This window comes from Artibeus jamaicensis, unplaced genomic scaffold, assembly GCF_021234435.1.
Source record: "Artibeus jamaicensis isolate MK-2021 breed Jamaican fruit bat unplaced genomic scaffold, CSHL_Jam_final contig_484, whole genome shotgun sequence".
NCBI lineage: Eukaryota > Metazoa > Chordata > Mammalia > Chiroptera > Phyllostomidae > Artibeus > Artibeus jamaicensis.
Genome location: NW_026521859.1, coordinates 7,459,784 through 7,742,098, shown reverse-complemented (window position 1 = coordinate 7,742,098; position 282,315 = coordinate 7,459,784). Strand labels below are relative to the sequence as shown.

General features: G+C 38.7%; 2 protein-coding genes and 2 pseudogenes across 4 annotated transcripts in view; 2 read left to right on the top strand and 2 right to left on the bottom strand.

Moving 5' to 3' along the window:
• The first annotated feature begins 107,461 nt into the window (after nt 1–107,461).
• CD2AP (CD2 associated protein) lies at nt 107,462–247,245 on the top strand. The gene is made up of 18 exons (XM_053668282.1): nt 107,462–107,546; nt 138,093–138,253; nt 162,948–163,101; nt 172,172–172,272; nt 175,281–175,401; nt 186,835–187,022; nt 193,511–193,571; nt 193,978–194,072; nt 195,694–195,798; nt 197,202–197,238; nt 198,272–198,334; nt 217,294–217,459; nt 218,616–218,758; nt 227,369–227,481; nt 228,197–228,298; nt 232,120–232,301; nt 239,202–239,265; nt 243,902–247,245. The coding sequence occupies exons 1-18, from the start codon at nt 107,543–107,545 to the stop codon at nt 243,941–243,943; spliced, it is 1,902 nt and encodes a 633-aa protein (XP_053524257.1). The 5' UTR covers nt 107,462–107,542; the 3' UTR covers nt 243,944–247,245.
• Nucleotides 115,769–116,264, bottom strand: LOC119047178 (40S ribosomal protein S10-like; annotated as a pseudogene).
• Nucleotides 150,835–151,640, top strand: LOC119047205 (glycolipid transfer protein-like; annotated as a pseudogene).
• A 29,600-nt stretch (nt 247,246–276,845) lies between the features above and the next one.
• The window catches only part of CUNH6orf141 (chromosome unknown C6orf141 homolog), a 6,910-nt gene continuing 1,440 nt past the window's right edge, over nt 276,846–282,315 (bottom strand). The window contains exons 1-3 of one of the 3 annotated variants that reach the window (XR_008392218.1): nt 282,055–282,315; nt 280,217–280,469; nt 276,846–278,034 (exon numbers count right to left, since the gene is read on the bottom strand). The exon at nt 282,055–282,315 is cut by the window's right edge and continues 120 nt beyond it. The gene's annotated coding sequence lies outside the window, so the exon portion shown is untranslated. Of the gene's footprint in view, nt 278,035–278,448; nt 280,470–282,054 lie in introns of those variants that run through there. The other 2 variants (XM_053668329.1, XM_053668328.1) reach the window with 2 other exon arrangements.

Here is a 282,315-nt window from a genome sequence, read left to right as displayed (position 1 = left end):
TTGAGTTCCCTGCTCCTGTCTTCTCTAAGATTGCAGCATCTTTTCTCCCTGTATCTTAAAAATATCTCTTTTCTTTTCCTCCATCTATAAGATCTCCCAAATCTTCATCCTTAAATTCATAAATAATTGCTTAAACCAAAGAAACCATTATGCTTTACCATTCTCCACTTCTTTTCTAAATGAACTAACACCTCTTTTTGCACTGATTTGGGGTTTTTTTTAACAGCACCACATTTTTCCCATCCACAGGCCTGATTCCTGAAATGATCCCCCCTCTTTTTTTTTTTTTGCCTTCTCACATCCCCTACCTTCCAAGCCCAGCATCTACTTTGCTGCTAAGACCTGTACTTTAGCAAAGTCTCTTGTGTCTTTGTATGTCTTTCCATTTCTCTCAACGGGGGCTTAAATGTTGGAAAAATTTTAGTTTCAGTTAATAGCCAATAAGCTTAGCAATCAGTGTAGGTAAAAATCTATTGTTTCAGGAACTGAAGGTATAACCCACCTGGACTCCAGGGAGACCATAAGCAACTCCATCTTTGTGCCTCAAAGACTGCAAGTAATCAAGATGGTATCTGAACCATTATACTCCAGGATGAGACACAGATAAAGACACCCCCACACACACACCTCACCCCCTAGGACACAAATAAAAGAATGCTGCAGCTTTTTATCTGATTAACTTTTTCCTTGAATTCCAATCCCCTTAACCTACACTTTTCTTCTCCTTATAAAAAGGGTCCATTGAAAATGGAATTTCAGACAGTCTGTCAGGGTACAAACTCACTGTCTTCTTGGCATCTGAATAAAGTGCCACAAAGATTCAATCCCTGTCTCTGCTTATTGGGTCTGGTAGTGACAGGCAGGGCAAATTCTGGCTTTTATGGTTTCACTTTCTACAGACAATCTCATTGAAGTTTTTTACCAACTTCCTTTGCTGAATTCATTGGCTTGACTATTGTGCTACTTTTCTCTCATCCATCTCTTCTAACACCGCTACATAGCATGGCCACACGATGCTTCCTGTATCACAACTTTGATTATTTCTCAGAGCTGCTGGAGAGCCCTCAATGGCTCCCCACTGATTGAACAACAAAGTGTAAAATTTTCTTTTTGACAATCAAGGCTTTCCATGATATGGTCTCAACATCGCTTTTATGCATCACCATCACCTGCTTAGCTACAGAGAGCATGAGTTTTTCATTTCCTAGAACATGCTATGCGTTTTCTTACTAAGCGATTGTGTTTAGTCCGTTTTCTCTGCCTGGAATTTCTACCAGTTGAAATCAGTCAAGGCTCATCTTAATATTTTACTTCTATTTAGTTTTATTCAATTTGATAGGGAAACTCAAGATTAAAAAATTTTAGCCCGAGTCATAGTTGATAGGCTTAAGTGATTAATGCAGGTGGAAAGCTGTTATTCCTGGAACTGAAACGCATGACCCTGTTACTCCAGGGAATCTGACAAGCAATTCAACCTTTGTGCCCTAGGGCATCTGCAAGTGATGCAGTTAGAAGCTGAACCCTGGTGTTCCAGGGAGGGAAGTGCATGACTCAAATTGCCCCAGAATTGCAACTCTTATCTGATTAACTTTTTTCCCAAACCTCTTACCTACCCTTTCATTCTCCCTATAAAAAAGGTTTGCTTGAGATGAGATGTTAAGATGGTTGTTGATGGTACATAACCCATTGTCTTCTCAGATCGCAGGCATCTGAATACATCGCCCATAAGACTCTATCCTCGTCTCTGCTTATTGGTTCTGGTAGTGACAGGCAGCATAGACACCTTTTCTGGTTTCAAATTCAGCAAATATTTTCTGAGGACTATGTTGAATGTATTATGCTAGGTAGCGTGAGTATACAGTGGTGAATAAAGGTGACTTTTGCCTTCAAGGGGCTGGTAATATTATTTAAAAGACATATTTTTAGGAACACAAATATATTCAGATTTTTTTTAATTTTATTTTTTAGACAGGAGGGGAAGGAGAAAGAGAGGAAGAAAAATATCAGTGTGGGATTGCCTCTTGCACAGCCCCTGACAGGGACATGGCCCATAACCCAGGCATGTGCCCTGACCAGGAATTGAACTGGTGACCATTTGGTTTGCAGGCTACCGCTCAATCCATTGAGCTGCACCAGCCAGGGCAATAAGTTCAGATTTTGTCACTCCGTACTAAATGTCTAGCTAAAGCTTGGCAACAGATCATGCAATGTATGTTTATTGACTGATGGAATAATTGTTATGTGAGATGCAAACACGATACATGCTGTGCATAGTACACAGAAAATGGGAAATAAAGATTCACTTCAACTGAGGGCCCATCTGGGAAGGCCTAAAGAAGAAGTTGAATTTCTGTCAGAGGAACACATTGCAATGCAAGTGAAACCAGAAAAGCTGGTTTTCAATGCTACCTGTCACCTACCAGACCCAATAAGCAGAGGCAGGGATCAAATCTTTATGGGCACTTTAATCAGATGGCCAGCGATCTGAGAAGACAGGGAGTTTTTACCCTAACAGACTATCTGAAATTCCATTTTCAATGGACTCTTTTTATAAGGAGAAGAAAAGTGAAGGTAAGGGGATTGGAATTCAAGGAAAAAGTTAATCAGATAATAAGCTGCAGCATTCTTTATCTGTGCCCTGGGCAATGGTCTTTATCTGTGCCCTGGTTGCGGGCATCTCATGCTGGAGTACCGTGGCTCAGAGACCATCTTGATTGCTTGAGACTGCCTGAACACAAAGGTGGAACTGATTAAGGTCTCCAGGAGTCAAGGTGAGTCATATCTTCAGTTACTGAGATAATAGCTATTTACATTGATTACTAAGCTTGTTAGCTATATTACCTGAAACTAAATTATTTCCAACATTTGAGCCCCTCATCATAAGTGGTTAATAGTCTAGGTACAACAGAAAGCTAGATTAGATACTGTTGTTCAGAAAGTCCAGCTGCCAGTTAAAGGGGAGGTGGGACAAACAGACCTCTCTCCCGAAAATTCCCACCTCATTTCTTGGGCCAGCTCTCTCTGCACTGTCCTTTCTTGCATCTCTCCTCTTCCCAACATCCCTACACTTCTCCAAACTTTCCTGGGGTCTGTCCCTAGGAAATCCCAAACTATTTTACATAGAAGAAACTTCTTACCCTAGAGAAGGTATATTTTACTTTGTTATGTAGAGCTCTGTTGATACTAGTGGACCTTGCCTTTTAATTAGGCATTTTGCAAAACGAAGGACTCGTTTTCATCTTTTGCTAAATTCACATGAAGAAACCTGATTCCACTTATAATGATAGCAAGGCAGGCGTTTGAGGTGCTGTAGTCACTAACAACAACACATATTGAACATTTACTATGTACTAGTCACCATATAAGTCCTTTACATACATTATCACATTTGATCCACCCAATAAACTTTTAGATTGTGTATTATTGGAATCATCACCCCCATTTTACAGATGGGCAGACTGAGGCTTATAGAGGTTTTCTAACTTACCTATGGTCACATTCCTAGCCACTGGCTTCATAGCTCACCCCCTCAGCCAATACACAGGAGACAGCTTCACAATAATAAGTTGTTGATTGTAGATTTTTTGGATGAATAAATATACCAGCATGTCTCTTGAGCCATTCTTTTGCTTTTGGAAATATTATAAAAGCAGCAAAGTTTCTGAAGAATGGACAGAGAAAAACTGGATCCAGAGTCCCTTACTTATGCATTGGAGATTTAAGCACGGTTATCACACACTCCCCTACTTACCATCCTGCACACACAACCTGCCTCGCCCCTTCAAGGAAGGGCCTTTAAGATTTTTGGGATGACTGGCCTGTAGCAACTAAATTGAGAAACAAAAGCATCTTTTTCTCCAGAGGAAAGTTTCCCTTCTGATTAAATCTTTTCACTTTTATTCCCCACAGCACTTACTATATATAGTGTTTTAAAAGGGGTGACCCAAAGGTCTTGGTGCAGTTTGAACCTTTAGTACTTTTGGAAGACTATTTTTAAACTTTTTTGTATAGTTGCTACTTTTTTTTCCTGGAATTACACATTTAACTTTATTTTTTGTCTATCTAAATGAAGATGGCAAACACTGACCAAAACAAAAAAAATAAAATAAAATAAAATAAAACATTATTCAAAATTCACCAAAATGAATAAAAGAGAGAAATTGAAATAATACACTTTCCAAAGATTTGGTGTTGGTGGTGGTGGTGTTTGTAACACATACACTCATGAAGAAATGAAAGTTTAAACTGCATTAAGATTTTAGAATGTCCTGCTCACAGTATGCCTTAGAATAAAGTAATTTGCTTATATCTGAAGTCACTTCCCAAAGAACATGAACACTCAAAGTTTGCTCAAAAATAATCATTTTACCAAAATATCTAAAATATTTAAAAGCCTCAGATTAATCAAGAATATGGTATCACTTTGCAAGGTTCTCAGGCATCTATCTCTCTTCACAACACTAAAACTAATGCTAAATAAATAATTCAAAAGAGCGAGCACAATGGATCTTTTAACTGATTTATGAAGTGTTGTTTGAAAATCCATTCTACTTATATGTCTTCTCCTCAAATCAGTTTAACTCTGTCTTTAATATAAAGCTGTTCACTATTTTTTAAAGATTTCATTTCTTTATTCATAAAGAGAGGGGAGGGGAGGGGAGAAAGAAAGAGAGGGAGAGAAGTGTCAATTTGGGAGCGATACATCTATCCACTGCCTTTCACATGCTCCTGGAAGGGGGAGCTGGCCTGCAACCTAGGCAACCAGGCATGTGACCTGACTGGGAATCAAACCAGCAACCTTCTGGTTTGCAGGGCAGGGCTCAATCCCCTGAGCCACACCAGCCAGGGCAAGCTGTTTACTATTTTTGAAAGTAAGGGTTGATCTCACCTTTAACAAGAACCTAATCAACAAAATGAACAAGCAAGCAAAATATAACCAAAGACACTGACATTGAGAACAGGCTGACAGTGACCAGAGGGGAGAGAGGAGAGGATAATGGAGGAAAAGGGGGAAGGGTTTACAGGAACAGTTATAAAGGACACATGGACAATTACAAGGGGGGACAGAAACAGGGGAAGGAGGTGGGGGGGGGCTGGGGTGGGGGGAGGGGGGGGAAAAGGCAAAAAAACTATACTCCAACAATAAATGATGTTAAAAAGTAAAAATATATACATTATCCCCCAAAGTTTCCTCACGTTCTTCTCCACCAGGCCCCGTCCAAGGGCAATTACTGACTGTCTTTCTGTCATTATACACTGTTTTGCATTTTCCAGAGAATTTTATATACATTGAATTATATCATGTACAAAAAATAAAAATAAAAGCAAGGTTTGAAAATGCTTTTAATGCCTTTATTGCCTTGGCCAGGTCCCCCTTTGAAGGAGGGCAACGTCCAGATGTGCCAAGGTTGCAGGTTCGATCCCTGGTCAGGTCAGAGCACATACTAGAATCAACCAATGACTGTGTCAGTAGGTGGAACAACAAATCCATGTTCTCTCCCTCTCTCTCTCAAATCAATAAGCAAACAATTGAAAAAAGAGGAGGAGAAGAAGGAGGAGAAAATGCTTTTATCTGTTGGTAAATTGGCATTTTCTGCAATTTTTCTCTTAGAAGCAATTGTAAAAAATGAGTTTCATTTTATGGTATCAAGTTACTGTCTCCCTAACAAAGTAATTCTATCTGTTTACCAGCAATGGAAGGAAAAAAAACCCACCTTCAGTTCTATTGCTTCTTTTTCAGATTCTCCTGTCCCAAGGGCTGAGACAGAGGGGTTTACAAAGCAGAGAACAGAATCTAGGGGTGGGGAGACCAGGGCTGGGGAGCGCAGTGTTACCTCTGCAGAGCTCAGAGAAGTAGACAACTTAAAATTTCAGTTGGGAAACTTTTCTAGGAGCCATTAAGAACTTTTCACAAGTATATCACATTAATCCTGTGAGGCACGAAATCTTAACCATATTCACAGATGAAGAAACCATTTTTCAGAGAAACAAGCAGCTGGTAAAAGTCACACAACCGAGTGGTAAAGCTGAAGTCCCACTCAGCTGCTTGCGGATGACACCTGTGGGTGGCAGGAGCAAAGACACGCTTTGAGAAATGCATCTTTCTCCAACTAGGATCAAAGAATTTGACCCTCGCTGGAGACAGCTCTCTAAATTCACTATGTGTATTGCCGCCCCCACTCCATTATTATATATCCAAACTATTGAAAGATTATTTTTGCTTTTTTATTCCTTTACTACCTATTAGTTTCGAATATTGATTAAAGTGCCCACTATGTGCTAGACACTGTTCTGAGAAGATGGCAATAGACAAAACAGGCAATAACTCCTACCATCATGAAACTTACTGAGAGAGAGAAAAATAAATACATCAGTTATTTTTAATGGGCTGAATTGTGTCCATCCCCCCCAAAATTCCTATATAAAGGTCCTGATGGCCAGCACCCCGTAATGTGACTGTGTTTCGGGCAGGGCCTTTAAAGGGGCACTTGATGTACAGTGAGGTCATTAGGGTAGGCCCCAATCCATATAACCGGCATTCTTCTTTTTTTTTAGTTTGATACTATTTTACTGTATTTATTTTTTAAATACTTCGTTTTAGTTTTAACGATTACCATCTAGAACACTTTTTTCCAGTTTTCCTAAGGTATAACTGACAAAAATATAATATATTTAAAGTACATAACATGATGATTTGATACATGTACAAATAAATTCAACATATACAAAGGGTTCCCACAAGAAACTGGAATCCTTACCAGCAGAGATGAGGACAGACTCGCACAGAAGGAAGACCACGTGAGGACCCGGGGACAGTAGCCACCGGAAGCGGAGGACAGGAGCCTCAGAAGAAACCAAGTCTGCTGACAACTTGGTCTCCGAGTTCTAATCTCCAGAACTGAAACAATGTAAGTTGTGTTGTGTAAGCAGCCCAATCTGCAGTATTTTGTTATGGCAGCCCCAGCAAAGTAATACAGTGATATGATGTAATAGTGACAAGTCAAACCAGGAAAAGAGAGGTTTTAAATTTTACACAGTGTGATCAAGGAAAATGGTATTTGCATAAAGCTCTGAGGAAACTGAGGGAGGGAGCCAAGCTTGTGTCTGAGAGACACAGCACCTGCAGAAGTCCTGGGCAGGAGTGCCTGGTTTTGGAGGAACGTCAAAAAATCTAAGTGCCCGTAAGTGGCTGGAGATAAGATCAGTGAGATAACAGGCAAGGGATCCTAAAGGGCCTGAGCCGTGGCTGCAACAATTTCTCCCAGTGAGTCAGGAAGCTGCTGATCAGAGTTTCATGATCTGATGTGTGTTTATCTGGATCAGTCTGGCTGTTGTGTTGAGCATAGACCGTAGGGGAAGGGGGCACCGCTAGGTACGTTACTGAAATAACCCAGACTAGAGAGGATGGTGGTTTAGACGAGGGTTGGAGACAGGGTACCAAGCTTGTCCAACATCCTGCTATCCTAATCCTTAAATATACAAACCCTAAGGACCCATAGAAAGAACAGTTAGGTTATATGGTTCTAAACACACACTCTTTTTATGCAAGAATGGCTGCTTTGCGTTATAGTTATTATAGTCATTTTCGTAAGGCTGTATGTGCTCCAGCTGGAGCACAAGCCACTTGAAAGTGGAGATCTTTCTTATTCGTGTTTGTAATCCCCACTCTGGGGGCGGTGCAAACCTGGAACAATGTTCTCCATACAAAGGCTTGATAAATATTTGCCCATTTACTTCAAGATTAGCCGTATCCAACCTTTTTATGGGATACATTGCCTTAAGTTGATGTAAAAGTAAAAATAGATTTGGAAAATTTGCCATACCGTTCGAAATTTTGCATTCTAAGAGCAAGATGGGGAGGGAGAAAAGGGAGAGAAGAATATCACATAGACTTTTTCTTCCTTCCTTTTTTATATTTTTAAAGATTTTATTTATTTATTTTTAGAGAGAGTGGAAGGGAGAAAGAAAGAGAGGTAGAGAAACATCAATATATGAGAGAAACATCAATGGGTTGCCTCTTGTCCTGCAACCCAGGCATGTGCCCTTGTAAGAAGGTGCAGCAAGAGGGGAGCCCCAAATAGGGATTTGAAATGGGGTCCAGAACTCAAGGTGTCCAGGAAATATTAGAAAGATATATAGGATGTCCTCACACACATGCCCCCTCCCTCACCCCACAGGTGTGAGTTTGGGGAAGGGACACATGGAGCAGGGATATTGAGAGTTGTTTTGCAGCTAACCTCTGGTGTGGTCATTTAACATAGCTATAACCTTTAACTGGTTTCATAGATATGTTAAATAACTGAGGCCATGCTTTGAGCCAGAGGGATGGAAGTGACTTCCACCTAAGATGTAACTGGGAGGCCACGCCCCCTATTACAGCGCCTGCATGAGAGCTTGGAGATGATTGGCCCCATACCACGGGGCCACACCTGCCCAGACTTACCATGGCAGCCCAGAAAAGCTGAAAAATATGGGAGTGCTGGCAAGTGCAGCCCATTCTGGGAGAAGCCCGAAAGGGGGCTGCAGAGGAAGATTGGCTTGGGGATTTAAACCCAGGTGCAGCAGCCATGCAAGAGAGAACCACACAGTTTTAGGGTGCTCTCTTTGGCCACATGGCTTAAGAAGTGGAGATCCTGACAGCGACACAGCTGATGGTGCTGGGAGCCTGAATCACAGACTGCAACTTTTCCTGAGATGTGGTACCCAGATAAGGGCAGAGGGAGAAGGAAGGACTGTGTGAGTCTGTGGGTATCTTAAAAGACTTTAATATTTTAATGAAGACATTAGGTCACTACTCTAAGTCTGTATAGCTTTAAATAAACATTTCCTTTCCTTTTCACAAATCTCTGACATTGAGAGACTTCTTTCCTCTTGTGGTGGACAATGTGAGCCTAGTGGGGGGTCTTTTTGGTAATTGTATATTGTACTCCCCTTAGCCCTGTTCTGTAACACCCTGACAGGGAAACAAACCAGCAACCATTTGGTTCACAGGCCAGTACTCAATCCACTGAGTCACACTAGCCAGGGCTCTTCCTTTGTTTCTTAATTCCCTCCTACCTCTTCCCCTTCTCACTGCTTTTGGTTTGATACTATACCTGCTATGAACACTGAAACATTTTCTTAGAAAAATGTCAACATTTAATTAAAATCCTTTTGGTATATTCTCTAAATATCTATAGAATATCATATGGCTGTTTTTTAAAAAATTGAAAGGGAGACAGGGAAAGAGAGAGGGAGGGAAGGAGAGAGGTAGAGCTCAAAAGGAGGGAGAATGGATGTTCACTAGATACATCCCCATTAATTAATTCCTACACTCGTGAGCTGAATATTTTTGTATTTATTGTTACACACAAGAAAATACTCAGATGTAAAGAAATGTACTTATATACTAAAGTTACACAGCTATTATTTAAGTTCCAGTCAAAACTTAAAACTCAGTCTTGCCTAATTGGTCCACTCTTTTTTTTTTTAATTAAATTAAGTTTATTTATTTGTTTACATTTTTATTTTTTATTTTTAAGTATATTTTATTGATTATGCTATTATAGTTGTCCCATTTTTCCTCCTTTGCTTCCCTCTGCCCAGTACCCCCATTTTCTCCAGCAATCCCCCCATTAGTTCATATCCATAGATCATACTTATGAGTTCTTTGGCTTCTCCATTTCCCATACTATTCCCAACACCCCGCTGTCTATTCTGTACCCATCAACTATGCTTCTTATTCCCTGCTCCTTCTCCTCCATTCTCCCCCCACCCGCTCCCTGCTGACAGCCCTCTGTGTGATCTTTATCCCTATGACTCTGCTTCTATTCTAGTTGCTTGCCAAGTTTGCTTTTGTTTTTTTAGATTCTATTCTTGATAGTTGTGAATTTGTTGTCATTTTACTATTCATACTTTTGATCTTCTTGCCAGTCCTTTCTTGCCTGCAATGTTTCTTTTGAAAAATCAGCCCATGGTTTAATGGGAACTCATTCGTAGGTAACTCTTTTTTCTTTGGGGGCTTTTAAGATTCTCTCTTTATCTTTAATCTTTAGCATTTTAATTATGGTGTGTTTTGGTGTGGCCCTCTTTGGGTCCAACTTGTTTGGAGCTCTCTGAGCTTCCTGGACTGGTATGTCTATTTTCTTTGCTGAAGTGGGGAACTATTCTTTCATTACTCTTTCAGATACGTTTTCCATTTCTTACTCTTCCTCTTCTCTTTCTGGCACACCTGTGATTCAGATGTTGGTTAATTTAAAATTGTCCCAGAGGTTCCTAAACCTCTCCTTATATTTTTTTAATTCCTTTTTCTTCTTCCTGTTCCAAATGACTATCTCCCTTTTGTTCCAAATCGTTGATTTAAATCATGGCTTTCTTCCCTTCACTGTTGGTTCTGTGTATATTTCTCTTTACTTCACTTTGTATTGCCTTCACTTCTTCCTTTGTTTTGTGGCTATACTGAGGCATTTCTCTGAGCATCCTTATCACCAGTGTTTTGAACTCTGCATCTGATAAATTGGCTATCTCCATGTCACTTAGTTCTTTTTCTAGAGTTTTGATCTGTTCTTTGATTTGGGCCATCTTTCTCAATCTGGCAGCCTCCCTGTGTTTCTGTGTGAGGTAGAGTTGCTTTGGCTTCCCTTATTAGTACACCTGTTACACTGTAAGGGGAGGAGTCTTAGGTGCTCACCAGGTACAACCTGCTTCACCACTTTGTAGTGTTATATGTGGGGGAGGGGTCAGGGAAAGAATAATGCTGCTTGCTCAGCTCTCTCCTCATTTCCAGTCACTTCTCTCACTTACCATAAGTGTCTGGTGCCCGTCTAGCTGTTGTCTGGGTGATGATTCTCAGAGTGGGTGGGTTTGCATATATTCTAGGACCCTGTGGGCCCTTTAAACAAACTTTTCTGAGAAACCAGCACTTTTTTTTCACCATGTCAACTCCCACTGGTTTTTATAGCCAGAGGATATAAGGCTTTATTTTCCTGGTACTGGAACCCTGGGCTGCATAGTCTGGACTGGGGCTGGGATCACTTGCTCCCCAGTTGTCCCTCCCGGTTTTTATCTGCCACATGTGAATGTGGGACTGCCTGTTCCACCGGCTGTGGCCGCAACTGCCTCCTGCTGCCACTGCCTGTCTCTGCCTTGCAACACCCTACCATGTCCTCTGTCCCTCCTACCCATCTGGATGAATGTTTATTTCTCAAATTCTTGGTTGTCGGGCTTCTATACAGTTTGGTTTTTCTGGCAGTTCTGGTTGTTTTTTATTTTTAGATTGATTATTATCCTTATACCTGTGGAAGGAGACAAAGCAAGTCTACCTATGCCTCCGTCTTGGTCAGAAGTCTAGTCTACTCTTTGTATTCCTTTTAAAAATACGCCAGAATGATGAAATTTGTCAAAAACTTACGTTCTTTTAATTTTATTTTTTAATTACGGCTTACATTCAACATTATTTTGTATTAGTTTTAGGTGTATACCATACAGTTAGAAAATCATATACTTTATAAAGTGTTTCCCCCAATATTTCCAGTATCCATCTTGTGCCAGTATCCATCTAGAATATTCTAATATATTCTAATATTCTAATATAGTTATTAGAATATTATTGACTATATTCCCCATACTTACTTCACTGTAACTATTTTTACCTACCAAACTTCTACTTAATCCCTTCACCTTTTTCTTCCAATCCTCCCTCCCCTCTGGCAACCAACAGTCTGTTCATTGTATCTATAAGTCTATTTCTATTTTGTTTCTTGCTTTTGTTCTTTAGATTCCACATGTAAGTGAAATTGCATGGTATGTCATTCCTTGTCTGGCTTATCTCACTTAGCATAGTGAAATAAGGTCCATCCAAACTGTCACAAATAGCAATATTTCATTCTTTTTTATGATCCAGCAATATTCCATTGTATACATGTATTACTACTTTTTAATCCACTCATCTATTGATAGGAATCCATGTTGCTTCTATATCTTGGCTAGTATACAATAAATAACTCTGCAATGAACATAGGGGTACATACATTGTTTTGAATTAGTGTTTCAGTTTTCTTTGGATATATACTCAGGAGTGAATTTGCTGGCTCATAAAGCAGTTTCATTTATATATATTTTTGTTATTAATATTGAGTTTTGTATTCTCATTTCTCTTTTAAAAAGATTTTATTTATTTATAGAGAGAGGAGAAGGGATAAAGAAAAAGGGGAGAAACATCAATGCACAAAAGGAACATCAATGATTGGTTGCTTCCTACAAACCCTCAACTGGGGACCTAGGCCACAGCTCAGGCATGTGTGCTGACCGGGAATCAAACTGGTGTCCTTTCGGTTCAGAGGCCCATGCTCAGTCCACCGAGCCATGTCAGCCAGGACACCTTTTCAGTTCTCAATTTTGACCAGTGTAATGACTGAATTTCACAGTCAGGGCCCACTTTTAATCTTTCATATTCTCCAAAAATAAACACTCCAACTCTCTGACATTTCAACTACAGGACACAGGTAGGGCTGAGCCACTCCTGGTGGGGACAGTCAAGGACCGTTTTTGTTTTTCCCCCCCAAAATATAAAGGAGTTAAATTTCACTAAACAGTCTCTAATTGCCCATCCAAATAGGGTTGTCCAACTTTCTGGCATGTCTGGGCTACACTGGAAGAAGAAGAGTGCTCTTGGGCCACACAGTAAATACACAAACACTAATGAAAACTGAAGAGCAAAAAAAGGTTTTAAGTAAATTTGTGATTTTATGTTGGGCCACATTCATAGCCATCCTGGGTTGCATGCAGTCTCCGGGCCACAGACTGGACACCCGTGTGAGTCATGAAGCTACTAAAGATGTGAGGAGATGAGGACTGAAGCATCTTTTTTATTACAGTAACTCCCCCCACATTAAGGAAGATAGGTTATAAGAATTTACTCCTTCCTCATTATGGAAATTGAATGCATATTATGGCTTGCCATAACAAGGATCATGACAACAAGAGAGAGACTAAAGTGGAACAGGGTGGGGATGAGAACTGAGCCAATAGGAAAATAAAACAGCCAAAAATATAGTCTGAGAAGCAGATTGGGCTGAAGCAGTCAGGACTGAATTAGGAGGGGCTGAGGTTTGCTTCATTTAAACTAGTTCTAATCACATTATTTGAGTGTACAGAATGGGGCCGGTGTCTTTTCTCCAAATGATGTTGACACATGTCTACTCAAACAAATTAATGCTCCCATCTTCACTGGCTCCTTTGGTGGGAAGGACAAGCACACATGCTGACCAGAATAGACAGGAAGAGAGGGCACAGCAGCAGGATAAAAGGAGTCAGACACACCGTACAGCTTAGCTAAACTTCCCCTCAACACAGGGGACAAAACTCCCAACTACATACAGCACTGGTCCTGCCTCATGTTTCTCTGTCTTGCCTTCTCACACTGTACATCCTATGTGCCAACCATATGTAGTTTCTTAGGAGTTCAATTAGATTTCCTACTATTCCTTGCCTCTGTGCCTTTGTATATTTTGTTCTCTCTGCAGGAAAAATCTTGATTCCCTTGCTGATCCAGTGAACACCTTTTCTCCCTGCAAGACATGAGTCAAAACTCATATCCTCCACTGGAATATAAGCACCAATAGGACAGGTGTTTGTCCATGACTGTATACCCAATGGCTAGAACAGTGTCTGACACTTAGCTGCTCTTAGAGAATGTTAGATGTATGGAAGGATGGATGGATGGATGGATGGATGGACACTCATAAAGCATTTCCTTAGTCACCACAAGTGCCTTTGGGTGCAGGTCTCTCCTTTGCTGATGTCTTTTCAGCACTTTGTACATATCTTTATTAGGCCTTATTCCCGAGAGGCTAAAATCTCCTAAAGAGAAGATATCTGTAATGGTAGAGGCAGCAAGTGATGGAAGTGGATGGAGGAGAAGAAACCTGCTAGTCACAACCACAAATTTCCATCTAAGAGCTGAATTCTGTTAAATAAAGAACCTTATTGTGCTGGCAAATTCTTGAATATCCAATGGGTTTCAGAGTATGGGCTTCTGGGACCTGACTATTTTTGTCAAAAAGCAAGGAGGAGAATTTCAAGGGGCTGGAGGAAGAGGAGGAAGTTGGTATGACTGGGAGCCTGGGCAGGGACGGTGGAAAGTTGCTGTTAGTGATAAGGCTGGAGGACTTTGCAGGTTTTGTTCAAAATGAGTCACTCCAAGAACTGCCTCTGTGATATGCAGATTATTTTCAGCTTAAGGCAACCAAGTTCCTGTGGGATCAAGATAAACTTCCGTCCTCCCACCCTCCACCAACTACCCAAAAAAATCTGAATTAGGGGCTTTGCTTATAATAGGAGATAACCTTTTTTAGCCTAACTCTGGGGCAAGACAAGCTTCTGATTACTAAACATCTGCTGTTCTCATACTCCTGCAATGACCTTTCCCCTCTGAAACCCCAAGGTGATCCTTCGCTCAGAATGTCCTGTACGCCTCATTTTCCCTTTCTGTCTTTGAACATCTTGTGTACATTGGGTCTATGACTCTCCCCATGTATGCAGAGTTCCCATACATGTGTATATAATTAAATTTGGCCACTTTTCTCTTACTAGCCCATCTCATGTCTACTTAATTATTAGACCAGCTGAAAGAACCTTGAAGGTAAAAGAAAGTTTCCTCTTCCCCTGTAATTTGAAGAGTTTTGCCATTCTGCAATGTAAACCTTCCCTCTCTCTCCCTAGTCTTCAGTGAATTCTATTATCACATGCTTGGAGTGAATGTTTCTGCAGGAAGGAGGGATGGCACCCAGAACTTTGCCAGGTGATTCATCAAGAAAGCTAAGAAACTCAGAAAAAAATGGGACTTTGGATCAGAATACTCTGTAAGTGTCCTGGAAATACAGTTACCTTAGGGTGGGCTTTGAATGCCTATCGGGTGTGGAATGGGATACAAGATAATTATATCTAGATACTCAGGGCCAGTGTAGGTCCAGCTGATGGCTAAATTAAAGATGCTACTCAACAAATTTGTTGAAAAACAAAAAAACCAAAAAATCAAAATACAGGGGTGGGAGAAATGAAAATAAAGAAAAATGTAAATATTTGTACCTGATTTTAAGAACTGAGCTCTTTTTTAATATTCAGATTTTTATTTTAAAATCTGATCTGCCAGTTTGGTGGTGTCCACCAACTGAAGGAAGAGCAACCTTCACAAGCTTTAAAATATTTTGCTTATGACGAGCTGCCTTTCTGGGAAACAGAGCTGCAGCCAGTGCTGTCTTTTTTAGATGATTTCTTAGTCTTTTTTGCTTTCCTTGGCAGCCCTGCTAGATTGTTGTAGTTGAGCCTGTCGAACAAATTCAAAAATTCTGGAGGGATTCCTACAAATAAAATTTATTCAAGGGTCTTAGAAATACAGATAGGCAAAAACCTAGAAGTATTCCAAAGAAGGAAGAAAAATTAAAAGTTCTTACACCTAAAAGTACATTTTGAGAATTATATTAGTCCTGCATTCTTAGCCCTAGGACTGGTGCAGGATGGTTCCCAATCAGATGTCGGGCAGTCGGGATGGGTCGCCCCGAGGTCTGGACAATGGATGTCAGGTGGACGTATGAATGAGTCCTTCAGGGAGTGATTAGAGGGTTATCTGAGGGAGTGATTAGAGGGTTATCTGGAGGTCCAGATGCATATACATCTAGGCATTGACACAGGACCGGCAAGTTCAGAAAAGTTGAAGTTTCCAGGCCAGTTCGAACAAGAAAGGAATCTTTCTTCCTGTCATAATGCTAGTAATTTCAGCAGCTTGGTTAAAGAGACTCCATTTTATATATTCTGTATCCTTCCCTTTCCTCAAGCCTTTCTGATTCCTTTGGGCCACTGTATCAGCAAGAGATGCTCCAGTGATGGCCTTTCAGAATTTGACTGCATGGTGGGTTCTTTGGAATGTTTTTGGGTCGTCCCTTTTCTGTGCGTTCTGTGGAGGACAGACAGTCCGACTTATTTGCTGAGGATTCCTCTAGGAAAGGAATTCTGACTTGCATTTTGCACTAAAATATTGGGAAGCCTTTCCATCTGTCCTGGTGTAGAGCATCCCTTGTCCAGGGTAGACTTCACATCTACCAGGACGGCAGAGCTTAACCTTCAAGGTTGTGGCTGTAGGGAAAGAGGAAGGATGGCAAGGAGAAGAACTGAGTTCTGATTCTTTAGTGCAAACATGGAAATGGAAATAGCATCCTTGTAATAATAAGAACTCCTCAGAGATAGAATTTTCACTCACGAGTGTCAGCAGAGGTTTTGGCAAAATTAAAAATTTGGGGAAACTTCTTGACCTCTCGTTCATTCCCTCCCCGAGGTCAGACACTCTCCTGTAAGCATTTGCATTGCCAAAGGACAAATCTAGCCACAAAATACCTCTAAATGAAGGAATTTTATCCTCTTCTTTGGATCCATGAAGCTCCCTACTAGATAAGGGAGTAACCACTGAGATTCAGCATTGCACCCTCATGCCCTTCCCCCTCTGTAAGTCTTCCTGTCCAGCACTGAGCACATAAAATGACTTAACAACTAACTGCATGTTCACTGCGTACATACTCCATCTCTCCTTCCCTTCCCTTCCCCATGTTCACGGACCTAATTCAAGACCCCAGCATCTCCTACTTTATCCCCAGGCTCCTGATATAGCTTCCTGCCTGGACTAACAATTTATCTGCTCTCAATCGATTTCCATCCTACCTTCAACTAATCTTAAAATGCCATTTGATTCTGTTCTTACCTGTGCCCTGTTGTGAAGAATTAAGTAGAGACTATGCCCCAGCATGTTTCCTGGACTTATTCATCAAATTTCTGCTCCCTTGGGAAGAATTTAGTTCATCCTCTTTTCTAGACAGAGTGTGTTTTACACTCTCCCTCTGTCAGAAATAATTGTTCATGTGTCTGTTTCCACACAAGATTAGGACGTTCTGGGACACAACTATGCCTTAGTTTTCTGTAGCTCTGGGGCTCCGGCCCAATGCACACCCTCCATGACGGTTTTGCATGAATGATGGGTATGAAGTAAATGATTTTAAAACAATTAGGAAGCTACAGTATTTTAAAGCACTCCACAATTTGGAGTGAGACAATTGTGTTGTAGTAGAAAAATTAAGATTTGGGAATAAACCAATTCCTGTGACTGAGGAGCAGTGTTGGACAAGTTCCTTACACTTCCTGAGTCCTGGGCACTTCCGTCTGGTTGCTATGAGGATGGGATGCAACTGCCTGGTGTCAGATCCTGGCTTGATCATTTGCTGGCTATGAGATCTTATGCAAGTTACTTCACCTCTTTATACTTCAGTTTCCTCATCTGTAAGTGAGAAAATCATGGTACCTACCTCAAAAGTTGTTTGTGAAGATTAAATAAGATGATATTTGAAATATGTTTAGGACAATGCCTGTTCTCCCAAGTGCAAAATACATGCCACGTCTGTTACTAAAACACCTAAGCAAGCTCCATTTGTCTAAGCCTCCTACCTTTGTGCATGCTATTCCATCCTTATTATTCCTATCAAAATCTCACACATGTCTCCAGTTTTCTAAACTAGAATTTTGGGCTAGCTTAATCTTTAATGTAACATCTGTTCAGGATCTATGAGAAGCACCATAACAATTATCCCCCAAATTGGCTGATCACAAGAATAATTTGTGGTACTTGTAGAAAATACTGAGTTACTAGCCTATCCCAGAGCTTCTATATCCTGAGATGGGCATTATTAACTGTGCACCAGGCTTCCCTTATGAGGAGCAACTTTAAGAAGCATTGTCATATAGCATAGTTCTCAAATTCCCCGGCTTTCAAGCAGGACCCATCTGCCTTTTGAATTCCCCTCTTTACCAAGCTCCAAGACCTGGTTAAGTTTCTTAACTTCTCTAAGTCTCAGTTTAGAGACTTACCCTCATCTATAACGTGGGAATAATAATTCTACCTATTTAATAGGATTGTAGTGAGGATGAAATGAGACATTATATAATACATTTACCGCAATGCCTGGCAGAGTAAATGCTCAGTCAATGTAAGGCTATATCAAGTGCCTACTATGTGCTACTTAATACTTGGCACACACCTCTAGTTCCTCTGCCAAGATACCAATATCTTTTTTGGGGGGAAGCTGATAATACTAAATTATATAACTTACTCATGCTGAATGGTTAGTATGAGAAAACAGGTTCAAACAATTTAGCTACATTATCCAAAAATCATAAAGCCACCCAGCAGCAGAGCCAAGATATTAGTGTAAACATTTATTGCTTCAAAGCCCACCATCTTGCCACTGTATCACTCTGAGACACATGCAAGATCTCCTTCTTTAAACTGCTATACATTATATTTGTATCTCTCTTTATTGTTTGTCAGACATTATTTTGGTGTCACTATGTCTCTGCCAACTTTTCAACTTATTTGTAATCATGTCTTACCACCTCTATAAACCACTAGTTTTTTTTCTAAGATATTATTTATTTATTTACTTTTAGAGAGAGAGGCCTGGTCCACAACCTGGGCTTGTGCCTTGCCAAGGAATCGAACCATCAACCTTTTGGTTCACAGGCTGGTGTTCAGTCCACTGAGTCACACCAGCCAGGGCAACCAGTAGTTTTCAACTGGAGGCAATTTCTCCCCAGAGGTCATCTAACAATATCTGGAGATATTTTGGGTCATTACAGATTGGGGAGGATAGTGCCTCTAGCATCTAGTGGGTAGAGGCCAAGGATGCTGCTAAACATCCTACAACACACAGGTCAGCCTTTCCCAAGAACGAATTGTCCAGGTCAAACTGTCAACAGTGCCGTGGATGAGACAGCTGCAGGCTGCAAGTTCCCTAAGAGCAAGAACCGGGTACCACCCGTGTTCATATCCTGTCCAACAGTCCTCCTCAAGGCACTGCATTTCACAACCGAAATCACCCCAAAAAGCCTGACTAAATTGGTCAGGGTCAGGCCTGTACAGCAGTATGTTTAAAGCTCCTGGGGTGATGGAAATGTTCTAAAATTGCATTGTGACAATATCTACACGATTCTTCAAATTTACTACAAATCATTGAAGTCTATGCTTAAAATAGGTAAATTTTATGGCTATGTAAATTAAACTGGAACAAAGATGTTACAAAAAAGAAAAGGCCTCAGATCTGATTTTCCTTCAGTGAGGGAGAAATGCTATTGTTCAGCATATGTATAGTGCTTTGTTCATAGTAAGCACCGAGCAAATATTAACTGTGTATATTGAAATGGAACTGAATTGATTTAAATGTGTGGAACAAATGTCCTCTATGTCAAAGCCAGAATGTAATTACTCTAAGTTCATTTAAAGATTAGAAGGAAATTCCTTCATAGGAAATTGCATTACATTAAGAAGGGGTCAAGTTCTTTGGCCCAAGAGCTCTGGCAGTTGGTCACCCTGGAACTGGCTGAGGGATTGGCTTCCTGGGGACCACTGTGACATGGCACCTGAGGGGACACTCCATGTACATCCTACCAAGCAGGGCACTCAGCTTCCTGCCCCCAGAAGAAAGAAAACATCTCTTTTCCTAGTGAATGTTGGGGAAATGAGTTGGCTACAGAGCCACGAAATCCTCCACATGCTTAAGGATGTGATATGAAATTTAGCAGTCAATGCCTTCATTTTCCAATTAAACTGTATTTTTTTTCTGATTTGGAAGCTGTAGGATGAAAATGGCTTGTTTTTGTGGTTTGGATTATTATTACAGGCCTATGTGAAATTCTGAGTTTAAAAGAACTAGAAAAAGAGAGTCTTTTTTGACTGTGAGTGTTGCCTTTTATCTGAAGAAAAAAATGATTGTCTACTTTAGACAATAAGAAAAAACTCTCTTTTTTTTATAAGAGACTGTCTACTTTTTATAAGAAAAATAAATTGTCCACCTCCCTTTGTGGCAGCAGAATAAGGAGAAGTTGAGTCACTGTATTTGTGGAGGCTGAGACACAGAATCTGCCTGCCCCTTGCTGAAGCGCCCTAAAAACATAGAGACAAATGAGCGTAGTTTCTCTGTGGCTGAAAATACTTCTTTTAATTTTGTTTTACCTAAAGGGCCCTTTTCTGACTTCTTTTTCCTATTACTGACCATCAGTGGGGTATTTTACGTGAAATGCAGGGCTCCCTCGATTCTCATCTATTCGTGGTGCTTTGGTAAATGCAGTCAGGCTCCTGTGCGAATGACTATTCTTTTGGATTTGCTCCCAGGAACACACGCAGGCTAGATTCACAGTAACTACTCCTTCATTCCTCTTTCTTCTGACAAGGTGGGGTTTTCTTAACATTTTGTGTAGTTCTGTGATGCTGCCTTCTCAGGTTGATAATATCCAGCTCCCTGGTAATGAAGAAGCTTCCTGAGAATGCCCTTATGAAAATGTTCGCCTCCCCTGCTAAGATTCCTGGGCTCCACACTGACCATGTAAGACGAGGAGAGCCCTGGAGAAGTGTCCCTGTGTCCTAACCCCATCAAATCCTCTTCAGGTGTTTGGATGAGGAATGCAACTTCCCTCTCACCTACTGAGTTGCTGGGAACACAGGGACTTCTGGGGAAGCATACACTAAGACTTAGGAGGCACGGTGGGCATTGCTTTTTCTCCCACCTTATTTAACTCTGGGGTAGTTGTGGTGAAATAGAGTAGATCAGGCAATAGATAGTAGAGACCTTGTGCAAGTTGTTCAAACTCTGAATGCCTCAATTTTCTCATTTGTAAACAGAGATAATAAGAATTTATACCTTATAGACTTGAGTAGTCCATAAGTGGAAGGTATTTTTGTTATAAGGCAATATAGAAAGAGAGGCTTTGTCAGCAGAGTGAGGCAATAAAGTTATTCTCTGACAAAGTTTTTCATTGACAAAAGAAATATTGTTTGCTTATGGCTCTAAAGTCCCCCGCATGTCCCCCCGCCCACAAAGAACCTGAAGGATTTCAAGCCTTTATCAGCAACACCCAGGGAAGGCAAAAATACTTCTAGATGAAGCCACTAGTGACTCTCAGGGCACAGAGGCCCCAAAAGTGCCCCTCTGAGTGCCTTGTAGAGTGCAGAGAGGAAGAAATAGTTGAGAGGGGCCAATGGGGTGGGAGTGGAGAAAAGAGACCACATTGGAAAAGGTCTCAGGTACCTGTGTGAGGTTGGTTCTATGAGACCAGGAGGAGACTGGGTACACGCAGAAATACTTGGCACTATCCTGTGCACTGCAACTGTTTGCCCAACAGTAATATTTTGCTTCATGTTCCGGTAATAAACTTTCCTGCACACCTGTCCAGACATTTAGCACCTAATGGAGATGTCTTCCTGGAGGCTTCTAGAAGGGCTGGGAGCACCCAAGTTAAGATGTCTACCTGGGCTGGTTAAATGCCAACTTAAAAAAAAAACTTATTTACTGCATTTTAGAGAGAGAGAGAGAAATATCAACTTGTTGCTTCACTTATTTATACATTCATTGGTTGCTTCTTGTATATGCCCTGACCAGGGATCAAACCCACAACATTGACATATCAGGACAACATTCCAACCCACTGACTTACCCAGCCAGGGCGGCTCCAATTCTTTAGGCACAAGAGAGAGAAAATTGGAAGAAGAAGTGAGGGCAAGATCTGAAGAAGGAAAAGAAAGCTTATGGCAAGCTTTTTCCAGAGCAATAAGACTTACATCATGACAGGAAGTTATTGAGTTACATCTGCAGGTGTGGGGGAATTCCAGGAAGGGAGAGATCAATAGGGACAGGGAGATAGGGATAAATATTGATCCAAGTATGTGCTCTAGTTTTTCCATTCTCACAACTCGAAACTTGGATATTCCCTGTTTTACTCAGAAAATTGCAACACAGTGAGATTTACAATTATGTCCAAGTTCATGCAGCTAATAAGTAGTTGAGTCTAGATTTGAACCCAACTTCTAACCAAGAGGAAGGTATAGGTAGATACATTGTGCCTCCTCACACAACCAAAAGAAGGACAACAAATTCAAAAACAAAAACAACCAGAACTGCCAGAAAATCAAACTATGGAAATCTGACAACCAAGGAGTTAAAGAAGAAACATCCAGACTGGTAGGAGGGGCAGAGGCAGGCAGCTGGGGCAGAGAGGACTCGTGGCAAGGCAGCCGCTGACAGACTGAGCAGTTCCACATTCACATGTGGATTAACCAGGAGGAACAAGTAGGGAGTGAGACAGACCACACAAGCCCGGTTTCCAGCGCAGGAAAAGAAAGCCTCAAAACCTGTGGCTATAAAAGTCTGTGGGAATGGCAGTGGTGGGAGAAACTCCCAGCCTCACAGGAGAGTTCATTAAAGAGATCACAGGGTCCTAGAATGAACACATGCCCAGGAATCAGCACCAGAAAGGCCCAATTTGCTTGTGGGTAGTAGGAGAAGTGACTGAAAACAGGTGGAGAACTGAGCAAGTGCCATTGTTCTCTCTCTGACCCCTCCCCCACATACAACACCACAATGCAGCAATTACCCTGCCTTGGCAAGGCTCCACCCTTTACAACGTTACAGGTGAGCCAAGACAAGGAAATATGGCCCAAATAAAAGAATAGATCAAAACTCTAAAAATAGAACTAAGTGACAAGGAGATAGCCAACCTATCAGATGAAGAGTTCAAAACACTGGTAATTAGGATGCTCACCGAAATAGTTGAGTATGGTTACAAAATAGAGGAAAAAGTGAGGGCTATGCAAAGTTAAATAAGGCAAAATATACAGGGAACCAACAGTGAAGAGAAGGAAACCTGGACTCAAATCAATGATTTGGAGCAGAAGGAAGAAATAAACATTCAACCAGAACAGAATGAAGAAATAAGAATTCAGAAAAAAAAGAGGAGAGGCTTAGGAACCTCCAGGACAACTTTAAATGTCCCAACGTCCAAATCATAGGGGTGCCACAAAGAGAAGAGGAAGAGCAAGAAATTGAAGACTTATTTGAACAAATAATGAAGAACTTCCCCAATCTGACAAAGAAAATAGACTTCCAGGAAATCCAGGAAGCTCTCAGAGAGTCCCAAAGAAGTTAGACCCAAGGAAGGACACACCATAGTACATCATAATTAAAGTTACCTAAAATTAAAGATAAGGAGAGACTCTTAAAAACAGCAAGAGAAAAAGAGACAGTTACCTACAAAGGAGTTCCCATAAGACTATCAGCTGACTTCTCAAAAGAAACCTTGCAGTCATGAAGGGGCTAGAAAGAAGTGTTTCATGAAAGGCAAGGACCTACGTCCAAGATTACTCTATCCAGCAAAATCCTCTTTTAGAATGGAAGGGCAGATAAAGTGCTTCCCAGATAAGGTCAAGTAAAGGAGTTCATCGTCACCAAGCCCATATTGTATGAAATGTTTAAGGGACTTATCTAAGAAAAAGAAGATTAAAATTATGAACAATAAAATAACAACAAACTCACAGCTATCAACAACTAAGCCTAAAACAAAACAAAAATGAAAATAAACTAAGCAAAGAACTAGAACAGGAACATAATCACAGGAATAGAGATCTCATGGAGGGTTATCAGTGGGAACAGAAGGGAAGAGAATGGGGGAAAAGGTACAGGGAATAAGAAGCATAATTGGTAGGCACAATACAGACAGGGGGAGATTAAATAGGAAATGGAGAAGCCAAAGAACTTGTATGTATGGCCCATGGACATGAAATAAGGGGGAGAATGCTGTTGGGAGGGGGTTGCAGGGTGAAGGGGAATAGAGGGAAGAGACAATGGGACAACTGTAATAGCATAATCCATAAAATATACTTTACAATGTAAGAAATTAAAAAAAATAGATTTGAACCCAGGTTTGTCTATATCTAGTGTCCTTTCCCACTCCACTCTTTCTTGGACTTGAGATGAAAATTGAAGAATGATTATGAATTGATGGGTGGTGGTAATATGGAAGGGCTGTTCAGTGCAAGTAATATGGGTTAGGCTGGTGTTTTATAAGAGCTAATCCTCATTTTCTTTACTTTGGAAATTGTGCATAAATCAGGCAGGAGATTGAAAATATCCCAGTGGCTTTCTTCCCTTGGAAACTCTCCTGATGATCTGGTACCACAGAATTTTGCCTAGGCAGGTCTGTGGAGACAGTCCAACACGCTGCTTCAAAGTTCCAGCAGCCTCTCCATAATTTTATGAACAGATGGCACCATTTGGACCACACTTCAGGATTTACAAATTTTGTCCAGGAATTTTTTTATTTCCCTTTTCTGTGTATAATTCATATGAGCCTTGATACCTTGCCTGGTTGAAACATTCTCTTTTTAAACTCTACACTCTCAGTTGGTCTCTACCTGACTACACCACTGGCCAATTTAAACAAATAGTAATTTTCATTATATTAACTCATGCCCAATTTTTGAAAAAATAACTCAAACTAAAATTTTTGTGAGAATTTTTGAAGTCCATTTGAATGTTTATCTCCCTAATTCTGGCACTAAGGTAGTCAGAAAGGAAAGGAGAATTAGCAATGAATGGTTGCACTGCTAGTCGCTTACATATGTTTTCCTATTTTATCATCTGAGGCTCTCACCCAGGCTGGTGTGGCTCAGTGGACTGAGTGCCGGCCTGTGGAACAAGGGGTCACTGGTTCGATTCCCAGTCAGGGCACATGACTGGGTTTCGAGCCAAGTCTCCTGCAGGGGGCACATGAGAGGTAACCTCACATTAACATCTCCTTCTCTTACCCCACTCCTTCCCCTCTAAAAATAAATGCAATCTTTAAAAAAAAAATCTGAGGCTCTCAGGTACACATACTTGGACTGATAGAACCAATCAGATGCTTTAACTTGTAGTGCATTATTGACAGCACTACCCGCATAGTCTTTTTTCAATTCAATTTTATGCACTTACTTTTTGTCATCTTCGCTTAACACACTCAGTGTCATTCTCCATCTCCTCTTGCACTATATATACTCTTGCTCATGTATTTAATGTATACCATCCACCATCCATACTTCTAGTCACAAAATTGTATAATGTTCAAAAATGAGCAACACAAAGTATTACCTTATGTTGTAAATCAATTGCATTGTACTAAGTATTTCATTTTGCTTTTCCTTTTTAGACTCAATATTACATGTGTGAACTAGAGAGAGAGAGAGAAACATCAACATGAAAGGGAAACATCAGCTGCCTCCCCTACATGCCTGTATCATAGATCGTGGATCGAACCTGCAGTCTAAGTATGTGCCCTGACTGGAGATCAAACCTGTTACCTTTTGGTGTACAGAACAGTGCTCCAACCAACTTAACCACCCAGCCAAGACAACCAATTTCTTCTTTTTGATTGATACACTGTCTTTAATAATATGCATATGCCACATCATGTTCATTTGTTATCTGTGTATGAACTTTTAGATTGGTTCCAAATCTTTGCTGTGAAGGACATTAATAATAATGCAACAATCACCTTCCCCTCATTTCTGTGTGAAAGGTTTTCTAAGGTATTTACCCAAATACGGAATTTCTTGGGTCCTAGGCTAAATATGTGCTTAATTTCACTAAATAACACTAAATTGCTCTCCAAAATCTCATGGTCTCACCAATAGTTTATGCAACTTTCTGTTTCCCCATTTTCATCAGCATTTGTTAGCAAATAACTTAATTTATGCCTATTGTTGATAGAGTGGAATCTTACTTTAATTGAATTTTGTATAACTATGAATGAGGCTAAGTCCTCATGAACTCATTAGCTATAAGAATTTCCCTGCCCTGACTGGTGTGGCTCTGTGAATTAGCGTTGACCTGCCAAACAAAAGTTGCTGGTTCAATTCCCAGTCAGGGCACATGCCTGGGTTGTAGGCCAGGCCCCCAGCTGGAGACATGCAAGAGGCAACCACACATTGATGTTTCTCTCTCACATTGATGCTTCTCTCCCTCTCTTTTTCCCTCACTCCCCTCTTTCTAAAAATAAATTTTAAAAATCTTTTAAATTTTTTTTAAAAAAGAATTTCCTTCTGTGAATTACCCATTCATAGCTATTGCTCATTTTTCTATGAACTTGCCCATCATTTTCTTGCAGATTTACTGGAATTCCTATATATTCTAGATGTTTATCTGTTAAAATTGTGCAACATTTTGTTATCGATATATTTTGTAAATATTTTACATCAGTTTGCCACCTTGTAGTCAACAATTAACTTCTTATATACCACCCATTCTTGAACAAAACCTTTTATTTTAATATAGTAAAAACCAATACAAATTTTTCCCCTTATGGTTTTGGAGTTTCATTTTTAAAATCACTATTAGTTCCACTTCCAGCAGAAGGGCCGTGTGAGAAGCCCTGTGGACTCACTCCACAGGAAACCACTGTAATTGGTGAAAACTATGGAAAGCAACCATTTAAAAACTTGAGAAACTATCCTAAGGATGTATAAAAAATGAAGAAATATTTATTCAAGAAAATCTACTAAATCTCAGTGATAACACCATGATCATAGCCCTTGAGCCCTTACCGCTCATTTCTTCCTTCACTCATACCTCTTCAGTGACCGAGCTCCAATGCAGGGACGGAAAGCAAGGCTTCTTCTCCTCTTGGCTTCCAGACACCAGACAGTACCTCACCAGGAGTGGCAGACCACCTGCGTTTCTCCTTCTCCACCACCCACCCCTGGCCCTAAGATGCTGAAGCTAAATTCCTGGGGAGTATGACCATAAAACAGTGGCCTGCCTTCCTCCATTCATGCCATACCCACCGGGGCACAGGCTTGGCCCCAGGTGTGGCAGGCTGAAAATAATGGGGCTGTAACCACCCTTGCCCCAGCTTACCTAAAGTGCACAGATTTCACGCTGGGAGAGGCAAAGCAGGGTGACCAGAGACTATCACCCGGCCTCCCCACTCAGCGTCCTGCTCAGGAAGCAGGGGTGTCGCTTCACAGAGAGGTGTGTCATTTTTCCCAGTGCCGGAGCAGGGCATCAGAGATTTTGCAGAGAGGAAGAGAGGCGAAATCTCCCTTCTGTTTAGAGGAATCCCTGAGATTATATTGGCCCATAAGAACAGAAAGCTCTTTCCAGAGAAAGGGACTTTAATTGGAACAGATTGTGAGAAAGTTCAACCCTAAAAATTGCTCTCAAAAACAATGGAGAAGCAGAGGCTGGTAGCTTCACTGCAGTAACAAGTTGAACAATAGGTCAGCCACTGTACCCAAAAGAATAGGGGAAAGATTCAGCTAAGGATGTCAAAACACACTTTAAAGACTTGCTTCAAAAATTACTCTGCAAAGGGCCCAAATTGGATCAGACTGGGGAGCAAGTTAACACCCAGGTATTGTCTAAAACAATAGCGCAATCAGCCAGCAATTAGAGCAGCCCAAAAGCTCAGTGTGATGCCAGTGAGGCAGATAGTTTGACAGAGATTCCAGGGAAGGAGGCGGCCGAAGCAAACCCTGATGAAATCACTCTCATCCCAGTGTGACGGTTCCATGTACAACTGTGTCAATAAAGTAAACATCTTAGGAAAGAAATTATCCAAGTTGTCGTGTACACTTAAAGCTGGAAAGTGTTGCAGAAAGAAATTGAAGAAGGCCTAAGTAAATCTTCATAGATTAAAAGAGTTAATATTTTTAAGATGATGACATTCCCCAAATTCATCTGCAGATTCAATGCAATCCCTATAAAAGTTCCAACCACATTTTTTACAGGAATTGATGAACTGATCCTAAAGTTTATATAAAATACAAGGGACCCAGAACAGCCAAAATAATCTTGGAAAAGAATAGCCAAAACAATCTTTAAAAGGACACTATAGAAAAAGTGAAAGACACAGATTGGGAGAAAATATTCTCAAAGCATTTATCTGATTAGAGTCTGGTATCCAGAATAACAAAAAATACAACTTAACAACAAAAAGATAAATAACCTAAGTAAAAATGGGCAAGGAATTAGAATAGACATTTCTCCAAAGGAGACAGATATACAAATGGCCAGTATAAACATGATGTGAGATACATATGTAATTTTAAATTTTCTAGTAGCTACAATAAAAAATGTAAATCTCTGAGCAGTGTGGCTCAGTTGGTTGGGTGTCATCCCTCAAAGCAAAAGATTGCTTGTTTGATCCTAGGTCCAGGCACATGCCTGGGTTGTGGCCTGGTCCCCAGTCATGGCACCTGCAAGAGGCAACCTGTAGATGTTTCTCTCACGTATCAATGTTCCTCTCCTTCTCTTTCTCCCTTCCCCCCTCTATAAGAATGAATAAATAAATAACATCTTTTAAAAAGTAAAAAGGAATTGGTAAAACTAACTTTTAATGTTACATTTTACTTTATCTAATATATCTAAAATATAAACGTTTTGACATGCAACTAATATAATGAAAGTATATATGAGATCACTGACATTTTTGATAGAGTCTTTGTAGCCTGGCATTTTACATTTACACACATCTCTATTTGGACTACCCACATTTCATGTATTCAGTAGCCACAGACAGCTAGCAGTTGCTGCATTACACCGCAGAATTCCATAGCAACTGTGCTCACCCCTGTCATAACACATCACTCAGGACTGTTATTCTGGGTTCCCAGCCTGTCTTTTCTTGGACTGTGAGGCCCCTGAAGGCAGAGACTGTCTTCACCACTGTTCCATCCTTGCAATCTAGTGCAGGGCCCAGTGCATGTTTGTTGAGTGTATGTGGTTAGAAGGTAAGGATGCTAATTTTAGCCTACTTGAGATCTTCAGCCTACCTTGGTGTTCTTCCACCCCTCAGGGTACTCAGGAAAACTGGGACTTCAGAGCCATCGCCTGAAAGAAATGCCATTGTCACCTTCTCTAGTTAACATTGATATTAATCATTACTACTCTCAGTCATTATTAGTTTTCATTATGTTATTTGAGACAAAATCTCCATGAGATGGGTAGGATATGTTTATTCTCCCTCATTTAAAGGTGAGGAAACTGAGGCTCAAAGATGTTAGATTACCTATCAGTATGCTGGTAAATGTTTCACAGCAAGCTTTCCAGGGAGGGAAGTGGGTGAGGAAGCCCTGACTGATAGCACTTGCCAATTTCCACGCTGTATATACTCCCACCACAGCAACTTTCAAGAGACTGACATGATGCTCCTGGGACATTGTGAAGAGATGCACAGAACTGGCCCTAGCCAACTCCAGCGTGCGCCAACTCCGACACGCCACTACACACCTGAGAAAGAGGGTTTGTGGAAAGGAGATGGGCAGCTGACATTTTTGAGTGCCTGGTAAGTCCTGGGTAATCTGCAAGGTGCTTTTCCAATATCACCTTACTTAATCATGGTAATAAATGTTTAAGACAGGTATTCATTACTCCCATTTTAAAGCTGTGGAAAATAACACAGGTTAGGTACCATGCCCAAGGTTTCTTGTTAATACACAGGATGCTATCTTGGCTAAACCAATGGCAAGCTCTCCCTCCTTCTCCTTTTCAACTCTCCCCCTGTGTATTTGAGTTCTGTGTTGCTGGCCTTGGTAAAAGCCTTAGTTTTACCTGGACTGCATTCTAGGCTAGCTTGCCTAATAGCAGGGTCACATCAGCTTGGCTCACCAAAGATTCCTACGGCTACATTTTTTGCTCCAAGGAACTTTACATGCTCTTCTAGAATGTTTTAGGGTTTGCTGTATACAGAAGGCTCTCAGAGACTTCTCAGGGTGAGGAGCTCTCCAAGGGGGGCAAGCAGAGTTGTGTGGTCATTCTGGCTTGGGGGCATCGCTTACAGACTGGGCCCATCCTCCATGTCACTACAAGCAGGGGATATGGAACAGGACAACATCAGCAGTGTCCCTAGGAAGGGAAGAGAAACCAGTTAGGATGACATGTTTATATTCACTTTTTAAAATTCATTTTCAATAACCTCAGCTACGACGAAGGGTGATTTACAAGAAAGATGTTTCGGGGGAAAAAATTAAAGGCAAAACTGATAATGAAGGGAGGCAAGGGATTTTTTTAAGCAAAGTTTTTGAAGCAAATTTTCATCTTCAAAACCTATTTATCGGTCTAATTAATAGGCAGTAGTTTCTTCTAGCTTGAGAAGGAAAAACTGGCTACTTTCTTCCCCCAGAACGTACAGCAGAAGTTACCAAATTTTGTCCTCTGTTTCCCCAGAGAGCTGGAAACAATGACACTGACCAGTTTTTGAGTGGTACAGTACAGCATATGGTTTAAACACGTCTCTACTGCTTACAGCCCTAGAAGATTGCTATTATTATCCCTGTTTTAATCTCAGAAATAAAACTTGGACATTTAAGCAATGTCGACCCACAGACCCTCCCCTGGGATTTGGATCTGAGTTTCCCTAACCACCCAGCGCACCGTGCCTCTATCCCACCATCCTGAAACAAGAACCCAGACTGAAGCTCTGCTTATGCGACAGCCTGTCTTGGGCTCCTTTTCTGCCTTTTGTCTCTATTGTCCCATGTCTCCTTGCTTGGTCAGTCTATGTGATGCCAATCTCAGTCTGAAAGCTGGGCCAGTGGCACCTGGCATGTGGGCAGACAGATAATTATAAGACACTCTCCACCTCTCCTGTGTTCTCTTTGGTTAGGCAAACGGCAGCTAATGAAGCTTGCTGACGTCAAAGTTATAGTGCTAAGGGAAGGCGTGGTGCTCTCACACCCATTTCACAGATCAGGCAAACAGAGGATGAGGGAAAACAGACCTACTCAAAACAAATAGGCAGGAAGAAGAGCTTAACAGTTCGTCCAATTGTTTCATCATTAGTACCTGTTCATATAGATTACCTCTGAGATAGTGTTATTATTCTAAAACTTGATATTTAGAGGTACATTTCAGGACTTTTCCAGAGGGACAAATTATGTGGGCTAGATGAATGTTTTTTGCCCAGACTGTCCCAAGCCTAATATGATTCAGAACTTGCTTTCAGGGCAGACAATAGATTATTCACCCTGAAGGCACTTTGGATACATATCTTTGCAAAGAAATCTGAAGCAAACTACGGCACTGGAAAACTTATAAAGGTAGATAAGGAAACTCTTCCCAGTGAAATAAACATTCACAAAACACTCAGAAATCCATGGGGATATGCAGTTTCAAATATGAAATGGTGAAAGAGCCTGCCTGCTACATAAAGAGTGGTAAAGATGTATGTTTTCATCTTCAACTTCCTTGGGAATATGGAGTGATCCATTTATTCATTGATTCAACAAGTGTTTGTTGGGTCCCTGCTGTGTACCACTGCACTCCATTGCATTCTGAGGAATCAACAGAGAGCAGAACTCACAGCCCCTGTCTTTATGGAGCTTACAGTCTAGGTGAGATTAAAATACTATTCAAGTCATTGCAGGAAAACTAACTTTGGTGGAGATAGCCACACCTGACTGAAGTGGTCTGGGATCATAATCATTTTAGAGAAAACCAAGAACGTTGAGAGTTGCCAATCTAGAAAATCTAATTGACCTGAACTTGAACCAGATTTTTAGATGTCTGCATCCAATGCTATGTCCAAACATGGGAGAATCAAGTTCAATTTATACCATCTTAACTGACAGGCTGTGTGAAGAACACAGCTACAAAAAAAAAAAAAAGAAAGAAAGAAAGAGCCAGGCTATTAATTTGTTGTGTTGGGTCAGGACTCCAGAGCCTGCTCAGAATGGCAGAGCACAGCTGAGCTCAGTAGGTGGAAGGAACAGAACATGCCACTTAGCCTGACAGCCGAAAACCCTGCTTGTCCTTCTCACTTCCTATCTGGTTAGGTAATTAAGTGGCGCCCATCTGCCACTCTCCTGGCACTCAGAAAAAGACTGGTAAACAGAGTGAAAATGTGGGATGCAAACTCCACCCAGATCTGCTTCTTCTCCTTTCTACTCTACCTTCATAACAGAAGCAAGGCCAGCGGGCCTCCTAACATTAGACCTAGCTTGATTGAGTGAGGAATTTTTATGGCTCCCTACCAAGTAAAGTTAGCAATGAAACTGGCTCAGATAATAAGCCACCTAAGCCCTAGAATACCCTTGCTCAATGCCCTCTCTCCCTAATCCAATCCTGGTCTATCTTTTAGAACACAGACCAAGTATTTCCTTGTAGACTTTTCAGACTACCAACCCCACACTGATCTCTCTGAATTCATATCCCTTCCAATGAGTTCTGGTTATGACTCTACATTTATGAGTTGATCAGGAAAGCAAAAGTAGTCATAATTTGGCCATTTTTGCTAAGGGGTGGATCCTTAGGGTTGTTACATAAAATTAGTCCACACCTAATCACCCTGACTGGCAGCGAGGCAACTGTCCACAAACAAAGCCATCGATGAAGGAGGATCTGGGAGACACTACCAATTTACAAGGGAAGAAAACAAGATTGACAATGATGACAGGATCAGAATAGTAAAAGGGGGTGGTTAGAATACCAAAGGATTAGGAAAGGCCCCAACAGAATTGATGGCAATTCAATTGTTTTTTAGAAAAAGACTGAGTGAGTGTATTAGTTTCATAAGCCTGGTCTAATAACTCACCACAAGCTCGGTGGCTTAAGACAACAGAATTTTATCTTCTCACAGTTCTGCAAGAAAGACATCTGAAATCAATGCGTCAGCAAGGCCACACCCCTCCTGTGACTGCGGGAGGGGAATTTGTTCTTTGCCTCTGCCAGTGTGGAGTAGCTGCCGCATTCCTCAACTTGTGACCACATTATTCATTGACTTGTCCTTGGCTACCTGCATGTCTTCTCCATGTTTCTCTCTTTAAAGCGTACATGTGACTGCATTTGGGGTTCACTTGGATAATGCATGATAAGCCTGCCTTTCAATATCCTTAACTTAATCACACCTTTTGCTAGATAATAATCACAGGTTCTAGGGATTAAGACATAGACATATCTCTTGGGGCCCACCATTCAACCTACCACAGCAGCAATTTTCAACCGATGTGCCACAAGATTTTTTAAAACATGCAATACCTGACTATTTAGTCAGGAGTTCTGACCTCTTTTACCTTAGATTGTCACATTTAAAAATGACAACAGCGGCCCTGGCTAGGTAACTCAGTTTGTCAGAGTATCCTCTCGATAGACCAAGGTGGTAGGTTTGGTCCACAGTCAGGGCACATACAATAATGAACCAATGAATGCATAAATAAGTAGAACAACAAATCCGTATTTCTCTTTTTCCTCTCTCTCTAAAATCAATAAAAGGACAAGAGCCAACACAGCAATAGCCATCCCATGTGAATGCTCTGTCTTGAACCATAAATAAATAGATCATATAATACAGTTGCATCTTATTGGTCATATCGCATAATAAGGTTGCATCTGATTGTTAATTCTCATTAGCCGAAATCCTTATATACAAATATAGGCACCTGACTTTTAAAAAGGTCACTTTGGAGCAAAAAGGTAGGTAATTACTATTATTATTACTTTTTTGTAAATCAATAATTTTACTAAATATGAGATAAAATATAGCAGTGAAAATAAGAAGTTAAAAATATGATAAGGCCCTGAATTATCTCAGTGATAATAGAAACAGGAAAGAAAAGCATGAGAAATATTACCAGTACTAATTTCCAGAGTATCTTCCTGCCCTTTTCCCAATGGCAGTATTTTTTCTTTTATTCAGTAATTCATTCAAAACATTTATTGAACCCCAACTATACATCAGACACTCTTCTAGGTCCTGGAGATACAGAGGAGAGCAAGACAGACAAGATCATTGCCCTCATGGAGTTATAGTCTACAGTCGAGTAACTAGTACTATAATTACAATATGGTAACCAGTAACTACTTTTCTTCCAACATAACATAAATAATAAACAATTCAGGGATTCCATGTTCCTATCATTTATTGTAAATCCCCTCATAAATGTTCTGTTAATCTTGCCCATGTTTAGTGTTTTATGGTTGCAAAGTTTGCCTAATGAGTTAGCTAAACCATGTTTAGAGGCCTTCAAAGCCAAGCATATTATGCAGCCAAACTTCTAATTAGAACTAATTATTCCTTTAAGCCATGACTAATAAATTGCTTGGATGGAAATAATAAAAGCTGATCAAAGATATTTATTAATTATCAAAAGGAAATTCAGAAAGTAAAACAAAAATGAAAGGCAAGGCTCTTGGCCCCAGAGAAATGCATCAGTTAAATTATAAAAAACATATGCAAAAGAAATTCACAAAAAGTACCAACCTGGAACTCTAGATTTAATAATATATATATACAATTAAGGAAGAGTGAAATGCAAAAGTCAACAAATATTTACTGGGAGCTCATAATATGCCAGTTTTCATCCTAAGTACAAAGGATAATGCAATGAACTAGGCAATGTCCCTACCCTGGGGGCCTTATGTTACAGTGGGAGACAGAAGCAATAAACAAATTAGCAAACTAACATGAGATATGGTGTCTCATGGTGTCAACATGAGATAAGGTGTTATAATGAAAAATAAAGTAGTATAAAGGAATATGATTGGTTGGGGTTACTATTTTATATAAGGAAGCCAGAAAAGAAGGGAACATGAAATATGAGGCATGAGAATATCTGGGAAAAGAGAGTTCCAAAGACAGATACAGGCAGTAAAACATCATTGCCATTGCAAGGACCAGGACTAAGACACTGTGAACAGAGGGGAGTGAATGGGAGAATGTGATTCTAGGCCAGATTTTGCAGTCTTTTGGGCCAGCTAGGGATTCTACCTGAAGGCTACCATACACCAGGAACTGCAGTTTTCAGGCCTGGGTAGCTTGCATTCCTCTTCCAGTCCTTCCCGAAGGTATTGTTTTGACACTCCAACTGAGAACAGAACAGATATCAAAAACATGAGTCACAGTGTACCATGAATGGAGTTAATTATAGGAGCACCACTGGGGAGTTTGATTTTAAAGTGTGGATTATTACTCTACCCCATTTTCTTATCTCCAAACATCTGCACTGGGAGGCAGACATCAATCTTGCTGAGCTTTACTCCTGTTCAGAGCGTTCCTGCTTCTCAGTATCCAATTAATATTTAGGGATGGTCTCATAATTTGTCTATCTGGGGATTTAGATTAATTTGTAAACAACAGTGATTTGATGTGTGACATTCCTGTTTGAAAGATAAGAAAATTAAGTTTCAGAGAGGCTGGTCACCAGATCCACTGCCACCTAACAGGTCTGTGGAAAACAGGTCTCAGTACCTAATAGTCTGGTTCCCATCCCAGATGCCTCTCCAAAGCACTTCTGTGAGCTGCCGCAGATCTAAGAATGCATGACTCAGGGAGAGGCTGACAGGTGGAATGACCATAGGAAATGCTGATAAAATAGAAAATTCACTCAAAATGAGAGTTGAGAAAAACATGTCAGGGCCTCTCTTTATACGTATGTGAGTTTTCACACCATCAGACCCTACAACTCTTTTTTTATAATAAATATTTGTATCACCCTTTTCCCTATTCTAAAATGAAATTCACAGATGATATAACTTCCTGGTTGTTTATAAAAGAGATATGTTCTAGAACCAGTCACTATAAACAGATTTTCACCTCCATCAGTATCTTTGGGGACATATGCAAGTTGGGTAGGACTTTGAAAAGTTGTCATAAAACATGGGGCAGCTCTTCTTTGTGACAAAATGTCCCACACAGTGAGCACCCCAGACCCTTACCCACTCTGCCAGTAAGTACTGCATCATTCATTATTACTTCCAAATTTCAAAAACTCCACCTAGGTGACATTACATTTCCCATCAAAGTTCTTACTTTTTGAACATTAGCATATTTGATCTATATGAGAAAGCTGGGATGTTTACCATTAGCCATGTGTAGCATGGATTAAATGGTGCCACACCCCCATTTAATAACACACAAAAAAGATGTGTTAATATCCTAATTCCTCGACCTGTGAATGTGTGTTTATTTGGAAAAGAAGTCTTTGCTGATGTAATTAAGTTAGAGACCTTGATTTGACACCATGCTGGATTATATATTTGGGGCCCTAAGTCCAATGGCAAGTGTGCTTATAAGAGACAGAAGACAGGATGCAGGTAAGAGGACAAAGCCATGTGACAATAGGCAGAGATTGATCTTACGCTGCCACAAGTCAAGGAATGAATGCCAAGAGACAAGGAAGCATTCTATCTTATTGCTTTGGGAAGAAATACAGCCTGCTAATGCCTTGATTTTAAACTTCTGGCTTCCTGAATTGGACAGAAAAAAATTTTCTCATTGTAAGCCACAACGTTTGTAGTAGTTTGTTATAGCAGCTCTAGGAAACTAGTATGTCGTGGTTAACTCTTTTTCAGAGATATGTCCTAAAAATAACTTTACATAGTTGAATTTTAACACTGGACACTGAATTCACATTCTCTATTTTCCAGAAAGATCTCCTATACCAATTTAGCCACAAGTAATTTCTCCTGTAGAATTGTATAGCAATTGGAAGTGTTAAAAAGTTCTCTTGTCTCAGCTCATAGATAAGAAAACTGAGGCCCAGAATGGCAAAGGTCATGTACCTGGTTGATGGCTGAGCAGTGAGCAGAACCAAGGTCTTCTGACTTCCGGAGCACAGCTCCATCCGTAGCACCAGCCTGACTGCTGCTGACATCAGATACTGGGCACTTAGCCCTGATATCTCAGACTGTGCTCAGAAACCCTGCTCTGCAACTTTAATGCAGGCTCACTGGGGCACACATTCTCCTTTTGGACCTCCTTTACCAGCACAGTAGTGTCAAAGTGCTATCATTAAGACTCATCGCAGACCCTGGCCAGGTAACTCAGTGGATTAGAGCATGGTCCCCCTGTGCCAAGGTTGCAGGTTCAATTTCCAGTCAGGGTACATGCAAGAATCAACCAATGAATGCATAAATAAGAGGAACAACAAATCAGTCTCTCCTCTCTCTCTCTCTCTCTCTCTCAAATCAACTAAAAAGAAAAGACAATCATCATTTCGATTGAATCCCTTCTGGTCTTTTTCAGTTCCTACCCCTCTTTCCAGCCTCTTCTCCCATCACTTCCTTCCTCACACCTTTCACCCTAAGACCACCAGACTTTTCTTTATTCCTCTAATGTGCCAAATTTATCCTTTCCTCAGAGCCTTAATGTGAACAGATTTTTCAGTGCCTTTCTCAAGTGGAGGTTTCAATCAGCATCCCAGAAACAGCATGACAGCAACAAGAAAAGGAAAGCAGAGAGGAGAAAACAGTAATTCCCAGAACGACCATCCCCGAGCCCTGGCTGTTCAGGTTTTATTCATATAAGCTCAAACTCGTCCTCACACCTGCCCAAGAGACTGATACATTATTTCCTCTATTTTAAAGGTAAGAAAAGTTAAATAACACACTCAGAGGAGAGAGACCGAGGATTCATATGCACGTGGACCAGCCTGTTCTTGGTGTACTTTAAAACTTGCCCTCAGTTCACCCGCTGCCATAGTAGGAACGACCTATCATATTTTATATCCTAAATACTCCTGATTAGGGGTTTTATATTCATCATATCAAATTCTCACAATTAGCGAAAAAATGAGTAGGATTTATCCTCCTTCTACAAAGGAAGAAACTGGGGGTTTGAAATGGCTTGCTTTAAGCTTCCACGCTGGTAAATGGTATAAGTGACATTTGCAGTCTGACCCCTCATTGCTGCCAAAATTTTGCTGATCAAGCTAAGCACACTGATAAAGCACTAAGGGGGAAACAGAATGTCTGAGAGCAGTTTGGAAAGGTTGCCACTGAGGGCCGTCCTCCTTCTCTTCTATGTGTGGCACTTAGGTCCCATAACCAGGAATGGAGCATGACATGAAGACAGTGTGGGCAACGGGGGGGGGGGTGCACAAATAAAAACTCAAATACACTGAACTCCTTTACAGAATCACCAGTACAACGTAAGACAAAACTTCCACACCTTTGATTTATCCTTTGAAGTCTGGGTCTCCCCTTTACTAAAGCCAGAACCGTGGAGGAGGCTGTCAGATTGATGGTGATGATGACAATGACAATGATGACAACAACCTTAAGACTCTCATTTAGAAAAATCTTTCACATTTAGCCCATTGGCATGAAGCTCTCTGATTTGTCAAATTAGAAGATGAAAGATTCAATGGGAAGAAATTAATTCAGTGTTAGTCCTATTGAATTTCTCCATTAACTTGAACTTCCAAAAGGCACTTGTCTATATTATGCAGGTAATGAAAAACTAAAGAATGTCATTAGAGAGTTGATTAAGGCTATGTTTTATAAGGATTATTCTGTAGTCAGTTTTATTCAAAGGAATCACAAGGGTGCCATAAACTTCAGTAACTTTCTGCAAACACTCCCAAATTAATCTTCCTTAAGCACAGATCTGAAAAAAGTGGTAATCATTGCAAATGTGAAAGTCATCAGGGAAAGAAGGTAGAGGGAGCTGAGCAAAGGTCTCAGACAAGCACCTTGAAAAATGCCTGCCTTTAAAGGGTTGGAGGAATGAGAGCCACATGGGAAGAGGAATGGAAAAGTCCAGGCTCATAGAGCCCAAGGGTGTGAAGAATTTTCGAGAAGGAGACTATGGTCAATATATGGAATTCAGATTCTTCAGGAATGTGGAAGCTTTATTTAGAAGTTGGAAGGTGATCATGACAAAGTTGGAAAAAAGATGATAACCTGACATCCTATATTTCAAGGGAAAGAAGATTATAGAGCATGAAGGTAGAAGTTAGTGTGACAATAATCTGGAAATAGCACTGACGAATAACAAAAATAAGAACCTTTTTTCCTGGATTCAGAGATTTAAGGTAAAACAACAAGGAATCAGCAACTGCTTGAGGGGGTTGTAACAAAGAAGACACCTGACTAGGGTGGCTCAGTGGATTGAGTGCCAGCCCGAGAACCGAGAGGCAAGCAATGGATGCTTCTCTGACACATGGATGTTCTTCTTTCTTTCTCCCTCCTTTCCCCTCTCTCTAAAGATAAATAAAATCCTTCAAAAAATACAGAAGAAATAAGGTTTCAAATAACAAAGAAATAGTAGGAGAGCCATAGAGACTGATCAGATCGGAGTGTGAAGGATTTATTGAGAGTAGTATAAGGGCTGCAGAGGTTACAAGGCAGATGAGTGGTGTTCACTCAGTAAATTACCTTTGACTCAGTCAACCTAGCTTTATTGTGTGTCCATCCGTTAATATCTGCCAGCATATGTGTGAATATATGAATATCGGGTCTGTTTCTTTATATCAAAGTTAATTTAATGTTTCAAGTCACCTTCAACTATCTAGTTTTTCACAAACTTCAAGCATTTGCGTGTCACCAGTATAGATTATTATATAGTTGACTTCTATATATACTACAGATTATATACTATTATTATAAAATGTACAATGTTATACAAATTATAATATATGTAATAAATAAGTTATCTACATAAGTTATAAACTGTATATTATTATACATTTACAACTTACATTTTTGCCTTATAATAGTTATATACACCTCCACATGTGTTATGAGCTATATAGTATTATTATTTTGTTTTAAGCTGTCTCTTTTAAAAAAATTTAAAAATGAGAACAAATAGTTATATTTACTTACGTATTTATCATTTCTAAATTTCCTCATTTCAAGCCCTGGCTGGTGTAGCTCAGTGGATTGAGCGCGGGCCTGGGAACCAAGCAACCACGGTTCGATTCCCAGTCAGGGCACATGCCTGGGTTGCAGGCCAGTTCTCTCCCTCTCTCCTTTCTTTCCCCTCTAAAGATAAATAAATAAAATCTTTTAAAAAATAAATAAATAAATAAATAAATAAATAAATAAATAAATTTCCTCATTTCAACTTTTCAGAGAAGGAGAAGAAAGGAAGTAATGCCCTGGCTGGTGTGGCTCAGTGGACTGACTACTGGCCTATAAGCCAAGGGGTTGCAGATTCAATTCCTAGTCAGGGCACATACCTGGGTTGCAGGCCAGGTCCCCAGTGGGAGGTGAGGGGCACATGAGAGGCAGCCATGCATTGATGTTTCTCTTCCTCTCCTTCTTCCTCCCTTCCCTTCTCTAAAAAGAAATAAATAACCGTGGCCAGTATGGCTTAGTGGATTGAGTGCCAGCCTGCAAACCAAAGGGTCACTGATTCAATTCCCAGCCAGGGCACATGCCTGGGTTGCAGGCCAGGTCTCACTTGGGGGTGCCTGAGTGGCAACCACACATTAATGTTTCTCTCCCTCCCTTTTTCCCTCCTGTTCCCTCTCTATATAAATAAATAAATAAAATCTAAAAAAAAACAAAACCCACCAACCCTAAATATAAATAAATAAATAAGTATAAATAAATAAATAAAATCTCTAAAAACAAACAAAATATGTTACTTACAATTTCATTTAAAAAAAGAAAGAAAATAAATAAGATAAGACTGAAATCAATGACACAGAAAACAGGAGAACAGTGGGAAAAATTGTTGGGACAAAAAGGTAGCTCTTTGGAAAGTTCAATAAAATCAATAAACTTCAAGCTCAATGATAAATAAAATAGAAGAGGGAAATTATTAATATCAAGAAAATATGAGGGGATATAGTGACAGATTCTACAGATTTTAAAAGGATAATAAAGAGAATGCAACTTGATGGCAATAAATTTTTCAGTTCTGATAAAATGGACACATTTCTTGGAAGATACAAACTGCTAAAGCTCACTCAAGAAGAAATATATTACCTAAATAGCCCTATATAAAAAATGCTGTATTTTCCATGAAAAACTTTCCTGTTTTTCACCAACGAATATATGCAGATGAAAAATAAGCATAGGAGAAGGTGCTCCCCATCACATGTCATCAATAAAATGTAAAATAAAACAGTGAGATACCACTACACACCCGCCAGAATAGCCAAAATCCAAAGTGCTGATAATAATTTTTTTAGGTTTTATTTATTTATTTTTGAGAGGGGAAGAGAGGGAGAGAGGGAGAGAAACATCAATATGTGGTTGCCTCTCACATGCTCCCTACTGGGGATCTGGCCTGTAACCCAGGCATGTGCCCTAAACTGGTTATCAAACCTGTGACCCTTTGGTTCACAGGCTGGCACTCAATCAGCTGAGCCAGCCAGGGTCAGAGTGCTGATAATTCAAAATGCTGGCGAAGATGTGGGCAACAGGGACTTTCATTCATTGCTGATGGAAATGAAAGATGGTACAGTCCCTTTGGGAAATAGTTTGGCAGTTTATTATAAAAACAACTACTCTTGTCATACGTTTCAGCAATTGCACTTCTTGGTAAGTTACCCAAAGGAGTTGCAAAGTTATGTTCACACAAAATCTTGCACACGAACGTTTATAGTTGCTTTATTTATGATTGTCAAATCTTGGAAGCAACCAAGACACCCTTCAGTATATGAATGGATAATAAACAATGGTACATCCAGACAATAAAATATTGGTCAGCACTAAAAACAAATGAACTATCAAGCTATAAAAAGACATAGAGGAACCATAAGTACATACTATGAAGTGAAAGAAGCCAATATGAAAGAGCTATATACTATTTGATTCCACTTATATGACATTCTGGCAAAGACAAAACTATGCATACAGTAGAAAGCTCAGTGGTTGCCAGGGGTTAGAGGGAGAGTAGGGTGAGTAGGTCAACAGTCCTCACAGCGAAGGACGTTTCTTCCCTGAAGAGGATACAAAGAGGCATAAGGCATAGTCCTCTTTCTGCCATTATGGAGCTTGTTTTCTAATCACAGAAAGAGAAAAAATATTAAACATGGTAAACGTATTTATACATACAACAGTATGTAACAGTATCTCCTATGTGGTGGTTAATTTTATGGTCAACTTGATTGGATCATGGGATGCCTGGATTTTGGCTGAGCATTATTTCTGTGTGTCTGTGAGGCTGTTTCCAGATCAAATTAGTATCTGAGCCATGGACTCAGTAAGTTGGCTTGTCCTCCCCAGTGTGAATGGGCATCGCCTAATCTGTTCAGGTCTTGCATAGAACAGAAAAGCAGAGAAAAAAAGAATTTAGCTTTTCCAGCCTGAATGTTTGAGCTGAAAAATCAGTCTTCTCTTGCCTTTGGTTCTCCTGGTGTTCAGACCTTCAAACCCAAGCTGAAGTGCACCCCCAGCTTTCCTGGGCCTCTGGCTTCAAGACTGCAGACTGTGAGACTTCTCAGCCTCTGTAACTTCAGGGGGCCAATTCTTTCCAGTAAATCTAATTTTATATATATGCTATTGGTTCTGCTTTGCTAGAGAATCCTAACTAATATATACAAATAACCAAACAGTTTGTGTAGATGTTAACTGCAAAACTGGTTCAGAGGGTGAAAATATTATAATGGACTGGGGTAGACAGGAAGAACTACAAGATTCCAAAAACTAACAGAAGAGTGAATTTTCAAGAATTTTATTCAGGAAGAATTTTGTGTCTCCTTTGTGACAAATTATAAATAAGTCTGCTAGTAAGTGATGAAGCCTAGATTTAAGCTCACAGCTATCTGATACCCTTATTTATGCCTTTTAAGCAGTAATTTAAGCTCATTTATGCCCTTTCTATTCCATATTTGATACTTTACTCTTTAATAAACCTCCCACATTCACTTGACAATAAACCTGCCTCACTCCCAAAATTGAGAAGGAATTGTTCTTCAGAGCAGACTCTACTCATTTGCATTGGCCACTGCAGAGGAGGCCAGAGGCCAGCTCTCCCTAGACACATTGGCAGTAGGTGTCCAGCTTTCAGCCTTGGGGCTCTGTCCCCATTGATTTCATGGCACTGGGACAATGACCACTTGTGCATGTTCTTCCTCACAGCCAGAAATCAAAGTCACTACTGTCTCTCTGGATTCCAGCTATCCACCTGAATTACAGAAAAATAATTTGCTAGAATAACAGGAAAAGAGGAAAGGTGTCTCTGAGGGGGAGTATAACATGGCATCATTGCCATATTTTTAGGTGGTAACTTAATGCTAGAAAGGGTATTTTCTCTTGAGCTATGTTGCTTATACTGAAGGTCCCTTGACACCAGGAAAACAGTAACAGTCTGGTTAAGCTCCTGGAGAAAGAGGAATCTTTTGCCATAGACGTGGTTTGTTTCATTTGAAAATTTTGTCATAAATAAAACAAAGGCAGAACTGTGTATAAGAAGAGCTAACTCCATCGAGTATTACTAAACTACACTAAGTCTGTTGATCAAGGTTTAAGAATAGGAACAAATATTTGGTTTTTTTATTCACTCATTCTTACTAAATTCTTATGGTCCTAAATCATTTTGCCTTGGTCCTCTTTTCTGCTAATGTTCCGAGAGAAATCCTTAGTCTTTTCTTTGCATTCATTTGACTCTATTCTCAGATGCCTGTCTGCTCATCATTCAACTCCATGGAATTTGGGGAGCAAAGGCCCATATTCTATGGCGCCCTGACAACAAGCCAGATTGACAGGAGAACTCAAGAGTTAAAGATTTTAGCTACAGTTATAGTTAATAGGCTTAAGTGATTAATGTACGTGGAATACTGTTATTCCGGGAACTGGAATGCATGAACAGGTGACTCCAGAGGAGCAATTTAACATTTGTGCCCCAAGGGGTCTGGGTCTGGTGTCAGAGCCATTATGCTCCAGGGGGGGAACTCCACGACTGAGATAAAGAATTGCTGATCAGCAGATAAAGAAATACTAGGAAAATTGCCTCTGGACTGCAACTCTCATCTGATTAAACTTTTTCTAAATCCCTTACCTAAAAAAGGTTGGCTTGAGATTGGAACTGGAAAAGTCAGTGTTCCTGCTGCCTGTCACCACCAGAACCAATCAGTAGAAACAAGGATCGAATCGTTATGGGTGCTTTATTCAGATGGCCAATGAACTGAGAAAACAGCAGGTTATATGCCCTCAAAAACCACCTTTACATTTCATTTCAAGCTGGCCTTTTTATAAGGAGAAAGGGTGGGTAAGGGGTTTGGGAAAAGGTTCATTGGATAGAAGGGTAAGAAGCAGTTTGGAAGAAAAGTTAATTGGATAAGAGTTACAGTCCAGCAGCAATTTTTCTACTATTTCTTTATCTGTTTCTCAACAATTTTTTATGTGCATCATGAGTGTTCCCTTCCTAGAACACAATAATAGTTCAGGTACCATCTCCATCACTTGCAGGCCCTAGGGCACAAAGGTCGAGTTGCTTGTGGACCTCCTGGAGTCACGTACATCACACACTCCAGTTCTTGAAATCACAGTTTTCCACGTGCTGTAGTCACTTAAGCCTATGAAATAAGGCTAAAATCTTTAACTCTTGAGTTACAGCTTTAATCGCTTAATCCTATCAACTAAGACTAAAATATTTAACTCTTCAGTTCCCCTATTAAGATGAGATTCAAGACAGTTTTTGAGGGTGCATAACCTGCCCTCTTCTCAGACTGCTGGCAACTGAATGAAGCGCCCATAAAGATTCAATCCTTGTCTCTACATATTGGTTCTAATAGTGACAGGCAGCTCAAACACCAGCTTTTCTGGTTTCAAGAACTCAGTCTCTCCCTCCCTTAGCTGGTAGGAGATTTGTTGAGACAAAGACATTGCCTCTTCTTGTGCCTCTGGCATAGCCTTTTCGTAGTTTTCCTTTTAATGACAGAAACTTTAGAGCTAATGGGCGTAGGGAACCCTCCAAAACAGGAGTATGAAATAGATTAGGCATCTTCCCTCATCAAGATTTCCTGACTGTGTAGCACTTTGGGAAGAACCAAATGATTTCTCTTGCCTTAGATTTCTGGGTGCCATCAAGAGCTTATTGGTCATGTAAATGCTGTATTTTCCTTTGCTGACAAGACTGGGCCTAGCAACCTGCTTTCACACCTGACAGATACAGTTACTGTTTTATTTTTATTTATTTTTTTTCAGTTACTGTGTTAGACAGCATGCCCCTGAGCACAAATTCAAGCTATCACCAGGACAGACTTTTAGAAGATAATTGAAGGAAAGTTTAACAAAGTATCTTTAAAAAAAATAATAGTAACAGAGATGTCAGAGGCTTCTCTTTGCTGTCAAGTATTTTGTTAGTAAATTGCCCTGAATTGTAAATCCGTACGCATATGCAAGAACTAAGTACTATTTCTACAGATCTCTTGAGTTTATTGTACCACCATTCACCCATGCATGCTGCCAGGTCACACAATGTCTAGCCCTTTAGCAGTTTCCACACAAATGACATTCTTGCCCAACCATTCAGTGATTCCAGAAACTACTAGTGGGGCCACATCATGAATTGATCATCTATTATTTCACAGGGCATTCCTTCACACACTCACCACCCATTCTCCTTACCTCTCCTGCCCTGGAGCAAGAGGCACACTTTCCCCTTGTTACCTGCAGAATAGTTCTTCTTTATGCAGATCCTGGAAGCTCATCTGCTCTTGGGAAGTGGCTTTAACCAAACATCTTCTCAACAGTGGCAGATCTCACCCTATAAGGAAACATACCAGCTGCTAGGAAAATAAATATCCTCCAACTCACTGTAAAAAGTGGAGAGGTTCCATGATGAAAGTGTCTGGGCATCTCCAGGTGAAATGGAGCCATAAAGCTCCTTTGTGTAAGACTACATTACACAGATACAGGGTGTGTCCTTTGGGAAACTGTAAAGCATTGCAATAAATATACAAATATGCCTCTAGGAGTATTTAAACATGTTTTCAGAAAAGGCTGGGCTGTTGAGGCATTAGTGCCAATTATCTTAGCTGTCCCTTTGGAAAAAGGGGAGGAGAGGCTGAGAAAGGGCACCAGAAGAGAAAGGGCCAATTATGGAAGGTCTATAAAAAAATAATATAATTCTTTTATTGATTGATCTGAGAAAGAATGAGAGAGAGAAATGTCGATTTGTTTTTCCACTTATTTATGCGTTCATTGGCATATCAGAACAACACTCTAACCAACGGAGCTACCAGCCAGGGCTGGAAGAGAGTAATACAGAATTACCTGAAAACTGGACTCCCCTGTCACGCAGAAAGGACAGGCAGTGATGGAGCAGCTCAGGCATGCGTGTATTAGCCAGGACTCTTTAGGTTACAAGAGACAGACACCCAACTCAAACTAGTTTAATGGGGAAATAAAAATGACATATATTGGCTTATTTGTTCCGGAGGGATATTGGGGCAATTCGTATGACTGAAAAGTGAGTTGCAGGAACTGGTCCTCAGAAAAGGGGGCACTTCCTGTCATTCATGCTTTCTACCTCCACCATCCATCATTCACCCCTGCATTTCTCCTTGATTTCATCCTAGACAGGCCTGCTTCACATAGTAGAGAAGAGGGCCTAGGGAGTCCTAACCTTGGGCCCATACCCAAAGCAGACTTCTTTTTCATGTCCCTTTTATGAATTCAGATAAGGCCCTGATGGGTCTGGCTTGAGTCATACAACCACTGCTTGTGGAAGTAATGGAGCTCACCAGGAAAACAAGGCAAAAAGGGAACAGTTACCCAAAGAAGATGAGTGCCATACCTGATGAGGGATAATAAGAAAGTATAACATGCAGACAAAGCAATCAATAGCTATGACCAACTTCCCAAGGGGTCGTGGGTGGCCTGTGAGCAGGAGGCACCAGGAAGATATGTGGAAGGAAGTGAGAAAAGGAGCGATGTGCTAAAATCTCTGTGGAAGTCACAGCTCTCCTCGGCCAGACAACAGCAGGAAATCTGAAGAGCTGATTGAGCCTCTTTTGCATTGCCATGCAGAAGTATTCGTAGAGTCATTAACTGATAAAACTCCAAACAGCCAAAGCTAGAGTAGAACTTTTACACTGGGAAACAAATACTGAGCAGAGGCTGGAGACTCAGCCTGGAAACCACTCTTTTCAGTCCAAAAGACCCAAGGACGTTTACAGCTCCCTCTACTCTGCCTGTGCAGCCAGGGGCAGCTTGAGTTCAGAGAAAGGACGGGAGTGTATAAAACGAGGCCCTACCAGGGACCAGTGGCTGCCTTCTGACCTTTGCAGAGCAGTTCCCCAATCTCTGCAGTAGCTACAGCTTAGAACTAACAACAGTCCAGAAATTCCACTTTGTCTTAATTTTGACTTGTCCGAATGTTGAAATTTAGACTTCACTACAAATAATACTGAAAATTTTTACTAACACCAAGCAACCATTAAAAGGCAGATGATATGGGGCAGAAGACAACTTAAGATACCAAAGAGAGGGATGAGCAAATCATACAACCTAAAAAAAGAATGCCACTTAGACTAGAAGGCTGTGATAACTCAGTTCATTGTGGCATGTCTCAACTGCCTCAATAATAAGTTTTAATCAGTCAATAAAACAATTATTTCAATCATACCATAGATGGATAGCTCTCTTTTTAAATGATTCCTCTTCTATTCTAAATAATTCCAAGATAAAATTGCAAGAAAATGCGTTGGTTCCAAGAATCTTGTGGAAAGTCTCCAGAGACACGTCAGTATGGAACAGATGAGTATTGAATGTGAGGACAACAAATGCTTTGGCAGAGTCCCAGGAGACTGAAGTGCATAAATATAAGCCTTGTGGTGTTCAGGCAGTGCAATGGCCAATATAAATAAATTATCTATAAGATAGTAACTTAAAAAAATACAAAAGGTGACAAGAAAATGAAAGAAATTACTTTTTTAAAAATATATTTTATTGATTATGCTATTACAGTTGCCCCTTTTCCCTCTTCATTCCCCTCCACCCTATACACCCCCTCCCACCCACATTCCCCCCTTTAGTTCATGTCCATGTGTCACAAGTTCTTTAGCTTCTACGTTTCCCACACTATTCTGGCCCTCCTCCTGTCTATTTTCTACCTACCATCTATACTAATTATTCTCTGTACCTTCCCCCCCCCTTCTCCCACTCCCCTGTTGCTAACCTACCATGTGATCTCCATTTCCGTGGTTCTGTTTCTGTTCTAGTTATTTTCTTAGTTTGTTTTTCTTTTTGTTTTAGGTGTGGTTGTTAATAACTGTGAGTTTGTTGTCATTTTACTGTACAGGTTTTTTATCATCTTTTTCTTAGATAAGTCCCTTTAATACTTCATATAATGAGGGCTTGATGATGATGAACTCCTTGAACTTGACCTTATCTGAGAAACATTTTATCTGCCTTTCCATTCTAAATGAAAGCTTTGCTGGATAGAGCAATCTTGGATGTAGGTCTTTGGATTTCATGGCTTGGAATACTTCTTTCCAGCCCCTTCTTGCCTGTAAGGTCTCTTTTGAGAAATCAGCTGACAGTCTGATGGGAACTCCTTTGTAGGTGACTGTCCCCTTATCTCTTGCTGCTTCTAGAATTCTCTCCTTCATTTTAATCTTGGGTAATATAATTATGATGTGCCTTGGTGTGTTCCTCTTTGGCTTCACCTTCTTTGGGACTCTCTGAGCTTCCTGGACTTCCTCGAAGTCTATTTCCTTTGCCAGACTGGGGAAGTTTTCCTTTATTATTTGTTCAAGTAAGCTTTCCACTTGTTGCTCTTCCTCTTCCCCTTCTGATACCCCTATAATTCAGATGTTGGAAGATTTAAAGATGTCCTGGAGGTCCCGTTTTCCTAAACCTCTCCTCATTTGTTTAAATTCTTGTTTCTTCATTCTTTTCTGTTTGGTCATTTTTTTCTTCCTTCTGGTCCACTCCATTGATTTGAGTCCCAGTTTTTTCCCCATCACTATTGGTTCCCTATGCCTTTTCCTTCATTTCACTTAGTGTAGCCTTCATTTTTTCATCTAACTTGCTACCAAAATCAACCAATTCTGTGAGCAACCTGATCACCAGTGCTTTGAACTGTGCATCTAATAGGTTGGTTATCTCCTTGTTGCTGAGTTGTATTTGCTGTGGAGCTTTGATCTATTCTTTCCTTCGGGCCATTTTTTTTTTGTCTTGTCGTGCCTGTTACATATGAGGGGCAGAGCGTTAGATGTTCACCAGGGTGGGGCAATCCAGTCACTGGGTTGTGATGCTGTTTGTGGGAGCAGGGCCCGAGAGGGAATAATGGCACTTGCTCTGCTCTCTGTTGAATTTCAGTCCCCTGTGCCACTTCCCCCAAGCAAACTGGGCCCTTCTGGTGCTGACTCTTGTGTGGGTGGGCTTGTGTATGTTCTAGGATGCTGCGGGTCTTTCCAATGAACTCTCCTGTGAGGCTGGGAGTCTCTTCTGGCATCTCAACCCCCACAGAGGTTTTCAATCGGTGTTTTAGGGCTTTATTTCACATCCCAGGATCCTGGGTTGCGCAATTTGTCTTGCTCCACAGTTTTGTCTGGTTTATCTGCATGTGAATGTGGGACCACCCAGTCATCCAGCCCTGCCTTGTGTGCCGTGCCTGGCTTCACAATCACCACTTCACTGGGTCTGCCCATTGCCACCCCACACCTGGGGTCACCAGCTGCCACCTGCACGCCCAGGGACCACCTCTGCCAAAGTGCATACCCAGTGCCACCGCTGTTTTTTTTTTTTCTTGCTGTGACCCCTCTCTGCTCAGCTGCCTGACTCTGCCCCTCCTACTGGTCTGGATGAGTGTGTCTGTTTTAACTCCTTGATTGTCAGACTTCCATATAGTTCAATTTTATGTCAGTTCTGATTGTTATTTTGTTTCTAAATTATCGTTGTCTTTATTTTGGCTGTGTGAGGAGGCTCAATGCATCTACCTATGCCTCCACCTTGGCCAGAAGTCTTTTGTCAGAAATTACTTTTATCTGAATATTTCTTAACCATTGAGAGGGAGGAAGAAGAAATTAATATAGATTGGAGGCTTTTAAGAGACCTTAGTAACAATTTAAGTACAATGTTTTAAATTTCTGAGATTTCCGAATTTCCGCCACAGTAAGTCTGTGATTATAAAATTCGTATCAATTATTTGTCTGACATTTGATTTAAAATGCACACACACACACACACACACACATTCTCAAACTAGATCTTTTTTGCATCTCCTCTTGAGAAGACTTACTGAATGGAAAACAATGTTAATTATTGGGTTACTTTACCCAAGCACTGGAAGCCATGCAAATGCTTCATTTTTTGGTGCAGACAGTATTTCTGGAGTCATGCCCCCAACTTCGGATGCAGTGGATGGTATCAGGGCAGTTCTGTACCCAAAATCTCAAATGCAGTCTAGCCGACAGAATCAGATGAGCTGACTGCCTCTAACAGCAACATCAGAAACTGAAAAACACAGTAACAATCTCACTTTTGAATCAGAGATATGGTATTTGTGATTTCCATGTGGAATCATTGCCATGTTTTTTAATTTGGAAAAGGGTGGGGGGAGGCATCTGAGTGCAGGAAAATGAGTATCTGAAGACATTAAGATCACATTAACTTTGGTTCCAAAGGAGTACAAGCCAAATGAAGTTTTATTCCTTCCTTCCTTCTTTCCTTCCATGTAACAATTCCTTTACTATAAATTTCAAGCCACCTTTAATTTTTTTATGTAAAGTACCAAGAAGTTTCCCGTCTTTGAAACCCAGAACAATTAACCAATTTGAGGGAAGAACAGAATTCAGTATTTCAAAGCCATCTGGGAAATAAGCAATGTCCTACATGGCTAGACAGACTGCTTTAGGAGGAAAGTGAGTGTGGTAACTTAGTGGCTTTTTCTTAAAAAATGAGTGTATCCATTAAAAAATATTATCTAACATCTCAAGAAACCATTAAAAAAAGGAAATAAGGCTTGCCTGAATTGAATGTCAGGAGTACAAAAGCCACATGAGTCCTTCATCTCCGGGATCAGTCCATGTGGCACATTAGGAGGGTGTGTATATTTTTGCCCCTTTAATGTGGTTGCCAAGTCAGAAGTACAATTTCATTCCAGATCCTGCAGAGATGAAGCCTCTGGCAAGGCAAACCTCTCTTTTGTTCTTACTTAGCAATGGGAAGACCAGTCACAGGGGCTGTCCCTGGGCCTTAAAGTGTCAGATGCCCTAGAGATGGAGTAAATAAGTGATGCAAAAAGAGCAACTCAATAAAGGACACACGGATAAAGCCAAAGGTGGGTAGGATCCAGTGTGGGAGGTGGGGATGGCTGGGGTAGGGGGAGTGGTGGGAGAAAAATGGAGACAACTGTACTTGAACAACAGTAAAAAAATAAAAATAAAACAAATAAATAAAAATTCTGTCATCTTTAGTCCTCGTTACAAAGTTTATTTGTATCATATACATCACTGTGGAAGGTGGCAGCTTAATTTTATGAACTTCAAGGATAACTATAATAAGTTTGTCTATTCTTGGCACAATACTATTTCTTAGTTTAAGGGAGTGTTTTCTAGTTAGCTTTATCTTGTTTCTGTTTAATTTAGACAAAAAATTCAGGGGACAATTGTCAGACATTACATTTATCAGAATCATTTAAGAATAGAGAATGCACATACACATAAACTCCTAGTAAGTCTCTTTAAATGGATAAATCATGTTAATATGTATACAAGCTTTTCTAAGTGAGCTGTCAGGTATGATATTGAGAAACAACAGTCTATCAAGTAGTCTTCTTGTTTCTTCTCTTACCTCCTTTCAATATGTTCTCAACATAGTAGCTGGAGTAATGCTGTTAAAATAGAAGGCAAACCTTCCCATTGGTGTCCACCTGTCCTATAATGATGGTAATGCTAAGTGCTTAAAAAAAAATAAAGCAGGATGGGGGCTAGAGAGGGATGGGAGGTGCCATTTCAGAAAGCATAGTCACAGAAGGCCTCTCTGAAGAGATGGCATTGGAACAGAGTGTAAACCAAGTCAGGGACTGAGATGTAGATACATCAGGGGCAGAAAGAACGTCAAGATTCAAACACACGGCCGATAAATACCGCAATTTCAGCAGCCTATTTAATCATAGAAATGTACTTCTATGTAAGTGAGCATTAGTTAATTTCATTTTTAGACAGTCATCCCATTGTATTCTTTATGTCTGCCCATGAAAAAAATTAATTAAAGGAAAAATTTCTATATAACAGATACCATTGACTCTCATCTCCCTCAGAATAAATACCAACATTGTTCAAAGGCCTAGAAGCCCCACTCTGCCCTGCCTCCATCCTGCTCATCTGCTTTCCCTGTTCCCTCTCTGGCCCTATTTCCTACCACTCTGCCCCTCCCTGATTCAACTCAGCCACTCTGGCCTCCTCAGTGTTTTTGGAATATTCAGTAATGCTCCAGCCTCAGGACATTGCATTTGCATTTCTATTTGTCCAGAATGGCCTTCCCTGCATGGATTTCAGGACTCACCCCCTCACCTCTTTCTGGTCTTGACTCAAATGTTGCCTGCCCAGAAGTCCTTTCCTGGCTGGCCTTTCTAAAATTGCAGCCCCACCCCTCACACAAATTCCTTATCCCTCCTCTATGCCTTATTTTCCCCATAGAGCATAACATCATCTAGCATATTGTCATCTGTAGTCCTATCTAATTTCTTGTCTCTCCATGAGTTTGGGGACTTTTCTGAGGGGTTAGATGTTTTGTGGAGAAGAAAAGGGAGTTCTGTTGTTTTCTCACTGATGTATCCCCAGCACCTAGGACAGAACCAGATAATACAGTAGGCACTCAACAAATATTGGCTGAATGAATGATTGACAACTGTACTCAGCAGAATGATCAGTGTCTTTCTTCCTTCCTTCCTTTCTTTCTTTCTTTTTTTTTTTTTTTATAATACTTAGCATTTCGGTGTGTCTCTCCACAGTCATAGAGACTTGAAGGTAGTTTTTCTAACCATAAGCATTCAAAGTGGCCTAAGAGTTCACCCCAGGCTTAGTGCAGGACAGGTCAAAAGCACTGTGCACTTACTATACCAAGGATCGCCAGGATCCAGGAAGCTTACAGGTTAGGATGTTAAGCCAGCCAAATATTCCACAGGAGCCAAGGTAAGAATAGACAAAGCTCTTGTACAGGGAGATGCCCAGATGAAGGACTATGTACTTCTCACTAGGGAGAAATCACTTCCTGCTTCTCTATGAAGACTTGTTGGAGGATGGTCAGGCCTGTCTTGTGGTCAGGCTTCCAACAGGGCTGATCTTCAAGACTCCCATCCAAGAACTCCCATTATAGGAGGTTCATACCTGCTCTTTTTCTTCCTTCTCCATATTTTATATCCACTGTCCTCTCAACTCTGTTCCTCTGAGAGAACATGTTACTGCCTCTCAAATGGAAGGGTAGATAGAATTTCTAGGTCTTCATTGGAATGTGAGCAGGACAGACCATGATAATCTTTATGGCTTCCCACAACCAGAGGGGAAATTGGCCCCACCCAACTTTGAAAATCTTCACTCCTTTGTTATCACATCATGGCATATCACACACCCTGGTGTTCAATAAATGCTACCTTATGAGTTAGTTAATGCTCTATTATTGATGTCTCTGGTTGATATAAAGACTTTACTCCCAAGTCCTGTGCAAAACTGTGGGCATTACACCTTGTTGGTAATTGGGTTATACCCTAGGGACCTGGATGAAAGCAAGCCTGCCTCAAACTTCGTGTTTCAGAATCCTAAGTATAAAAATCCATAATTGGTTGTCTCCTTAAGATCAAAGAGAGTGATGGCTTGTTTACCCCAAGAAGGACATGCTAGAGGAACACAAGGGATCATTGCTGTAGGGAAATGAGATTTTCTGATGAGCTGGGAAAACCTGGAGGTATGGCTCATTGGAGTACATTCTGTGAATATAAAAATAAAGTTGGGAATGAGCCTAATCAATGCTCATACAAATGCATTCTAAAAACAATGTTGGCTCTCTCAGGAGGCTGGGAAGGTTTGAAGTTAATTACCTGTGACGCTCAGCCTTTCCTTGGGACAGGATTTTTAAAAACTGACCTTATTTCTGAGCTGAGTGGATGCCAAAATTGAATTTCTGCTCAGTTGGAACCAAATTTATTCCTAGCCATCTCTCAAGTGAGTTGGCAAAACTTGCTTTGAATTCTTTGTCCTACTTATGCAGAAGTTACTTGGGGTCACGTTGAAGTCCCTCTCCTTCGGCCTGGGAAGTGTGAGGGAAGCAGCGTGTGGCATGCAGATCCCATGTTCACCTCTTCATCCATGTAGCTGCTTTGCTTCCCAGTTCCTCTGACGGCCTGTTTGTGTGCTATGGTGAATAAGTCTACATTTGGGTTCACCTCAATTCCACAAGTATTGTGTATTGTTAAGTCATCATCTTAGCCTGGGTACTCTGTTCAATGCTGGGCTGGCAGGTTTGAAGGAGGAGGAATAATATGGTTTAAAGAGAGTGTGCGTTGGCGCTGGCTGGGTAACTCAGTTGATTGAAGGGTTGTCCTCGTACAGCAAAGTTGCATGTTCAGTCACTGTTGGGGCACGTACAGGAATCAACCAATGGATAAGGAGTGGAATCAACCAATGGAAGTGGAACAATGAAGAGATGTTTCAGAATGTTTCCCTCTCTTTCTCTCCCCCTTCCTCTCTCTTTAAAATTAATAAATTTAAAAAAATTGAAGAGAATATGTGATAGAGAAAAGAACCCAGGCTCTAGAATCAGACTGTGGCTCCTAACCCTGGCTCTTCTATCTACCAGCAGGGAAAACTTGGACCAGTTACATACACACTCTGGGCCTCTGTCCCCTCAACTCTGAAATTGGGGTCATATCCCAAATTTAAGAAAATTGTATCTATAAACAAATTAAAATCATATATTTTTATAATAGCATAACATGTAATAGTAAAGAAAAAGAAGAAAAAGTACATCACAATTCCTGCCCAGAGCTGTTGCTCCTATCATCTGTCACCCGAGCCTCAGTGCTTACCTAATTAGAAAAGGCAGGGTGTTTGGTTCTCCCTGTGGTGAGCATGTCTAATTTAAATTCCATTGCATTCCAGTCCAAATCACATGTGATCAACACAAAAATTAAAAGCTGTTTGAATCTGAGATGAGCTGCAACTTGTGACTTTTCCACTCGAGAAGCAGTGTCATTGGCAAATAAGCAAAAAAAGGAAAGTTTTCCCTTTCCTCATATAAAATCAAAATGGGAAAGTTATGCCCAAAATTTGATTAAGAAATAGACTGATTTATTAATAAAATTGTTTCCAGGAGCACTCTGGTCAGTGTGGCTCAGTTGGTTGGAGTGTCGTTCCATGAACTAGAAGTTGCAGGTTTGATTCCTGGTCGGGGCACATGCCTGAGTTGCAGGGTTAGTCCCCAGGTATATCACATGGATGCTTCTGTCCATCTCTCTCTCCCTCCCTCCCATCCCCTCTTTCTGAGATTAATGAGCATGTCCTCAAGTGAGAATAAACAAATTGCTCCCAGCAGTTATAATATGTACAAGTAATACATATATAATAATGTACACATATGTGTATGTAATAATGTCTGTGTGTGTAATGGTATACTAATACAGTCACCGTCACCAATGGCCAATATAGCTAACTTCTAGAGTATAACGTTTTGCACATGTGAGGTCTTTTAAGGTCAGTGACCCTCTAAATATAAACACAGAATATCTGAAACCCCACCTATGGTTGTTCTGAGCTGCAGGAAATAGGTGACGTGCAAGTGAAACTAAGATATTTAAGGCATTGACTGTTCTCCGTAAGTGAGCATTTCTGGTTTTCTGACTTGGAGATGTAGATATTTTCAACCTTTTAATTCTAGGCTACCTTATGCCTGTCTCCTATGGTGGAGCACACACCCTATGAACAAGACTTGTTTCATCCAAGGAAAACAGTCTCTGACAGGCCACTTCCTTGTACCTCACCTGATGCAGACCACTTGGCCTCTCTTTGCCTGACATCAACACATTGAAATGTGCACAAATGCTCCTTTTATTTCCAAAATGCCCATACCAAATAATTCTATCTTAATTTGATACCAGTTTCTCTTTTAAAACCAGTTTCTGGCCAGTGAAATACTTGAGTCAAACAACTGTGTAATCAGATTCTTCCCATATCCTGCAAACATAGTTTGATGATTTTAATTAGTGATCACTTTTTAACTATTTCATGCAGACAGGGCTTCCCCCACCCCCAAGCATTTATGATGCCAAGATTTCAGACAGAAATGGACCCTTCCAGCAGCTTTGGCAGACCACACATTTTTTTTCCTTTCCAAGGTATGCGTACATTGGCTATATTTTCACAGCATCACTGATGCAATGTTCCTCTTCCCAAGAAGTAGATTAATTAAAGGGGGAGAGAGTGTGGGAGTTTAATGGAAAAAATGTTCTCTTTTTATACAACTACTGAGTAATTTGGAAGACACTGTAGAAATCATCTTTGTGAAATGAGGGGGCTGCGTTGAACTTCCCTTCTGTCTCCCCAGCTTCAGCATTCTGTGAGTCTATCACTCCTTTGACTTGGAACTCCAGGAGAACAGCAGCAGGACTCCATCGTTTCAGTATTGCCAAAGCCCCTCATAAAACCTGACATTCCAGAGAGCCTCCTGACTTGTTTGTGAATAAATGAATGAATCATCTTGCCTTTTGTTTTTATTTTTTAATTTTTAAAATATTTTAAAAGTACATTTTATTGATTATGTGATTACAGTTGTCTCCATTTTTTTCTCCCCTTTGCCCCCCTCCATCCTACACACCCTCACCCCAGCATTCTCCTCCCCTTAGTTCGTGTCCACCGATCATACATTTAAGTTCTTTGGCTTCTCCACTTCCTATACCATTCTATTTTGTGCCTGCCAGTTATGCTTCTTATTCTCTGTTCATTTTTTAATTAAATACTTTTGAATTTAATGTTTCATTGTTATTGTAAAGTTTTCTGCTTTTTCCCCCCAGTCCTCCCCACCACCCCAGCCATCTCCACCTCCCTTCCCTGTTCCCACCCCCACCCTTGTTTTTGTCCGTGTGTCCTTTATAGTTGTGCTTCTCTGTACCTTTTCTCCACATTCTCCCCTCCCCCTTCCCACTGATAACCCTCCATGTGATGTTCATTTTTGTGATTCTGTTCTTGTTCTAGTTCTGTGCTTAGTTTTTTTGTTTGTTTGTTTTAGGTACAGTTGTTGATAGTTGTGAGTTTGTTGTCACTTTACTGTTCATAGTTTGGTCTTCTTTTTCTTAGATAAGTCCCTTTAACATTTCATATAATAAAAGCTTGGTGATGATAAACGCCTTTAACTTGACTTTATCTGGAAAGCACTTTATCTGCCCTTTCATTCTAAATGATAACTTTGCTGGACAGAGTAATCTTGGGTGTACATCCTTGCCTTTCATGACTTAGAATACCTCTTTCCAGCCCCTTCTTGCCTGCAAGGTTTCTTTTCAGAAATCAGCTGACAGTCTGATGGGAACTCCTTTGTAAGTATCTGTCTCCTTTTCTCTTGCTGCTTTTAAGATTCTCTCCTTATCTTTAATTTTGGGTAACACATTTAATTATGATGTGTCTTGATATGTTTCTTCTTGGATCCAAATTCTTCAGGACTCTGAGCTTTCTGGACTTCCCAGAAGTCTCTTTCCTTTGCCAGATTGGGGATGTTCTCCTTCATTACTTGTTCAAATACGTTTTCAACTTCTTTCTCTTCCTCTTCTTCTTCTGGCATCCCTATAATTCAGATGTTGGAACATTTAAAGATGTCCCGGAGGTTTCTAAGCTTCTCCTCATTTCTCTGAATTCTTGTTTCTTCATTCTGTTTCAGTTGAATGTTTAGTTCTTCCTTTTGTTCCAAATTGTTGATTTGAGCCCCAGTTTCCTTCCCTTCACTGTTAGTTCCCTTTATATTTTCCTTTATTTCACTTTGTATAGCCTTCTTTCCTTCCTTCATTTTGCAACCAAACTCAACCAATTCTGTGAGCAACCTGATTACCTGTGTGTTGAACTGTGCATCTGATAGGTTGTCTATCTCTTCATCACTTAGTTCTTTTTCTGGAGTTTTGATCTGTTCTTTCATTTGGGCCATATTACTTTGTCTTGATGCACCTGTTATGTTTTAAGGGGTGGAGCTTTAGGTATTCACCAGGGCAGGGCAGTTGTGGGCTGTATGTGGGGAAGGCATCAGAGAGAGAACAATGCCTCTTGCTTTGCTCTTGCCCCACTTTCCATCATTTCTCTCACTTTCCCCACAGAGTGTGTCCTTTTGGATGCTGACTCCCAGGTGAGTGGGTTTGTGTACATTCTACAACCCTATGGATTCCTCCAACAGACTCTCCTGTGAGACTTGGAGTTTCTCTCACCATTGCAACCTCCACAGGTTTTACAGCCAGAGGTTTTGAGTCTTTAGTTTCCCACACGAAAACCCTGGATTTCGTGGTCTGTTTCACTCTCCAGTTGTTCCTCCTGGCTTATCCACATGGGAATATGGAACTACCTGGTCCACCAGCCCCCACCTCACCTGCACAGGCAACTGCCTTGCTGCACATCCTCTCTGCCTGGCTGTCTATCTCTGCCCCTCCTATTGGTCTGGATGCATGTATCTCTAACTTCTTGGTTGTTGGACTTCCATGCAGTTTGATTTTCTGGCAGATTTGGTTGTTTTTTATTTTTAAATTGGTTTTTATCCTTCTTCTGGTTGTGCCCAGAAGCAAAGTGTTTCTACCTAAACCTCCATCTTGGCCAGAAGTCTGTCTATTTTTTACCTTTTTAATATTTTTATTTATTGATTTTAGAGGGAGAGGGAAGAAGAGAGAGAGACTGGTTTGTTGATTCACCCATTTATGCATTCATTGGCGAATTGTTATATATGCTCTGATCAGAGATCAAACCCACAATCTCAGTACATCAGGAAAACACTCCGACCAATCAAGCTACCTAGTCAGAGCCGTCTTGCCTTTTTTGTATGCTTCCTTCTAATACCTTCTGAGTATAGCAAGAATAAAATATTTCCATTAATGGCTCACAATTTTGTTCTTCGTGATTACAAAATTACAAACATAAGGTTTTCCCACTTCATAGTTTATTCTGTGGTTGTAGGGCACATACGCAAACACTATCAGTGGTGACGTTTTGGCCGAGGTGGATCAGTTCACTAATTCGCACAATGAATATTTGCAGAACACCTAGTAGACATAGATACTACAATGCTGAAAGAGATGCAGTTCCCTCCATCAAGGCATTTGGAGTACGAGGAAGAAGACAGACAAGTAAACGCAGAATAAGTGCTTTCGAGGGTGAGCACAGGAGCTGTGGGAACAGAGGAGTAGTAGATCTGAGTGAAAGGTTGCCACTCAAAGTGAAGGACACCCTCAAAGTGGAAGGTTGCCAGTTCAATTCCCAGTCAGAGCACATGCCTGGGTTGCGGGTTCAGTCCCCAGCTGAGATGCCTACAAAAGGCAACGGTCGATGTTTCTCACATCAATGTTTCTCTGCCTCCTTTTCTCTCTCCTTCCCCCCTCTCTAAAAATAAATAAATAAAATCTTTAAAAAATTAAATAGGGGTTGGCCACGTAAAAGTGAGCAGGGGGGTGGGCGGCAGTGAAGGCTCTGAGAACTAGACGGAGCTGCGTCGCTGTTTATTTAGATGACAATAAAGGCCGCTGGAAAGAATTCAAGCAAGGGAGTGACATGATCCAAACTGTGTTGTCGTTGCACTTAGAAAATTGGAAAGGGACAAGACCAGGAGCCGGAACTGTAAGAAGGCTTTTAGAGGGGCAGTAAAGATGGAGATAATGGCAGCAGATGTGAAAAGAATTAAATTAATTCTGAAAATACCGAGGCAGATAGAGAATGAACATGTGTTTGTACATGTTGGAAGGCGATGTAGGAATCGAGGAGTCAAGTCTGATACTTGCTCAGAGAAATTGGGTGGATGGTGTGTTGTTCTCTGGAATAAGAACACCTCCTAAAGCAGCAGCACTTGGGGAGGGTAGAAAGTGATGATGGATTCCACAGGGTGGCCAAGGGGTATCCAAGATGAGTTGCCCAACAGCCTGTTGATTATACGGATCTGGATCTCAGGAGAGAGTTTTTGATTGAAATTATAGAACTGATATTCATCAATATAGAGATAGAAACAAAGGTATTAGAATGAATATCCTGGGAAGGAGATGAGGGTTTGAGGAACCCTACAAAATACCAATCTCTGAAGGTCAGTCGGAGACTTTGTTTCCTGATTAGTATCACCTGCTAGTCATCATTGCTATGGGCCAGATTCCCTCTAGGCCACAAAGGACCTGACAAGGCTCTTTTCACTGCAGTCCCAACAGGAGCTCTGTGGAGGACAAAGCCAGGCCCTAAGCACTTAAGGATGCCTCGCATACATGATCAATTACTCAGGCAAAAAGATTTGCAAATATTGCTTGGTCATATGAGAGAGGGGGAAATATTGTTATGAAGTATGTAGGAGCTAAGGCATGTTCCTGAGCCTAATGCAAGAATTTTTTTTACAGATTGCCACTGAGTGCCACAGACAGAAGGTACAATACCATAAACACCCATTCAGGATGGTGATCTCTTGTGTGCGTCGCTAAGCTATACCTAGGGGGCGGTGAGAGGGCAGAGGCAACACAGGTCTCTGCTTTCACCACCCCCCCAGTCACAGACACCACTTTATCCAGGACAAGGAGCAGATGGGAAAGATGGCAGCTGTGAGGGTATTAGCAAGAATGACATCTGCAAAGAGCCCCAATCAAAAAGAGCATTTACAGCCCTGATAACAAACTGAAATCGAGAGCTTTTGGCATTGCACCTGAGCCATACAGCTGTCTCTCTGTATCTGCAGGTTCCACATCAGCAGATTCAACCAACTGAAGATGGAAGAAAATATTAGAAAAAATGTTACATTGTTGCTCACGTGTACTATGTAGTTGGGCCTAAGATGGTTGCTATACTGAACATGTACAGACTTTATTTCCTTGTCATTGTTCCCTAAACAATACAGTGTAACAACTATTTACATAGCATTTTACATTGTACTAAGTAGTATAAATAATCTACAGATGATTTAAAGTATATGGGAGGACATGTGTAGGTTCTATGCAAGTACTATGCTATTTTATGCAAGGGACTTGAACATCTTCAGATCTTGAAGTCTGTGGAAGGTCCTGGACCAGTTCCCCATGGATACTGAGGGACAACTATATATGTATGACGCCTTGGCAATCATAAGTGCTGGTCTCAGAAGTATTTCTGTAAAGAGGGTTAGGCAGAAATCCACAACTAAGCAAATAATCGTGTATTTTATAACTTAATAAACCCTGGGAAGATTGTAGTTATTTTTAATTTTGTTTTGTTTTGTTTCATATTATCTGAAGTATCCCAGAGCTATTTAGGATCCCATCTGTTGAAACCTGCCAAGCATGTCAACTTTAGAACAAATATTTTGATTTACTAAGGAGCTTAAATGAGATAAGACATTCTGGGGGAAGTAGAACCATCTAAAAATTGCAATCTTAAGAGATTTAGTTATTTTCTTAATCATACATTTGCTACAAACTTCACATTTAAAAAAATTTTTTTTGCAGGCACTCCAGTTCCGAAGATATAATGAATCCCTAAGATTAGACCTCTTACTAAAAATAGACATGTGGATCAGGAGCAGATAACAGGGCACCCACAATGAAATCATATACCCTGCTTAAAATCCTGTCAAAGCTTTGAACTCTTTGAACTTTAACAGGAAACTGGATATTATACATTGGCCCCAGATGACTTTGTGAATAAAAATCCATCACTTTTAACTTTGTTTGGGGTAAGGTGTTGTAACCAAAATGAGGCTCTATTTTTTTTAGTATTTTTAATGAGGTGTAATTGACATAGAACATTATGTCGGCTTTAAGTGCACAACAATGACTTGGCAGTTGTATATTTTGCAAAATGATCACCACAATAAGTCAAGTTAACATCTGTCACCATACAGAGTTACAAAAAATTTCTTTCTGGTAATAAGAACTTTTAAGATCTACTCTCTTAGCAACTTTCAAAAGAGCGTTAACAAAATGTTTAACTGTAGTGGCCATGTTCTACATGACATGCCCTTGACTTACTTATTTTATAACTGGAAGTTTGTACTTTTTGACCCCCTTCACCCATATTGCCCACCCCAGCACCCCCAGCACCCCCACCCCCCACTCCTGGCAACCACCAATGTGTACTCGGCGCGGATGAGTATTGAGTGTTTATTACATTTTAAGCACTTTACATTTATTAACTCATCTAATCCTCACAACAAATCTATAAAATAAGCACTATCTTTTATTAGTCCCATTTCCCCGATAGGAAAACTGAGACACAGAGGACAACCAATGTGTCAAAGTTTGCATAGGTAATAAACAATAGAATTTATTTATTTATGTAAATTTTAAAAAATTTATTGATTTTAGAGAGACAGGAAGGGAGAGAGAGAAATGCCGATTCGTCGATCTGCTGTTCCACTTGTTTATGCATTCCTTGGTAATAACTGTATTCAGAATCTGGCTCCCAAGTCCACATGCTGAGTCGCTGCCATCTTACAGGCAGAAGTTCCTCAGTGGGTCCACAGAAGCGTACATCAGAGTCACTTGGAGAACTTATTAAAAAGTCTGATTCCCAGGGAAAACTCCGCTCCCATGCTCTGTTTTACAGGTGGCCCATCTTCCTTTCCCTTGGGGGTAGAGGGTGGGGGGTAAGGGTGGGAAAGGGGAGTTACTTCAGATAAAGGCAAAGTTTCTTTGGGGGCTGATTGAAGGGTTCTAAAATTAGATTGTAGTGATGGTTGCATACCTTTGTAAATCTACTAAAAATTGTTGAATTGTACACTTACATGAGTGAGTTCTACATATATAATTATACTTCAATAAATCTGATTTTTTAAAACTATAACCAGAGAAGTGTCTCTATTCCTGTCCTGAACACCAATCTCTCCCATCCCCTACAGAAACCATTTTATTAGTCTTTGGAATCCCTGATCAGTTTTCTTTTGACAAATATCAGCAAATACATCTGTATAAGTAGTATTTTAACTGACTTTAAAATGACTGAGGAAAACAGATCTAATTGAGAGGTAAGAAGAAATCCCCTTTAAATCATAGAGGGATTCTGAAAAAAGGGGCAATTCGGGGCCTCACAAAAGTTTCAGACTTTATTACATTGGTTTCAGTGTCTCTAATGACTCCTGAAGACATGAATTTCATTAACTTGAGTGAAAAGTTCACAAATTAAGAAAAAAAAGGAGAGAATGGAAAAACTACCTTGGAGAAAAAAAAGGAGAGGTGGAAATGGCAAAACTACCTTGTGGGATAACAGAAAGAATAGCAACAGTTGGAGATTGTAAGGATGGGAAGAGAAAGAGGGAGATGAGGGAGAAGAGGGAGAGGGAGTAAGAAATCACGCTTAGTGGCATTTACTGAGCTGAGTTGTATCTGCAAGATGCCATGCCTCTGCAAAAGAAGGCAGCCTTGGATTTGACAGTTCCTAATGTTGGCCACTAGGTGGCAAAATCGATCCAAGACAGTCCTGGTCTTCTGAAAAAGGAGAAAGGGTTGTGTAGGAGGTATAGCTAAACATAGAGTACACTTAAAAAAAAAACAAACAACTTTCTTTTTTTAAAGCAATTTTAGGTTCGCAGCAATACTGAGCAGAAGGTAGGCAGATTTGCCATATACCTTGTGCCCCTGTATATCACAGCCTCCCCCATTTCCCACATACCCCCGTATCATTGTTTTAGCAGACAGCGACAAGTCTGTTAAAACGGATGGATCTATATCGATCCCCCCAAACATCAGTTTTACCCCAAGTCTTTATTTTAGATTCAGTTTCATTCTTGGTGTTGAGAATTCTATGGATTTGGACAAATGTACCATGACATACATCCATGATTATATACACTATATACTGCAGTTTCACTGCCCGAAAAATCCTCTGTGCTTTGTCCGTTTATCCTCCCCCCAACCCCTGGTAACCACTAATCTTTTCACTGCCTCCCAAATTTTGCCTTTTCCAGAACGTCACATGTGGAATCGTGCCGTATGTAGCCTTGTCGGATTGGCTTCTTGCAAATTAGTAATAGGCATTTAAGTTTCCTGCCTATCTCTTCACTGCTTGAGAGCTCACACGACACACTTCAAAGCCAAGCATCCGTACCTCAGGAAGGGTGTGGATAAGTTTATACACGTATAAATCTATGGATGCAGGCCACGCAGGTAACCAAAAAGCAAAATTTCCTCTCACCAATTCTCCCAGCTGAGGAATTTCCTGACACAGAGATGAGCCTGGTCCCAGAAGTAATAAATGGTAAGACGAAACCTTTTTAAACTGTAACTTTACTATCAGCATGTCAAAAGCTAACCCCCGCATTTTAGAATGTTTCCAGGTTTTGATTTCAGCTTAGTATTCCAAGAGACTGTCTTCATGTCTTCCTCCTTCCTCAGAGTGGGGATGTCTTCAGCTTTAAGGCAGAGTGGCACCGAACGGTGGGTGTCAAGGATGAAAGCTGTGGTGGGCGCTCCCCCCCATCTCATCAGAATGGGGCCACCAGTTGTCACTTTCAGTGGTGTTTTCATGAGGATTTTTATGCCCCCTGTGTCCCACAGCTCAGAAGGATTCATGTAACCCAATGGCCATCTTGAAACCACACAAAGTTTTAAAGGTTTTTCAAAGACTTTTTTTCATGAGGTTTGGTTTTACTGTCAAACATATAACAGGAAACAGGAAAGGCACAGAAACAGCCAACAGAGAAAGCTGCAAAATTTTGAACAATTCCACAAACAATAGTCTCACAGTGAGAGTTGTCCCTGGTGCCACTGAAACATAAATGGATTTAAGCTTTGATCATTCCCAGTATTCAACAGCCACAGCTTAGCTTTGCTCTCCAGAACCCCGCCCAGCTCGCATCCTCCAAGAGGTGTCTCCAGCTGTCGGCCTCCACTCTTCCCAAGGAAAAGCCGTAGACACGTACAGACACTCTGGGGTGCAAAAGTAACTGAGTGAAATTTAATCACATTCAGGAAAACACTGAGATTTTTCACTGGAGTTTTCCTTCTTCCAAAAGGAAGGCTGCTGTGTGTTTTTCATACTAGAGCAGGGGCTGAGGAGAAGTTTGGAAGGCGAGAACTTGGACTGAATGTAAGGATGTACGGAGCAGATAGGGACAGAGTTACAGGAGGGAGCTGATGCTGTGTCTCATATACGCTTCACACCCAGTAAGTCCCACTGTGTGTTATTTGGGACCTGCCTAATCAAGAAATCGCTGCCAACTTGAATTAATTAATGTCATCCCATTTGAAGTAGTACTAAAAAGTCGGAATTAAATAAAGGCAGATGCCGTCAGTGCCTCAGCCTCTATTATGTCCAGCTGCCAGCATTAGAGTCCCTTTGCCCAAGGACTTTATCTAGACACTGCAGTTCACTCTGTTGCACCTGGCTTAGCCATCTGGGAAGCAGCCCTTAAATACGACTGATGGATATTGAGAGAACAATACTCCTTTCCTGCACCCCACCAGGTAGTTAGCTCTGAGGATGGTGTTACACTGGATCCTAAGTTCCCGGCTGATTAGGTCTCAGTTGCTCGTAGTGACAACTGGCTTGGTCATACAGGTCACCTAGGTTGCTTTCTCTTCCTTGCCTCTCTTCCCCACCCACCAACACTCTTAGGATCCCAAATTAACCACCTACTCTAAGTCCTTGTTTCATGGGGTCCACTTTTAGAAAAACTCAAATGAAGAATATATAAACAAATGGATTTTTATTTTATTTTTTTAAATAAATATTTTATTTATTTATCTTTAGAGGGGAAGGGAAGGAGAGAGGGAGAGAAACATCAATGTATGGTTGCCTTTCATGCGTCCCCTGGCCTGCAGGGAACCAGCCTGCCACCCAGGCATGTGCCCTGACTGGGAATCGTACAGCGATTGTCTGGTTCGCAGGCCCGCGCTCAATCCACTGAGCTACACCAGCCAGGGCCAAATGGATTTTTATTTTAAAAAATATATATGAAACACAAAATTGACCACTTCCAACCATTTGGAAGCCTGCAAGTTCAGTGACATCACATGGTTGTGCAGACATCACCACCATCCACCTCCAAGGACTTCCTCACCATCTCAAACAGAAACGCTGTGCCCGAGAAACTGTGACTCCCAGCAGCTCCCGCCCCTCCGCTTCCCAGCCCCTGGCCACCATTATTCTACTTCCCTTCCTATAGATTTGACTGTTCTAGGTACTTCATATTAGTGGAATCATTACTATATGTGTCCTTTTATAACTGGCTTATTTCACTTAGCTTTATGTCTTCAAGGTTCACCCGTGTCGCAGCATGTATCAGAATTTTATCCTTTTTAAAGCTGAAAATATTTCACTGTTGCATATACCGCATACTGGTTTTCCATTCATCCACTGATGGACGTTTGTTTCCACCTTTGGGCTGTTGTGAATAATGTTATTGTGAACGTTGGTGTCAAATCTCTGCTCTCAGTCTTTTGGGTGAATACTCAGAAGTGGAATTGTGAGATCATACGGTTCTTCTGTTTCATTGTGCAAGAACCACCACACTGTTTCCGCAGTGAATGCACTATTTTCTGTTCCCACCAACAGTGCACAGGCCTCCAATCCTGCCCCCTCCTTGTCAGCACTCATAGTGTCTGTGGGTATCTCATTGTGGTTTTGATTTGCATTTCCCTCATAATTAATACTTTTGAGCATTTTTTCATATGCTTATTGGCCATTTGTATATCTTCTCTGGATAAATGTCATTCGAGTCTTTTGCCCATTTTTTAATCATGTAACTTTGTTTTTGTGGAGTTTCATGAGTTCTTTACATAATCTGGATATGAACCCCTTATCAGATTTATGATTTGGAAATACTCTCCCAGTGTGTGGGTTGCCTTTTCACTCTCTCGATAATGCCCTTTGACCCATAAAAACTTTTAATTTTTATAAGGTCCAATTTACCTATTTTTCTTTTGTTGCTTGTGCTTTTGGTGTCATATCCAAGACATCACTGTAAAATCCAATCCTATGAAGTTTTCCCCTTTGTTATTACAAGAGTGTTGTAGTTTTAGGTCTTATGTTTAGGTCTTTGATTCATTTTTAGTTATTGGTTTGATGTGTTATAAGGTAAGGAACTAACTAAATTTTTTGGTAAATTATTTTTAAATTAAATATTATAAATTAATTACTATAAATTAATATGGATAGTTTTGTTAAAGGAAAGGGAGGATCATTCATTATCTTCCACAATCTTTCTAAATTCTATTTAGATTTTTGGTCAGTTGCCCACACTATTATTATAAGAGAAATAATTCAATGGCAGGGAAAGAACGGTAATTCTGAACTCCGGGATCTGAATAGTACACAGATGAGTGGTTTTAACTCCAATGTCTCTTCTGATTTTAGAAGGGCAAACTGACTGCAACATTTAAGAGAAAAGAATATATTTTATAAAAGATCAAAGGAAGCCAGAAATTAGATGATATCCATTTCCAGTTGAAAACAGCCTTAACAATAGTTTGAGATCAATTAAAACAGCAGCATCCAGGCAGAACCTGTTTCACCACATTACATACAAAAATGTACCAAGTTTTATCCCAAATACAAATATTTCAGGCTACCAACAAAACCCTTGAAAGAGTCTTTGGCCGTGTGTCAGTTGTGTGAGGTAGGTTCTCAGTGAGTCACCAGGTGGGGGTGAGTGGTGTTTTCCGGACTGATTAAAATTCACACTCGGCCCCAGTGCTGAGTCTGTGGCCACTCAGTAAAAGTCTCGGGATACACCTGTGACCTGCAGACCTTTGTGGTGGACAGGGCTCTCAAGGGAGTCATCCGGGTGTGGCCAGTAGGGTTCATCAGGCTAAACAGATTGAGATGTGGCCGTGTGGATGGGGAGTCTCTGCACAGGAACAGCGGTGCCAGCTGGGGCGCATGTGGGGGGAGAGAAGTGTCCTTGCCCTAGAACGACACAACTTGGTCTCTCTCTGTGCATCTCTCTGATCCCCCTGAGTCTGCCAGGATGTCCTACAGAGCCTTCTGGGAAAGGCTGCAGCAGGCCCAGGCTTCCCGCAGCTGGCCGATTCCTAGACAGAGCATGAGCTTGGCAGAGAAAGGCCACAGGCCGTCGGAATGTGGGCCGACTCAGTCTGGAGGCAAGTGCTTGACCCTGGAAAGATGGTGTCTGTGGGCATTTTGGGAGAGGGACTCAGCTCAGGAACAATGGTGGCAGTCCTTCCAGCCCTCTCCTGGAAGCTATGCAACCCAGTTTCTCCCTGTGTGAAAAGACTTTATTTTATGTATTTCAACTCCAGTCTGCTCTGGGCCACTGTCCTTTGCTGGAGTTTAGGGTAAGTACCCAGGAATGTGCTTTTTTGCACTGGCCCATTAAGAGGACACTTGGGTTTCTAGCAGATTCCAGTCTCTCCCTGGTGGACAGAAACCCCACTGATCTTCACGGCCAGATGTTAGGTAGGATCCTCTTCTGGGCTCTGGTGGTCCAAGCTGGAGAGCCAAGCAACAGGTTGAAACCCCCATGCTCCTCAGGAAAAAGGGTCAGCCTTTTTCCAGGCTCCGCCATTCCTGCCAATTCTTGATGTGGCTTCTTCTGTATGGTCTTAGTTATAAGACTTCTGTTCAGCTAGTCTTCAGTTGGTTGTTCAGGCTGCTTGTTCTGTAATTTAGTTGTAATTCTGGTTTGGTCCTGGTAGAAGGTAAATGTATATTTTACTCATTCCTTCACCATCTTTGAGTCCCCCCAAAAACAACTTTATTTTTAAACTTCATATTATTTCTAGGTTTTGTGGGGGGAAAAAAAGCTATAAACACATTTAATTTTTTTTAACTTTAGGGAAGGAGCTTTAGAAAACCAATTTGATTTTTTTAAGATTATTTATTTATTTGTAGACAAAGAGGAAGGGAGGGAGAAAGAGAAGGAGAAAAACATTAATGTGTAGTTTCCTCTTGCGTGCCCCCTACTGGGGACCTGGCCCAAAGCCCAGGAATGTGTCCTGACCAGGAATTGAACCAGCAACCCTTTGGTTCACAGGCCAGCACTCAATCAACTGAGCCACACCAGCCATGACCAGTTTGATTTTTTTCCTTAATCATAAAAAAGAAGGGGACAAAGAGCTTTAAAAACTTTGACCCTCAGCTTTAATAGGAGATACAATGAGTCACTAAGAGGGAGATAACAATTGAAAAAAATAAGTAGAAGGTCAGAAATAAACATTTCAGAACCACACATGTTCAGTTTAACCAAAGTTTTCTCCACATTAGCTTTTCTCTCCACTCTGAAGTTTAAAAACAATAGCGTTTCCTGCAAAGGAAATAAACAAAGGGGCAGGTACATTAAATGTTGTTCCTACATTAAGTATTATTAGACTTTGCATCCAATTAAAGAAGAGGAAATTCCCCCCAATCATCAGGTTCCTTGGCTTTAGCTGTTATTGCTTCTTGTCCAGAAATGCTTTGGGTCTGAATAAAAGCCTGGCAAACCGTCCTTGCCAGAGGATAATCATTAACCAGAATATCAAATCCCAATCATTTACAACTTGATAATGTGGCCTCTCCCTTCCCAGAACCACAGCAAGTGAAAAATAAAAGGTAATTAAAAAGCAAACATAATTTCTTCTAATTTTGGAACTGGATAACTTGGGCTTGCTTTACCTTTCCCAAGAAACAGCCCAAATGATTGTACGATTAGGCATCACATTATTTTTAAACAATAATATGCTTCCCTTAGAGATCCTGTGCCCAAATTAGTAACAAACTGGTGAAAGGCAGGAGAACAAACAAAGGACAACAATGAACCAACACTTGTATTAGCTGCAGAACTTAGTACATGCTCAGAAAAGTAGCCAAAATTTTATGCTGTTAGTTACACTTGGCTCCAAGCTTTGTGCAATAGAGCTCAGCTGCATTATCTCCCACTTTGGATCTCAGCAAGTATTTTATCAACAAGTTAGGAAGACAAACAGCATCCCTGCCTCCAGCTCTTATCTTTCTCCTTCATATTTTGTCTGTTTTTCTCTGTCCTGTTAAAGAGCAAACCGGTAAGATTCTTGAGCTCTCCTTCTCCTACTCCCATCCTCCACCAGCTCTGAAGCTGGTGGGCAGTTAGGAAGCAGTGTGGCTTCCAGGTGTGCTATCAGATGCTCATTTAATTGGAGCATCCAGATTAAAATGTTTAGAATTGCCTGGAAACCACCCTGTGTGTGGCTTGAACACCGACCTTATGAATTCTGAGTCACTTGGCTGGAATGGAATCAAGTAAATACCTTCACACCCACCCAAGTTATCTCTAGTGCTGGAAATTATGTTGAACAAAGCAGGCATTTCACTGCATTGGCCCTTGGGCTTTCCCTCCTGGAAGCGAATTCTTTTTCTGTGGGAAGGATCAGACATATTTGCTAAGAACTCTGACCCACCAGGAAGTCGAAAAGCAAGCCCTGTGCTTCTTGTGGTCCGCCCATTCTATCCTTGGAAAGATGTAGCTAAGCTCTAACTTAGAGTCTTTGCCACCTGTGCAGCTGTATTTCAAAATGTGAGATATGTTTCTCAGTAAGGAATCAAAATACTGGAAGCTGGCATGCATGACAAACACTCTATTATTTATGTGCACAAACCTACTCTGAAATTTCCATAGCCATTTTTCTCCTGTGAGATGATCCTTCTACCATTTTATTTCTGGACTGTCTCTCTGTGGTATAACTTGTGCTCCAGGAATAGAATGCATTACAATATTAATATGGATGAGTAAAATAGCACAAAAAATAAAAATTATATTACAGGCAGCCCTGGCTGGTGTGGCTCAGTGGATTGACTGCCGGCCTGTAAATCAAGGGGTCGCTGGTTTGATTCCCAGTCAGGGCACATGCCTGAGTTTTGGGCCAGGTCCCCAGTGGGGGGGTGCATGAGAGGCTACCACACATTGATGTTTCTCTCTGTCTCTTTCTCCCTTCCCATCTCTCTAAAAATAAATAAATAAAATCTTTAAAAATTATATTACAAGCAAAGTGTTTGCATTACTTATCATTGTTTTAAAATTGCTTCCTCCATTGAGTTCATTGCCTGTTAATTTAAACATATAAGGTCTGTCCGGAAAAAGCCCGGCCATTGTTTGTATAATGAGAATGGTTTGCACAATATCAATGTAACCTGAAAGCCAAGGAGAGTGGACTGGAATGTTCATTTGAGACCAATAATGACTTCACTGTACTAGTCAGTGGGGGCGATAGACACAGTTGAGTGAGCATGTATACTGTGTGGCCATTGCATTCAAAATGACTGAGTGAGTAGAGCAACAAATCTGCATCAAATTTTGCATTAAGCTTGAACATTCCTCCATGGAAACTATTTGGATGATTCAGAAGGCTGTAGCTACAGGCAACTGGTGATTGGCAGCTTCACCACAACAATGTGCCATCTCAAGCATCATGTCTCATGCAGATTTTTTTTTTTGTGAAACATCAAATCATCCAGGTGACTAAGCCCCCCTACAGCCCAGATTTGGTGCTCTGTGATTTCTGGCTGTTCCCAAAACACCTTGGAAAGAGAAGAGATTTCAGACCATCAGTGAGATTCAGGAAAATATGACGGGACAGCTGTGTGAGGTCCCAAAGTCATACTTTGAAGGTGACTGAGGTGTCATTGTCCTATATACAATGTGTCTTGTATCTTGCAGCTTCTTCAATAAATGTCTCTATTTTTCATATTACAAAACTATATACCTTCTGGACAGACACTTAGCAACCACTTTTACTGGTTATTGCCCTTTGGTGTTTCTATTTCAGTCATAAGAAGTATTTAAAGGAAAACATGAGTATGTGTGAGGGTGAAAATATCAATGACATTATAGAGATAATCAGTTATTTAGAACCAAGACTAGGGCCTATTTTCTTCCTTAATTTTGCTTCTTAACAAACACTGATCAAGGTAACTCATTACCCAAAGTAAAATAAAACCGAACACTCCATACAAGGGGCATTTACTATTGTTCACTGCCGGTTTGTTTGTTTGTTTGTTACCCCAAATTCAACATTCACTGTCAATATATTCCTTTTTTTTTTTTTTGCATTTGATAGCTGGGTCTCATTAGCTTTGCACATGGTTTTCTATTCCCATCTATACAGTGGCAGCCTGGCGAAAACCCTCACTTTTACTGCTATGAAACTACCCTGGTGCTTACTACAGGTGGCTTTGAGTCTGATGAAAGTCTGTCCATCTTGTGTTCTGTACAAAGATCTCATTGTTGAAAGGCCTCACAATATGTAACTCAGTTTCACCAGGAACACTCTCTCCCAGTGTGTGCCCCAAAACAATGTTAGAGAGAGGTTCCCTGAACTGCTTATAAACTCATTTTGAGAACTGAATGTCAACCTCAGCTAATCGTGTCGCGCAAAGGGAAGCAAAACTGGTCTAGGTTTAAGTTCCCTTATCTGTCACATTAGGGAACTGAACTAAATGGCCTTAAGGTCATTTGAGCTTGTGAGTGCTTATTCTTACTCTCTATAATATTTTACGACCTTACAGCCACTGAATTGAATATATCTTTAGAAGTTTATTTTACATATTTGCTCCTAATGAGATTTCTCCATCTGAAATCTCCCTTTTTCCCCCACCTCTCAACCTCCTTACCCAGGTTAGTTAAATACTGCTTTATTTACATTAAATAATCCATGGGATAGCTCATTTATTACAAAATAAAGCAGGAACCCAGACCCAGAAGTGAAACGTCTTTCTTTGGGCTTCTGAAAGAGTCAGTTACAGTTCAAATCCAAATCTGCAGTAAGACTGTAAGTACAACACAAAATGTTACATTTTTATTTGGAAATACTTGATTCGGATCATTCTCCTTTATTCAGTGACTAGAGAAGTAAATGTGGCTGGTCATTCCTATTTCTTGTTAAATGAACCGAGAAATACTATGCCACAGCTTGAGTTAACCTAAAATGTTTATGGGGTCAAAAGTAGCTACAACTCTCAAGGTAGGGGTATGAGGAAATGCCACGTCCACCGCCGCATCCACTGTTGGATCCCTCTCTCCGTGACAAGGTCCTGAGAGGGGGTATAAGACTTCAAGGAAGCAGTTTCCAACTTGGTGGACGTGGCATGGAAGGCCCTGCAATACCTATTGTGATTGTGCTTGCTTTGGGGATCATGACCTTTTCTGCTTTAATCATTATGAATACCCTGGCGGTGATTCAGATAGTGTGCCTAGACCTTTCCCGGCTCAATGAACAGAATAATGATATCATACTAGAAACGTCAGGGAATACAGGTACAAAGAAACAACCAGAACAATCTGAGAATTCAAGCTTAATCAATAACAGATCATTGGAAAAACACCCAAGATAAGATAGAATACTCTAGGAAATCAGGAGATGATCTCACTGCTTTCTTAGAGGGTATCAAAGTACAAAACATGTCTATAAAAGAACTCCTAGAGAAACTTAAAGAAGTACCCTTGAAAGCCCGCAACAAGGAATAGCCCCTCCTTTACCTTAAATAAGAATATATATCAACTAGACAGGCAAAGAAATAACAAAAGCTAGTTAGTTATTACAAACTAAACAGTCACTAAAGAGTCAGAGTTTATGGTACACAGAAAAACATTTTAGGCAAAAAAAAGGTAGATAGCTAAGTTAGACATCACAAGGGCCTTATAATAAATTTCCTATTTTCTCTACTCAATCTAGCGTATCCTTTTGCCCTATGACAAATTCTGAGAAACTTTAATATACAATAATATACTTCTAATTGTCTAATTAATAGCTCTCCTGGTTAAAATAATCTTTGTTCTTTATAACTAAATCTATGGGAACTTTCGTACTTTTACTGATTACCTTTGTATTAATTTTTTCTGCTTAAATGATCATGTTATACTGCAAATGTTAATCACTACCTAAAATTAAAATATAAAAACCTGCTTGTACTTGCAATAAACGGAACAGAGCTTCACTGTCCTTTGAGGCGTGTTGTCGTCTGTTACCCAGAGCCGACGCCTACCCTCACCTGTGGGACCCCTTGACCCGCTGCGGCCGGACCACGGCAAGGAAACAGAATCGAAATGAGAGATACATATCCCTTCTGGGAGACTTTCAATCTTATGGAGAAAACATAGAGATAAACACCTTTCTTTCTGAAATTCACACAAAACATGTATCGACATTATACAAAAGTAATACTGTGTGGCTGTGAGTGGTCACCGAGCAACTGAGACAGGGGGTGACAAAACACCTACTGAAGCAGAGAGAGTTTTTTTAAATCATTTTTACTTTTCAATTATAGTTGACACACATTATTATATTAGTTTCAGGTACACATCCCAGTGATTGGACATTGCATAACTTGCTAAGTGATCACCCAGTAAATCTTGCACCCATCTGACACCACACATAGTTATTAGAATATTATTGACTATATTCGCTATGAGCACTTGACATCCCTACCACTATTCTGCCCATCTGTACTTCTGTTTTTAAATATTTTATTTAGTTATTTTTAGAGACAGGGGAAAGGAAGGAGAAAGAGAGGGAGAGAAACATCAGTGTGTGTTTACCTCTCACATGCCCCCTGTTGGGTATCTGGCCTGCAACCCAGGCATGTGCCCTGACCAGGAATCAAACTGGCAACCCTTTGGTTTACAGGCCCACACTCAATCCATTGAGCTACACCAGCCATGGCCCAATTTGTACTTCTTAATCCTTTCACCTTTTTCATCCTCTCTAACCTCCCTCCCATCTGGTAACCTTCAAAACATTCTCTGTATCTATGAGTCTGTTTTTGTTCCACTTATTCATTTATTTTAATTCATTTTTAAAGATTTGTATGTATTTATTTTTAGAAAGAAGGGAAAAGAGGGGGAAAGAAAGGGAAAGAAACACTGATGTGAGAGAGAAACATTGATCCATTGTCTCTTGCACGTGCCCTGACCAGGGACCATACCCCACCCAGCATGTGTGACCTTTTGCTTTGTGCAGCAATCCCCAACCAACCAAATCTCACCAGACAGGGCCGTTTGTTTTTTTAGATTCATTTGTTGATAGACATGTATTTATTGCCATTTTATTGTTCATAATGTTTTATCTTTTTTTCTTTACCTTTTACATAATATCAGTTTGGTGGTAATGAACTTCTTTAGCTTTTTCTTATTTGGAAAGCTCTTTATCTGTCCAGTAATTCTAAATGAGAGCTTTGCTGATTAAAATAATCTTGGTTGTAGGTCCTTGCCTTTCATGACTTGGAATACTTCTTTCCAACCCCTTCTTGCCTGCAATGTTCCTGTTGAGAAATCAGCTGACAGTCTTATGGAAGCTCCCTTGTAGGAAAGTAACTTTTTCTCTCTTTGCTTTTAACATTCTCTCTTTGTCTTTAACCTTTTTCATTTTAATTATGATGTGTCTTGGTGTGGGCCTCTTTGAGTTCATCTTTTTTTTTTTTTAATTTTTTTATTGATTATGCTGTTTTTTGGGTTTTTTTAAATTTTTTTTTTAGTTCATCTTATTTGGGACTCTTTATGCTTCCTAGACTTGTATGTCCATTTCCTTCACCATCTTAAGAAAGTTTTCTGTCATTATTTTTTAAAATAGGTTTTCAATTTCTTTATTTTAAAACTTTTTTTAGATTTTATTTATTTACTTTTAGAGTGAGGGGAAGAGAGGGAGAGAATCACAGTGATCGGTTGCCTATCACATGCCCCCAACTGGGGACCTGGCCCAAAATCCAGGCATGTGCCCTGACTGGGAATGGAACTGGCAATCTTTCAGTTCATAGGTCAGCACTCAATCTATTGAGCTACAACAACCAGGGCAGGTATTCAAACTTCTTGCTCTCTCTTCTTCCAGCAGCCTCATGATGCAAACTGGTATGCTTGAAGTTGTTCCAGAGATTCCTTACCCTATCCTCATCTTTTTTTATCCTTTTTTCCTTTACGTGGTTTTGATTGGGTGTTTTTTGCTCCCTTATATTTCAGATCAGTGATTTGAGTTTTTGTTTCATCTACTCTACTATTGATTTTCTGTAAGTTATTCTTCATTTCAGTTAATGTATCCTTTGTTTCTGACTGGATTTTTTTTTAATGCTGTTGCGGTCATCACTAAGTTCTCACTAAGTTCCTTGAAGATCCTCATAAGCAGAGTTTTGAACTTTGCATCTAGTAGATTGCTTGTCTCCATTTTGTTTAGTTCTTTTTCTGGAGTTTTGTTGTATTCTTTCATTTGGGGGCCATGTTTCTTTGTCTCCTCATTTCGGTAGCCTCTTTGTGTTCATTTTTTATGTATTAGGTAGAGTGACCTAATATACTAGATATTCTGTAGGGTCTAATGGTACAGCCTCCCTGATCACCCAAGTGGGGCACTCAAGGCATACCCACTATGGGCCTTGCACACCCGCCTCTTGTGGTTGAGCCTTGATTGCTATTGGTATGTCAGTGGGAGGGATTTACTCCCAGGTCAGTCAACTGCAAGGACTGGCCGCAACCACTGACCACTGAGCTCCAGCTACCATGGAGGATCAGATGTGCAGGGGCCCACCTCACAGAGCAGGACTTACTTTAGCAGGGCTCTGGTGCCCACTGAGTCTACCCTTTGAGTGTGTTCCCTGTGGTAGTGGTTGGGTGGTAATGCTTCAATGTAATCTGAAGCTGCCCATGGGGTGAACTAGCTCTGGAGTCTCCAAGGAGGTATGGGCCAAAGTCAACTGCCTCCTGTGTTCTACCCACGGCCAACCAGAATGAGCTACAAAGCAATTTGCAGATGACTGCTATTGTGCTGGGCTTGCAGGTGCCCAGGAGAGGCCAAGCAGCAAACCAAAGCCAGCTGCCATTAGTGCCAGGCCTGGTACCACTTAGTGAGAGGTAAGGGGCATGCTGAGGCCCGATGTTGCTTGTTTGAGAGATTTTAGGAAAATATGAAGTATGAGCCAAAATAGGCCATTCATGTGGAAAACCCACCGGAAATAAATTAGGTGGGCCTGCAAACTGGGTGGGGTATGGCCTCAAGGAATCATCAAGGCAGGATGAACAGCGTGATCCAGGTTGATGGAGACTCACATATGTCGCCTGCCTACCAGCTCTGTGCAGAGAGGGTTCATCAAATAAATAACAGCCTCTGCCAGTGCTTCTGTCTGGGAGACAGCTATCCCCCAGCTCTTGCCCTAGTCCTGGACAACTCAGTTCCTCCCCACATGCTTCTGTGCCTTTCGAGTTGCTGTCCCAGCACTGGAACTCAGAAGGAATGGGTCCAAGTAAGTGTGTGAGTGGGCCCTTTAAGAGAAATTGCCTGGTACTACAGAAGCCTGTCTCAGGCTTAATCCCTTCTGGTTGTTACAGCCAGAATTTATGATGGCTTCTCTTCCTGGCACTTGAACTCTGGGATGGAGGGTATGATGTGAGGCTGGGACTCCTTAATCCTCAGGGGGTACCTCCACATCTGAGATGTCCCTCCCGATTTTTATCTGTCCCATATGGGTGTGGGACCAGCCCATTCAGGGCCTCCGCCCCTTTTACCAATCTCAATGCAATTTCTTTAATTCCCTAGTTGTAGGGCTTCCGTTTGGCCAGGTTCCAGCTGGTTCTGAGTGACAGTTGTTCTGTAGTTTAGTTGTAATTTTGATTGCAGAATACGTTTTCAAGTGTAGGAGGGACATGGCTAGGTGGGAGAAGGATGAGAGATCTGGGGAAGAGCAACGGTATATGTTATGGCTCTGCCATAGGTGAGAGCATGCAAGGAATGATAGGTAAGTTCTACTTAAAAGAGATAGTAAATTTGTCCTTCGTTATTTGGTATCTTATGAACTCTCTCATTCAGGTAATCATATAGGAAGCACTGAATTCCTGTTACATAACATTTGTTGTGCTGGGTAACATATAATCACCCATAAGTACCATTATTATGATGATGAATTCTAGATAAATATCCTCCCTTTCCAACTCTACTCTTGTCATCTCGCTGTGCATTGGTATAACTTAAGCACCATGTCACTGAGGGGGAGCAAAGTCTGCCACCCTAAAATACGCTCTTTGGGGGATATTTGTTATTTTAAGTTGGTTAATTTCAAGAAATGAAAGACTCAGGAAAAACCTTTGACCTTCTCCTTAATCACCTAAAAGAATTTAGCTGGATTACCTGCTTCAGAAGAGCTATCAGCATAGCTCACTGTGGTTTAGTATAAACTAATGTGTGATAGGGAACCAACTAGCAAGGTCCCTTCTGTCAAAGTCCTCTTTGTCACATTGTTAAAGATGGCCCAGCAAAGACTTGTTTACCAAACATTTGCTTTTCCAGCTCCATGTTATTAACCTTTCTCCCCTTTGAAGTCCCAAATCACATCCCCTCTTTCTCCTTATAAACTTTAACTGCCCAATTTTTCCGCAGGCCCCCGTATTCTTATGGAACCCACTCATGTACCTACATAATCAAATTGGGTCATTTTCTCCAGTTATTCTGTCTCAGGTCAATTTTTTAAATTAAATTTATTGGGGCGACATTGGTTAATAGGGTCATATATGTTTTCTTGTCCATTGCATTATTAGACCAGTCAGAAATAGTAAGAGGGGAAGTCCCTCCCTACCACCATCACTTTACCACTGAAGGAAGTAGCCTCAAGTTCAGTACCATAGGACAAAAACCCAGCTACTGTGGTTTATTCATATGGGGATTTGTTTACCTAAAGCAATAGAAATCCAAAGTGTAAGCAACCCAAGTCTGGCTATAAGGAAGTAGGTATCTTTTAAATCAGCGTCACTGTTGGCTGGTCAGGCAATCCTCATAGAATCCCAGAGAATGGCCGATTAGCACTTCAGGTTCAGGTCTTCTATTCTAACCCTGAGATTGAAGTTACTTCTTTAGCCTGCTGTTTTAATCATTCTTCCCTGTTCTGACTACAAATGTGACATTTGTGTTCTAGAATCTCAAGATATACTCCAAGGCTATTCCCTGTCTCAGCAGAACCCTTCAAGTTCCATTCTTCGTATTTCTTTTGTGCCATTTCTGCCCTTACACATATGACCTCATAGTTCTTTTTAACCTTTTAGCTACTATATCAGTTAGAGGATATGCTTAGAGGTATAAAACAAAAACCCAGTATAGCAGGTTATTCATATGGAGGTATGTTTGTCTAAAGCAATAAAAATCCAAGGCTTCTTATAAGGAAGTGGGTATCTTTCATTATTCTGCTCCTTATAATTTAGCACAGACTGCTGCAGTCCCAAGCATTATATGCAGTCCAGGTAGAAAAAAAAACCAGGAAGATATCTATTTCTCTGCATCTCATTGGCCAATCAACATCACATGGCCACCCTTAACTGTGAAAGAATCCGAGAAAGCAAGGTTTTAAGTAAAGGAAAGGCTAGGTAAAATGGGGCTAAAATGGGAAGTGAGTGTGCCCCTGCCAGATTCCATCTCCAAAGCCCTACCTCCTCCTTCATACTCCTCTGCATGAGCTGTCAATCATTTGTAGATCCATCCGCCACTACGGGTGGATGGGTTGCATATATGTGTTTGGGAATTAGGGAAGCTTCTGATCAAGAACTGAAAAGAAGAGAGAGCCCTTGAGGTGACACAACATCTAAAAATACTCAAACCTCTTCCTACAAAGATTTACCCCTTTCCAGCATTTCTACTGTTACTTATTATGTCAACTATGTGTCTGTTGCCTTTCCAGCATGAAGCTACAGAGGAATGGAAATGCCACTGTCTTCTTTCTAAAGTATTTTATTGTTTATGCTATTGCAGTTGTCCCACTTTTCCCTCCTTCGCCCCTGCCACAAGGCTGCTCCCCACTTCTATACTCAGTCCCCTCACCGTAGTCCATGTCCATGGGCCATGCATATGTTTTTTGATTAATCCCTTCCCTTCTTTCAGTCAGTTCTCACTTCCTCTCTCCTGTCTTATAGTTATCAGTCTGTTCCATGATTCCATGCTTCTGGTTCTATTTTGCTCATTAGTTTATTTTATTCATTAGATTCCTTGTATAGGTGAGATCATATGGTATTTGTCTTTCACTGACTGGCTTATTTCACTTAGTATAATAGTTAAGTAACTCTTTTGCAAAAGTTAAGAGTTCTTTCTTTCTTTCTGCTGCATAGTATTTCATTGTGTAAATGTACCATAGTTTTTTGATTCACTCATCTACTGATGGGCACTTAGGCTGTTTCCAAATCTTGGCTATTGTAAATAGTATGGCTATGAACATGGGGGTACATAAATTCTTTTGAGTTAGTGTTTCAGGATTCTTAGTGTACCTCTCTAAGGTACACTCTCTAGCAGTGGAATTGCTGGGTCAAAAGGCAGTTCCATCTTTAGTTTTTTTAGGAAATTCCATACTGTTTTCGACAGTGGCTACACCAGTCTGCATTCCCACCAACAGAGCACTAAGGTCCCCTTTTCTCCACAACCTCACCAGCACTTTTTGTTTGTTGATGTGTTTATGATGGCCATTCTGGCTGGTGTGAAGTGGTATCTCATTGTGGTTTTAAGTTGCATCTCTCTGATGGCTAGTGATGCTGAGCATCCTTTTGTATGTCTCTGGGCCCTCTGTATGTCTTCCTTGGAGAAGTGTCTATTCAGGTCCTTTACCCATTTTTAATTGGATTGTTTGTCTTCCTGGTGTTGAGTCATGAAAGTTCTTTATATATTTTGGAGATTAAACCCTTGTCCAATGTATTGTGACAAATGCATTCTCCCATAGTACCGCTCCTTTTCTATTTTGATGATGGTTTCTTTAATGTGCAGAAGCTTTCTTAAAAGCTTCTTTTTTTAAAAGTTATTCTTAAAGATTATTTATTTATTTTTTAGAGAGAGGAAGGGAGGGAGAAATACATCGATGTGTGAGAAGAAACACCCATTGGTTGCCTCTTGCACGCCCCAACTGGGGACCTGGCCCACAACCCAGGCATATGCCCCGAGTGGGAATGGAACCAGTGACTTTTCAATTCACAGGCTGGCACTCAATCCACCGAGCAATCCACAGGGCAATGTGCAGAAGCTTTCTGATTCGACGTAGTCCCATTTGTTTATTTGTTTCCATTGTTTCCCTTGCCCTAGGAGATATATTGGCAAAAAATATTGCTACCTGGAATATCCTTAATTTTACTGCTTGTGTTTTCCTCTAGGATTTTTATGGTATCATGACATATATTTAAGTATTTTATCCATTTTGACTTTATTCTGGTGTATGGTGTAAGATGGTATCTAGTTTCATTTTTCTTCATGTACCAGTCCCTTTCTCCCAACACCATTCATTGATGAGACTGTTTTCACCCCATTGTATGTTCTTGCCTCATTTTTCAAATATTAAATAAACCCAGGTACTGGGTTTATTTCTGTGTTCTCTATTCTGTTCCACTGATCTTTATGTCTGCTCCTATGCCAGTACCAGACTGTTTTGATTACAGTGGGAAAGGCCACGACTATCCCTTTAATTCAATAGATGTCAGACTACAATAGTAGGAAGAGCTTGGAAATGGAATCAGTCTTCCATATTATATATTTTCCTTTGGATCTATAATTTCCCAATCAAACTCAATAAGTGTAAAACTTAAGTCTTTATCTTATTCTTGCCCCCTTTAGAAGTACTTTGTGGCCATATAAATGCCTTCCTCATCTGTTGAACTTTCCTGATTTTGTTACTGGCACTATTCAATCACTCAGGCCCCAAATCTGAGTCATCTTGACAAGTTCCCCATCACATCCTTCCCTATTTGTAGCCAACAGGTTCACAAGTCTAGCTGGCTCTTCCTTTTTAATGTCTCTTTTATCTGTTTTATCTTTTTTTCGTTCCCTTTGCTACTGAACAACACAGGCTCTCACTTTAACTACTGAACTCCATACTTATTTCCCTGCCTCTGTTTCTCTCTTTTTCAAGCCAACACAGTTGGATCACTTTCTAAAACATTACATAAAAGCCCTTATCTACGCAGGATAGAACCAAAAAATAATCAGTTTGTATGGAATTATTTGAAAAACACACATATACATTAGACATCTTGTTTTATCTTCACACATGAAACATGAAAACTTCATTTGTTAGACCTTTGATGGACAGCTAAGACCTTTTCATTGAACATGGATTTCTTAATTGGGCTCCTGAGTCTTCTTTCTAGAAGAAACACATCCATGATGCATCAGCTGTAATGTCCTGGGTATGACTTTTGCAAAGTGGAGTAAGAACCTAAATACAGTTTTGAAGTAAGTGCAGGACCCACCTAGGTTTCAGTGACTTTCCCTAATGTTTTACTGTTGTTTACATATTGGATTGTGTCTTTTAACTAACTCATCTCCACAGAGTCCCTCTAAAATATTCAATTTACTGTGAAAAACTTTTGTTTCTACACTCATATTATACTGGTTAACCTGATGTTGAATTGAATCTATAGAGGTTTGGGTTCCAGATCAGAATAAGCACACTTCTCCCCATGTCTCCCACTGAATGCAACTACAAAATCTAGGAAGAATGCATGGAGAGGCTATTTGCCTGAAAAGTAAATAATGGCAGGCCGACTGAAGGGGAAAGCCAGAATTTGCAGCAGCACTTTCTGAAGCAGCATTGAGTTTACCATGATTTTTCCTTTCTCAAGGCTTAGCCCCCCAGGTAGGCGCAGCTGCAGACGTTGGCAGCAGAATGGTATAAATAGAGCCCCACTTTTCAGGCCTGAGAACCGAAAAGGGGGAGTCAAGGAAACAGGAAAGTACCAGGAGGTCTAGGAAAGAGAAGAGCTCAAGATAGTGACCCCATAAAGTTATTTATGAATCCCAGGCTGCTACACAGATCTGACTCAACAGTCTAACTTCACAGACAGACTACTTGCCCATGGCTCAGACTGGCCGCTGGGTGGAGCACACTTGGGACAGGTCCAGAAAGCACTGCCAAGGCATGAAAAGCAAACTGGCACTAGAACCACCGCCCACGGAAGGTGGCTTGGAAATTGTGACCTAACCTAACCAGATTGATGGTGTGTTAAAACAAAAATAGCAATACTCTCCATGGGATTTAAACAAGACTGAAAGTCTCATAACATAGTATTTAAAAGGTCCAACATACAATCCAAAATTATTTGGTATCACAAACCAGGAAAATCTTAATTTGAATAGGAAAAGGTAATTAACAGATGACAAAGCTGAGGTGACATAGATGTTAGAATTACCTGATGTAAACTTTAAAGCAGCTATTATATCGCAATCACAAACACTCTTGGATCAAATAAAAAATTAAAATGTCTTGGCAAGAAAAGAGAAGATATAAATAGAAATAAATGAGAATTTTAGAACTGAAAAATGCAATAATTGAAATAAACTCACTTGCTGGGCTCAATAGCAGAATGGAGATGATATAGCAAGAGTCAATGGAGTTGAAGATAGATCAATAGAAATTATCAAATTTGAATAACAGAGAGAAGAAAATTGAAAAAAATTCACTGAGCCTTTGGAACTTATGGGATAATAACAAAAAGTCTAATCCCATGTTGGGATACCACCTCAAACCTTTAAAAATGGTTTTTAGAAAAATACTGACAGTGCCAAATGCTGATAAGAATTTGCCTAATATGCCTCTCAGGTACTCTTGCCCTTCAGTTATATTTGTTGATATTCTTCTAAATCAATCTGTTACTTTGTTTTCCTCCTTTGGCCATTAACCTTTTGTAAATGTAATTTTTACTACTCTTCATCCATCACAATGAGATGGTGAATTAATAGCAGATCTGCTAACTTTTGTCTTTGAAGAGACATTCAGTTTGAGTCCTAGAAAGTTCAAAAGCAAACTGTCTTCCCAGTTCCTCCCGGAATCTGTATCAGCTCTGAGATCTCTACCTTGGTCATAAACATCATTATCCCGATAATTATCTATGCTAATCATCTGGATTGTCTCTTTTCCTGCACCGTGCAGTTTTTTACCACATCCGGGCAATATTTCTGTTCTGTGTTCCTCCTGCCTTTCCATTCTTTTTCCAAAGCCTCCCAATTGTATTTCCTCATGAGAGATGCTGTTCCCACATGCCAGACTCGTGCTCAAGCACAATGGAAGGGACTTTCCTCAAATCTGGGGCTACCCAGCGTGTTTAAACTCCGGTCTGATATCTGGGGGAAATCCCCTAGCTCTCTTAGCTTGTTTACTTAGGGTTCATGGATCTGGCCAGAGACAAAACCTAGTTTCAGAGGCTTAAAGCTAATACAGGCTCGGGGCCTTCTTTAAGAAAAAGTAACACAATTATATAAATTTAAAATTAGGTTACAAATTTAGCACTTATTTAGATTGAGAAAAAAATAAAACTGATGAACAAATTATGAATATTTAAAAGCTTACCAGTATTACAACCATCACAAACCCAGGAAAAAAGTATAAATTTAAAAGTAATTGCCTAATGCATCTCTTTATTATTTTCTTTTGTTATTTTATTTAGCTGCATGCTCTTTATATCTTCACATACAATGATTTTGTAACGTTTTTATACTAAATAAAAAGATACTTTATCTTTTAGCAAGATAGATCAGTTTTTATTATTATTGATGGTTTAGAAAAGTTTAAGTTTCACAACTCATGGTTGATAATATGTAAATTTAGTAAGTGTGACGGGGAAGGCAGATTTGTAGCTACAATATTTTCCTTTTGCAAATTATCCAAACCTATGACATTTCTAGGACTCCGCCAGGGTCAGGGGAGGGGGGACGCAATTGAAGGGACCTGAAGCTCAACCTTCTTTAGCTCTACCGTATGTGCACCTCTGCGTGCAATTCGGCTTCACCAATCACACATAATCCTGGAGGCTTCACGACAGAAATGATTGTGGGAAGGCGCGGCCCTCACAATCTTCCACTGCACAGCAGGGGCCTCTCGCTGCCAGAAGCTCCCAGGCGCAATGTCTTGTGTTGAGTCCGCGGAGTCACCGGCGGGGCTGCAGAGCTTGTGCGGAGCAGCAGTTCTGATCTCTCCACGCCAGCAGCCCTCGGGGTGCCTGGTGGGTCTGGCTGCAGAGCAGAGCCGCTCAGCCTGGCTCTCCAGCCCTCCTGGAGATCCCAAGAGGTACCAAACATCCTTTATTAAATGAAAACTTTGTTTTCTTGCCAGAACTAGCCAGAGTGATTTCTGTTTGCAACCTCAAATCTCGACTGATGCAACGTGGGAATGTGCTCTACAGACTACCGGTCTAAGGTTGGTGCTGAGGCGTAGTGAGATGATGGAATAATCCGGGAATGGAAGAGTCAATCACAACAGAGTGCACGGGAGAAAACTAATACCCAAATACCAGAAAATAAGGATGAAGGTCAAATACATGGGATCCGGATTTGCAGGTTGAAGTCAGGGAGCCAAAAGAGATTGAAAAAAAAGCAAAGTAGGTGATAGGTATGAGGGTTGGGTGGCCTTGAAAAGGAATACAAGAAGACCGGACATACTGTAACTCAGACTCTCCTTATCTTGCACTTGGACACACAAAACCTCCTAACTGCTTCCCACTTTGTTTTCTGCCCTCCAGCAAGTCCTTTACACAAATAGCCACTTGGGGCCATTGTGATTGCCCTACTTAGAAACAAACAACAACAAAATAATTGTGGCTCCCCACTGCCAACAGAACATCGCAGAACTCATTAACTGGGCGTGTTTGACCCTCCCTCATCTAGGTCAGTCCATCTCTCCAATTTATTTCCCACTAGTCTCCTCTTACTCTACACTAGAGCTACACCAGGACGCTGTCGGGTATGTCTTAGACACTCATTTCATTTTCCCATGCACATGCTGTTCTTTCTGTCTGGATGCCCTTCTAGCATACCCAAATCCCCCTGTTTTTCAAAGTCCAGTTCGAATGCCACATTATTTCTTTCTGCAGCAACATTTCCTCCCCTGAAGCACATTAACTGTACTTCTCATGTTACTTTTTGCTTTCCACCTTGCATTACAGCTATTTAGGCAGATATTTTTACATTCTCTAATTAGAAGCCATAAGCTTGCTTTGGGCAGAATTCTTGACCCAGTACCTCCTCTATTACAGGTGGCCAGTATAGTACTGAATGAAGGGTTGAGTGACGCAAATTTTGACACGTAATTTCTGTAACACCTAAAGCAGGTGATGGTAGCCTAAGGTGTGGCGGGAGAAGTATAAGATTTGATATCTGACAAGCAGGAATCAGAATCACAACTCTGTAGCTGACTAATGAAGAACTCTTTCCATGCAGAGACACTGGGAATATGGAGATAATAAACCCTACAGCATTGGACTATTCTGAGAATTAAGGTTCTAGAAGGCAGCTCATACAATTTCTGGCACAAGAGATGCTAACTGTGTGTTGATGATTTTCTTGCTTTAGTCTTTTTCTTCAGTCTTAGAATCTCTAATTCTGTGCATTGGTCCTCACATGCTCAATTTTCTGGTCTGTTCTTATACCTCATTTTATAAATATTGCTCTTAAAATTTTGCCTAGTAGTGCTGACAGTGAAACCATACCAGGTGTTAGACCTTGGCTGAACAACCTTGGCACTTGAATTCTGGCTAAGAAAGAATTTAGAGCCAATACTCAAACTCTAAGAAAAAGTTTATTTAGAATATCAACGCCCCTGGCCAGGTAGCTCTGTTGGTTAGAGTGCTGTCCTGATATACTAAGGTTGTGGGTTTGATTCCCATCAGGGCACATTTAAGAAAATAAATCAGTATTTCTCTTTGTCTCTCTCTTTCTCTTTTTTCCCTCTTTCCCCACCCCCTTCCCCTGGCTAAAATGAATTAATAAATTTTAAAAAAGAAAGAAAAAAGTCACAGAGGTAAAAGTGAGCTGAAGAAGAAATGGACTCAAGAAATGAATTGCCAAGGCAAAAGAAGGGCCCTTGGGGCTTCAGAAAGAGTTACAGGCCTTGAGACTTAGAGATGAAAGAGGGAGAAAAAGCACAGGAATGCTGGGGGAAGGGAGAGAACAGAGAGCTTTTATCTGGAGATCTTAGGGGAGGATCTTTCCAGGGGTTAATGCTTAAGGGAGTGGTTTTGCAAGGGCTTATAATTTTGCATGCTGCTAGGTACCCAGGGCTCTCTGTCCTGGTGACCCTCTCTGCACCTGGCCTAACGTCCCGACTCACTCATGCCTGTCTGACTGCCTACAGTAGTAGGATACCTCAAGTGTGACCTGAGCAGTTTATAGAACAGTGAGACTATTATTTGGTGTTATCAGGAGCCTATACTTCTATTCTTATGATACAAGAGAGCCATATCATACTTGCACTAATTTTTAAGCTTGTGATAAACTCAAATCTTCAGATTTTTTTTTAGGACAGCCTACCTCCAGGCCACAAGTCCTCTTCACACTTGAAGCTAAAAGCAAATGCTTGTACGTATCTGTTATGTTTCACTGATTTACTTAAGAACCAAATTTTACTTTACCGAAAGCACTTTCAACCTTGGTTTTAATAATTTTTAAAAAGATATTAAGGCCCTGGCTTAGCTCAGTGGATTGAGTGCCGGCCTGTGAACCAAATGGTCACTGGTACCATTCCCAGTCAGGGCACATGCCTGGGTTGCAGGCCAGGTCCTCAGGTAGCGCATCGCAAGAGGCAACCCATCAGTGTATCTCTTGCACATTGGTGCTTCTCTCCCTCTCTTTCTCCCTCCCTTGACCTCTCTCTAAAAATGGAAATAAATAAAATCTTTATAAAAAAGGCATGGGTGGGCAGAGGGTGATGGTAGGTATGCTAAGCAATAACTTCAGAACATTCTCCTTAGTCTTATTTAATTGCAAAACAAACACCTCCCACAGTGCTCTGTAATGCAGGCCAGCTTTCGTGAGTATGTGGAGGGAAAAAGATAAATCTTATACTTCGCCTTTGGTAATCGTAGCCACATAAATAATTAAACTTCAACAGATGTAGTAATTGAGTAATAGAAATGTGTTTTTAGAGATCAACTTAAGGAAAATGAAAAAGGTTACATTCTTTTAATTTCTCAAATAGAAAGAATTCTGCTGTATTTTAACTAAACACTGTGTTGTTTCACCAACAGCACTGCCCCAAAACTTGATTCGCAGAAATATTCTTACTCTATTGCACAAGTTTAAAAAATTAATTTTTTAGATTCTGTGCAGATAAAATCGTATTTTTCTTTGAGAACATGTATATAAACAAAGCAAGCTAAATTCAAAACCTCTTACTGAAAGTTCTTTGGAATAACTTCTCCATAGAGGAGCCATAAGTGTATAGGACATATTCTTGAGAGGTTTCCAATTGCCCTTATCAATGTAAGCCCTACATACATAAAATGTAATTTTAAAGAAAAGGAGAATTCAAATAAAGAGAAACTTCTTCACCACAATTTCTGTAAAAGTAAAATAACTTCAGTAGATTAAAGAAAAAAATTCTGATAAAATTTATTTTAAACTCAGCCTACATTTCACAAGAAAATGAGACAAGAGTCTAAAGCAATAAGAATATTATAAGAAACTTGTGGGATTCATGTAGTCTAGAGTCATTACATTTTTTAACATTAAGGACTATCTGGGTCATTGAATGTGTACCTTAAAATATTTTTTAAAAATTCTAACCTGAGGTCCAGACAAAAATGACCCATGAAATCAGTCTTGGGATTTCAGTGTTCAAAAATTAGAAGATAGAGAAGGTGGAAGTGGGCGTTGGAATGGGACCAATAAGAGCCAAGGACAGATGTTTCTTTGTAGCCCATAAAAAAGAATATTTCTTGTTTAAAAAGAGCAGTAGAAGAGAAACACTTTTTTCTTCTCAACTTTGTAAAATAAGGATGTAAGTCTTGTAAAGTCTGCATCCATTCCATCATAAACAGGGATGCTACCTTGAGAATGAGCCAATACCCAGAGATGAGCATAGCCAGGAGGACTGTGAAAACAGAAGCTGGGGTTACTTAATTAAGCCACTTCAAAGCCTGCTCAATCTCGGGACTTCCAGTTATGTGAGGCAATAAATCTGAGTTATTGCAGCCAGCTGAGGAGGAGTTTTCTGTTACTTACAGTATGTTATCCACTCCTTCATTTTACAGAGCGTGACTGAGTCCTCTTCAAATTTAAGTGACTTGCCTGATGTATCAGAACATAAATTAAATAATTCAAAACATTTTTTTCTTTCCCATAGCCAGATTAAATATTGAGGGTACATACATAATTGATAGACACATTAAGAAGAGTACAAGTATGATGAGGATGAAGAAAATGCTCATTCTTATCCGATCAATCCAGAAGGTCTAAAGACAGAATTGGAAATAGTGGAAAGGAGAAAAAGGATCAGAAAACTAGCCATCAGAGAGATGCAAATTAAAACCACAGTGAGCTATCACCTCACACCTGTCAGAATGGCCATCATTAATAAATTAACAAACAAGTGCTGGCGAGAATGTGGAGAAAAAGAACCCTAGTGCATTGTTAGTGGGAATGCAGACTGGTGCAGATACTGTGGAAAACAGTATAGAATTTCCTCAAAAAACTAAAAATGGAACTGCCTTTTGACCTAATAATTCCACTGCTGGGAATATACCCTAAGAATCCCAAATCACCAATGCAAAAGGACTTATGCCCCATATGTTCATAGCAGCTCTATTTACAATAGCCAAGTGCTGGAAACATCCTGAGCACCCATTAGTAGATGAATGGCCCAAACAACTGTGGTACATTTACACAGTAAAGTACTATGCAGCAGAAAGAAGGAACTCTTACCTTTTGCAATAGCGTGGATGGAACTGGAGAATCTTATGCTAAGTGAAATAAGCCAGGCTGTGGAAGACAAATACCATATAATTTCACCTATACAAGGAATCTAATGAATAAAATAAACCAATGAACAAAATAGGACCACTGGTGTGGAAATATGGAATGGACTGACAGTGACCAGAGAAAGGGGGAAGGGGAATAAAGGTGGAAATGAGGGGAAGGGACTAGTTGGAGAACAGGTGTGAATGACCCACAGACATGAACAACAGTATGGAGATTGACTGTGGGAGTGAGGGCTGGGATGCACGGAGGAGGGCAAAAGGGTAAAAATTGGGACAACTGTAATAAAATAATAATAAAAAGTGATTTTAAAAATCTGAAAACTAGCTTTTTGTGTCAATAAGTTGACTCTTATGTCCTTCCCTCCAGCCTCATCTTTATTCTTCTTCATTGGGACTGTGCCCTGCCCAACATTCACCCCCATCTGTCTGTTTCACTGCCCTCCTGGTTTTGGGTCTCAAGATTCCTGTGCTGCTCCATCTTCCCACCTGGCAGTTGCCCACCTACCGGTGCCTCTGCACACTGTTGAATACCTGAGCTCCTATATTTATACTCTCTCCTATGATTTGTAAATCATAATTACATTTTCAACATAGCTTCCATATTTTTGAAATGGTTAAGACACATGTTTTATGAAAATGCAGACTGTGTTGATCCTCTATATTAAAAAACCATGTTAGCCATTTGGGTAAGTAGGAATTTTACCATAATTGGCCACCTTAAATTTTTTGACAGCTTCAAATCACTCTATTTCAATGATATTAACATTCTTGTTACAAAAAGTGCTACACTAAGATACTCTTAATTTATACATTCTATGTTATGGGCTTGTGATTAAATTTCTTCTTTTAAGTCTTGGCAAACTAAATTATGAATAGGGATTATCAATCAAATTTGAATTTGATTTTTAACAAACATGGTATACTTATAATGAGCGGGAATATCCCTTCAGACTGTCAAACAGTGTCTGGCATATAGTACATGACCAATAAGTGTTTGTTGAATAAATATTTGAATCAATTATTTTTTGTTCCTTTTGGGGGGGTTCTTTTTGTGTTTATTTTTGTTTTTACCTCCTTGACCTAAATGAATGATTTTTGACACAGCTTTGTGATCTATTTGTGCATTTCAAGTTGTTGAATAATTTTATTTTAAAAAATACCTCTCGGGTCAGTTTAATATCAAATCTTTAACATTTCGAATCACTATATGATAGGGATTAATAAGCCGTGACGTCAAATTACAGGGCTATACCTGTGATGCTAGTATTTGAACCTGCCGATTAGTAACAGAGTTAGACAGACACCATGGAAAGCCTTGGCTTACTGGGACATGATCATGCAAAGAACCACAGGAGGTACCCTTTCCTCCCCGGGAGTGTGCACGGCAGTTAGTGTTACAGTTCATCTAAACCGTGACACTGTCCCTGTCACACATGGGCATGTACTTCACTCTCTTGCTACCCACCTGTGTGCCATGGCTCTAATCAATAAAACCAACCTAGGTTTTTACAGTTGGCACTGACAGAGTGGGACACCTCTGTCCTCTGAATATTTCCAAGTTTGCTGTGGGGTCACACGACTGAGTATTTAAGAAAAACACAATTTGACCAGAGGGGAGAGGGAAGGGAATTTAAGGGGAAAAACGGGGAGGGATTTTGAAGAACAAGTATGAAAGACACAGGGATGAGGACTGTGGGGGGGGAGGGAATGAGAGGGAGGTGGGGAGACGGGGCGGAGGGGGGGCTGGGATGGGAGAAATTGACAAAAAAAACCTGTACTTGAAAAATAACTAAATAAATTTTAAAAAAAAAGAAAAACACAATTTGAAGGACCTGTACAGTTTTGTACTAGAAAAATATAAGAAATTGTGTTTGTTTGTTAATAAATTAGGCATAGTCAGAATCCTGCTGCTTTTTTTTGGTATTTTATATTCTTCTCTTTTTTATTGATATACTTGTTCTAATGATTTCAAACTTTGAATTGTGTGGGGTTTAAGTTGCTTATTACCTTTATGTACAGTTGCCATTACATCTAAACGTATGGCATATCTTCATTAGCCAGAAACTTGAAATGGAAACATTGTCATTTCATTAGGGTCAGTCTATTTAACCAATTATACCTTTCTAGAAACTGTAATCTAAAAAGTAGGTATGAGTACTATAAAAGCTACGGTCCCAAATCTCTTAATTTGTAATTTAAAATCCTGAATATCCAGAACACCAACCTTTGAAGTGAGCCATGAATAGCCACTGATGCACACATTAACCTTGTATTTTAATATACTGATGTCTCCTTTCTTCACACCAGGAACAAGACTATTCTCGAAAAAGGGGGTGTTAACTACTTGATCAAAGACTGAAGAAGAGAAGGCATGTAAGTTTCATTCAATGACGTCCATGCTTCATTGCCCTTAGCTTGGCCGTCTGTCCCTAATTGTGTGTATCCAGGGCCACTTTTGCACAGATATTTGAAGACAAAGTTTACAAAGAACATGCCCTGATTTTTAAGTGAAGCTAGCAAGAATTAAAAAGTGCGCCACTTGGCAGCTGATCAGCTGTAACTTCTTTTCCTTTGTGGTCAGTGTTCACGTAACAAGGTGAATTTAATCTTCTAGCTGAATTTTCCTGACTGCCACTGGGGAAGTGAGGATGGGAAGAAGCTGTTTTTAACCTTTGCTGTTCTAAGAACTATAGTCGTTGAATTATCTCCTTACTAAATTATGTGGTAAACAAGTTATCTTCATTTTTAAGCTATCAGGGAGACTGAGAAATTCCTAAGTATTTTCATTTGTTTCCCCAGAGCAATGGTTTTCATCTCAAACCAGCACGGCCATTTCTGACCACTGAGCTCAAAGAAGTTAAAAGAGACAAGAACAGTGTCAATGACATTTTGGCATTCAACAAGAAACTATTAGAAATTCTTGAAAGTGTGTATTAATTTTCCTATAGATTCTAGGAAATAGGACTTGAAAAGAAATTTCCATCCAGGAGAATTAAAGAAACACTCACGACTTCTCATCTGTGGCCTCCTCACTGGCTGCAGGTTTAGGATTGAGTGACATGCCCAAAGCAGCGGCTGGGTCGGGTCTTGTGACTCACAGTTGCAGGACACTTCTGCTTGGGAACACGGACTGTGGGTACAGACCTTACCTGTTGACCGACTTTGTTCTGAGATTCAAATATATCACCCACTAGTTGGTGGGAAATGATGCCATTTGCATTTTTTCAACAAATGCTTGTACATTTAAAGTACCTTGAAAAAAGAAAGAGAACAAACGTTTGAATTAAATAATTTATGTGACAGCAGCCTGAAAATCAAATAATTTTCCTTTAGGGGTGATCTAGGTCTCGGTTCTTACCGTCTTTGTGCCTCCGAATGAAATTTTCCTGCAACAAACTGGCGCAAGGCTCCGTTCCCAGAGATTCTGAATTATTGACCCGATGATCCCACTTCCAGAAGGGAGGCGAAGTAGATTTTACTTTTTGTTTAGCAACTTTTATATACTGTTTGAGTTATTCTGTGCTTATACAGATTTTTTTTATTTTAAAACTTAATTTGAAAAGCATTTGAACTCAATATGGCCTTTCCTGGTCAAGCCTCACTGCTAGTGGTTATAGTTCTTCTTGGTACTCAGAATACCTACCCAACACCAAAACAAACATCTCTCTATAGTTTTCAATGTATTGGACTGGTATTCTAAATTCTTAAGATTAAAAAATAAATTTGAAAGTCTGCCTCTGCCAATATATAAAATTAGACAAGTTCTATAACCTCTCTGAGCCTCAAATTGATCAACTGTGTAATGGGTACTTTAATTCTCTGCTTGGTTCTCAAGACTGAGTAGGTTTAAATTATATGATGTATGCAGATCAGTTTGACATGGTAGGTGTTCAATAGTTGTTTCTAGCCATTATCTGCCCTCACCCCTATTCCCACTCCAACAACAAAAGGTAGTTTATGAATTCACTTATTCATATCATTTTTTCATGCAAATATATGGCTTTTTTACTTACAAATGTAGAAAATATACAAACACTTCCTGAACAGAGCATCCAAGTCTGAATCCAAAGGCAAATAGGAGCTATTATACAAGATTTTTTCAGTTAGCAAATCCTCTCTGATATTTTCCTGTTAGCTTTTCTTCATCACCTGCCATTTGTATACCCATCTTTCTTCACTGGTATTTGTTTACACATAACCTCAGCCTTTACAGCTTCACAAGACTCGAGTAATGCTTCAGTGGGTGATATTCTTTTAGATAGGGGACAGATGGATTTGGGATATGAATGAGTCTTTGTTTTTTGTTGTTGATGGTAACATTTCATGCCTGCCAGGTGGGTTCACAGTCCAGGGACTGAAATTAAACAAGGAAACAGATAGATTATACTACTATAATGTGTGGTCTGTGTCTGTGGCTTTATAGTTTTCCCAAATACTTTATCTCACTGAACAAGTTTTGATACTGCTATTTGGCATTCTCCTGCCTGCTCTGGAGAGGGTCTTGGACTCCCCTGTGGGCATTACCTGGACACCTGTTAGAAATCCAGAACTTGCCCTGGGTTGGGGAGCTCAGTTGCTTAGCGCATCCTCCCGATAGGCCAGCTTTGCTGGTTTTATGCCAGGTCAGAGCACATACAAAAAGCAACCAATGAACGCATAAATAAGGGGAACAACAAGTCAATCTCTCTTCTCTCTAAAATTAAAAAAAAAATCCCCAAACTTCAGCTGTCCCAACCCCAATGCCAGAATCAGAACCTGCATTTCAATAACATCCCCACATGTGGTTTTTACTTTTGTTCTGGAAATTACAAAAAACAGGAAAGGCACCAGGCCCTTGTATGCATAGTCCCATAGAGCCATTTCTCCTGTCCCCCTTAGAAAAGGCCTGAGTCACCTGGGGAGCTAGACTCCTTGGCCCCTGGTGAGTGGCCCTTCTCCTATTTCTCACAGTTGTTCCTGCTAAATGTTTGAGATTGCATCTGACAGAGCCTGTGACTTTGTCCTTTGGTGGAATCAGATTTCTGGTCATGGGTCAGATCACTGCTTGAACCAGTTTCTTCCTCCACACCTGGTAAATTCTCCAGGGAATCATGGGAGTACTTGCAGATTTCTGCAGGCCCACCTGCCTGTATTGGTAGTAACGAGAACAGTGGAGAACTGTCTTCCTGATTTTAGAAAATGATTAACTCTTTAAACATGATTTTATTTATTATTCAGAGAGGGGGAAGGGAGGGAGGAAAAGAGGGAGAGAAGAAACATTGATGTACAAGAGAAACATTGATTGGTTGCCTCTCACATGCCCCCCACAAGGGACCTGCCTGCAACCCAGGCATGTGCCCTGACTGGAATCAAACCATTAACCTTTCAGTTCACAGGCCAATGCTGAACCCGCTGAGCCACACCAGACAGGGTTCAGTGGTTAACTTTTGAAGGCAACTCTTCTACAGCTAGCATAAGTGTTTGAGCGTGTGAGGGGTGGGGTGGCATAGAAAAACTGCTTTTAGTGTTTCCACACAAAGTTACACTGCTCTTTTCCTTATCCATGGCCCAATTTCAAAGGGTCGTGACTATGGAGTCAGCAGTAATATAAGTAATTCCAGGGATCTTCTATACGCCATAGTACCTATGTTGTTAACCATAAGGTGCTATGTCTTCAAAAATGTGTTGAGAAGGTAGATCTGTTACCACAAGAAAAAAAGGAGCAGTGTGGTGAGGGAGATAGAAGAAAATTTTTGGAGGCAATGGATATGTTTATTGCCTGGATTGTAGTGCTGATAACATGAGTGTATACATATGTCCAGACACCAGATTGTACGCATTTATTATGTGCAGTTTTTTTTGTATGCCAATTATACTTTGACAAAGCTGGAGGGAAAAAAGTCTGGGTTTGTTTTCTCAGAAATCTGTCAGTTGTCATAGGAGGGAAGTGGCTATACCTTCTGCGTGATGCTACCCTGTAGTGACCTAGGGGCTGACTAAACACTTAACGTAGCCTCTGGGAGACGAGGTCAGTAGGATGTGCCCCGAGGAACCAGCGGTCTGCAGTTATGCCTGTATGTTACATTGCTCAGAGAGGAAGCTTTGGGTCACAATTTCTACTCAGTTCCTATTGGCAGTGTTCATTTAATATTACTAAGAATGAGGGCATATCACTGTGTATGTTGGAAACCTGTTTTTAGCGTATTTCATCAAGACCTTCATGATGGTTTGGTTTGGATGGCTATTGAATGCTTATGTTCAGCAGACTTGCCCTCTCTTAAATGTCAGTTCCTCATTTCAAATGACTGCTCAGACTGCCACTTGAAAGTTCGTCCCCAACTACTAACCCCAAATGCTGCATAAATCAATTCATTTTTCTCCCCCCACCACAAAATACCACTTCCTCTGGATTCCCCATTTCTGTTCCCATGTCTTTAAATAAATCCTTTTTATACTCTCTCAGGCTCAGCATTATATTTAATTACTCCTCCAATTATTTTTATAAAAGTTTAATAGGTTTAATTTTCATAAGACTAACCTATGGAACTAGAACTGTTGTTTTCTTTTTGGCAGTATGCCTGGAATCTTTGCAGGTACCAGCAGTGGAACTGTGGTCCTTGGCTGTGGAATTCAGCAAATGCTTAGCCTTATTCAAGTGATGGATAATTGAAAGTAGGTCTCTTAGTAAGTCATTCTAACACTTATTTTAGTTCAGTGGTCCTCGCCCTTCTTGGCCCAGTTGGGGACTACTGTTTGAGTTAACTAGTCACACTAACAAATGGATAAGTAACAAATGAGAGCAAAATGCAAGCCAAAGAAAATATTTAAGAGTAAAGATTACTTTTTACCCATCAATCATGTCAAAAATAAAAAAATATATACAAAACTAAATTCCAATAATTATAAAGTACTGCTTCACCTATGTTCATCCTCAACTAAACCAAATAGAAGACATTTATTTCACCAAGTGCTGGTGTGGTTACCCTGGTCAGTGGACCAACTACATCAGCATCATTGGAGATCTTGTTATTTTTATTTTAGTTGGCTTCATTTGCCCTATGCCATTTAAAAAATTATTCAGTTGTGGATAACCGACATGTGCAAAGTACCAATTTCAATAGTCACAAAGGATATACAACAAACATAAAGTGTCCCTCCCATCCCATCCTGCAACCACTCAATTCCATGCCCTACCTGCATCCACTATACCAGCTTCTTATATTTTCTTCCAGAAACATATCTTGTTTGTAGTAGATACCTTGGTTAGTTCGTTTAATATCCAATCTCAGCCTCCTGCTGGTATGCCTTCTTGTGCTGCAGAGGATAGAAAGCTAAAAATCTAACCTCTTCCAGATTCCATTATAACCAGAGTCCCTGAATTATTTAGGTTCCTCTAAATAGATATACTTGTATGACACTTGATTTTGAAATTGAGGAGAGAGACTGGCAAGAGGCAACTGTTTTGATGGTGTAGTTCATGGCAGAGGCTGCAAGATTCAGCTGTGCAGGGCTAGATTCCCAGTTTAACAGGGGCAGCTTTCTAATGGCACTGGAGCTGATAGTACCTCTGTGGGTTGAACTGTGGGGTTGTTGACAGACAACAGACCTTCACCCACAGCTTCCAGATTCCATAGACACATACCTGATTAGATATGTCCGCTCTCTGGTGGTCTAGTTCTGCACTGTGTTCCTTGGAAATGACTCCTGGGAGTTTAGCTGAAGTCTAATTATTCAACCAATGGCTCTAAGATACACATAAGGTAACATAGACATAGGTAGATCAAAATCCAGAAACTGATGAAATGTATGCAGAATTAAGGTCTGATAAAGGTGGCATTGCAAATTCATATGAGAAATACAGGTTACTGTTCCCAAACATTATGCATAGCTAGTCATTGAAGGGAAAAGGAACCTGAATTTCAATGTTACTCTGTCCACCATAAATCAAGTCCAGATATATCATTTTAAATATAAAAAATGTAATTGTAACATGAGTAGAAAATTATAGTTTGTAAAAATTCAGCAAGCTGTACACCTATGATACATACTTTTGCAATTATATATTATTTACCAATAAAAACTTTTAAACTGGCTTAAAAATTTAACTACAAGCTAGTTAAAAACATTCTGAATGGTATAAAAGCACCATAAAATTAAAAAAATCAAAATGGGAAAACATATGTGTAACACTTTGGACAGAGTCGTCAGGAAAGGATTTCTCCAAATATCTGAAATAGAGAGCACTCAACACAGAAATTGTTCTCAGTGGCGACTGAAGATGTGAGAAGCCAAAAAGAGGATGGTAAGCATCTCAGAAGTTATCAACAACTGGATGGAAAAGGGGAAGAATGTGGTGTTCCCTGTGCCCAGGGGCCTCGCTGAAGCAGAAACCAGGCAGGCCTCCATGGTAGAAGCAGAAACCATAGAGAATACATGGTGGATCCAAGATACACTGTTTAAAGAAGGAGGGGTGGGTGTGGTGGAGGTGGAGGTGGATTATCCCTTCCTCTGGGCTTCTGTATTCGTTCCTGGTGCTGCTGTAAGAAATCACCACAAAGGTGACTTAAAGCAATACAAACTTATTATTTTACAGTTCTGTTGTCCAGAAGTCTGAAATAGGTCTCCGTGGGCTGAAATCAAGATGCCAGTAGCACTGACTTTCTTTCTGGAGGGTCTAGAAGAGAAACTGTTTTCTTGGCTTTTCTAGCTTCTAGAGGCCACCTGCCTTGGGCTGTGGCCCTTTCCTTAATTTTCAAAGCCAGTAATGCCTGGTAGAGTCCTTCTCATACTGCTCTTTCTGGGTCTCCTGCTCTGGCTCTCTCTTCCAATTTTAAGGATCCTTGTGATTACGTTGGACCAACCTGGATAACCCAGGATGGTCTCCTTATTTTAAGGTGAGCTGATTTGCAAACATAATTCTACTTGCAACCCAGTTCCCTTTTGCCATGTAATACCTGTTACCAGGGTTCAGGGATGAGGACCTGAGCATCTCTGAGGGGCCATTATTTAGCCTTCCACACATTACCATCTTCCACCAGTGCCTCTCATTTTCCAGATTCAGCTGGAAGCCAGCTGACAGGCAAAAACAATCTACAGGGGTTAGTAGGCGATGCCTACCCCTTCCCCCACATGCAGCACAAGAGTGGGAAGAGGGAAGGAGAAATTATTTAGCTGCAAATGGAGACCCAGAAAAATGACTAATATCCCTACTGTAAAGAGTTCTTAGAAATTAATAGAAAATGGTAATGAACAAAATAGAAAAATGAGCCAAGGAGATGGGCTTGCAGGCTGGCAATATTTAGACAAAGAAATAAACATAGTGAATCTACAAAGGCTCTCAGCCTCCTTAATGTAAATGGAAACAATGAGCTATAATATTTCTCCATACAAACTAAAATCAAAAGATTGTTAATACTCAATTTTGGTAACAGTGTATGCCATTTTATTTCCCTTTATTGTGCTTCACAGATGATGCCCCCCCTACCTTTTTTTAACAAGTGGAAGGCAAGACATTCCACCAGCAAAATAATTATGACTTGTTTTGTTGTGATACTTGCTTTATTGCAGTGAGCTGAAATCAAACCCGTAGTGTCTCTGAAGTATGCCTGTAACTCGTACATCTTTTGATGGCCTGTGGTCTAGCAATTTTACTTCTATGAAAAGTTTCACACAGGTGTGCAAAAATATACATACAAAGATGTTCACTGAGGCAGCATTTATGATACCCCAAATTAAACAACTTGAAAATAATTCAAATGTCCATTATGGGATTAATTGGTCCTGGTTTAATAAAGCAATGAAATGCATCATTTGAAACAATGACTTGATATGGAAATAAATGCATTGCCATGGAAATATATCTATTGATAGATGGAAAAGAACAGAACAATGTAAATAGCATAATTACAAGTGATTTACATATAAGAACATGAATAAAAATTCTGGTTAATATGAACCAAACTGTTAATAGTGGTTGTTTTGAGATGTGGACTTCTTTGAGGCTTTCATGTTTTACTTTATATGATTCTATATTGTTTGAGTTTAGTATAACAGGCATTTTTTACACAATCAGAAGAAAAAGCATAAGAATGTGGATGTAATTAATAGCTACTATGAGTTTAAGAATAGGGCAATATTTTACTTATACCGGATATTTGATTTCAATTTAACACTTCATTAAAAAGTTCATCCTGAGTCAAGGTGAAAAATTCTCCTACCAAAGTGAATGAATAAATGAATGAATGAGTAAATAGGTATTTTCTCTCAGGCCTTTTGTAGCCTGACATTTCCCTCAATAAATTTGTTTAGAGAGTTCCTCTTTCTCAGGGTTCTCCCCTCACAAATAAAACTGTCCAGATGTGCTTTCAATTCCTGTCTCTAAAAAGTGTCTGCCAGGAAGTTCTTTCCCTTTCTTTTGGTTTAGGTGACATTCAAACAGACCCTTTAATTCACACTTTCATTTGGGAAACAGATCTGTATTGAACTGATGTCAGAAATGTGAATTCCTCTAAGGCTGTTTCTCTTGGCACAGTATCACTTCCCGAGGCCTTGGGATCCTCCTGGTCTTGTAACAAAACTCCATTGTGTGGTGATCATATCTTTCTCTTTGGTAAATGTTTTATTTAATTGTTTAATCATATTCGGAAACATGGCACTTCTTTCCAAATCCTGGGCTCTTGTTCCTTATCTGATTTGAGGGGAAATCGTGGACACACGAGTAAGTGACTAATTTCCTAACCAGTAAGCCACGACTCTTTAATATATTTTCAGCACAAATTTGAAGTGTTGTAATAGCCTGGATTTCTTCATTCTTTACATACTTTTTAGGGGCAGGAGGTAAGGTTTGAAGAATAAGGTGGTGGTTCCATGGTGGAAAGAGAACGTGAGCGTGAGGTGGGCCTGATGAAACCCAGGCTTCAGCTGCTAGGAGTGGCGGCTCTGATGTGGACTCTAGGGCAGCTGAGACTTGAAATATTTTTTTTCCTAGCAGTGTTTATTTCACTATTCCCTCCTACCACATAATTGTTAGAAAAAAATGATGACCTTGTAATAAATGAGTGCATTTGCTCTAAATATATACTTCTTCAGCTTTTTTGAGATGATATTTCCAAGAAAATTCAGGTGTATAAAAATTAACTTACAACTGTTAACTTTCTTGTTTAGGAAAGTCTGTCTTCACTGCAGAAGATAAGGGGCCATTTAGTTAACATGTGTCTTAGATAATCACATCTTGGCTAATCACCAAGAGTCTACCACAAAGTGACAACTAATTCATTTATAAGACAACATTCATAGGAAGAAATCTGGCCTAAACACTGAAATAATCATTCTTTGATTTGAAATATTGAGGACAGTGAGAAAAAATTTCATAGTGTCTTCCTATTATTAAATTCCGTACATAATTATTGAAAGCCTCCTATTGTGATAATGGCTAGCAAAAATGCACAGGTAGGGAGAACATAGTCCCAATTTTCATGGCCATCACCATCATGACAGGAAATGAAACCAGTATGATATGACTATATTAGAAAAGAAAATACATCAAATGTCCTAGGAGAGGTATAAACATAGTGTTTATGAGGAAGGAGATACACGTTTAAGAAAAGAGTTGTGAAGGAAATGGCATGTGAGAAGTAATGTAGATGATTTATATTGTGTACTTGGGAAACGCAGCTTCCTCTAGATCATAAACTCCATGAGTGTAGTGACCATGTCTCCTTTATTGCTTCTCTATACTCACCTATACTAGCATCTTCTATAGTACCTGGCACAGAGTAGGTCCTCAATGTGTGCTTAAAGTGGGAAAGAAATTAGCATCAACTATCCACTCTATGTTAGACCTTTTCCTGGTTGATCTTTATAACAAACCACTAAAGCATTCCTTTGGATGCTCCTCCTAACCCTGTCTCTCTTACCCACCTTGTCTTTAAACAAAAGGAAAAAAAAATCATGGCTCTAGGAGGAAATTGACTTGAGATTGGCCGGAACATTAGCTATAGAATTAGTCTTGTGTTCAAGCACAGACTCTGTCACTTAAAAATTATGTCATCTTAGGCAAGGTAATTACTGGTTTCAGTTTCCTGCTCTTTAAAATGGGGATGGTAATATCATGACTCATAGAATTGTAATGAGGATCACATCGGAAGAGGTCTTTGAAGGTCAGTGCCCAAGGCTTAAAATGGTCAAATGGTGTTAGCTGTTAATCACATTGTCGTTGTTGCTCTGATATGAAACGAGAAATAGTTATTACCTACTTCACTGAGTTATTTTAAGGAATACATTGAGATTACATGCTATTAATGTGTAAAAACCTTGTTACTTTATAACAGACTCAATGAGGTCCAAGATATTCTGTGAAAAGACCTGTGGTGGTGAGGCAGAGTTAGGAGATCAAAGAGGCAACCCGTGTAGAGGTTACCAGACCGGGCAAACTGGATCGGTGATCAAAGGACAGTGTCAAAGAATTGGAAGAGACTTGCTATGAAAGACAGAGAAAAAGGGTGGGAAGGAAGAATGAAAAAAGGAGGAGGATACAGTCTAGGAAATTAAGAGTGAAGAAAAAGTAGCCCCAGGATAAAGTTGTGAGGGTCTAAATAAATGGAACTGTTGTGAGAAAAAAGGGGACGTTGCCCATATTGAAGATGAATCCATTGTGTAAAGCGGAAGGTAGACAGAGTGTGTGGGAGATCATTTAGAATGACTCAGTTTAGCTAGTTGTAAACTGGAGGTCTTTATATAAGCCTTAGCAGTAAGGAGGTTGTACTGTACTTACTACATTTTACTTGAATTCACTCTCATATAGTTAATCAGATGTGAGACAAGGCAAAGTTGGGTCAGGAGGTGGGGGCCGACCAGGAGATTGAGATCTGCCTGTGAGCCACGTATACAGTGCTGTTCAGTTGTGGGAATGGCGAGATGTGGCCTGGAAACCAGCTGAACGGAATGTGAAGTCTCAGGAATATGCAGAGAGGAACGCCTTGGTTTATGAGCTGCTTTCGCTTTGGCAGGCATTTAATTCTTGGCATCAAAATAATGTCAGAGCAGGCAGTTTAAAAGCTCCAGTGTCAGACAGGACATAACCCACATTGTCATCTGTGCAGTTAAGGAAGTTACAGGAATTTGTAAGAGAGTTTCTATTTCTTGTTTCAAAAACACAGAAATATGACATTTGATGAGTGTCTTTTAGTGTCGCCTTAGATCAGATGTAGGGATGGCAGTGCCCGAGGGATAATGGTCACAGATGGAATCCTCCATTGAGTGTTCCCCTGGGTACTTTTACATTTTTTTCTTCTTTGTCATTTGTACAAGTTCACAAGTGAAGAAAACACAGCTTATTAATACTTTTGTTTTCAAAAAGGTTACTATATGGTAGAGTAACTCGTGACATGTACAACTTTCTTCTGAATATTGGGCAGTAAGTCATTGTATTTAATGCTTAAAATTTGAAAAGTGACCTTGTTAAGAATACTGCAAATTCATTACTAAAATGAGAATATGCCCAGTGTAGTGGTCTGTGCCAGGATAATTCTACATGCAGACTCTGCAATAAGGTGAATTTTACTTATTGGTAAATAGGCATAAGTTTATAACAGTTAAGCATATCTTAAACTTCCTAACTAGAAATCACATTCCTTGAAGGCAGAGTTTGTGTTTTCTGTGTTGCATCTCAGAATACTCAATGCCTTGTATATTATATTAGTTTAAATGTTTTTATACTTGTAAAAAATTTTACTAATTGAGACAGGTGTATGGGCGCTTAGTCGATGCTTTACTGAACAATATGTCTCATATCTAATTTTCTGAGAAGTATAATTTTTTTCTGTGACTGTAGATATGGTTGAAAGAGCAAATCCATTACCTACTTTTTTCGTTAATTATCTGTAACTTCTAGAATAACTCCTCAAATCATTCCCGTAATATATGATGCCCTCTGGATTAGACTCTGCTTTCCTGAGGCTGGCCCTCCAAGGTACATCCTAGGGCTTCAATTGTACATCTGCCTCCTGGCTGTCTGAATACATTTCCTTGTCCATTTTGGGCAACTCCAATGTACTCTCAAAGGCTCCTCATACTTCCTCTTTTAAGGGGAGGGACGGTATTTCTCTCTCTCTGTATTTATGACAGAGCAGGTGCAGATCTATAATGGGTGATCAGTAAATGTTTGTTGAGTTGAATGAATGTGCATGCATGACTGGAAATTCTTTACATAATATTTTGTACATCAGTGAATTGCCCGATATTTGAAAAATGCAAAAGGATTTGTCATATGAGATTACTTAAAATATCTGACACTTCAACTGACTATCTCTAACATTTTGAAAAAGTAATACTTCTTGAAAGAGACTTTCTTTCAGGGCCTGCAAAGGCTTCATGACTTTACCTATCATATATCAGCTCTATAATGATACTACCATCAGAACAAAGTGCAAATAACATTATTAAAAAGGTCCTTTCAGTTGGCAAAGTGGCGAGACATTTGCCTGCCCTCATCATTTATTAATTAAATTTTTTCTTAATGTGCACTAATGATGAAAAGTGCTGAGAGCACATCCCCAAAATTGGTAGAAGAATAGCAGGATTTTGTTACAAGCTGATGGGTCACCAGTTTGAGCAGGGTGATTTTCCAGCTTTAATAATCTCACAGTATAGGCTTTGTGTTTGGGATTATTATTTCCTGCAACTGTCTTCTAAATAATGATTTTTAAAGTTCGGGTTATATACATTGATATAATTTGTTCTTACATATACCATAAACTAGCCCAGCCATAACAAGATAACAACGAGGAAAATGGATGGCCAGGAAACACTGTACTGTGGAACTAAGAATAAAAAAGAACTAGTCAAGTATAAGAATTGAGCTAAATGAATGTTTTAAAAATAACACAATGGAATTATTATTTAATTGAATTTTCTTCAGAAAAATCTGCCTGGTTAGAATAGTTTTCTTCCCAGAAGGAAACAAGGTAGACAATTTTTTCACTACAGATATCTTCTGATAAATTTCTAAGGAAATATTAGGAAGAAATGCTGGCAGTGTAGCGTGATTATGCTGATCTGAAATTGTATCATTTTCACAGTGATTGTAATGTTTTCTTTGATGCCAGATTGACATATTATTTATCAGCAACAAAAAAAGTGAATGGTCAGGGTGGTATTTGTCTATCTGTCTCAGAATACAAAGATTGAGGCCAGATGAATAGAAAAAAACTAAATCATTATAAGATAACAATAAAGGAAATAAAGGCAAAAAAGAAAAAATCTGTTTTTAGCTGAATAAAATCAAAGTTAAATCTAAAATATGTGATAAATATGAGATTATCTTCTCGCTATATTTTCTATTCTCCAACTAATAGTTATTGCTGAGGAAAGCAATGTTTTGAGCTGCATAAAGAACTGGCTATATAAAAAAATATAAAATGTAGTGCATACTTTGAAGTCTCATTCAGGAGGTAAGACAAGATGAAAAGAACTTCCTGGAGTAATTAACAAGCAACATTGGCTTAGTAACTGAATGTTTGGAATGTAGTTTTATGTACCGTTTTGTAAGTTTAAAAAATACATTTCTAGATTTCATTCTTCTATTGGCGTTTCCTCTGGTTTTACCTGTGGAAGACAGGATTAATTCTCGGATTGGGATTACTTTTTAGCTTTACTTCAGTCTTCTCAGCCTTTCTTATGGGTCATATTCCCTGATCCATCCAATTCTTTCATAAGCCAATATTTCAACATTAGCTCGATGGGATATTGTCCTCTGAATTTGCAGTGATTTTGCTTAATTTTCTAACTTCTAAAGTGCAGGATTTATTACAGAAATAGTACAGACCCTGAGATTTCTAGGCGAGAACTGATTGTAAATATTTGATCTTGTTGTCAGGTCATGTGACTTAACTTCTGGTTAAGAAAGTATGGTTACCTTATCTGCTTGTGTCCCCACTCCTTATCACTCATTTACTCACTAAAACCTTTGACTGACTTTTCTGTTATATATATTCTGAATAGACATATTATATATTCTGAATTTATACTTCCAAAGGTAACCTTATTGTCAAATTCAATGGTCTTTTCCCCTCCTGTTTGTTTTCCTTAATTTCTACTCAGTTCTATGCATTGGAATGTCCAGGATTCTAGAGACTTAGGAAATTAGTTCTCTTCAAATACACTATACCATTTGTTGTCTCCTTTCATAAATTTTCTTTTGCTTCCCACCAGTCTTATTCTTTCAAATCATAAATTGCATATTTTCTTATGGGTGGCTGGAGCCATAGTTTGTTTAAGGCTCAGGAATATTCTTTTTGCATATCCACCTCCAGTCTTTATCTCTAGGACTCCTCAAGGATGAAATTATTGCCTTCCCCTAAGCTTCAATTTATACCTTTTTCTTTAAGCTCGACTTGCCCATAGTAATTTATTTTCCTTTAAATTCTCAGGCTTTTGACCCTCCCTACCTCATACTGTTAACAAACTGTGTTAATGTGTCACTTTCTAGTTAGAGTGCAAAATCTTTGAGGATAAGGGCTGTACTTCAGCTATTTTTTTTTTTTTTGGTTTGCTTGGTAGAGGTCAGTGAACATATACTCAAATATTTGTTGATTGGAAAAAGCACAATATATTCTAAGGTTTCAATATAACACAGCTAACACGTACAAGTAGTTTAGGTGTGCAGAGTAAATGATTTTCTTTTCTCCTTTTTGGCTTCTGATTGGGACTGACAATTCTTGTTATAAAGGTACCACTGGCAACATTTTTAGATATCATAAAGCATTAAAAGATGGCAAAAGTAGGCCTATAGGAGAGAGTGGAAATGGATATTTACAAGGCTGCTACAATGTGCCAGACACTGGGCTTTGCACTGTGAAATTTTTTTTCCCAAAAGACTCAAGAAACTGAACTCCAGGGAGGTGAGTTAATTTACCCAAGTTTCCACAAGAAGTAAATGGTTGCGCTGAATTTCAGAAACCTAGGTCTGCCTGGTTTCAAAGGGCAAGGCAGTTTTAGTATTGGATGATTGTTAGAAATGACGTATTTTCTTTAAAAAGCATAGGCACAGTAGTTGGCATTCAACAAATATTGCTGTCTGGTGATTGGGCACGCTTAAACAAGCAAGGAAAAAGCTGGCTGAATTAATTATACTTGTTTCTAACTCTAAGAAACGCTATTTGATTACAATAATCCTTCAGTATGCCCTTCAGTACTGAAGATTGAAAAAAAGCCTGGTAATATTTCAAGTCATGAATACTCCCCTCCCTACATCATGTAACAAATTATACTTCTAAAAGAGAAAAGGGATTTAAAGTTTTAAACTGACAGAGACTAAAGTAAGCCAATAACTTATTCTTGTAAAAGAGAATTTATTTTGTGCTTCGCGTTTTGCTTTTTGATGAAGAAAATCCTTCTGATTCTCAAGGAACTTCGCAAGGTGAACTCCGGGGCCCCGGTAAGCAGCTGGGCCGCTGAAGGTGGAAACCAAGCGGGTCGCTCTCTCTCTCGTCGCCTCTTTTCTTTTAGGTCCCCCAGAGCCTGCAGTTCTGCAACACCGCACAGCCGCCTCGGAAAGTGGGGCAAACCGAGCTCACTTTGCCTATCAGCAAAAAACTCTTTGTATTCAGTGGAGGCGACAAACCAGACAAAACGCCCTCCCAGCTGTTCCAAACGAGCGCGGAGGACTAACCGCGGCCTCTGCAGCTTCCTCCTTCGTCCGCTCGCCGCACCTGGACGCTGACGTTGCGCGACCCCCGGCTGTGACGTCACCGCACCTGGCACAGACCCGGCCGGGTGTTTAGGGCCCGCGGGACAAGGAATCAGGATTCTCGCGAGATTTGCCTCCTCCTAGGCCCAGCTCCTGACACCCTCCTGGCCGCTCTGCGGGTTTCTACCTCGGTCTTTCGTGTCGCGTTCTGGAACGCGACAGGCGGGCTTTGAAGGGGAGGCGAGGGGCGGGTCCTGGGGTTCGGGGAGCGGCTACGGGCTGGAGCCCGCGGCCTAGACGAACCGGCTGGTTTCGTTCCCCTGCGGAAGCGTCGCAGGGTGGGAAAACCGCTGCCTGGGCGGGCGGGCGACGGCCCTCCCACCACCGCGGCTTTGGGGGAGACCAGAGTCGTGTAGCCGCCACCGCCTCTTTCACACGGGCCTCACCGACGGGACTGTCCGGAGAGCGCCGCGGGCAGATGGAGGCAACTCCTCACCCCGCCTGAGCTCTGGAGGGGCAGGAGCGAAGCGCAGGGCCCGCCTCCCGCCGCCAGAGCGGCGTGAGCTGCCGGAGGAGGAGTGGCGGCATCGGGCTTCTCCCCGCCGGGCCCCTCAGCATGGGTAAGAGACTCCGGGGGGCGCTTCACACGCCTGGAAGACCCTTCTGCTTCGGGAAGTCGGTTCCCCTTCTCCGTCTTCGCGGGGAAGGGTCGGGGTAGGGGGGACAGCCCCTCCGCGGCAACCTCGAACCCTCTTCTCCGCCACGCTGTCCCCTCAGTCCTGCCTTCCACCTTGTTCTCGTGGAAGATCGGCGGTGGGCTCCCGGGGCTGCCTCTCGCGCTCCCCTCCCGCCTTTTTCTTACTCTCGGGAAAGGTGAGGGAGTGGGGGATGGGGGCGCCGGTCACCTCTCCTCGCCCAGTCCCCGCGGAACTCAGCCCCGCGCTTCCCTCTGTTCCCCGGCCCCTTCCTCTCTCCCCCATGTGAGATCTCGTGTGATTGAAAAACTTGACCAAGAAGCACTTTCAACTTCTGCGAGGCATTGTAGATTGGCTTTCAAAGTTCTATTTTTGGTTGTTTGAAAAGGCAGTCTCCCCCCTTTACTGCCCCCTCGCTGAAATTTACAAGGGATGCCTCAAGGACAGGGAAGCTTGAGTATTTATTTACTCGGTTTCTACTTAAGCAAGCGTGTTGGCATTTAAATATTAAATCTCTGAAGAGTCGGTTGGGGTTTGGTAGGACTAATGTGTTGAACCCTTTGGGAAGCAGTTTCCTGTTTGGAGTTAGACTTCCTTGCTAAAAGGGGGAAAAGTACAAGGCCTTATATGTTATTTACTATGTGCTTTAAAGTTTTGTTTAGATCTAGGGATGTGATGCAGCCTGGTTTGAAAGGGAGTTTTGTTGAGCAGTGTAACAATACTATTGGTAACAAAGTGTCGCGCTGGGCTAAGCACCATCCCTCAATTCTTTAAAAATTAAAAGCAATTTTAAACAGCTGCTTAAAAAAAAAAGTGTGCCACCTTAAAGCATAAATTTCAGTCAACATAAGGAATAAGTATGCTCTTTCAAGAGTATTCTTGATTTTGGTTTTATAAAATAAATTAGGAGGATGCTATTATTTTTCGCTCTTGAGAGTTGATACTGCTTCATACCAGCAAACTATTAACCGAAATTAGTCATTTATGAAACTAACATGATTTAGACGCAGGGCAGATACAAAATACTGCTGATGTGGCACCTTCTGCCCACACATTGTTTTGTGGGAAATGCTTTAAGCATAGTGTTTATAGACACCCGCCCTGCTCTTCTGTGTTTTCTTAGTCTTTCTACTTTTATGTTCCTCCACCTCCCTCTAGCTTTCAGGTAACTTTTGTACACAAAGTGCTTCTAAACTCAGAAGCAGTTCAACCTTTGGTACTTGGAACTTTCATATGAATTCCTTTCTAATTGATCGGTTGAGCTTACTGGGTAATTGAGGGCTTATTCTTGAAGCATCTAATTATTAAAAAACTTTAATTTTTCTGAATGAAGGTCATACTAAAATCAAATATGTAATTCTTTTCTGTTTTGAATAGGATGCAAAATATAATTAAACTTCTTGATGACCTAGGGTCAAAACAATTTTGGGTGTGTCAGTGACTGTGATACTTTGAGTATCTGTTCATTGTGTATAGGACTGTTGATAAGATTTTGCATTTTGAGTACTTTTCTGCTTTGCTGTTGGGTGTGCTTGTCACTGAAATCAGTGTCCCCCTTCACCAAATCTGTTCTCTAGTTTTTCTAAAAGTATGGGAATCATACTCATATTTGTAGTTCTGTACTAGGGAAAAATAAAGTAGACCTGTATGTAGTGTGTGAGATCCTCTTTTGAGAAAAATTAATGAGTATCAATATGTGGAGTATCTATTCTGATTGTTAAGAGGCCTTTTCTTAGTGACTTTTTCCCTGTTTCTTGGTTAGGTGAGTTGCCATGTTATCTTGGTAAAGTGGGATGGTTCCATACTCTCACCTTGACTACTCAGAATGTGTGTGTGTGTGTGTGTGTGTGTGTGTGTGTGTGTGTGTGTTAAGATTTATTTATTTTTAGAGAGAGGGAAAGGGAGGAAGATGGGGAGGGAAACGTCAATGTGTGGTTGTCTCTTGCGCGCCCCCTATTGGGGATCTGGCTCCCAACCCAGGCATGTGCCCTACACTGGGAATGTAATTGGCGACCCTTCCACTGAGCCACACCAGCCAGGCCAGAATGTGTTTTGAAGGTTGATTTCTTTGGGGCATTTGTAGTTAATTTTTGACAGGTATTTGCCGGACATTTCCATATGAGTGTATACTTCAGATTTAGTGGTCATGTAATAATTCATATTAAAATTATCAAAATCATTTAAGGGAGTTTTCTCTTATAATAGAAAACTCATTTGCCTGGTTTTGTTATCACTAGTCTTTATTTTTTATGATTTAAGGTGATAGTTTAAAATATTTACAGTTTTATATGATTTGTCACAAAATGAAAAAATTTTCAATTTCTTTGTTTTGAAATAACTTGTATATCTATTAGGTGATGGATCCTACATGTAGATGGTACAGAGTTAAGAGCATGGGTTCTGGACTGAGACAGCTTAAGGTCCAATCCCAGCTCTTTGACCTACTGACTGTTGTGACTAAGTTACTTTATCTCTCTGTTCTAACCTCATAGGTTGTTGGGAGGGTTGCGTAACTAATACTTGTACAGTGCTTAGAATAGGGCCAAGGGCTGGTTGCTGTTATTTTCATTTTCATATGATTTCCTTAATTCTTGTACAAACTTGAAAAAAACAATTCTCAATGTTTGACCTTGGGAAGCACCATATTATATTTAAAGGACCAGAGGGGACTTGACTGTTGTGGCTCAGTTGATTGGGCATCCTACTGCAAGGCGAAAGATGGCCAGTTAAGTTCCCCTTCTGGGCATGTGCCTGGGTCTGGGTGGGTGTGTAAGAGGCAGCTGATTGATGTTTCTCTCACACATTGGTGTTTCTCTCTGTCTGTCTTTCTCTTCCTCCCTTCCCCTTTCTCAAAAAAAAAAAAGGAAAATCTTTTTGGTTTTGTTTTTTTTAAGGACCAGCAGGGTGAGATGGTTTTGTACCAATTCAGAAATAGAATTTTATATATTGTATTCTCACAAAAATAGTGTAGAAAGATACTTTCAATATTAGGAATACTGTGAGTAAGTCCAGTATTGGTAGTAGGTTTAGTGGTTTAGGAAAAAGTTAAGGATGAGTACTAGTACAGCCTGTGTGTATCAATATTTTATGTTAAACTAAAGCCCTGTTTTAGTTTCTACAATTATAAGTTTATCATAAAATTTGAGGCATTATGAGTGAAAGGATTTGGGAAAAGATTCAAAGAGATAGAAAGGCAGTACTTACTTTTCTTATTCCAAAAGTACAGATCTGTATTTTGGAGTTGAATAAGATAGAAAGCAAGTGGCACAAAGTGTGAACTTATTTTTGAGCAAGTAAGTGGATTTTAAGGACTGAATCTCTTAATTTTAGATAAGGTTATGAACTTTTAAATTTAAATTATTTTCTATAAGCTCACATATATAACAAGCCAACATATTTAAATTACAGAGTAGTTATTTTTTAGAGATTTTATTTATTTTCTTTTTAGAGGGAAAAGGAGGAAGAAAGAGAGGGAGAGAAACATTGATCAGTAGCCTCTCACATACCCCCAGCTGGGGATCTGGACTTGCAACCCAGGCTTGTGCTCCACAATTGAACCAGTGACCTTTGTCTTGCAGGTCGGCATTGAATTCACTGAGCCACACCAGTCAGGGCTAAATTATTAGGTAGTTTTAATGGACAAAAAATATGCAGTTGGTTTAGAAATGATAAATGCAGTTACCAGTATATAACAGAGTGACTTGTTTTTTTATTTTACTTTGTTGCCCTGTTTGGAGAAAATCTTGATTCATACAGATAAGTAGTGGCAAATGGAAATTGCCTGTTACTGGCTCACCTTTCAATCAGTTAAATTAATCCACCACATGAAAGAAGAATATTAGAAAATTTTTGTTTCAGAGTTGGATTTCTAGCAAATCTAATGATCATTTGTATTCCTTAATTAGTAAGTCCTTAGGATCAGATTTTTTTGTAAGTATTTCAAACTTTGAATAGTTACAATTCCATAAAATCACTTAAGGGTGACAAGTCACATTTGTAATGTTTTATATTTTCTACAGAAGCTAGCCTAAAGTTTGCCATGTATCCCCCTCCAAATGAGGGGTTTGCAATACTATGATGTCACATTACCTTAGTAATATATGAATATTAAAGCATTTAATATAAAAAATTATAAAACATGAAATGCTTTTGCTTCATTTCATATAGCCAATCAAAAATAATCTCCAAATTTTTATTGATACATAATCCAAATTTATAATTTTTTCCTCCCCTCCTTAGTCTTGGAATATCCTCTCCTATTAAATGTATTTTGTGTGGTAAATGTTTGATTTTTTTAATGTATATGAAGAAATGGTGTCATGTCCAGGGCCTGAAGATAGGCAAGGAAAGAGCTGTAATGATTCTTGGTTTGGATGAAAATAGGACAGGTGCTGATCTTTCCAGGTAAACTAAAGCAGGTTGTGAGAGATCTGAAAGTTTCAGTTTGTGTTCAGAAAATAAATGGTGAATAAAACCTAACATATAATTGAGATTTAGGTAAATTGGGTACTCATTATGAGCTTTGACTTGCTTAGTTTTAGTCTTTGATATCCAATTACTAGGCAGATTGACTTCAGGCTGGACTTAGTTTTTCTAGATAGGGGAGAGGCCAGAAAACTGGTCTGGGAAATCTGGGTGAAGGTTCATCCATATATACCTACAGTTAGCCTGTAAGTATGAAGGATGGGTGTAGCCAAAGGCAGTGTGTGGATAGGTAGGTGGAGCAGGCCACCTTGGTGTGGGAGTGGGATGGTGGTTGCTAGCAGGCACTAGGTAGCAGTTTGGATTGCCATCTTGGGAGTGAGGGAAGTGGGGTTTGTCAGTAGGTCTTGAGGACCTAGCCACAGGGAAAGGAAACCAGACAGGGTCCAGGTTTCTTATGAGAGAGACAAGGTAGATACTTGTTTCCAGGATGAGTTTGGTTATTGGAATTGGTTAAGATGAGCCAAACAGTAAAACTGACAAGATGCTGGACTCCTAAGCTGTCAGGGGTGTCTAGCCTTTTGGCATCTCTGCCACACTGGAGGAAGAGGAGTTGTTTTGGTCCACACATTAAATACATTGTGACACATAATCACACATATACCCAAAATCTCATAATGTTTTAAGTAATTTTTGATTTTGTATTAGGCTGCATTTATAGCCATCCTGAGCATATGGTGCCTTTGGGCTGCAGGTTAGATTCCCCGTTTGATCTTACTGGCTTGGCCAAAAAATTCATTTAGTTTTTTTATGTAAGATGGTTCTAGTAGCACTTAGTTGTCTTTAACTTCATTCGGAAAGAGTTTTGTTAGATTGTATTGTGACAGTTGTTGTATCAGCATGCATTTAAAAAAACATTAAAATTGGTGAATTTTTGTGTAGCCATTTTAATATTGAAGATGGAAGAAAATAAGCGACATTTTTGGCATATTGCGCTTTATTTCAAGAAAGATAAAAACACAACTGATATTAGATTTTATCTCTTCTCTTCTTTCAAATAAGGTATACTTGTCCTTTTCAGTCTTCCCTCACACGTCCTCATCTCATTCTCCTCAGCTTTCTTTAGGTTTATGTTAGTTAGATGTTCAGACTATTAAGCAGATAGAATCCCCTTCGTAGTCTTACTTGGGCTTTTCTGACCTATTTGTACTATTTTTCATTTTTCAGTCATAGCGTTGGCTTTTAGCCCAAGTGAGAGAGGCATTTTTTCTCTGAGCTCCTAAATGTTTCCTCCTTTGGGCTAAATTTGACCTTACCTGTTTGTTTTTGTTTGAATATTGTTGGCTTCTGAAGGTCTCAGGTACTTGGGTGATTTTTACTCTTACTTTTTCTTGCAGTTGAAAGCATACTTAAGTCATTTGTACTTAAGGGAGTTTTTACTCTAAGAAGAACTTCTCCTTTTAATAAAATTCATGATTCTAAAATGACATCTAGCCTAAGATGTTGATCTAGTGTCTGTCACATATGGCAGTGTTAGGGATTCATTCTTTCCTAAAACCTACTTATGTCACGTCAGTCCTTTCCAGTGCCTCCAGTAGACTTGCATTTCATAATCTTAAAGGTTTTGTATACTTTGTTAAACTTCCCATCATGATTCCATTCTGTTTCTCATGACTAGGATGAGATCCTAAGTTCCTGTGTCTATTTTAGTGCCACTTAGCTCAGGTTATTTTTTGATGGTTCAGTGTTCAGGTGATTTCAAAACATTGTGTGGCGTATAATCATTGGGAGTTTCTAGTAGAAAAATACTTTAAGTATGGTAACAGTAATGAACAGTTTCTACCAACATTAAGAGAAAGATTCTCTCACATCATTAAGGAAATGAGTGTTAGAAAAGAGATTAATCAGAAATTTATGTTATTGTGAGCAGTATGATTAATGTCATGCTAGACATTAGAGGAATTAGGACAAGTATGGTGGTGGGGCAAAAAAACCTGAATTATCTTCTGGAGGGTAGACCGCTTATAACAGACTTCCCCTGCTAGGTGAGTGTTCTAGGCAACCATCTGTATCATTGTAGCAGCTGGCATTATTATGAGAGGCTGAGTTAGGCTTCAGTGAATTTGTTTTTAAAAGCTATTTCAATGTGTTTTTCCTATTTCATGATGGGTGACTTATGAGCTTACCTACCCATGTGCACTCAGTGTTCAGCAGTTTTTGACCAAAAACAGCATAACCCTGTGCCCCCACTCTCCCTATTTAACTGATCTCACCCTGAGCAACATTTTTTTCCCCTTTGTCCTCAAGGGGAAAGGTTTTGCTCATGTGGAAGAGGTGAAACAAAAAGCAGAAGCACTAAAAGGCATCAAAATCATTGAGTTAAAAAACTGTTTTGAGCAGTCAAACAAATGTCTTGATAGGTGTATTGCATCAAATGGAAAGGACTTTGAAAGTGACTGAAGTTTAAACATGTAAGAATATTATAAATCAATTCTGGGTTTTTTATGGTTCCTCTCTCATGCAAGTTTTGGTGCCTCAAGTAGTTTACAGCAGTATTGGGCATTGGTCATATTATTAGAATTACCTGGGATTTTAAAATATTTTCTCACAACCCCTTTAAATTGTGATATAAATTCTGCCTTTCCTACCCAGTTGTTAGAGTGTCATAAATGTGTTGGGATGGTTTATAGTGTGATACAGATTAACAGGTGAATCATTGGAAATCCAAACCAGTGAGGAATTATGTAGTACATTAAAAGAATATATGCGAAGTCAGAAATATTAAGATGTACTAAGAGAAGCATAAGGAAGAAGCATAAGGAAGCATCAGGATAGATTCCTGCATCGGAAGACAAATAAGATTTATTCATCTCTCTGTAGTTTGGCCAGTCACATGGTAAGTACTTGGCAGTGGTCAGGATATTTTTTCTACTCCTGGCACTGAGTCTTTAGATTGAAGCACACCTTCAGTTGATGTCTTAAGATCGTTTTACTTGAAATATTCAAACTGACTTAACCTTCTTTGTATCTATCAGTGCTCCACTACTAAGGAGGCCAAAAATTTACCTAACATCTAGACCGAGTTGATAAAATTGTCATTCCTATAGTATTTGTCATGATTATCGTAATAATGAAGTGCCATTTTGTTTTTTTTGGATTGTAAGTATAGAAGAAGTTCATATATTTGTAAAACTAAGACAATATAGTCTTGGCTAAAGTAGAGTATAATATTGTTAGGAAACATTTAAAGTTTTGTAAATGATAATATTTCTGTATTTTGTGACTTTTAATTTATTGACCAATGTGTTTCGCTGATATCAAAACACATTTAATGGTAGACTTTCATAAAAATTCCTACCATGCTGCAGAGGATTGTACTGTGGAGTATTTTTCCTTGCTGTTTAGGAGTGTATGTATGCATGCACATGCACACTTTTGTATATGTACATACTAAAGATAAAGACTCCATTTTTACTTACCTACTAATTAAGCCATTCTTATCAAACATGCTTTGTGGAGTAGCTTAAGAAAATTACCTTAAACGATGAAAATATGTCTGTTGAGAGATCAGAATTTTCAGAATGACTATCGAATGAACATTCCCACACAAATTTCCTAAAATTATTAGTATTCCTAAATCCTTTAAAACTCAATTGAATTTATTTTTAAATATTATATATCCTTTTAAATTTTAAAATATTCAACACAAAATAATTGCTCCAACATTACTGAGGTGGTTGACCACATCCATGACCATATCTGCCTGTAAACTGGAATTCGGTTGCTGACCTAGGCCTGGCCCCAGCCTTCTTGTTGGTACCAGGGGGCACAGTGCTCCTTCTGTAGGTGTCTCTGTTTGTTTCCCCTTGTGTCAGTCTTGTAGGGATCTGACTCTCCAGACCTTCTTCGGGCCTTTGCCCGCCATTCTCAGGCTGGATTCAGGCAAAATAGAAGGTACATCTCAGGGGGCAGGTGGTGGTAATCATGGAGATACTGGATGCCCTTGTTGTAGGGTAGCAGTAGAAATGTCTACAGGCAAACATCCATCATGTAGCCTCATGATGTGTGATATTGTATGACCTTCATGATGTGAAGATTAGGCACATTCTTGTCTGCCAGCTCAGGGTGTTTAGGCATGTGAATGTCCTTCTTGTCAGCCATTACTCCCTCCATAAAATGGAGTTCATAAATGGCTATCTGGTTCTTCTGGGGAGTCAACATCACAATGGGCGCAGCATCTGAGGTCAGACACCTGGAACAGAAGGGACTAAAATGCAATGGAATTTATAATTTAGAAGTTTATAGTTTAAAGCTAAAATTAAAACTGTTGTTAACAGTTCTCTTCATTTCATATGTAATGACCTTACTTGCCCTGAACTCATTGAGGCCAGTAACCACATAACTTAACTTAATTCTACTAAAAAAATGTGTTCACAGTTATGCCCTCCTGCCTGATGTGGCTCAGTGGATTGAGTGCTGGCCTGAGAACCAAAGGGTTTCTTGTTCGATTACCAGCCAGGGCACATGCCTGGGTTGTGGGCCAGGTTCCCAGTAGAGTGGGACATCAGAGGCAACCACACATTGATGTTTCCCTCTCTTTCTCCTTCCCCTTTCTCTAAAAATGAATAAATAAAAGTCAGTTGAGAATATGTACATGAAAGCACTGCGTAGCTTGTATTAAAAATACTGTATAGAGGTCAAGCATCCTAATGCAAGAACAACAACTTGCTGAATAGTTATCTTCCTTTCCACGACCCAAATGTTAAATTACCATATTCTGATACCAGGACAGAACCCTTAATAACTAACAGAAAATTGGGAGGCATTCTAATGAATAATACAAACTTTAAACATACTGAAAAATTTCCACCTAAACCAGATTAACAGAGCATTGCCTAAATGTAATGAACTCCTGTTTCAAGTTGGTGCATGAGGGTCTAACTTTCGTTTTAGAAAGAAACTCTTTAATCCTTTTTGTCTGACTTACTGAGTCTCTTAAATCCCTCTAGTAGAGAATCAGTGATCAGGGATATTAAGCATCTTGTTAGGTGGGTCTGCTGATTGCCTGTTCTGTGTTTGTTACATTTACATGTTTCCAGTAAATAGAGTGAAAGTTACCTGTTTTGCAGATAACAGACATTTCTGTATGTCTACAGGTTCTATGTTAAACAAATTTACACATATAGAATTAATTTGCTTTAAAAAGTTTGTCTTAAATAACTTGAACAGTGTTGATTGAACTGTAAAATTATACCATCTTCAGTGGGTGCTGGGAAGCAAGTATACATATGTTCCTTGAAGCATATTGAATTGGTAAATTACCTACCAGTAAATTTGCTAGTAGCTATGTTAAAAAGAAGAAACAGATGAAATTACTATTTTTTAAAGATTTTATTTATTTTTATTTTTAGAGAGGGGGGAAGGGAAGGAGAAAGAGAGGGAGTGAAATGTGTGGTTCATTCATTTCACATTGGTTCAACCAATGTGTGGTTGCCTCTCACGCCCCCCTAGTGGGAACTTGGCCTGCTCAAGGCCAAAGTCCTTGAGCAGGCCAAATCAGTGGCCCTTTGGTTCACAGGCTCGTGCTCAATCCACTGAGCTATACCAGCCAGGGCAGATGAAATTGTTTTTAATATGTTGGGCTAAAGAAAATTTAATTTTACATGCAATATAAAAAGTTAATCATAAGATAGTTTACATTTTTTTCTGTTTTTGAAATCTGGGGTGTATTTTGTATTTATATAATGTCTCAGTTTGGACTGTCCACAATTCAGATGCTCGGTAGACACCTGTGGCTGTTGGTTACTAGCTGGATAGTGGTTTCAGAATGTAAATCTTACAGGTTTGTTGTGAGTCTAATGAAAATATATATAAAAATATTTTGAAAGTATTATACTATTGTAAATTACTATAAGGATTTATACAGTATTAGGGTTTGTTAATAATAAATTATTTTTGACCTTATTTGATTAATTCTGTATTAGATATTTAATTGGTGGTAATTTATTATAACTAAATAACATCTTTTCTAATGGGAAAAATGTTCAATTTAGTGGACTGCATGTAATAGGCCTGCAGTTTATTTCATTCTGTTTTCTAAATATAATACGATTTTGGCACTTGGTCTACTAATGTTGCTTGAATGTACAGTTTGGCCTTAGTAATAAGAGAGCTGTTCTTTCAGTGTAGAATGCTAACCTTTAGAGATAAGTAAGATTAAGAGTAGCATTTCACAAATAATGCTGTCAGTCAAAAGCTCAAAAAGAAAACACAAGTAATTATTGGGGATGTGATAAGTTCTCAGAAATGACAGGGGGAAAACATTTCAGAAGTCTGTCAGCTTCAAACATAAAAAATTTTGTACAGACTTTGCGACGCCATTGTTCTGGCTAAAGGATCTATATCTTTTATTGTCTATTTAGTGAGTTCTGTGATCTGAAACAAGTTCTGAAGGACTGTTAAATAGCTATTGTGTGATCTCATTCCCAGATACTAACATTTCTACTTGTTTTTAATCAGTCATATCCCACACTAATTGTCTCTTTCCCAGGAAAATAAAACAGTTTTTTTAATCCTCACTTGAGGATATTTATTTCACTGTTTATAGAGAGAGAGGAGAGAAACATCCATTTGTTGCTTTCCATATATACCAGACTGGGGATTGTGCATGCCTGAACTGGGGATTGAATGTACTTGGGCTAGGGATCAAACCCACAGCCTAGGTATGTGCCCTGACTGGGAATCAAACTCACAACCTTTTGCTTTTGGGACAGTGCTCCAACCAACTGAGCTACACCAACTAGGGCAATTATAATTTTATCTTGTTAGTAAATACCTTGATTAAAATTTGACAAATGTTTCTTTAGGTCTTTATATACCAATTAGCAAAGACAGAAGCACTCAGAATAAACAGGTGGGCAAAATCCTTGCACTCCAGTTACTTAATCATTACTAGGGAGATTGCAGTATACTATTGTAATATTTATTAGGTAGTACTTCTATTTATGGCATAGTTCTATGCACTTTACAGACATTATCTTCAATTAATTCTCTCACCAAATTACACATTTTGGGCAACTGTTATTTTTCTTGTTTTATAGGATAGGAAACAAGCACAGAATTATTGATCAGTTCTCAATCCAGGCAATCTTCTTCCAGTGTTGGTACTATTAACTACTATAAAATGTGGGGTGAATTCCTAACTCTTCCTGAGTGATGTCGTTTGGGTTACAGATGATAAACCATCTTGATTCTCTTATCCAGCGCTTCTTTTTTAAAAAGAAATCCATTCTGTCCACATTGTAATTTACTGTGTAATTTCCTTATTTTACTATATTGTTTATTTCTGTCTTACCCTATTAGAATATAAACTCTAGTAGTGAAGAGAGTTTTGTTTTTTCTTCTTAGATGTATCGAAGTGCCTAGAAGAAGTGCTTTTCAGTAGCAGCCACTCAAATATTTGCTTATTTGAGTACTGAGCTTGATTATACTTGTGTTAAAATAAGAATTTAAATAAGAATAAGAATTTAAAGTTTTAGGCAATATGCTATCCTTTTAATGTTACAGATAGGTGTTGAGCACATAGTATATGTCAGTCACTATACTGGAGTTTGGGAATACAAAGATGGGTAAGACACAGCCCCCTCCCTGCTCTCAACTCTGGCTAGATAATGTTTTTTGGTAATTTGAATTTAACACTTCTTTGATTCTAAGAATTTAGATTATTTTTGTGTGTGTGCATGCATTTATTTTTTTCTTTTTAATTAAATTTCATTTGATTATACTATTACTGTTTTCCCAGTTTTTCTTTGCCCCTTCCACCCAGCACCCCCTACTCCCTCAGGCACAAAGTTGTTCATGTCTGTGGATCATGCATAAAAGTTCTTTGGCTACTCTCTTTCCTACACTGTACTGTATATCCCCTTGGCTATTCTGTAACTACCTATTTGTATTTGTTAATCCCCTTACCTCTTCTTCCAATCATCTAAAACCCCCTCCCATCTGTCAATCATCAAATGCTCTCCATATCCATGATTTTTGTCTCTGTTCTTGTTATTTGCTTAGTTTGTTTTGTAGTTTCTATTGTTGATATTATGTATTTATTACATAATTGTTAACAATTTTTGTTAACAATTTTTTTAATTCATTGATTTATTTTTAAAGAGGGGGAGGGAAGGAGAAAGAGGGAGAGAAACATCAATGTGTGGTTGCCTCTCACATGCTCCCTACTGGGTACCTGGCCTGCAACCCAGGCATGTGTCCTGACTGGGGATTGAACCAGTGACCCTTTGGTTCTCAGGCTAGAGCTCAGTTCACTGGGCTACACCAGGCAGACCCTGTTCACAGTTTTGATCTTCTCTTTCTTAAATAAGTCCCTTTAACATTTGATATAATAATAGTTTGCTGATGAATAATAGTTTTTTCTTGTCTGGGAAGTTCTTTATCTGCCCTTCTATTCTAAATGATAGCTTTGCTGGATAGAGCAGTCTTAACTGTAGGTCCCTGCTTAACTAACTTCTTTTCTCTTGGTGCTTTTAAGATTCTCTGTTTTCCTTTAATCTTTTGCCTTTTAATTATGATGTGTCTTAGAGTGGGCCTCTTTGTATCCATCTTGTTTGGGACTATACTTCCTGGACTTGCAAGTCTATTTTCTTTGCCAAATTAGGGTAGTTTTCTTTCATTATTTTTTTCAAATAGATTTCCAGTTTCTTGCTTTTTTTACCCCCCTTCTTTTGATAATCTCCTATTGTGGGTCTGTTGGACTCTTGAAGTTGTCCCAGAGTCTGCTTATCCTATCCTCATTTTTTTGGTTTCTTTATTCTTATTGTTCTGATTGTTTTTTTACTTCCTTATGGTCCATATCTTTGATTTGATTCTCAGTTTCATCCACTCTCCTATTGTTTATTTTTTTAATTTTTTAATTTTATTGATTATGCCATTACAGTTGTTCTATTTCCCCCCTCCACCTTGCACACCCCTCCTCCATCCCCCCTTTAGTTTATGACCACCTGTCTCAAGTTCTTTAGATTCTATATTTCCCCTACTATTCTTACCCTCCCCCCTATCAATTTTCTATCTACGGTCTATGCTATTTATTTTCTGTACCTTCTCCCCTCTTCTCTTTCTCCTACTCCCCTGTTGCTAACCCTTCATGTGATCTTCATTTCTATGGTTCTGCTCCTGATCTAGCTGTCCTCTTAGTTTGCTTTTGTTTTAGGTGTGGTTCTTAATAACTGTGAGTTTGCTGTCCTTTCACTGTTCATCTTTTTTATCTTTTTCTTAGGTAAGTCCCTTTAATATTTTATATAATAATGTCTTGGTGATGATGAACTCCTTGAACTTGATCTTATCTGAGAAGCACTTTATCTGTCCTTCCATTCTAAATGAAAGCTTTGCTGGATAGAGCAATCTTGGTTGTAGGTCTTTGGATTTCATGACTTGGAATACCTCTTTCCAGCCCCTTCTTGCCTGTAAGGTGTCTTTTGAGAAATCCGCTGACATTAGTGTATTCTTCGGTTGACTGGATCTTCTTTTACTTGTTGAGATCTTCACTAAGTTCCTTGAGCATCCTTATAACCAGTGTTTAGAACTCTGTATCTGATAGATCACTTATCTCCATTTTGTTTAACTCTTTTTCTGGAATTTTGATCTGTTCTTCATTTGGGCCATGTTTTCCTTGTCTCCTCATTTTGGCAGCCTCCCTGGGTTTGTTTCTGTGTATTAGGTAGGACAGTTATGACTCCATGTCTTGGTAGTGTGGCCTAATGTAGTAGGTGTCCTGTAAGGTCCAATGGCACAGCCTCCCCTGTCACCCAAGCTGGGTAATTGAGGTGTACTGTTTGTGTGGGCTGAGTATACCCTCTTACAGAGCCTTGATTGCTATTGTCAAATCATTGGGAGGAATTTATCCAGGCCAGTCAGCTGAAAGGACTGGCTGTGACCACTGACCACCAACCTCTGCCCTCCTTGGAGGATGTACCTTGTAGGGGCAGGGTGGTGGTGCTCTGATGTGGTCTGTAACTCTCCGGTGAGGGCATAGGCTCTGGCGTTTCCCAGGTGGTGCAGGCTGAGGTCACCCCTAACCTGTTTTCTGCCTAGGGCCATGTTTCATGAGATATGATAGAATCTGAGATGGCTGCTGCTTGTGCTGAGCTTGGATATTCCCAGGTGAAGTCAAGGTGTGAATCTAGGCTGGCAGCTGCTAGGCAGGGCCTGGGGCCACTTAGCAAGATGTATGGAGGCTTGGGGTTTACTGAGGCTGGTTGTTGCTTGTTTAATCGAATTTAGAAAGTTGTGAAGCCTGATTCAAGATTAGCTATTCATGGGGACAAGTGATGTTTAATAGTTTCTGTGGGCCCATAAGTTGGGTGGGACGGAGTCTCAGGGAATCTCCACAGTGGGGCAATGGTGTTAGCCAGGTCATTGGAGTCTCAGATATGACACCCACCTGCTGACTCTTTGGCTCTGTAGGAGGAGGGTTCGGAAAAGGGACAATGATCTCTGCCTGCCTTTCTGTCCAGGAGAAAGCTGTCCCCCAGTTCCTGCCTTGATGCCAGAAACTTCATTTCCTCCCTGTATACTACTGGTGCCTTTCAAGCTGGTACCCAATGCTAAGCTCAGAAGGAATGAGTTTGAGTAAGTCCATATGTGGGTTCTTTAAGCAGAACTGCTTCAGACTCCAGACTTTTCTTCCAGTGACTCATTCCCCACTGGTGTTTGCAGCCAGAAGTTACGGAAATTTACTTATCTTGATAGCACTGGAACCCTGGGCTCGGGGGCCTGTCGTGGGACTGGGACTCCTTGCTCTCAAGATATCCCTCCCGAATTTTTATCCACCACACGTGGATGTGGGACCAACTTGTGTATATCTCCACCTCATACTGGTTTTGATGTGGTGTCATTAATTCCATAGTTGTCAGACTTACATTCAGCTCAATTTCTGATGGTTCTGAGTGATGATTGTTCTGTATTTCACTTGTAATTTTGATGTGGGTGTGCAAGGAGGAAAGCCATGTTTACCTATCTACATGTATTTATTTTTGGTGGGTGCTTAGCAACAAGGAGGAGTTCAAATGATTCTGATTATTAGAGGTTATTGAAGTTGTTTGTATAACTTCATTATGTTTGTAAAGTCTACTTAGAAAGTGAATGAAATTGTCTTTTATAAGAACTTTCCATTTTTTGGTAAGTTTAAAATTTATTTTTTGCTGATGTTTTGTTGTTTATTAGCGTTAGGGAATGCTTACAATGCTAGAAATTTTATTGAACATTTAATCACCACAGGAGCATTGTGGGGTAAAACTTCGCTGTTTCCAATCTTCAGATTCAGAGATTGAAGTTAGAGAGATTTTTAAAATTTATTTATTTATTTATTTATTTATTTTAGAGGGGGGAAGGGAGGGAGAAAGAGGGGGAGAGAAACATCAATGTGCTGTTGCCCCTCACATGACCCCCACTGGGGGCCTGGTCCGTGCAACACAGGCATGTGCCCTGACTTGGAGTTGAACCGGCCACCCCTTGGTTCGCAGCCCACGCTGTTAGAGAGATTTTTACTTAGTGTCATACCCAGGATGTGGAGAAGGCAGATCACAATTGCCTGGTTGGCCTTATTTCAAAGCATATCTTTTTAGTTATTTCTTAAAATAACTTTGGAAGGAGAAGAATGTTGAGCTGAACAGAACAAGTAATATTAATTGAAATGACTATCCTAAAAAATAAGAAATATGGATAATTATCACCTAAAATGGTAAATCCATAGTAGACATTGCTCATGTATTTGGGTAACTATTTTCTCTTAAAACTTTTCACAAATATTATGTTACACAATGGTCTTTAAAAAAACTTTTAGAAATTGATTTGAGAGAGTGAGGGGGAGGGAAAGAGAGAAACATGGATTTGTTGTTCCCCTTATTTATTCATTCATTGATTGATTCTTGTATGTTACCTGACCAGGGATTGAACCTGCAACTTTGGTACTTTAGGACGACACTTTATCTGGCCAGGGCTAATCTAAGATCACCTTTCAATAACACTGCACCACTTCATGTGTAATGTAGGTACCATAGAGTATTCCTAATCCCCCCTTATGGCATTGTTATCATTCATTCATCTATCCATATGGTATAATCACCAAAAACATTGTAACTGTTATTTAAAAAATTATTTTTTAGGTCAGTTAAGATTAAGAAAGACAAAAAGTTTTGTTTTACCTTAATTTAGTTCTTTGCCTTCATTCTTTCTTGTTTTATGTAGGATTGGCCAAAGCGTTCAATTCTTTTTTTCTGTAAGATTGTTCTAGTAGCACTTAGTTGTTTCTAACTTCATTCAAACTAGTTTTGTTAGATTGTATTGTGACAGCTGTCATATCAGCGTGCATTTTTAAAACACCTTATCAAAATTGGTGAATTTTTGTGTAGCCATTTTAACATTGACTATGGAAGAAAATAAGCAACATTTTCAGTATATTGTGCTTTATTAGTTCAAGAAAGGTAAAGACACAATTGAAATGCAAAAAAACAACTTGTGCAGTGTATGGAGAAGGTGCTGTGACTGACCGAATGTGTTAAAAGTTGTTTGAGAAGTTTCATGCTGAGATTTCTTACTAATGATGTTCCATAGATGGATAGACCAGTTGAAGTTGATAGCGATCAAATCGAGACATTAAGTCAGAACAGTCAGTGTTAATACCACACAAGAGATAGCTGACATACTCAGAATATCCAAATCAGTAGTTATTGTTGAAAAGTGTGTCTTTTATGGAAAAATTGAAATGGACTTTTTGGCCAACCCATAGATTTAAGTTACTTCTCCTTAAAGAACTTGCGTTAACATTTATTTCGTGGCAGCTCTTCTGGCAACGAATTCTTGTTTTTGTTTGAGAAAAAGATTTATTTCTCTTTCACTTCTGAAAGAAAATTTTGCTGGATATAGAATTCTATGTTTGTAGTTTTTTTTCTTTCAATACTTTAAATAGTTTAGTTTACTCCCTTCTTGCCTGCATGTGTCTGAAGAGAAAGAAGCCTGATGGAATTCTCATTCTTGTTCCTTTCAAGGTAAGGTGTCTCTGTCTCATGGATTTTTTTCAAGATTTTCTCTGTCTTCGTTTTTTTTGCAGTTTGAATATGGTATGCTTAGGTATAGACTTTTCCACATTTATCCTGCTTTGTGTTCTCTCAGCTTCCTAGATATGTAGTTTGGTGTATGTTATTAATTATGGAAAAATCTCCAGCATTATTATTTCAGATATTACTTCTGCTATGTTTCCTTTGTGTGTGTGTGTGTGGCATTATAGTTATGGGTATATTTACCTTTTGAAATTGTTTTACAGTTCTTGGATTTTCTGTTATTTTTAAAAAGTATTTTTTCTCTTTGCATTTCAGTTTGGGAAACTTCTGTTGATCTATCTTCAATCTTACTGATTCTGTCCTTGGCATTATCCAATCTGCTGAGGAACCTATCACTGGCATCCTTTATTACTGTTACAGTGTTTTTGATTTCTAATTTTTCTTGATTATTTATTGGAGTTTCCATCTGCTTACCTTGCCTACTGTTTTTTAAAAATGTATTTATTGGTTTTTAGAGTGAAAGAGGAAAGGAGGGAAGAGCAATTTGTTCCACTCGTTTATGCAGTCACTGGTTGTTTGGTGTATGTGCCTTGACCAGAGATCGAACCTGCAACTTTGGTGTATCATGATGATGCTCAAACCAATTGAGCTTCAATCTGGAACTACTCTGCTGGAGACTTACCCACTGTTCTCGCATATTGTTTTTTCTGTTATCACTCCTAACACATTAGTCATCGTTATTTTAAATTCTGTGTCTTATTCCAAAATGTGTGTTATATTTGCATTAGTTCTGATGCTTGCTTTGTGCCATTTTTTTGCCTTTTAAGCATGATGTGTAATATTTTTATTGAGAGTTGGACATAATGTATTAGGTAATAAAAGCTGAGGTAAATAGGTCTTTAGTGTAAGGTTTTATATTAATCTGGCTAGGAGGTGTGCTTTAATATTTGCTCTAGGCTTTGAATTCCTTTAGTGTTCTTGTTTTTGTCTCTCCTGCTGTTTTGGGTTTCCCTAGGAACTTTTTTCTCAGTATCTGCATTGTGTAACTTTTTCAGCAGTAATTAACTGTTGTCATCCTGGAGCCCTGTTGCTGTGGTTGTAAGGTGTAGGGGAATGGAAGCATCATATAATCTTAGAATTGATTCTCAAATTTTACAAGTCTTTAATAGTGCCTACCATCTCCTCTCCCCAAACGCGTGAGCACACACATGGAGACAAAATGGTAAGGGGGACTGAAATCTGAGAAATGCCCTTTTCATAGGTGAGATAAGTAAGTCTCTGATAAGGTCTTTTCCTTGGAGAGTGGGTCTTTGTTATGGAATGCTCTAGTTCCTGGTTATTTCACAGTGATTACTTTTCCTTTCCCCTTTGCCAGAACTACAAAGACATCTTTATTGGCTCTTCACTGTGAGAATCTGATGGGGTTCCTGGACGTAAAACCTACAGATGTGTGGAGCTCTCCTAGGACTGCAGTTCCCAGAAGTTTCCCACTCTCATGATATTCCACACTCAGCCTCCAGAAATTAATTAAAATTACCCCTTAAGCGTATGTAGTAGATTGACCTTTTGTCCCCCAAACAGTAATATTTAAGTTCTAATTGTTGGTAAGTATCATTGTGACATTATTTGGGAATAGTCTTTGAAGATATATATAAGGATCTGAACATGATACCATCCTAGGTTTAGGATTGGCTATAAATTCAGTGTCTGGTGTCCTTATTAAGAGCGAGGAAAGGGAGATCCAAGACAGAGATATATAAGGGGAAGGCCATGTGCAAATGGAGGCAGAGGTTGGAATTATGCAAGCCAAGGAGTTCCAGAGATTATTGGCAGCCCCCAGAAGCCAAGATAGAGGTGTGGAGCAATTCTTCCATTGAGTCTTCAGAAAGGTCTAACCCTGCTGGATACCTTGATTTTGTGATCTGGTCTCCAGAGCTATAACTGTGAGAGAAGAATGTTGTATTTTAAGTCACCTAGTTTGTGTTAGTTTATTACTGCTCTGGTAAACTGATAATAGTGTTCCTCCAGTCTGTGGCTCCAGTGGTTACTACTAGAAGTGATCCAGTAGATCTTGGCTGTGACACTCTGAATATGCATGCCTGTCTCTCCATATCTTGAAGTGGTGGTTTCCCCTGTGTCCTCAGTTCTCTAATAGGTCGGAGAGAAGTTATTGATTTTCAGTTTGTGCAGCTTTCTCTTGTTGTAAGGGTAAGAATGACAATTTCCCAGCTCCCCTCCCCAAGCAAACACCATGTTGGCACTGGAACTGTAAGTCAAGTTTTTTTTGTTTTGGGGGGGACTTTTTGGTTTGGCATTTTTATACTCTGTAATTTCAGTGATTAACACATGCATTTTATCTTTAAAAATCAAATGTTAATTGATACCTTTTTTCTTTTATACTATACAAAGATCTTAGAATAGTTTTCTGTCCTGAATTTTATACTGCAGCTATTTTAATCTTTAGAAACCTTTAATTTCCTTTATATTATTATTATTATTTAGGTTTTTAATATTGAGGTATAATCATCATATAACATTCATTTCATTGTACAGCATGATTTGATATTTGTGTTGCACAATAATCACCACAATAAGTCTAGCTTTGTTACCCACATACGTAGTTACAAATTTTTTTCTTGTAATGAGAGTTTTAAAGTTTTACTCTCTTAGCAACTTTCAAATATGCATTATAGTATTAACCAGAATCACCTTGCTGCATGTAATTGGAAGTTTGTACCTTTTGACCACCTTCACCTACTCTCCCCTCCCCAAGCAAACACCAATCTGTTCTCTATCTATGAGCTTGTGTTTTGTTTTGTTTTAAATTTCACATAAAAGTGAGATTTTGTACTATCTGGAATTTGACTTTTTCTGTCTGACTTATTTCACTTAACACAATACCTTCAGGGTCCATCCATGTTGATGCATGTGGCAAGACTTTCTTCTATTTTATAAGTGAATTGTATTCCTTTGTATAAATACCACATTTTCTTTATCCACTCATTCATGGATGAATGTTTAAGTCGTTTCATATCTTGGCTATTGTAAATAATGCTGCATTGAACATGGAGGTGCATATATCTTTTCAGATTTTTGTTGTCTCTGGATAAGTACCCAGAAGTGGATTTGTTTGATCATGTGGTGTGCTGTATTTAAGTTTTTGAGGAACTCTATACTGTTTTCCATAATGACTGTATCAATTTACATTCCTACCAACAGTGCACAAAGTTTCCCTTTTCTCTGCATCCTTGCCAACACTTGTTACTTCTTGTCTTTTTAATAATAGCTATTCTAACAGGTGTGAAGTGACATTTCCTTTTGGTTTTGATTTGTATTTCTCTGTTGATTTGTTATGTTGAGTACCTTTTAATGTACCTGTTGGTCATGTGTATGTACTTGGAAAAATGTCTGTTCAGATCCTCTGCCCTTTTTTTAAATAGGATTTTTTTTTCCTGTTGAGTTGTGAGCTCTTGATATATTCTGGAAGTTAACTTCTTATCAGATATGTGATTTGCAAATATTTTCTCCCACTTGGTAGATTACATTTTCATTTTGTTGATGGGTTAATTTGCTGTGGGGAAGCTTTTTAATGTTATGTAGTCCCACTTGTTCATTTTTGGTTTTGTTGCCTTTGCTTTTGATGTCAAATCTGAAAAATCTGCCAAGACTGATCTCAAGGAACTTACTGCCTGTTTTCTTATACGTGTTTTATGGTTTCATGTTTTACATTCAAGTCTTGAATGCATTTTCAGTTAATTTTTGTGTTGTTATTTTACTCAGTATTCGTATACCTATATGCTTACCACTTCTTTTACTTTTCACCTTTCTGACACTCCATATTGGATCTTTTTACACATTGGAGCTTTGCTCAGGGGATATCCTTTACAGTTTCTTTTAGTTTCTCCCAGCTTTTGCTTGTCAGAAGTGTTTAATTTTTCTGTTGTCTTTAAGGCTATATTCTCTGGTGTAGTCTTCATGATTTCAAATTATTTTCTTTCTGCACATTGAGATACTAAATTCTGTAGCTTCTGGCTTCCATTGCTGCTGGGAGCTGTCCATAGGTGTTGCTTTTTCTATAACCTCTCTTTTTTAATTTGCCCCTCTAGGGTGTTTTACCTCTTTGTCTTTGATTTCTTTTTGTTTGTTTTTGCAATTTACTACTTGGAATTTACAGATTTCTTTTTGTGCAAACACTTGGGAATGGCTTAGATCTCCTAACTCCATGGATTGATGTCAGTGATCAGTTTGATGAATTCATAGTTATTAATCTTTCACATATTTACCTTTATGTTCTTCTGGGACTCCAGTTGTACATGTTACACTGTCTTCTATGTCTCTTACATTCTCTTTTATATTTTCCATATTTTTGTTTTTCTCATTTTTATTTTGGTTAGTTTCTATTTACCTGTTTCATTTTAGCTAGTTTTCTGTGGCTGTGTCTAGTATACTTAAAAATAAAACAACCCTCATCTGTCGAGTTCCTAATTTTGGTTATTGTCTTCCTCAGTTTGAGAATATTTTTGTGGTTCGTTTTCCAGTGTAAATTTTCACTATGTACACTATTCAGCTGTGTGTCAGTTTTTCAAGCAGAACTTATTTATATTTGTAAACATGAAAATGTTACTGTTTTAAAGTCTGTACCTGATGAGTCCAGTATCTGGAGTTTATTGGAATATTTCTTTTGTTCATTTGTTTGTTTCTGTAGGTACTTATTAATATTTTTTGTTACTTTACATGTCTGGTTGTCTTTTTTGGTCCCTAGATGTTGTAAATTTTAAGAAAAATTGACACAATTTGGGGTTTAGGATAGCTTTTCCTGGAGAGGATTTTGGTTACTTGTGTTTTGTCTGGAACCGCAATTCCACAGTCAAGGTATATATAATGTGTCCTGAGTCATCCAAATAATATTAAACTGGACTCCAGTGCCTGTGTGCATTTGTTTAGGGTCCACAATTGTGTATATGGTTTCTCAGAGGTACTACTCTTGATAGTCACGGGACTCCAGTCTTCTACCCTGGAGCCAACAGAACTTTTGAAAATACAGTCTAGTCTCTCAGTCATGTCTTTAGACTTGGCAGTACTTCCTAGGTCAAAGAACCACAATATTATACTTACCTCTCTCAGTTCCATTCCTCATCTGAATTTCTCTTATCTAATTCTATTTTTATATTTTCAGTTTTTAAATCTTCCAAGAAGGTGATTTCTATATTTTATCTAGATTTTAAAAAATTTTTATTTTATTGATTATGCCATTACAATTGTTCTATTCCCCCCTTCATTCCTCTCCACCCTGGACCCCCCACCCCTACCGTTCCCCCCCTTTAGTTTATGACCATGTGTCTCAAGTTCTTTGGATTCTATATTTCCCATACTATTCTTGCCCTCCCCCTATCTATTTTCTACCTACCATCTATGCTACTTATTTTCTGTACCTTCTCCTCCCACTCCCCTGTTGCTAACCCATGAGATCTTCATTTCTATGGTTCTGCTCCTGATCTAGCTGTCCTTTTAGCTTGCTTTTGTTTTAGATGTGGTTGTTAATAACTGTGCATTTGCTGTCCTTTCACTGTTCATCTTTTTTATCTTCTTTTTCTTCGATAAGTCCCTTTAACATTTCATATGATAAGGGCTTGGTGATGATGAACTCCTTGAATTTGATCTTATCTGAGAAGCACTTTATCTGTCCTTGCATTCTAAATGAAAGTTTTGCTGGATAGAGCAATCTTGGTTGTAGGTCTTTGGATTTCATGACTTGGAATACCTCTTTCCAGCCCCTTCTTGCCTGTAAAGTCTCTTTTGAGAAATCAGCTGACAGTCTGCTGGGAACTGCTTTGTAGGTGACTGTCCCCTTAGCTCTTGCTGCTTCTAGGATTCTCTCCTTCATTTTAATCCTGGCTAATGTAATGATGATGTGCCTTGGTATGTTCCTCCTTGGGTCCAACTTCTTTGGGACTCTCTGAGCTTCCTGGATTTCCTGGAAGTCTATTTCCTTTGCCAGATTGGGGAAATTCTCCTTTATTATATGTTCAAATAAGTTTTCCACTTGTTGCTCTTCCTCTTCCCCTTCTGGTACCCCTGTAATTCAGATGTTGGAACATATAAGATGTCCTGGAGGTTCCTAAGCCTCTCATTTTTTTGAATTCTTGTTTCTTCATTCTTTTCTGTATGGTTGTTTGTTTCTTTCTTCCAATCCACTCTATTGATCTGAGAGTTTTCATTCCATCACTATTGGTTCCCTGTGCATTTTCCTTCATTTCACTTAGTGTAGCCTTCATTTTTTCATATAATTTGTGACCCAAATCAACCAGATCTGTGAGCATCCTGATCACCAGTGCTTTGAACTGTGCATTTGATAGGTTGTCTATCTCTTGGTCAGTTAGATATATTGTCTCTGGGGCTTTGATCTGTTCTTCTGTTTGAGCCATTTGGGAGGGGGGCAGTTCTGGTCGCACCTGTTACGTAGTGAGGTGTGGAGACTTAGGTGTCCATCACCTAAAGCTTAGGTGTTCATCACAACCCAGTCACTGGTTGTGCTGCTGTTTGTGGGGACAGGGTCAGAGAGGGAACAATGGCACTTGCTCCGCTCTCTATCAGATTTCATTCTATTCTGCCACTTCCCACAAGCAAATTGGGCCCATCTGGTGCTGGTTCCCAGGTGGATTGGCTTGTATACACATTCTAGGATCCTGTGGGTCTCTCCAACAAACTCTCCTGTAAGGCTGGGAATCTCTCCTGGCACCTCAACCCCCACAAGTGTAAAACACAATTGTTTTAAATGGTGGAGTATTGTTAAATTACTTTATAAGATGCCAGTTTTCAATGAAAGAGTGAGTTTTTGGGGTTTTTAAAATACGAATGTGCTGATTCTTGGAGTAATGATCTGCACATAGTTGTATAACAAATTCTAGTATTAAATAAGATTTTACTTCAATAGTTTTAACTTTTTTGTTACATAAGATCTGGCGAATATAGTTTTGTTAGTAACTTATTTTTACATATGTTTATTGTAGAAAAGTGCTACGGTATGGGTTACCATTTATAAAACTGCCTTCATTACTGACACCAACTGCAGAGTTTGAGGATTCCCAGAATTACCCTAATGTTTGATAACTTACTAGAAGGACTCAGGGAGCTCACTGAAAGCGGTCATACTCTTGGCTATGGTTTCTTGTGGTAATAGGATACAGATTAAAATCAGCTAAGGGAAGCAAAGCATGGGGCGGAGTCCAGGAAGGTTCCAGGCCTAGAGCTTCCTGTGGTCTTCTCCCCAGAATCACGGGCAGTATTAACTCCTCTTGAGATGATGTGTAACATTGTGCCGAATATTGCCAACCAGGGAATCTCACCTGAGACTTGGTGTCCAGTTGTACTGAGGAGATACAGTTGACTACCCATATGACTGGTCTTTAGTCTCCAGCCCCTGTAGAGATAGAATGGATATTGCATGGCCCAAAGCCTTCAACATAATTGCATTGTTAGAATGTTTGGTGCAGTTTCCAGGTAAATAAAGGTACCTTTTTGAATAAGTCATTGAAATTAAGTCAGTTAATTACCCTGCAATGGCCTCTAAGTGTTCAAGTGAATGGAAGAATAGCAGTCTTTCACTTTAAATCAAAGCCGTTGGAAATGATTGAGCTTAGTAAAGAAGGCATGTTGAACCGAAATACACCAAAAGTTAGGTCTTTTGCTCAAGTTAGCCAAGTTGTGAATGCAAAGGAAAAGTTCTTGGAGGAAATTAAAATTGTTACTCCAGTGAACGTAAATGATAGAAAGTGAAACAGTCTTATTGCTGATATGGACAAAGTTTTAGTGGTCTGGATAGAAGAGCAAATCAGCCATAACATTCCTTTAACTCAAAGCCTAATTCAGAACAAGTCTCTAACTCTCTTCATTTCTCTGAAGGTTGAGGGAAGTGAGGAAGCTGCAGAAGAAAAGTTTGATGCTAGCAGAGGTTCATGAGGTTTAAGGAAAGAAGCCATTTTCGTAACAAAAAAGTGCAAGGTGAAGCAGCAGATGCTGTTGTAGAAGCTTCAGCAAAGTGTCCAGAAATTTAGCTGAGATAATAATGAAGATTGGTTATATAAACACCAGATTTTCAATGTACATGAAGCAACCTTGTATTGGAAGACGATGCTATCTAGGACTTGAGTAGCTAGAGAGGGTAAGTCAGTGCCTGGTTCCAAACGATGATGGGCTGATTCTCTTGTTAGGGGCTAAAGCTGCTGGTGACTTTAAGCTGAAGTCTGTGCTCATTTACTAATGAACATTCTCGAGCCTTAAGATTATGCTAAATCTATTCTGCCTTTGTTCTACAAAAGGAAAAACAAAGCCTGGATGACAGCGTATCTGTTTGCAACAATGTTAGTGAATATTTTCAGCCCATTGTTGAGGCTTACTACTCAGAAAAACAGATTCCTTTTAAACTGTTACTGCTCATTGACAGTGCACCTCGTCACCCAAGACTGGAGATGTACAAGGTGATTAATGTTTTCATGTCTGCCAATACAGTGTTCATCCTGTAGCCAGTGAGTCAAGAACTAATTTTGACTTTCAAGTCTTATTATTTAAGAAATATATTTTGTAAGACTGTAGCTGCCATGTAATTCCTCTGATGGAACTGGGCAAAGTAAATTGAAAATCTGGAGATAATTCACGATTTTAGGTTTTATTAAGAACATTCTTGATTCATGGAAAGAGGTCAAATGTTAATAGTAACATTAACAGGAGTTTGGAAGAAATTGATTACAACTAATGTTGGTGTCTGAGGGGTTTGAGACTTCAGTGGAGGAAGTAACTACAGAGGTGATGGAAATAGTAAGACAACTAAAATTAGAAGTGGAGCCTGAATATGTGAAAGAAGTTTTATGGGGAAAATGCTATCAAACAGCATTGCAGTGTACGTAGAAATTGTTCGTGAAAGGAAGAGTCAGTTGTTATATGCAAACTTCATTGTTGTCTCACTACTTTGTATCACTTGCTTTATTTGTAGTATTGTCTTTATTCAGTGGTCTGGAACTGAATCTTCAATGTCTTTTTTTTTAAAGATTGTATTTATTTTTAAAAAGAGGGGAAGGGAGGGAGACAGGGAGAGAAACATTGATGTGAGAGAGAAACATCGATTAGTTAACTCTCAAATGTGCCCTGACTTAGACTGAACTCACAACCCAGGCATGTACCATGACTGGGAATCGAACCGGTGACCCTTTGCTTTATGGGACAACACCCAAACCAACTGAACCACACTGGTAAGGGCTGAAATTGCAAGGGCTGAAAATGCATCTTTGATGCATGCCTATACATCTCTTGAGGATTCAAATTTGCATGTTTAAATTTTTTAAAATTTTGAAATAATGTAGAAATTTTAGAAGCACAGTATGAAGAATTTTTTTCCGGACCAAGATCTTTCTTTAGAATATTTTAGTGTGTAATTTCTATAAACAAGGACCATTTTCTACTTAATCATAATCCAACCATAAAATTTAAGAAATACTCATTTATGCATGTATGGACTTCATGGTTTCTTTATTCAGTGGAATATATTTAGTTTCTGTCGTTATTGATTTTGGTGCTGAGGGTTTTCTGATAGGACCAGCAGGAGCCTTTTTATTTCCTCCCTCCCTCCCTCCTTCCCTCCCTCCCTCCCTTCCTTCCTCACCCAAGGACATGCTTAGAGAGGGTAAGGGAAGGAGAGAGAAACATTGATTGGTCACCTCTTGCACTCACCCTGACCAGGGGTTGAACCTGTAACTTAGGCAGACTGGGCATTGAATCCATGGCCTTTCTGTTTATGGAATGACAATACAACCTGCTGAGCTACACCAGCCAGAGCAGTAGGAGCCTTTTAATATTACTTCTCTGTGTCCTTTGGTATCACCTTATCTTTGTTTGAGAACTTCCTTGCTTTATGACACAACGCTATGTTCCAGGCTTATTTTGTACTTTGTCGGGCTTGACCCTGGAATTGCCTGTATTTCCAAAGATTTCTGGTTCCTTTTAGTAAAAAGCTGATTGGAGACTATGTTGATAAGACTTAGAGTTTTATTTTACAGTTAGCAGGTGGGGAGCTGCCCATAGCTCTGGAGACCTTTGAATTCTGGAAATCAAGAGTCATTTCTCTAAGAAACCAGCTCTCATTCTTAGTAACTATACTGGTTTTCCCAAACTGTGCGTGCATGTATGTCTGTGTATGTGATTAACCCTTTAGTTTTTTTGCCTTAGGAGAAAAGTGCCTGCCTTAGTATTATTGTCTTAGAGCTATTGTGGTTGATAATGGGTGTCAGCTTTTCCATATGGAGATTAATTTTCCTATTTTCAGCTTTACATTTCCCGTGAGCCCTCCTGTTGTGAAATTCTGGTCTTTCTGGGGTTCTCTTCTCTTTTAAAAGAGTTCTTTAACTTCTCTGGGCTTCCTGTTCCTGGCTTTATCACTTATGAATTCATTTTCACAAATTTATTATTAAAAAAGTCTCACTGGTTCCCTTCTGAGGTTGGGATGTTTTCAGCTGCAGATAGAAATACTGAGTAAAATATACTTAAAAGTTAAGATAAAGTTACTTCTGTAACAAGAAATCTAAAGGTATTGTAATTCTTGGGTTGGTTAATTTAGCAAAGATCCAGGTCACTTTCATCTTCTCTTTCATCCTAATCATACCTACTCTTTATCTTGTCTCAAATAGTTGTAGCAGTTTGGGGCATTACATTCTCATCAAAGAACATCCAAAGTCTGCAGTATTTAAGGTCAAATAAAAACTTTTCAGAACTCTTGCTCAGAATCCATCTATCATCAGAGAGATGCAAATTAAAACCACAATGAGATACCACTTCACATCAGTCAGAATCCCATCATAAACAAAGCAACAAACAAGTGTTGGAGAGGTTGTGGAGAAAAGGGAACCCTAGTTGCACTGTTGGGGTTGCAGACTGGTACAACTACTGTGGAAAACAGTATGGAATTTTCTCAGAAAACTAAAAATGGATCTGCCTTTTGACCCAGCAATTCCACTGCTAGGATTATATCCTAAGAACCCTGAAACACCAATCCAAAAAACCTATGCGCCTTAATGTTCATAGCAGAACAATTTACAATAGCTAAGTGTTGGAAGCAACCCAGGTGCCCATCAGTAAATGAATGGATCAAAAAACTGTGGTACATTTACTCAATGGAATTCTATGCAGCAGAAAGAAAGAAGAAGCTCCTACCCTTTGCAACAGCATGGATGGAACTGGAAAGCGTTATGCTAAGTGAAATAAGCTGGGCGATGAAAGACAAATACCATATGATCTCACCTTTAACAGGAATCTAAACAACAAAACAAGCATGCAAGCAAAATATAACCAAAGACACTGAAATAGAGAACAGGCTGACAGTGACCAGAGGGGAGAGGGGAAGGAATTTCAGGGGGAAAGGGGAAGGGCTACAGGAATAAGTATAAAGGACACCTGGACAAAAACTAGGGGTGGGTGGAAATGGGAGGGGGTGGGGAGGGCTGGGGGTGTGGGCTGGGATGGGAGTATAAGAGAGAAAACTGTACTTGAACAACAATAAAATAATAATAAAAAAGAATCCATCCATCACATGCATATTTGAAAACCCATCAGAGTATGTGTGTATAAATTATTATAAGTGAACTATCTTTAGACCTTTGCCTCTTTGACCAGCAACATTAGGTATCCTAGGACATACTTATTCCGAGTCTGCATTTAAGTGTGATTCCCCAAGTTAACAAGATGATTTCTGCAAGTAAAATTACTTAATTGTACATTACTATTTGAGAAGTTTTGGCCTTGACTAGACCTGTTGGGTCTCAGAGAGGCCTCACTTGTAAAAGTTCAGTGAGAAAGGAAGGAGAGGGAATCAGTAGGGCAATGTTTGTTGATTTAGTAACCAACCAGCAGTGTCTGCCCATATTCCCTTTTCCTTTTTTTTTGGTTGTAGGTTTTGCATATGTATGCTCTTTTTTCTCTTATTCTTGTGGGAGGAAGAAAGATGAATTGGAGGTATGGCTAGTGTGCCATCTGAATAGGAAATCTGTTATTATTTTATTGAACGGGTAAAATATTAATGGTATGTATAAATCATGTCCTATAATCTCAAATCCTGTACTTAAGAGAGGTGAAATATATATCCTTGTAAATGTTAATTTTAAGGTATATTCTTTTTGTATTGTTCTGTAACAGTATTGCCACAAACTTAGCAGTTTAAAACAATATGCATTTATTATCTCACTGATTTTGTGGCTCGGCAATCTGGGCATGGCCAGCTGGGTGCTCTGCAAGGCTGCAGTTAAGGTGTTGGACAGGGCTTGTGTTTTCAAATGAGGATGGATCCAAGTTGATGTGGTTGTTGACATCATTCAGTTCTCTGTGGGCTGTTGGACTGTGGGGCCTCAGTGTTTTGCTGGCTGTCAACTATAGACCTCCTTCAGGTGCTTGCATGTGTCCCTCTCCATAGGCCAGCTCACAATATGGCAGTTTGTGTCTTCAAAGTCAGCAAATGAGTTGCCAGAACATGGACAGTATAATCTTGTAATCACATATAGCCCATCATGTTTGTCACATTCTGTTGGTTAGAAGTCGTCAGTTACAGGTCATGTTCACATTCATGGAAAGGGAATTACACAAGGACGTGACTTTCAAGAGATGAGATCATGGGGACCAGAGTTTTTCTGCCCCTTAACGAACTATAGAAATGATCCCTGAAAATATAGTCTTTCTGCCCCTTAACACAAAGGCTATAATATCTGACTATAAGAACATCCGATGATGCATTATACATTGTATTGAGCCTTCTACTTAAAACTTATACAGTGCTTTATACTAAGGTGATCAAGAAATTTGCTTATGCACTCAAATATTTAAAATCATTGAGATAATTCTTGATATTTTTGTATAATGTTGCTAAACAGGTTCCTAAGTTTAGTAATATGATAAATAGTATTATGAGTTGTTTTAAACATTAATTTATTGTGGGTTTGTTTTTTTTTAGTTGACTATGTCGTGCAGTTTGACTATGATGCTGTACATGATGATGAATTAACTATTCGAGTTGGGGATATCATCAGGAATGTGAAAAAACTACAGGAGGAAGGATGGTTAGAAGGAGAACTAAATGGGAAAAGAGGAATGTTTCCTGATAATTTTGTTAAGGTAGGTATTTTCAGTTAAATTTCTAGCTGTTGCTTCATAGGATTTAATCTTAACATTATATCTTAATGTTATGTATGTATATAACTAAATGTTTTAGATAATTTTTTTTACCCTGCAGAAATGTAAAGAACTAGAGGTCTAGGTACTTCTGTAATTTATGTCATTGTTTCTTGGTGTCTTAGTAAGTAACAACACTGTGTTTATATATATTTGTATGTATATATCTACCTGTCTGTCTACATTTTTAAATAAATAATCAATAGTTTGCATTTGAGGAGCACTTCAAGTCTTGCTGTGAAATTCTCATTTGAGCCTTCAAAAGTCTTGTGAAGTAGTTAGGGTAATGATAGCTTTCTTTTACATGTGGTGGCATATAGACTGAGAGGTTAAATGGTTTATCCACTGTTGGATAGCTAATAAGACACAGAATCTGAACAGAAATCCAGGATTGTTGCCTCTAAAATTTTATTGTATCTTGTTACTTTTCAGCATTGCAGCAGTTAATCTATTAAAATAAGTTACTCTTCAACTATAACCAAACATTCCTTTATGGTAAACATTCTACTCACCTGTGCCAGAAAACAATCAAATCTATTACAAACTAATAAAATTAGTAATCCTTTAGGAGAAATAAAGTAAAGAATATCTCAATATTTATACTTCACTTATAATTGTTTTGTATTCTCTATTAAGTTTCTTATACCCAACCACATTCCTGTCCTCATTAAATTATGGGTTCTTCTGGGAAGGCAAAAAGCGTGTGTCTGATTTGCTTGTCCAACTTGTAGAGTAGTTAAGTGAATATTTGTTCCCTGAGTAACTTTGTGTTTGTTTTAGTTGTGGTTTTAACTCTAAGTATGAATGCATACTTTACTCTGTTAATTGGTTTTAGAGAAGATGGCCATTTCCCTAACTACATTTTCTGTCTTGAAACGACTGAACAAAGCTGTAGTAGGCAGTTGAACTTATGGGGGAAGGTCACTTTTGTTTTTATTTTTTGTTTTATAAATTGCCTTCTTTTTTATCACCTAAAATGATATGTAATGCAGAGACCATGGAAATTGTAGTAGAAAAATTGGATTTAAACATAATTAAGTTCTAGCTTTGCCCTTTGCTGGTGGTGTGATGTAGGGCAAATCACATAATTTCTGTATTCTTTTTAAAATGGTGTATTGATAGTGTATATATAGTAAGCCATGACATTGGTCTCTCATCTCTCTCTGTTTTTTAAAATGGAAAGTGACTTTCCAAGAGAAAGTATAGTTGACCATTAAACAACACAAGGGTTAGGGATGCTGATCCCCCTGTGCAGTTGAAAATTTGTATGTAATTGATTGCCCCAAAACCTCACCACTAATAACATACTGTTGACTGGAAGCCTTATTGATAACATGAACAGTTGATTAACTCATGTTTTGTATGTTAAATGTATTATATGCTGTATTCTTCAACAAAGTAAATGAAACAAAAGAAAAAAGCAAACAAAATATAACCGGGAGTCATTGAAATTAAGAACAATATAACGATAGCCAGAGCAGGGGAGGGAACAGTGGGGAGACAGGTTTTCAGGAACTGCTGTAAAGGACACATGGACAAAACCAAGGGGGAGGGTGGAAGCAAGGGAGGGGGAGGGGTAAGGAGGAAAAACAGACAACCATAGTTGAACAACAATAAAATAATTTAAATTATTTTTAAAAAAGAAAAAATGTTATTACAGAAATTGCTGTGGCTGGTGCAGCTCAATTGGTGGGAGTGTTAATCTTATAGCCAAAGGTTGTAAGATTGATTCCTGGTGAGAAGACATACCTAGGTTGCAGGTTCCATCTTTGGTCTAGGTGTGTACTATCTCCAGTCTGGGTGTGTGCAGGAGGCAACTGAGTGATGTTTCTTTCTTTTTTTTTTAAGATTTTTTTTATTTTTAGAGCAAGGGGAGGGGAGGGAGAATAAAACATCAATGTGAGAAAGAAACATTGAGGAGCTGCCTCTCATATACATCCCCACTGGGGACCAAACCTACAACCCAGACATGTGCTCTGATGGGGAATCAACTTGGGGACCCTTCACTTAGCGGAACGACCTCCAGCCAACTGAGCCACATGAGTCAGGGCTATGTTTCTTTCTCACACTGATGTTTCTCTTCCTTCTTCTCTTTCTAAAAACAATGAAAAAGTGTCATCGGGTGAGGATTAAAATAAAGAAAGGAAAATATTAAAGAAATCATAAGGAAAAGGAAATGCATTTACAGTATTTCTTGAAAAAAAAATTGTGTCTTAAGTGTACCTGCAAAGTTCAAATGTGTGTTGTCCAAGTGTTCAAGGGTCAATGAATACTAAAGTAATACAACATTGGTTAAAAAATAAATAAAATAGGTTTGTATACAGTTCTAATTATGTGCTCATGTATAGTCCCGGCACTGGAAATGACCTATCATGGGACTCAATTTTGGAATGTGTTTTATTTTTCTCTTTTGTTACAACTGATAGTAGAGCTTGAGTGTAATGAATTGCCTGCTAATAGAGAATACATTTTGAGTGTATTCTAGGTTGAGTGTATTACTAGGTATTAGAGGGAAGCACAATCTGAGATTAAAAGTAAACCACAGAATTAGAGTCAGGACGTCAGTATGAACTCATGTTTAGTTTAAAATATATATAGGTACATACACAAATAATTATGTGTGTGTGTCTTTTACATGCATTAGTACACATACATATATTTCTCAGCTTTTTCTGCTGAAATCTAGAAGCAGTGGCAGAGTAGTAGATAGACATCCAGTGCTCGGATCTTGATTTCTAAATATCATTTTCCAATAAAAGGAAGGAGGACTCCTTGGAGAAATGGCTGATTTGGGGGCTGGAACAAGGAAACTACAAGATGACATTATAGTATCTAGTAGTGGCAGAAAGTAAAGAGGTGCTTGAAAAAACAAAATGATGGGCTCATGTCAAAGGAACATAGTAGCCAACCTGAAAGAGCTCCCAATGTCCATAGCTGGAACAATTTGAGCAATAAAATAACCTGGTATTTGATTACCACCCAAAGTAGAACATAAATATACATGAGTCCATGCTGATATAGATGGCTGAATAAATAAATAAATGTTGAAGGGATAAATTATACAGAATTATTCTGAAGATTTGTAGACACTTTTTCTCATATCCTACCACTCACCCTTTGCCCCTTTCAGAAGCATCCCTCAGGTGTGGGCTGGACTAAAGAATAGATGGAGGAAAAAAATAGTGATTTCACAATGGAGTAACCTGGCAAATACTACTTTAAACAAGTGATAAAGACTAATATTATCAGTTAAAAATTATGTTGATAACATGTATCCCCTTCCCCTCTGTGGTATTTATTCCCCTAAATTTGTAATCCCATTCTATGCTTGAGAAAAAAAATCAGACAAACCTAAATTGGGGAATGTTTTTCAAAATACCTGAGCAGTACTCTTCAAAAATTTCAGAGTCATGAAAAATAAGACTAGAGACTGATACTAACTGGAGGAGACTAAGGATTCATGATGACCGAATGCTTTGTGATATCCTGGAGTGGATTCTGGAACAGGAAAAGAATGATATTAGTAGAGAAACAAATGAAATTTGTATAAAGTCAATAGTTCAGTTAATGGTAACAGTTGGCTTTAACACTTCAGATGTATATGTGAAGATTCAAGGGCAAGTTGTAATTTTCATTGTGTATTTGAAAATAAGCGTTTTGGGGGAACATTAGATACATTTGTTATTTTGTAAATGTGGAGACTATGGAGTGAGTGGTAGAACCAGTTTCCTATGGAAAATTCATATCCCTGTTATTGTCTGGCTACCTGTACTAAAAGAGCAGTGATACGCAGATTGGGCAGGAAGGTGGATAGAAAGATCAAATCATTTTTGCAGCCTATAGTAGACATTAAATTTGTTTTGTGACAAACACGTCCATTTCAGTGTCCCTTTGCAATGTTAGCTCATCTTTCCGTTGTTTAAAAAATAATTTGTAAAGAATATAGAACAAGGATGCATGAACTTAATGTATAGAATATAGAACATAATTATTTTGTCTTTTTTTGCTTCAGTGTTACTTTATAATAGATAATATTGATTTCTTTGTTGCCTTCTTATTTATGTCTCCCCAACCACTTGTATTCTGAATTTGTATGTTTTCTCTTCTAATACATAGTTTTATACAGATTTACCTGAGATTTCAGTGTGGATACCTAATATAGTCACTTCTGCTATAGTATATATTGTAACACTGGATGGTTCTTAAGTGATTGGTAAGTATAGGTATGAGGTCAGGTAACTGGGAAAGTCGTGTTAGTTCATTTTTTAGGTAAGGAGAATTGTGATAGAGAGTGTAGAATTACAATGTTAGCAGAGAAGGGATTGGCTCTCTCAGCTTGTCAGTTTGTTTGTTTAAATGATTATCTATACTTGGGTATTTTTTTTAAAGTTACAGACTTAGTACTATTGGACTGTTAATGTCCAGTGCTCACCTCCATTTCTGTCTGCACTGTCTCAGCATCCACAAATCAGCATTTCCACTTTATTATTTTTATGCATTTTTAAAAGATTTTCTTTTATTTATTTTTAGAGAGAAAGGGAGGGAGAATGAGAGAGAGAACCCAGGCATGTGCCCTGACTGGGAATTGGACCAGCGACCCCTTGCTTTACAGGCCAGTACTCAGTCCACTGAACCACACTAGCCAGGGCTATTTTTATGCATTCACTAGATCCCAAGGAATCCATTGTCATGACTGCTCGGACAGTCTTAAGTTATTGTCCATCTTCTGAGGTTCCAATTACTGTTACTTATTTATTTTCATTTTTAGTGCTCAGGTTCTAAAGTTGCATAGATTTAGACTGCTCTGCTCCGAACCCAACTTTTTTATATAATGACTAGTATTTTTAGTGTTTGATTTAGAAGTTTCACATAATCAATGGTATTTTGGTGTGTGTGTGTGTGTGCGCGCGCAGAACATCAGGTGTTTAGGAATGCACAGGTAGTTTTATGGTAGAATTTCCTTTAGAACTAGTTAATTGTGTTATATTTGATTGTATGTCTCTGCCATATTTTATGAATATTGAGGGCTGTTTCCCAGTTTTTAGCTATTAAAAGCAATGCTGCTATTAACATTCTTTTGTAGCGTATTACACATAGTAGAGAATTTGCTGTATCCTAGACCCATCAGACTATGCAGAGACTCACCTGTACTAAATATTGTCATACTTCTCAATATGTAATTACGCCAGTTTAAACTTCTAGTAGGAGAGGAACAGGGAGCTTAATCAGAGATCTATAGTAGTATCCACCAGTTTTCAGTGTTTTGTTTTACTAATAAAGTTAGACATCTTTTCATATTTATTGGCCATTTAAGTTTCTTTTCCTGTGCATAGTTTGTTCATATAGATCTATCCATTTTTCTAATGAGTTCTTGCTCTTTTTCTCAACCTGCTGTAGTTCTTAATGCTGTGGTAGTATTGTAAATACTAATCCTTTGTTGTCTTTCTGCTTCTGTGTCTTTTATCCTTCATAAGCACTTTCTGTGACTTGTCTAACTATAACTTGGGAACAGAGAAGGCTTAAAGGTATTCTTTTTTGTTTATTTTAAAGTTTTTATTTTCAACTTGAGTCTTTTATCAGTCTTTTTGTTTTGTTCACATATGATTTGGGCACTAACTTCATTTTCTCTACACGAAAAGTTACCAGATAACTTACCTTTACCTCATGGATTTATAGTGTTTAAGAATTAAGTCGAAATTGAGAAGGAAAATGTTTATTGGATCTCTCTACATTCTCAACTTTAATGTTTGGGACTAAAGTAGAGAGTCAAATGCCTTATTTGTTGTTATAAACTTTGAGATTCAATATCAGTGTCTTTGTTGATATTTGGCACTATGCTATTGTACTTGTTGCTTTGTAATTGAGATATTAAACAAAGTAAACACCCCAATAAATAAATGCTTAGTATTTCCCTCATCTTAATTTATTGGGGGAGATGACAGCATGGAAAAGGGAGGATAAATTGTAATGCGTTATATGGCTTCATGTCAAATGTGTGGTAAAAATGAGGGGTGTTAAAGGATCTTAGAAAAATATTACTCAGAAAATATGTTAAAAATAACACATTGGTCTTTAGAGATGGGAAATTGGATGAATACTCATTGTAGTCTATTGCAACAGTAAAAGGTATTTTGTGGTAAAAAATAATTAGATGGACTATGTTGACTGAAAGAAAGTTTTAATATGGGGGTGGGTAATGGGATTTAAGGCCAAAAGTGTAGATTAAAACCAGTGATACAGTGCATGTGGAATATTATTTATAGGCAATCTGAGTGGAAGGAAAAATTTTAAAGAAGCAAAAGTAAGGGGAACTACTTTCCCTTCTATGAAGTATAAAGAAGATAAAGTGGACTTCTGCCAAGATGGAGGCGTAGGTGGAAGCACTGTACCTTCTCACACAACCCAGTTTAAAAACAACAAAGTTTTAGCAACAAAAACACAGCCAAACCACAGAAAATTGAACTACACGGAAGTCTGACAACAATAAGCCCTTCAGCCAAACCAGTAAGAGGGGCAGAGCCAGCAGCAGAGCGGGGTCGGGCAGGAAAGATCCACTGGACCGACCCGGGCACGCGACCCAGGTGCGCCAGCAGCCGTGGGCGGATCCCAGGTGTGGAGAAGCGGGCGGACCCACTGAGGGCACAAGGCGGTGGACCCACTGAGGGCTGACTGCGGTCACACATTCGTATACAGATAAACCAGTGAAGGAGCGAGCAGTGAGATGGACTGCGCTGGCCCCAGTGGCAGGAAGCGGCAGAGGGAACTGCCATTGTTCCTCTCTGACCTTGTCCCCACGTACAGCATCACAAACCAGCAACCTGGGTGGCCCCTTTCTGGTAAACAAGGCTCTGCTCCTCATAAGTAACAGGCACAAACAGATCAAAACATGGCTCAAGAACAACTCAGAGCCCCAGAGCCGATAAATCTAAGCAAAGAAGAAGTAGCCAAACTTTCAGATGCACAGTTCAAAACACTGGTGATCAGGATGCTCACAGAACTGGTTGATTTTAGTCACAAATTAGAGGAATATATGAAGGCTAAACTAATTGAAATGAATGGCAATGCACAGGAAACCAATAGTGATGGAAAGGAAACTGGGACTCAAATCAAAGGAGTAGACCAGAGGAGGAAAAAAATTAACAAACAGAAAAGAATGAAGAAACAAGGATTCAAAAAAAGGAGGAGAGGCTTAGGAACCTTCAGGACATCTTTAAGCACTCCAACATCCGAATTATAGGGGTACCACAAGGGGAAGAGGGACAGCCACTAGTGGAAAACTTATTTGAACATATAATAAAGGAGAATTTCCCCAATCTGGCAAAGGAAATAGACTTCCAGGAAGTCCAGGAAGCTCAGAGAGTCCCAAAGAAGTTGCACCCAAGAAGGAACACACCAAGGCACATCATCATTACATTAGCCAAGATTAAAATGAAGGAGAGAATCCTAGAAGCAGCAAGAGCTAAGGGGACAATCACCTACAAAACAGTTCCCATCAGACTGTCAGCTGATTTCTCAAAAGAAACCTTACAGGCAAGAAGGGGCTGGAAAGAAGTATTCCAAGTCATGAAAGACAAGGACCTACATCCAAGATTGCTCTATCCAGCAAAGCTTTCATTTAGAATGGAAGGACAGGTAAGGTGCTTCTCAGATAAGATCAAATTCAAGAAGTTCATCATCACCAAGCCCTTATTATATGAAATGTTAAAGGGACTTACCTAGGAAAAAAGAAGATAAAAAAGATGAACAGTGAAAGGACAGCAAACTCACAGTTATTAAGAACCACACCTAAAACAAAAGCAAACTAAGAAGACAGCTAAATCAGGAGCAGAACCATAGAAATGAAGATCATGGGGGGGGGGTAGCAACAGGGGAGTGGGAGAAGGAGAAGGGGGGAGAAGGTACAGAAAATAAGTAGCATAGATGGTAGGTAGAAAATAGGGAGGAGGGCAAGAATAGTATGGGAAATAATAGAATCTAAAGAACTTGAGACATGTGGTCATAAACTGAAGGGGGGGAATGGAAGAGGGGTGTGCAGGGTGGAGGGGAATGAAGAGAGGAAACAGAACAACTGTAATGCCATATTGATAAAATATATTTAAGAAAAGATAAAGTATAATATAGTAAAGTAGAATAATGGAGATCACAGTATTATTGTGACAATGGAAATGAAGGCTAGCTAACAGGCTAGTAATACCACTTTTTTGTATTAATACTTTGCATGTATTTTCTCACTTTATGCTGACATTTTTCAAAGTTAGGGGACATATAATTCTTGCCTAAAGTTGTACTGGTAATAGGCAAGTAGTAGGTAGCTCAATGATAGGAAAATGTCAGGCTATTTTTAGGTGAGAAATATAGTGTATGTGGTATGTGCTGATTATTAGAGAAATATAATTCTTTTATAACTTTCTGTGCTTTTAAGGATGTAAGGACGAAGTGATATGAATCTTAGCCTTTGAAATTCCCCAGTAGCATCAGCAGAGTTGAAAGATGTTAGAATTACAAAATTAAAAGTTCTTATGGTAACCTTTAGAAATGACCCTGGAAAAAGAAAAATCAAAGTGCTTCCTCAATAGAGATTGTGTTGATTATAGATTGCTTTGGGCAGTATGGACATTTATATTAATTATTCTAATCTGTGAAAACAGTATATGCCTCCACTTGTTTGTGTCATCTTTTTTTTCTTCAGTGTCCTATAGTTTTCTGAGTGCTGGTCTTTTACGTCCATAGTTAAATTTATTTCTAGGTACCTTACCTTTTTTTGTTGCAATAGTAAATGGGATTGTTTTCCTAGTTTCTCTTTCTGAGACTTTATTATTGCTGTATACAAGTGTCAGTGATTTCTGGATATTAATTTTGTGTAGCTCTTGCTGAATTCATTCATTAAATCTAGTGGTTTTTTGGTGGAGGCTTTAGAGTTTTCTATGAACAATATCATGTCATCTGTGAATAATGGTGGTTGTACATCTCCTCTCCAGTTTGAATGCCTTTTATATTGTCTGATATGTGTGGCTGCAACTTCCAGTTCTATGTTGAATAAGAGAGGTGGCAGTGGACATCCTTCTTTTTCATTTTTTTCTTTCTAAAGATTTTATTTATTTTTTGAGAGTGAGGAAAGGAGGGAGAAAGAGAGGGAGAGAAATACCATTGGTGGCCTCTCACACACCTGCAACTAGGGACCTGGCCTGCAACCTACACATGTGACCTGACCGGGAATCCAATCAGCAACCTCTCAGTCTGCAGTCTGGTGCTCCAGCCAGGGCCCTGTCTTGTTCTTCATCTTAAGAGAAACAGTTTTAGCTCTTGCTCATTGAGCATGGTGTTGCCTGTAGGTTTTTCATTTGTGGCCTTTATTGTGTTGAGGTATGATCCCACTATTCCCACTTTGCTGAGAGTTTTCATTATAAATGGGTGATGGGTTTTATCAAATGCTTTTTCTGTATCTTTTGATATGATCGTTTGATTTTTATCGATCGTTTTGTTTATGTGGTGTATCACATTTATTGATTTGTGGATATTATACCAACTTGATTCTTCCTGATTGAGTTTTGAAAGATTGTATGTTTCTAGGAGATTGTACATTTCAATATGTACATTTCACTCAGGTGTAGTACAGTTTATTGGCATATAGTTGTTCATAGTACTTTCTTCCGAAACTTTGTATTTCTCTCATGTCTACTGTTACTTTACCTCTTTCATTTCTGATTTTATTTGGGTCCTCTCTCTGTTTTTTGATGGGTCTTGAGTTTTTGGTGAGGTTCATTAATCCTGTTCATCTTTTCAAATAACCAGCACTTGGTTTCATTGATCTTTGTATTATTTTTTTTAGTCTCTCTCTCATTTTTTTCTGCTCTGATCTTTATTATTTTCTTCCTTCTACTACAGGCTTTTCATGCTCTTTTTCTAATTTTATGTGTAGGGTTACATTGTGTATTTGAGATTTTTTCTTTCATCTTGAGGTAGCCCTGTAATTCTATGAACTTGCCTTTCAGGACTTCTTTTATTCGAGCCCATAGATTTGGGTTGTATGTTCATTTCCAAGTTGTTTTTGATTTCTTCCTTGATTTCATTGGTAACCCATTCATTGTTTCATAACATGCTGTTTGGCCTCCATGTATTTGAATGTTTTTGAGCTTTTTAATTGTAGTTGATTTCTAGTTTCATGACATTGTGATCTGAGAAGATGCTTGATTCGATTTCAGTCTTCTTAAATTTGTTAAGACTTATTTTGTGTCCTAACATGTGATCTGTCTTTGAAAATATTCCATGTGTACTTGAGAATAGTGTATATTCTGCTGCTTTGGAATGAAATGTTCAGTAAATATCTATTAAATGTCTGATCTAGTGTGTCATTTAAGGTCACTGTTTTCTTGATTTTTTTTTGCCTTGGAAGATCTATCCATTGATGTCAGTGGGGTTTTAAAGACCCCTACTATGACTATATTGTTACCCTAAGCAATTTATAGATTCAACAGAATTCCTATTAAAATGCCAAAGGCATATATCACCAGTCTAGAACAAATACTGCAAAAATTTTTATGGAACCAAAAAAGACCCCAAATAGCCTGAGCAATCTTGAGAATGAAGAACAAAGTTGGAAGGATTTCAATACCAGATATCAAATTACACTACAAAGCCATTGTAATCAAAATTGCCTGCTACTGGCACAAGAACAGGCATATAGATCAAGAGAACAGAATAGAGAACACAGAAATCAACCCACACCTTTATGGTCAATTAATATTTGACATAGGAAGCAAGAGCATACAATGGAGTAAAAATAGTTTCTTCAATAAATGGGAAGATTGGACTGATATGTGCAAAAAAATAGACTACCAACTTACACCATACACAAGAATAAACTCAAAATGGGCAAAAGACTTAAATTTCAATGTAAGTCATGAAGCCATGGAAATCCTTGAAGAAAGCATATGCAGTAAAATCCCAGATATCTTGCATTGCAATATATTTGCTAATATTTCTCCTAGGGCAGGGGAAACAAAGGAGAAAATAAACAAGTAGGACTACATCAAACTGAAAAGCATTTGCACAACAAAGGAAACCATCATAAAATGAAAAGGGAACCATCACAAAATGAAAAAGGAACCCACTATATGGAATATTCACCAGTAATCTATCTGATTAGAGTTAATTTCCAAATCACATAAAGAATTTACTCAACTCAACAAATAATCCAATTTAAAGATGGGCAAAGGACCTGAATAGCTACTTCTCCGAGGAGGACCTATAGATGGCCCATAGACATATTAAGAAAATGCTCAGTGTCATTAATCATCAGAGAGGTGCAAATTAAAACTACAGTGAATTATTACCTCACACCTTGTAGAATGGCTACCATCATTAAATCAAACAACAAATGCTGATGAGGATGTGGAGAAAAGGGTACCATAGTGCGGGGCTGGTGGGAATGCATACTATTTGCAGCCACTGTGGAAAATAAGGAGTTTCCTAAAAAACAAACCTACCATATTTTTTTAGTCCATAAGATGCACCTAGGTTTTAGAGGAGGAAAAAATTTTGAAGCAAAAAATGTGGTAAAATATTTAATAACATAAATAACACAATATTTCACCGATGTAAATGTAAACAGAACTCAACAGCAGCATAACAACCATTATTCCTCTCAAGTGGGAGGGGGTGCTTCTTATAGTCCAAAAAATGCGGTAAAAATGGAACTTCCATTTGACACAGCAATCCCACTTCTGGGAATATATCCCAAGAATCCTGTAACACCAATCAGAAAGCCTAACTGCACCCCCTGTGTTCATAGCAGTGTTATTTACAATAGCTAAGATCTGTAAACAGCCCAAGTGCCCATCAGTAGATGATGTGGTGCTTTTATACAATGGAATACTATACAGCTGGAAAAGAAGGAACTCTTATGCTTTGTGACATCATGGCTGAACCTAGAGATTATTTTGCTAAGCCAGAGAAATATAAATACCATGATTTCACTCATATGTGGAATCTAATGAACAAAATAAACTGACAAACAATAAAACCAGAGGCATAGAGACATGGAGCAGACTGACAGCTCGGAGAGGCGAGGGGGGTAGGTCAGTCTGGAAGAGATTAAGCCAAAGAACCTTATATGCATGTATAGCTCATGGACACAGAGAACAATGTGGTGAAGGCAAGTGTAGGGGCTGTGTGAAGGGTTAGAATATGGAAGACATCTGCAAAACAGTCAACAATAAAAAAAAGTTTCCTCGAATTTCAGTTTATGGGAATAAACCTTTTTAATCAAAGCTAGACTTGAGGTTTTAGAAAAAGACATTTTACATAAGGGCATTTCTAAGACTAAAATGGAATGTAAATATGCAAAAAATATAAAAATAAAAAGATTTAGGAAATGAAGCAGGGCTTGCAATGTTCATGGAAAGTTATTTGTATATGGATTCACTCAAAGTCTTTCAACTACCACCCCTAGAAATTCTGCCGAAAACTTTTTATTGTACAAGTTAAGGGAATGTGAAGGCTCAGTGTATTAGGGTAGCTTATACTGTAGTACCACCATCAAAATCTCATCTTTAGCATAACACAGTGAAAGAGAATACATGCTTTGGAATGACGTGGGTGCCCACAGCACTGTCTGGGGCTACACTGTGGACCTTGACCTTGAAGTGGCGCTGCTGGCTGAACACTGGCTGAAGCTGCTGCCTGTGGACAAGCAGATTGAGACCAGTCCCTTCTTCAAGGCATGTCCTACCTGCTACTCTTCTTTGATTGCCTTGGGTCCCCAGTGTTTATGCATATCAAGATAGACATAAGTGACAGCATTATGGAAATCAAAGCTGTGTATGACACTGACCTGGCCAAGTTCATCCTGTAGGTGGAGAAGGATGGACCAGGGTCCAAAGTGGGGCTATGCTGGCACTGATGTAGCTGAAAAAGATGCTTCTACTTCATCCAGGACTTCCTCCAGAGTATCTGTGACAGGGAGCAGGACAAGAACCACCCCAGCTTCATCTGGCTAAGTGCCACCAAGGCCTACAAACTGGTCCTCAAGAAGTACCAGGCCCAAATCACACAAAGGATCTTCCAGGAAACCCTTTATGTGGCGTTCTGTAAGTCTAACCTTCCTGACAGTGTTCTCCAAGGGCCAGAACATGAAAGAAGCGGGTGCCTGGAGAAGGTCCACCTCTTCCTCGTCAACTACATGACCACCATTGATGTCATCTATGAGATGTACACTAAGATGAATGCCAAGCTCAACTACATAGGCATGCGCAGCAGTTGGCACACTCACTCCACCTGCCCTCCTCCCCCCAACTCTCACAGAAACAGCCAAACCCAAATCACTGAATGAATCTAGGAAACTGTTGTTGGCTTGTGTCTCCCAGAGCAGCCTTGAGTCTGGCTGGGGTCTGCAGGGGTTGGCCCTGGTTTTTTAAAAGTCATTTTTGGGGGTTCTGTTCTAATGGAGCAATAGATAACAGCTCTTCTTTTGAATCACCTTTGAATTTCACATCTCAGACTGAACTATACACTTCATTTCAGTACAGTGAAAATCAATGTTGCTAATAAATAAAAAACTAGGGTTTTTTGGTTTTGTCCCCCCATGTGTGGAGCATGACTCTGGGGGAGCCTTGTCATACACCTCACTTTAAAAATGAGCACATACCCCTCTAGGATCTGGCACAATGACGTATTGGGTATTTTAAGGACAGACAATGAGGAGTTTGATTTGAAATTTATACAGGACCTGTATTGTGGATTTAAAAAAAAAAAAAGGAATTGATGCGTATTCTTCTGTCATTGCATAGCACAGCCTCACAGCACTGTCGTTTGTTAAAGACCCTGCTTTTTCTTACACTGCACCTAGGTTTTAGAGGAGGAAAATAGGGGAAAATTTTTTGAAGCAAAAAATGTAAAATATTTAATAACAAATAACATAAGCCACCTGCGCTTCCCCTCTTCCCCACGAGCCAGGTAAGCTATATTCAGACTATAAGATGCACCCCCTTTCCTCCCAAATGTGGGGGGGAAGTGCATCTTATAGTCTGAAAAATATAAATAAAATGAGTGTTTTTATCCATTGCAAATAAGATTAACAACGACTTTAGCATCACTAAGGGATACTTCTCAGTAAGCTCTCTTTGAAGCACATAGTTTTCATCAAACACATTTATTGTCTTGCAGCAATTATAGCAGAGTTTTCAATTTTATGTGGATAATGGGTTTCTTCTGTATCTCTGATAAACTAAACTCTGCTGGTGCCTTCTATTGAGCTATTCTTTAGTAAGGTCAGTAGCAAAATGGTGGCATATCCCCTCTTTACGGTGCCTCTCAATTGTTTTATTCATTTTGGTTTGCCATTCATTTGTTTGAATATATACTGAGGTTTCAACATTCTAGAACTTTTTGTAGGTGCTAGGGATACAGTGGAGAGTAACAGGTAAGTTCCCTCTTCATGAGTTTATATTCTAATGGTGAGGAGAAAACAGTGAATAAATAAATGAAATAGATGACCATAATTTTTGATAGCCATGAGTGTGCTTTGGAAGAAAAAAGTGAGTGGTGGTGGTGGGAAGGAAAATGGCACTGATAGTTTAAATTGGGTGTTCTGGGACAACATCTCTGAAGTTATTTGGCCAGTAACTCACAGAAGAGTGCAGAGAAAGATAAGCTCAATGTGATGGTTGTGGTTAACAACTACTGTACTAGAGATACTTCAAGAAAGTAGCATAGCCCTGTGAAAGGAACATGGCTTTTGGAGTCAGGATGTATAAACCTCTATTTGACTCTTACTCCGTCTGCCCCATACCCATATGCATACCTACTATGTATTTTTCCTAAAGATGCGTCACTTTAGAGCATGCTTTTCTTCCTACGTAAAAGTGGAAGATCCCACGTGTTTGGATTGTTGTTAGGAATTTGATCATTGTGTGTATATGTCTTGCATGTAGATATATGATGGAGTTTATTATTTCATTCTATTATTTTCTTGCTCAAGAAATGGGAAAAGAAAATCAGCAAAATTGTTAATTTAGTCAACAAATACTTAGGGTTTTTTTTTAGTGCCTATAATATGCCAGATACTGTTAAGTCAGATGTTAACAATAAAAACAGGTAAATAAGGTAGAACATTTCTAAATGTCCTTTAAAAAATAGTTTTAAGGAAGAACAAAAATAAAGCAGAAAGTTATTAAAATGAGAAAATATGGGAGAAGCAGTTAGCCTGAGTAGCCTCTTTCCCTAGGGAAATAATCCTGTCTTGGTGGTGGTAGAAGTGGTTGAACAGATCAAGTTTATTGAAAAGTAGGCTGACTGGGTGAGAAACTAGACAATAAAAGAGCTTTTAGTGTGTTAGGGTTTGTGTAAGCTCTGGTCGCTTAGGGTAACACTGATTGTGATAGGTTTTTTCTGTGAATAGTCTTATTTATAGAAAAATAATCTGGTGGAAATGATCTTTTTTTGTTGTTATTGAGTCCTTTGGAGTAGAAAAAGTAGTTCTTTGAAAATGAGGGGGCTAAAATAAAATGCCTTTGGACAGTTGCTTCAGTTATTATACTAAGAAAAGATGAGAAAGCAGACATCTATGAGTACTCATTATTAAAAGCTGAGGATTTTTGTTGAAGTTATGATAAAAGCACTGGTGGTAAAAATTTATTTTTAAAAATCAGAATATTGGTTGAAGACCTTGGATCGAAATCTAAACTTGATTTAAACTAAAGAGGGAATCTGTGCTCAAAAAAGAAAAATGAATTACCTCCAAGTTTAGTACCCCACTTGGTCTCCTTTGACACTTGGAGACGGAGGAGTTTCTTGTTATTTGGGGTGGGCCTCCATTGTTACCTCCTTGCTGCACGAGCAGGTGTGTCTGTGTTGCCTTGTGGCCTGCACTCCCAGTAGAGGGAGGGGGCTAGTTCCTGCCTGGTTGGGAGGAGAGTCCTGGCTGTCCATTTGGCTTCATCTGACAGCACCCTGGCTGGGGATCTGGGGTAGTGGTGGTAGTTGGGGTGCCTTGTTACAGCCCAGGTATAAATCTAGGCCTTGTACCTGGCCTTTGCTGGCATGAGTGGGGTTGAGACTATAGTTTTTTGTTGTTGTTGTTGTTTGTTTGTTTGTTTCCTGTGACTGCAGTAGAGTGGTTATTGTCTAGGAGCTTTCTGTCTTGTTAGGGTACCCTTTTCTTTGTCCTTTGGCTAAACAGAGTAGGCTTTTCTTGAAGCTTTTTTCCTTTTCTGACCATTGGCATTTCTGTCTAGGTTGCTGGCCTCTCCAGTACTCAGTCTGGAATATATGAGGCAAAAGAAAACCCAGTGAACTCACCAGGTTTGGAGAAACCTGGTCTCTTCAGCTTGTGCTACCTTCTTTCCTCCATTTTTCACAGTACTGTTACCTTTTTTTTTAACATGTAATGTCCCGAGTTTTTAACTGTACTTAGTGGGAGGGATTGGGAAAAGTACATCTGTCTTTCTGTAAGAGTAAACTTTAAATGGTGATGCCTTAAATAGAGATTATAGTGCACACCCTTAACAGTCTAAAAAATTCAGTCTAGAAGAGTTTCTCCTTTTAGAATTGGTGTGGGAATAGTTGTTTTTTCTTAAGCTGTTATAAAGTGCTCAGAAAAATGTAATATTGATTACCTTTAACACAAAAATATTGTACATAGATTAGCATTCAGCAAAAAGGTAGTAGGTGTACTTGATACCTTTGTTTTCTTTTATGACTTGCCTCTGCAGATTAAGATAACATGTGAAAGTAGCTAACAGTGCAGTTAACTAGTTATAGGCATTTGATAAACTTTAGTGAACTCTGCTCACTGATGAGTTTCTTATATGGGAGAGTGCATAGTCTGATCACCTGAGTGAGTCAGGAAGTTGGGAGGGGAATGGGAGGGGCACCAATGTAGAAAGCACATTTAATAGTTTTACAAGTATTGAAGCACAGGAGGTTATGGGGAAAGCAGAGGGATATCTTTCTGTCAAAAGAAGTTAACATAAATGTTAGCTGTATTTGAAGAGTATTAGGAGGACAGTAGTTTCTGATAGGGGCTGCTAATCTGCCAGCTTCAAAACAACTTTCTTGGAGGCTTTTTAATGATCTTGGTAGTGCTACAAGTTTTTGTAAGATCTGTTACTGTTACGGCAGTTTTACTCTACTGCTTTAAAAAAGAAGTGGATATGTTCACAGAAGATGTCTGAGGTGTTGGTAAGTGAATTATGTTTAAAAAATTTAAATGAAAATTTCTCTCTTTTGAAGAGTCTTCAGAACTTGATAAAATGTTTTATATGTCTCGATATATAAGCAATAAGGAAACAAACGTTATTCACCCATACTACAGGAAGCTGAAAAGTGAATAAAATTATTTGGATTTTTTTTCTTTACTTTGACCTAAATTTCTAGCATTTTTTTTTTTACATTTAGAAAAAAGATTTAATTATCGAATCTTTTTCTTTAATAGGCAGTTTGACAATTTATCTTAATATTAAGTAGCAATACAGGGAATAAGATGATCTGATGTACACAGCTACTTGGGAAAGGGACTAGGTGATTTTTTTTTTTTTAATTACAACATTCTTTTTCTAGAAGAACATTGATTTCATTTTTACGTCTTTTGGCATTCCACTGTTTCGATAAGAATTATTTGATTTAAGAAAATAAGATTTGATTTTATGGGACCTTTATTGTTTTTTAAAAGATTTTATTTATTTACTTTTAGAGAAAGGAAGAGAGGGACAAGAGAGGGAGAGAAACATCAATGTATGGTTGTCTCTCATGTGTACCACTCCCCAGCCACTGGAGACCCAGCCTGCAACCTAGGCGTGTGCCCTAGACTGAGAACCAAACCAGCAATATTTTGACTTGCAGGCCAGCATGCAGTCCACTAAGCCACATCAGGCAGAGTGTGACCTTTATTTTTTTTAAATCCCTCGCTTTATGGAAACTATTAATTTGTTTAGATAAACTTCGGTTTTCAAGTATTAGGAGAAGTATTCATAGCTTAAATAGAACAGTTCAGGAAGCTAGCTTTAAATCAGGAGAAGAACATTTGGTATTTGATTTACTTTCATTAATTGGAAACACAGTAGAGGAGAAAATAACTGCAGGTATCAGAATACTAAATGGAAAACAACTTTTATTTGCTTATTGGGAATTAAAATAAAAATAGACATAATTTAAAGGTTATATATAGTTATTTATGATATGTCGTGGTGCATTTTCTATTACTGTAAAACATTAACAGTATGTAGAACATTTATATACTGTAAAACATAAAAGAGCAATTCTTTTGTGACTTTGGTTACTTTTGATAATATTATAAATCCTATGTAGAGTGTATTCACTGAATTAGAGAAATAGTTTATAATACAGATAATGCCAGAAGAGATATGTAAGGATTTAGATTTAGTAATATGTGCTAACAGAACTAAGATCTCTCTAAATGCCCTAGAACAATTTGACTAATAGCGCTATTATTTGTAGGCATACCACATTTTGTATTAAAAGTCACTGAAGTAATACATGTTGAAACAAAATTCAAGCAGTATGAAAGTATCCATTGTGAAAAGTACATTTCTTTACACCCCCTCAACCTCATTTCACTTTTAGGAATTTGGTAGATACTTTATAGATTGTTTTCCATAAAAAAAATTTTAAACTGAATTATATGTACCGTCATTCCCCTTTTTATCCTATTTTTCACACCATAAATTTAAAGTCAAGACAATAGTATATAAATTATGTTAGTGTTTACCTGGGACTTACCTGAAAAGTTAAAACCTAATTTTCCCCTAAGGAGTTAATATATTTAGTTTCTGCTAAAGTATTTCAGGTTGTAATAATTTTTTAAAAGATTTTATTTATTTTAAGAGAGGGGGAAGGGAGGGAGAAAGAAAGGGAGAGAAACATTGATGTGTGAGAGAAACATCAGTCAGTTGCCTGTCACACAGCTGGGGGACCTGGCTCACAACCCAGGCATGTGCCTTGACTGGGAATCGGACCCACGAATTTTTGGTTCTCAGACCAGCACTCAGTCCACTAACCCACATCAGGCACAGCTTTTTCATTTTTTTAAGTATATTTTATTGATTATGCTATTACAGTTGTCCTACTTTTTCCCCCCTCTGCCTGGTACCCACGTTCCCTCCAGCAATACGCACCTCCCCACACCCTTAGTTCATGTCCATGGGTCATGTATACAAGTTCTTTGGCTTCTTCATTTACTACACTATTATTACCAACACCCCCTGTATTATTAACAACCCCTGTTTATTTTTTGTTTATTTTTAAAACATTTTATTTATCTTTAGAGGGGAAAGGAAGGAGAGGGGGAAAGAAATACCAATGTATGGTTGCTTCTCATGCATCCCCTGCTGGAAACTGGCCTGCAACCCAGGCATGTACCCTTACTGGGAATGGAACCACGATTCTTTGGTTCACAGGCCTGTGCTCAATCCACTGAGCTATGCCAGCCAGGGCCCCCCTGTTTTGTACCTACCAATTGTGCTTCTTAATTCCTGAACCTTTTCCACCATTACCCCCTCTCTCTTCCCCATTGATAACCCTCCATGTGATCTGCATTTCTGTGATTCTATTCCTGTTCTAGTTGTTTGCTAAGTCTGGTTTTCTCTTGTTACAACTAAAAAGATTCAATTATTGGTAGTTGTGTGTTTGTTGTCATTTTGCTGTTCATAGTTTTGATCTTTTTTCTTAAATAAGTCCCTTTCACATTTCCTATAATAAAGGCTTAGTGATGATAAACTCCTTTAGCTTTACTTAGCTGGAAAGAACTTTATCTGCCCTTCCATTCTAAATCATAGTTGTGTTGGATAGAGTAATCTAGGTTGTAGGCCCTTGCTTTTTAATACTTTGAATACTTCTTGCCAGTTCCATTTTGCCTGCAAAGCTTCTTTTTAGAAATCAAGGCCTGATCGTCCTATGGTAACTCCTTTGTAGGTTATTCTCTGCTTTTCCCTTGCTGTTTTTAAGATTCTCTCTTTATCTTTAACCTTGACGTTTTAATTAGGATGTGTCTTGGTGTGGTCCTCTTTGTATCCAACATGTTTGGGACTCTAGACTTGCATGTCTATTTCCTTCACCAAATTAAAGTTTTCTTTCATTATTTTTTTTCAAATAAGTTTTCAGTTTCTTGCTCTCCCTCTTCTTTTGGCATCCCTGTGATTCGGATGTTGGCACATTTGGGAATATCCTAGAGTCTTCTTATTCTCTCTTTATTTTTTTGATATCACTTAGTGTAGCTTTCATTTCTTCCCTTATGTTTTTGCCCTACTTGATGAAATCTCCAAGGATGCTTATCATCAGTGTTTTGAACTATGCATGATGGGTTGGTTATCTCAGTTTTGCTTATTAGTTCTTTCTCTGCAGTTTTGATCTGTCTTTTCATTTGGACCATATTTCTTTGTCTCCTCACTTTGACAGCCTCCCTGTGTTTGTGTCTGTGTATTGGTAGAGCTGCTTTGGCTCCATTTTGATGCACCTTTTGACGTTGTAAAGGTCAGAGCCCTGTATTCACCAGAGTGAGGCAACCCACTTCACCACTTTGTGGCAGTATATGAGGAGGAGGGGTCTGAGAGGCAGCAATGTTGCTTTCTTGACTCTCACTTGTTTCTAGTCACTTCCCCCACTTCCCTAGGACTGGTGCCCTTCTAGCTGCTGCTGCACTGGTGTTGTATCCCAGAGTGTGTGGGTTTGGGTACATTCTAGATCTGTGTAGGTCCTTTAAACTGATCCTACTGAGAGATCTGCAGTTTCTTCTGCCATGCCAACCTCCACTGGTTTTTACAGCCAGAAATTATGAGGCTTTTTCTTCTAGCGCTAGAACCCTGTGCTGCACAGTCTAGCCTGGGGCTGGGATAGCTCACTCCCCAGGTGTCCCTTCTGGTTTTTAACCACACCACAGCTGAATGTGGGATTGCCTATTCCACCTGCAACCACTGCCTTGCTGCTGCCACCACATTGTGTCCTCTCCTCCCTGTCTCTGACCCTCCTATCTGGATGAATATTTCTTGTTAATAAAATCTTTGGTTGTCATACTTCCATACAGTTTGATTTTCTGACAGTTCTGGTTATATTTTGTTTTGAGATTAGTTGTGATCCTTCTTATGGGTGCAATGAGGTGAACCGTGTCTACCTATGCCTCCATCTTATCCAGAAGTCCTCCTCAAGTTGTAATAATTTAAACCAGAAAATCTTGATTGCCAGAAGCTGGGCTTCTGGGATACCTCTTGGTTTTGGTTTTTATTAGTTCATACTCATTGTCTGCTTGTCATTGTCATCTGTGGTTTCAAGGAGTCTAGCAGCTTTGAGAGAAGGATTTCCATGTAGACCTGGTGTTTTTTGTGTCGTAGACTAGCCCTCATCTTCTGCCATGCGTATCCTAAAATACCTTCATTTTAGGACTGAAAGCACAAATAGCATTAAAAAATTAATAAGCTAGTGTGAAAAATGGGGCCATTATAAATTATTGGGGTATTTTCAGTTCATTTCAGTGTGGTATGGCTGAAGGAATTTGACTAAGAGAAGAGTGCTTTATTTAGTATTTTTTCCACTCTACTTGGCTCTTATTAGCATTCTTGTAATAGGAAGAAGAAAGGAATAGGATGCCAATGAATGTACATAACTCTCCCCAACTTTTTCTACTTTTCCCTTTTACAAATGAGGGAGGAACAGTTGAAATATGAAGACTCTTTGTCCAAATTAAAGAGACAGCAGTTCCATGGAGAATAGCTTGTTTGGGAGAGGAAAGAAGTTGTTTAGAAACTTTCAAAATAGTCCTCCTATTATATCTTTGCTATGCTTCTTGATGATTCTGAAAGGTTAGTGCTCAAAAGGTACACATTGATTTTATATTAAGGAGATTTTTCACCGTTGGTCATTTTACTTTGCACTCAAGTTATTGTGTGTTTGTGAGAGAATATCCAGTTTAATTTTATTATAATAAGATGGAAAATCTGATGACTTATAGTTTCTGCTGTATCATTTCTTATATAATATCACTAATATTCTATAAAACAAAAACTCTGAGAATTGGGTTTAACCATTTTGTTAGGTTGGAAAGGAAACCTGATATTTTAAATGTGAGTCTGATGTTGATGCAGTAAAGCTGAAACATCATATAGGTACCAAATAAACATTTAATCTTACTTTCCTTATTCTTTAAAAATGTTACTTTTCCATATCTTATAATTTACGCCTCTATAAGTTTGAGGTTCTAGTTCTGTATAACACTTTTGGGGAAATCCTGAATGTAAAATTACGAATAATTAAATATATTTCTTAATTTTGTTTTATATTTTACATTTTTATTTGTTGATTTTTTTGAGGGAGAAGGAAGGAAGGGAGGGGGCGGCCCTGACTGGGGGATCAAACCCACAACCTTTTGGTTTAGAAGATGAGATTCCAACCAACTGAGCCACCTGGTCAGGGCTCACATAGTTAGTTTTTACTAAAAGATTATATAAATAACTTTGACTGGTGTGGTTTGGGGGATCATTCTGCAAACTGCAAGGTCACCAGTTCCGTTCCTAGTCAGGGCACCAGTTCAGTTCGTAGTTAGTTCCTAACGCAGGCATGTGGGTCAGGTCCCTGGTTAGTGATGTGCAAGAGACGACAGATTGGTGTTTCCCTCGCACAATGATGTCTCTCTCTCTCTTTCTCCCTTCCTTCCCCTCTTTCTAAAAATAAATATTTTTTAAAATAAAATGATAACATATATAACCAAAGTAACATAAGTTACATAGCTAATGAACAGGGTCTTGCCAAGATTTGTACTTAAGTGACCTGTCTCCTGAACCTTTACTTTTAACATGGGGTTAAATTAGAGTTACTTTCCTAGAAGAACAAGATTTGAATATCAAACTCTAAGTTCTTGGTCTTTTGTACTTTAAAGCAACAATAACTCTCAGAGATACCACTTTTTAAAAAAAATATAGGCCACTCAAGAACCAGGAGAATCCAAAATGAATACTCTTCAGCATGCTGAATTTTTACCAGTCTTTATATACCGTTTATGTTTGTTTTAGTTTGAAAAATACTTAGTGTAGTCTGAAACTAGGTTTTCAAATGATGATGCATTATGTTTTAATAGCTAATTGATTTTCCTTAAGTGCATCATCCATAAAAACGAAGCAAATTATCTATATTGCAAAGTATTTTCTCTTCTATGATTTGTACTTTAATAATTTTTCACATTTCTCCACCAATGTAGTAGTTTCCCCAAATGAAAAACTTTTATTCTGATTGAAAAATAATATATATTGTTTATTTAAAAAAGAACAAGCATCAGACCCTTTTCTATACTATCAATGAGTCATTTATCTGAAGTCCTACCAGTTGCAGAGTAACAACTGCTTAACATTGTACTAGACTCAAATGCCTGGAGATAGAAATTCTTTGTTAACTTTGTATGTGACAAATGTCTTCTGGTTAGTTATTCACTTTTTTAATTATTGATTTTAGTGAACAGAAATTATTAATATCAATATAAATATGTGAGGTAGGAATCCAGTTCTATTCTGTGCACCCTAAATGTAGTTAGTAGTTTTGCAAGCAAGCACCATGCAATTTTTTCTTTTCGTGTATTAGAAAACAAATTTTTTTGTTTATGGAGTTTTTATTTTGTTTCATTTATCAGTATGTCTGTTTTTGTACCAGTATTCCACTGTATAATTTATAGTGTCACATTGTTTTTCTTTATATTTTAGTCAAAAAGAAAAAGTCCCCTCACTTTCTTTTCCCTGGAGTATTCTGGCTATTCTTGGCCTTGTTTTTTAATACATATTTAGAACCTGTTTATTAAATTGCTCTCTCAAATCTGTGAGATATTTTTAGAATTGCATTAAATCATTGTATCAGTTTAAGGGAGAATTGATATCTTTGTGATACTGGCTTTTTAAACTGAACACAGCATAACTTTCCTTTTGTCTTATTTTATGTCTTCCAATAAAATTTCATACTTTTTTTCATGAAGGTTTGCATATCTTGTTAGACTCTAACTTAGAACAGGGTTCATTAAACTGTGGCTCCACTGACCAAATCTGAACACTGCCTATTTTTATAATGTCGGTGAGCTGAGAATGCTAGCTAAGAATTTTATAACTGGTTGGAAGAAAACCAAAAGAACAACAATATTTAGTGACACGTGAAATTATAACAAATTGTAATTTTAGTGTCCAAAAATAAAATTTTGTTGGTACATAGTTATGTTTATTCATTAAGTATGTAGTTGTTTCTATACCACAAATGGCAGAGTCCATTGTTTCAACATAGGTTCTATGGCCTACAGATCCTAAAATATTTTACTATTTGACCCTTTATCAAAAAAGTATGTCTACCTCTGACTTAGAATTACTGCTTGTCATTGTTCGTTTATGTACTTCAGGTTGAATGTGTATACTGGGGTGGAGGTGGTCTCTCAGCCTCCTGTTCTGTACCTAGATCTCCAATTTAGATAAGACTTAAACTCATAATGAGTCACTGTTACCAAAGTGTGTTGCATTCTTCAAATTTGTGGGGACAGAGGAAAATGTTGAAAACTGTTGATATTGGTGTTTTATATAATAATAACTATACCTGTGTTTTGGTATTTTACATTTGAAAATTTAATTTAAATATAAAATTGCCTGTTTACTGATTTCTTCCTTTATAGGAAATTAAGAGAGAGACAGAATACAAGGATGACGATTTGCCCATCAGACGGGAAAGGCATGGGAATGTAGCAAGTCTTGTACAACGAATAAGTACCTATGGACTTCCAGCTGGAGGAATTCAGCCACATCCACAAATTAAAAACATTAAAAAGAGTATGTAAATAATATTTTTACTATTAAATTAAGTCAGAATAAAAAATACATCTTGTAGCTGTTCATAAATTATGTTAAGAAAAATTAGCTCAACCTTCTGCAGCTGAAACTTTCCACTTTATGAGTTACTGGCTCATGGAGTCATTCTTCATATGATAACTTGAATTGCTGACAACTATGTGGGGATGTGGGGATGATACATTAGAATATGAGGCTTTGTTTTCTTAATAGGTTTACATTCTCTGTAGACTAGTTAACACTTTGCCTTATTGTATTTTAATACCATTTATTTAATGAGATGCTTACATCTCTGCTTATTCTTTCATAGATAGACAAAAGAATTTTGATAGTATATATTTTTAAAGATTTATTTATTCATTCATTCATTTTTAGAGAGAGGAGAACGCAGGGAGAAAGAGAAGGAGAGAAACATCAATGTGTGGTGGTCTCTCGTCTACATGCCTCCACCTGCAGACCTGGCCCACAACCCAGGCATGTGTCCTGTCTGGGAATCGAACTGGCAGTATTTTGGCTCATAGGCCAGCATTCAATCCACTGAGCCACACCAGCCAGCGCTGATAGTATATTTCTTTAGTAGTTAGACACCTGAACACAAAGATTCAGTTTTCCAAGGTGATTGGCCCAATGAGTGCATTTTAAGTATTCGATACTCTATAAATATGTTAGGAGAACAGTTTAGCCTAGAGAGTGAGCACATTTGATATCAGACAGAGTTGGAGTCCATCTTATTACCTTAGATCATTTAAACTCTTGAGGTTTATTTTGTTGCTGCTGAGAAATTGGTAAAAAAAAAAAGGTAATAATTGCTGTTCTCAAAGAGCTTGACATCTTGGAAAAGACTGTTACAAAAACAGTATTAAACATGCACAAAGAACTGAAGCATTTATGGAAGTAGACAACATTTTAACATAGTAAAACCTGAAGGCCCTTGAGAGACTGAATACTGATTGCTATGTTCAATTTAACTTAATACGTAGTAAGTGAGTATTCATCCACATTTATCTTAGATTAGTGCCTTTCATATTGTAGTCTTTAAATCCCTTGCAGTACCAAGTAGTCTACAGAAAAGATATTTTGTTTATATATGTTTCACAAATGTAAGAAAAATATGAATTTTATAGTCTCCTTATATCTCAACCTGTTACTTTCTATACTGTTCTCTGTGAAGTTTGGGGAAACCTGTACTTCCTAGGTTTTATCACCCTTTGTTTACTTTCATAAAATAAAACGAGATTTTCATTAAAAAATTTCATGACATTGAGATAGATCAGTTAGAGAGATCAATGTTCTCTATGTTCTTTGTTTCCCAGTAAATACAAGGTACAAACAATATTTACATATTACCCATACTATTTTCAGTCCACTGGCTGAAGGTGAATCAGTAGATCTAATTGTTCTGGACTCTGGAGTTCTGTTTGTTGGGAGATTGGGGAAGAGATAACAGACTATGTCCATATCCTGCAGGTAAAGCTCTATGTAGAATTTTTTGCATAGGGAAAATTTACAGGCCCAGAGAAGGGCTATTTATGACCTCTGCCTATTGTAAAATCTATTTAACACTTTCTTTAGCTTTACTGAACTATAAAGAGATAAGTTTCTTCTTAAAGCTAGACAAAGAGTTTTAAAGTTGTGAATATTTATCTTGTCTCCTAATAGGAAAGGGCACATCAAATTTTTACCTTCCTCAAGAACATGGGTCATAATTCTTTTTTTTTTTTGTAAGAAAGAATAAACATTATGTAGTTGTTGCCAGGAGGCTTAGGTTTTTTTCCTAAGGCTCTTTCATAACTTGCTTTTAAGTGCCTGTGCCACAAGAACTAAATTGGTCATTTGGTGCTAACATTTAAAACAGGATGCAGGTTGTTTTTGCTTTCAAATTGCTTTTCCAGGAAAAGCAAGCTTATGTGTTTTCTTTTTTAATCTGCATTTTTTTTTGTTTGCGTCATATTCTTAATTCACAAAATGGACTAGTTTTCGAAAGTGGTTTGTTGCATTGTTAAATATTAGTGGATACTACTAACCAATACTATTAGTAAAATGTATTCTTAAAAACTTTAAAACTATCGTAAATGGTTTGATAGTGATAAACGGTGCAGATTGAATATTCAGTTTAAATCTCACTTGCCAAGACAAGTGAGTCTGCATGTATTCAGTTTTATATAAACAACTAAAAAGGACAAGTTCAAATAGATAATATGATGTTAAATATCTGGAAATTATACTTGTTAGCTTTTTTTTTTTTTTTTAAGTCTCCAGAGCCAAAAAAGAGTTTGCTTTTTTTATGAAGTCTGGTCATGAAGCCATTGAAACTTAGTTAAGTGTGATAACTTCTTCATCAAATAAACAGGTATTTTCTAGAGCTAGCACAGAATAATGTTTTTCTAGGACAAAGTTGACTGTTATAAGTTGCTAAAGTTATAGAAGAGCAAAACAGGTATAATTGTCACATTACTGCTGAGACCCTTGTAAAATAACGCACAAAGGTAAGGGATGGTGTTTTTTACTTAGTAAAGAATTGATATCTTTGAGCATCACAACTCTCTATGACATTCATTTTGGAATATTATATGTGGGGGAGAAGTGTATGTCATGTGAATCTACTCTTGGTTCATGTGAGGGAAGGAATCAGTGCTTGTAACTTTACATGCCTTATTAGTAGAATTTCATGCTGCAGAAATGATTTTTCATCTAGTTAATAATTATTTTGAATGTGAAAGGTGCATTCAAGTTGACACTAGTTGATCTCCAGTAGTTGTGGAGAAAGAAGATGTTGCCATATGAGAACTGAGTTAACTAGAATGCCAGTCTACAGAGTTCAATTCCCAGGAAACAGTTGGTAGCAAATAGTATACCTCCTGATTTTGAGTCAGCACTGAAGAAAGTAATGAAAATTCTGAATACCATCTTTGTAGCTTTTTTAAAAATGAGCATATTATATTAGTTCAGGCTGTGCTCTTTGATGTTAAAATACTCTCACTCATAAGGGGGAAAAGTTACTCAAGTGACTCCTGTAGCTTCACCCTCTCAAATAAATGGGATAGGGTATACTAACTTTCTATCTTATTTCGAAAATTTTAAAATTTTACAGAAAAATTGAAAGAATAATTGTGTGTTGAACTCGGTATACTCTTACCTAAGCTGTTAACATTTTGTCATATTGGCTTTATCTGTGTATCTGTATACTTGTACATACGCAAATACACTTTTAAACTAAATCAGTTGAAAGTATGTTTTTGACATACTACTTTCCTAGTCATATGAGATTCTCCCTTCATAATAGTGATAATGATAATATTTTTAAGATTTTGAGTATTTTAACCAAGCCGTGTGTCTCAACAGTATAGTATCTTTAATGACCTAAGTATTATGATTTTTTTATTGCTGAGGATAAGAAAGAGTCCAGAAGATTCAACCATATATATAGCAAATGACTCGAGTCCTATATTTTTTAACTTTTGATGGTTTTCATTGGGGGTTATGGAATTCTAGGTAGAATTGGGGGTTTGGAAGACCCATGGAGTTAAGCAAGTGTAGGGCATTTTCAAGGATACCCAACATGACTAGACTGCATGAGTGCTATGTTAAAGTGCGATAATCTGTAGAGGAGGCACATGGTGATGTAGTGGAAAGGTAAAAGCCTTAAGTTTTGCCTCTCTTTAGCTGTATGGTCTTGGACAGGTTATTTAACTTGAGTGCTGTTTTGTCATTGGTAATATGATGATAATATGTTTCTATGATCTGTTGTGTGGAGATGTTTGAAGAAAACTTAGTACTAGTACAGAAAAGATGTAAAATATGTCCCTGCCTTTGTTGTATTGCCTTTATCCTCTTGTTAATAGCTTTACTTATGAAATACTGACTTTGAAAAAACTTTTCTTGACATTGTTTAGATGTGAAAAGCTAGATCCAGGATTGTTTGTGGTAAGAAAATACTAGTTGTGCCCTGGCTGGGTAGTCTAGTTGGTTAGAGTGCTGTCCTGATACACTAAGGTTGTGGGTTCGATTCCTGGGCAGAGCACATACAGCAGTCCAAAAAATGAATGTGTAAGTAAGTGGAATAACAACTTGATGTTTCTCTTCCTTCATCCCTCTCTAAAATCAATAAATTTTAAGAAAGAAAATACTAGTTGCTATTTTTTAAAAACTTAATATTATACATTCTTTTACTGACAACTCTACTATGACATATTGTTTTCTTTTTTGATATTTTATTTATTTTTAATGATATTTTATTGATTTTGCTATTACAGTTGTCCTGATTTTTTGCCCTCTGTCCCCCTTTCCCCCAGCAATCCCCCCACCATTGTTCATGTCCATGAGTCATGTGTGTAAGTTCTTTGGCTACTCCATTTCCTATACTGTACTTTACATTCCCATAGCTATTCTTTAACTATGGGAACTTCTTAATCCTCTCACCTCTTCACCCACTCTAACCGCCCCCCCCCCAATCTGGCAACCGTCAAAATGTCCTCCATGTCCATCATTCTGTCTCTGTTCTTCTTGTTTACTTAGTTTGTTTTGGTTTTTTAGATTCAATTGTTGATAGATAATGTATTTATTGCCATTTTATTGTTCAGAGTTTGATCTTCCTTTTTTTATAATGTTCTTTATTTTTTTAAGATTTCATTTATTTATTTTTAGAGAGGGAGAAGGGAGGGAGAAAGAGAAGGAAAGAAACATTAATGTGTGGTTGCCTCCAGCGTGCCCCTACAAGGGGACCTGGCCCACAGCTCAGGCATGTGCCCTGACTGGGGACTGAACCAGCGACCCTTTGTTTCACAGGCTGGTGTGGCACTGAGTCCACTGAGTCACACCAGCCAGAGCCTGATCTTCTTTTTCTTAAATAAGTTCCTTTGACATTTCTTATAATAATGATTTGGTGATGATGAACTCTTCGTTTTTTTCTTGTCTGGGAAGCTCTTTATCTGCCCTTCAATTCTAAATGATAGCTTTGCTGAATGGAGCAATTCTGGCCATAGATCCCTTCTTTTCATCACTGTGAATTTTTCTTGCCAGTCTCTTCTAGCTTGCAAAGTTTCTTTTGAGAAATCAACTGATGGTCTTATGGAAACTCCCCTGTAGCTACTAACTAACTTCTTTTCTCTTGCTGCTTTTAAGATTCTCTATCTTTAAACTTTGGCCTTTTAATTATGATGTGTGTTTCAGTGGGCCTCTTTGCAACCATCTCGTTTGCTACTCTGTGCTTCCTGGGCTTGCATGTGTAGTTCCTTCACCAAATTAGGGAACTTTTTCTCATTACTTTTTAAAATAGATTTCCAGTTCCTTGCTCTTTCTCTTCTCCTTCTGGCACCAGTTTGATGCAAATGTTGGTCCTCTTGAAGTTGTCCTAGAGGCTGATTATACCATCCTCATTTATTTGGATTCTTTTTTTCCTTGTTCTGATTGGTTGTTTTTGCTTCCTTATGTTCCAAATCACTCTTTTGATTCTCAGCTTCATCTACTCTCCTGTTGTTTACCTATAAATTGTTCTTTATTTTAATTAGTGTATCCTTCATTTATGACTGGATCTTTTTTATGCTGTTGTAGTGCCTTGAACATCTTTATAACTAGTGTTTTGAACTCTGCGTCTGATAGATTGCTTATCTCTGTTTCGTTTAGCTCTTTTTTTTTGGAGTTTTGATCTGTTTTTTCATTTGGGTCATGTTTCTTTGTCTCTATTTTGGCAGCCTCCCTGGGTTTGTTTCTATGTATTAGGTAGAACTGCTTTGACTCCATGTCTTGGTAGCATGGCCTAATGTAGTGTGTGGTGCAGTGGCACAGCCTCCTCTATTACCCAAGCTGGGTATTTGTGTGGACTGAGTGCTCCCTCCTCTTCTAGTTGAGCCTTGGTTGCTATTGGCAGATAAATGAGAGGGATTTATCCAGGCCAGTTATCTGCAAGGATTGGCTGTGACCACTGACTGCCAACCTCTGGAGAGGATGAGCTGTGCAGTGTGGTGGTGCTCCTGTGTGGTCTGTAGCTGCCCACTGGGTGCACTGGCCCTGGGGTTCCCAGAAGATTCAGGTCATGTTAGCCTTGACCTGTGTTTTGCTACTCTGCCAATCTGAGATGGTCTGTATTTGTGCTGGGCTTAGAGATTCCCAGGCAAAGCCAAGCTGTGAATCTAAGCTGGCTGCTGCTTGTGTGGGGCCAGGAACCCCCAGCAAGGGTTCCTTGCACTGGAAACCTTGGCTGGGGGGCCTGGTGTGTGGCTGGGACTCCTTACTCCAGAGATATCCCTCCTGAACTTTATCCACCACAAGTGAGTGAGGAACCAGCCTGATCCACATCTGTGCCCTCATTCCAGTCTGAATGGATGTGGTTTCTTTCATTTTGTAGTTGTCAGACCTCCATTCAACTCAAATTCAACAGTTCTGAGTGGTGGTGCTTCTGTATTTTAGTTGTAATTTTGATGTGGTTGTAGGAAGAGGCAAGCCATGTCTGCCTATGCCACCATCTTGACCAGAAGAAGTTCTGTTTTATTTAGTGCTTAGCAGAGACTCTGATACATTGTAGTACTTAAGTAAATATTTATTCATCAGTATGGATGGATGAACATTGTGTATGCCATTTGAAGATGTAAAAAAAAATCACAAAGTTCCTTTAATTTTGCTGCCAATGATAGATGAGTTCAGTAGAGAAAGTTATTTCAATTTAGAAATAAACCATATTTAAAAATGAAATCTTGAAAACATTTTAAGATAAATACATTTTGTGTTAATAATTGGGGAAATTTAGAAGTTTTTATCTTATATGGCTCTTTCCTTTGAAAAAAGAAAAATTTCTTTGCAAATAATTTTGCAGATTACTATGGGGAAAAAAACACTCAGTGGAGAATTATGCTTAATGTGAGGATGAAAAAACCAAGGCTTTTGGTTAAAACATTACTTGACTGCCCAAAGTTGATTGATAACGTTTGTGGATAGGGGTACTAATTAATACTCTTTTCCACTTTAAATCATTTCAAAAGATATTAGTTATAAAACAAACTATATTTTTAAAAGCCTATGGTTATCAGAGAGATATAGAAGATTTTTTAAAAGTGTACCCTGACCCCTGGCCGGTGTAGCTCAGTTTATTGAGCACAGGCCTGCAAACCAAAAGATCGAGGTTTGATTCCCCATCAGGGCACATACCTGGGCTGCAGGCTAGTTCCCTGCAGTCCAGGTCCCAGCAGTCCAGGTCCCAGCACGGGATGCACGAGAGGCACCCATACATTGATATTTCTCTCCTTCTCTTCCCTTCTAAAGATAAATAAATTAAATTAAAAAATAAAATAAAATAAAGTGTACCCTGAACAAAATAGATTTTTCCTTTCTGTAATATAGGTCATTTTCCCCTCATTTATGAAGTGCTAACTACAAAGAATACATTTTCTCAGGGTCACCTCAATAACTTTTAAAACATTTAGGAACTATATTTATCTGTAGTTCTAAGAGATGGGAAGTTTTCCTGCAATATATGTAAAGCCACTATTAAATTGTTACTTAAAATTATTCTGAAATGTTGGTTGCAGTGTTCTTTTGTTGTTTTGGGGGTTCAGTTGGATTTATTTTATTGTGTTGATAATTTTATAGATCCATAGCATGTCAGAGCTGAAGCAATTGCCTTATTATGATATGTCCAAAGTAGGACTTCAGTCGTGTCATTTTTGTACAGCAATGTTTCAGACTTAATTTGCTCTAGGACCTACTTGTTCATCTTTCTGGTGGTCCAGGATATCCATACAGTTTTCCTCCAACATAATGTTTCAGATGAATCATTTTTTTTGTCCTGTCAGCCTTTTTTATTGTCCAGCTTGCACATTCTTTGATAGTAATATGAGAATGTAGAGATGATCTTAGCTTTGGTCTTCAGTAAAACATCTTTGGTTTTGGTGATTTTTCCTAATTCTTCCATTGCTGCCTTTCCAAGTCTCAGCCTTCTGTTGATTTCTTTGGGTAGTAAGAAGCAGTTTTAATCAGACATACCTGGTCACCTACCTATAGCTGCTTTAATGATTCACTTGTAAAGATAGGAGTGAGTCTGAGTTCTCAATTATGTTTTTTAAGATTTTATTTATTTATGTTTAGAGAGACGGGAAGGGAAGAAGAAAGAGAGGGAGAGAAACATCAATGTGTGGTTGCTTCTCATGTGCCTCCACTTGGGGACCTGGCCCGCAATCCAGGCATGTGCCCTGACCAGGAATCAAAACAGTGACCTATTGATTCACAGACTGGCTCTCAGTCCACTGAGCCACACCAGCCAGGGCTGTGTTTCAATTATATTAAGAGTTTAAAAGAAGTTTAGAACCCCAGACCTGGATTGCTAACTAAATGATCATCATTAGAAAAAAGAAAAAGGGGGGGGGAAAAAAGGGAGAAAGAAGAGAGATGCGCAAAGGGGGGGGGGGGGGGGGGGGGGGGGGGGAAAAAGGGAAAAAAACTTAAAGAAAAAAATAAAAAATAAATAAAAAATCATTTGCCTGAATAAATGTAGCTTGTTTGAAAAGGTAAAAAATTTTATCTAATTTACCTATGTGAATTTGATTTTTATCTATTAGAAAACAGAGCTATTTTAGAAGATAAAGTACGTTTTAGATTTACGCATTTCCCTCTTTTTAAAAAAAACACAGATACTCTTAAATTAGTGCATTTTAAATATTCCTAGGCTTTGATCAAGAAGGTCTGAAAATCGGTGGCTTAGAGGACTTGTATGTGACAAATTTATTGTGCCAACAGCATCTTTCATTGTCTGTATTTCTAAAATGTCTCAGAATTGACAGTGGATATCCAACTGTGTAATTGGTGAGATCAGATGTATAAATGATTTCATTGCTGTGCCCTTTGTACCTTATTTCTAGTTGGTTTGAATTTATTTTGGAATGAATAGATTTTAATATGGGGGCAAGGTGAAAAGCCACCCTGAACTGACTATGGTTAGCTGCTTAGAATGCTTACATGTTCTGTTTCATGTATGTAAATCCCAAAGATATAATATGTAAATAAAGGCACTATTGTTGTTTTAATGATTGTTCTTAACCGAATTTTTTTCTGTTACTTTCTTTAGAGACTAAGAAGCGTCATTGCAAAGTTCTCTTTGAATACATTCCACAAAATGATGATGAACTGGAGCTGAAAGTTGGAGATATTATTGATATTAATGAAGAGGTAAGGAAAACATGTGTTAGAGATAAAGCAGCAGTTAGAATTGATACTTTGGGCTCTGGCTGGTGTGGCTCAGTGGATTGTGTGCCGACCTATGAACCAAGGGGTTGCTGGTTGGATTCCTAGCAGGGCACATGCCTGGGTTGCCGGACAGTCCCCAGTAGGAGTCACGCAAGAGGCAACCACACACTGATGTTTCTTTCCCTTTCTCCTCCTCTTCCCCTTTCTCTAAAAATAAATAAATAAAATCTTTAAAAAAAAAAAAGAATTGATGCTTTGGGTATCAGAAAAATAGTTTGCAAGGATATCAGGTTTTTTTGCAAATTTTATTGTTTTTTATAAAAATTTTAAGATAGACTTTAAATCTTTAATGACAGTAACTGCATTGTTTGTATTATCACATTGAAATATTAACCAAAAACACTTATCTGTTACTTTAATATCTTAGAATGATATTTTAAAATATTTAAAAATATATTTTTTATATCTCTGCTTTTACCATTAAAGGAATATTAGTTTTATTTGTCAGGTAAAATTCTCATTTTCATAGTATATGTTTGATATCATATTTGTCACAGGAATTGATACTGTGTCCTAATATCATATGATGCAGTTTATCACTTAGGTTTATGTTAAGTTCTGATGTGTTTACACAAAAGGCAGTTCAGTTTTATTTCTTCTGGGTAGCAATGGTAATAGTTAATGTTTATTGAACTTACATCTGAAAATCTGTTTTTACATTTATCATTTCCTTTAAATTTTTTAACAACCTGAATATAGTAGTTTTGATCTCAGTTTGAATAGATTAACTCATAGAAGATAAGTGATCGGCTGTTCTAGTTAATGTTGATGCATGACATTCCATCCCAAACTTTGTGGCGAAGAACAGCTGTTCTATTAGGTTCATGGGTGTGTGGGTCATGAATTCAGTTGGGCACAGCAGAGAAGACTTAGGTCTGTTCTGTGATGTCTGGGGCATCAACTGGAAAGATTCAAGGTTGGACGCTGGTAGACTCTTGGGAAGGCTTCTTCACTGATGTATCTGGTACTTGGAAGACTTGAAGATTAGGACTGCCTATGGAAAGCCATGATGTAGAGTCTCCTTTGGCTTGGCTTTCTTACTGTAGCAGAGGGAGGTCTTGGGATAATGGGACTTATTACATGGCAGTTCAGGGTTCTTAAGTGTAAGAATTTCAGTGAACATAGAGATAGCCTTTTATATAATCTAAGCTTGGAAGAGATAGTGTCACTTTCACCAAGCAAGATTGAAGGGGGTGGGGCAAAGGCCACCAGTTCTTGGTGGGAGAGATGTCATTTTATGTTGTAGATGAGCATAAGGAATAGGAGATCTTGTCTCAGACATCTTTGCCCAAGATCATATGCCTGGCATGCAGAGGAGCCAGGTTCTGAATCCACAAGGTCAGTTTTTGAGTCAGTGTTGTTTACCACCATACTACCCTGCCTCTTAAGAATTTCTTTATTAATAGGAATTATTACATGGTTATTCACCCTAACTACCCAGTTGCTGTCACTTTGGGATTCCAGGTGTAGATAATGGTTTTCTGATGTTTTTCTCTCCTTTTTGTGCCTGTTCCAGTTCGGTCTGCGTATCTCCATCACACATGGTTTTGAAGAACTCACAAACCTTTGGTGCCTCCTTACATCTGCTAAAAATTCTGAACTTATCATACTTACTGCCTTCTAGTTATCCCTCAGTTTGTCTTGTAGTCACCTCGTATTTTAGCTATATATATTCCATGAAGAAGTTCTTCATTTTTATGTCCCCATATTTTTTAACATGCTTTTTACCTAGAAAATTATTACTCAGCCTTTAAATATCGAACTTTTTCATTTCCATCTTAGTGTAGTCCTTTTTTTAATTCTTTTAAGCCCTTCTTTATGCTTCTATAGCGTTTGTTCATACTTTTGTTATAGCACCTACATTATATTGCAACGATCTGCCTATTTTTTGGTTTCTTCAGATTTTTTAAATCAAGGACAGAGTTTGCTCATATGCAAACTTGAATCTTTTCCTAGCAGTTAACACCATGACTTTTATTACATAGACAGTTCCTGTTAGATGAATAAATTATTAAAGTTTGCTTGCATTATGAGGTAAAAAAATTGAAAATATTTTAAACAAAAAAATAGCTATGATATTACATGTACTACTGTGTTTTGACAGTAAATGGTTTATTCTTTAAAAATTTGTTTTTACCTATTAATATCTCTTATTATTCTTAGCTGAAACTATACCTTATTAAATATTAAGTAATTTCATGAAAATTACTTAATTTCATGAAATTACTTATTGCCTGTATTTCTAAAATATCTCAGTCTTTTAAAAATATTCTGAGACATTTTAGAAATACCAGTTATAAATATTATTAAGTAATTTCACAAAAAATTTATTAACCTTGTTATTAGTGAATATAAATATTTTTCTAAAAGTTTGGTTTCTGAAAATATGCCTGGTTGGGGTGAACGAAATATTTAGTAGAGCCTGACACTGGGATTTTTCAAAATATGTGATGCTTTTCATAGTTGGGTTAAGACTTGGTGTTCAAATAAAAGGCTAATTTTATGTGCCTTTATGAAGTTCTATTCTTAAATTCATTGAACTTTTTCCAAATCAAGAAATATACATCATAATTACAAACTGAGTTTCAGTTGAGGTTAAAAGAGTAACATTCCAGAAGAAAGCTACTTCTTGCTGTCAGTACATTATTCTCAGTTGTCTGATACTTTCATGAAAATTCTTTATAAGATTACAATTGATTACAGGTTTTCAATGTAAATGTTGAAAACTGCTCATGATATATGGTTAATCCAATCCACTTAGATTTAATCTACTAAAAATTTTTTTCCTATATTGTTTTCTTACAGAAATAAAGGGATTATTTTGTGTCACTAATTTTGTGCTCATTCACTTCCATAACTTTATTTTCCCACAGAGAGAAGATTTTCATTAAGAGAAATATTTATTATTTTTAAGTTGTGAACTCTTTCAGGTAGAAGAAGGCTGGTGGAGTGGAACCCTGAACAACAAGTTGGGACTGTTTCCCTCAAATTTTGTGAAAGAATTAGAGGTAACAGATGATGGTGAAACTCATGAAGCCCAGGAAGATTCAGGTAGACTATATTAAAATTTTTGAATAGATTTAAATAGATCATATATATCATGGAGTGTTTATTTTGTATTTTTTGAAATTCTATTGTTACTTTTGAACTGTGAGCTTCGGTTTATCTACTTAAAAAAACAAACAGCTCATGCCAGGGTCTTAAAATGAAGTAAATATCTTTCATTTAGTTTTTCCTCTGATGTCTGCTTTGGCCTGAAATAAACCTTTAGTAAGTACTCTGATTATGAAATGATAATACTTATGTTACCTTATTTCTTCCCACTTATGGTGCACTTACATACAGTTTTGATCTGAGTTTGCAAATGTGCCTGTCTACTTAATGGATTTTAGAAATTCCTAAAGTCAAAGATGATGAAGTCAGTCTGCAGTACAGATGCTGATTCCACTGAAGGATGAGATGGGAGTAAATAGAGGAGTTATAACACACAGATTTACTATTTTATGTTATACTTACTTGAGAATACTTGGTACCAATTTTGAAGTCAAAACTTATGTTTTAAGGATATATAAACCACTAGAGAACAAACATAAAGTACTAAAACATCTGGCTTAAATAAGTACACTTATTCTTTAGCAAATTGTCCCCTGAATTACTTCTGATCCATATTGGTATTTCTTATGTTTTATATGTATTGGATCATCTAACATTAAAATTTGGTATTAATTAAAGTTTATAGTGAAATGATTTTTATGATGCTGTATAAATTGAGCCCTTAAGCCTTGGCTGGCATAGCTCAGTGGATTGAGGGTGCTCTGCAAACCAAAGGGTCGCAGGTTTGATTCCCAGTCAGGGCACATGCCTGGGTTGCAAGCCAGGTCCCCAGGAGGGGGTGCACAAGAGGCAACCACACATTGATGTTTCTCTCTCGCTTCTCCCTCCCTTTATCTTTAAAAATAAGTAAAATCTTTTAAAAATAATAAAATAAAATAAATAAATTGAGCCCTTAAAATATGTACAAAATTTAATCTCCACATAGGACCTCTAGCAAAAGAAATCAAATTTAATTTGGATATAGTTTATTATTTTTATAATTATAAAGACTTTGGGCACTTTCTTGCACAGCAGAGCCCTATTTGAATGTTAGTAACCTTGCAGAGTCGTATCTGTTAAAAATGTACTTCTGTGCTTGCTCAACCCTGTTACAATAACAAGCATTCTAAATGTGGAGGTTTGTGATTATGGGGTGGTAAGCCAGTGGTTTAAGTACACTATAATTTCTTTTTTTAAAACTCTGATTTTTAGGCAGAGTTTTTGAATATTGATTTGAATGCCAGGAAGTGAATGCTTTATAAGGACTTAAGAACTTTAGTTATAAAAGTAGATAGTCTCTTAAGTTTTAATTTAAGAGCTTGATCTTGTGATTTATGACTTAAAGAATTGATGTTTACTCTCTCTGTGTCTTAACAAATTAATGTTTACTGTCTCTAATTGGTATTTTGACAGTCTTTTTAGTTAATAAAATAGTGTGTGTTCCAGTAGCTGTTACAGGAATTATAGTCAACTATACATTATAAACTTCTTTTTTTTTTTTGCTTATAGAATTGGAATGCTATATCCACCACAATTTTATTATTTTACATAGTTTTCTTCTTACACTTCTTTGCATTTAGTAGAGCTCTTCTGTTTTCTTCTTATAATCAGTAAACTGAAATATATGGGATGGTGTTCTTGGTTTGAGCAGTTAAACTCAAGCTATTGCATCCCTCACCCATGTTACTTAGGTGGTTAGGCATTGTCCTTTAAAGCAGAAGTTCACTGGTTCTCTTCCCAGACAGGGCACATGCCTGGGTTGCAGGTCTGGTGCCCTGGTGGGGCGTGGTTGGTGCACGCACGAGAGGCAACCAGTTGGTGTTTCTCTCCCTTTCTTTCTCCTTCCCTTCCCCAACAAATACATGAAATCTTTTAAAAGAACACTCAAGCTATTACTGCTAAGAAGATAATTCTGACTCCAGGTAAAGTGTGGACAGTATTACCTGAACCATCTTGGGTAATTTATTTTTATGCCCTAAGTTTTCATTGAGGAACTATAGAATAAAAGTTGTAAGAGAGCCACTAATATATTTTTATAAGAATGTGGTGAATTTATAGTTTGTTCTCTTGCTATCTTAAAATTTTTTTAGTGCTCCATTTTATGAAAAGCTTTACTTTTCAATGGAAATGTTATATTTCTATTTTTAAAATTAAATGACTCCTTTTGTCAAATGTATGTAACCTTTTTTGTTTTGTGTCCTTTTTCACTTTTGTTTCCTTATTTGCTTTCAGTCCCAATTCTGTAAAGCCAGTCACTATATCTGCTGGAATTCTCCTGCCTTGCATAAGTCTTCCGCACTGTAAGCCTATCAGAATCACCATTTAGATATCTAATAGGCATATTAACCTTAACTGGTTAAAACTGATTTTCTGTCCCTTTCCCTGCACCTGGAGTTGCCGTATAGTATTTTTCATCTGAGTTCATGGCAACTCCATCCCTCTTTTAGTTAGACCAAAGAATTAGATTCATCTTTTACTCTTCTTTTTAATCTTACACTTTGCTTTTTTGTGACTTATTAAATAAATGTGCAGAAGCTGTTCTCTTTTACCGCCTCCACTGCTGCTTACCCTGGTGTAAGTTTTATTTTACTGTATGGTTCTATCAGCCTGGTAATTGCCATTATCTCCCTACTGAATGTTAAAGTGCTCATCTTCTAATAGCTACCCATTTCAAGAAGTCAGGAACATTTCTGTCTCATAGCCTTTGTACTTGCTGTATACCTTTGGGAATGTTTTTTTTTGAGATGTCCTTATAGCTTTTTGTCTGATTTCAGTAATCTCAGAAGTCACCTTTTCAGTGATGCATTTCCTGGCAGCTCTGTATAAAACAGCCAAAAACTCCCATCCTTCCTCTTTAATTCCCTTATCTTTTTTGATGTATATGTTATTATTCTTTATTAATTTTCTTAGTGTCTGTCTACCCCTGTGTTAAAATATACGTGTTGTTTGTTACTGCATATTAAGTTTCTAGAAAGTTGGCACATTGGTGCTCAGTGAATAAATGAATAGTCTTTTGTGCTGTACAGAGAACTTTTCAAATACTTTGTCATGTTAAATTCTTCTAATTTTTAAAAAATACTTAGCTGAGGACACGCTCACTGATGTTAGAGAGGTGGGAGGGAGGGAGGGAGAGGGGCAAACATTGATATGCCAGAGAAACATTATTTGGTCGCTTCCTATATGCTCCCCAACTGGTTTTTGAACCTACTACCTAAGCATGTACCTTGACTGGGCATTGAACCCATAACCTTTTTGATTTACAGGATGATGCTCCAACTGAGCCATACCAACTAGGGCAAATTCTCCTAACTTTTGAGGAGTGAGTTCACTCCATTTTGAAGGTGAAGAAATTGTAACTGAGATTATTCAACATAGAGTGATAAAAATTATAATTGGAATTCTCTGATTTTTTTCTTACCTTACTATGCTATTTAACAAAGGGGGCAATGAACATTACACAATTCTCACTATTTTAGCCCACTCGTTTGCCTGTTATATCTTAATATTCTTTCAGTCATGCCTGTAGAACTGTGTTTTCATGTACTTTTATCCCTGTGAGTGTTAATGAGCAATGATAGTGGGTACAATGGCATTTCCCATGGAATCAATGCATTCTTAAATCTGAAATTTGGAAGTCAAAGCCAGTGAAGGGAAATTTTGAATATACCTAGTATATTCAATTAATTCAAAGTTTATGTATTTGTTTATTCAATATATTGAGTGCTTATTGTTGAGTATATTGTGCAAGGTTTTGGGACTACAGTAGTGAGAAACATAGGTGTGATTTTTCCCGTAATTGAAGCTTTTGGTCCTTTGAGAAAGAAAAGATTATTAGACAGGCCCTGGCTGGTGTAGCTCAGTGGATTGAGCTCGGGCCTTTGAACCAGACAATTGCGGTTTGATTCCCAGTCAGGGTACATGCCTGGGTTGCAGGCCGGTTCCCTGCAGGCCAGTTCCCAGCAGGGGATGCGCAAAGGGCAACCGTACATTGATGTTTCTCTCCCTTTCTCCTTCCCTACCCCTCTAAAGATAAGTAAATAAATTAAAAAAAAAAGATTATTAGACAAATGTTATTATTCAACATGAGAAATGTTTGTGACAGGAATGTTTAGGGTGCTGGAGATGTATATTAGAAAACCCAAATTTAGCATGGTTTGAGGGAATGCGCTGCAGATTGAGATCCAAGAATGGGTAGGAAGTCCCTAGGCAAGTGTATGTCAAGAGGGTGAAGAAAGAGGATAGAATTTTCAAGATCTGAAGAGATTCAAGTTCAAAGGGATTGAGAGTATATAGTTGGATGTGGTGAGTGTTGAGGCTGGAGAAATTATTGGGTCAGGTTTAAGAAGGTTTTACAAAAATGCTCAGTCCAGTCACTGAGAAGCCTTAAAGGGGAGTAAAATGATTGCATTTTTTTTTTTAGATTGGTTTGGTTGCATTGTTGAAAGTGGGTTGGAGAAGAAGAATAAGACTGGGACAGCAAGATTAGTTGATAATGTTCTGATGATTAAGGTAGAAATAGTGTCAGCTTAAACTAGAGGAATAATCATGGGAATAGAGAAACATAGGAGTAGGAGCAAAGAGTAGGAGCAAAATAGGGGTAGTGTAAAGAACTGCACCTTGTAATGATGGGATATGGGAATGACTAAGGAAGAAGATACTGTGGCTACCAGGTTTTTGGCTCAAGAAGATTATAGATGGAGATGTCATTTCTGTAGAGAGGAAGGGAAAAGTTTTGGGAGTTAATGAATTCACTTTGGAGAGGTTTGGTTTGAGTACTGGAGGGATATGAGGGCATCCAAGTGACGATACTTGGTAGTCAGTTATATATGTGGGTCTGAAATCTTGGAAGAAAAGTTTGGGTGGATGTTTAAATTTAGGGCTTCAACAGTATTTTAGGTGGTACAAGAAATCATGGAGTTAGATAAGAGTACTAAGGAGAATGTCTAGAGAGAAAAAGGCAAAGAGCCTCGGACAGAATCCTATATAGCAACATTTATGGTATAGACTGCCGCGGTCCAGCCGCAGCGGGTCAAGGGGTCCCACAGGTGAGGGTAGGCGTCGGCGCTGGGTAACAGACGACAACACGCCTCAAAGGACAGTGAAGCTCTGTTCCGTTTATTGCAAGTACAAGCAGGTTTTTATATTTTCATTTCAGGTAGTGATTAATATTTGCAGTATAACATGATCATTTAAGCAGAAAAAAATCAATACAAAGGTAATCAGTAAAAGTACGAAAGTCCCCATAGATTTAGTTAAAGATTATTTTAACTAGAAGAGCCATTAATCAGACAATTAGAAATATCTTATTGTATATTAAAGTTTCTCAGAATTTGGTATAGGGCATAAGGATACGCTAGACTGAGTAGAGAAAATAGGAGATTTATTATAAGGCCCTTGTGATGTCTAACTTAGCTATCTACCCTTTTTTTGCTTAAAATGTTTTTTCTGTGTACCATAAATTCTGACTCCCTAGTGACTGTTTAGTTTGTAATAACTAACTAGCCTTTGTTATTACTTTGCCTGTCTAGTTGATATATATTCCTATTCAAGGTAAAGGAGGGGCTATTCCTATGTTGCAGGGGGCTTTTAAGGGTACTTCTTTTAAGTTTCTCTAGGAGTTCTTTTATAGACATGTTTTATACTTTGATTCCCTCTAAGAAAGTAGTGAGATCATCTCCTGATTTCCTAGAGTATTCTATCTTATCTTGGGTGTTTTTCCAATGATCTGTTATTGATTAAGCTTGAATTCTCAGATTGTTCTGGTTGTTTCCTTGTGCCTATATTCCCTGACATTCTAGTATGATATTATTATTCTGTTCATTGAGCCGGGAAAGGTCTAGGCACACTATCTGAATCACTGCCAGGGTATTCATAATGATTAAAGCAAAAAGGTCATGATCCCCAAAGCAAGCACAATCACAATAGGTATTGCAGGGCCTTCCATGCCACGTCCACCAGGTTGGAAACTGCTTCCTTGAAGTCTTACACCCCCTCTCAGGACCTTGTCACGGAGAGAGGGATCCAACAGTGGACGCGGCAGTGGACGTGGCAATAGACCAAGACAGAGTAACTAAAAAGATGATGAAAAAGGCACAGAGAGCCAGGAGGAAACCTGTGAGTGTGTGGTAGGTAACCAAGGTATAAGAGTTTTTCAGGGAAGGCATAGATAGTAGTGTCAGATGCTGCTATGAGGTTAAGTAAGGTAAATAAGATACAAAATAAAATATAACCCTGGATTTAGGAATGAAGAGATCATTAATAACCTGGGCAAGAGCAGTAAAGAGAGGTAGGTCACTGGGATAGAAGCTGAATTGAGGAGGAAGGGAGGTGAGTCAGTGGACAGTAAGTATATAGCAGTGTAGCAGTTGATGATAACATATGTCCAAGAATGTTTTTGTTCTTTAAAAGGAAGTTGATTATTTTTTTAAATTTGTATTATTATTTTAATCTTCACCCAAGGGATATGTTTATTGATTTTGGAAAAGGGAGAAAAACGTCGATGTGAGAGTAGATCTTAAAAGTTCTCATTAGAAGAAAAAAATTTGCAATTATGCATTGCAATGGCACCAGAGCCCACTGTCTCTCTCTTCATGTACACACACCGAGGGAAGGCCTTGTGAGGACACAGTAAGAAGGCAGCCATGTTCAAGCCAGGAAGAGAGACAACCAGAACCCAACCATGCTGGCACTCTGATCTTGGGTTTCCAGCCTTAAGAACTGAAAATGCTTAACACTCTCATTAAAATTAAGTTTGTAAATTCCAATTGGCAGGCCAATTAACTGGATAATAACATACAGTTTCATTTTAAATATAGACATGTGTCTCTTACGATTGGATAAATTCTGAGAAATGCGTTGTTAGGTAATTTCATTGTTGTGTGAACATCACAGAGTGTGTTTACACAAACCTAGATGGTATAGCCTACTACACACTGAGGCTATATGAAACAGCCTATTGCTCCTTAGGCTATAGACCTGTCCAGCATGTTACTGTACTGAATACTGTAGTCAGTTGTAACACTACAGTAACTTTGTATATCTAACATCTAAACATAGAAAAGGTGCGGTAAAACATGGTATGAAAATGCAGAATGGCACACCTATATGGGGCATTTACCATAAAGGACTGGGATTTGCGCTGGGTGAGTCAGTGAGTGACTGGTGAGTGAATGTGAAGGCCTAGGACGTTATTGTACACTGCTGTAGACTTTATAAATGCTGTACACACAGGCTACACTAAATAAATATTTTTCTTTAATTATAAAATAACCTTATCTTACTGTAACTTTTTTTGCCTTATGAACTTTAAAATTTTATTAAGTAAAAAAGTTACAGTAAATAATGAATTGAGCTATGATTTTATGACTACTATGACATCACTAGGTAATCGGACCTTTTTTGATTCATTATAGTCTCATGGGACCATTGTTATATACTCCGCTGATTACCAAAATGATGTTATATGATGCATGACTATATTACAGTACAGGTTTTTTAAAAGGATGAAAAAAGGTATTCTCTGCAATGCACATGCAATCTGGAGTGGTTATATTAATGTCAAAGTATATTTCAGGAAAATAAATATTACCAAAGATGATAAGGAATATTTTATAATGATAGAGGCAGTTTAAAACATTTACATAACAATTCTAAATATGTATAACCTAATACCAGAACTTGAAAATACATGAGACAGAAACTGCCAGAAATTTAAAGAAACAGACAAATCCACAAGTAGATTTGAACATGTTTCTCTCAGTAATCAATAGAATCAGTGGTCCAAAAAAATAAGTTTATAAGACTTGCATAACGTCAAATGAGTGGACCTAATTGACATTTACAGAATACTTAACCCAACAGTAGTAGAATACAGTCATTTGAAGAGTAGATGAAATATTTAGCAGATAGACTCTGTGTTTGGGGATCAAACAGCTCAGTGAATTGAAAAGGTTTAAGTCCTGCAGAGTACGCTTTATGACTATAGTGGAATTATTAATAACAGATATTTAGGAAATCTTCAGGTATATGGGAATTAAGTAACATTTATAAATAACCAGTGGATCAAAGGAGAAATGAGGGAAATTAGAATGGTTTTTTGAAATTAATAAAAATGGAAATACAACATACCAGAATTTGTGGAATGCAGGTAAGGCAGCACCTGTAGAGAATTTTATAGCTTTAACAGCTGATTAAAAAAAGAGAAATATAAAAATCAGTAAACTTGATTTATATCTTAGACTAGTAAAAGAGCAAATTAAATCTGAAATAATTGGAAGGAAGGAAGGAAGAGCCCAAAACTGTGAAATAAAAAAACAAATTAATAGTCAAGGATATCAATAAAAGATAAAAGAATTGATAAAGCTGATCAAGTAAAAAGAGAAACAAATATTGTGACAATCAGACATGAATGGAATAACACTACAGATCAGACAGTATAGGCATAATAAGGAAATAGTGCCTATAATTTGACAACTTAGATGAGATATACAAATTCCTTGAAAAGTACAACTTACCAAAACCAATGTAGATGAAATAAAAACTTTATAGTCCAAAAAAATTGAATTCATTATCAAACACCCTTATACAAAATTTTCTACCAAGTTGGTTTCACTGGTGAATTCTATCAAGCATTTAGTCTTAACATAAATGCTTTAAGATTTCTGAGATCTGTATGACTTTATCAAAATTTGATGAAGTCATTAAGGAATTACAAACATGATCATAAACAGAAATTCTTAATAAACCATTACCACATCAAATCCAACAAAATATGTGATGCATCATGACTAGTGGGGTTTATTCCACAAATTCAAAAATTTATCTACCATATTAACAGTTTAAAAGAGAAGAACCATATGGTCATCTCAACCAGATGCAGAAAGAGAATTTTACATATTCAACATTATGATAAAAATTCTCTATAATAGCCACAGAAGGGAACTTTTAGTATTGGATAAAGCTTGTCTATGAAAAAATCTGCAGTCAGCCCTGGCTGGTGTAGCTCAGTGCACTGACCACAGGCCTGCGAACCAAGGGGTTGCCAGTTTGATCCCCCATCAGGGCACATGCCTGGGTTGCAGGCCCCCAGTAGGGACCCGTGAGAGGCAACCACACATTGATGAGTCTCTCCCTTTTTTTATTTCTCTTTCCCTTCCCTTCTCTCTAAAAATAGGTGAAATCTTTTTTAAAAATCTGTAGCTACCATCTTAATGGTAAATAAAAAGGACTGAAGTGTGGAAGTGTGGATGGTTTACGCATATTCTACTTAGCAGGAGAAGCAGATAGAAAAGACGTGCTATATGATTAAATTTGAAATCTAAAAATGACATTGCATTTAATAGTGAAAAATTGAAGACCAGTCATTCTTGAAAATGTAGAGTAGGAAGGATTGACTGAGATAGTAAACAAAGTATCCTTTTGGGCATGGCAGCATGTTTTATATTGTTGGGTTACATGGGGCACACATTTATCAAAAAGTATTGGATTGTGCATTTAAAATGGGTTTACTTTTTTGTATATAAATATTCTCTCAGTAAAGTTGACTTAAAACTGTATTACAAAAAGTATATGAGGAGGGACCCACAAAAACCTGGAATTATTTTCTGGAGGGCAGGTCCCTCATAGGACAGGCTTATTACCTCCTAGGCGAGTGTTGTAGGAACCCATTTGTGTCAGTATATCAGGTGGTGTTGTGAGAGGCTGCGTTTGGCTTCAGTGAATTTTTTTTTGAAGACTCGGTGCATTTGCCCATTTCATGATAGGTGATTTACGTGCGTGCCTGCCCACATGACACTGAGTGTTCAGTAGTTTTTGACCAAAAACAGCATGCCCCCTGCCTCATGCCCTACCCTCCCTATTCACCCAGTCTCATCCCAAGAGACTTTTTTTTGTTTCCCTGGATAAAAAAAAAAGTCCTCAAAGGGAAACAATTTGCCAATGTGGAAGAGGTAAAACAAAAACGGCAGAAGCACTAAAAGGCATCAAAATCATTGAGTTCAAAAACTATTTTGAGCAGTGGGGAAAAAAATCTCGATAGGTGTATTGCATCAAATGGAGAGTACTTTGAAGGTGAGTGAAGTTTAAACATGTAGGAATAAATACACAATTTCTTATAAATAACTTCGGGGGGGCGGGGACAGTTGGATATGGCTTAAGCTCTTATTGCAAGTTATAAGAGTAGATCACTGAACTTGTTGGCATTATATTTTTCATAAAATTTATTAACTACTCAGATATTTTCAAATGTGTGATTGGAGGCTTTTGTTGTTTGAATCATTGTATTAAAATATTTAAAACTGGGTTTGGGGTTCTTGGGAATTAGCTTCCAACATTGACTCTTATTTAAACCTTCTAAGGCCTTGGAAAAGTTCTTGACATCTGCTTGCCTGGTTTTTCAAAATAAGGAGTAATAGTGCTTAATGCTAAGCCTATGGGTGGTTATAAAAATTAGATATAATTCATGTATAGTGCTTAGCAAGACCATGCTACAAAAGCACAGAATAAATGATAGTTGCCATTTTTACTATTACCCATTGTTATTCTTGCTGTTAAATTTCAACATAATTTTTTAGTTTAGGGAGGCAAAATTTATGTATTTCTCCCCATTTCTCATCCTCATTCTAAAACGTTTCTGGAATTTTTTTGTATGAGTTACTCTAGAAATTTATTTCTGAGATTATAAGGTCCTTTGAGAATCTGTTATAAGCTGTGCTGCTTTTGCCCAGAAAAATGAACTGAAAAAATACCCACATAGTTTTCCATGGGGCTGTTAATGAACTCATTGAGGACTCTAAATAAGAACCTTTGCTATTGAGCAAGAATGTAGAAATAACTTTCTTACCATTTAATGTTAAACGCTATTTAATTTTTTTTACCACTATAATGTAAATTTTCATGGACTGCTTCACATTTGTAACTTATGTTACTTCATCCATGAGTTAAGATGATAGGTCTTAAACTGCTGACTTTCTAAAATAAAAATTTGCTGATATTCCCAGTTTTTGTGTTTGGAAACTCACCCTAACTTTAATCAGATTGAATTGTATAATTTAAAAAATGATTAATTTTATCTTTTTATTTTCACTGTTACATTTCATACCATCTTTGTCCGAAGCAGTAAATCCGACATGCTGTTGTAAGAATCATATATAATGTGATTTCCTAATTAGCACTTTGCTAATTAAAAATACCTAAATTTGTATTGTTATACCCAGCATCCAGAAAAATATCAATGTAAAGTGCTTTTTACTCTTGGATATAGTAGTATTTAGTCATTTCATTGTTTTTGATATTTTTTATTAGGCGTTATATAGCGTAAACACAGTGGAGGGGGGAGTATCAAGAATTTCAGGATGCTGGGTGTCATTCTTCAAAAACACATTATTCTTTCAGAAACTGTCTGGACCGGGCCTGCCTTAACGTTCCCCTCTCCGGGGAGTGGGAATGAAAGTGCACCTGGATCGGTTACACAGCCAAAGAAAATTAGAGGAATTGGATTTGGAGACATTTTTAAAGAAGGCTCTGTGAAACTTAGGACAAGAACACCCAGTAGTGAAATAGAAGAGAAGAAATCAGAAAGGGTAATATGGATAAAACTTTACTTAGATTAACTCCACTATTTTTCTCCTTAAGCATTTTGCAGAATGTAAAAGTCACTTTGCAACTTTTAAAGATCCTATTTTGAAATCTGTAGTTATTGATTAAGAAAAGTTGTGAGAAACTCTTTTCAAGTTTACAGCAATTAGTGTTTATATTTAATTTTTATAAAATTAGAATGTTTTGTGGTAAATTTAACACAAACTCTTAGTGGAAGCTTTAGAATTACAATTGTCAGTTTAAAATTAGAAAAGGCAAGGCTTTTCTTTTTGCCTTTTAAAGTTAAAATTATATATTTTTTTCCTTTAATTTGAAGTAAGCCTCAAATGAGCCATTTTAAAATGGCTTTGCAATGAGAACTAAGTTTATTAGTCACTGTTTAACTTTCCTGTGGCTTGTCAGCAGTGGTGACATCTACTCACCTTCCTCTGTAAATGTATGGAGAACTTTATTTTTCTTAAGCATTTCACTAGCAATGCACCATACATTTTTAATTTCTAACATGAGATTTTAAACTAAATATATAAGTTTTTATTTTGGGGGAAAAGTAACTACAATCTTAATTTCAGAATTGTTGTTTCTAGTGTTAACATCAAGGAGCTTCAGAGACTTAAGTTGTTATTTGGGGGGGAGGGGGCGGATAGCTAAAATTTTACAAGCATTTAATTCAGGGCCATTGTTCTTGGTGTTTAACCTCTGGGATTTCCAGATGGAGTGTTCAGATAGGATGCTTTTCCTGTGAAGTTGTTAGGGCATTGTTTCCCTTGTAGCTCTCATTTGTATGTCTTTATTTAACTCCTAAGAGTTTAAAGTATTTTGTATTTAATTGCTTGGTTTAGCAATATTTTACTTTTAAGACTCTCTTGGCTGGTGAAATATATTGTGAAGTTTTCTCCTAATGTGTTTAGTTTCAACATTTTTTTTTCTTTCTAGCTTGCTGCATATTTTCTCATGTAATTATGATTTGGTTCAGGAAAGAAAACTTGTACTTTGAATCCTGTCTTCTGTTAGGTCTGACACTGCCTAGCCTTCAGATTATGGGTCCTAATGGATTCTTGGTTTTAAAGATTGGAGTTCTTGTGGCTTTTGGAGTACTGTTGTATAACCATATAATAGCTAGGAATGTTGGAGAAGCAATGTCTACGTTAAGAGAGACATTGGATTAGATGATCTGGGGCCTCTTTCCAGCTCTTAAACTTGTAACTCCATTTGATTAATGATATCACTAACAATTTTTAAGTATCTTTATTAAACAAAGTAAAATTGCAAAAGCAAATTGTACCTTTTTCCTAAGACCGCTGCTTTAAAGTGCTGTCTTATCTTTGGCTCAAGAATCATTTATTTTGCTTTGGAAGGTCTTTCAGGACAACTTGAGCAATCTTCTCAGGTGATATTGGCTAAGGAATATATGTGATCAAAACATTAGTAATAGCATTTAAAAGATGTCCAGAGCTACTACAGTTACAGGTCCAGGTTTGTTAATAAGAGACACAGCTGTGGAACAGGGATTCACACATGTTTTTCTGGGTGTTGATTTTTGGGTAGTTTGAAGACTTGGTTGTACATTTGTAGCTCATTGTCTTTCCTGGCCAGTCTATAGTCTTCATATCACAAGCATAGTGTTTGCTGATGGAAAGCTGAATGAGATTCTGCTTGTAGATATTTAACAAAAAGTTCCAAAAAAAGAGCTCTTACTCATAGACCTGGTGCATTGGTTTCAGAAGTGCATTAGGGATACATTTTCATCCAAGCCTGGTCATCTACCTGATAACACCACCTTGCTCTTCACTGAACAGCTGCTCTATTTCTTTGCTTTTCATTAATTATAACACTTCAGTGTAACACTTTCAGTGCTTCCCATTAATTGTAACACTTCACAACATTCATGGTGGATGTTTGAAAATATCCTCTAAAGGACTTTCTCATTTGGACTTTGTTGACTTTTTCTTCTGTGCTACTTAGTGAGTTCATTAATTTCTTCTGTGTGTTATCCACCACTTCCTGTGGGACCTCATTGTGTTTTTTAAATTCTTTAATTTGTTCTTCCTTCTGATCCAAGCCAGCATTCACTTTATTCATACACCTTGTAACATGCTCTCGGTTTTCGGTCTAGGCTGTCTGGCTTCTCCATCTATTCAGCTAGTACCAACTTCAGGTTAGCTAGTGCGTGAGGATACTGCTTTTTTTATTTCCAAGAGACAGAAAGCTGTAGTAACGCTCACTCATCTCTCTCCTTGGCGACAACATTCAGTTGTTCATGCAGTGACTACCTATGTACTGGTGTGAAGGCTTGCCTTTTCCATTGCATTAAAAGGTGAACTTGGCTTTTCCTCCAGTGCTGTGATTTTCCTTCTAAGGTTCCTTCTAAATTGCTCTATCTTCTACAGCCCAGGCTCTGGAAAAGGACAGTCTGGTGGTTCTAAAGCACCAGGGGATCTCTTGAGTTGTTGGCTTAAGTGTAATTCCTTGTCACATAAATATTGATCCTCTTTCCCTAAGACACAGTTTCTGTTTCTGTTTCAATGCCAAAGTGACATACCTGTCTCTTCCTCAAGAGATATAACTACATCTTTTAAATAGTTTTTATTGATTATGTTATTACAGTTGTCTCATTTTTTTCTCTTCTTTATTCTCCTCCACCCTGTTCCTCCTCCTCCCACTATCATTCCCCCAACTTAGTTCATGTCTATGGATCATACGTATAAGTTCTTTGGCTTCTCCATTTCCCATACTATTCTTAATCTCCCCCTGTCTATTTTCTACCTTCCATTTATGCCTCTTATTCCATTTTTCCCATTCTCCCCACTCTCTCTTCTGGCTGATAACCCTCCATGTGATCTCCATTTCTGTGAATGTGTTCCTGTTTTAGTTGTTTGCTTAGTTCGTTTTTGTGTTTGTTTTTAGGTTCAGTTGTTGATCGTTGTAAGTTTGTTGTCATTTTACTATTCATAGTTTTGATCATCTTTTTCTTAGACAAGTCCCTTTAACATTTCTTATAATGAAGTATGGTGATGATGAACTCCTTGAACTTGGCCTTATCTGGGAAGCACTTTATCTGCCCTTCCATTCTAAATGATAGCTTTGCTGAATAGAGTCATCTTGGATGTAGATCATTGCTTTTCATGACTTTGAATACTTCCAGCCCTGTCTGGCTTGCAATGTTCCTTTTGAGAAATCAGCTCATAATCTTATGGGAACTCCTTTGTAAGTAACACTCTTCTTTTCTTTTATTGCCTTTAAGGTTCTTTCCTTATGTGTAATCTTTGGTAATGTAATTATGATGTGTCTTGGTATGTGCTTCCTTGGATCCAATTTTTTGGGACTCTCTCAGCTTCCTGGACTTCCTGGAAGTTTATTTCCTTTGCCAGATTAGGGAAGTTCTCCTTCATTATGTTTTCAATTTCTTTAATTCCTCTTCTTCTGGGGATTCATCTGAATCCCTATGATTCGAATGTTGGAACGTTTAAAGTTGTTCCAGAAGTTCCTAAGCCTCTGTCCTCTCCTCATTTTATTGAATTCTTATTTCTTCATTTTGTTCCCATTGAATGTTTATTTCTTCCTTCTCCAAATCATTGATGTGAGTCCTGGTTTCTTTCCTGTCACTATTGGTTCTCTATACGTTTTCTTTTATTTCATGTTTCATAGCCTTAACTTTTCCCTTTATTTTTTAACTATACTCAACCAGTTCTGTGAGCATCCTGCTTATTAGTGTTTTAAACTCTGCATCTGATAGGTTGGCTATTTCTTCATTGCTTAGTTGTATTTTGGAGGAGTTTTGATCTGTTTTTTTTTTTTTCATTTGGGCCATATATATATATATATATATATATATATTTTTTTTTTGTCTCAGTAAGCCAGTTACGTAGTAAGAGGCAGAGCTTTAGATACTTGCAAAGTTGCTTCAGTGTGTTGCTGTTGTGGGGAAGGGGTTGGAGAGGGAACAGTGCTGCTTACTCAGCTCTTGCTCTGCTGTTAATCACTTCCTCCATATGCCACAAGCAAATTGGGTCTTTCTGGTGCTGATTCCTGGGTGGGTGGTTTTGTGTATGTTCTCAGACTCTGTGGGTCTCTCCAACAAACTATCCTGGGAGTTGGAGTTTCTCCTGCTGCTGCAATTCCCACAGGTTTTTACAGCCAAAGGTTTTTGAAGCTGTATTTCCCTGTACTGGAACCCTGGACTGCGTGGTCTGTCTCACCTCCCAGTTCTTCCTCCTGGTTTATCCTGCTCCACCAATTGCTGCCTGGCCTGCCTTGGTCTTCTAGCCGCCCCCTTGTCTCGGGTCCTTTCTACCCAGGCTGCCTGTCTCTGCCCCATTGCTGGTCTGGATGAATGTTTCCTTTTTAACTCCTTGGTTGTTGGACTTCCATACAGTTCAGTTTTCTGACAGTTATGGTTATGTTTTGTTTTTAAATTTGTTTTTGTCCTTTTTTCAGTTGTGCGAGGAGGCAAAATGTGTCTACCTGCTCCTTCATCTTGTCTGGAAGTCCTCAAGATACAACTGCTTTCCAAAGCTAATTTAATTCCCCTGTCCTGCTCTTTTTTTCCCAATAGTTCCTCTACAGCAAGAGCCTTCTTCATCATAGCAACGTATTCCAGTTCTCTTTCCTTGTCAGTAGAGAGTCACGTATTTTTCTCTACCCATGCTTGATTTTCTGTTTCCTTTTCCTGAGATGTTTCTACAGTTTTTTAATTTTCCTGTTTGATTTTCACAATGTTGACTTCAAAAATCAGTAGTCTTTCAGTTTGTGTACTGCCTTCCTTAAGAGTTATTTTCATTATTTTATTAGTGAAATTTTTACTTAAAGAGATGAATTCAATTCGATTTTTGTGCTGATTCCTTCTCCAAATTCTGATTGTCACCAATGAGATTGTTATGGTTTAAGTTGCTCCATCTCATTACTTTATTTTTAGTATTAGACTGTGCTTGTTGCACACTCAGTGCTTCTTCCATAGATGTACTTTGTGGAAGAACTTTTTCCTTTTGTCATGTTATCATTTTGCTTCATAATATCAGGATTCAGTTCACATTTTTTTATTGTTTTTTTATTTTTCTCATTTGTCTGGTCTTGTTCTCTCCTTGAAACATCTCTTATTTTGTACAGAATATAATTTTTTCTTGTGGGATATAAGTCTAATTCCAAGACCTTTGATCTTCTTGGTAGACTGTTATTCTTCTGTTGCAGACTTTGAATAGATTTTTGCATTATCACAAATTTAAAAATCATCAGATTCTCTGAATCCCAAGCCACACTGCTGTGAAAGATGTTCAAGTTGTTCGATTTTTTTTCTTCATATTTATTTACTTTATCTTGATACCTTTGCCTTACTTCTGTCACTTTTTCTTCATGAACATTCTGCTATATTGCCATTTCAACTTGATGATTATCAATATCTTTGGGGGTTTTTTTGTTCAAGTTTCTTGATGGTATATTGAAGTCTGTAAAATTCATGGTCGTCATAGGTGTTCACTGTGAAAGTCTGAGCAAAACGTCTCCAATAGCTAACTTCAGCCTCGAGTGTTACAGCTTTGTTTGACAGTGGTTATTTCCTGTTGTGATGAAATCAGGTCTGGAAAGTCCATATCATATCTGTTGTGAGCTGATGCAGGGGTTGATGGTACATGGCCAGCTCCAGAATTTCCTGAATGAATGGTTGGCTGCAACTTTGCAACTTATTCTTTACCACCATCTGTCTTTTTTAAAGGGATTGATTTCTAAGTCTTTCTGTTGTAAGCAGCAGATTCATGAGAGTTGGTATCACTACCCAAAGAAGGTGATGCAGGAGCTAATGGTACAAGGACAGCTCTAGAATTTCCTGACCAAGTAGTTGACTGCGGCTTCTGCGACTTAGTCTGATTTTAGCACTTGGGAGCTGGAAGATCTGGCCGGGGCCTAACAAGGGGCTCTTTAGTGACACATCCCCAGCAGCCCTCCCCTGCTTCCTCTGTCTCAGAAAATCCACACTGCCTTTGACTTTCTTGTCACACAGCTCATGTTGTCCTGCAGCTTGTGGTTTCCATGCCACCGTTTTTGGGGGTTTTTTTTTACATTTGAAGTTGAATTCACACAGTGACACACATCATCTTAAGACCACAAGTGGGCATATTTGGCCAAATGTCCATGCCTGTGCATCACGCCTACACTTGTAATCTTTCCATTGCCGCTTATGCCCACTCCTATAAGCCCTCAGAGAGTTGCCTCAGCCTCACCCTACAAGATGGCTTTGCCAGGCCTACTCTGATCACTGATTTAGGAGTTGATAAAGTAGAGAAGTTATGGGTTTTAAGCTATCATTTAAATAGCTTTTGATATCTGGGTAGAGTGTTCAGTCACATTATTACTAATATGGCTCTAAGTACCATTAGGAAAAGCTGGATAACTGTAAATGCAAATTTTGTCTAATAGTATTATCTTTATTCTAACTTAAAATATATTATCTCATCCTTCTCTGTTCTGGCCCTTAATCCTGTAGTCACAAGGATCCAGAACTCAGAGTGTGGAGATAAAAACAGACACTGAAGGTAAAATTAAAGGTAAGTGTTTGAATAAAAATTTTATACTAGGAATGAAAGATGCTCAAATATGTTGGATTTTTTTTAAACTTTCATCAACACTGTACTACTTGATCAGAGTATTAAATCCTGCCAGGTATTATAAGCACCATGAGTTAAGGTTTTTAATATGCTTTGTTCTCTAAAGTTCTACCCCAACAGTTAGAACTGAACCTATAGTATAGTAGGACTTAGTTTAGTAAGTAGTTGAATGAAGGATGAATAAAATTGTTACTTTACTTAGCTCAGCATGTAGTATTGGCTGAAATTATTAAATTCATTTTAATAGCTTCTAGTGTACCTTTCTTTGCCCAAAATAGAGACTTCATAGGTATGTGTTGAAAGAATCCATTTATAGAAGCCACATTATTTACATTCTTTATTTTAGCTAAGGAATATTGTAGAACGGTATTTGCCTATGAAGGTGCTAATGAAGATGAACTTACTTTTAAAGAAGGAGAGATAATCCACTTGATAAGTAAGGTAAGATCTTTCTCTGTTCTTCACTGAATTGTATCATGTAATTATTTATAGAAATATTTCTCAATACTCTTCTATTTCCCCCTAGCATGTGAGCTTTAGAAGAGCTGGGACTTTCTCTTACTTATTTCTGTGTCTTGAGAAACCTTCACATACTCTGAGCACAAAGTGAGTGCTCAGAGAGGGCTTTGTTTTGTTTTTAGATTTTCACTATCTTTGTTATAATATATTGGAAAATTACCATCATGTTGTGTTTTTCCCTCTGACCCTAACCCCCTCCAGGTTTATCTTCTTTCTCTTTTATCTCAATCCATTTTTCCCACCTAATGTTTGTTGCTTTTAAGAGAAAAAAAAAAACCCAAGAAGTAATAAGGAAATAATTTAACTGTCCATCGGCATGTAAATGCTTATGAAACTATATACTGTGGGAAATAGTGTGGCTATTTCAAAGAATGAGGTAGCTTTATAACTTGGAAAAAGAAAACTCAGTATTATTGGTATATGGGCAGAATCCTATAATTGTATCTTGTAATACAGCAAAATTATAAATATTTTGGTTTTTTGGTATAATTCTATCGTATAGTTTTTGAAATTTCTTCCCCCACTCCTCTTTTTTTAATCCTTACTCGAGGACTTTTAGCAAGAGCAGGAGGGAAGGAAAGAACCGTGGATTGGTCACCTCTTATACTCACCCCGACCAGGGACCAAACCAGTAACCTAGACATGTGCCCCAAGCAGGAATCAAACCCACAAATCCTTATGCTTATGGAGGCCACTCCAACCAACTGAGCCACATCAGCCAGGGCTTCATCGTTTTAAATTAACAATCAGGTGGTTCACTTTATGCCATTTTGAATATTCATACAGTTTGGACTAATTGCTCATGGAAGGATGGCATTTGGAAGGAGTTGAAAAAGAGCCTATTAATTTCTAATGCTTGTGAATAATATAATTTAATATTTGGTGTATAAAATGTTGGGAAGATTGTTAAGTAAGAAACAGTTTGGTAATTCATGTTCTCTGTTCACCCTCTCCATTTTCTGTCCTTTTTTTTTCTTCTATCCAACAACTTTTTTTTTATCCTAATCCACGGATAGTTTTATTACTGACTTTAGAGAGAGACAGAGAGACATCGGTATGAAAGAAAAACATCTATTGTTTTCCCTTATCTGCCCTGGGAATCAAAACTGAAACCTTTTAGTGTACAGGATGGCATTCCAACCAACCGAGTCACCCAGCCAGGGTATCCAAGAACTTTTTATCTTTGTAAATTAAATTGAAAGTTACCTGACTTATTTTTTAAGAAATTAGCACTAGCTGGTATGGCTCATTGGATTGAGCACCAACTTGTAAACTGAAAGGTCACCAGTTTGATTTCCAGTCCAGGGCACATAACCTGGGCTTCGGGCTAGGTCCCCAGTTGGGGGCATACAAGAGGCAACCAGTCACACATTAATGTTTCTCTCCCATTTTTCTCCCTTCTTTCCCCTCTCTCTAAGAATAAATAAAATCTTTAAAAAAATTAAGCCCAGTTTTATAACTACTGCTTAGAAGTATTTGTAATTTTTTCTCTTATTTAAAGATAATCCATACAATCTTAATTATTCTTCACTTTGTGTTTTAGGAGACTGGAGAAGCTGGCTGGTGGAAGGGTGAACTTAATGGTAAAGAAGGAGTATTTCCAGACAATTTTGCTGTTCAGATAAATGAACTGGATAAGGACTTTCCAGTAAGCATTTATTTTTTAATGGTGATAATAGTTTAAAGAACTTTAGCCAATATTTCTTTGTAAACAGAGTTTTTATATTGTTACTGAATAGTTTTATGAGAATATTACATTCATATCTTCAGGTAACTTATAAAAACAAAACACTATTTCAGTTCTATGCTTTATTCCTGTTTTTTTCACCCATTGATTATAGTAGAAGGTAACCTTAGACTCATTATTACAATTAAAAGGAAAAAAGCTGGCTATACCAGTTAGACACATTAGCATTTGCCTGGACGAAATTATATTTTTATTTAGTTCTGTTGAAAATAAGGCAATTTCTACCTTACTATTATTTTCTCAATGCATTTTGTGGAGAAAAAGAAGCAGTCTTCACTTCCTTATAGGATTTAATATGTATATTTTATTTCTCATGGTGAATAAAGTGAGGCTGGGTTTTGTCAGTGATCTTTTGGTTTTCTACAATTTGATCCCTTTTTTCCTCCCATAGAGTGATGGATCTAATTGAGTCTTTAAATAAAGTAGGGGGAAGGGGAGTTAGAGAGCAGACACACAACGAGACAGTCTACCATATTTGATTTAGGCCAGCACAGAAATCTGGGATCTTTTTGGTCTTTCATTTAGGTCAGTAAGTTATTGCAGCTTACAGTTTACAGTAAGCTGTGAGCCTCCACAGAGGCTCACACCATCCTAGGCCCTTCCTTTGCTGGATTTGATTCCCTATTGATTCAGCCTTCAGTGTGCCTTATTTTTTATACTTTTCTTAATGAACACACATTATTGATTATTATTTTTAATTTGGAAAAACCAAATTCACATACTTAGAATGTGTCTCAAGCTTTTAAACATATTAAGTAGACTCTTATAAGTGACTGACTCCTTATAAGTCTGAGAGAATTTAGACAAAATGAGGAAACACAAACCTTTGCCTTTATCTTCTCTTTGAGAGTGAAGAGTCTCTCTCACTGAAAGAGAGACTTTCAGTGAAAGGTAGATGTATTTACTAGATACTTTGTTTTTCATTTAAAAGCAAAGTCTCTTTCTCTACCTTTCCTTGCTACGCCTCCCTCCCCACCCAGTTTAGCTGTTAAAGAAGGTAAAATGGTGCTGGGAATCTTAAGCTGTGGGAGGGAGGACAGAACATTTTTATTGATCATTAAGAATTTGTAGGTTTATCTTACAGTGATAAATTTTGAAGTACTTGAATTTTTATCTAGGAGGTATTTGTTCTAATAGATAAATTTTGTTGGTGACCTTTTGTGGTGTTGTCAGGATTTATCTTGTAATTTTTAGCAGATAGGGGTTAAACAGAGATATTCATATACTTTTGATTTTAATGACCAGAATCTAACTATATTTAATATTCAAGTATTCAACTATTTTTACCATTATTACTTTAATAGAAACCAAGGAAACCACCACCTCCTGCTAAGGGTCCAGGTATGTAAAAAAAACATTATTCAGTTTGCTATTCATATCTTTATGTTCTAAAATTGTGAAATTGGGTCTAATATATGTGTTATATACCAATTTTTAGAAATATATAAAAATTGAGTGTTCACATACATTAATATCAGTATTTGTTTAAGTACAAGGCATATAAAATTGGAGTCTTGAAATAATTTGTATGCTTTAGTTCTATGTCATTTTGGGTTAAAAGAATTGACTAAGTTTAAACCTGCTAAGAAAATTTAATATATTGACCTGACAAATTTTATTTCCTATGTTTTCAGATGAAATCAATTTGTTAATGTTGCAAAGAAAAACTGATTTATGTATTCTTCCTTAAGAAAATGCACCAGGGAATTTAACAAATTAGAAAAGTTTATTTTTTAAAGACAGTTGAATTACACAAACCTAGAAGAGTTTTCTAGAGTTAACTTTTTATAATCTAGCTCTTTGTGTTTCTGTCAATTTCCAGCCTCCAGTTTCTGATTTTTTAAAATATAGTACAATTTTTTTCTTGAAAGATTTGCTTTCTTTGGAATAATGTAAGTTCTTTTTTTCTCAATGGTTTTAGCTTTGTAGTTGCTAACCTAATCCCAAAAAAGGAAAGCACAAGTTAGAAGTAATTTTTATATTAGACAGTGTTGAAGGCTTTTTGGAAACTAGTGAAATTGGGATTACAAAGTTAATTAAAATTGTATAACATGAAACAGTCAGAATAGGAGCATTTCAAGTCTCAGTAGTCAATTTGAGACAGTATAACAGTAGAATATTTCCATCATGAACACCTTCATTTGACAAAAAAGGAGCTGAGATTACAGAGTTACTACCTACTCATGCTAACCGTGACAGGTATAGCATTAGATGCAGCCTAGTGATTTCTGTTATTTTGTTCTTTCTGTTAAACCACATTTTAATCTGATGTTATTTTTTAACTAGCCTCTAGTTTGTAGTATAATTGTTTTTGTTCTCTAAAGCGATTTTTTTTTTAAGTATTAACTTTGGGGGGGTTTTGTTTGTTTTTTAGCCCCAAAACCTGAACCGATATCTATGGAGAAAAAGTGTTTTCCTATAAAGCCTGAAGAAAGAGGTATGGCTAATCTTTCCACTTTTAGAAAAAATACCTTTTTTTTTTTGTGATTCTAAAGAAAAACATCTCTCCACACTGAGTCACTTACACTGATATTAAGAAATGTTCAGTATTTACTTTGCAATGCTTGGTGTTTTCTGGGAGGAAGTAGTTTGTCAAGATCCATTGGAAATTAAGATTTTACTCAGCCCTGCCTGGTGTGGCTCAGTTGCTTGGAGTGTCATCCCGTAACCAAAAGTTTGTGGGTTGAGTTCCTGGTCAGGGCATGTGTGATCCCTGGTCCAGGTGTGTGCAGGAGGCAACTATTCAGTGCTTCTGTCCTGCATTACTGTTTCTCTGTCTCCCCTCCTCTCTAGAAACAAATGAAAAAAATGTCCTCATGGAAGAATTAAAATAAATAAATATTTTTTAAAAAGATTTTATTCAAACTAATACCAATTTACATTCATTAAAATGTTAAACTAGCCCTGGCTGGCTCAGTGGATTGAGCGCGGGCCTGCGAACCAGAAAATCACGGTTCTATTCCCAGTCAGGGCACATACCGGGGTTGCAGGCTGGTTCCCTGCAGGCCAGTTCCCAGCAGGGGATGCACGAAAGGCAACCATACATTGATGTTTCTCTCCCTCTCTCCTTCCCTTCCCCTCTAAAGATAAATAAATAAAAATCTAAAAAAAAAAGTTAAACTATTTCTTTAGTACTCAAGATGTAGTACTCAATCACAGTTATTTCAAATAATGTATAAGAAAACTAAGCATACAGTTATACTTCTATTATTTTTGTAGTGCTTCAGTTGAAGTAAATTTTAAAAATTTCTTAAGGATAAATGTGTTATAATTTAAAACATGGAAGTGATTTATTATGTATTGTTTGATTTTTTTACTGCATTTATTTGCCATGTAAACTTAGTTATTCCAAGCTGTGTATTTTATTTAAAAACATTACTTATTTTCTGTCATTATTTATTAATTTGGAAAATATACCTCCTTTGTACAAAAAGATCTGGAACGGTTATATCAGGTAGATGAGGCTATATATATATACATGTAAAACTTGAATACTATTTTAGAATGGTTTTGTTTCTACTGCTTGTGTTTCTCTTACCTAAATTGTGGCTGACTTCTCTTAACTAATTTCTCCTACTTTAGTTCCTTGTCCGGTTTTTATTTTACCTCTTTGCAGGACTCATTTTTTTAATAGACTTTTTTAGAACAGTTTTATACTGAAGTAAATTTGAGCCGAAAGCAAAGTCCCTGTATACTCCCTGCCCCCACACGTACACAAGCTTCCCCACTATTGAAAACCTGCACCAGAGTGGTGCATTTGTTATAGTCAGTGCACCTCCATTGTCACATCATTACCATACAAAGAGTATAGTTTTCACTTCTAGTATTGCACATTTTATGAGTTTGGACAAATGTGTGATTTGACAAATATATACTTGTGATAATATATAGAATAGTCCACTGCCCTAAAAATCCTCCCTGCTGTACCTTTTCATTTCTTCCTTTTCCCAGTCCCTGGCAAATGCTGGTATTTTTATACCCTCTATAATCTTGCCTTTTTCAGAATGTCATGTGGTTGTAATCACACATTGTGTAGGCTTTGCACATTGGCTTTTTTCACTTGGTACTATGTCTTTAAAGTTACTTCAAGTCTTTTCAGACTTAAATGGTTCATTTCTTTTTAGAAATGATTAATATTCTGTTGTTTGGGGCCATTTACCTACTGGAAGGGTATCTTGGTGGCTTCCAATCTTTGGCAGTTATGAATAAACATCTCCATGCATGTTTTTGTCTGTACATAAGTTTTCAGTTCGCCATGTTAAATGCCAAGGAGTATTGTGAGATCATAAGGTAATAATATTTTTAGTGTTCTAAGAAATCACCAAACTCTTCCAAAGTGTATACTGTTTTGCATTCCCACCAATGATTGAGAGCTCCCATTGCTCCTCATCCTGGCTAATATTTGGTGTTGTCAGGAACTGATCCCATATTACATTTTGTTACCATCCTCCACCATTTTTACTGGCTAAATGCAGCAACCACACTCTTTTTCCTGAATATGTTGTTCTCCTTCATAGCTTTAATTATTTGAGCTCTCCATGGAAGGTTTTTGTATATTATCTTTTTTTTACATTTGAGAATTTTTTATTTATGATGTAAAAATAAGTTGTACTTAATAAAAACATTTTTTAATATCAGATTAGTCCTTTGTGGTATCACCATTGTTAGGTCCAATTCTTGGATCACTAGTACTTGGTTACAATATCTGTCCTACATGAAACTCAAGTACAAAGATATGTAGAAGTATGTTGCTGACTTCATCATCTGTATTATGATATTCTTTCTATTGTCCTCTCCATCAAGTACATAATATATTAAAATTCAAATAGTAACTTCTCATGTTTTCTGAAATCAGTGAGTTGATCTTATAATCAAAGTTGATGGAGATGCATTTTTATTACAGTTATCTCCTCAAAACTCTGGCCACAATGAGTAGCAGGGACAGAATTTTTCCTCCTGAGTTACAAAAACTAGGAAAGTGGACAAAATGTCAAAATATTTGATACAATTTCAGATACTGAACAACAGGTAGCATAGGATCATTATCACTGAGAGTTTTCAAGGAAACCAATGAAGCCTAAAATTATCCCCAGCTTATTGTATAGAAACATTTTACAGGCAATAGGAAAGAGGAAGCCAGACAGAGCTTAGCTTTTCTGCAGAGTTGAGAAGATTGGGGTTTAGGGAGGCCGGGCAGCTATAGTTTGTGGGGCAGAATGCCAACATGCAATTGTTTTACAAGTGAAACAAGACAGAGAGCACTGAGAGATCATATAGAACTTACCATGAGGCTTCCTTTGGCTGAGTACTGGATTACGTACATGTAAGAAAATTTTCATAGCTGGACAGAGAAGTGCTGGAGACCATTTGGTGAGGCAGTTTCTGGAACTCACAGAAAGTTTGTTCCTACAGGCCACAGTGGAAAGAACTCATAAGGAATTGGATAGATTTATAAAATGGTATCTTCTTTTACTAAAAACTAATCTGCACCTACCTTGGAAACAGATGAAGCTAACTTTAGAACACAGTTCAGTAGAATGTGGAAGAACACAGGCATACCTAATTTCATTGCGCTTGGCTTTATTGTGCTTCACAGATGTTGCATTCTTTTACAAATTAAAGGCAAGATCCTCCACCAACAAAGATTACAACTTGCTTTATGGTGGTGTTTGCTTTATTGTGGTGGTTCGGAACTGAATTCACAATATCTCCAAGGTGTGCCTATATAACAACATGTAGCACCAAAGAGTATAAAATTCACATTGTCCATTATCTGGTCAAAAATTACTGGTTATATTGAAGGACCCCTGACATAGTCAGTGGTGTGGGGTCTCACTATAGAAGTGGATGGTGGGCTGAATGGAAGAGTGTGAAAGGGGAAGAAGTGGGATAACTGTAATAGCATAAACAACAAAAGATTTTTAAAAAACTACTGGATAGGCAAAAAAAAAAAGCAGGAGAAAATAGTAACTCTATAACTCAAAGAAAAATCAGTCAATTTAAAGACACTTAGAAATGGTAAGATAATAGTGGAAGTAGTAGTAAGGACATTAAAACAGCTATTATAAATGTATTTCATGTGTTTAAGAAAGTAGAAGAAATTTGGACATGATGGTGAGAGAAATGGAATATATAAAAAGAAAATCCAAATTGAAATTTTGTGGACAAGGAGTACAATATCTGAAATGAAAAACACTAGGTGGAATTTCCAGGAAATTGGAGAGAAGAAAATATTAATGAATTAGAAAATAAAACAATAGACATTATCTAAAATGTATAGGAAAAACATCTAGGAAAGAAATGAACAGAGTTTTAGTGACTTGGGAAACAATATAAGTTGATTTTACTTATGTGTAATTGGAGTCCCAGAAGCAATGGAGAGACAGTAGAGATAGGACAAAATATTATAAGAAGTAATGGCTGATAAAATTTCAGATCTGATGAAAACTATAAGCCCATAGATCCAAGAAGCCTAGTGAACTCCAAGCAGAAGAAACATAAAAGGCCCTGGCCTGGTAGCTCAGTTGGTTAGAGCATCCTTCCAATACACCAAGGTTCTGGGTTTGACCTTGGTCATGGCACATACAAGAATCAATTGATGAATACATAAATAAATGGAACAACAAGAAAGAAACCACCTTAAGGCACATTTTAATAGATTTGATTTAAAAAGCAGTGACAAAGAGAAAGGCATAAAGTCAAAAAGAAAACTGTCAGCCTTGACTTGTCTACCTAGCAAAAATAGCTTTTAGGAAATGGAGACAAAATAAAAACTTCCACACAAAATCTGAGAGAACTCATGGCCAACAGATTATATATGCTACATAAGAAATATTACAGGGTTTTTGTTTTGTTTTATTTTGGAGAAGGAAAATAATGCTATAAAGGTATTCAGATATACACAAAGTAATGTGCAATGCCAGAAGTGGCAAATATGTGAATAAATAGAAAACATTTGTTTTCTTACTCTTAAATCTTAACACTACAACTCTTCATTGAAAAGACTTTAAAATTGATTTTAATGTGTTGGTTTCAGAGTTTAAGTGTGCACATACAAGAATTGTTTTACAAGTGAAACAAGACAAAGGAATAATGAGGGATACATTCTTAAATTTTTTCAAAAAGGTCTCATTGACCTCAAATGGCTTTAATAGATCTAGTGCAAGGAATAGGGAAACTGGATTGGTTCTCTTTTTTTAAATTTTTATTTGATTGATTTGAGAGAGAGAGAAACATTGATTTGTTGTTGCACTCATTGATATATTTATTGGTTGAGTCTTGTATATGCCCTGATCAGGGATCAAACCCACAACTTTAGTGTATTGGGACAACACTCTTACCACCTGAACAGCCTGGCCAGGGCCAGGGCCAGGGCCAGGTATAGAGCAGAGTTCTACCCTTGTTCACAGTCCACAGAGCAAGCTTTTTCAAATAATGTCAGGGACCACATTAAGGAGCCTTCGCCTTCTGACAATAAATACAGTATTTCACCAGTATGTATGTTCATGACTTTTATCTCTTATGATCTTAATTGTACAGAAGATACCCTTTGAAAGGCGCTGCTGTGTTTGGGAGGGGAGAAAAGGAGCTACTGGAAAACATGCAACTGGTCTTCCTACCTTTGACTCTTAAGTGAAAATAATCATGGGATACTTTTAAAATTTTTAAGAATGGGATTTTTTTAATCTTCACTATCTACTCCTGCCCCAAGCTGCTATGTGTATCTTCTCAAACCTACTTAGCAGTTTTTTGCCCCCTATTTTCTCAGAGGTACCTTGAATGCCAGCCACACTGTTCCTCAGCAGAGTGATACTGTCAACACTCTGGAGTACAAATTTTTCTCCCACTTTCTAGAAAAACTTTACTTAGACATACCTTGCATTAGTCTACTTTATTCTTGGCACCCTTTCTCATCTTTGGTATGAAATATGTATGACAGGAAGAGATGAACTTATGTTTATTTTGGAGTGCCACACAGGGAGGCATATAAATGTGTAGGATAGAATGCAACAGGAGCTCTATCAGGCTTATAAAATCAATTAAATTGTACCAGGCACATCCACGGGAAAAGCATAGTAGACTGGTGAATCCTAGCCTGGTTCCACTTTTTTATTTTTAGAGGCAATGAATCGATACTCACTTTACCTTGAGGAGCATTTCTTTTAGAGTTTCTATTTAAGAAAGTAGGATCAGTCTTCTTAATTTTCAGTTGATTTCCTAAGCAGAATATAACCAGATAATAAAACCCTCCAAGCAGAAACTAAGCACCAATATGTTTATAATGGCATCTGGTTTCGTAATTAGCAATGGGAGGGGAGAAGTGTGTTGATGCGTATTCCTTCTTGAGTTTTTTGGTTGTTGTTGCTTTTTAATTTCTGCATCTAGCAGAGATTTTAGCCTGACATTAAATGGCAGCGAGTTAGAATTGCTAAGAAGTTGTAGTAGTCACATGGTAGAATTTCAGTGATTGAAGGTGTAATTGGCTGATTTCTGGGGTTTTCAAGCTCAGTAAATCTTACCCTATCTCCTTGAAAAAGTTTGGGTTTCTACTGACTCCTTAAAACTTTATCTCTTATAGAAGGTCATGTGGCTGCTGACAGTTCCCTTCCAAAGGGGTAGGAGCATGATTAAGTCACTCACTACTTCACTAATCTAAAAATTAATAAGAAAGGACTGTCAGAGTTCAGTCTTGTGTTATCTTATTCTTTCTTTACATATTTTATTTATTTGTTTGTTTGTTTATTTTTAGAGGAGAAGGGAAGGAGAAAGAAAGAGAAACATGAATGTATGGTTGCCTCTCACGTGGGCCCCAATAGGGACCTAGCCTGCTACCCAGCCTGCTATTCAGACCTAGCCTGAATATGCCCTGACTGGGAATTGAACTGGTAACCCTTTGGTTCTCAGTCCATGCTCAATCTACTTAGCTACACCAGCCAGGGCTGTTACCTTATTCTTAATATTCTCAGCCATATACATAAAAGCTTCAACCACTATGTGAATACTGTAGCTTCCCAGTCAGTGTTTGGTTGGGCTTATTTACATTTGTTGCTTTCTTTGTACTTCCATTTGTTTTTATTTTATACATTCTGTGTAAAATATATATTAATACATAATTTTCTTTATGGAGAACCTAATGGGGGAAGATGTTTTCTCTGAAAAATGTTTTCCTCGTTCTTGAAAGATATTCTGCCGTTTTGGATTCTAAGTTGCTAGAAGACTAGTTCCTGGTATATTACTGAACTGCCTTAAATAGAAGTCTTGACATATCTAGTTTATAACTTTTCTTAGGAGCATTCACCTTCAGTGAGCCAGTAAATGGAATGCTTAATTTATAGAATAAAACGTTTATGAAAATTTTATTAAAATGTATAAAAGTTTATGATAACAAAGGTGGATTTTCCAATTTATTTGCTGGCTGTGGATTCTTAAATCAGTATTCTTCACATTGCAGAATGTTAGAAATCAGTGATCACAATATGCTTTTAAATTGTTACGTACTCTCAAACCTTGGTATAATACACTTTACTGAGGAATTTAAATCAAGGTACATATTTTTAAGGTCATTTAAAGTCATTTATTATTGGAGGTACTAAACTCAAATGCCTTTTGATCTGTGACACAATATGTAATACATGGACAATGAGTTGAGAGCTGTGGCAACACTCTGTTGTATTTTATATTTAGTGTGCTTACCAAAAGGAAAATGATACTTATCTCTAATGTTCTACAAAGAGCATTTTGATATGTCACTCTAATATGTCACTTCACATTGAACCTAAAATAATCTTGACATCTTAAGAAGCAGCAAATTATATTTATAACCACACCTGAAACAGACTTAACAAATGTTAAACATACAATAACATAAATTTAATCAGTTATGTATGACGTAACTTGCTTCTGCTAGTTACTAGGAAGATTTAAAATTATTTTTTCACTTTTGAAAATGATATTCTGACAATTGCTAATTGAAGACTTAATAGGTATTAACTATTGTGATTCTGCAAAGATGTAGAAAATAAACGGAACGTGTTGACTAGAAAAGCAGAGGTGAACTTCTGGTCAAGATGAAGGCGTAGGCAGAACACACTTCACCTCCTTTCACATGAGAAGGATTACAACTAACCACAAAACAAAATACACCTAGAGCTGCCAGAAAGTCTAACTGTGTGGAAGTCCAACAACCAAGGATTTAAAGAAGACATATTCATCCAGACGGGTAGAAGGAGCAGAGACAGGAAACCGGGACAGAGAGGATGTGGTGTAGGAGCAGCAATGAGGCAGCAGCTGTGGAATGGTCAGTCTCACATTAGGGGTACATGGGGAGCGATCCACAAACCAGACTGTACATCCCAGGGTTCCAACACCAGGAAAAATAAAGCCTCATAACTTCTAGCTATAAAAACCAGTGGAAGTGGGGGTGACAGAAGAAACTGCCAGTCTCTCCACAGGGTCCTCTTAAGGGACCCACACCGTCCTAAAATATACACAAACCCATCCGCTCTGTACACAACTGTGGAAACAGCTTGAGGGGCACCAGTTGCATCAGTGACTGGAAGCAGGGCAAGTGCCAAACAAACCCATAGCAGTTAGGCAGGGCTTTGCCCTCTCTCCTCCTCCCCCATATTCAAAGCCAGGAAGTGGGTTGCCCTGCCCTGGCAGTTACCTAAGGCTCCATCCACCCCTGTACATGTAACAGGTGTGCCAAGACCAAGAGTTAAAGCAGCTCTACCTAATACACAGAAACTAACACAGGGAAGTTGCCAAGTTGAGGAGGCAAAGAAACGTGGCCCTAATGAAAGAACAGAACAAAAACCCCAGTAAAAGAACTAAACAGAGATGGCCAATTTATCAGATGCAAAGTTTAAAACACATAATAAGGATGCTTAGAGATCTCACTGAGTATGGCAAAAGCATAAGGGAAGACATGAAGGCTACACTAAGTGAAATAAAGAAAAATCCACTGGGGACCAATAGTGAAGGGAAGGAAGCCAGTATTCAAATCAGCAAATTGGAACATAAGGAAGAAATAACCAGAATAGGAAGATAGAGACTTCTGCCAAGATGGAGGCATAGGTGGGGACGCCGTGCTTTCTCACACAACCAAGTTTAGAGACAACAAAAGATTAGCAACAGAAAACACAGCCAGAACACAGAAAATTAAACTTTTCGGAAGTCTGATAACAACGAATTCTTCAGCCTGACTGGTAAGAGGGGCGAAACTAGCAGCTGGCAGAGCAGGGTTACACAGGAAAACTCAGTCAGAAGGACTCAGGTGAGTGGATCCCAGGGGTGGGGTTGCAAAGGGCAGACCCATTGAGCGACTGGCGACCCAGCGAGGGCGCAGGGCAGCGGGTTGACTGTGGTCGCGCATTCCTGCGCAGATAGACCAGCGAGGGAGTGGGCAGTGAGACGGGACCAGCAGGCCTCAGTGGCAGGAGGCAGCAGAGGATGCTGCCATTTCCCGGCTCTGACCCCACCCCCACATACAGCATCACAATCCAGTGACCTGAGTGACCCTGCCCTGGTGAACACCTCAGACTCCGCTCTTCATACTTAACGAGCTTGAGCAAACCAAAAATGGCTCAGGAAGATCTCAAAGCCCCCAGAGCCCATAACTCTTAAGTGACGAAGAAATAGCAAAACTTTCAGATACACAGTTCAAAACACTGGTGATCAGGATGCTCACAGAACTGGTTGAATTTAGTCACAAATTAGAGGAACATATGAAGACTAAACTAATTGAAATGAAGGGAATTCCACAGGAAACCAATAGTGGTGAAAAGGGAACTGGGACTCAAATCAAGGGAGTGAACCAGAAGGAAGGAAAAAATTACCAAACAGAAAAGGATGAAGAAACAAGAATTCAAAAAAAATGAGAGACTTAGGAACCTCCAGGACATCTTTAAATGTTCTAACATCTGAATTATAGGGGTACCAGAAGGGGGAAAGGAACAGCCACCAGTAGAAAACTGCTTTGAATAAATAATAAAGGAGAATGTCCCCAATCTGGCAAAGGCAATAGACTTTCAAGAAATCCAGGAAGCTCAGAGAGTCCCAAAGAAGTTGGACCCAAGAAGGAACACACCAAGGCACATCATCATTACATTAGCCAAGATTAAAATGAAAGAATCCTAGAAGCAGCAAGAGCTAAGGGGACAGTCACCTACAAAGCAGTCCCCATCAGACTGTCAGCTGATTTCTCAAAAGAGACCTTACAGGCAAGAAGGGGCTGGGAAGAAGTATTCCAAGTCATGAAATCCAAAGACCTACATCCAAGATTGCTCTATCCAGCAAAACTTTCATTTAGAATGGAAGGACAGAAAAAGTGCTTCTCAGAGAAGATCAAATTCAAGAAGTTCATCATCACCAAGCCCTTATTATATGAAATGTTAAAGGGACTGACCGAAGAAAAAGAAGATAAAAAAGATGAACAGTGAAAGGACAGCAAACTCACAGTTATTAGGAACCACACCTAAAACAAAAGCAAACTAAAAGAACAGCTAGATCAGGAGCGGAAACATAGAAATGAAGATCTCATGGAGGGTTAGCAACAGGGGAGTGGGAGGAGGAGAAGAGGGGAGAAGGTACAGAAAATAAGTAGCATAGACGGTAGGTAGAAAATAGGGGGAGGGCAAGAATAGTATGGTAAATTATAGAATCTAAAGAACTTGAGACACATGGTCATAAACTAAAGGGGGGGAATGGTGGGGGTGGGGGTGTGCAGGGTGGAGGGGAATGAAGGGAGGAATAGAACAACTGTAATGGCATAATCAATAAAATAAAAATTAAAAAACAAACAAAAAAAAGAAATAACCAGAATAGAATGAAGAAACAGGAATTCAAAAAAATGAGGACAGGATAAGGACATCTCCAGAAGTGTCAACATCCAAATCAGGGATGCCAGAAGAGGAGGAAGAGCAAGAAATTGAAAACTTACTTGAAAAAATTATGGAAGAAAACTTTCTTAATTTGGTGAAGGAAATAGATATGTCTAGGAAGCACAGAGAGCCCCAAACAAGTAGGATCCAGAAAGGACCACACCAAGACATACCACAATTAAAATGCCAAAGTTAAAGGTAAAGAATCTTAAATGCAGTAAGAGAAAAGCAGAGAGTAACCTACAAAGGAGTTCCCATAAGACTGTCAGCTGATTTTTTAAAAGAAACTTTGCAGGCAGGACGGGACTAGCCAGAAGTATTCAAAGTGTTGAAAAGCAAGGACGTACAACTTAGATCACTTTATCCAACAAAGCTATCATTTAGAATTGAAGGGCAGGTAAAGTACCTCCCAGACAAGGTAAAGCTAAAGGAGTTCATCATCACCAAGACTTTATTATATGATGTGTTAAAGGGACTTATTTAAGAAGAAAATATCAGCCCTGGCTGGTGTAGCTCAGTGGATTGAGCACAGGCTGCAAACCAAAGGGTCACCAGTTTGATTCCCAGTCAGACCACATGCTTGGGGCATGGGCCAGGTCCCCATTGGGGGCCACATGAGAGGCAACCACACATTGATGTTTCTCTCCCTCTCTTTTAACCTCCCTGCCCATAAATAAAAATAAATAAATAAAATAAATAAAAATAAATAAAATTAAAACAACGTTAAAAAGGCAACAAATTCAAACTATCAACAATTGAATCTAAAAAACAAAAACAAACTAGACAGATCTCCAGAACAGAACCCGAATCATGGATACAGAGATTATCTGGAGGGATATCAGCAGGGAAGGGGAAAGAGGAGAATGGGAGGAAGATACAGGGAACAATAAACATAATTGGTAGGTACAAAATAGGGGGATGTTAAGATAGTGTAGGTAATGGAGAAGCCCAAGAACTTACTGCACAACCCATGAACATGAACTGAATGGGAGGATTGGTGGAGGAAAGGGGAGTAACAGGCAGAGGTTGGCAAAGGGGGAAAATTGGGACAACTGTAATAGCATAATCAATAAAATATGCTGAAAGGAAGAAGTGAAGCGAAGGTGATTCTACAGAAAGAACATGAAAAGAATAAGAGAAAGGATAGTATATTCAGGAAATGACTATAGGCAGCTTGGAGGAATTTTGAGAAACTAAGGTAGAAAGGTACAGTTCTCAGTACTGGTGGCATATAGAATTACCTGGATGTCTAAAAAAATATGCCGATGCTTAGAATCCTCTACAAAGTTTTTTTAGGGTAGGACTGCGGTATTTATAAAGCTTTCCACATGATTCTAATCTGAAGACAAAATTGAGAATTACTTGTATAGTTCATGGAAGGCCTGTCAATGGTATGAGGAGTGTGGTATTTGTTCATATCTTGCCCTTCTTCGAAAAGGATGTAAAGTAGTGAGAAGGGTTTTAGAATTTATCCTATAGAAATAGATAAAGTATATATGTATGTGTTTCCCTTGAATATGTGTATGTCATATACAACACATCATCTTAATGTGTTCCAATGCTTTTGCAATTGAAAAAATACCCAGTTTATAATAGTACAGTCCCCCACTATAACATATTCCTAGAATACTAGTTTTTTTTCCTTCACATTTACATGGTATAGTACTCTCTCCCTGAGATCCTATCTCTCTTGTACTCCTTTCAGAAACTTTTAGTGGCTAAATCATTTTTTCTTCAGGTTTCAATAATGATATCCAGCTTAATGTCATCTCCGATTCATTTTTTAAAAGTTACTCTTATCTAAAAGTAGATATAACTCATTGTTGTATGTCATGTATTAGTTTAGATGTTTTTTGTTACTTTCTCACATGTGACTAAACTTCATTGAGGCAAAGGGATAGGGAGTGTGTGTGTGTGTGTGTGTATGAATCTTTTTTTGACATTGGTTCTGTAGTTCCTTGCACAATAGGTATATAATGAATAGGTATATGCAATATTTATTATGTAACTTAAACATGTGGCATGTTCAGATACATTTTTCTGAAACTTCGTTCTCATGCTATTTAGGTAGGTGTAGTAGTGATATACATAAAAGGAAGTTGGGATGTTTTAAGAGCACAGAGCAGACATATCCTTGTTCAAACTTACTTACACAATAAGGAAACAGTCTTAGATAATTGCAAGTCCAGAAGTAGGAGTCATCTGACTTCCCCTCCCCTCAAGTCTATAATTTTATAATGGACCTGGATTATATCTCTCTCTTCATTCTGCCATTCTTAACGTCAACTAAATTAATTCCCCTTCTGGTGACAGTGACAATTAGGGCAACATGATTTCTTGTCTGTTTAATAGGAAAGAGGGAAAACCTCTCCACAACCATGGAATGTAAGTCCTTTTCAGTTTTTTGGACCAACTTTGGACACATGTGCACTCTTAGACTGATTAGTCTTGTAAAAGAATGCTGTGCACTTTACTGGTTTGGTGTAATCATATAAAAGCAGGGTATATTTGTGTGAACAAAATATATTATCTGCTAAAGATGCTGAGATATATTAGGCTCTACAATAAGGAAGGTGGTTTAGGTTTTACATTTCATACATCTTGTTGAATGATGGCATCCCAAGGATTGTGAGGATGGGGAAATGAGGTGGGTATGAAATAGAGACAATTTCTGGAGGAAAATGTGCATGATTTTAGCTTTTGACAGGGAATTTGATATGAATATAGAAAATACAAGATGAACCTTTGCTAAGAGTTTGCATTTATACATAATCAAGAAGTATTGTGGATCCCAACATTGTAAAATGCAAAAAATACTTCCCTACATACACTTTGTTGTAGTCTTTCTGCTAGAGACTAAAGACAAAGATAATCCTCAAAGCAACCAGAGAATAAGACATACTACTTTTAAGCAAAAATCAGATACTTGCTTCTCAGTAGGAAAATATGGAAGCCAGAAAACAGTGGAATGATGTCAGCAAAGTGTTAAAGAATGTAACTGCTGACATAGATTTACATTGCCAGTGAAAATATCTTCAGTAAAAAAGATGAAAGACATTTTTAGATCAATTAAATCAAAAAGAATTTATTAACACTAGTATACTACTGGCAGTATTAAAGGATGTTACTCAAGCAGAAGAGAAATGATTCTAAATGTAAGGTGGGAGATGCTGATATGAAGAACAACAGAAAAGCTTGGATAGATAGGTGAGTTTAAATACTGACTGTGTGAAACATTAACGGTGTCTGCTGGACTTTCATAGACATAAGGGCACGGGACCACAAGGGGTATAAATGGAGTTAATGTTTTAGCCAGTAGGAAATTTAAATGTGACTTTAATAAGGCAAGGATATGTGTCGTCATCTCTAGGCAACTACAAAAATAGAATAATGTATAGGTTGTAAGATAATAGTAGGGAGAATATAAAAATACAAAGAAAGCTAGAAAGAGAAAATGGAAACAGAAGAAGCAAGAAAAAAATAACAAATATTAAGTAAGTACAGAAAATATAAGTGGGCTAAATAGTCCCATTAAAAGAAATAGAGAAAATTAAAAAAATTAAGACTGAAAAAGAAAAATAAACCCAGCCATATTTTGTTAGCAAGAGACTTAGCTAAGTGATAAGGATTCAGGAAGGATTAAGTTGAAAAGATAGGCAAAGATATTCAAGGCAAATGTCAATTGGAAGAAAGGTGGTCTGACTGTATATTAATTGCTGACAAAGTCATCTATAGTAAAGAAGGAACATTATTCAATAAAGACATTTAATTAAGTCCATGTGACTTATAAAATAGTTGCCATTGTATAGAAAAGATAAATAATGTTGGTTAACTGACATTTATATATAAGAAGTGAATAAATAAATCCTAGTCCCTGTCTTACATAGTACACAGATTTGAATCCAGAAATAGTTTGATAGGTGCTTGCCTTATGACCAAAGCTGCACTGTTAAGTAGGGGTAAAAGACATTTATTTCAATAAATGACACTGAATCAAACTAACTCCACCTTAGAAAATACTTAAGGGTCAATTAATTCCATGTTGATTGTGCTGTGAATTTTCTAAAAGGTAATAAATATAAGCAAGTATTTGTATGACCTTGGAGTAGGGAGGATTTTTTTTTTAAGCCTCACCCAGGGACATTCTTATTGATCTTAGAGGAAAAGGGAGGGAGATAGAGATGGAGACAGACAGACAGACATTGATGTGAGAAACATTGATCAGTTGCCTCCTATATATGGACCTGAACTGGGGATTGTATTCACCCTGACAGACCAAATCCACAACCCAGGCATGTGCCCTGACCAGGAGTCAAACTGCTACCTTTCAGTTTACCTGACGTCACTCCAACCAACTGACCCACACTGCCAGGGTGGAAGGATTTCTTTAACAAGATAGATAAGGTAACTACTGTAAGGGAAGAGGTTCATTGTATTACATTAAAATAAGGAATGCCTATTACAAAGACATTAGGAGGATGCAAAGTTGTGGATATACATACATATATAAAATTCCTACAAAGACAGTCTAAAAATGTAGTTAATAGAATTGAATAGTGACTTTGTCAGTATGAAAAGTTACTCAGTTTCATTATCAGAAAAGGAATATAAATGTAAACCAAAGTAAGGTTCTCACCAAGATGGGTGAAGTTTTTGTAAAAGACTAATAATACTATATGATAGTGAGGACACAGATTAGCAGAACTCTCATACACTGTTAGTGGGAACATGTATTGTTATCTAATACAAAGAACTAGTTTGAATCTATCATATCCTGTTATCCAGCACTTAATTACTTCTAGTTATAGACCCAGCAGAAGTGTGTGCTCCATAATATGCACCAAAAGATTCATTTTTTTAAAATTAAGTTTATTGGGGTGATATTGGTTAATAAAATTACATAGGCTTTAGGTATACAGTTCTATAATACAGTATCTGTATATTGCCAAAAGACTCATTTGAGAAAGTTTTTTTATAGCATTATTTATATTGACTCTCAGTTGGAAGCAACACAAGTGTCTACTAGCAGTTGAATGCATAAATAAAGTATCTTCATACCAGAATACTACATAGCAACAAGTAAATGAATTAGAGTTTCACATGGCAACATGAACCATGTATTGCATTGATGTAAAATTAAAATATGCAAAAGTGACCTACGGTGTTAGGAGACACCTTTTGATAGGAGCAATAGACTAGTAATTGAGGGAAGAGGCACATGGAGAACTGTAATGTGGCTAATGTTCAGTTCTTGGCCTGAGTGGTGGTCACTCGGGTGTGTTCATGTGATGACAGCTTCGAGAGCTTTGTGATGACTGCTTCTGAAAATATGTTCTATTCCAGTTTGTCACTTCGGGGGGATACATATAGGTATATTTCTGTATCTCAAAATCTTCAGAAAGTAGATTCAATTAAGAATATATTGCTATTTTTTGATACTATGGTGTTGGGGTTTTTTGTTTTTGTTTTTTGAGGTATCTCCAAATGATTGCTGATAAATAATGGAATATTTTATTTTTCTGTCAAAATTTCTTGTAATCATTCATGCTTTGGTACCAGTATCATTACTTATTTTTTTATTCTTATTCATGCAAAAGGGAACTAACACAAATCTAAATCAATAAATGCTTGTTACATTGTTGGTGATGTATTGCTATGTCTATAGTAAACAAGATAGGACATATCCAGTTATTTTGCTATATTTTTTTAGCTGCTCTATAGTTATAGCAGTTTTTAGCGAGAAATTTTTTTTATACATTTAGATAATTCCTCCTTTTAACTCTCTGAATTATCATAATATCTGTGTATTACACATATCTTTGGGTGTTTGGTTACCTAGCAATAAGATGTCTTTCTGAAATGCAATTTTTTTCTTATTTTTGGTGATTTTCTAGTCAAATTCTTATTGAATAGTCACATGCAAAACAATGATGTTGACCCCCCCCCACCTCATAACATATACAGTATTTGACTGGAAGTTGAATATTCACTTAAATATAAGAGATATAAAATTAAAAGTCTTAGGAAAAAACAACAGGTAAGTCTTAATGACCTTGGGTTTGGTAGTGGATTATTAGATGTGACACCCAAAACACAGACAACAAAAGAAAAATATTTAAATTGGACTTCATTAAAATTAAAAATTTTTTGTGCATCAGAGGACATTATTGAGAAAGTGACCATTGTAAAGAAAGTGAAGCAAGAGACTACAGAATGGGGGAAAATATTTGCAAGTTCTATATTCAGTATCTAGAATATGTAAAGTGTCCAGTATCTGGAATCTATAAAGAACTATTAGGTCTCACCAGCAAAAAGACAACCCAATCAAAACATAATCAAAAAACTGAAATAAACATTTTTCTAAACAAGATACACAAATGGCTTGCAAGCACATGAGATGTTTATTGTCATTAGGGAAATGCAAGCCAAACCACAGTGAGCTACCACTTAACACCTACTCAGATAGCTATAATAATAAAAAATGGAAAGTAGCAAGTATTGGCAAGAATGTGGTGAAGGCCTGACAGAGGTGGTTTAGTGGGTTGAGTGACATCATCCCACAAAGCAAAAAGTCATTGGTTCAGTTCCCCATGGGGGTACATGCCTGGGTTGCATGTTCGGTCCCCATTTGGAGCACACACATACCAGAGGCACCCAATCCATGCTTCTCTCCTCCTCTTTCTCCATCCCCTTTCCTCTCTCTAAAAATAAATAAGTAAAATCTTTTAAAGACAGAATATGGTAAAATTAAACCCCTCCTATATTGCTGTTGCAAATATAAAGTGTTTCAGCTGCTGTGAAAAAAATTGGCAGTTCCTCAACAAGTTAAACAAAAAATCATATGATTCAGCCATTCCTCCAAGATATACCCAGAAGAATCAGAAACAAGTATTCAAATAGTTCTACACAAATGTTCTTAGCAGCAGAATTCACAGTAGCCAAAAGGTGGAAACAACCCAGATGTCATTAAACAAATGGATCGTGCTGTATTTATGGATATTATTCAGTCACAAAAAGAAAAAATGATACCTGCTATTGTGTTGGCCAAAAAGTTCATTTAGTTTTTTCCATGTGGTGGTTCTAGTAGTGCTATTTGTCTTTAACTTCATGTGAAGCAACTTTGTTAGATGGTGTTGTGACAGCTCTCGTTATCACTGTGCATTTGAAGAAAAAACATCAAAATGAATGAATTTTTGTGCAGCCATTGTAATATTGAAGATGAAAGAAGATCTATAACATTTTTGACATAATTATGTTTTATTATTCCAAGAAAGGTAAAAATACAACTGAAACTCAAAAAAGATTTGTGGAGTGTATGGGGAAGGTCCTATATCTGATCAAATGTGTCAAAAGTAGTTTGCTAAGTTTTGTACTATTGACATGTTGGCCAAATAATTCTTTGCTGTGGGGCTGTCATATGCCTTGGAAGATGTTTAGCAGCGCCTCTGGCTTCAACCCACAAGAAGCCAATAGCGGGAGATAGGAGATAGCTGACATACTCAAAATATCCAAATCAATAAGGTTATTGGTAAAAATTAAAAATGTGTTTATTTTATGGGAAAAACTAAACGGACTTTTTAACCCAGTGCAATACAGGTGAACCTCAGAAACATTATTACGCTACATGAATTAAGCCAGGTGAAAAGGTTGCATATGGTATCATTCTGTGTATATATAGAATAAATACAAATATAAAGATAGAAAGCAGCTTGGTGGATTCCAGGGTCTGGGTAGAGGAGGGAAAGGGGAGTAACTGGTTAAAGAGAACAGAGTTTTATTTCGTGGAGGGATGAAAGGGTTTTAGAAATAGGTAGAAGTGGTGGTTGCAAGACATTGTGAACATACTAAATGGCACTGACTTGTCCACTTTAAAATGGCTAATTTTATGTAAGTTAAAATCTGGTACTCAAATACATTACAGTCATATGTTAGTTATATAACAAATCAATATAGTACAGTTGATTTAATAATGAATATGAAGCCAAAATAGGAAAATGTCATTAATTAAATTTCTGATACCATAGTGAGAATTATAAATATAAGCCTATAATTATCTTATCTTTGACTAATCAGTCTAGCCTTAACGTCTCTTAACATTTTTTAAAAATTATTGGGTTAAATAATGCTAGAATTCTTACACATTTTCAGTTCCTTCTACTTCATTTTCAGAAAGTGATCTGGATTTATTTAAGTCCAGATAGTAGAGTAAAATCATGAGTGGTTATATTTGAATAGGGATACCACCGCTAAGAGCAAAGGATGCCTGGAAGACAATAGAAGCAAACGTTATTTGTATATCATAAGCTTATTTGTGGTCCCCCACCCCAACAAAGTAAACTTTTTTAGATATTTAGGATTACCAAATTATAACTTTAAAATAGATAAAACAGTATGCACACAAAAGTAATGTCTTTCATCTGTTTCATACTTTTTCAGCCTGACATTAGCTTTAAGCCATAGAAAAACTAAACCGTTCCCATTTTTGATAACTTATTAAATGTTTTTAAATAATCAGATGAAAAATCCATGCTGGAACAGAAACCTTCTAAACCAGCTGCTCCACAAGTCCCACCCAAGAAGCCTACTCCACCCACCAAAGCCAATAATTTATTGAGATCTCCTGCAACAGTATACACAAAGCGACCTGAGAAACCAGTTCCTCCACCACCACCTGTACCCAGGTAAATTTTACCTAATTTTAAGTTAGTTTATTAATATACAGTATTTTGTCATGTATAATGCATACCCATGATTTTGGCCCCACTTTCAGGGAAGAATTGTTTCATTTTAACTTTCCAATTAAATTATTTATTTATATTTAGATACTTAGTTTTTGTATTATAAAGGAATTTAGTGTTTATTTTTGAACAGATACAAGGTACAAGAAATTTTATGTACTAGTAACAAATTTACAGTACCAGTTTGACGCTGCTCCAGAATCCCGGTCTTCACCTCCTGCTCCACCTCCAGTCACTTTGGAGGTTTCCCTGGCGTTGCCTTCTTCTGTCTTGTATCTGAAGAAGCTTTTCTTCCTGTTGCCTCCAGTCTGATGACACTCTCTGTGGGAGGAGGCCCAAAGTGTCTCTCAGCAGCTCTGTTGCCTTTCTTTTTAGCATATTTAATAACTTTTAGCTTAAAGTTTGCAGTGTACAAAAAGTTGTGACGTTTTCCAATAATTTCTCCAACCTAAAGTATGTGAAGAGAAATGTTGTCCTGTTCACCCTATGGTAGTAAAATTGGCATCACCTATCTTATCAAATGGGTAACAATCAGCACCATCATTTATCTTAACAAGTGGATAAGAAACAGCATCATTTGTCTTATGCTGTCCATTGAATCGTTGGCTAAAACTGCTTTTGTTACACATTTGTTTAATGTTCAACAAAACCGATTATCTGATTATCACATTCCAGGGCATTCTTTTGCATACATTTATCGTTACTGCTTTCTAAAGTTACACTTTTAAGGCATAAACATAAATAAAAGAGTTAAAACATTTATATAGAAACGGAATTAGTGTTACCCAGGTATAACACACATCCTTATTTTTCCCTCAGAAATTTGGGCCAAAAAGTATGCATTTGTGCCTTTCTGAATCTCAAAGTAATTTTAAAAGTATTTGTTTTCCCTGTTTTTTTCTATAGATTTCAATAATTTTCTGTTAAGTATTTTATACTTGGTAGCTGTTAATGTTTATGAAAATCATTTTATAGACCACAAAGAAAAATCACTATTAATCTCTAACATCTTTAATATCATTAATTAATTGCAGTGCTAAAAAATGGTCATGTTTCACATGTAAATGATTTTTTTTGCCTCTGATTTGTCTCATTTCAGGATTAATGGGGAAGTGTCTACCATTTCATCAAAATTTGAAACTGAGCCAGTATCAAAACCAAAGCTAGATTCTGAACAGTTACCACTTAGACCAAAATCAGTAGACCTAGATTCATTTACAGTTAGGAGCCCTAAAGAAACGGGTAAGTTACGTGTAGAAAGGTGGTACAGTAAAAAAGTTGCCGATGTAGTTTTTGGAATGTGTTAAAAATAAATTTTTAATGCAATTTTGTGTGCGGATAGATACAGTAGAATTTAATTAAAATTTCTTTAAAATCTGTGAAGCCAAGTAGAAAAATGTAAGATAAATGGACCAAATATTTGTGATGCACATAAGCTTTCTTACCGGTCAGAGGACTAAGGTGGATAGTTAGAGTTCATCCATTTATTGTTCTGTTCCTTCCAAATAAAATGACCACACCATTTAAGTCAGGGAGATAAGAAGACATTTTAGTTTTAAAGGTTTAAAAATAAAGAAATGTGATATAGACTTTCAATACTAGCACTAGATTACATTTAAGAAGACTTCTTATTTTTTTCCATTTAATTCCAATGTACTTTTGTTTCCAGTTCAGGCAAATCAGGTTTTTGTGGCTTTACTGTCTCTACATATCAGCAGATTTTACTTCTTTAGCTAAATGTTGTTTCTTAAGTTTTCAGACTGATTTTTCGGCCTGTTAATTGTCTTTATTAGCCTTAAGTCTTTTATACCTTTTAGTTCTAAAACGGAATGCTTGAAACAGAGGAAGTTTTGAGTAAGATCTCACTCTTAAAGCATTATTCTACAGTACTTTGAATTTGGTTTTAGTTTCTTTTTACATTTTCAAAGTACTTTCTCACTTATGTTCTTATCTTTACAATAACTCTTAAGAGGCAGATGCTAATTTTTCATATTTTGCATCTAAGTAAAGTAAGCGAAAGGCATATCAGACATTCAAGATCACATAAGCCAGAGAGAATTCTTTAAATCTGTTTATACTGCATACTCTATGAAATATTTTTTAAGTCTTAATATTTTAAATATATATACATTTAAAGATTTTGTTTGTTTGTTTAGAGAGAGGGGAAGGGAAGGAGAAAGAGAGGGAGAGAAACATCAGTGTATGCTTGCTCTTCACATGTCCCCAGCTGGGGATCTGGCCTGCACCCAGGCATGTACACTGACTGGGAATCAAACCAGCTCCCCTTTGGTTCACAGGTCCATGTTCAATCCATAGGGTTACACCAGCCAGGGCTATAGTTTCTAATTTTAGTGTTAACATAAACTCAAGGTCAGTTACACTTAGATTTTAAAAAATATTTTATTTATTTACTTTTAGAGAGAAGGGAAGGGAGAGAGAAAGAGATGGAGAGAAGTATCAATGCATGAGAGAGAAATCAGTCGAGTCACCTCTAGCACGCCCCCAGCAGGCCTGGTCTACAACCCAGGCGTGTGCCTTCAGTGGGAATTGAACTAGGGATCTTTTGGTTTTCAGGCTGGTGATCAGTCCACTGAGCTACACCAGCTAGGGCTCCACTTAGGTTTTGTTTGTGGGGTTGTTTTTTTTCCCACTTCTTATTACCTTTCAAATTTTTTCACTTGATTTTGTCCTTCTTTTCAGTCTGCCCAGTAGCAAAGCTTTGACCCAAACATGGCCTCCTGCAGTTTTTTAAATTTGAATGTTTTATAGATTATTTCATCATGTATTTTGGATTCTGCCTGTTCTGAGTGAAGCCACCTTCATTACTAATTTCTGGAATTTAAGATGTTGATTGTATTTCAGAGGTATTCACTCAAATATATTCATTATGTTTTTATATGATGAACATAATTTGTTTTCACTATTAGTTAAATAAATCAAAACTTTTTGTGTTTTTAAAAATGCTCTTTCTATTAAGGTTAGTGGTAAAAACATAATTCTATTATTGTTTTCTATTTAATATAAAATATAGCTAGAAGTGTGTTTTAAAAAGTAATAGTTGGAGAAATAAAAGGTTAAGTGCAGTTTTAACTGGAAATCAAAAATTCATGGGCATTACATTTTCAGTTTCCACACTTTTTCTGTGATCTTGATTGGAAGTTTTAAATTTTGATGAGTCTCTTTCAAACTAAAGTAGTAGTAATATTTAGAGGCTCTATATTTTCTGTACTTCATGTCATTCTTTGCTATATTTCTAGTAGAAATGACATCTAAGAGTATAAAACTATTGATTTAAAAGTTCTTCTTTTTACTTTGTCTTTGGTCCTAATTCTTATATTACATTAATAGCCAGTATTTGATTTTCATTAAAAACTAAAGAGGCTTTGTGGAACCGGGTTTTAAAATTTTATTTTTGGTTTTTTTTTTTTAATCAAATGAATAAGGGAGTAGAGATGCTGAGATATATATGGTCAAAAAAACTAACAGACTGACTGGCTATTCTCCTTTATTCCTTTTGCCATCAGGGTACCCTGGTGTACCATACTTAATACCCTGTAATGTTCAGAAAATGCGAATTTTGGAAATTGAGTTTATCTTAAGTGTGACAAGTATTTACTAAGAAGTATTCTCTCCACAGTATTGTTGTGGGCACAAGTAGTGTGTCAACATAAAAGGCATAGATGCTGACAACAAAATGCTTATGTCTTTGACCTCAACTCAGGCCATTCCTTGTTTCTTTTTTTTTTAAGATTTTATTTATTTATTTTTAGAGGAAAGGGAGGGAGAGAAACATCACTGTGTGGTTGCTTCTCATGTTGTCCCCTAATGGGGACCTGGCCCTGGCCAGGCATGTGCCCTGACTGGGAATCAAACCTCGATATTTGTTCAGTGCTCAATCCACTGAGCTACACCAGCCAGGACTAAGGTTTAAAAAATTTTAAACAGCGTATCAATCTAGCCCTTTAACGTAAGTTTCAGAAAAATTTTAAGAAATAGATAAATCTCCTTAGGGTTTTATTATGATGTAGTAATAATTTCAGGTGAAATGATATAATAGAAAGTATACTGTGACCTTGCTGGTAAAATACATGGGTTATAAATTATTAGCTGGTGGTCATTATTTTTTTCTTATTTTTAAATATATTTTATTGATTATGCCATTACAGTTCTGTTTTCCCCCTTCATTCCCCTCCATCCTGAACACCCCTCCCCCACCATTCCCCCCTTTAGTTTATGACCACATGTCTCAAGTTCTTTAGATTCTATATCTCCCATACTGTTCTTGCCCTCCCCCCTATTTTCTTCCTACCATCTATGCTACTTATTTCCTGTACCTTCTCCCCCCTTCTCCTTCTCCCACTCCCCTGTTGCTAACCCTCCATGTGATCTTCATTTCTATGGTTCTGATCCTGATCTAGCTGTCCTCTTAGTTTGCTTTTGTTTTAGGTGTGGTTCCTAATAACTGTGAGTTTGCTGTCCTTTCACTGTTCATCTTTTTTATCTTCTTTTTCTTAGGTAAGTCCCTTTAACATTTCATATAATAAGGGCTTGGTGATGATGAACTCCTTGAATTTGATCTTCTCTGAGAAGCACTTTATCAGCCCTTCCATTCTAAATGAAAGCTTTGCTGGATAGATCAATCTTGGATGTAGGTCTTTGGATTTCATGACTTGGAATACTTCTTTCCAACCCCTTCTTGCCTGTAAGGTCTCTTTTGAGAAATCAGCTGACAGTCTGCTGGGAACTGCTTTGTAGGTGACTGTCCCCTTAGCTCTTGCTGCTTCTAGGATTCTCTCCTTCATTTTAATCTTGGCTAATGTAATGATGATGTGCCTTGGTGTGTTCCTTCTTGGGTCCAACTTCTTTGGGACTCTCTGAGCTTCCTGGATTTCCTGAGAGTCTTGCCTTTGCCAGATTGGAGCAAAGGAAACCTTTATTATTTGTTCAAAGCAGTTTTCCACTGATGGCTGTTCCTTTCCCCCTTCTGGTACCCCTATAATTTGGATGTTGGAACATTTAAAGATATCCTGAAGGTTCCTAAGCCTCTCTTCATTTTTTTTGAATTCTTGTTTCTTCATCCTTTTCTGTTTGGTCATTTTTTCCCTCCTTCTGGTCCACTCCTTTGATTTGAGTCCCAGTTTCCTTTCCATCACTATTGGTTTCTTATGCATTTCCATTCATTTCAATTAGTTTAGCCTTCATATGTTCCTCTAATTTGTGACAAAAATCAACCAGTTCTGTGAGCATCCTGATCACCAGTGTTTTGAACTATGTATCTGAAAGTTTGGCTATTTCTTCATTGCTTAGATTTATCGGCTCTGGGGCTCTGAGTTGTTCTTGAGCCATGTTTTGATCTGTTCGTGCCTGTTACATATGAGGAGCAGAGCCTTAGGTGTTCACCAGGGCGGGACTACCCAGGTCACTGGTTTGTGATGCTGTGTGTGGGGGCGGGGTCAGAGAGGGACAATGGCAGTCCCCTCTGCTGCTTCCTGCCACTGGGGCCTGCACGGTCCATCTCACCGCTCGCTCCTTCACTGGTTTATCTGCACTCGAATGTGTGACTGTGGTCAGCCCTCAGTGTGTCCACCGCCTTGTGCCCTCAGTGGGTCCACCTGCTTCTCCACACCTGGGATCCACCTATGGCTGCTGGCGCACCTGGGTTGAGTGCCCGGGTTGGTCTGGTGGATCTTTCCTGCCCCACCCTGCTCTGCTGCTGGCTCTGCCCCTCTTACCGGTTTGGCTGAAGGGTTTGTTGTTGTCAGACTTCCTTGTAGTTCAGTTTTCTGTGGTTTTACTGTGTTTTTGTTGCTAAAACTTTGTTGTTTTTAAACTTGTTTGTTCATAGAGGCACAGTGCTTCCACCTACACCTCCATCTTGGCAGAAGTCACCGCTGATGGTCATTATTGGCATGATTCTTTTATTAATCTATTCTCTTGCTAACAGTTGAATGACCAAAAATATCTATTATACGTATTAGAATATCACACATGGAAGTTGGTATAAAAAGTTATTATCCCTTCTGCTCCTCTCCTCCATTTTTAATCCCAACTCATTCTGTTTCTGCTCCTATCTATAAAGGATGTAAATTTCTTATTCTGCTCTCAGATAGAATTTTCCTATACATAAAGGCAGATAGAATTTTCCTGTATATAAAAGCACACATGTATATAAATACAGACTTTTCTACATACTATAAGAAAAACATTCCTAGAACAGACAATTTGGTTTTCTTTTGAAAAATTTTATATATTAAATATATTTAAATACATAAAATTTGTATATATTGAAAGTTATGTATATATTTATATATGTAACATATCTTCATATAGGATATAAAATGGTATTACAAATTAAAGAGCTATTACAACCATGTTTTAATTGTTTATTCAAACACTTCATCAAAAACTGGTTAGAATAATTTTATTGCCAGTATGGGTTAATTATAAAATTTACATAGTCCTAAAATAGTCAATTTTCTAGGAAGTATAATTGGTTTGCAATTAGTTTAATATACAAGGTAGCAAATTTAGTGGTAACATAACTATGTCATTGAGAAAACACAGCTGATGAAGTATTCTTCAAATATAGTATTTTATCTTTTTGTTTTTCTGTGGTAAATTCATTGGTAAAAAAGAAGTTGTAGAAATAGATACATGATTTGATCCAAAAGCCTTTATTTTTAAATAAGGAACTATTCTTTCTCTTTAATTCTGTTTGATAGTTGATCTATTTTTTGTTTGACTTATTTGCCCATATTTATTCATTTATTTCTTCCAGAAAGAATTTATGTTGTTTTTTTCTAACAAGAGCTTACCAGTGGTACACGCTGTAAAAAAATGAGCCTGTATCAGAACTAGGATACAAAAACAATGCAAAGCACCACACACGAAAATGTAGAATGTACCAGGTATAAGAGCATAGATTTAAATTTGTATTTTCTAATGATGAGAGAGTATCATGAGACATTAGTGAATTTTCATTTATTTATGTATGAAATTTCAAGTGTTGTACTGAGTTGCATTTTTAGAGTGAGATATTTTTTTAAATATTTAATATAGTTTTTTATTAGATCACAGAATTAAAATTTTCTCATTGTATTATCATATGCTGAAGACTAAAACTAGACTAAAGGATGGTTTAATTTTAGTTACATCTATATTAATGAGTTGTACTCTGACCACTAATCTTAATACTAAAACATCCTTTTGGAAACTGTTTTGGTGTTCAGTGTGTAATAAAAAACAGCTTCTTTGTACTTAAATGTCTATTAAGTTTATGTTCTCATATTTTTCCCATTGAAAACAAAAGAAAAATCTAAAATCCAACACACATCTTATGTAAATTTAGGTAATTTGGAATAGGTTTATGCTAAACATTGAACTGGTTTCTATTCATTCTACAACTGTTCCTTTTTCCTGCTTTGTAAAATAATTTTTTTTGTTTAGACTTTTTTCTAGACATTTCTATCCTTGACTTTTCTTTCCAGATTTTGTTTCCTAGCCTGTTTGCCATGTTTCCCTTCTTACGTGTCAGGAAATTATTCTACCTTTCTCCATTTTGGTAAGATAATAATTTATCAAAGAAATCAAAATAGTATATTCATTATTAAATAGGTGGTGCACATTGATTTTATTTTTGTAATTTTACTAAAAATGTACATGTCTGTCTGTCTATTCTAACCCATTGGTTTTCCATTTTTAAATAAAGTTCATGTTGGACAATTTTAATTTTTATTAAGGTTTTTTGTTTAATTAAAAACCATAAAAGTCAGTTTATTTTCTCACAAATTGTGATATTTCATTGTGATTTTGAAAACTCCTTATTAGCAGTAGTATTTAAAAATGCAAGTGGCTGGCAGAGTGACAATATGATTGTGGGTTAATGGTTGTCATGCCTCTTATGCCACATATATAGTCTAAATTCATTTTTACCACTCAGGGAAATTTTAAAGTGTATAAATTTATTATGAGTCCAAAATGTGCACTGTTTCATTTTACTAACCTAATGGCTTAAATTAAGGACCTGAGAGAGTTACAGAATAGTAAAATTATTTGTCTTGGTGTTGTAGCCCCAAACTGGACATATACAAAGCCTTTTTACATGAGCATGATGTATAATTTTGTAAGTCTACCTTTTATTTGCTCTTTCAATTTCATTTATCTTCATCTCTTCCTATGTTTTTCTGCTTATTTCTTTTTATTTCTGCAAGTTGCTTAAATATGCATTTGAAAATAATCGCCATGGGCCAAAATTGTTTGATTGTACTTTTCAAAGTTTTTTTATTTAGGTTGTCGGTAAACATCAGTGTAAAAAGCAATTTTTCACCCTATAAACTGCAGTATATTTTTAACATTTTAAAAAATACTGATTTACTTTGTCGGTGACATTTATAAATAAAACAAGATATTTAAAAATATATTTAAACTCAAGGTCTTTCACACTGTATAATGCCTTTTCCGTTAAAGCCATTGTATTTTTTATTATGGTTTGTTATATTTTATAATCACTTATAGGTTATTATTGAATGACTCAAAACAATAATTGTATTGAGCACATTAGATTGCTAGTTGTGATGTATTAACTTAGTGACTAGATGTAAGATGAAACACAGAAAGTAACCCCAGAATATGAAGATGGAGAAGTGGTCAACAAACATTTAAAGTTGTCAAAAAATAGGTATTGCCAAACAGACATACCACTTTCTCTGTCTTCCCCTTTTGTGTCTTTTATCCCTTAAACAAAAGATCTAAATGAATTACTTTGAGTATGAAAATTGATGAATGAGCTGAAGGCGATACTGATGAGACTCTTTAGGTTCTTTTATTAACAAAACAGTGAGATGGGACATCTAAATATTTAACAAAGCATTATATTCATCCAGGCAAATGGTAATGTGAAGAATAATTCCATGCCTGGAAGACTAGGCCAGAGGAACCTGCTGCCATTTCCTTAGTTTGCAATCTGGACTTTAGGAAGACAGTATTGACTGTGGAAGTGTCTGGAGTTACCCTTAAGATTTTTGTTACTTACAAATACCTAGGCCTCAGAATTAACGATCAGCCCCTTTAGCAAGGTTTTCTGCATCAAGTAGAAAAAGCAAAGGCATTATATATACTATTGTTTCTAGATTTGTTTTTACACCCATTATGGATCAAAGATGAATCAGCCTTTGATAGTGGGGAAGCCGACGGATGATGTATGTAGGGTTTTCCTTTGATCTCCCATCTTCCTTAGATTCATGATTTATGATTTCCAGACATGGAAATGTCCTAGCAGAAATGCAGTGAACTATAAACAGTGTGTGTCCCGGCTACAGCTTTACTATGTACATACATATATATGTATACCAAGACGCATGAAATTATACTTTCCCTTTTTACATTGGGAAAAGCAACTGAAAAGCAGCAGAATAGCAGATATAGTTGAGTCCTTAAAATGTGAATATCAGTATACTACCTGAAGTTTAAAACAAACTTTTTGTTTTAATTTTCTGATATATATTGTAATTAATTATGAGTTGAAATAAATCATTTTTTAGTAAGAATTTGAGATGATAGCTTTTTACACAACAACTGGTGGTACAAATTTATATCTTTCAAGAACTTTTTGCTGTGATCAAAGTCTGTTAAAAGCATGAACTTCATATTGTTACTAAAGTCTTATGCTATAAACTATATCAGGTAAACAGGATGTTTGTTTTTAAGGGTCAGTGGTGTTTTCTAAATGCATATGAAAAGCACAGGTCAACAACTGAGTCCTTTAATTTATGGTTTGTTAAGAATCCAGAAATACTTTTTTTAAACTTTTAAAATGCATAGTCATCTCTCAGTACATTGAATTGTATCCTCCAGATCTCGTAAATTTTGATGATATAGCTTCCTCAGAAAACTTGCTACATCTCACTGCAAATAGACCAAAGATGCCTGGAAGAAGGTTGCCCGGCCGCTTCAATGGTGGACATTCTGTGAGTTACACTTATGTTGTAAAACGGGATTTAGCAGACCAAGTCCTTTTGAAGATAAGAATGAGGAAGGATTTATAGCTCCAGTTAAGTTTGAAAACGAGGAAGGTAGCTGTTGCACTCAAGTGGCACATGTTTGTATTTAAGGAGATGTAGAAAATGCATCCTTAAAAAAAAAATGCATCCTGCTCATTAACAGAGCTCAAAATGGAAGGTTCCAGAATCAGAAATAGAGTGTACTGAGACCATAACCACAGAGCACTTAAACAAGACCAGGGTACTGTGTAACATGCCTGTCCAACAACAGTAATTAGAGTTGACTGGTGCATATTCACTTTAGGAAAGACCGAGAATCTCCTTGAACTACTAAAAGGGTTTTGTTGTATTAATCCTGTTATTTAAATGCAGAACTAATATTTATGCTTTTTATACATTGCCTGGCATACTGGCAATACTTTAGTGCCAGTATATTAGCTCTTAAGCACTGTAGTGCTTTAAAATTACGTATTTTCACAGCTAACAGGCAACTGTTTTTTCCCTCGAGATATGCAAGGGTCTTCTTATACAGCTTGAAATTATGTAACACCATGTTAATAACAATGGAAAGCTGGAACAGTTAAGTGCAGAGAACAGAAATAAAAGTTATTTACTTTATTATCCAAATACTAACCCTTTTTTTTCTTTTCTGTTTTTTTTTTATTTTAAAAAAATCATTTAGCCAACTCAAAGCCCAGAAAAAACCTTGAAGTCACCAAAAGAAGAAGATAGTGCCAACATAAAGCCATCTGAATTTAAAAAGGATTCTAGCAATTCTCCAAAGGTGAGATGTGCATTGTGGTCTAAAATTTGTATACTTTATATGATTTTTTTAAAACATCAAAGCTATGTAATTTGAAGTATCCTTTGAGTTGTTGCCCTGGCTGGTGTGGCTCAATGGTTAAAGTGTACCCCCCCCCTCCACCCCCCAAAAAGGAGAGTTGTGGTTGGATTCCCGGTCAGGACACGTGTCTCTGTTGTAGGTTCATCCCTGATATGGGAGCAGGTGTGTGCTGCCCACGATCCCTGGTCTCAGCAGATCCCCTCTGGGTCTGGCGGCCTGCGAAGGCAGCCAATCAGTGCTTCTCTCACATCAGTGTTTTTCTCTCTCTGTTTCTGAAAAAGCAAATGAAAATGACCTCAAGGTGAGAATTTAAAAAAACAAAATAGAGTCGTTAAAGGTAAAAAACACTATTCTCTGCAGATCATTGTTTTTTCTTAGAAGATCTTGTATTACTTTAAGTAATTAAAATGTTACATATGTTCTATTTTTTGTTTATGCTTGCAGAAGGATATTTTTTATTACGCTTTTTTTTTTTTTTTTTTTAGGGAGAGAGAGGAAGGGAGGGAGGGAGACAAACACTGATGTTAGAGACAAGCATCGATTGGTCACCTCCCTGTAGGCATCTGGACCAGGAATCACAGGTGCACAGACAGGGAATCAAACCTGCAACCTTTCCTTTATAGATTGATGCTCCATTCAACTGAGCCCCACCAGCCAGGGCCGTGTTTTCTATTTTTTAAAGAATAGATCTACACATCTTTTTCATTTTCCCATTGAACCTATATACTCATTAGGTCAGAAGCCATCACTTTTGCTTACTTTTTACCTAGCTTGATGCTTGGCAGCATAATAAGCACTAAATATACTGGAATCAATGACAGAGTACATGGATTCTTCCATCTATTATATGGTATTGACTCTTTTCTGAACTCTTGCCATTTTTTTCTAGGTACTATAACCACAACTGACACTTGTATTTAAGAAGGTCATCTCTTTCTCAAATACATTCCAGGGCATTTGCCTGCTATTCCAGTTTATCAGATATACTTAATCTGATTTTCTCAGATGTTAGGAGTCTATTGAAATTTTATTTGCTGGTATTTTATTGAACTAGTAAAAGGGTGTCAGACCATGTGTTAATTTTAATGCCTCTTCATGTACTTATAATTACTTGTAAGTGAAGCTCTTTGGATAATCTTAAGTAGTAATTTTAATATGGAGGATCAAAATAGTACTATAATGGTGATACAGTATCCCCCCCTTTTCTGTGATGGATCCATTGCCAGACCCCCAGTGGTATAGGAATATATATATTCCAATTTGTTTGTTTGTTTATATAAATAATGGGTTTTTTTAATACGTACATACATACCTTTTTACTTATGGGTAGCGTTTTATGGCATTTCTTTAGCATATCCAGATTGCCAGCATCACGACTCTTGTGCTTTGGGCCCATTCTTAAGAGTTACTTGAAGACAAGCACTGTGACACCAGGGCCAGTCAGTCTGGTAACCAAAATGGCTAAATGACTAATAGGCAAGTAGCATATACCCTGGAGAAAGGGATCATTCATATTCCGGACAGGACAGAATGAGACAACTTGAGATTTCATCACACTTAAGAAGGGCATGCAGGACTTCCGCCAAGATGGAGGCGTAGGTGGAAGCACTGCACCTTCTCACACAACCAAGTTTAAAAACAACAAAGTTTTAGCAACAAAAACACAGCAAAACTACAGAAAACTGAACTACAAGGAAGTCTGACAACAACAAACCCTTCAGCCAAACCGGTAAGAGGGGCAGAGCCAGCAGCAGAGCAGGGTGGGGCAGGAAAGATCCACCAGACCAACCCGGGCACTCAACCCAGGTGCGCCAGCAGCCATAGGTGGATCCCAGGTGTGGAGAAGCAGGTGGACCCACTGAGGGCACAAGGCGGTGGACACACTGAGGGCTGACCACAGTCACACATTCGAGTGCAGATAAACCAGTGAAGGAGCGAGCGGTGAGATGGACCGTGCAGGCCCCAGTGGCAGGAAGCAGCAGAGGGGACTGCCATTGTCCCTCTCTGACCCCGCCCCCACACACAGCATCACAAACCAGTGACCTGGGTAGTCCCGCCCTGGTGAACACCTAAGGCTTTGCTCCTCATATGTAACAGGCACGAACAGATCAAAACATGGCTCAAGAACAACTCAGAGCCCCAGAGCCGATAAATCTAAGCAATGAAGAAATAGCCAAACTTTCAGATACATAGTTCAAAACACTGGTGATCAGGATGCTCACAGAACTGGTTGATTTTTGTCACAAATTAGAGGAACATATGAAGGCTAAACTAATTGAAATGAATGGAAATGCATAAGAAACCAATAGTGATGGAAAGGAAACTGGGACTCAAATCAAAGGAGTGGACCAGAAGGAGGGAAAAAATGACCAAACAGAAAAGGATGAAGAAACAAGAATTCAAAAAAAATGAAGAGAGGCTTAGGAACCTTCAGGATATCTTTAAATGTTCCAACATCCAAATTATAGGGGTACCAGAAGGGGGAAAGGAACAGCCATCAGTGGAAAACTGCTTTGAACAAATAATAAAGGTTTCCTTTGCTCCAATCTGGCAAAGGCAATAGACTCCCAGGAAATCCAGGAAGCTCAGAGAGTCCCAAAGAAGTTGGACCCAAGAAGGAACACACCAAGGCACATCATCATTACATTAGCCAAGATTAAAATGAAAGAATCCTAGAAGCAGCAAGAGCTAAGGGGACAGTCACCTACAAAGCAGTTCCCAGCAGACTGTCAGCTGATTTCTCAAAAGAGACTTTACAGGCAAGAAGGGGCTGGAAAGAAGTATTCCAAGTCACGAAATCCAAAGACCTACATCCAAGATTGATCTATCCAGCAAAGCTTTCATTTAGAATGGAAGGACAGATAAAGTGCTTCTCAGAGAAGATCAAATTCAAGGAGTTCATCATCACCAAGCCCTTATTATATGAAATGTTAAAGGGACTTACCTAAGAAAAAGAAGATAAAAAAGATGAACAGTGAAAGGACAGCAAACTCACAGTTATTAGGAACCACACCTAAAACAAAAGCAAACTAAGAGGACAGCTAGATCAGGATCAGAACCATAGAAATGAAGATCACATGGAGGGTTAGCAACAGGGGAGTGGGAGAAGGAGAAGGGGGGAGAAGGTACAGGAAATAAGTAGCATAGATGGTAGGAAGAAAATAGGGGGGAGGGCAAGAACAGTATGGGAGATATAGAATCTAAAGAACTTGAGACATGTGGTCATAAACTAAAGGGGGGGAATGAGGGGAGGGGTGTTCAGGATGGAGGGTAATGAAGGGGGAAATAGAACAACTGTAATGACATAATTAAAATATATTTTAAAAAAGAATGGCATGCAATTTAAAACATGAATTGTTATCTCTGGAGTTGTTTACTTAATATTTTCAGACCATAACTGACTGTAGGTCACTGAAAGTGTAGAAAGTGAAACCGTGGGGAAGGGTGGGCTGTATATTCTTACTTCTAATTCCACTGGGCAAACCATTCTTAATATAAATGTAATGGATTCTTCCCTTACGGTTTTTTGTTTTTAATTTAAGAAAACAAAATTCTTGACATTTCAAAATCCCTAGTGTTTGCAAGTTTATTCTTTGTTTTGGTGGTTTTTCTAGTTGTGAACATCAGACTGCTTTTAGTATTTCCAAATTTACCATTTATCTTGACATTTACTTATCTCCTTGCTATAAAAATCTTTTGAACTTAATTATAATATTAAGTCTGAATGCAAATAAATCACAAATCTTTATTTTTGTTTTCAGCCATCTCTGTACCTTTCAGCACCTTCAAGTCCTTCAAAATCAAATTTAACTGCTTTCGTAACTCCATTAGAAATTAAAACTAAATCAGAAGCAGATGATGGGGTAAAAAATTCTCTGGATGAACTTAAAGCTGAGATGATTGAACTCCTTTGCATTGTAGAAGCACTGAAAAAGGATCATGGGTAAGTAAGTAGGCCTCGGTTGTTTCTTTGAATACTACTTGATACCTGTGTAAAGGAATCTTTCAAATCATAAGAACTGAAGATATAATCTGCCATGTTACTAGTGTCAACAAGTATGCTTTCAGAGAAATTTCTCTTAAATGTGCTTATTTCCTTGTGGCAAGAAACTTCACTTAAACACTTATTCAAGTAGCCCAGTTATAGAAAGGTACAGACATTCTTATAATTTAAGGCTAGAAATTTTCTGGCCAAACACAGGGGTTAATTAGTCTTAAAAATTTTTTTTAAAACTACCCTGACCTGTGTGGCTTAGTTGGTTGGGCGACATCCCACAAACCAAAGGTTTGATTCCTTGTCAGGGCACATGCCTGGGTTGCAGGTTTGGACCCCAGATTGGGGTGCATGCAAGAGGCAACTAACTGATCGGTATCAATGTTTCTTTCCTCCTTGCTTCCTTCCTTACCCTCTCTCTAAAAATAAATAAATTAAAAAAATTTTTTTAATTAGGAAAACCGTATTGTATATTGGATCTGGGATGTATCTCTGTATACATAGTTTATTTCTCAGAGGTCTTTGATAGATGTTTCTCCTAGGGGTCAAGCTGGGTATTTGTAAAACAAGTGGGTTCGTATGGGGGGATTCTGCCTGCAGAGCCCCACCCCACCCCCCAGTCCTCCATAGTTGAGAATAAGTCTACCAAGACATGATCTGCTTGGGGAGGAAAGGTGGCTGATCTCTCAAAGGAGAAGGGCTCTGAGCCTGTTCTTCAGCGGGCTTTCATTGGGTTCAATTTGCACAGGAATACAGGTAAAGTTCATTAGTCATTGTCAGGCAATAATGATCAAACAATAGATAACATTCAAAGAACTATGAGGTCTTATTCTGAGTCAGGGTCAGTTAGCTAAAGGGCCATAAAACTTTGGGAAATAATCATTTCATGCTCGGACCCTTATCAGAAAATTGAGGGCATTCTTAACAAAGCAAGTTTCAAAGAATTTTATGCATTCTTTCTTAGGCCTGACCACCCAGGGAACTGCCTGTTCCTGCCCAGGGCTACACCGCCCTCCAGCATTATTTCAGGCTTAAGTCAGGCAGGGGAAATAAGGCAGCCAAGAGATTAGAAGACTTCTTACAGGCAGAATGAGGACTCAGGATATGTCAAAGCTGAGGGGTGAGAGTCCATCGCCCCCTTTTTCTATAGCCCCCCAAGCCCTTCCCTGAGGGCCCCTTCGTGACCATGTCTGTCTTAGGTCATCCCTCCCTTGAGAAATCTTATTCATCATTGGCTAACCAGTCATCCACCTGGGGCCAAGCAGGGTGAAGTAAAAGCGGGCAGATAAGTTTTGTCTCCTTAGTGGCTTATGGTTCCAAGGTCTCTTTACTCAGCCTTAGCCATGGGGGACGGGAGTTACAGCTTCTGAAACCAGGCAGGGCGGTTCCCAACAGGTTGGGATAGGTGATCTCTAAGACCCATCTGTTATGTCTGAAAAATTACAGATAATGATGTATGGTGATACATACCCTAAGTGAAAATAAAGGACATTTTTTGCAAAAGCCCAATGTTAAAATAAGTCAAAGATGAGCTAATTTAACTGAACTGAGGTTGAGGTTTTAGGTGTTCTTTTGTTTCTCACTGCATCCTGTGGCCTCTACAAGTTATTTTATGAAATATGGAATCTGGTATAAAAGTTATTGCCAGAGACCATGTTACCTCTGAGATTAAATGTGCCATTTCTCCCCCCAATACTCAGTTGACATTGGATTCTTTATTAAAAAATATTAAGATCAATATGATATACTTGTATTTTGCATAGCACTTTATACTAAACATTTCTTAGATATAAATTATCTTGAGTAATATTTTCATGCATATATATATTTCATATATATGGAGCAAGAATTTCTAATTTGATACAAGATGGCTCTTTCTTTTAGAGGGAAGGGAAGGAAGGGAGAAGGGGAGAGAAAGATCCGTATGTGAGAGATGCATCTATTGGTTGCCTCTTGCACACCCTCAACTGGGGATCTGGCCTGCAACCTAGGCATGTGCCCTGACTGGGAAACAAACAGGTGACCTTTGAATTTGTGGGCTGCACTCAATCCACTGAGCCACACCAACCAGGGCTGATGACTTTGTCTTGAATCCTTTAGTTTATCTCTTCTGAGTCCAGCAATTGTTTCCAAATTCTACAATATACATATTATAAATTGTAAGTTCATTCATCGAGGAAATCTTTACTGAGTACCACCCAAGAACCCAAGAACTCTTCTGAAATTTAAACTAAAGAAGAGCATCAGAGAAGAATGGAGATATACAGACAAATAGTGTACCATGTACAGCTATAAAAATAAATGATTTATGGCCCTGGCTTGTGTCTCAGTTGGTGGAGAGTTGTCCCAAAACTGAAAGGTTGTGGGTTTGACTAGTCAGTGTGCATATGTGGGTTGTAGGTTAAATCCCCAGTCTGGGCATACAAGGGAGGCACCCAATCCATGCTTCTCTCTCACATCAATGTTTCTCTGTCTCTCCTCTCTCCCTTCTTTTTTCTCTAAAAGCAATGGAAAAAAGTGTCTGGGTAAGGATTAAAAAAATGAAAAAATAAATAAATGAATTATGGCTACATGTGTCAACATAATCTAAAAAATGTTGGGGCAGGAAAAGTAAGTTAGAGATATGTGTACAGTATTATTTTATTTACATAAAGTTGAAAAGCATACACCAGCAAACGTACTGTTTCATGATATATTTGTGAATGTGGTAGAATTAAAAAGAAGAAAAAGAACAGTAATTACTATAAAACTTTTTCTGTGAAGTAGAGGGGGAAGTGGAATTCAGGAGGGAGGGTCACTTTGGGGTATCAGAGGAACTAGTAATTTATTTCCTCAGCTGGCTTGGAGTTCTTAGGTTTTTGCTTTATTATTATATCTTTATAGCTTAGAAATGTAGTCTTTAATCATTCAGTATTAAAATTGTAAATCCATAGAATAAGTCATTTAAAAAATTAGGAAGTTTGATGTGGAAGATTGACAGAGTAATACATCAGTAACATCAGTAATCTATTTCTCCACTAGAAAAGTTACAGGACCAGATATGTAGTTTGTTACTGTTCTTGTAAAGAGTGACAGAATGAGCAGCTTCTGGCTAAGATGGAGGCACAGGTTGATACACTTCGCCTCCTCGCACAACCAAAAGAACAGCAACAAATTTAAAAACAAAAAATAACCAGAACTCCCAGAAAATCAAACTGTATGGAAGCCCGACAACCAAGGAGTTAAAGAAGAAACATGTATCCAGACTGGTTGGAGGGGTGGAGATGAGCAGCCAGGGTGGAAAGGACTTCTGGCAAGGCGTCAGTTGGAGTACTGAGTGAGACGGCAGCTGGTGGACCACATAGTCTCACGTATGTTTGTGGATAAACTGGGAGGAACACCTGGGGAGTGAGAAAGACCACACAACCTAGGGTTCCAGCATGGGGAAGTAAAGCCTTAAAACCTCTGGCAGTAAAATCCTGTGGGGCTTGTGGTGCCAGGAGAAACCCCCAGCCTCACAAGAGAGTTTGTTGGAGAGACCTCTGGGGTCCTATAATGTACACAAACCCACCTACCTGGGAGTCAGCACCAGAAGAGCCCAATTTGTTTATGGGTAGTGGAGGAAGTGACTGAAAACCGACTGAGAGCTTAGCAAGCAGCATTATTCCCCCTCGGGCTCCTCCCCCATACACAGCACCACAAAACAGAAACATGGGTGGCTCCGCCCTGGTGAATATCTAAGGCTCCGCCCCTTACTACATCACAGGCATGCCGAGACAGAAAAAATATGGCCCAAATGAAAGAACAGATCAAAGGTCCAGAAAAAGTACAACTAAGCAATGAAGAGATCGCCAGCCTATCAGATACACAGTTCAAAACACCAGTTATCAGGATGCTCACAGAAATGGTTGAGTATGGTCCCAAAAATAGAGGAAAAAGTGAAGGCTATGCAAAGTGTGAAATAAGAAAAGTGAAAAGTGAAATAAGAAAAATGTACAGGAAACCAACAGTAACAGGAGGAAACTGAGACTCAAATCGATAGTTTTGACCAGAAGGAAGAAATAAACATTCACCCAGAACAGAATGAAGAAACAAGAATTTCAAAAAAAAATGAGGAGAGGCTTAGGAACTCTAGGACAACTTTAAATGTTCCACCATCCGAATCATAGGGATGCCAGAAGGAGAAGAGGAAGGCCAACGAATTGAAAACTTATTGAAAAAAATAATGAAAAACTTCCCCAATCTAACAAAGGAAATAGAATTCTAGGAATTTCATGAAGGTCGGAGAGTCCCAAAAGAGTTGGGCCCAAGGAAGCACATGCCAAGGTACATCATAATTACATTATCCAAGATTAAAGCAGCAGGAGAAAAAGGGACAGTTACCTACAAAGGAGTTCCCATAAGACTGTCAGCTGATTTCTCAAAAGAAACCTTTCAGGCAAGAAGGAGCTAGAAAGAAGTATTCAAAGTCATGAAAGGCAAAGACCTACATCCAAGATTATCTTGTTCAGCAGTTATCATTTAGAATGGAAGAGCAGGTAAAGTGATCCCCAGATAAGGTCAAGTTAAAGGAGTTCATCATCACCAAGCCCTTATTATATGAAATATTAAAGTGACTTATCTAAGAAAAAGAAGATCAAGGATAGGAACAGTAAAAATGACAACAACTCACAATCAACAACTGTACCTAAAAAACAAAAACAAACTAATCCAACAACTAGAACAAGAACAGAATCACAGAAATGGAGATCACATGGAGAGTTATCAGCTGGGAGGGGAACAGGAAAATGGGGAAAAAGGTATAGGGAATAAAAAGCATAAATGGTAGGTACAAATTAGACAGGGGGAGGTTAAGAATAGTATAAGAAATGGAGAAGCCAAAGAACTTATATGTATGACCCATGGACATGAACATAGGTGGGGGAATGATGGTGGGAGGGGTGTACAGGGCAGAGGGGAATAAAAGGGAGAAAAAAATGGGATAACTGTAATAGCATAATCCATAAAATATATTTTAAAAATAAATAAAAATGCAAAAAATAAAAAGGCTGGCTTGGAAGGAAATGTAAGATGATGTATTGTGGTGTTAACTCATCATCTTCTCAGATCACCGGCCATCTGAATAAATTGTCCATAAAGATTTTTTTAAAAAATAGATAATAGAATGTTATGTAAAAGAATTTGTAAATGTGTTTTCAAAAAGCAATAAAAAATGTGAAAGCAATACTAAATTATTAGAACCGAAAGCAAATGTTTAGAATAATGTAACTATTTACAAGTCTAGATAAAAAGAGTGGGATATTAAAAAGAATAAAAATCAGGGTATATATTGTATTAGATCATAACTAGGATTGAAATTAAATGTATAATTCAGAATAATAATAGAATAGTTGGACAAAGGAAGCATTATTTTATTTAGTGAAAACTTTATGGAACTAGGAAGTTAAATAGCTTAGAAGTACATTTATAACAATAAAATAAGCTCTATATAAATTTGAGTGAAATATTTTAAAAATTATAATTACTAGAAAACAGTAGTAAATTTACTTACAATATAGTTTTTTAATCATTGAAACCAGAGAAGAAATAAATTTTGTAATATATAATTTTAAACTTTTTCTTAAATTTTTTATGAGTTTTCACAGGTTTCTCAAGCTATTTCTGTAATACTCTTGAAGATAATTTTCTTGATATGTCAGGAGTCCACATGCAGTCATGATCTTTATAAAGTTCCTGTTCTTTCCATTTCCTTTGTTACCTCCCCCAAACCAACTAACCAAACAGAAAACATGGATATTTGAGTACCAAACAGCAGTCGACAGAATTATGAAAAGTTTAGTAGCATGGAAATGTCTTTGTGGAATATTCACAAATACTTTGTGAAAAGATACCTATGGAGTATATACCAAGAACTGTGGGGAGGAAAAAAGACTCTGTAAAGAGATAGATGGAAGCACAGAAAAATGAACACAAGTTAAAGCAGAGTGAATACTGGCTGAAGTTATTTTGTTTATTGGTTTGGTTTGAGATTTTAATGTAACTTTCATTTTTTTTTAATTTTTTAAAAATCATCATCTGAGGACATTATTTTCATTCCTTCTAGAGAGAGGAAGGGAGAAAAAAAGGGAGAGAGGGGACGCATTGATGGGAGAGAGAAGCATCAATTGGTTGCCTCCCATATGTGGCTGGACCAGGAATTGTATACTCCTAGACTGGGGCTTAAAACTGCAACCCTTTGCTTACGGATGCTACTCCACCCAACTGAGCCTCACCAGCCAGGGCCGTAACATTTAATTTTTAAGAAAGGAAAGAGAGAAATTTAAAATCCAGGTTATCTTATTAAATAAAATATATTTTGCCTTCTATTGGGACTTTTTTTTTTAAGAGAGAGAGAAACATCAATTTGTTCTACTTTTATGCACGCATTCGTGTCTTGTCTTGTGCCATGACCAGGGATTGAACCTGCAACCTTGGTGTATTATTGGATGATGCTTTAACTTGGCCAAGGTGACATATTTTGACATTCGTCTTAGGAAATTGTTTAGGCTCTTTGAGTGTCCAGCTTAGGAAATGTATGACAACTGAATATGGGAAATTGCTTATAAAAGCCAGTTATTATTTCTTTATCATGGCCTGTTCTGTATTCATTTAAATTTTTCTTTTTAATCCCAAGTAGTTTTGCCATGGTTTTCCTGAGTTTTAACTGTTATATTGAACCATTTCACGTACAGGTTTTGACATTTGTCTTAGAATGACTCTTTAAAAAGTTTCCTTGTATTCTGGGTTATCAGGCAACAGAGAGATTGTTAATATTAGTCAAATACATTGTTTAATTGAAAGCCTCAGCAGTAATAAAGACTTTGTTTTTAGGAAAGAACTGGAAAAACTGCGAAAGGATTTGGAAGAAGAGAAGGCAAAGAGAAGTAATCTAGAGGTAATTCATTTCTTCCAGCTTTGCAATTGCAGTCAGCATAGAGTGGAGTGTCGTTCCCAGCCAGTGGGCTGATGGGTCCCACTACCAGTAATGCCGTCCTGCCAGCTGGAGCACTCCCTGTACCTGGTAGCCATTTAGTAGCTCTCTTGTTGACACTCTGTCCTATTCCATTGTGTGGTGGAGCACTTGTTTTTTGAGCACTACCTCTCATTGACAGTGCATGAGGCACATGAATAAACCAAACGCGGTTCAGAGCCTAATTGTAGATCTTTGCACTCAAACACTGCTTCTTTCTTCAGCTATAGTTTTCTTTTCAGTTGACCTTTTTTCTTTTCTTTTGCTGGGGAAAAAGCTGCTGCTGATGGTTGGGGTAGTGGTAATGGGATGGTGATAGATTTGAGGACTTGAGTTTTTCACTGAGAACTTACTTGATAACTATGATTGTCATCATCTTCACTCTGCTGGTGACTGACAATTTGACCTCCTTTTTTAATCTCCCTTAACTTTTTTCCTTCCTCACTGACTTTGATCTTCCTTTGTCGTCATTTTCTACACATCACAGAAACTGACCTGCCCTTTTTCAGAGGCTCTTTCCTTCTGTATTTACTTTATTCTCCTCCCTGTGTTTACCTGCCTCGTTATACTTAGGCATTTCTTTTGTTAGCTCTGTGAAACAGAGAGAATGTGGACTTGCATTAGAGCTCTTCTTACACTCATGAGTTTCAGTTCTAAAGCACGTGTCAGTTAGGCCTGACACTTTCTGTACATTATCTCATGGGACACACGTAACAACTTGTAAGGATTATTCTTCCCATTTTAAGGGTGAGGAAACTGGAGTTTAGATTGATTAAGTCACCAGTTCAGTTGAAATTTTTAACAGATGCAGCCAGACTTCAGAACCTTTACTCTTAGGGATTAAGTTACACCTTTTGAACTTGAGGAAGTCACCTAATCTTACTTAGTTTTAGTTATTGAGGTAATATATGTGAAGGTATATTTGCCCTTGCAAAAAAAAAGTGTACATTAGAACTCTCTAATTCTTTACTTTTAATTCAATCCCTAACTCCTGACATTTTCAGTTTACCGATGGCAACTCCAGTATCTCTGCAGTTTTGACAGCTCATTACATTTAACACTGCCACTCTTTCAAAGGTTTGCTCAGTTTTTGTGATCCTGCATTTTTCTCTTTAGCTTCTCCATCTCTTCTTCCTGTCTTGTAACATAAATAAGGTGTTCCCTCAGTACTGTCCTTGGTCCTCCTTTCTGTGCGTTCCTGCTTTGTTTCTCTGAGCTTATGAATATCACGATTCGTTCTAGTGCATCTCCATGTCAATCTAATCCTTCCTTTCCCAGCTTCTGTCTGTGTTTCTAGCTATTAGTTTCCTGGGTGTTCCAGTGTGAACATAGACTTAGCGTGAAATTTATCATCTTTCTTTCCTGCTCTTCTGATTCTGTTTTTGTTGATGGTTTTGTTGCCCTTCTAGTCATGCAGACATGCTACTTCTGTTATTTTCTGATTCCATTCCCTTTCAGGCCTTTGAGTTTTTACAAACTAATCTTTATCTTTTTATCTCTACTATTTCTGTCCCTTTGTCTTGCTCTGTCTTCTGTTATAGCTTGCTGAAGTTTCTCTCATTTATATCTCAAAGTAATCTTTCCATACTCAGTACTTTCAAGAACTTTCTATTAATTGCTCAGTAAAGTTCAAACTCCCAATTTGGTATACATAGTTTTTATGTCCTGATCCTAGTTTATCTTTCTTTCCTCACTTGCTGATCCTCCATTGTTTCTTACAGTTACTCATTCAAACTTTTACTCCTGTTGTGTTTCCCGGATTTTCCTTTTGTCTCATCTTCTGTCCAAGTTCTACAGATTTTCAAGGCCCAGCTCAATTACCTTAAGTTGGTACCAATCTTTTTCTGATTTAAAGTAATTTATCTTTTAACAAATTTATGTTCTTCAGTTTTATAAGAGATGAATAAGTAAAAATGTTTATCTTATCACTATTATATTATGTGATAATATACAGCCTAGCTTTCTAGACTGTAAGAGTGTTGGAGGCAGGATCTATATCTGTTTCATTTTTGCCCATAATTTCTAACACAGTGCTATGCATTGGGCTGGCCAGAAAGTTCGGTCTTTTTAAAAAGATGGCTCTAGTAGCACTTAGTTGTCTTTAACTTCATTTGGAACAATTTTGCTAGATTGTATTGTGGCAGCTGTCATATCAGCAGTGCATTTTTTTAAAGATTTATCAAAACCGGTGAATTTTTGTGTAGCAATTTTAATAATAAAGATGGAAGAAAACAACAATTTTGGCAAATCATGCTTTATTATTTCAAGAAAGGTAAGAACACACAACTGAAACACACACAAAAAATTGTGCAATGTATGGAGAAGGTGCTGTGACTGATTGAATGTGTCTAAAGTGGTTTTTGAAGTTTTGTGCTAGAGATTTCTCACTGGACAATGCTCCATGGTTGGGTAGACCAGTTGAAATTGATAGCGATGAAATAGAGACATTGATTGAACATGAAGTTATACCATGTGCAAGATAGCCAACATACTCAAAATATCCAAATCAGTAAAGGTATTGGTGAAAATGAAAAATGTGTCTTTTATGGGAAAAAAATAAACATTTTTTTTGGCTTTCCAACATGTATATATATTAGATAGCTAGTAAATTTTTTTCAAATTGATAAATGTTAAAGGATACATGTTAAGGCCTTACATTTCCAGTGTGTAATATAGTAGAAATTGAGAAATTAAATATTTCTTGACTTTTATTTTTTATAGTTTATACATACGCATCTATATTCATATGTGAAAATAAAGTAATAAGGAAAGAGGAACTAACACAGTGCTGAATTTCAATATATGATGAGATTTGTCCAAAAACTTATGACAAGAATCAAATGAATTATTTTTGAAGAATGTCATTCAATTCAATTTCTCCAGCCAAATCAGCCGTTAACTTCTCACTGACTTATATTGTAAATATTTGATCCTAAAGGGGAACATTTTGACTCTTGTATTTATAAAAGCACACTTATTCAGGCATTTTGTTTTGGATCATATGTTTAAAGAAAAATTTTATTTCCCCAAAATTAAAAGTAGTACTCTGACATGAAATTAATATTATATAATATTAAATTATACTTAAAATGATAAAAGGGACTAAAGATGAACAATGAACATAAAAGAGCTAGATGAGAAACTCCAGCAATTTCCAGCAATATAATTGTCTGATATCTAAATTTATGACAAATGGCAGTCTATAAGGATATTACTGAGGATTACTCTTCACACCCTACTCCCTCTCCACCAGTGTTTTCCCTTGTTTTCTGTGTATCCTGTCTCATTAAACTGGTACAGTTGGTTAATGTATCTTTTGAATAGAAACAATAAAAGCACATGAGGCTGACAACTGAGCAATTTTATCTCCATCCAGTCTGAAGACTGAGATTTTTCCCAGTCCAGTGCTGCAAAAATGTTTAACTAATCATATTAAGCAAAGAATAATATCAGGAAAGATCCTATAATTAAACCATTCTTGAACAGTTAAAATTGCTTTGGAGATTGAGAGCATTTTGAATTACACCTTTTCTATGTGACAAAATGTTCATTGTTTTAATAATGAACTGCTTGTCAGAGGTTACTCATAGCATGTATTATTTGTATGCACTGTTGGGTACAGGGATGATGCTGTCAGAAAACAGTAAGGCCTAAATATTTCCACATACTGGGAAAGGTTAAAGATGGTCAAATATATCCTTGTGAAGGGAATATAAAAACTAGGATTTAGAGCCTTAGACCTTACCGATTCAAATAATAGGCCATTTGCGAGCAGTGTGGAACCATTGGCATGATATTTAATCTCTTTGAGCTTCAGCTTAGTTATTTGTAATATATCAAAATTGCATAACTCTGTAGTTATTATGAAAATTTAATAAATTTTTAAAATTTTCTTAAGTTTCTGAATTGTAAATTTCTATTAATAGAATATAGTCTACCTACAGGTCAAAATATTTCCAGTACATTGACTGAATTTTTAAATGTATTCCTGGGACTTAAAGAGAACTTAATCTAGAACCTACTATTTATAGATATGGCAGTTGAGATCAAGCAAGGTTAAGTGAGTTGCCAACATCACATCAGTTGTGGAAATGTAGTGAAAATGTAGAACTACACTGGTCCTTTATGTATTTGTGTGTGTGTGTGTGTGTGTGTGTGTGTATGTTTCTGCTCTGTACTTCACCTTTTTTTTTAGTTACAGGTTTATACAGTTCTTAATTTAGTTCAAGGGTTCTCTTGTTCTTTGTAGGTCTCATTTTCTTCCAGTTTTTCCAAATGTTCAAATGAGTTAACATTTTGGTCCAGAAAACTTTACTTGTTTTTGTGGTTTTTGTGCCCTGACATTGAGGAATTTGCATTATGACATTTTCTTATGTTGAACTGTGTATTACATCATTGGAAATTTTCTATACACACCATTAGAAATTGGATTTTAGAATAGAAATGAGCATTTGGAGGGCTTGAAAGTATGACCAGATTTTAATGACTTAGGACAAAATAAAGAAACTTTACTAACATAAATATATCTCATCTGTTGCTCAATTTATGTTTTGTATTTTAGGTAGAAATAGAGAAGCTGAAAAAAGCAGTCCTGTCTTCTTGAAGAGGCACAGACCCAGTATTGTTAATGATACAGGGACTCAGAACAACACTATGAACTTCAACTAACTCGTTACTTAAAATGCTGATGTTGTGATGAAGAAATACGAGTATTTGAACTATATTATCTATATAAAAGTAGGGGGAGGGGGAATTTTTTTATATATTTTGTTTTGCCAATAAGGGGAAAAAAGAGGCCTTACTTATTTCTTATGTGCTGGGATTGCAAACTTCTTTTTTAGTTTGCTTGAAAATACTACTGAATCTGTATAAAAAGGAAAAAGTTCACAAGTTTTTTATTGAAACTTGTAGTATTATTTTTAAAGAGATCTATACTATAAATATGGTGATATCTTTACAAATAATCTGTAAAATATACTATTTGAGAGAGACAGATTAGCTTTATAGTAACTATATAGCCACTACTTTTCCCATACATTATACATAAGAGTTATAAACTTTATACATAAGGGATATATACTTTGTATGTATATATATTTTTTTCTTTCACTTTTAGCTTCTTATCCAGAATTACACTGTTGTGCCTGTTTGTTTGCAGTGCTGTTTATATTCTGGGCAATGAAACAAGAGTTTCCTAGCTATATACACACCAGATTACTCATCGTGCGTGTAGTAATATCTAATGAAATAATCAAAATAATTTCATCTGCTTTTGGAATATTTTATATGCCTTGCACTATAGGATTTATAAAAGGAATTTAGTTAAAGTGGATTGTTAAATATGTTTGGGAAAATATGAGCTACATTTTAAATTCATTGGGTCTAAAAAACATTTAGTCAATTTAATAACCCTTAACTTGTGCCTAGAAACTACAGCACACACGTAATATGCAAACACCAACCTAATCGCTGTGCTTTTCTGCGTCTTTTACAGGCTTATATTACTCATTTCATGATCTTGTGGTTTAATTCTTTATGCCCCCCCTCTGATTTTTGATAGGTGAACAAAACTCAAACTTTCAGAAGCTCAGTATGAGGTTTCATACTTTGACAAGTTATCTTTATGTAAATACTCAGATTTTATGATGTTTGATCTAATACCAAATGACATGGTGGAGATATTTTGGGATGTGATTTAGGAACCACCTTTATAAAGAGTGTTAGTATGTCATAAAATTGTAGCTTATTTAAAACCAAGTATAGTTGTCCATATTCCAAGTGCATTTTCACAAACTGGATGATTTAAGCATTTCTTTAGTCACTTATAGGTAGTTGAACTCTTTTTTATTTTTCACCCAATGATATGTATATTGATTTTTTAGAGAGGGAGGAAGGGAAATAGAGAAACATCAATTGGTTGCCTCCTACATGCACCCCAGAAGGGGATCAGACCCTCAGTCTAGGTGTGCGCCCTGACTGGGGATGGAACCTGCAGCCTTTGGGTTGTACAGGGTGATGTTCTGACCAAGTGAGCCACCTGGACAGGGCCCCAATTGGGCATTTTAAAAGTGTTACATGTATAGTCTGAAAATGTCAGTTTTTATATTAAAAGAAATTTGATGTTTTTATTTGCAAAAAATTGAGATTTTAAGATTTTTTTATTGCAAATGACTTTCAGATTTTGAGTACCCTCTATCACGCTTCCATTTTATGTTACTTTTAAGCACCAAACCAATATTTTTCCTTTACAATTTTGATACAATACTGAAACTTTGTTAAATGAAATTGTCAAATTTCAAATAAAATAACTGAAGTTGAAAATAATAGAAATTCCAGTACGTAATTACTTCATGTTAGATTCAGAACTTGATGAGTTTGTTGTTTTTAAAAGCCTGAGTGTATTGAGTATGTATGCATATTCTAACTCTTTTAAAGTCCTTGGGCTTGTCTGATGAGGTCATTACTGAACATTACTGTTAACTCTTCTTCTAATTTTTTTTTTTTACCTCACCCAAGGACATGGTTACTGATTCGAGAGAGAGGGGAAGGGAGAGAGAGAAACATACACTGAGAGAGAAACATTGATTCCTTGCCTCACACACACACCCCAGAGGGGCTGAACCGACAACCTAGGTGTGTGCCCTGGGAATCAAACCTGCAACCTTGAGCCACACCAGGCAGGGCCTAATGTTTTAAATGACTTGTCAGTTAAATGATTTCTTCTTGTTAAATATGTTAGATCTTATCTTTTAATGAAAGTCCTGAAGTATAAACATAAACAGTGTATCCTAGAAATCATCCTCCAGCTTTCTGTCTGGGAAAATCTGTTTAGTGACTCCCTCCCCACCCACCCAGTAATGGGGAGGGGGAAGTTTCCAGCAGATTTTGGTCTGTTCTTAAAGTTTCTGCAGGTCATTCTCTCACTAGCACATGAAATAAAGATGGTCATGAGTCCGGAAGTGCATTTAAAAGTATTTGCTTATGAACTCCCTCAATCAGAATAGAAAAGTAATTAAAAGTACTATTTTTCTGCCTTTGACCAAAAAGTGAAGAAAACCAAACAAACTCATGCAGGGAAAACTGATTACTTTAATCTAGCAGTTTATCATCAGTGTTTGTCCTTGATATGAAATTGTATTAATTCCTGTTTATAACAAAATGGTATGGAATAATAGCCTTTACTTGGAGGTTAAGTCATCATTATTTGCTATGAATGAACATAAATGACACATGAGAGGTGAATAGCACAGAATCCATCATTGCCAAATTACTTGTGAATGTAGTGTTTAGGTTTAATTTTCCTAATTGTATTTTGGAATTTGTAGTGATTGTGGAGGGGGGTGGGGAGTTGGCCACAAAGCTGCTTTACAAAATTTAAATCTGAAATGTCTTTAGAAAATTTAGGTCTGAAGATCGGAAGAGAAAGTGGACCATAGGAGTTAACAGATGGTTCTTTTGTACATGGTTCTTACTGTAATCACAGGGGGGAAAAACCCAAGTGCTCTCGAGATTTGTCACTGAACATGTTTTTGCTTGCATTTAAACTTGAAATGTATGAACAGAATGAGACAATCAGTTAAAACCAGAAATGTTACAAACTTAATGGCCTTATTTTACTATAGCAATAAAATGACCAAGTGCAATGACTTGATTTAATAAAATCATCTTTTAAAAGTTGCTGCTATGAATATTTTAGCCATAAATTTTTACCCTTGTTTTCTCCTGTTTTCAGTAATTACAGTGTAATGCGGTTGGTGTTGTGGTATGCAAACATTCCAGGGTGGGTGGGAAAAATATATATAAAAACTCAAGAAACTCAAAATTCACTGACTTGTTTACAGGTGCTGTAAAAAAGCATGCTTCTGCTTCAGAGAGAAAAATAAGTAATAAAGAGTATTATTGCCAGTCGTGTCGGTCTCTGTTGGTTATTTTCCATTATCTTCATATGCTTATTGCAGAGTACAATGCAAATTATCATACTTCTTTCATTTTTGTAAGTAAAAGAAACAGTGCAAATACTAAAGTGAAAGAACTAAAAGTTCTAGACTTGTGTGATTTTACTAAACATTTGTGAGTCTTTATTTCACTGGGAACTGTGATAGTATTTTCCACATCACAGAAATATTAGGGGTATTTGAAATGATTTATATAAAGTTCCTTATTGAGTGTTTGGCATGGAGTAGTTTTTTGTTTTTTTTTAATGGAAGCTGCTCTTCTCCTCTCCCCAAAAGCATTTTGCAGTGATGGATGTGGTTGAGAGAAAGGCCTCCTGCTGCCTTTCTTTGAGGGAGACACCCCTGTTCATTAGTATTCACAATGGAGCTGCTACTATCTTACAAATTCTACCTCCCTGGCCACCCAGTGTTTGGGAGAGTACTTTGCCCAAACTATGTTACTGATTTAGGGGCTGAAATTTTTAAAAATTGAAACACAAAGAGCTAGTCTCGCCATGGGAGCGCTGCATTTCTTCTGTCATCTGGGAAAAAAAGGTGGTAAGAAAGAACCAACTCAAGTGTAAAGAGGTGGAACCAGTCCACAAGGATTTTAAAGCTGATCACAGATCATTCCTGAGCCCCAACTACTCATCCATTACTTGGTATCTTAAGCATAAACAGGCTCCTAACTTTTTGAGTTTCTGCACTTAGAACCGGAAGTTCTGGTAAATGCAAAACCAAGGGAAGACATGAAGGCCTGTATACTGTTAGTGAAAATATTCCACATAATCTCAGCCCTGAGATACTGATCAAAAGCAGTTATGGGCAAAGAGCACATTTCCAATTTTTGTATGTCCCTTGGGTGAGTTCAGGTTATAGACCCCCCAGCAGTACAGGGACAACTAGTTGGTGCCGGCTCCTGTCCTGGGTCAGTTCACCGGACTTCTCACCTGAGCCCTCACCTGGAGCTCTGGCAGTCAGAGGGTTACTGAGGATCCCTAGAGGGGTCCCCCAGAAACAACAGAGAACCCCACCATTGTGTCCTGTGGCGACCTGTGCCTAAAGAGGCAGCGGATTTTTTTTTTTAAGCCACGCACAATATACTCCAGGCTTCCTAGAAAGGCACTGTAAGACCTGAGTCAGAAAAGGAGTAACACCACTGTGAAACTCTTCAACCTTGGTTTAATAAAGTTCCTCTGTAGGTTGGGATGGGGAGATCCGTTCATCTATGGGGCTGGAGAGGGTGGCTGCTTGCGGCAGGTAGAAGCGGCCGACCTGCAAGCGCTTGGCGTGTAGCGGTTGCTGTGCTGCGCTGGTACCTTCCGAGCGCGGCGGCAACTGTAGTCAAAAGGTGACCCCGAGGCCTGCACTCTGTGCCACCCTGCGTTGTGCGCGGAGCTCCCACAGCTGCTGCGCTCCTAGCGCGTGCCCGCTACCCTTGGACTCCGGCCGCCTCGCGCCGGCTACGCCAGTTGCGGGACCACTGCTGCCGCTCTGGCAGGTTGGCGGGGCAGCAGGGCGGGTGCGGTGGGTTAAAGAGATGGAAGAGCGCTGTGTGAGTGGCGGTGCCTACCTGCTCTGGTTAAGTGCTCAGTGCCGGCGTCGACATTGTCAACAGGGTGATCCTGGGCACCTTCCCTGCTCCCACTGACCCAGTCTGCGTCGCTGCCTGGCGCTCTGCACGGGGCTCCCACGCGTGCTGCGCGCCTGGCCCACTTCCCTCCTGTACCCAACCCCGGGCCGCGGCTCAGGCACGTTGGCTGGGGTGAAGGTGGGCAGCGGGTAGCGCAAGTGCAGGGTGTGAAGCAGCAGAGTAGGACGGCTATGGGGGCGGCGGGGCTGTGCCTGCCCAGCTGAAGTGCTCAGAGGGACCACGACATTGTGCCCCGCCCCCGCTCCCCCCAACACCCACTGCCCAAAACCGGCGTCACGCCATGTGAATTTCCTGCAGTGGCCGACTGCAGTTTCGCGACTGGTTCTGTTGCACAATCTCTCTTTCTTAGAGATTGATTTCTAAGTCTGCTGTAAGCATGAGGGTTGATGTCACCACCCAGTGAAGGTGAGGCAGGGGTTGTCGGCCCAAGGCCAACTCCAGAATTCCCTGAGTGGCTGACTGCAGCTTCTGCAACTCACTCTTTAGCACTGCCTGTCTTCCTTTCAGAAGTTTGATTGCTAAGTCTTTCTGCAGTAGTTGAAGTCGGTAAGTAGCAGTTGCTGCTTCATTTGAAGCTCTGATCTTCATACTTCTGTTGTAAATCAATACAGAGTTTTATGTCCCTCATTCTGGGCTCTTAAAATTGCCTGAGTGGCTTCAGTCTCCTCAGAGTCAGGTAGGTGTCTTTTCCTCTTTTTTGAATTCCTTCATCAGCATCTCTTATGAAGTTAAGAGATGTGTCGTGTAAAGGAAGCCACATTGTCACCCACTTGTCCCAGGGACTGGCCTTAGCCACAGCCAAGGCCACCAAGCCAGGAGGCCACTGCCGTGGGTCACAGGACTGACCTGGTCCACTCTGCCCAAAGCGTCCAGAGCAGTCAGGCAGCCCCGCCAACTGTCCACGAATTGCTGTGTGGGCGGGGCTCCCAATCACATGGCAATGATCGGTTGCCAGGCAAAGCCTGAGTTGGAGGGTGGCCTTCCGCACGGGGCACCCAGGAAGGAAGAAACCTGGCCTGGGCCTGCCAAGGGGCTTTTCTTCAGGGACTCGCCCCGCAGGGGCCTCCTGTGTTTCCTGTGTCAGAAAACCCACACTGCCTTCGACTTTCTTGTCACACACAGCTCACATTGTCCTGCAGTTTGTGGTTTTCATGTCACGATTTTTTTTATATTTGAGGTAGAGTTCGCACAATGACACACATCATCTTAAGAGCACAAGTGGGTGCATTGGGGCAAATGTCCATGCCTGTGCACCTGGCCTACACTGGTGACCTTTCCATTGCCGCTTATGATGCCCACTCCTCCAGAGCCGTCGTTCGCGAGAGTTGCCTCAGAGTCACCCCACAGGATGACCTCGCGAGGCCTGCTCTGATCGCTGGTCTAGGAGTTGCTAAAGCAGAGAGCACGTTTGCTGAGTTTGAAGGTGACACCAGATTGGAAGATATGTGGTGGTTAGAACTGGAAAGGTTAGCAAGGACTAAGACTTGGGGCAGAATCGGAAGGGACTAAAGGAGACTTTGGGTTTGGTTGGTTTGAGAAGGGAAGATATTTGAACACATATGAATGTTAATGGGACGATGCATCGCAGAGGGAGAAATGGATGAGGCAGAACACAGGAATAAGGAATCCTGTCCTGAGAAGTCTGAGGACAAGGGGGTGGAGCTACCAAGATGGGACAAATTTTCACAGGGAGAGAGACACTTGCTCTAACCTCACACAAGGGAAGGAGAAAGCGGGAGTGCATGCAGGTGGGTTAGTGGGTTTGTTGGTGAGAAGTGGGTGGAGTTCACATCTGATGGTTTCTATTTTCTGTGAGAAATGTCAGGTGACCTTGATAATGTGAGAAGGGGGAGGACTGTGAGCAAAGATATATTATTAGTCGCCAGGGTCATAGCAAAACGAGCCTGCCAGTGAATCACAGCAGGACCAACCAACCAAGTGCACGGCAGACTGGAATTCTGTATTCCTCATTTCCAAGAGAAAAGACCCATGTTTTATATCAGTCCAATCTAAGACACACCTCTGAACGTGGAATATACTCTAGTATTTTTCCAGTTTTTTAGTATTGTTTCAGAGTTTAACTTTTTTCTCAGTGGTCTGTAAAATAATGGGCATCTTACAATGAGTGGCATCTTAGAGTCAGTGAAATATGGCTCAGCTGCCTGTGTGAAGATGTGTGAAGCCACTTCTTTCAGGGTTAGTTTTCAAAGTCAAGATGAATAGATAGCAGCTTGACAACAGCTGTCAGTCACAAAGAGGCCTGATTGAGGCCACTCGCATTTAATGTAACTCCAGCCTCATTGTAGACCCAGTCTCCTGAGACGATCGGCCCTGCACTACCAGAAGAGTTTCATCTGGAAACTTGGTCTGCAAGGCCAATCTCTAAGGTCTTTTGCCAGTTTTAGACTCTATCATAAAGTTTTCTCATAAGCTCAACTCTCATGAAACAACAGTTCAGAATTCCTTTATTGAGGCATCCAATATTGGATGCTCAGAAGTTGTATCTTAAGTAGAGAGGTGGTCATTGAAGAAAGGATCCAGAGAGCATATGTATCCATTCATAAAATATCATTTACCTACTATATTCCAAGCAAGGCAGTCTGTTAGTTTTAGGGGAAATAAAAATACATAAAACCTGGGTGTCTGACCTGCAGGAGCTCACAATCTGTTATGAGACAGACGAGAAACAGGGTTGTCACCAGAGGTCCTCATTCCTCTCGGCACTTGTGGAGCACACCCCTAACCACTGAGCTCACACAAAGTGTCAGGCACTGTTCTAGGTCCTGGAAATACAGCACTAATAAAGTTGACTAGATTCCTGCCTCCATAATCCTTGGGGGACAAAACTAATCAATAGTATTCCCAAGTATGATCATTTTGCTGAGTGACATAGATTAAAAAAAATAAGTGGAGCCCTGGCCAGGTGGCTTGGTTGGAGTGTTGTCCTATACACCAGAAGGTTGCAGGTTCAATTCCCAATCAGGGCACAAAACTAAGTTGTAAGTTTGATCCCTGGTCTGAGTGTACATGGAAGGCAACCGATCCATGTTTCTCCCTCATATCGATGTTTCTTTGTAAATATATCCTTGGATGAGGATTACAAAAATCAATTTAAAGTGGAATATGAGAGCCCTGGTCGGTGTGGCTCAGTTGCTTGGGCACCCTCTAGCAAAGTGGGAGGTTGAAAGGTCACCAGTTCTATTACCAGTGTAGGAGAGGACACCAATCGATAGTTCTCTCTCACATCAGTGTCTCCCTCCCTCTCTTTCTCCTTCCTATCCCCTCTCTCTAAAAATAATTTTTTTAGAAGTGGCATATGAGAGAGAGTGATTGAAGTGCTGCTTTCCACAGGGTGTCAAGAGTATCAGTGAAGCTATTAGGTCTTCTTTATTTCTCAGGTCAAAGACCTAACAGTGACACAAATCTTAAGAGCATTTTTTTTTTTTTGAAGCCCAGAGGTTGTTGATCCCAGGGTGGGTTTAGGAATTCAGTGGTGTCATCAAAGCCCAAGCCTTTTCTGTCCTTCTCTTTCCCCACCTGCAACATGTTGGCGCCTTCCTTGGGCTGTGGCTTCATGGTGGCAAGACGGCTGCCATACCTGCACCTTCTCTTACAGGTTTGAAAGCCAGAAGGGAGAAAGAGGTAGGGGAAGAGGGGAAAGACAACCTTTGTTCCAGTGTTGCTCTCTCATTTGATCAGGAAAAAGTCCTTCCTACAAGCTCAATCCTTTCCCAGCTGACTTCTCCTTAAAATGCACTGAACACAAATGGTCACCTGTCCACATCTAATTCTGTGACCAGAAAAGTGGCCACAACTGGTGCAAAACCATTATGAATGGTCAAATATGGGTGTCTGGCAAGAGGAAGAATGACCTTGGGTGGGTAAAAGAAGGTGACATTTGAAGTCAAATATAAACTATGAGCTGATGGTTGCCAAAGGATTGAGGGTGGGGGAATGAGAATTAAAAACGATGAGGTGGTGTCAGTCCCATGCATTGTGCACTGCGGTGGCCCTGGGACAGTGTAGTTGGTCATGGAAGGTGAGACAGTGGAGGAGACACTTGAGGACAAGGGTGAGTGAGCCCAGTGAAGCTCTGGATAGAAATGGGCAGAGGTCATTGAGGCTGCAGTAGAGCCAATGGGAAAGAGAAGGGGCGTGGCCCAATGTAGCCTAACGGCTACAGCAGGATGAGCAAGACAAGGTAGATCTGAACCCTGGTGAGGGTGACCCCAGAGGGGAAGATTCAGATTCCAACATCACAGACTGAGTGAGTAGGTGAATGTGTGCAAAAGGAGTGTGTTCAGTCTCACCTCAGGCCTTGGAGGGGACTTTGTTAACAAAGAGACCGTGGGTTGAATCATGACCGAGGACAAGGAGTTTGCCGGCAAACAGAGGTGGGAAGGTTGTCCAAGTTAAAGGGCACAGTGCACACAGAGGCCTGGAGACTCTAAGGACACAAGGAAACCGGTCAGTAAGGCATTGCCTGCCCGTAATGTGTGACTCAGGGAGGGACTGGTGACCAGGCTGGAGCAGTGCTCACGAGCTCTGCTTACCGGGTTAGGAGACTGCTTTCCATTTAGAATGGAAGGGCAGATGCAGTGCTTCTCAGATAAGATCAAATTCAAGGAGTTCATCATCATCAAGCCATTATTATGTGAAATGTTAAAGGGACTTACCTAAGAAAAAGAAGATAAAAAAGATGAACAGTGAAAGGACAGCAAATTCACAGTTATTAAGAACCACACCTAAAACAAAAGCAAACTAAGAGGACAGCTAGATCAGGAGCAGAACCATAGAAATGAAGATCACATGGAGGGTTAGCAACAGGGGAGTGGGAGGAGGATAAGGGGGGAGAAGGTACAGAAAATAAGTAGCATAGACAGTAGATAGAAAATAGATGGGGGGGAGGGCAAGAATAGTATGGGAAATATAGAATCTAAAGAACTTGAGACACATGGTCATAAACTAAAGGGGGGGAATGGTGGGGGAGGGGGTGTGCAGGGTGGAGGCGAGTGAAGGGGGGAAATAGAACAACCATAATGGCATAATCAATAAAATAAAAAAATTTTTGTCAACCACAATTGACATTCAATACTATTTTACATTAGTTTCAGGTGTACAGGATAATGATCAGACAATTTTATCATTGACAATGTGAGCCCCTGGATAATTCCAGTACCCACCTGGCACCACACATAGTTATTAAAATATTTTTTTCATGTAAAAAATTTTAATTTATTACTTCTTTCAATCAGTTTACATTTCCGTATCAATTTGTGGTAGTTCCAGATGTACACGAAGTGGTTAGAAAGTCACGTGCTTGACAGTGTGGTGCCCCTTCTGCGTCCAGCGCCCACCTGGCCCCACACGGTTGTCACGGTGCTGTCAACAGCACTGCCTGGGCTGCAGGCGGCACCCCCGCGCCTCTCCTGGAACCACCGATCGGCGGGCTCCACCCCTCCACCGATTCTCCCACTCCCACCCGCCCTCCCCTCTGACAGCTGTCAGTCTAGTCAGGTGTGATTGGCCATATTCCCTGCGCTGCACTTTAACTATTTTGTCACTGCCAATCCGCACTTCTCAATCCCTCCTCCCTTTTCATTCATCCTCCAAACCCCTTTCTTCCTACTATCAGTCTGTCCTCTGCATGTGTGAGTCTTTTTCTGTTTTGTTTGTTTGAAACTTTTGTTATTTACATTCCACATATAAGTAAAATCATATGAAATCATATCTCACCTTAAAATAATATATAATAATATTGAATATCAACTGTAATAGAAAGTTGTTAAAAATTGGCTCTGGGTCACCTAGAATTCAGTTTGAATGTTGGCTTTGTTACTACTTGTATGGCCTTGGGAAAGTGCTTAACTCCTCTGCCTCGTTCACGTATTTACAAAGTGAGGAGTAATACTGCTTAATGTTTAGCCTGTGGGTGGTTATGTAAATTAGATACAATTCATATGCAGTGCTTAGCAAGTGTAGATTAAACTGTGAATAAATGGTAACTATTTTGTTTTTTGAACATTTGGAGAACAGCTTAATAAACTGCCACATGACACAGTGGAATGTCATACAGCTATGATGATAAAGGTCATGTGTTTGGGTTTCTGAGTAATTTGTAGTGTGAACATCAGAATTGTAATAATAATGTCTATATGCATACGAGATCTGTCCAGGAAAAGTCTAACCATTGCTAATATAACAAGAATGGTTTGCACATCTATGTAACCTGGCAGCCAAGAAGAGTGGAATGGAATGTGAATGTGTGAACAATGAGGACTTCACTGTACTAGTCAGCGGGGGCGGTAGATGCCATTGAGTGAGCATGTGCACTGTGTGGTCATTGGATTGAAAATGACTGAGTAGTGCCCTGGCTGGCGTAGCTCAGTGGATTGAGCACGGGCCTGAGAACCAGAGGATCACAGTACAATTCCCAGTCAGGGCACATGCCTGGGTTGCAGGCCAGTTCCCAGCAGGGGACCCATAAGAGGCAACCATACATTAATGTTTCTCTCCCTGTCTTCTTCCCTTCCCCTCTAAAGATAAATAAATAAAATATTTTTAAAAAGAAAAGAAACTGACTGAGTAGAGCAATGAATCTGCATCAAATTTTGCATTAAGCTTGCATAGTCCTCTGCAGAAACTGTTTGGATGATTTAAAAGGCCAGTGATTGGCAGCTGTATCATGACAGCATGCCCCCTCATGCATCATGTCTTGTGCAGGGTTTTTTGGCACAACATCAAATCACCATGGTGACTGAGCCCCCATACAACCCAGACTTGGTGCTCTGTGATTTCTGGCTTTTCCCAAAACTAAAATCATCTTTGAAAGGGAAGAGATTTCAGACGGTTGATGAGATTCAGGAAAATAAAACAGGGTAGCTGATGGCGGTTGGGAGAACTGTGAGGTCCCAAGGTGCCTACTTTGAAGGGGACTGAGGCATCATTGTCCTATGTACAGTACTTTTTGTATCTTCTTCAGTAAACATCTCTGGTTTTCACAGTACCCAGCTGGATACCTTTTGGACAGATCTTGTATGCCCTGCTTTAGGGCAGCGTCCAGTGAATTCTACATGGGAACACCCAGGACACAGGCATTTGGGGACAAAAGATAGTCGGGCGAGAGGACAGGCACTGACTGGACTGGACCCCACGCAGGCCACCGCCGCCCCAACTCTGGGACCTGTTGTTCCTTGGCCATGAGGCGCAGGAGGACAAGAATGATGTTCATCTAGTATGTGGGCAAAAAGGACTCCTGCTCCCAGGACCCTAGGTCCTCTGCACCTGTTCCACCTCCAGGCACTGATGACGGCCACTATCTCAGGGCCTGGGGACCAGGAGGAGACTTAGCCCTCAGCTTCGGGGCCATCAGAGGCCCCAGGACTCATGGACTTGGACACAGAACAGGCCACTCACGGCAGCCACATCCCAAAGTCGACCAAGCTCCTTGTCACTGAGCTGCCACTGTGACAGGGACAGGAGCTGTCCTGCTCTTCCCAGAACAGCGAACCCCCTTCCAGAAGTGTGCGTTGCATCGATGTCAAATGACCACTCCAGCGGCACCACCACAATGAGCAGCCCGGTCCCGAGCAGAGGACCACACCCACTGCCCCTGGTGGGCTGGGGCCAGGGCGACCTCAGCAGGAGCAGCCCAGCCACCCCGGAGCCTGCCACTGCCATTTGGGTCCCTGGTGAGGAAGGTCACTGTTATCACCCCGCGCTATTTTTTTTAAAGATTTTATTCATTTATCATCAGAGGGGAAGGGAAGGAAGGGAAAGAGAGAGGGAGAGAAACATCAATGTGTGGTTGCCTCTTGGGTGTCTCCCGGTGGGAACTGGCCTGCAACCCAGGCATGTGCCCTGAGTGGGAAAGGAATAGTGACCCCTTAGTTCACAGGCCCATGCTCAATCCACTGAGCCACACCAGCCAGGGCCACCCAGTGCTATTCTTAGTGTTAAACTTTAACAGACTCAGTTCAATGAGCTGATACTGTGTTTTTCCCACCCCTCGCCCCCCCATTCCAAAATGGTTCTGGAATTTTCATGGATGATCTACCCAAGAACTTTATTTCTTAGATTATAAGGTCCTTTAAATATCTGTTAGGAGCTGTGCTATTTTTACCCAGATGAACTGAAAAAACAATCCACACGCTTTTCACCAACTCATTGAGACAGACTTGTATAGAAGAACATTTGCTCCTCAATAAAAGTGTAGAAGCAACTTTCTTATCATATAATATTCAACTATTCTTAAAATTGTTTATTGATTTGAGAGAAAGAGAAACATTGATTTGTTGTTTTCTAATGATTGAAACCACAGAAGAAATTAGTTTTGATATTATATAATTTAAAACTTTCTTTCTTTTTCATGTATTCTTTCTTCATGTGAGTTTTCACAAGTTTCCCAAGATATTTCTAAAATACTCTTGAAGATAATTTTTCTAGTGTATCAAGAGGCTGAGAGCCTGGCGGGTGTAGCTCAGTGGATTGAGCATGGGCCTGTGAACCAAAAGATCAAGGTTCGATTCCCCATCAGGGCACATGCCTGGGTTGCAGGCCAGTTTCCGGCACAGGATGCACCAGAAGCAACCATACACTGATATTTCTCTCCTTCTGTCCTTCTCTCCTTCCCTTCCCTTCTAAAGATCAATAAATAAAATTTAAAAAAAAAAGAGGCTGAGACTGCCTACACTTTGTGATTTAGAAATTTGACCTGGTGATGTGTTCATGATGTTTATAAAGTTCCTATTCCTTCCATTCCTTCCATCTCCTTTGTTCCTGCCCCCAAACCACCTAAACAAACAAAAAACATGGATATTTAAATACCAAACAGCAGTGGTCAGAATTATGAAAAGTGCAGTAGCGTGGAAATGTCTTAAAATACTTTGTGAAAAGACACACACACACACACACACACACAGATATACCCGGCCTGGGATAGCCCCGCCCGAGCAGTCCGCTGCCTCGCCACGGGTCCTTACCAGTCTGGTTGTTCTGGTTGACTGTTTCTTTAATTCCTTGCTTATCAGAGTTTCATGCTGTTTGGTTTTCTGGCACTTCTGGCTGTTTATTGATTTTAGATCGGTTCTTATCCTCCTTTTGGTTGTGTGAGGAAGCAAAGGGTTTCTACCTACACCTCCATCTTGGCCAGAACTCTGGGTTTTTTGTTGTTGTTGTTGTTGTTTTAATTTTTTAAATATATTTTATGGATTTTCCCCTTACCATTATCCCAATTTTTACCCCTTTGCCCCTCTCTGCCCAGTACCTCCATTCCCTTCAGCAATCCTCTTCCTTAGTTCATGTCCATGAATCATGCACATAAGTTCTCTGGCTACATTTCTATACTGTCCTTAACATCCCCCTCCCCGGTCTATTTTATACCTACCAATTCGCACTTCTTAATCCCCACACCTTTTCCTCCATTCTCTCCATTCCCCCTCCAAACTGATAACCCTCCAAATGGTCTCCATACCTATGATTCTGTTCCTGATCTGTCTGTTTAGTTTGGTTTTTTAGATTCAGTTGTTGATAGCTGTACATTTGTTGTTATTTTATTGTTCATGTTTTTTATCTTCTTTTTCTTAGATAAGTCCCTTTAACATTTCATATGATAATGGCTTGGTGATGATGAACTCCTTTAGTGTTATCTTGTCTGGGAAGCACTTTATCTGCCCTTCAATTCTAAATGATAGCTGTACTGCATAGAGTAACTTAGGTCGTAGGTTCTCGCTTTAATCACTGTGAGTATTTTTTACCAGCCCCTTCTTGCCTGCAAAATATCTTTTGAGATATCAGCTGACAGTCTTATGGGAACTCCTTTGTAGGTAACTCTTTGCTTTTCTCTTGCTGTTTTTAAATTTTTTCTTTATCTTTGGCATTTTAATTATGATGTGTCTTGGTGTGGTCCTCTTTGGGTCCAACTTGTTTGGGACTTTCTGTGCTTCCTGGATGTGTATGTCTATCTCCTTCACCAAATTAGGAAAGTTTTCTTTCATTATTTTTTCAAATAAGGTTTTTTTATTTTTTTAATATATTTTATTGATTATGCTATTACGGTTGTCCCATTTTCTCCCCTTTCTTCTCCTCCACCCTGTACACCCCCTCCCACCCACATTCCCTCATCTTTAGTTCATGTTTGTGGGTCACCCATATAAGTTTTTTGGCTTCTACATTTCCTATACTATTCTTAACTTGCTCCTATTTTCTCCCTACCATTTATGCTTCTTAGTCCCTGTATCTTTTCACCTTTTCTTCCCTTCCCCCTCCTCCATTGATAACCCTCCATGTGATCTCCGTTTCTATGATTCTGTTCCTGTTCTAATTGTTTGCATGGTTTGTTTTTGTTTAGATTTGTTGTTGATAATTGTGAGTTTTTTGTCATTTTACTGTTCATATTTTTATCTTCTTTATTTTAGACAAGTCCCTTTAACATTCAGTGTAATAAGGGCTTTGTGATAATGAACTCCTTTAACTTGACTTCATCTGGGAAGCACTTTATCTGCCCTTCCAGTCTAAATAATAACCTTGCTGGATAGAGTCATCTTGGATGTGGGTCCTTGCTTTTCATGACTTGGAATATTTTCCAGCCTCTTCTTTCCTGCAAGGTTTCTTTGGAGAAATCAGCTGTTAGTCTTATGGGCACTCCTTTGTAGGTAACTATCTCTTTTTCTCTTGCTGCTTTTAAGATTTTCTCCTCATCTTTCATCTTGGCTAGTGTAATTATGATGTGCCTTGGTGTGTGCTTCCTTATGTCCAACTTCTTTGGGACTCTCTGGGATTCCTGGACTTCCTGGAAGTCTATTTTTTTTGCCAAATTGGGGAAGTTCTGTTTTGTTATTTGTTCAAATAAGTTTTCAATTTCCTGGTCTTCCTCTTCTCCTTCTGGTACTCCTATGATTCAGAATATTGGAATATTTGAAGTTATCCCAGAGGTTCCTAAGCCTCTCCTCATTTTTTTGAATTCTTGTTTCTTCATTCTGTTCCAGATGAATGTTTATTTCTTTCTTCTGGTCCAAACTATTGATTTGAGTCCCAGTTTCCTTCCTGTCACTGTTGGTCCCCTGTATATTTTTCTTTATTTCACTTTGTATAATCTTCACTTTTTCATTTATTTTGTGACTATACTCGACCAATTCTTCAAGCATCCTGATTACCAGTGTTTTGAACTGTGCATTTGATAGATGGGCTATCTCTTCATTGCTTAGTTGTATTTTTTCTGGAGTTTTGATCTGTTCTTTCATTTGGGCCATTCTTTTTTGTTGTTGTTGTTTTGGTACACCTGTTACATAGTAAGGGGTGGAGCCTGAGGTATTCACCAGGGGGGCAGAACCCACATAGCTGCCTTATGTTGCTGTATGTGGAGGAGGGGTCTGAGAGGGAACAATGGCACTAGTTCTGTTCTCTGCTGGATTTCAGTCACTTCCCCAACTACCCACAAGCAAAGTGGGCCCTTCTGGTGCTGATTCCCAGGCAGGTGGTTTTGTGTATGTTCTAGGACCCTGTGGGTCACTCTAACGAACTCTCTTGTGAGGCTGGGAGTTTTTCCTGCAACTGAACTCCCACTGATTTTTTTCAGCCAGAGGTTTTGAGGCTTTATTTTCCTGCACTGGAACCCTGGGTCGTAAGGTCTGTCTTACTCCCCAGTTGTTCCTCCTGGTTTATGTGCATACAAATGTCAGATTTCCTGCCCTACCACCCACTGCCTCATCTGGTCTGTCAGCTGCCATCTTGCAATGGGTCCTCTCCATTCAGTTGCCCATCTACACCCCTCCTACTACTGGTCTAGATGAATGCTTCTTCTTTAACTCCGTGGTTGTCAGACTTCCGTACAGTTCGGTTTCCTGGTAGTTCTGGTTGTTTTGTGTTTTTAAATTTGTTGTTGTCCTTTTGGTTGCATGAGGAAGCACAGTATGTCTACCTATGACTCCATCTTGACCGGAAGTCTTTTAAGTAAGTTTTCAATTTCTTGCTTTTCCTCGTTTCCTTCCAGCAGCCCTATGATTCAGATGTTGGTACATTTGTAGATGTCCCAGAGGCTCCTTATTCTATTCTCATTTTTTTTAAATTATTTTTTCTTCTTGCTGTTCTGATTGAATGCTTTCTTCTTCTTTACGTTCTCAATCACTGATTTGAATCTCAGCTTCAACCCCTCCATTGTTGGCTTTTAGTGGATTTTTCCTTATTTGACTTAATGCAAACTTCATTTCTGTCTGGGTCATTTTTATGCTATTTCCCAGGACCCAATAAGTTCTTTGAGCATCCTGATAATCAGTGTTTTGAACTGTGCATCTGATAGGTTACTTATCTCCATTTCATTTAGTACTTTTTCTGAAATTTTGTTCTGTTCCTTCATTTGGGCCATATTTCTTCATCTCCTCAATTTGGCCACCTCCCTGTTTTTGTTTCTGGTAGAGCTACTTTGACTCCCTGTTTCAGTGGTGTGCTCTATTGTAGAAAAGGTACCCACCTGGCCCTGGCTGGTGTAGCTCAGTAGATTGAGCATGGGCCTGTGAACCAAAGTGTCACTGGTTTGATTTCCAGTCAGGGCGCATGCCTGGGTTTCAGGCTATGTCCCCCGTAGTGGCGCATGAGAGGCAACCACACATTGATGTTTCACTCCCCCTCTTTCTCCCTCCCTTCCCCCATTCTCTAAAAATAAATAAAAAGAGGGTAAGGGAGTGATATTAAAAATAAACAAAAATAAAATAAAGAAAATTGTTAATTTTTGTTTGTATTTATTTATTTTTAAAGATTTTATTTATTTATCTTTAGAGGGGAAGGGAAGGAGAGAGGGAAAGAAATATCAATTTGTGGTTGCCTCTTGTGCATCCCCTGCTGGGAACTGATCTGCAACCCAGGCATGTGTCCTGACTTGGAATTGAACCATGGTTGTTTAATTTGAAGGCCCATGTTCAATCCACTGAGCTACACCAGCCAGGGCTGTTTATTTATTTTTAATTTTACTCCCTTACCCTCTCTTTCTTTCTTTCTTTCTTTCTTTCTTTCTTTCTTTCTTTCTTTCTTTCTTTCTTTCTTTCATATTTTATAGAAAAAGAAAAGGCACCCATCTGTATGAATATGGCTTCTTTAAATCCTTGGTTGTCAGATTTCCATACAGCTCGATTCTCTGATGAATCTGGGTGATGTTTGTTTTGTAGTTCAGTTGTAATGTTTGCCGTAGTTTTGGACAGAGGTGAAGTATTTACCTACTCCTCAGTCTGCCCCATGGCTGGCCGGGTGATCTGGTGGTGGCACCTCACACATGCTGTGCCACTGCACAGCCTCAATTTTTCTTGATATGTCATGCAACTCTTTATTAGTTGTTTTGTCTTCTTTAATAAGCTCTCCATATATCAACCTCTGCTGTTTCTTGAGGTGTTAATCGTATTTTCAATTTTCCCCATCATTTCTCTGAACTTTTCTACGAAATTAGCTGTAGGCTTCACATCTTATAACTGATGCTGAAGCTTCTTTACATTATTATGTATTTTAGCCAATTGTTGTTGGGTTTTTGCTCCTTCTGTTTTCCTGTTGTTAGTGTATTTATTTTTCAATTTCTCCAGCATACTATTCTCAGTTCTGAAGTCACTTTTTTGGTTGTGGAAGTGACATGACTTGTGGGGGCAACTTTCCGCGCAAGTCCCCCCAGCCGCCACAGATGAGAGTAAACATGACAGAGACATGACGTGATCTGCTTGGGGGGGAGAAGTGGCCATTTTCCCAGGGGAAAAAGGCTGTGAGCAGTGGCCAGTTTCTCAGGGGAAAAAGGTGTTGAGCTCTCTCCTCCAGGAACTTCTTTGGGTTGTAATACGCAGGTATACAGGGTGGCAAGAATCAAACATTTCAAAGAAATCTGAGGGCTTAATCTCAGTCAGTGTCTGTCAGGAACAGAGTTTTAGGGTTTCCTGCTCAAACCCTTAACATATGAATGAAAGCACTCTTAGCAGAGCAGATTTCACAGGTTTATCAGGAAGTCTTTGTGATGCCAGTTTTCCCCAGGACATGCTCTAGCAAGGCAAGGACCTGCACCCCTCTCCATCAGGTATTCAGGCTTAAGAGGATTTGAGCCAGGAAGTGCTTCTCCCAGAGAACATGGAGACTCGGGCTTTGTCAAAGCCAGGGGGCAAGAGTCCATTGCTCCCTCTTTGTTCTAGCCCCCCAAGTCCTTCCATGAAGGCCTTCCAAGTGATCAAGTCTGGCGAAAGTTTTCCCCCCACTGTGAGGCGTCTTACCCATCATTGACTTCCAACCAAGCTCTGGGGGCAGGGAGAGGAAACTGAGGCAGCCTTTGCTACCAGAGACAGGCTTTATCTCCTGTGGTTCGCATTCCAAAGGTCGTCCCTCACCCTGAGCCACAAGGGGTTGAGATACAATTCCTAGAACCAGGCAGAGTGGTCTACAACCATGACTGTGTTTATCTTTTCTTATGTTAATAACTTGATTTTTAAATTTTTCTGCTGTACATGTGAATTCTGCTTTTCTAGTTTAGTGCAATTTTCTGTTTCTAGTTTTGAAACTGAAAAGGATGAATTTTACTTGAAGTATCAGAACAGTTATCATTCTGTGGCAGGGCTGGGGTAGCTCCCGTGCAGGTCCTGGTCCTGGTGGCTGCCTCTGCCACCACAACCATTGCCAGGGAGACATCTTTCCTTGTGGAGCCACTCGGCCACTGTAACGCCCCTGCCCTGTGCTGGGCTTGGAGGCCCTGGCTCTGTGGATGATCCTCTGTGCTGTCCTGCTCCACAGAAACGTAGGACCAGGCATCAGTACTGCTTTTTCTTGAGCTGTAGTTGTATTTTCATCAATTCCTTTTTTCTTTCCTTTCTCTTGCTTGGGGCAAAGTTTTTGGTGGTGGTACTAGTAAATGAATTGAGGCAAGATATTAAGAAGCTAGGGAAACTCCTGGGCAAGTGGAATGGGGAAACTGAGGCAAGAAAATAAAACAAGGCCAAACAGTTTGAGTGACTTAGCCAGCTGGTGAATTGCAAGAACTTACCTCCCCTAACCAAGGATACTTGAGAGTGAATGGTTTATTCCTCTCCTCCTTCACAAAGAATACACAGCTTCAACCTACCTGGTCTGGAAATAGAGAACAGAAACCCAATGTTATTTGTGTCGACTAAACCCAACTGTTAACAGACAGCCTCATGCTGTCGCAGAACAATTTGTGAGGTTCTGTTGTTCACCGCCTAGAGGCATAACTCTGAAGGCAAGAGTTTGGTGAAAAGGAAAGGGGTTGTTTATTAAAAGGTTATACAGTTTTGGAATGGTGGTAAGTTTCTGCCTTAGGACCCTATTCCCCTTAAAATACCCAAGGACAAACAGCCCTGCCACCCTATGCCAGTTCAAGAATGTGCCTGAAATCCCTTTTCCCACTCCTAAAAGTCCCATGCTTTATACAGTGCAGGTAACTACGGCAGGATTATCCAGGCAGCTTGACCATTTTCCCATTGCTGTTCAGCTAGTGCTGCCATTTTCTGTGTGGACGGGGCACAGGGGCTTGGAGCCCAGCTATGTGGTCCCTGGGAAACCTGCCAGTCCCAGGAACTCAGTCTCTCTGCAGCAGACCGGGCTAGCCAGGGAAGGGAAAAGAGAGTGTGCACCTCTGCACCTTCTGTTTTAAAGACTCGGTCTAGAAATTTCTGCACGACAGATCCGCCATGTTTGCATTTGCCTTTGTTTTGCGCAATGGGTCAGAAGTCTTGAACCATGCATGCTCTGTGCAAGATCCTTCCTGCTGAGTCAGGAGCTGCCCGGTTGCCTCCTGCCATCTCCCTCCTCCAGCGGCCCCTCCCTTCACAGGGTGGGCAACAAGATGCTTCTAATCTTAAATTCCACCTTGGGGTTTTCTCCCTGCCTTCTGCCTTCTCTTACAATTTGGCCTGACCCCTGTGTTACACAAGGACAGTAGAAGTCAGGCAAACAAATAACAAAAACCCTATTAAAATCTAGACAAACTCAAGATAAAAATAAAACAGTTTAATGGACCAAAGAATATTCCCGAAATCCCCTATGCATTCATTTTGATTTATCAGCATAGTTAAAAATGCACCTGGAAAGCTGATGAATATTCTGCCAAAATCCTCCCCTAAGATTTTCACCCACAGGAAAAGGATAAGCCCCCAGAACAAAGACCCGGTGCACGGGCTTGCTCTAGAGCTCACTCTTGGCCCTTCCTGGGGTGAACGTTTTATTTCTTCCTAAAGTCTAAGGGTCCTAAGGAGACTTGCAGCCAGGGGAGCAGTGAGCAGCAGCAGCTCCCCCTGGGGTTACCCCTGATCCTGTGTCCAGGGCCCCCTTTTTTCTCTGACTTCCAAGGGAGCTAAAAGCGGCCTCTTTTTGGCTCACTCCTTTTCTATAACTTTTCTAGGGAGCCAAAGCAGCCCACCTCAGTAAGCTCTCCCCTGTTACTTCTTCCACCCTAAGTCTCTCCTTTGTTTCACAGTCCTTGGCCTTAATAACATATGCTCAAAATCACCTGGACTCCTGTTGTGAAATCTTTCCTGCTTGAAGGCAAGAGCCCACACACCACAGGCCAGCCTGAGGCAGACCTACTGTGGGCCTGGCGCCTGTCTGGTGACAAGATGGTGATAGATTTGCGGACTTGAGTTTTTCACTGAGAACTTACTTGATAACTATGATTGTCATCATCTTCACTCTGCTGGTGACTGACAATTTGACCTCCTTTTTTAATCTCCCTTAACTTTTTTCCTTCCTCACTGACTTTGGTCTTCCTTTGTCGTCATTTTCTACACGTCACAGAAACTGACCTGCCCTTTTTCAAAGGCTCTTTCCTTCTGTATTTACTTTATTCTCCTCCCTGTGTTTACCTGCCTCATTATACTTAGGCATTTCTTTTGTTAGCTCTGTGAAACAGAGAGAATGTGGACTTGCATTAGAGCTCTTCTTACACTCATGAGTTTCAGTTCTAAAGCACGTGTCAGTTAGGCCTGACACTTTCTGTACATTATCTCATGGGACACACGTAACAACTTGTAAGGATTATTCTTCCTATTTTAAGGGTGAGGAAACTGGAGTTTAGATTGATTAAGTCACCTCTGGGGCTGAAATTTTATTAAAAGATTTTACTTATTTATTTTTAGAGAAAGGGGATGGAGGGAAAAAGAGAGAGAGAGAAATATCGGTGTGAGAAACATTGATTAGTTGCCTCTTGTACCCACCCCAAGTGGGACTGAACCTGCAGCCCAGGCATGTGCCCTGACTGGGAATTGAACCTGAGACCTTTGGCTTTGTGAGGCAATGCCCAATCAACTGAGCCACACTGGTCAGGGTGAGCTGAAATTTTTATCAGAATCAGCCAGACTTCAGAACCTTTGCTTTGGGGGACCAATTTGTATCATTTGAATTTGAGGAAGTACTTAACCTTATTTGGTTTTTGTTGTTGAGGTGTTTATATGTGAAGGTATTTGGTGAATTGTCAAAACTCCACTTTAATTTTATATGACACGTCACTTTATTGGCCTTTCCCTTCTTTCCATGAAAATTCTACATTTTTTCCTTTTATTCAAAAAACAGAAAAGTTTCCTTTCAGGTCCAGCTGTGCTCTACACCTACTGTAGATTTCTCTCTTCATTTGGGGTTCATTTTGGGGTGCACAGCTGTAAACCTACTTTTGCCTACCCTTGTATAATCATTAAGTCCCCTGTTATTTTAATACTCACCTCGAAGACTGCCTTCCGCTGTTATAACTTACTTTTCAGATATCTTGACACTTTCCCCAAATAATTAATATTTCAAAAATAATACCGACCAAGTCTCTCTTCTGAAAATGCTTCAGCATGATCTAGCTTCCACTCGTCCTCTGTCCTCAGGTCCAAGGCTCCCTACCTGTTGCTCCATGTCCTAGTCAGAGTCAAATTCCTCGCAGCCCTCAAATGCATTGTCACTACTTCCACGTCCTCCCCTGTCTCTGCCTGGCTGACTTCTTCTCGCCCCTCCCTTCCCATACAAGAGCCTAGATATGAAGCTCTCGTACAAAGGATGAGCCCTTCCTGACCCTCCAAATCATGTTAGGTACCTTTACTGTGTGTTTTCATGACACATTTGACTTTACCTGTCAACACTTTTCACATTAAAATGTTAATGCTTGGGGGTACTTGAGATCTGACTTCCCAGCAATTGTCCTCACTTTTGGCTCGAATAAACTCATGAAATTCTCTTTTAAAAATGTTAATGTTTGTTTAATTGCTTGTCTGCCCCATGGGAGCTCATAGGGAGAACTGGCATATGCACTTAATTTTGTATTTCTAGTGCCCACAGTGGGAGACTGAGCCCATGAGGTTCAAAACAGGTTACATGACTGACTCATTCTTCCTACAGTTGGAAAATCACATGGAGTTTTTCTTTGTCCAGATTGTTTTTCAGATTTTTTTGCTGACATGTCTTACAACTCTTCTCCATGTCCATCTGTTCGAGTCACTGGAGTGTGCCAGGGAGTCGCCGGCCAAGGTGGAGCTTGTCCTGTTCTTCACAAGCCTCATGCAGAAAGTTCACCCTCTGGCAGCTCCTTGGGTTTCCCATAGGACCTGGACCTGAGCCCAGACACTGGCTTCATCACTCAGCCAATGCCTCACAAGGTGTGTGCTGTTCAGGGGCCAGGCTCTGCCTGTGATCTGCAGGGTTAGGTGTTATCTTGTAGTCCTTATCAGTGACTTCCCTTTCTGTATTTTGCCAGCCCGATCATCACAGAGGGTTCTTCTGTCAGGTCAGAGTTTCTGTGCTGATCACTGTTGTACAAACTTCCTTATTGCCGTTCTATAAGACAGAACAAATGAACAGAATATTTGACAAATAGAACCCTCACTTAGCGCTCTACAGTTTTGTCTTTCACATTGAACTGCCCTTTTCCTCCAAGGCATCTGAGACATCAGAGTATCACCAGTCGTTTGGCTGGGACTGTATAATGCTTTGTCCTAGAATGCCCGTGAACTTCTTCAAAACCACCATGAAGAAGTGAGGATCAAAGCAAACATAAGACATTCAGTGAATAATAATAAAAGAAAAAGGGGTGGTTAGTAACAGATAGTTGCTTGTGACTACAGCCAGTGTTCAGGGGTCACAAGGTAAGTCCTCCTGCTCCTGGTGTAATTGGAGCTTGAAGACCTCACATTCCTGTGTTCGGTGCTCCGAAGTCCCAGTAAAAGGCACACGCAAAAGGATCCTATCAAAGAAGTCCTTGTCAGTGTCCCTGAAATACAAAGCATTTCAGCCTTTCTGAAATCAAATCTATTTCCTATTTGTCAACAAATATGCTTCTCCCCTGCTCTTGTCTGATCCTTGTCAAAACAAAAATTGCACTCGACAAAGTTAAGCAGTCAAAGAAGACTATTTAAGGCCATTCCAGTACGGACAGCCAGAACTTAGTCTGAAGTCACCTCCACTGAAACAAAGAGAGGAATGGTGTTTAAGTGCTGAAGTGAGTGGGTGAAGTACTGGGAGGTGTTGGTGGGGAGGCTGATCAGTGGGTTGTGTCCTGCATGCAGGGTTGCTCCTTAATTTGCAAATGTTTTTCTCTGTGATTAGACCATATGTAATTGCTAATCAGTACCCATGGAAGTTAGACTCCTATTCTCCTTTAGAAACTGGGAGATAGGAATGCTGTCTTCCTTGATGATTGCATTTCAATGGAATGGCTCCCAGGTCCTTGAGAAAGACTTTTCCTGGGTTGTGAAACTGGCAAGAGATTTCTAAAAAGATTGATATCTCAAAGAGGCAGGAAAAGCTTTTACAATGGAAGGTTTTCTCAATTAAAGAATGGGCAAAGGACTTGAACAAACGCTTGTCCAAGGAGGACTTACAGAGGGTCCTGAGACACATGAAAAGATGCTCAGCATCACTAGCTATCAGAGAGATGAAAATTAAAACCACAATGAGGTACCACATCACACCCATCAGAATGGCCATCATAAACAAAGCAACAAAAAACTGTTGGAGAGGATGTGGAGAAAAGGGGACCCTAGTGTACTGTTGGTGGGATTGCAGACTGGTACAACCACCATGGAAAACAATATGGAATTTCCTCAGAAAAGTAAAAATGGATCTGCCTTTTGACCCAGCAATTCCAACTGCTAGGATTATATCCTAAGAACCCTGAAACACCAATCAAAAAAACCTATGCGCCCCAATGTTCATAGCAGCACAATTAACAATAGCCAAGAGCTGGAAGCAACCTAGATGCCCATCAGTAAATGAGTGGATCAAAAAACTGTGGTACATGTGCACAATAGAATTCTATGCAGCAGAAAGAAAGAAGGAGCTCCTACTTTTTGCAACAGCATAGATGGAACTGGAAATCATTATGCTGAGTGAAATAAGCTGGGCGGTGAAAGACAAATACCATATGATCTCACCTTTAACAGGAACCTAATCAACCAAACAAACAAGCAAAATATAACCAAAGACACGGAAATTGAGAACAGGCTGATAGTGACCAGAGGGGAGAGGGGAGGGGATTTCAGGGGGAAATGGTGAAGGGTTTGTGAAAACAAGTATAAAGTACACATGGACGATAACAAGGTGAGGGGTGGAAACAGGAGGGAGGTGGGGAGGGCTGGGGGAGTGGGCTGAGGTGGGGGAAAAAGGCAGAAAACTGTACTTGAACAATTGAAAAAGGAGAGAGTTTTCTCAAGTAAATGCTTTAAGGAAGGGAAGGTAGGGCCTAGGGTTGGGAAGAAGCCTAGTCAAACTGAGAGAAGTATTAAGGCCTTCTTTGTCATCCCCAATCCAGCATCTTCCACAAAGCCTTCATTTATTTTTTATTGTGGACACTATTACACATATTCCCCGTGCCCCCCTTTGTGCCCCTCCCCCAAGGTTGTGCTCCCTGACTTCACCACATTGTTGTCTATGTCTATGGGCCATGCATGTATGTTCTTTGGCTAAAGAACATACTCTTTTTCCCTCCAAGATCTGTCAGTCTGTTCCATGTATTCATGCCTCTGGTTTTATTTTGTCAGTTTATTTTGTTCATTAGATTCCACATATGAGTGAGATTATATGGACTGGAAGAATTAACATCATTAGAAGGTTCATCCTACTCAAAGCAATTGATATATTCAATGCAGTTCCTGTTAAAATAACAATGGCATATTTTACAAATCTAGAACAGATATTTTAAAAATTTATATGGAACCAAAAAAGACCCCGAATAGCCTCAGTAATCTTGAGAAAGAACAAAGTTGGAGGGATCACAATACTGGCTATCAAACTATACCTCAGAGCCACTATAATCAAAACAGCCTGGTACTGGTATAAGGCCCGGCATATAGATCAATGGAACAGAATAGAGAGCTCAGAAATCAACCCAGGCCTTTATGGTCAATTAATATTTTACAAAGAGGCAAAAGCACAAAATGGAGTAAAAACAGTGTCTTTGATAAATAGTGTTAGGGAAATTGGACTGATAAGTACAAAAAAATAAAAATAGACCACCAACTTATACTGCACATGAAGCCTTTTTAGAATGAAAGAAATGGAGAATATGCAGGTTTCCTGAATTCCCACTTAATCTAAATAAAACTGTAAATGATAAAGAAATAAAACCTGATAATTTTAACTTATTGTTTGAACATATTCAAGGGGCAGTTGCATTTTATGAGTTGCACTTAGTACATCATTGTTATCCAATAATATATATATAAATACTTCCCTGGCTGGTGTGGCTCAGTGGATTGAGTGCTGGTCTGCCAACCAAAAGGTCACCAGTTCAATTCCCAGTCAGGGCACATGCCTGGGTTGTGGGTCAGGTCCCAAGTTGGGGGCATGTGAAAGGCAACTGATCAACGTTTCTCTCGCTCCCTTCCCCTCTCTCTAAAAATGAATAAATAAAATCTTTATTCACACACACACATATATAAATTCTAAATCCAATGTCAAAATCAATCAGTAGCTGCTTTCTCTTCCAGAGGAAGTACTAGAGGCAGCTTTGATTAGAGATCAGGAAATCTGAGTTTTAATTCCAACCCCGTCAGTCCTCCATTTTTCTGACTTTCTTACATATTGACAGTGGGATACTTACGGAACCTGATACCAAGAGCTGATATATTTTTTTAATATTTTATTTATTTATCTTTAGAGGGGAAGGGAAGGAGAGAGGGAGAGAAACATCAATGTATGGTTGCCTTTCGTGGGTCCCCTGCTGGGAACTGGCCTTCAGGGAACCAGCCTGCAACCCAGGCATGTGCCCTGACTGGGAATCGAACCTCGATTGTCTGGTTCGCAGGCCCGCGCTCAATCCACTGAGCTATACCAGCCAGGGCTAAGAGCTGATAATTTTTAACACCAACAAGAAAATAGTGTCCAGTAAAATCATAAAGTGAAAGAAACAATAACTTTGGTCCTTTGGTTCATCTGATATAACAATTTATGTAAATAATTTTAAGTAACTAAAAAGTAAACTTTAATAAAACTAAAATGTCTACAAAGGAAATAGAACTTCCAACTACTAAACCGTACCACTCACGTAATGTTTTTTTCTTGATTCATTCTTTAGTTTTAAAATAATGAAAATAAATTTCATGTTAAATACATTATCCAAATTTAGAAAAGCAGTTCATGTGTAAACTAAATCTGTACTTACCAAACAGAAAGTATTACATTTTGCTGTTTCCCTATGTTAAATTGCATACTTAAAAAGTCACATATAATGTCAGAATTGAAGTAACTCAAGTTCTTTGTCTTAATCACTACAATGGCTGTGGTACTGTTTATATTGAATCTACTCTGGAAATGCAGGAATAGATACAGGTTGGAGACACAGGGTACATGCCAAGTGAGTTTGAAAGATTCTGAATCCTTAGGAATTGACTCTCAACATAAATACATGTAGCTGATTCTGTGTGTGTGCGTGTGCATGAGAGAGGGAGAAAGAGAGATTAAAGGGCAACACTGAGAGTTTTAAAAATTATTTTCCATATAGAAAAAATAGTTTTAAAAGTGCTAATTTGAAGCTTACATCTGTATTATTAAAGTTGAAACAGTAATCACAGAAATTTTTTAGAGTTTAGATCAGGGGTGTCAAACTCATTTTCACTGGGGGCTGTATCAGCCTCATGGTTGCCTTCAAAGGGCTGAATGTCATTTTAGGACTGTACAAACGTAACTACTCTTTAACTAGGGGCAAGGAGCTCAGCGCTGCCGCCGGGCAGAAACAAGGTGTTGGGCAGGATTAAACAAGGCGGGGGGCCGATTTGGTCCATGGGCCTTGTGTTTGCCACCTGTGGTTTAGATCAACAATGTTTTTTTCTCCCTGAGAGTAGTGTTTTATCACTAAGCACATGGCAATGAGAAAAAGAAGATTGACCTTAGTGCACTTTTATCATTGTTTTAAAATCTCTGTAAATGATGTACTGCTTATTTTTCACTCCTGGGGCAAACCCTGCCCACTCCCTAGTCCTTGGCATGCTCCAGAATAGAGGTCACAGAATCTCCTTTTCTCTGCTCAGCCTCTGGAATATAATATCATTTCACTTGTAAGTCTGCACATTTTCCCATCCAGTTGTGTTGGGACAAAAAGACTGCATGGCCTGAACCTGGTAACCTCAGGACTCTGGGTCAATACTGCGGCTGGTTTGGGAAGTCCATAGGTAGGCTTAGGGCGTGGACATCAGAAGTCAGAGAATCTTACAGAAGTTGGCTGTGTTCAGAATCTTCTCTTAAAATTCTCTTGATTTGGTAAAAATTATCTGGTGCCACTCATACCTCTCTAACCTTCTCCCAAGTTGAATTCAGGATACAATTTTAGCCACTTTCCCATGGACCTAGTGGCCTTTCAAAATAAATCTTCATGAGATTTTTTGGAAGTAGGACACGTACCTAATGAAGATCCAGTGGGCACACAAATTAGATTTAACATTCAGGGTTTGTGCCTGCGGTAGGGTGTCCAAGTAACTAGCCTTCAGATCAAGTGCGTGCACTCAGCGGCTTCAGCAGTCACTGAGCGGTGCCCCGTGCTCAGGGGACTCTGTGCAGTCCTGGCTGCACTCTCAGTAAGGGCGGCACTACTAGGTTGTGTGGCGTTTTGGGTGCCAGTAGTCCCGACTGAATTATGACAACGCACAGTTCACCCCCATAAGAAACTACTTGCAATACTGAATTCTGGAGGTTTCTAAGAAATGAATATGTGATTATCTCTGATTTTTTTTTTTTTGTGACTGGGTCTTCTAGCTTCTAACTCTGTCTTTAAGTAGCCCTATAGTTAATGATTGAATGTATAGATGGACAGAGTCCAGACTGTTACAGAACAACAGGGGCCAAGGTTCGCTATGTCTGCCACCCTATTGGAAAGACATCTCTCAATGCCAGAGATCTGTGATGAGGAAAGGAAATGTTTATTTAAAGCTATAAAGACTTAAAGTAGTGACCTAACGCCTTCATTAAAATATCAAAGTCCTTTAGGATAACCACAGACGCCCACAGTGCTTCCTTCTCCCCTGCCCTAATTTGAGGTACCATAACTCAGGAAATGAAGCAAACATCCGGGATCCAGGCTCCTGCCACCATCCACTGTGTCGCCATTCAGGCAGGATCTAATTAATCCAAAGCCATGTGGCACCTTCTCACAGTCTACTGACAAGAGTTCTTGGTACCGATTTTCCAGGCAAAATCTCTCCTGCTTCCCAGGCCACACAGCCAAAGGGAGTGCCCTGCAGCTGCATGGGCCTCTTCCACCAGAGCTGTGGGGGCTGCACTCTGGCCAAACCACATGGATCTCTTTTCCTGGCAAAGCCAAGAGAGTGTCCTCACTCTGGTAAAGCCTCGTGGCACTCTCCTCAATGGCTGCCGTGCCTGGGTTTAAATCCCCGATCTTCCTCTGTACCCCCATTTCTGACTCCCCCTACCATCAGTTATACCTGTCAGCATTCCTGTAATACTCCAAGTTTACTGGGCTGCCATCGTGAGTCTGGGCAGGTTTGGCCCCATGTCCTGGAGCCAATCTTCTCCCAGCTCCCATGCAGGCGCTGTAACTCGGGGGACCTGCCCCCCAATTCCATCTTGGGGGGAAGTGACTTCCATCTCCCTGGCTCCAAGCCTGGCCACAGCTATTTAACATATCTATGCAGCCAGTTAAAGGTTATAGATACGTTAAATGACCATGCCATGGATGAGCTGCAAAGTTGTAGCTGTACAAAACAGCCCTGCATGTTCTTGTCCATGTGTCCCTTCCCCCAACTCACATGTGGGGAGGGGGAGAAGGGGTGAGGACATCTTACATGTCTCTCCAATAATTCCTATATACCTTGTGTTCTGGACCCCATTCCAAATCCCTTTTTGGGGCTCCCCTCTCTTGGCTGCACCCTGTATCAAGACCACATATAATAATATGTGAAAAAAAAAAGACAAAGAAGAATCTTAGTAAAAACCACCAGTTTGGGGTTTGATGATTTCTTGAGTTTGTATGTCTTCCGCTCCTTTTTTAAAAAAATAAAAGACTAAAAAGAATATTGGTAATTTTGAATATTTGTTGTATGTCAGGCACTGTATTGTTAACTTACTCCTAGAGAAAAATCCTACCTGATTGATACTATTTGTCGTGTTGTAGAACTCTAACCTACAACCTCTGGAGAGACTAGCCTTGGAAGCCAAACAGCAGCCTCTGAATCAGCCCACAAAGACCTAGACTTGGTGAATGACCGCCAGCTTCCCCATGGGAAGGTTTGCACCCTTCCAATTCAGGATCCACTGGAGAACCCCTAAGCCAATTATATTAGAAGCCCCTCTAGACAGCTGTTCTCCAGCTTTGCCATACCAATAACGTCCAGTCAGATCACACATGAGGCCTTCCTTTTCTGTTATTGTCAAAGAAAAATTGCACCAAAGTTTAAACAGATAGTAGACTTTGTTCAACATTATTGCAATAGGGGAGAGATTGAATTCAACTCCCTTGAAACAAAAGGTGGGAAGGTTCTGAAGCTCTGGGGTGAGCTAATAGGAAAGTATCGGAAGCCCTTAGGGGAGGCTGGTCACTGCCCATAAGCCACCTGTTTCCTCACTGGTGCTCAGGAGGCTGGGCTCAAGCTCTCTCACGGAGACTGTGGGGATAGGGGTAACTGTGTTTCTTGATTAGCTTTCAAAGGGATATAGCTTCCAGGTTGTGAAAGTTCTAAGAGGTTGGAAGATTTACATCTCAAAGTGCAGAGAAAGAATTTACAGTTGCAAGTCTCCTCAAGTAAGTGCTCTAAGATAAGGCAGGTCGGCAGCCTACAGTCCGGAAGAAACCTGTCTAAAGCTTAGTCGGGCTGAGGATGGTGTGAAGGCCTTTTTAATCACCATAAAGCTTTCCCACTGCCCTGCCTGCCTTCATTCCCCCGCCAAGCACAGCTGATGCTGGCTGGCTTTCTTCTTGCATCAAACTCTAAATATTTCTGTATCCTTTTGTGTGTGTGTGAAGGCTGCAGTCTCCTAAAAGCACTCATTCTGCCTTATACTTAGAAATCTGAGTTAGAATTTAAAGTAATTCTTGCCTCGAAGCTAACCAAACCTTATGTTTTGTTGTCTACTCACTGCATGGTGCCTACGACTGATTATAATTCTAAAACAAATGGAACCGTTCTTTTCTTCACCTAGAGAAAGAAAACTTTTCTTACAAAGTTTCTTGCCCTAATGAAGAAAGTACAGACTGGAGTTATAAAGAGGTCCAGGTGTTCACCATTTACAGCCTTTGTTTTCTTATCTGGATCAGTTGATTAAAATTCCGGCTCCAAGCCACCACCCCCCCCTCCCTCGCTGCCGCCTCACATCCTAGCAATTTATTGTAAGTGGCTGACAAGTCCTGACTCATCTGTCTTTAGAACTGTTGCAATTCTGCTTTCATTAATGACTTCCTGCCCTCCTTCCCTTAAGGGGTGTTTAAGGATTGTTTCACATTCTTAGATAATAAAAGAACCACATTTCCAAAATACAGTCACGTGCTGCATAAAAGTATTCGGTCAAGAAGGACCACCATCTTAGATCCAATAAGACTATTATCGGAGCAGAGAAATTCCTTTCGTCTAGCGACTTGGTAACCACCCAGAGCTACACTGCCGAGAGTTATTGACATGTTCCGGGTGATGCTTGTGTGAACAAACCTCTTGCACTGCCAATTATATAAAAGTACAGCCCATGCAATTATGCATACTACATAATGCCTGACAATAATAAGTCACCACGTTACTGATTTGTTTATTATACTTTTTATCATTATTTTACAGCATTGTCTTTCTACTTCATAATAAAAAAGAGCTGGCTGTGAAATAGTCAGTTGTGTTACCCAGGGGGCAGCCTCATCACACATCTTGTGTTTAGCACGTCTCTCAATGGTATTATTTCCTCTTGTGCTTAACCTCATATTGTTTTATAAATTTCATGCAGCCTAAGCGTGCAGTGTTTATAAAGCCTACAGCAGAGTACAATGATGTCCTCGGCTTTCATATTCACTCACTACTCACTGACTCACCCAGGGCAAAGTCCGGTCCTGCCGGCTCCATTCCCAGTTAAGCGCCCTGTACAGGTGTACAATCTTATCTCTTCCACCACATCTTTACTGTACCTTTTCTCTGTTGAGACAAATATCCAGCATCGTGTTACAACTGCCCGCAGTATTCAGCGCAGTGACATGCCCATCAGGTTGGTTCCGTAGAAGCGTCAGGCTGTGCCCGTCAGCCTCAGTGGGCAGCAGGTTGTGTCGCCTACGTTTGTGTGAGCGTTCTCTGCAGCGCTCACACGCAAACGCCGGAAGTGCAAAAACACGTTTCTCAGAACGTATGTTTCTCTGTCATTGAGCCACACATGACTCCAATAATCAAGCAATGTTTTGTTAGGAAAAACATGAGAATCGTAGGCTTTTCAAAAATTACAAAGATTTTTAGATTTTTTTTTAAAGATTTTATTCATTTATCTTTAGAGGGGCAGGGTAGGAGAGAGGTAGAGAAACATCAATGTAGGGTTGCCTCTCATGAGTCCCCTGCTGGGAACTGGCCTGCAACCCAGGCATGTGCCCTGACTGGGAATCGAACTGTGATTCCTTGGTTTGTAGGCCCATGCTCAATCCACTGAGCTACACCAGCCAGGGCCAGCTTTTTAGATAGTTCTTTGCTAAGTCACTAATCAGTACATACTAGAGTTAACTTTTTTGTAATCTTTAAGTGTTTTCATAATTCCACAAAGTATCATTTCCATGGCATTGTTAACAATGAAGCAGGCATCTACGAACAATAAAAACTTTTTAGTTTTTTAAGCGACAAAGTAGGATACAGGGCTACATACAGCAATTATGTCAGAGCTTCTCCCACTTTACTGTGAATCTCCTGGGGATCTTGCAGCTGCAGGTTCTGACTCAGTCGATCTGGGCTGGGGCCTGACCTCTGCTTTTCCAAAAACTTTCTTGAAGATGCCTATGCTGCTGGTCTGCAGACCACGCCTTGAGTAGCATCGCCATACATTAGTTTCATATAAAGACAACGCTCCAATTTTACTCATAACTTATGCTCAGAAAACTGTATGTATGCATACATACAAACAGAATGAAAGAAAAAACACAGACTGGAAACATGCCAAACATGAAAAGAGATGTAGGTTCATAAGTTTTTGTTTTCTTTCATTCCATTTGTCTTTTCCCTACCAAAATAGTATTTCCTCAAACTTTTCTACAGTGAATATAACTTTTTGTTTTAATAGAAAGCTTTTTCTCTTTCTAAGCAAAAGGCCACAAAATGCTGGTGAGAACCAACAAGAATAAGAGCAGCAAGTCACAGGTAATGAATCTCAAAAGTGGTGAAGTTTGTGGACCAAGATTTTAAGAGGTTGACTTGCCTGATCTGTGGTGCTTGTGTGACTGTGATATTTGTCTCTTGGTCTCCTGAGTGGCCAGGTGGCTTCTGGAAGTCCTTGCTGTGATTCATCCACCTAAGACAATTTTAAGAGGCCACATTTTTCGCTGAGACGGAGGTGAGAGCAGAGAGCCAGGACCCTGCCACTCCCAGAGACGTCTCGGTATTGAAGATGCCCACATGAATCCCAGTGTCCTTGGGATTCATTCCCAGGACACTGTGGATGGGAGAAGATCCTCAAGCTCCTCACAGGACGGGGTTCTGCTTGGATCAGGAAAACCTGTGAAGCAAATTCAATAGTACTTCAACTTACTTTTCATATCAGGGAGTCCTCTGTCGAAGGAAAATCTGTAAGCACATTGCAGGCATTTAACAGGGAGGTTGGGAAGTGCTTTAAAAAAGAATTTGTACTTAAATTCTTAGAGGAGTTAAAAATAACCTCCACCTATTTGGATGAAAGTACTGGGTGGGGGTTCCCTGTGGGGGTGCTTGCATTAGGCGCGGGTGTCATGAGGCAGTTTCATTTACTTGCAGCAAGCAAAGGAGGTGGGATGCACACCCAAGGCTCTGTCTCCTTGGAAGGGAGGCTTAGCAGTTGCTCAGATACGCCGTCTGGTTAACTGTATGTTTTCTTCTTTGCAACTAGTTACATTTATCAGGTGGGTTCCACTGAAGCTCATGCTATTTACGGCTCTTCTGGAAAATAACTGTGTTACACATTCACGTGAGGCAAGAATGACATGTAGTAAGAGCTGGTCAGACCCTGAGACCCTTGACCTGTCCAACGAATGGCGTTAAGCTGACTTGAATAGATACATTTTAAAAGAAAGGAGACACAGTGAAAACTCGTCATGCCTGTTCTTTTTTTCTTTTACAAAGAGAGCTGGAAGATTTAAAATCTGAGGGAAAACAAACTAACCACCAAAGCATTAGATTTGAAATCCCAGAGGGAAAATAAACTGACCTGACAGGTATTCAAAGAGAAAGTATTCAAAGATCCCACCAACCAACAGGCACCAACAAGCAGTGTGTGACACCCCTCAGAGACTCCAGCATGGTGCACGGTAGGTTTTTGAACCTTAGGGTCAATCTTTATGACAAGATGTGGACCAGGTCATTTATAAGGAATTTAAGGAATGTGTTTACTCATACATTAAGTGTTGGGAAAAGGTAGGAATATGTCTTCTTTCAGCAATGGAGAAAAGAGTGAATAAAAATCACTGGTTTGAGTTCCACAGGACTTCTGGGGCTGTATGCCTTCAGTTATTTTTTTAAATTATTAAATAAGAGACTCAAGCCTGGTGAGGATGAAAGTGAACTAAAAATAATCACACTAATGATAGGGGACTCAGAAGTTGGGAAATTTTTAGTTTAAGGTAAATAGTTAATAAGCCTAGTAGGTAATGCATATGTTCAAGCTATTATTTCAGGAACTGCAGGTACCGTCAGCCACTCCGCTGGGAGGCTGCTGACCTGGGGCACAGCTGGAGACCTCCAGACCCATTCCGTTCTGGGGCGAGACAGATGTCTCTTCCCGGGACAGCTGGCCCCCAGGGTGCAGTTCTTTGATCTAATTGTCCCTGAATTCCAACCCCCTCACTGCACCTTGCTCTGTTATAAGAAGGCTGGTTTGGAAGGCAATGGAAGGCGGTCTGCCAGGGCATAAACCCGCTGTCTTCTGAGATCGCCAGCCATCTGAATACAACGCCTTAAAGATTCAGTCCCTGTCTCTGCTTACTGGGTTTGGTATGTGACAGGCAGCACGAATGCCAGCTTTTCTAGATTCACTAGCAATGATAATAGCTAATTTTGAGCCTGGGCTGGTGTGGCTCAGTGGATTGAGCACCAGCCTGCGATCCAAAGGGTCGCCAGTTCGATTCCCAACCAGGGCATATGCCTGGGTTGCCAACCAGGTCCCCAGTAGGGAGCGTTTAAGGGGCAACCACACACTGATGTTTCTCATCTCTTCCTCCCTCCTTTCCCATCTCTGAAAATAAACAACATTTTTTTAAAAAATAGCTAATTGGGAGCATTCACTTTATGCCGAGCCTTGTTCTCAGTGTTTTTTCATTTAACTTAATCCTAGGGAAAAATAATTCTACGAGATTGATAGCATTTATTATTTAACAAATAAGGACACAGAGGCACCTAAAGATCAAGCACTTGCCCAAAGCCACAGTAAGAAGAGGTGGAGCAGTTTTAGCCCGAGAACCTGAACTCTGGAGTTCGCCTCTGTGGAGAAGGCAACCAGGTGATGCTCCCATTTTTGATCCACGTCGAAGCAGCTTTTCTTGTTGACTATAGTCAGGACTCTGTCATGTGGGGCGTGTGACTCATAACCAAATTTATTACATCAGGTGTGAAATCTGCCAAGCAGTTTAACCTCATAGGGGAGTCAGGCAGGGTTGTTGGGGAAAAATAAAGGTTTAATTTATGCTGCCTTTATTACCTTTTCTACCTACCAAGCAGTTTTGGAAACAGATCAGCTTGAGTGTTGGTCTCCTGGGCCGGAGCGCTGACAGCGGAGACCCCTCCGCCCATGGGACTTGCAGGACTCAGGGACGTGACGTGACACTGGGGTACTTCTCATGAACACAAGTCAGAAAACTCAGGATGCCCTTGGCATCCTTTGACTCCCTCGAAGTTGCTCGAAAGGCCATTTCTATGTTACTTGAGAGAAGATCATCTTGTCTAACTTGGTGCAGTTGGTTTTATCTGGAGCAGTTGAAATATGTAATTGTTTACACTTTTAGGATGGTTAGCACCTAGATATAAGGAACATGGCAAGCTAGTTTACATTGACATCACATGTACAATTTCAGTACAAATCAACATGGATGTCCAGTCTCCTGTCTGATTTTTGCCCCGTGCGTGCTGACCACAGGCCTGGGGCTCTGCTACGTGCCAAAGAGTGGAAGCCCTTTTTGTGCTGGGGCTTCATTTCAATGTTTTCACTAGGGTAACTGTGTTGTCTTCAAATAGATTGCAACTGCATTTTACATTACAGACTACATCTGATCTATTCTGCACCCCTGATTGGTTATACCGGTAGTTTGAATTTTATGACTGACCATAAAATGTTCAGCAAACTATGGCCCATTGGCCAGATCAGGCCCATAAGCCATTTCGTGTGGCCTGTGTGCTAAGCATGTCTTTTACATGTTTAAATAGTTGAAAAGAAACGATAAGAATAATAGTATTTCATGACATTGGGAAATAATGTGAAATTCAAATCTTAGTGTCCACAAATAGTTTTATTGGAACACAGCCACCTGCATTATTTGTTAAGCAGATGCAGGACTAGCTGTGTGAACTGCACAAGCCACATGACCTCTAGGCCAAGGTTGGCTCATCTATAAAATCAGGACACAGTTTACCTATCTTGCCTGCCAGGAGGTAAGAAGTGGATCAGAGTATATTTGAGGGCATTTCAAGCTCTAAACTGAAAACCGGGGGCAAAGAGGAGGCAGTGGGTAAGGGAAAATGTTAAACAGCTTACTCCTCATAAGCCAAAGTTCCCCCCCACCCCCTTGTCTTGTTAACTCCTGCAGTAACCAAATACCACCCCTTGTCCATCTCCAGAAGGAGTGCTTGGCTCCACAGGTTTCCAAACCGGGCCACACTACTAACAGGTTAATAAAGGTGGTATTTAATAAATAGAGGAATATGTTTAGAAAAAAGTTCCTTTCATGGCGCCAGAAGGACTGTTTTCCAACAGCATCAAGAGAGATGTCTTTTCAACAGGTCTTGACTCCATGTCTTACTAATGAAACAACTACGAGAAAGAATTAAGATACAGTCATTTTATGGCAAGCTATGCATTGCTATGTGGGGATCAGCTTCACCTGCAGTATTTTAACACTAAAATGCTTAAAATGTTCAGATTAATAGCATTTTTACTGAACTACAGTAGACACTTTGGGTAAAGCCCTTTTCAATGGCAGTTCACTGTCGGAGTTCAGTCTGTTGTTATCCCACTTTTCCTCACTCCTCTTTTTCCTTCCTGACACTTACCTGGGGGGGGGGGGTGCACAACAGAAGTAAAAAAAAAATGCATACTTGCTGTTCTAATTTTCCCATTTATTGCTACTTAATTTTTTCAGCTTTTAAAGAACAAGCCCCTCTCCCCATTTACCTCCATTCCCTTTGCGGAACACAGACCTCAAACTTCATTTCTGCTTTTGTCTCAAAAAGCAAATGGGGAGACAGAAAAGAGGTCAAGTGAGAGGTATTGCAAAAGGAGAATTAACAACAGAGGTTCTTATCTCAAAGTCCCTACACTCTCTTCATTTCAAAGTACCTTTTCTTCCCCTCTTGTGAAGGCGGTAGGTCTCCAGACCCTCACAGTATTTAAGCCACAAACGAGGTAATACGTTGTTTACAGTTGTCTTCGATGTGTACTGGGTGCCATCAGCTGCCTCTCCAAGCACCCGCGCCAGTCTCTAAAGGTCCCTGCTGTTCCTTAATTGCAGGTTGGGGTTGCAGAAGAGCGTTTTCCTCTCTTGAGGATTACCGTTTGTCCGCCAGCCCAGAACATTCCCAGGGCGCCTCCTTCCTGTTT

What these genes read in the sequence shown, in the direction of transcription:
- CD2AP (XM_053668282.1), top strand. An exon ending in ACCTCCTGCTAAGGGTCCAG is followed by an intron (nt 197,239 to 198,271) that starts GTATGTAAAAAA and finishes TTTGTTTTTTAG; the next exon opens with CCCCAAAACCTGAACCGATA. An exon ending in GCTTCAATGGTGGACATTCT is followed by an intron (nt 227,482 to 228,196) that starts GTGAGTTACACT and finishes AAAATCATTTAG; the next exon opens with CCAACTCAAAGCCCAGAAAA.